Source organism: Triturus cristatus, chromosome 8 (genome assembly GCF_964204655.1).
Source record: "Triturus cristatus chromosome 8, aTriCri1.1, whole genome shotgun sequence".
Classification (NCBI taxonomy): domain Eukaryota; kingdom Metazoa; phylum Chordata; class Amphibia; order Caudata; family Salamandridae; genus Triturus; species Triturus cristatus.
This window is the reverse complement of record NC_140591.1, coordinates 59,873,764-60,162,121: the sequence shown is the minus strand read 5'-3', so window position 1 is coordinate 60,162,121 and position 288,358 is coordinate 59,873,764.

Here is a 288,358-nt window from a genome sequence, read left to right as displayed (position 1 = left end):
TCGTTATTTTGCTCACCACGCCACCCCAGTTCAGACATGGCCATATGCAAATCAGTCTTGACCCTGTGCCTCATGGCAACAGTCCAGCCCGAACTGCCAAGCCATGTCTTCCCTGGACCGGAATCAAGCATCCTAGGACCGGTTTCTGGCTATCAGCCGTCATATGCCAGGATTGCTTGACTCCAGTGGCGTAGTGAGCACGGGACCCACGTCTGGGCATACCCTTCCCACATAGGGTGAACAGCAAATCACACAAGATGATGGACGGAATGTTGTACAATGGCAAAACATTCACCCCCACTCACAGATCTGGGTTTAATCCATCGTTATTTTGCTCACCACGCCACCCCAGTTCAGACATGGCCATATGCAAATCAGTCTTGACCCTGTGCCTCATGGCAACAGTCCAGCCCGAACTGCCAAGCCATGTCTTCCCTGGACCGGAATCAAGCATCCTAGGACCGGTTTCTGGCTATCAGCCGTCATCAGCCAGGATAGCTTGACTCCAGTGGCGTAGTGAGCACGGGACTCACGTCTGGGCATACCCTTCCCACATAGGGTGAACAGCAAAACACACATGATGATGGACGGAATGTTGTACAATGGCAAAACATTCACCCCCAGTTACAGACCTGGGTTTAATCCATCGTTATTTTGCTCACCATGCCACCCCAGTTCAGACATGGCCATATGCAAATCAGTCTTGACCCTGTGCCTCATGGCAACAGTCCAGCCCGAACTGCCAAGCCATGTCTTCCCTGGACCGGAATCAAGCATCCTAGGACCGGTTTCTGGCTATCAGCCGTCATCAGCCAGGATAGCTTGACTCCAGTGGCGTAGTGAGCACGGGACCCACGTCTGGGCATACCCTTCCCACATAGTTGGCAGGGTATGCTCTGACGTGAGTCCCTTGCTCACTTTGCCACTGGATTCAAGCAAGCCTGGCTGAAGACGGCTGAAATGCCAGAAACCGGTCCTAGGAAGCTTGTTTCCGGTCCAGGGAAGGCATGGCTTGGCAGTTCGGGCTGGACTGTTCCCATGAGGCACAGGGTCAGACTGATTTGCATATGGCCATGTCTGAACTGGGGTAGCAGAGTGGGCTAAAGAACGGTGATGGATCAAACCCAGATCTGTTGACTGGGTGTGAGTGTTTGATTGGTTCTGATGCTCCGTCCATCACCACCTCCTTTTGTACCGCTTTGTTCGCCATAAGTTGGCAGGGTATGCTCAGACGTGAGTCCCTTGCTCACTTTGCCACTGGATTCAAGCAAGCCTGGCTGAAGACGGCTGAAATGCCAGAAACCGGTCCTAGGAAGCTTGTTTCCGGTCGAGGGAAGGCATGGCTTGGCAGTTCGGGCTGGACTGTTCCCATGAGGCACAGGGTCAAGACTGATTTGCATATGGCCATGTCTGAACTGGGGTGGCAGAGTGGGCTAAAGAACGGTGATGGATCAAACCCAGATCTGTTGACTGGGTGTGAGTGTTTGATTGGTTCTGATGCTCCGTCCATCACCACCTCCTTTTGTACCGCTCTGTTCTAGAGGCATGTCTTCGAGACTCAAGTCAAACGCCACAGCTTAGAACTGGGAAACAGCAAGACAGGAGAAAAAATTACGCCCTGTGGCTCAATAGTAATGTGGGTGCGTGGACCACGTTGAATCCCGGTGTGAACGCTGTTAGATAAGAGTGAGGTTATTGCTGTGTGGGGACACACGAGACGTTTAGGCACGCATGGCTGTGAGATAAGAGGCACGCGCTGTGGCAGAGCTTTGTGGCCATCAGGCAGCCAAGGTGCACAGTAGCAGTGATATGTGCAGCCATGTAGGTAACCAATATGCAATGTAGCAGTGCTCTTTGTGTCCATGCTGACAGCCAATACGCACTGCAGAAGTGCTCTGGGTATCTATGTGTCTAACGAACATGCACCGTAGCTGTGTTCTGTGTGGACATCCAGGTATCCCATGTGCAGTGTAGCAGTGTTCTGTGTGGCCATGCAGGTATCCCATGTGCAGTGTTCTGTGTGGACACGCAGGTATCCCATGTGCAGTGTAGCAGTGTTCTATGTGGCCACGCAGGTACCCCGTGAGCAATGTTCTGTGTGGACACGCAGGTATCCTGGTTTATTATGATTATTAGCTATTTTAAACTGTATTGGTTCGTATGTGGTGGTATGCCGTGCTGCACTGTTGAGTGCCTTGCTGCATTATGCCACCCCGCTTTGACATCTTTTATGGTATGTTACGTTGTATTATGCGATGCTTTGTAAGCGGTGTGCAATGCGCCCCTTTCTCCTCACCCTGTTTGTTGTTGTATGGAATCATTATCTTGAACGGGAAAGGGGCAGCATCCAGTGTATTTACAAAGTAATAGTATTCAGTTAATTAATGCCTCGCATAAAAAGAACAGTACTTTCCAGTTTAACAAAAATGAAATTGTTGGTCACTTACAACCACTTCAGCATTGTGCACATTTTGGTGTAAAAATGCACACATCTTAAGTATAAAGAGAGTTCTTAAAGTAGTTGCAGTATCCATGAGTGATGCCTGCTTCTGGTTCTAATAGATTCACTAACCCGTGTGACGGCACGTGGGTGGCTTTAAACTAAATTAATGTGCTGACGTACGTGACACTGTTAATAGAAATGCGTTCAGGGCACTGGTGTGGTGTTTATCAGACTGTAGTTTTTCAGCCACTGCTTCGCGTACTGTGCAATGCACACGGACCCACCACATGAAGTGAAACGTTTCCTTCTGCTTTAGAAAATGCTTTTCAATATAACTCGACTAAGAAAACCGCTGGGACTTGCCACTGGAGGGGCTGCCCATGAACAACCTGGATGAGGCCAGGTTACTTGAGCAACTGTTCGAGACCCTAAGCGTCAGTACAGGCTCTTAATACAACCATTACATCTACAAAAAACAAAACCCACGATGTTGAGTTAAGCATGGGGGCCAGGATTCAAATCTAGGTCCCCAGGTTGCCTAGTCGCCAATCTAGCCATTAGAGCACACCTCCTCCTTCTCTGGTTTGTACACACATTGGAACTACCACATTGGAACTATCCGGCTGCCTATCATATGTGGCGTGATAGCTCAACAGGAAAGCCACAATCTGCAAACAGTTTAGGTATATTCAGAAACGGGGTGGGGTGGGGTAGGGGAGAGCCAGGCCCCCCCCCCCCAACACGACTTTGGCCCTCCCAGTCACGATAGAAAGGCCGTGGACAACGCACCTCGAGTGCTTTCTCCATGTCGATGGCTGAACGAGATGTGTTTTTTTCCAGATTGTTTACTTTAATTTTCAGTCAGGGGTCCTTAGAGAACCTCTCCAACACCTTTAGAGGGCTTTGTTTTTAAAAAAATATGTGTTTTTAGTATGTAACTATAAAGGGTAAAAATACTGGCTTTAGGTGATTTTCCCATTTTTGTACAGGGTCAGACAATAAAATAATGAACAATTGGGAGCGGCGATTTAGCAAAACGTGAAGAGATCGTAATTGTTTTGCAAATCTAAGAGTATTTATGATATGCCGGTGTGTCTGGTGGTTGTTTTGGCTTAATAATGTAAAGGGACAATTTATTGACACCTTCTCCTCCACTCTCTGAACTCCAATAAACCGAAGGGAGCCATCAACCTAATCTTGTAATCTCCTTGAGTGGGGAAGGGGGTGGATTTCGGGTTGACTTTTGTTGTAAGCACTGTTCTTTACTTTTCCCTTTGCACCGCTGTTGTGTCATAGAAATAATTGCTGGAAAATGCACCATTTGACCACTCTTTTTTTCAAAAAAATGTCCCCCCGTAGGTTGTTTGGGCACGCTCGCTACGCTCGCTCGTCAAAGTGCAGTATGACAATAATTTTACGCCCCGCCGCTTTTAAATGCCACCAGCCACCACTGGGTGCCAATAACTCTGTTCAACACAAGCCGATCCCATATGTGTAACTGTGTCCTGAGTCCTGAATAGCAGTCACCCCGAGGCCGTGGTAGCGACCACAGCACCACACTCCCTTTGATCAGTGAGGGGTAATTCCAAATGCAGACTCCAGTAGGCAAGTAACTATCACAGTCCTACACCCTACATATTATCCTTTTAGTATCCTCGCTTCAAGAACTTTTTTTATATCAGTTATAGCTTTACTACAATGACCAAATTAATCTTCAAATGAAAACTAAAATGGAATAGCAGTCTACACTGCAGGCAGTAAAGCTCGCAATTCCAATTTTAAATACTAATTTCTACCAACACTTCGTCAGTGTATTCTATACGTATTTCATCTTTTCATCATACGCCTACACTGCACTCAGTAGGCCTCACAATAAAAATTATTTTTTTCGTTCATTAACTACAGAGTCCACTAGGCAAGTAACTATTACAGGCCTAAAATCTACATTATATCCTTTTAGTATCCTTTCGTCGTGAACATTTTTTATATCATTTATAGCTTTAGTACAATCACCAAATTCATTTTTAAGTACAAACGAACACTCAGGTGTCTACACTGCGGACAGCAGACCTCGCAATTTGAATTTTGGACCCGTGATGCCAACTAACACTGTCCAACACAAGCCGATCCCACATGTGTTACTGTATCCTGAGTCCTGAATGACAGTGACCCCAAGTCCATGGCAGTGACCACAGCACCAGACTCCCTTCGATCAGTGAGGCATATTTCGATATGCAAGGCCGGCGACACGTAGTCCCACTAACCCTCTTTAACACAAGCCGATCCCACATGTGTAACTGTGTCCTGAGTCCTGAATGGCAGTGACCCCAAGTCTGTAGCACCGACCACAGCACCAGGCTCCCTCTGATCAGTGAGGCATATTTCCATATGCAAGGCCGGCGACACGTGGTGCCACTAACCCTCTTTAACAGAAGCCGATCCCACATGTGTAACTGTGTCCTGAGTCCTGAATGACAGTCACCCCAAGTCCGTGGCAGCAACCACAGCACCAGACTCCCTCTGATCAGTGAGGCATATTTCCATATGCAAGGCCAACAGCACCTGGTGCCACTAACCCTGTTCAACACAAGCAGATCCCACATGTGTAACTGTGTCCTGAGTCCTGAACGTCAGTGACCCGAACTTTGTGACACAGACCACAGCAACACACTCCTGTCGATTAGTGAGGGGTATTTGCATATGGAAGACCGGCGACACGTGGTGCCACTGAACCTGCACTACGCAGGCCGGTGGGGCCACCAACGTATGCACGTATCTGTGGGCCCTTGCTCACCGCTACCTCTGGCCTACACTACGGTCAGCAGGCCTCACAATTCAGATAGAGTCCTGATTCCACATGACGCAGTCCAGCAGCCAAGACGCATTGCTCCCAGTGCAGCCCGTCCACACCAAGCATCATCACAGGCTCATACAGTCTCAATGCTTCTGGTGCCACTAACCCTCTTTAACAGAAGCCGATCCCACATGTGTAACTGTGTCCTGAGTCCTGAATGGCAGTGACCCCAACTTAATGGCAGCTACCACAGCCCCAGACTCCCTTCAGTCTTATTTGTTGTTCTTTTCTTTAAATAATTATTTTTATATGTAAATCTATACATGACTAAGATTCTTCTTTGTCCAACCCCACAGGGACACTCCCAGGCCCAAGTTGTTTGTTGGGGGTATGATGGTAATGTGGGAAGAGGGTGCGTTACCTGCTGATGTGGGGAGAGGCAGCATCAAAGGGGTATCTATCACAGAAAGAACTCTGATATGTTTTCACAAATGCCTTGGACAAATGGCAGCTGATGGACTGAATCACAAAATGGTTTTTCAATGCTTATGTAGTGTGAGGTATGAACCCAGGCTCGCAGAGGGACAGCTGTGGCCCGTCCGCTCGACTCACAGATGCAGTACTACAAGCCGTCCGCGTCACTGTAGCTATCCCTGCCCTATTCCATCGACGCCACGCCTCGCCACTCCGATTACGTTCCGACGTTGGCCCCACATAGCTACCTGACGCAGGCATACTCGCTGTTGGTGTGCAGGTCAGTGGTCTAGTTCTCCACATCTCACGGCCACTCCCTGAGGGCAGGTATGCACACACATCACACCCATCTGGCACATGCCTCACAGGCCATGTGACCACGCAAATATAATAGATCGACAACGTCACATCCTTTATTGCCAGTGCTGACTAGAAGGCGGACGCTCCACGTGTCTCAACCATAAAGAGTCTTTGAAGTTGCGCAGAAGGTTAGTCGCACCCTGATCTGTATAGTCGTCAGGGGCCTACCACCCCCTTGCACGGACTTCAGATGCACAGGCTTAGCGGCCCCAAAAGCTGATGTGGTCTCTGCCATTGATGACTCAGGACTCAGCGACATGTGTGAGATCTGCCGGGCCGCAGAGAAGCTGATGTGGTCTCCGCCATTGATGACTCAGGACTCAGCGACATGTGTGAGATCTGCGGGAAGTGGGGAAGATGATGTTGTCTCCGCCATTCATGACTCAGGTCTCTGCGACATCTGTGAGATCCGCGGAGAAGCTGATGTGGTCTCCGCCATTCATGACTCAGCGACATATCTGGGATGCGCGAAGTTTTGACGGGCACATGGAGTGCCCACTGCTGCCCACTCCGGTGGCACCAGGTAATTATTTGCTCATGGATGCGCAGGGGCGGCAGTGTCTCTCTGTCTGTCTCTCTCTCTCTCTCTTCCTTTGATCTCTCTAACTCTCTCTCTTCCTTATCCCTTTCTCACTCCCTTTCTTTCCCTCCCTCTTTTTTTCTCTCTGGCTTTATTTCCTTCTCTGTTTCTCTGTGTCTCTCTCCTTTTATATGTCCATTACACACGTCCTTATCTTGTGCTTTATTTTCCAGGCTCTGTCGTCGACATCCATGGTCCCCACAGGAGTGTTCCGCCATGTTGTTTGTATTATTTTTGAAACATTTTGTTTTTTAGTTTATCATTCATATCTATGTTAATAAAAAAATAAAGTTTGAAAATAGTTTATTGTTTACATATTTATGTTTATAAAAAAATAAAGTTTGGAAAGAAAAAATTAATAGCGTTTTTGGTTGTTCTCTTAACTGCTGTGTGACTCTTTCTTGTTCTTATTACTGTTATTTGATGGAGTCCACAATGGTGTTAAATTTTGGGGCACTTATCACGGGAATACTGGTGATGTCTGCAGTTTGCACCAACTTCTGAATAGTGTGTTAGATTTATCTCAACTTTACTTCCATTAAAGTGCTGATAATGAAATGCAGACTAGCCGTTCCCGTGCAAAAAGACATGAGGTGCACCTTTACGATTTATTCTAAATACTAAAATCCTGTATTGAATTGCACTGAGGTAGTGGCTGCACTTACAGTGTACACACAAAATCAATTAAGAAATCTCATTGTATTTATATTGATTGGGAATAGTGCGTCAGGTGCTGGATCTTGACGAGATACACTGCTCAGTTTGTATATTGTTCTGCACATGAAAAAAATCACATCACAACTTCACACCAACTGCAATGCGAAACAAATTCCGGCGATAAGCCACGGTAGCACCAGGGATTTTCCACCTGCTTTCTGCTGGTGTTAAGCAGGACGACTACCTGCACCATGAAAGGGAACACAGCCAAGAGCCACACCAGAACACCTACAGGTACCATAGAGTCAATGAGCATGATACAGGGATACCCATGAGGGCCACAAGACTCATCGCAACAACTCCAGGACCGCCAACGCCCCCGAAACCCGCATCTCAGCAAGTGTGTCCCTGTGGTCATTGTCTCAGCATGATAGGCACGTGCCCTGCAACATCACAGAGTGCTGTCACCTCAGCGTTGGCAGTGAGCTTGGACATGTAGCTACCCACGCATCCTCCTGCATGCACAATCGGCGTGTGCTGGTCCGGGGTACACAGGTCAGTGCAGGGGTGTGCCTATCCGGCAAAGGGGAATGGGGTGTCTCGGACATGTCCATGTACAGGAAGTGCGGTAAGTGTGTCTCTGTGTTCTGGTGTGGCCTGCCACAAGGGCCGCAGCAGTCGATGTTGTAAAGTGGCATGCACCACCTCCAAACGGTACTGTGATGGTGAAGTTGAAATGTAGAAGGACATGCGCGAATAGGCATTACAATGGTGTGCCGTACGAGTGCATGAGATACAACAGTGCACCGTACAAAAGTGTGGGGGCTCGTGGGAGAGAGGAGCAGCTGTTTGGCAATGTAAGACACAGTGAACTTGCCCATGTGCCATGTGCCACGTGCTGGGCATCTCATTATGATGACCACGGTCGCAGGCATCCCACAACACCAATGCCCGGCCTTTGGACACATCCTGTATGAATGCAGCGTGGTTTTCACTTCTATGCTCGTTCAGTGGTGTGATGTTGGCGGGTTATGTGACTTGTGCTCCTTGTTGGTGTGTTTAATTTTGGCCATTGTTTGTCTATACTTGTGCTGTACTTAATTGTACATGTGTGCCATTCTGCCCATCTCCCTCCTTCCCCCCACTCCCTGCTTCTTCCTCTTCCTGGTGCTGTTCTGTCTATAATTTTGCTGCTCCACACATAAATACATGTAAATAACAAATTAGAATAGTTCCTTGATTCTTTTCAAAACTTCTCTCTATTGGTTTCTTTTTAATTTTCCATATAAACTGTTTTTTAAATATTCAACAACACATAGAAGTCAGAAGTGCAACGTATTCTATTAATACACTTTCTAGAACATTCTACAACACATGCAGGTTAAAAGTTCATCAATTTTTTAAACTCACGATATTTTTTGCAAAATTTTCTCGAACATTAAACGGCACGTGCAGGTTAAAAGTTCTCGATTGTTTTAAGTTCGAACAGTGCCTTCCAAATGCAAGTAACAGGTGTGGTTGAGTTGTGCAAATTTTATCCTATGATATGTACTCCACGTTGAAACAGTTTTTTCTCAACCAATCACAAAGATGCTTTTCCACAAAACTAATGTGCACCCTACTTTTAAAAAAGAATGCTTTTCATCTCCCAATCACGTATCGATTTGTATGGCCAAAAAAAGTAGTTCCCCATCTTTAAACATATATCCTATTCTACCAAGGAACTGCATGAGCTACAGACATCTTTCCATACCTTCCAGACATACTTTCAAAATGCTAGTATGGATCGTAGGACATAGCTATATTTTCTGGTGCAAGAGGTATGCAGAACACAGACGTATTGACTTAGACCTAGGTTTACAAAATGTGGACATTAAATGGTTTGCACAGAGAAGATTGAAGTGGCACCAATTGCTACCTTTGGTTAAAACCTCTTTTCATCTTCCACACCCAGACCTCATGATTGTGCATTGTGGTAGAAATGACATAGGCACATTGACTGGGGTAGGTTTGGAAATGCTTATGAAGGACACCTTTGGACACCTCAGCTCAGCACCATGTGACTCTGGGCAATATCTCACTGAATAGCTTACATAATTTCCACGCCGGCCTCGAGGGCCTGCAGACCCATAGGGGTGAGTAGTTTGTGCTTTACAAATACCGTATTGATTTGATACGCGCACATTTACCTTCGCACTCCCTGTATAACACCCCCTAAGCAACATACACAAGTTACAATGTTCAAAACAAAAGTTCCTCCGAGTACGTATAACTACATGCTGACAATACTTGACAGATGTGGCACAGCGGCCAGAGCACATCACTTCACAGCATATGACACATAGTTTGGACTCAAGCTTTCATCCCCGACTCCGGCAGCACCTCAGCTTAGCACCATGAGACTCTAGACAATTGCCTCACATATTTTCTGTACCCCAGGACTTTCAAACCAGTAGCAGTCAGTAGTTCATCCTAGTAGGTATAAACACATGCTGACACTACTTCCACATGTGTGCTGCTGCGGCCAGGGCACATGACTTCACACTATTAGACACACAGTTTAGGCCCACGCTTTCATCCCGGACTCCCGCAGCAGCTCACCTTAGCAGCATCAGACTCTACGCAATACCTCACTTAATTTCCGTATGCAGCACTTTCAGACCAGTAGGTATGAGTAGTTCACTTCGCACCCCCTCTATAGCACACCCTAAACACCCCACAGAGGTTACAGTACTCCTACCCTCCTCTTTCCTACTTTTTTCTCCCTTTTTTCCCCCTTACTCGCTTCGACAGAATCACAAAATGGTGGCCAACACTTCCTAGTTGCAACCGCTCGCAGCGCTCCCAACCAATAAGCTGCAAGCTCGTGCTAGTAATGCCTCAGCCAATCAGATGGCAGAATTCCCAAATATTGATATCTGTAAATTATGATATTTCTCAAAAACTACTGACCGGATTTACACCAAATAAACAAAAGCCCAAGACCCTTCTCCCTGCCAAATTTGGGGTTATTCCGTTCACCCGTTCGACCTGTAGCCTTGTCTAAATTTTCCTATAGAAATGAACATGGAGAAAACACGCTTTGGGACCCCCCTTTTTTCTCGGCCCCCCCTTGACGTATTACCCCCACACTTTCAACATAGGAGCTGATATGAACAAAGAATTAGTTTGGATCATTTCATGAAGATTCATCAAACAACGCCAAAGTTATAAGCAAAACCAAAAATGCTCTTCCTATGGAAACTTGGTCCTATCTAATACCTACCTATATATATATATATGTATATATATATATATATATATATATATATATATACATATCACTGAAAAAACCATAGGTTTCACACACGTTATAGTTAGGAAATAGCATTTAAAAAACCTTGCAAATTCACTGAAAAAACCATAGGTTTCACACATGTTATAGTTAGCTGGACATTTTACTGATAAAAAACCAATTAAATTCCCCCGTTATAGTTACTGTAGGCAACTATAACTCACGCGACCGCAATCCTCTGCTGATGCTAATACTGTATTTAGACACTTATTTGCCCATTAAATTTTAGCTATACATATATTACAAATATTTTTTTTTCATAAAGACACATGTCATCAGCAGAGGATTGCAGTCACGTGAGTTATAGTTGCCTGCACTAACTATAACGGGGGAATTTAATTGTTTTTTTATCAGTAAAATGTCCAGCTAACTATAACATGTGTGAAACCTATGGTTTTTTCAGTGAATTTGCAAGGTTTTTTAAATGCTATTTCCTAACTATAACGTGTGTGAAACCTATGGTTTTTTCAGTGAATTTGTACGGTTTTTTAAATGCTAAGTTACTTTACGCCATTCGTGGCGTGCGCGCCCACTGCACCGCGCGCCCACTTTACGCAGTTAGTGCCGTGCACGCACGGGCACGCGGTGCGCTACGCGCACCGCGTGCCCACGTTACGCTGGATGGGCCATGTACGCACGATGCGCTTCGCGCACCGTGCGCACATGGAGGACATATTATGCGCTTCGTTATGAAAGGATATCTTTCAGTAGGAAATAGCAATACAATCAATCAGTATTCTATATTTAAAAATGAATTACCCCATTAATTAAAACATTAATTATTAATTAATTATTACTTAACTTCTCACCCTAAAACCCTGAAAAACTTAGCAGCCCGCAGCTAAAATATAAGTAAAATAAATAAGTATTCAATAAATTACATAATTAAAATAATGAAAAATTCAATTAACAAATTATCTTGCCGCTTCCCTCACCCGCCTCCGCCCGGCCATGGGGAAGACTGACCCTAAACATCCAAAAATCACCTTTGACCAGCGCCGGCAGACGCACCAGGATGGCGTGGTCGCTGATGGGGTGACCCAGATGCCCCCACAGAGATGGCCTCAACGCGGGAGGATGATCTCAAGTCCATCATGCTGGAAGTCAAATCCGCAGTCTCCGGTATTGCGGCCCAGCTTGAACAGTTGGCGTCTCGTCTGGACACGGTAAATTCCCGCGTGGACTCTCATAATGCTCACCTGCTACACGTCTGACGCTGAGGATGCTGCCACCCAGGATCGTCAAAAGCTTCTTCAAATGGACAAAATACTGGAGCTGATACGGAACAAAAACGAGGATTTGGAGGCACGTTCCCGTAGGAGCAACCTTCGCCTCACAGGTGAATACCGTGAAGCCCGAATCCACCAATATCTTGCGAAAGGAGGACTTTGTTGAACAACTTATCCGCGAACTGTTTGGCGAGGTCCCTTCTTGGGTCTTCATCGTTGAGCGGGCCCACCACTCCCTCGGTCCTTACCCAGGCCCTGGCCTGCCGGCTCGCCCAATCATCGCCAAAATCCTCAATTTCAGGGACCGTGACACAATTCTTCGAGCGGCCAGGGGGAAAGGCGAGATCCGTCATCTGGGCAACTCCTTGTCTTTTTACCCCGACTACACCATGGCGGTGCAGGCTGCCCACTGTGAGTTCCTTCCTGCGAAACGAATTCTTCAGAAGCATGAAGTCTCATACTCCTTAGCGTATCCTGCTAAACTGCGAGTCAGGCTCCAAGACGCTCGTCTTCCCTGATCCCAAGGACGCTCTGGCCTTTGCAAAGAAACTAAACCGATCGCATCGATCCTCTCCTGCGAACTCTCAAGCCACTGCCGACTGCAACTTAAGCGACGATGACTGAACTATAGTGAACCATTGTCCTTTCTGCTGGTTCTTCTTCTTGTTGCTAGATTACCTGTTTTGACTGGGCCCACTTTGCATCTCCTCTTCCCACAGGGCTCTTCCTATTACAGCTATGCTCTGGGCTAGGTGCCTCTGAACCTTTGACGTCCTTTCCTCTGCTGTCTGCTACGACATTTGGCAAAGCCACCCTGCCTCTTTGGCAGGGGTGTCTGCTGAGCGACGCCATGCCTCCACGGGAAGATTCCCTCCTTGGACATAGATTTCCCCCTTCCCAGTTGTGGGTCCCCGGGGTGGGTGTGGGTGGTTTCTCTGCCTGATTGGGGGGTAGGGTGGGGGGTTCCTGGGGTTTGTGGCCTCCCTCTGAGGCCATCTTGTTTGTTTTGGTACATATTGCGTTGTTTTATTGCACTTCCAACGCTGTTGCACTGTGCTTATCCCTCCACTATATACTGCACTGCTCTACGCATCTACATGAGGTTTCTCCCTCACTTACCACTTCCCTCGACACTACTCTCCTTAATACGTCACCATGACAGACACCACCTTCTGGACTTGGAACGTCCGTGGCCTTAACGACCACTGCAGGGCATGCCTGGTTCATGCCCACCTTACCCAGCATAAGGTAGACATTTGTCTTCTACAGGAGACTCACCTGCTACCTGCGACCTCCTCCAGACTTCTTTCCCGGCATTGGGGCGAAACACACTCCTCCTTCTACTCTAATTACTCTCAGGGGGTGTCCATCCTTATACGCAGAGGGCTTCCGTGGCAGACTTCCCAGGTAGTTATCGACCCTGGGAGGCGTTTTGTGATCCTCCATGGTACCCTTCAGGCCCATCCCACTTGTGTCTTACCTCCTAAGTCGCAACTCCCAGCGCCCGGCGACCTCTCCCGCGCTCCCTGTCGGCGCTTCGCCCGTGGGGGCCGTCGGTGAAGGTCAATAAGTGGCTTGACTCCCGCTCTCACTCCCCTCAGCTCAATCAATCTCTCTCCCTCACTTAAGGTGCCTCTTTGCGTGGTTCACCCTACTGTCCTGGTACTCCCACGAAATTTCTTCTTGGTATTGATTTCAAGCATTATGTGCTCGAGGTAACTTCGCTGAAATATATTGTATACCTGTACATGATGTCTTGATATGGTGCAATCTTGTAATTTTGCTATGCAATTTTGTTCAATGAAGGTTTTTGGAAAAATAAATAAAAAACAAACAAAAAAAAGTTACGGTGGACAACTTCCACACAGCTGGCGTTGCAGCGGTCATAACAACTGCCATGACTGCGCTGCCTATAGTTATCCACTATGCAGGCAGACATTTTTCCCCTAAGTAGAAATGTTTCCCCTAAGTGGCCCCTGTGTACATGGCAGGATCCATTCATGGGGGAAATTTTCCATGATGGCAGGTCCGCGATACCATACCAATATGGCAAACCTGTCATCATTTATGTTAATTTTGATGGAAGCCCTCTTCACCAGCAAGAAAGCGAATGCTTCCGAGGCAGTGGGGATCTTCTCTCCACAGCTGGAGGACATGTTCAAACTTTTTTTGTCTGGACGGCTGTGCTTTACATGACAGGACTTGACAAGCAGCACCACGGAGGCGGTGGTGGCGGTGGTGGTGGTGGTACACCACTCCCACTAGTTTCAGCTCTGGTGGAAGATCCAGCTCCACCATTGGAAAGTGTGCAAATTGTTACACTCAAAGTGAGAGGGAGAACTAAAAGGTGGAAAGACTGAATGTCCATCAATTTTGATCAGATGTCCTGTCACTGCCCTCCTCCAAATGGGACTTCAAGCCGTGGAACTAAGGGGCAGCCATAGAGACCCTCACGAAGGACAAGAGAGGCTCCTATTGGCGATGACGGTGGTGAGATGTATGCATCCAAGCATCAGAGGGAGGTGAGGACATGCACTTATAAGCATCAAAGGGCAGTATCAGGCAAGGCTGGGCCATGCAGACGGCCACTGAGAAACCAAGTGGAACCATGAGCTATATCTCTGCAGGTCCGGTCTGCGATGGGCGCTTGTGTCTACAGCTTACAGTGCTCTACAGACTTAACATAACATAACACATGTATTTGTAAAGCACATTTAACCAGAAGGGTACCTTGGCACTAAATAACAGCTCTTTATAGTTACCCAACTCATTGGTCCTCATTTTATCGACCTTAGAAGCATGGAAGGCTGAGTGGACCCGCCTGGATTTGAACCTGTGGCCATGAAATCAAACACAGGCCCCTACAGTGGACTCATTAGTCCTCTAAGCCACCAGACCTGGTGAACCCATACACAGAGCTTGTTACATACTCAATCTGAAGCTACCCGGATCTACTCATTGGTTGGCTCAGCAATAAGACTTTATATTGAGCTCCAACGTCTGTGTATCTGAGCATCTGCACTAATATGTCTTAATTGTGATTGTTAATATTCCCCATAAAGGGGACTAATGTTCATATTTCATAATTGGCATTGAAAAATGCTGTTTGATTCATTTAGTTTGTGTCTTCCTTCATAATAAAAGGGTTTTATTGTGATTCCCTGGATCCCTGCCAGACACATTATTGATGTCCTCTTCGGTACCCAAGGCTCTCACAAACTGCATCATATTTCAGAGCAAGTGATCAAGAAATGAATGAAGTCATTTACACTTGAATCAGATTTAAAATGACGGGGCGGTCCCCGGACATATCGAGACTTGATGTAGGAGTGATTTACTGACAGCCATTGCCAAAGTACACGTGACGCTGGTGAAGGCAGCTCTGAGGGCAGCGAGGTTAATCACAGCTGTGAAACGCTTCCATCACACCATCCCAGCCCTCATTGCTCTCTCGTGGACTTCATTTACAGGTCACCAGGGGTGACAGCTGCGACCCCTGGCTTGCTGCCTGCGACCCATGACACAGCCTTTGTGACCCACAGGTCACCAGGGGTGACAGCTGCGACCCCTGGCTTGCTGCCTGCGACCCATGACACAGGCTTTGTGACCCACAGGTCACCTGGGGTGACAGCTGCGACCCCTGGCTTGCTGCCTGCGACCCCTGACACAGCCTTTGTAACCCATAGGTCACCAGGAGTGACAGCTGCGACCCCTGGCTTGCTGCCTGCGACCCATGACACAGCCTTTGTGACCCACAGGGGTGACAGCTGCGACCCCTGGCTTGCTGCCTGCGACCCATGACACAGCCTTTGTGACCCACAGGTCACCAGGGGTGACGGCTGCGACCCCTGGCTTGCTGCCTGCGACCCATGACACAGCCTTTGTGACCCACAGGTCACCAGTGGTGACAGCTGCGACCCCTGGCTTGCTGCCTGCGACCCCTGACACAGCCTTTGTGACCCCTAGCCTCAGAGGTGGCAACATCAGTGCCAAGAGGAAAGAGATGGCTTCACCCTTCTTATTTTCAGGTCATTTTCAATTACACTCACAGTGAATAATTGTTTATTGTTCACTATTCGTGTAATAAAAAATGGAGCATCAAGTATGGAAAAAAGGTTTTACATGTATGATGTGTGCGTGCTTGCAGGTAAGAGTGTGTTTGTGTGATAGGGAGTGTCCATGTGCAAGCGTGTGTGTATGTGAGCATGTGTGTGAGTGAAAGTGACAGTGATAGGAGCGGCAATAAATGACATTAAATGTCAGTAAGTGACTATGAATGATTCAGGGTGAGTGAGAATGATAAAGTGAGAGTAAGAGTGAGTGGACGTCAGTGTGAGTGATTAGGGTTGAGTTAGTCAGTGTAAGAATGAGTGACAAGGTGCAAGTGAGTGCAAGAGAGTCAGAAGGAATGAGTGCAAGTGACTGAGAGTGGAGAATTATTGATTGAGAGTGAGTAGGTGAGAAAGAGTGTGAGATACAGAATGTACACTGGCACGAGTGAGAATGTGGTGTTCTGCTTGAGCGTCTGCTTTTGGCGCTGGCGTTGGCATGTTGGCGGCAAATATTAACAGACAGGGACCTGGCATATTGGATATAATACTTGATATACGGGACAGCAGTGGCGGCTCCTACACAAAGGGGGGGGTGGCGTCACCCCACTGACTTCCATAGGAAAAATAAAATGATGATAACGTATCATTCTTATAATGTTATTTTTCCTAATGAAGTGAGTGGCTCTCGGGCGGAGCTGGCCAGAGCAGGGAGAGGAGTGGTTTGCGCTCCTTAAGTGTGCATCACTGCTTGGGTAGCCCTCTCGGGCCGGCCAAACAGTCCTAAGCACTTTACATTTTCCCCACCAGGCTTGTGAGGAATATGCAAAGCCTCCCAGTCCCCGTTTGAGTGCTGTGTTTTGGGCTCAGACGAATCACAACGCTGTATTGCAGTGTAGTGATTGGCTATGGGGAGCCTGGGAGCCCGGGTACTTTCTGCTCCTTCCTGCAGCCGGCGAAGACAGGAAGAAGTGGATGGAGAAGAGGGGCCGGCAGGACAGCCAAGGTGAGTGTTTTTGTGTTTTTTTGTTCCGTTCTGTTCCCCAACCTCACCTCTGCCTTACCACTCCAGATTAGTAGCAGCCGCTACTGTGGGGCATCCATGACAAAAGGCTGGCGCTAGCATGTTAGATGTGATTCTTGGCATAAAGGATGACAGCTGTGGCATATAGAAGGGGGGCAAACACAACAGAATGTTGGCCCTGTCATACTAGAGGTACATTTTGATATTAAGGTCACCTATAGATATGATTAATAGCACAACTTTCGGGACTGGCATATTACAATATGTAATTGTGGGCACAAGGGGGCACCCGTGGCATATAAGGTGCACCCATGGCAAAATGCTGTCCCTGGCACAGAGGAGGTTATTTTTGGCATATGTGGCCACCTACAGCACATTTTTAAAAATATGGCTTCAACTCCTGTGAAGCGGCTGATTTCATGGGCTTTCACACCATAAAGGGACTTGTTTATTTAGCGAGTGCCCTTACATAGCCCATGGCTTTGTAGCAGACTTATGTGAAAAGATTGCTTTAAAATGCACTATTTGACCCATGTTTTTGAAATGTTCTTTTGGGGAGAACTCCGTACCCCTGAACCGATTCAGAAGAGCTCTGGTTCAGTTGCTCTGCTCAGTACAGTTCACGGCACCCCGCCACTTTCAAAGAGCCAGCACCCTAACATAAGGGTATCCAAAAGAGACATCTGTGTTGCATTTTTATATTAATGACACAGATATAATGTAAATTCAGTGATGTCGATTATTGTGGTATCATCTGGGTTACGGTCAAGTGACATCATTTCCTGGGAAGATTCAGGGTCAAAGGTCATATGATATCACTTCCTTTGATGTCAATAAGGCCGAAGGTGTGTGACGTTACGGCTGGTATTTTGGTGAATCGAGGTCCATGCTCGCGAACAGATCCGTATGCAGGAAGATGCATATTCAGAGCACCCTGAGGAGGCCCCAAACCATGCACCTTGGCTCCCCTAGGCACCTGGCACACAAATGCCTTCAGAGGGCAGTCACTCTGTTCAAAGCTCTGGACCCGTGCCCCTGCAGCTCGAGACCGAGAACCATCAGCCAATCAGGACAAGGGACTAAGTCCCCGAGTCCTGTATTTGCTGCCAGCTATATTTGTCTCATGTTGGTAGTAGCCAAATAGAGCGTTCGATGTCGCAGGAGTGCGGCTCCAGAGGAAGCAAGATGGCCAAAGGGAAAGAAAGATCCATGGACCAATCAGAACACTCTACTTTTGAATTGGGGCTCCAGCAAGAGACTCTCAAGCCTGTTGCGGACCCCACCATCCAGCTATACAAATATTTTTGCCCTTTAATTTCTAAAAAACGATTAAATGGGTTTACACCAAATCACAAAAAGTACAATCTGAGGACCAAGCTCTAGCTTCCTACCAAATTTGGTGTAATTTTTCAGTAGTTTTTGCTGTATCCCTTCTTAAAGAAAACTATTTAAAATCCATTATGATTTTCCGTTTTGGGACCCTCCCTTTTTCTGGGCCCAAGCTTGATGGATCACCCCAAAGCTTTCCATGCACAAACTAGTGAAAAAGTATCACCTTTTTGGAAGGTCTTGTGGCGATTTTTCAAACATTGCCCAAAGGTACTAGCAACGCACAAATGTGTTTTGTGATTTGTTGTAAATCTATTCAGACGTTTTGAAAAGGTAGAGATCAGACGCATTTGTAAATCTGGAAGGATGGGTTCCAGGGACTCTTGCGAGAGTCCCTTAAGCCTAACTTTAAAAAATAGAGCATTATGATTGGCCCATGGATATTTTTTCCCTTGAGCTCATTTGCTCCCACAGGAGTCAGTCTCCGAGCACCATTATTGGCTGCCTGCAACATGAGGAAAAATATTGCAGACAGTCATTACAGGCCTCAGGGACTTAGTCCCCTGTCCGGATGTTAATTTGAAAAAGAATATAAGAGGGTATGTTAGGGATACCCTACTATCTCAGGTCTTGTAAGGAGGTCTTAGAAGTACATCCCCCGTTACCCCAGCTGGGCCAAAATAAAAAAATATTTTTGAAAAAACTGCAATCGCCTGGGGATCACAGCTTTTTTTTTTTTTTTTTTAAATGAAATGGTGGCCAGGGGCTGCTGTGAAAATGTAAGAATAAGGGGGACAATTAAAAATGAAAGATGAAGGGGCCCCCAGCCCCAATGCTGATCCTGTAAAGACCCCGGGGACCTCCTCCCCTGGGCTGAGATCTAATTATAAGGGAGATGGGGGCATGGCCCCCCTCTCAGAGCCTTTAAAGGCTCCCAGGTCCCATCCTCTGGGGCCAGTTCCACTGTGGTGTCCCAGGAAGCCCACCCCCGGACATCGTTTCTGTCAAGGTACCACTCTCCTGAAGTTCAGGTTCCCCGGGAACAAAGATAGTCCGTCTTCTCACCTTCAGGCTAGTCTTCGACACTCTACAGTAACTGAGTGTGGGTGATTAGCCTAGGGCATAGGGGGAAGGAGTTCAACAAGATCACCCAGCACACGCAAATATAATTAATACAAAGTATATAATGTCAAAGCAAACATTCTTTGTTTTCTTATTCTTCTTCTTTTATTTTGTCTTTTGTTCTGTTGTTTAGATTCTTTAGCCTATGTTACTTAGCCAACACGTGTTTCGTCGTGATATGGACACAATATCCAGCGACTTCTTCAGGGCTAAGAGAATTATACAGAAAATAAACACTATAACGAGTGTCTTAAAACTTTAATCATAATAAATCACCTCACAGTGACTTTTGTGACAAGTTTAACTACCATGTGTATAATCAAAGTGACTTTGCATAGTGGAAACCCATGCGCATGGTTTGTTTTATCATCGTTCTTTGCTATCAAAATAGCCTTAAGGTCCAGCTTTAACTCAAAAGAGGTATCTCAACTAACATTTGGTGTGCAAGAACACGGTCATTCTTGAGACGTATGTAGTGAAATTCAAGCATTATTCAATCCTTTCGGAGTATTCATAATCCCAACATTTGTATAAAGAGTACAATCAACACTGTGCCTTCTAGATAAAAGTGTGAACCCCTAAAATCATAAAAGGGGGAAAGTAGCTTAATCCTCTTGGCGTAATGCCTAGTGTCAAAAGGGTAAGTACGAATAAGTATAGTTGCCTAGCCCAGGGACAGGTTTCTTACTAATGAGGACAATTTGGTTTTCAGATTTCAAATACCCCTACCTTCCTGTCGGTTGTATTTCCGTCCCGAAGGTAGTAATAATCCTAATATAGTTAAAATATGTCTTATACAAAATACGGGCATCCTTAAATATAGGACTGAAGCCTATGTATCCAATCCTATCATGGAGAAAATAAAAGGGGCGTGTCAATGGCAATCGGTCTCGCTATTGTTTAAACCAAACGTGACTCTATATCCATAATCCTACCCGTATGTGTTTTCGTAACGGAGTTCTAAAGTGAGTAAGCCAACCAACAAGGTCTGACGTCCCTAAGTTTGGCAATAAAAAACATGCGGTGCCGTGAAAAGTTTACAGAGAAAGAGGACTGCGTAAAAGGTGTTCTAATTGTGGAGGTGGGCCACGAGGGACACAACGTGTGCTAGATTATATCGGCACCTGAGACATAGTTGAGGCACACGTAGCTGGTGTGAGCCGGAAGTCCCGTGCGACTCCGGCTCCTTTATTTAAGCTCTCTGGCCACGCCTGGCCAGAGTGATACAATGTGCGGGGGTTCTTCCGGCCAGGGTCACGGGCCTATCTAACCACTAGACCGCTACACTAATTACAGCCACAAGACGTAAGCCATATTTGAATGCTAATAGGTCCACTTCTTTGTATATGTCCATTCCGAAGGGAAATATTAGTAGTAGGAATATCATTCAAATTGGTATATCAAGAATGCGTGCCAGACCTCGACCATGTATAGAAATTATGTTCATACGGGTAGAAACGTGGTCTATATTCACATCCCATAAAGGTCGCTAACTATGAAATGTAAAAACATAGAAAAGGGTTATGTTCTTAAGAAAAGCGAGTTGTCCTAATAACGTGTAAAAGAGTATGTAATAAAAAAAATATAGAATTGCGGAAAACGTTATGTGGGTGTGAGTGACACTCGAAAAAGTCCATACGGGTAGAAACGCGGTCTATATTCACATACCATAAAAGTTGAGCACTACGAAGAGTAAAGATATAACAGAGGGGGTGTGTACTTATAAAAAGCAAGTTGTCCTGATAATTTGTAGGTAAAGAGTATATCATAAAAAGATATATATATATGTAAATGCTGTCTTGCAGTAACTGTGAAAGCTGTTATCTGTGTGTCACTGACACTTGAAAAAAGGGGGTTTAAAAGTGCTAAAGTATTGGAGTCTGAAATGTAATGCATTAGACTAAAAAGATACATTCCTAAATATCTCTCGTTCTACTATTGAAAAGGAAAACCTGAGTATGGAACGCGTATCCTGGCAGCTAATTTTATTGAGTAATATGATGTGGAAGAGCCCTTCCATTAGTCCTGGGCGAAGCACTACGCTACGCTCGCGTAGTTTGTGAAGTTCGCGCTACTTCGCACTACGCGAACTGCACGTAGCACAGTGCGAACACGCGTAGCGTAGTGTTGCGTAGTGCTGCGGTCATTTTTTGCTTGCTCGCGGTCCTCAACGTCAAGTTGGCGACCGCGAGCAAGCAAAATGACATCCTGGCGAGACTTTTTCCATGTTCGCGATCGCGAGCATGGAAAATAAACCTCCCGGCGAGATTCCCAACGCGAGAAGGTCAGGTTTCTCATTGCGAGGGGTCGCGTATGCTCGCGACCGCTCGCGATGAGAAACTACCAGTTCGCGTTGAGAAAGCTGCAGCTCGAGGAAAAATCTACTCGAGCAGCAGAAAACTACAACTCGCACTGTGCAAGATGCCATTTTCAATGATTGCACAGTGCCGGTTGCTTGTCCGCACTGTGCAATCATTGAAAACAACATCTTGCACAGTGCGAACATGTTACTTCGCAGTTCGCGAAGTGCTACGCGTAGCTCGCGTAGTGCGAACTTCACTTTGCGTAGCTTCGCGAAGTGCTACTTCGCGAACTACGCCCACCCTTACCTTCCATATATGTTTTTCAAAAAATCCAAAATCCATTATTTCTCTGTTATATAAGAGGCTGGTCAGTGTGCTTGCTCCTCTTAGTGCAAAAATATGGGTATCCTACAAGTACAAAATATCGTATTGTCCTCTACACGATACATCTAGATGAACATTAATCTTTACATAGTCAACATTCATAAACATCTCCCCATTGGAGGATGGGCTATACGAAAAGTGAGCCTAAAGGGCCTCCTATAGCTTACAAGTAAAGTGAGATCTTACATATATAGAAATAGTTCATGGTGCCCATAACAATAATCACAAAGTCATAAAATTACCTATCATTCACATCACAGTACGGGATGTATGTCGTTACAACGCACACTTTTACAACACATGCACTTACAACGCATTTTTTACAACGCAACACCCACTACAACGCATTCCATTACATCGCATGACACTACAACGCATTTTTAAAAACTACCTTTACAACGCATTCCATTACATCGCATACTACCTTTACAACGCATACCATTACAACGCATAATATTAAATTGCCTTTAAGGTAAGTATTAGATAGTATAGGGTTAAAAATTACTATTCTAGCTCCAGGGGGTGCAACAGTAGGGTAATTGTTGGATAGTATAGGGGTAAAAATTACTATTCTAACTCCAGGGGGTGCAACAGTAGGGTAAGTGTTGGATAGTATAGGGGTAAAAATTACTATTCTAACTCCAGGGGGTGCAACAGTAGGGTAAGTGTTGGATAGTATAGGGGTAAAAATTACTATTCTAACTCCAGGGGGTGCAACAGTAGGGTAAGTGTTGGATAGTATAGGGGTAAAAATTACTATTCTAACTCCAGGGGGTGCAACAGTAGGGTAAGTGTTGGATAGTATAGGGGTAAAAATTACTATTCTAACTCCAGGGGGTGCAACAGTAGGGTAAGTGTTGGATAGTATAGGGGTAAAAATTGCTATTCTAACTCCAGGGGGTGCAACAGTAGGGTAAGTGTTGGATAGTATAGGGGTAAAAATTACTATTCTAACTCCAGGGGGTGCAACAGTAGGGAAAGTGTTGGATAGTATAGGGGTAAAAATTACTATTCTAACTCCAGGAGGTGCAACAGTAGGGAAAGTGTTGGATAGTATAGGGGTAAAAATTACTATTCTAACTCCAGGGGGTGCAACAGTAGGGTAAGTGTTGGATAGTATAGGGGTAAAAATTACTATTCTAACTCCAGGGGGTGCAACAGTAGGGTAAGTGTTGGATAGTATAGGGGTAAAAATTACTATTCTAACTCCAGGGGGTGCAACAGTAGGGTAAGTGTTGGATAGTGTAGTGTAATATTATGCGTTGTAATGGTATGTGTTGTAAAGGTAGTATGTGATGTAATGGAATGCGTTGTAAAGGTAGTTTTTAAAAATGCGTTGTAGTGTCATGCTATGTAATGGAATGCGTTGTAGTGGATGTTGCGTTGTAAAAAATGCGTTGTAAATGTAGTGTGTTGTAAAAGTTGCGTTGTAAAGGTTGTTCCCCCACAGTACGTGATGCCCTAGTTCTGTGAGGTACTTGCCAACAAAGTAATGTAGGTCAATATTCAGTCCTGTTTCTACACTTCGCAATCTAAGAATCCATAAAGCTTCCCTCCTACGTAGTCTAAGTTCCCTATTACCACCCCGAGGGTGTCTTTGTGTGTGTTCAACTCCATGGAAAGAGAAGTTTTTATTCCTATCTTGAGATGGACACTCTGCTATATGCAAAGATTTAGGGTATCTGACATCTCCTTGTTTGCCAGCTCTCATGTGCTCGCCGATTCTCTCTTTGGGGGGTCTGATGGTGCTGCCCACATATTTCTTTCCACATTTCCATACAATGATATATACCACAAATTTGGTGTTGCAGTTAATGCTGGATGTTGTTGTGTAGTTCTTGTTTCCTGGGCCATCAAATTGTTTCTTTTTGTCACATGACCATTTACGAGCAGCACAGTGGCCACATTTAAAGAACCCCAATGTATGTGGTGTTAGCCGATTTTTCTTTGTCTGAGAAATAGGGGAACTTGGGCTTAATACGTTTCTACGGCAAGTTCCCTTATGGAAAGTGATGTCAGGCCTATTTATGACGTAACCTTCAAGTGTTTTGTCAGCCTTCCGCACATACCAGTGTTTTTTTAGACTCTGTATTAGAATATCCAACATTCTGGTATAATCTAAAACCAGACGTACTTTGTCATCTTTGTCAGTTCTCTTGGTGCGTTCCCCTAGTGCGAGAGCATGCTTTAAATTCCGGGTCATAACTCCAATTGCATCTCGCTCGTATCATTTCCCCATAAGGGATGGCTCTGATCTGATGTCTTGGCTGTGCCCTTGAAGCATGTAAGGCAGCATGAAAAGAAGTGGGTTTTCTATACAAATTACTGTGTATCTTGTTGTCTCATATATAAAGTTCTACATCTAAAAATGTGACTATGCTCCGGTAATAGTGAATCTAATATTAAGTTCATTGCTATTCAAATGTTCAAAGAATTCACATAATTTCTCAGTTGTGCCAGTCCATATCATTCATAAGACAATCGTCTATAAATCTCCCCTAGTATAGAATTGAGTCATTCCACCTCAGTCCTTTGGGTCCCCAGATCCAAGTCTTTTCCAGCCATTCCATCCAAAGGTTGGCATACGAGGGAGAGAATCTGGAGCACATAGCTATTCCCTGTGTTTGTCGATACCATTTGTCCTTAAATAGGAATACAGGTATACAGTATTATCCAAAATCAGTTCCATCATGTTTATCAGCATCTCAGTGTGGTCCCACAAACTAGCTGATCTTGTGTTGAGAATTTGTCTCAGAGCATGTATTCCCAAATCTCGCTGAATGCTAGCATAAAGAGCAGTGACATCCAGAGTCACCAGTGTCATGCCTGTTTCCCAATTCAAATCCACAAGTATTCCCAAAATATGTTTATTGTCCCATATATATGATAGTAAGATGTTAACCAATGGTTTCAAAAACACATCTACATATTCGGAAAGTCTCTCCGTAGGACCCTCTATTCCAGATATGATGGGCTTGTCCGGAGGGAAGGAAAAAGGAAGAAGGAGGGGTTGGGAAGATATCTCTGTATGATATGCGGCAAGGCTCACTCAGGCTCCGATACAACTCTACGGCTCAGGGTACAAGCTTCCCAGTCATCATGCACCTCTTAGAAGCAAACACAGAGAAGAGGTAAGTAAGTCTAATAGAGGCACCTTTTTAGGTCGAGCCTAGAACAGCGCATGCGCTGTTGCTCGACTTTTAGTAAAGGGGATCTCGAAAGAGCTACCCAGGCATTTGCTGGCTGGCTACAAGCTTGAGTGCACGTGCGCTTGCACGCGCGGCCATCTGCCTTTCCTGCCTTTCCTTTGTTGTCATGGGTAATTAAGCACCTCTCCCCGGGCACTTTTTCATGTCATCGCTCGTTACCTCTTCTGCCCTCCCCCGCCCTTGGCTGAGCTTACTTCATGTAGCGCAGTCTGGGCCTATCTCTGCCTGCTCTTCCAGCCCTTACTTTCCTCCCACCGCTCGCTCAATCTCTATCTGAGCCTCTGTCTGGGATATTGTTCTTGCTGGGTTTTGCCTTTAAAGAGGGATGGTATATCTTTTACATATCCCCCTTCTGATCGCTTTCTATCAAGCTCTCTTGTTTTTATCCATTTTATTTTTGACCTAACATTTATTGATTTCCCTTTCTACAGCATCCATTATGGTTTTTCTATATGTTTCTTTTTAATGTGCCACATTTTCTTTCTCCTTTTGACTTGCTATGGCTTTTTAGCATTATCCGTTTTTATTCTCTTGTCTTATATGTTTACTTACTTTAATTTACTTCTCATACTCTTCCCTCCGTTTTTTTTCTGTATTGTATTTCTTTCTGTCCCTTTTCCGTTTCCAGTTTTTTATCCTCTTTTGCACTCACTACTCTAGGTAATCCCCTTGTCTTCTTCAACATACAGATCACAGCAAAGCCAGCACTTCCCTCAAACTGGCTCTTGAAGTGTGTGCCGCCCTCCCCTTGCCCCGAGTGGGCATGGACCACCTCTGCAGCCCGCTGCTGGCCCTAATCCCCGACACTTGTTTTTTTTTTTAAATGTCCACCTCTCACGGTGATGTTAAGAGAGGTCAGGCCGTCTCTCCTTGCCTCCTTCGAAGCCGGCACTCCCTCCCAGACTTGTTATGACATTACAGATCTTCAAAAACCAAACACAAGAGAGGCAGCGCTGACCCGGCACGGGCGCAGCCCCAGACCTGATCTTTATCGTGCGCAAACATGATAAGGGCTATTATCAACAACACATTTCTTTTAGCCCCACACACACACAACCACACACACAAACACACACAACCACACACACACACACACACACACACACACACACACAACCACACACACACACAACCACAAACACACAACCACACACACAACTACACACACAACCACACCCACACAAGCACACACACACACAACCACACACAACCACACACACACAACCACACACACACACAATCACACACACACAACCACACACACAACCACACCCAACCACACATCCACACACACACAATCACACCTGCACCCACAACTGCACCCACACACACAACCACACACACAACCACACACAACCACACACACAACCACATACAATCACACACAACCACACACACAACCACACACACACACAACCACACACACACCCACAACCGCACCTACACCCACAACTGCACCCGCACCCACAACTGCACCCACACCCACAACCACACCCACAACCACACACACAACCACACACACAACCACAAACACACAACCACACACAACCACACACACAAACACACAACCACACACACACAACCACAAACACACAACCACACACACACAACCACAAACACTCAACCACACACACAACCACACCAAGCATTGGCATAGCCAATAGGTCTCGCCTTTGGGACCTTATAAGTGTTTAGCCACGCAACAGTTGATATGGTTGCACCAAGGATATTGTGCTGCAGAACTAAATACTTAGAAGGTCCCAAAAGTGAAACCTATTGGCTATGCCAATGCTTGTTCTATTAATGTCACATGCAGTCCCTCCCTACCAGGTACTCTAAGCTCACTCGCCACAGCTATTGGTCAAGGGCGCCAATGATCCAAAGTTATTTTTATTTGTATAGGAAATGTGTCCAAGAACTCCTATTGCCAGCAGAGAAAAAGAAGCACATGAGTAATGTCTAAGGTAGACTATGAGGTTAGCTGTCGCTATTCTCTTAGCAAAGCGCTTACTCTTGGTATGGTTAAAACACTAGTGCAGTACAAAATTTTCAAAGTCTCTAGTTCTCTTTGTCTGTTCGACCATATTGTTTTCAATGTCTTTAACAATATCTTGGATAAGGCACAGTGCACTGACCTTTTGTGGGAGGGGCGTTCGTAAAATGCACGATGAATAAGTTGTGTGTTCTTGTTTTTGTCTTTCTCTTTAAAGTGCAGTGTGCGAGAGGAGTCCTAACACTGCTGATGTACTCTTTTGGGCCATCGGAAATCAAAAATCTGGAGCGAAGAAACCAGAATCGAGAGCTAGAGAAGAAAGGACCTTCTCCCAGGTAGGTTTCTTGAAGGCAAGCGCTGGGGAAATGTTGGACGCGATCTTTATAGACCGGGCACCAAGATGGCGACCAAATAGAGTGAGACTTTGAGACCTCGAGATTTCCCAGTTTGTTTATTTGGTGAAAGGTGGCCTCGTTGCAGAGTGATGCCTGGTAGGTGCTTTCTTGGGAGTCTTAGCACTCGGAGCATGTGGATGAAAACGTGTGCGTCATGGTAGTGGAGAGCATGTGACTAGGGGGTCAACTAATATCTTGAATGTGAGGCCAGGCCCAGGCCAGTCGGACACACAGGTGGTGTACAGACGGCGCATGAAGCACGAGTCATGGCAGTTTCTGTGTCTGCAAGAGCCTAGGCAGGGAAACTTGTCTGTTCCCAACTGGCGGGGGCTTTAAAAATGCTCCCACCTGGTGGGAGCAAACATTTGTTTCCCTGCCTGTGCTCTTGCGGGGAGGGAAACCCAGATTGCTCCAGCCCAGTGGGAGTAAGAACAAGCATTGGCATAGCCAATAGGTCTTGCCTTTGGGACCTTATAAGTGTTTAGCCATGCAACAGTTGCATAACTAAATACTTATAAGGTCCCAAAAGCGAGACCTAAAGGCTATGCCAAGCGGCCGTGCGGCCACGAAAGTGATCGCGATCAAACATCAAAGCAGCCGTGCGGCTGCGAAAGTGAAAGTAATCGCGGTAATGCGCGGCGCATGCGCCCGCGCACAAGCACTGTAGCTTTAGGCTGGCCTGGTAGCACTTTTTGGAGCCCTCTCAATAAGTTTCGCCAGACCAGCGCATGCGCTGTGTCAGGCGAGACCTAAAAACAGCTGCTAAGCTTCCCCCACAGCCCACCAGCATAGTGTGCTATGGGTGCCTCAGTTAGTGCACTGGGGGAACACATAGGCCCGCCGGGGATGGGATCCCTGGGGCCCTTTGTGGCTCGGGAGGGGTCTGTGTGCCTCCTTCCCTTTTACAAGTACATTTTGGCCCCTGGTGACGGGGTCCCCAGGGACTCCCCTTAATTAAAAAAAAAATTGGCTTCGAAAGGGATGGTGTCCCTCGGGCTTGTATAGGCTCGGGATGGGGGGTGCGGCCCGTTCCCTTTTTTTGACAAATCGACCCGTGGATGAAGCCTGCCTGAGTGAGGTCCGGACCTGCAGTCCAACTGCAAGCTGCGTATGCCAGAAGGCCGTGTGCTGCGTGAGGTTGACTACTTGCAATGTGTGCCGCCATGGACGACTTATCAAGAGCCATCCACGCAGACCTACAAAATAAGAAAAGCCTTCTACCATTCCAGGCACAATATTAAAGCTTTGTATTGGTAAAATACCATACAAGCCAACCTGATATGAGTAAAAGCATCTCCTGACGTGTGTTTTACTTTTATTAGAGCTCGTCAGAAAGTTATAGCTTTGTCTGGACATAAGGAAGCATCCAGCATAATTCAAAACAATACCCTTATAAGCTTAGACTGTATGCAAAAAAGAGCAGGGAACTCTGGGTAGTTTCCAAGTTTTGGATGGAGACAGCTACTTTATGTGGCACACTCAACAACACCACCAACAACTGTATCTGCTCACCTCAAATATCTGTTTTTCTAGCAGAGTTTTTAAGCATAGGATTAACACCGGGCCATCCAAGCCGGGCTGGAAAGTGACAAAGCCTTTCCCTATATTTACAGCAACGTTTTTAAGCATAGGATTAGCAATGGAGATCTACATTGATCGGAAAAACGACAAAAATCTTTTACTACCTAAGTCAGAGCATTGCAGCTTTCGATTGGTAAAATACCACCCAAGCCAGCGTGGATAAATTGTTGAAAAGGAGCAGTAGTTCCCAAGTTTAAGGCAAAGAGCAGCTCCTTCATGACGAGCACTCTACAACACCACTGACACCCAAACTCTGCTCACCTCAAATCTCTGTTTCTCTACCAGAGTTTTAAGCAGAGGACTAGCCTAGTGTCGTCCACGCCAAGCTAGACAGTAACAAAGCCTTTTGTCATTTTTACAGCAAAGTCTTTAAGCATAGGATTGGCAAGTGCCGTCCACGCTGACCTGAAAAATGACAAAAGCCTTTTACCAACCCAAGCACAGAATTACAGCCTTGGGTTGATGAAATACCATCAAAAACCAAACTGGAATAGATAAAAGCAACCCCTGACACGTATTATTAGCACTGGTCAGGGAGCTATAGCTTTGTCCAGGTACAAGAGAGCAATCAGTATAAGTCAAAACATTGCCCTTTCAGGCTTAGAGTGCCACATAAAGGATGCAAAAAAGACGAGGTAACAATGGGTAATTCCCATGTTTTCGACGGAGAGCAGCTCCATTAAATGGTACACTCTATAACCCCACCTCCACTCCAAAACTTCGTACCTCAAATGTTTGTATTTCTAGCAGAGTTTTAAAGCTAGGATTAGCATAGTGTCAGCCACGCCAAGCTAGAAAGGCATAAAGCCTTTTGGCATTTTTAAAGTGTGGTCTTTAAGCTCAGAAATTCACTGAAAAAACATTATAGTTAGGTGAAAATGTCAGGTAAAACATAACAATGTAAACTAAAAAAACACTGAAATTCACCAGTTATAATTTACTGAGCTAACTAGAGCTTGAGCCCCTACCCAGAGCCGGTATTGTCATCAGTGATGTAATTTGAGATGTTATCAGTGGTGTCATCAATGATGCCACTGAATATGTCATGCGGGATGCAATCTGTGAGGTCATAAGCACAGAAAATTGGAAGAACAGAGATTCATGTCATACAGAGGGTCGCGGGAAGGGAGTTTCAGATTCTTTCAGTGCTTCCTGAGAATGATTGGTTCACGCAGCCTTCTCATTTGAAGCTGGAAGGCTCCAGCAGAAAGGATTGTGTGTTTCTTGAACCCTGTTTGCATATGTCATAAAGTCTCATGCCTATTGTGACTAAAAGATAGTCATCATAATTTTAGACATTATTGTAAATGAACACTTCTAGCTAAAATTGCTTGACATTTAAGCTTGTGACATTACACAGATGCATTGAACCATGCGTTAAGGGATCTCTGCAACCAGTAGTAGCCCATCCTTAAGGGCGGAGGGGTCACGTCCCCTCATCTTTTTCCAAGCATGAAGAGTGTCTGTCAGGTTGAGCAAAGGTCAGCCTGACAGACACTATTCATGTTCAGATCGAGCAACCAGGCGCAGTACTTGCGCTAAATGCACATGCGCCTGACTGTCTGAGCGGAACTTTCCCAGGTGAAGATGTCAAAGCCCTGTGGGCGTGATCTCCTCAGCTTGGCAAAGCGCTTGGTGGTTCTCCCCCTCATGATGAGGAAGAACATCACTGGTAGCCGGAGACCTTGGCACTTCAGTTTTAGACCCTGGAGTGCTGAGGGCTGAGTGACTGTCACTGACACCTCGTCATAGAGTGGGGTGGGGTCAGCAACTCTCACTGACCCCATCCCACTCGATGATGCGTAAGGGACTGCTGCCGACTCTCATTGGCTGACCTATAGTGTGCCAATGAGAGGAGGCAGCAGTCTACAACATCACCAATCACAGAGGCTTTCCTCCCACCACCCAAGATGCTGCAGCTGGTAAGTTTTAAGCTTTTTAATGTTTGGTGCATGCGTGCATGTGTGTATGTAAGGATGTATGTGTATTTGTGAGTACTTGCTGTGAATGGGGGTGTGTGTGCGTGTAAATGCATGGGTGTGAGTGGGTGTACATATGTGCGTGTATGGCCTGCCCACCAACCTCCCCCACCCCCGTTTGAATTACCATCCGCCTCTGTTTGCAACAAGCTCATGTTATGCGCAGCAGGGCTGACTCGGCATTTCATCATCTTGAAGATGATTCTGTGAGTATCACTGATGTGGGCAACTGTAACAAGTGTCATCTTCAGTGGTCTCGATCTTGATAATGAAGGAAAGAGGTTATTTATTGGATAGACTAGGTTCGGATTCCGTCAAGTTAAACAGGAGGTTAGTGTCATCATAGTGGGCGAACCAAACCCTTTGTGATGTTACAGAGGGCCCATTGACATCATAGCGAATGAGCCGAGCCCTTTGTGATGTTACATAGAGCCCATTGACATCATAGCGAATGAGCCGAGCCCTTTGTGATGTTACATAGAGCCCATTGACATCTTAGCCGAATGAGCCGAGCCCTTTGTGATGTTTTGTAGGGATCATTGACATCATAGCGGGCGAGCCGAGCCCTTTGTGATGTTTTGTAAGGCCCATTGACATCATAGCGGACGAGCCCTTTTTGATGTTACGTAGGACCCATTGACATCATAGCAGACATGCCGAGCCCTTTGTGATGTTGCCTAGGGTCCACTGACATTATAGCGGACGAGCTGAGCCCTTTGTGGTGTTACGTAATGCCCATTGACATCATAACGAACAAGCCAAGCCCTTTGTGATGTTACATAGGGCCCACTTATATCATAGCAGACGAGCCCTTTGTGATGTTACGTAGGGCCCATTGACAGCATAGCGGATGAGCCGAGCCCTTTGAAATGTTATGTAGGGCCCACTGATATAGCAGACAAGCCAAGCCCTTTGTGATGTTACATAGGGCACACTGACATCATAGCAGAGGAGCCCTGTGTGATGTTACATAGGGCCCACTGACATCATAGCAGACAAGCCCTTTGTTGTGTAATGTAGGGGCCACTGACATTATAGCGGACGAGCCAAGCCCGCTGTAATGTTACGTGAGGCCCATTAACATCATAATAAGCGAGCCAAGCCCTTTGTGATGTTATGTAGTGCCCACTGACATCACAGCAGACAAACCGAGCCCTTTGTGATGTTACGTAGGGCCCACTGACATCATAGCGGATGAGCCAAGCCCTTCGTAATGTTATGCGGGGCCCAGTGACATCATAACGGGCGAGCCGAGCCCCTTGAGATGTTATGTAGGGCCCACTGACATCATAGCAGACGAGCAGAGATCTTTGTGATGTTACATAGGGCCCACTGACATCATAGTGGACGAGCTGAGCCCTTTGTGATGTTACGTAGGGCCCATTGACATCATAGCGGATGAGTCTCACCTTTGTAATGTTACGTAGGGCCCATTGACGTCATGGCGGACGAGTCTAACCCTTTGTGATGTTACATAGGGCTCATTGACATCATAGCGGACGAGTCTAACCCTTTGTGATGTTACATAGGGCTCATTGACATCAAAGCGGACAAGTCTAACCCTTTGTGATGTTACATAGAGCTCATTGACATCATAGCAGACAAGTCTCACCTTTGTAATGTTACGTAGGGCCAATTGACATCAAAACTGACGAGCCAAACCCTTTGTGATGTTAGTAGGGCCCACTGACATCATAGTGGCCTAGCTGAGTCCTTTATGATGTTAAAGTACGGCCCACTGACATCATAGCTGGCGAGCCAAGCCCTCTGTGATCTTACATACGGCCCACTGACATCAGAGGCGGACGAGCCAAGCACTTTGTGATGTTACGTGGGGGCCATTGACATCATAACGGGCGAGCCGACCCCTTCGTGATGTTATGTGGGGCCCATTGACATCATAACGGGCGAGCCGAGCCCTTTGTGATGTTACGTAGGGCCCACTGACATCATAGTGGATGAGCCGAGCCCTTTGTGATGTTATGTAGGGCCCACTGACATCATAGTGGATGAGCCGAGCCCTTTGTGATGTTATGTAGGGCCCACTGACATCATAGCGGACAAGTCTAACCCTTTGTGATGTGATGTAGGGCCCTTAGACATCATAGCGGACGAGTCTAACCCTTTGTAATGTTACGTAGGGCTCACTGACATCATAACAGGCAAACAAGCCCTTTGTGATATTATGTAGGTCCCACTGACATCATAGTGGCCTAGCCTAGTCATCTGTGATGTTAAAGTACGGCCCACTGACATCATAGCGGGCGAGCCAAGCCCACTGTGATGTTGGGTAGGACCCACTGACAACATAGTGGACAAGCAGAGTTCTTTGTGATGTCACACAGGGCCCATTGACATCATAGTGCACAAGCCGAGCTCAATGTGATGTTATGTAGGGCCCACTGACATCATAGTGGATGAACCAAGCCCTTTGTGATGTTTGTAGGGCCCATCGACATCATAGCAGATGAGCAGAGCTTTTTGTGATGTTACATAGGGCCCAATACATCATAGTGGACGAGCCGAGCTCTTTGTGATGTTAGGTAGAGCCCACTGACATCATAGTGGCCTAGCCGAGTCTTTTGTGATGTTAAAGTATGGCCCATTGACATCATAGTGGACGAGCTAAGCTCTTTGTGATGTCATGTGGGGCCCATTAACATCATAGGGGGCGAGCTGAGCCCTTTGCGATGTTACGTAGGGCCCATTGACATCATAGCGGACGAGCCAAGCTCTTTGTGATGTTACATAGGGCCTACGGACATCATAGTGGATGAGCCGAGCCCTTTGTGATGTTACGTAGGGCGCATTGACATCATAACGGCCGAGTCTAAGCCTTTGTGATGTTACGTAGGGCACATTGACATCATAGTGGACGAGTCTAACCCTTTGTGATGCTACGTTGGGCCAAAATGACATCATAACAGGTGAACTATCCCTTTGTGATGTTACGTAGGGCCCACTGACATCATAGTGGCCTAGCCGAGTCCTTTGTGATGATAAAGTACGACCCACTGACATCATAGCAGGCGAGCCAAGCACTCTGTGATGTTGCGTAGGGCCCATTGATATCACTGCGGAAGAGCCGTAGCCTTTTGTGACGTTAATAAAAGCCAAAGACGTTATGCTGGATGAACCGAGTCCTTTTTTTTTACAGAGTTTTATGTAGGCCGAACTTGACCAGAAGGTATCGGGTATCAGAGCGCTTTACATAGCACCAGTTGCATTAAATGAGGACACAGTCATTTTTGTTAGGCACGGGGAGATTAAGTGATTTGCCAATAATCACAGTATGCTCAGTGTCTTGCTGAGACTGGAACCCGGTTCCCCAGATTCGAGGTGGACAACCCTAGCCGTTAGGCCAACTCCTTTGTGATGTTACTGAACTCCGAGATAATTTATACAACATGACATGATACAGCTACAGGTATTTTATCTTGTATGATAGAACCCACCATACACACAGAAACACAGTGTAAAAAGTTAAGAGAAACGAACTTGTGTTTTCCACACAGATTTACCTAATTAAACAGGTAAAAGGTGTTTGTGACTGTCCGGCATTCAATAAGGGCCCCACCTGAAGATATTCCACACATGAGGGGATGATGTGGCATTAGTTTCATTTAGTCCACACTTCCAAACATTCATTTGGAAAGGAAAAACTCCAGACAGATCTATACATAGGTATGTGGCAAGTCTGCCAGAGGGCTTCGAAGCATCTCTTCTCCGCGAATACTAAGGATACTTCCTGGGAATAAACAGCATGGGCCGGGAAAGACCACATATTATTGGAGGTCACAAGTACACGCCCTCCTGCCGGACCAATAGCTAGAGAGATGCAAAACCTCAATACCCAATAAAAGGGTAGGGACCCTCTTAGCCGCAATGTTGGTACTTCTACTTTGGCAGATTCCACTGCAAAACCTTTGAGTTTAAATGTTCATTTATATATTCTCCCCCCAAAAAATCTTTGTTTGATGTGTATATCCATGTAGGACTTTCATGCCCAAATATTAGGTTTTTATATCGAGCTACAAAAATATTGTATCTAGAAAATCAACTACCTCTAACTTGTTAATGTAAGTATGAACCAGCAAGTGTAGATTTACTATTCTTAACTCCACATATACGTACCTACATGATGTATGTGCTGACCTATAGATGCTGACTTGGACGATAGAACGGCAGTCTATATTCTGAATATCCTATTTTAGTAGGGCGATATAAATAAAACTCATCGAGGAGGTGGAGCAGCCCGTCCAGGACCAATACATCAGTTACACGGCATCACATCACGTGATTTTTTTGTGATTGCCTTTTTAAATTGATCGTGTCTGGGAGCAGGCTGATCTAGCATAGTATTAGATCATGGGTGTCCATTGTAGGTCCAGGAGGGCCAGATCTGTGCTTAAAAGTTAGAAGTCACTGTTATAGCCACACATAAGAAATAATACCTAAGAATAGAAGGCTCTTGTTGGTGGAAATACCGCCACAGAATGTGTGGCAAGCTTAGGTGGGCATCGAATCATTTGTTTTCCACCCGGGATCTCAGAACTGCTCAGATCCTTTTGAACCTCAGGAAGAGACTGAAGACCCTTCTCTTTAAGGAGATTCACCTCCATCACACTAGAACCTGCCTCTTGCAAGAGACTGAAGACCCTTCTCTTTAAGGAGATTCACCTCCATCACACTAGAACCTGCCTCTTGCAAGAGACTGAAGACCCTTCTCTTTAAGGAGATTAACCCCCATCACACTAGAACCTGCCTCTTGCAAGAGACTGAAGACCCTTCTCTTTAAGGAGATTCACCTCCATCACACTAGAACCTGCCTCTTGCAAGAGACTGAAGACCCTTCTCTTTAAGGAGCATCACCCCCATCACACTAGAACCTGCCTCTTGCAAGAGACTGAAGACCCTTCTCTTTAAGGAGCATCACCCCCGTCACACTAGAACCTGCCTCTTGCAAGAGACTGAAGACCCTTCTCTTTAAGGAGCATCACCCCCATCACACTAGAACCTGCCTCTTGCATGAGACTGAAGACGCTTCTCTTTAAGGAGCATCACCCCCATCACACTAGAACCTGCCTCTTGCAAGAGACTGAAGACCCTTCTCTTTAAGGAGCATCACCCCCATCACACTAGAACCTGCCTCTTGCAAGAGACTGAAGACCCTTCTCTTTAAGGAGATTCACCTCCATCACACTAGAACCTGCCTCTTGCAAGAGACTGAAGACCCTTCTCTTTAAGGAGATTCACCTCCATCACACTAGAACCTGCCTCTTGCACGAGACTGAAGACCCTTCTCTTTAGGGAGCATCACCCCCATCACACTAGAACCTGCCTCTTGCAAGAAACTGAAGACCCTTCTCTTTAAGGAGATTCACCTCCATCACACTAGAACCTGCCTCTTGCAAGAGACTGAAGACCCTTCTCTTTAAGGAGCATCACCCCCATCACACTAGAACCTGCCTCTTGCAAGAAACTGAAGACCCTTCTCTTTAAGGAGATTCACACCCATCACACTAGAACCTGCCTCTTGCAAGAGACTGAAGACGCTTCTCTTTAAGGAGCATCACCTCCATTACACTAGAACCTGCCTCTTGCAAGAGACTGAAGACCCTTCTCTTTAAGGGGATTCCCCCCCATCACACTAGAACTTGCCTCCTGCAAGAGACTGAAGACCCTTCTCTTTAAGGAGCATCACCCCCATCACACTAGAACCTGCATCTTGCAAGAGACTGAAGACCCTTCTCTTTAAGGAGCATCACCCCCATCACACTAGAACCTGCCTCTTGCAAGAAACTGAAGACCCTTCTCTTTAAGGAGATTCACCTCCACCACACTAGAACCTGCCTCTTGCAAGAGACTGAAGACCCTTCTCTTTAAGGAGATTCACCCCCATCAAACTAGAACTTGCCTCTTGCAAGAGACTGAAGACCCTTCTCTTTAAGGAGCATCACCCCATCACATTAGAACCTGCCTCTTGCAAGAGACTGAAGAACCTTCTCTTTAAGGAGCATCACCCCCATCACACTAGAACCTGCCTCTTGCAAGAAACTGAAGACCCTTCTCTTTAAGGAGATTCACCTCCATCACACTAGAACCTGCCTCTTGCAAGAGACTGAAGACCCTTCTCTTTAAGGAGCATCACCCCCACCACACTAGAACCTGCCTCTTGCAAGAGACTGAAGACCCTTCTCTTTAAGGAGCATCACCCCCATCACACTAGAACTTGCCTCTTGCAAGAGACTGAAGACCCTTCTCTTTAAGGAGCATCACCCCCATCACACTAGAACCTGCCTCTTGCAAGAGACTGAAGACCCTTCTCTTTAAGGAGATTCACCTCCATCACACTAGAACCTGCCTCTTGCAAGAGACTGAAGACCCTTCTCTTTAAGGAGCATCACCAATATCACACTAGAACCTGCCTCTTGCAAGAGACTGAATACCTTTCTCTTTAAGGAGCATCACCTCCATCACACTAGAACCTGCCTCTTGCAAGAGACTGAAGACCCTTCTCTTTAAGGAGCATCACCTCCATCACACTAGAACCTGCCTCTTGAAGAGACTGAAGTCCCTTCTCTTTAAGGAGCATCACCCCCATCACACTTGAACCTGCCTCTTGCAAGAGACTGAAGACCCTTCTCTTTAAGGAGATTCACCTCCATCACACTAAAACCTGCCTCTTGAAAGAGACTGAAGACCCTTCTCTTTAAGGAGCATCACCTCCATCACACTAGAACCTGCCTCTTGAAGAGACTGATGTCCCTTCTCTTTAAGGAGCATCACCACCATCACACTAGAACCTGCCTCTTGCAAGAGACTGAAGACCCTTCTCTTTAAAGAGCATCACCTCCATCACACTAGAACCTGCCTCTTGAAGAGACTGAAGACCCTTCTCTTTAAGGAGCATCACCCCCATCACACTAGAACCTGCCTCTTGCAAGAGACTGAAGACCCTTCTCTTTAAGGAGCATCACCCCATCACACTAGAACCTGCCTCTTGCAAGAGACTGAAGACCCTTCTCTTTAAGGAGCATCACCCCCATCACACTAGAACCTGCCTCTTGCAAGAGACTGAAGATCCTTTTCTTTAAGGAGCATCACTCCCATCACACTAGAACCTGCCTCTTGCAAGAGACTGAAGACCCTTCTCTTTAAGCAGCATCACCCCATCACACTAGAACCTGCCTCTTGCAAGAGACTGAAGACCCTTCTCGTTAAGGAGATTCACCTCCATCACACTAGAACCTGCCTCTTGCAAGAGACTGAAGACCCTTCTCTTTAAGGAGATTCACCTCCATCACACTAGAACCTGCCTCTTGCAAGAGACTGAAGACCCTTCTCTTTAAGGAGCATCGCCCCCATCACACTAGAACCTGCCTCTTGCAAGAGACTGAAGACCCTTCTCTTTAAGGAGATTCACCTCCATCACACTCGAACCTGCCTCTTGCAAGAGACTGAAGACCCCTCTTTAAGGAGATTTACCTCCATCACACTAGAACCTGCCGCTTGAAGAGACTGAAGTCCCTTCTCTTTAAGGAGCATCACCCCCATCACACTAGAACCTGCCTCTTGCAAGAGACTGAAGACCCTTCTCTTTAAAGAGCATCACCTCCATCACACTAGAACCTGCCTCTTGAAGAGACTGAAGACCCTTCTCTTTAAGGAGCATCACCCCCATCACACTAGAACCTGCCTCTTGCAAGAGACTGAAGACCCTTCTCTTTAAGGAGCATCACCCCCATCACACTCGAACCTGCCTCTTGCAAGAGACTGAAGACCCTTCTCTTTAAGGAGATTCACCTCCATCACACTAGAACCTGCCTCTTGAAGAGACTGAAGACCCTTCTCTTTAAGGAGCATCACCCCCATCACACTAGAACCTGCCTCTTGCAAGAGACTGAAGACCCTTCTCTTTAAGGAGCATCACCCCCATCACACTCGAACCTGCCTCTTGCAAGAGACTGAAGACCCTTCTCTTTAAGGAGCATCACCCCCATCACACTAGAACCTGCCTCTTGCAAGAGACTGAAGACCCTTCTCTTTAAGGAGCATCACTCCCATCACACTAGAACCTGCCTCTTGCAAGAGACTGAAGACCCTTCTCTTTAAGGAGCATCACCCCATCACACTAGAACCTGCCTCTTGCAAGAGACTGAAGACCCTTCTCTTTAACCCCTTCGATGCTGCGCAGATTCCGCCGCTGTGCTGGCGGAATCTTGCGCGGGCGTGGTCATGACGGAATGGTTCCGTCATGAGCACAGCTCAACCGTGGGTCATGACGGAACCATTCCGTCATGAGCACCGAAGGGGTTAAGGAGATTCACCTCCATCACACTAGAACCTGCCTCTTGAAAGAGACTGAAGACCCTTCTCTTTAAGGAGATTCACCTCCATCACACTAGAACCTGCCTCTTCCTTGCGTCCCATAGCAGTTGTATAATGCCTTGTGCTCCCACCCGAGTTCAAGCACTCTGCTGCTTTTCAGCTTAGTTTGCACTATATAGGTGCCTATACATACACACATGCATACATACATGCATAGATGCATGCATGCATAGACACATGTATACATACATAAATGCATGCATAGATGCATATATACATACATACATGTACACACACATAAATGCATGCATAGATGCATTTATACATACATACATGTATACACACATAAATGCATGCATAGATGCATTTATACATACATACATGTATACTCACATAAATGCATGCATGCATACATACAAAAACCCGGTTTCCTACAGTTAGTAGTAAAACTAAGAATGGAAAAATGTGAGAACTTTACCTTGATTGGTCGAGGCGTTTACACCGATCACGGCTGAGCTTACCTCCATACGCTGAAAAGGAAAAACTGATCAGGGCAGAGGGAGGGACGACTACAAGAAGGTAAAACAAGCATTTACAATGCAATGGTCTCGGCATTGTTAAAGTTAGAGCTATTGGCATTGCTCATGACATTATTTTTGTTTATGTTTTTGTCTTTAAAACATTTAAAGAAACGGCATTGTTATTTACAATGTCAATAGCTTAATCACTCAAATGCGAGACCTATTCCATTTGCACCCAAAGAGAGCCACCCACCCACACACACACAGAGCCACCCACCCACAGAGCCACCCACCCACACACACACAGAGCCACCCAAAGATCCACCCACAGAGCCACCCACCCACAGAGCCACCCACACAGCCAGCCAGTGCACTCTAGGGCAGTACTTAATTTGTATTAAAAAAAAAAGTGCCAGGGCTCTTGACAGAAGGCGATTGCAACTTGCACCACACATTGTCCCTGACATGCTGCTAAAGATCATAACAACACAACTACTAACCATCACACTCCTACAAATGAGACAATTCGGACTATTTCAGGCCCCCAAAGCTATAAGAATTCACAATTTGAGTTTTCATCAATATATTTATTACGAAGTGCAGGACCTTTCCAAGGCACACTACATACATTCACTCCAAAAATAAAACATGTAGGTAAAAAACATTGCCATTAACAGTGTCAATAGCCCTAACTCACAAATGGTAGACCTATTTGCATTGCAAATGCTTGTTACAATAATGACCCATTGTCGTGAAGTTGAGTCTCAGCCCGTTTTTTCTGCTAACAGGTGGGACTTGCAGTTTTCAAAGTCTTTGCGCGACTAGATCAACTAGTCTAGGTTTTCCTAACGCTTGAGGTCCTTTTCGTACCATTATTGATGAATGACTAGAAGTACCAGAAAGCAAAGTAAAAGATATCTACTCGTCCATTGAAAGCAATAAACCACATTATATTTTTCATATTTTAAATACACAAAAGTACAGCCAAAAAACACACTGTGGGTGGGTTCCACTCCCCCCCCCCCCTAATGTGGCATTCATCTGTAACCTGGAAGACTTATTAACTGGGCAGCATTATGCCGAAGATGAGAAGGTAATCCTCCCAAACAGCAGACTGGTAAGAATGGAGGGTGTCTGAACATGATCCATTTCATTAAGAACTCTGGCGTCATAGGACTGAGGGGCTCATACATGGACTGACTCTTAGACGTGCAGGCATGATGGGGGGAAGGCTGCCAAGTCTCCCAGGTCCACGTGTTACTTGCATTTAATTTCCGGATATTGTAATTGGATAAACAGGGGTGGTAAATAAAATACCCAGGCTGGGTGGCCCTACTCATGTGCGGGCCTGAAGGGCGGAGTCTCTTACCATCCTCATCAAGGCGCCTTGTTAATCCACGACAGCTGCTCAAAGCGCTACACTTGTAGCGTGGAGTATAGTTTAGTTTAGAATAACATTGCTAGCTAATGAGCAGTCATTAGTAAGGTTTACCAGTTAGCTACCTATCTCGGAAAGCCATGATTGTGCTTCGGGGATTATATCAACCAAGAAGCACTTCCTTTCTTTCAACTAGTGGTAGAAATAAGAACATGTTGGCCAAAATTCTGGCAGTTTATAGGGAAAATACGGTGTCTTTCTTTTAATCACAATGTATTGGGGCATCAGCGCGCTTGTCACCTACAAGAACAACAACTCCCATAATGATGGGGCTTGCAGTGCAGGCACTGTTGTTTTGGACTTAAACCATTTTACACCGAACTACACTTCCCAGAAGACCACCGGGAAGTGGCAGCGCCAATGTACATTAGGACCAGGAACTGGCCTCATGAGATTGGTAATTCCATTACCAGACCCTGAAGCCGTAAAATGTAAGCGACTGAACTCAGACATGCCAACACTCCCGATTCAGGCGGGAGACTACCGATTTCATGGCTAGTCTCCCGCCTCCCGATTCCTGCAAGCAAAAACCCGATTCCTCGGGGTTTCAGCAGACAGGGCTTGGTATTGTGTAATGTGCTAATTCTTCCATCAATAGTCAGAATGGCGATGCAGGAGGTCTAGAAGAGGTGAAAAACCAACAAAGCCTCATTAACAAGCGAATGGTCTGTGAAGTACTGGGAAGGGGGGGGCGGCGGCTGTGTGTGTGCCCGAAGCTGTTTCAGCCCGGGCTGATGGGGGAGGGGGGGGTGTATGCACTGACCGCAACCTGCCAGGCCAGTGCAAACTCTTGCATCCCCCTCTTTCTCTGCCTGCCATTGCGCTCCATGCTTATGAAAGGTGATAAAAAAAAACAGGTGAATTTGCTTTCAAATGTTCGATCCTGCAGCAGCACACTTCCAAAGTCCATACATGACAGAAACCCGATTGAAGGCCCCATTCTCCCGATTTTTTTTAAATCTCCCACTTTGCTTTTCTGAAATGTTGGCATGTATGTGAACTACATGCCCCACAGTGCTCAACTGCCCTGAATTCCACCGGGCCTTCCGCCTCGAGAACCGCTATGGCCACCCCACGTGGCTGCGAATCTGTATTTTCCCCACCTTCCTTCGCGCCGAGTCAGACAAGTACCTCCACTGCTCAATTCAGCCTCCTGCTCGTTCCGCCATTGCCGCGGCGGCTCCGGTTGCCATGTTCCCGGCCTGAGCCCTCTGGTCTGCCGCCCAATGGCATCCATGCCTGTGAAACCCCGCCCCATCATTGAACCTTTCATCCAATGACAGAGCGAGGCTTGAAACGCAGACTGCGTACTTTACTGTGCAACCGGCATTCACAACAAACTTCGCGCAAACTGAAGTTGTAAAAGTTCTTGGCAATAACAAAAAAAATGTTTTGGGTTTTTTTTTACATTTTGTTCGAACGGGATTTAATGGTGCTTAAAGACGACTGGTCTTACTGGTTTAAAATTTGCATAGACAGTGTGCCACATCGGGTTTCTAATTTGTGGTTTGAAACACATAAACCAGAGACCAGAGCAGCAGCCGAACACGGGAGATGACAGCAGGGGGAGAGGACGCCATTAACACCACCGCCTTTCTCCGAGGTCAAGCAGAAATGCCTCTGAGAAACGCAGTGGCGTTTTCGGATTCGGGGGCATGTTTCTCTTTCTCTCCTCTTGCCATTGGCTGGAATGTTTACATTCCAGAGGAGAGAAAGAATCGAAAAAACACGCCCCCGAATACGAAAAAGACGGGGCTTGTTTGGAGAGACAATGCTCTTCTCCAATGGCTGACCAGTATTTCAGAGGCCAGCCAATGGAGAAGAGGTATAAAAAGGGGCGGGTTAAAGCCCTACTCCAAAACGTTAAATCTCGGAGCGTGACTGCGCAAGCGCAGCCTTCGAGCCGAGACCTAAAAACATTTCCTTAAGTCCGGCCTGAGCAACTTTGCCTCTTCATAGGATCTGAAAAAGGCAAGAGGCAAAAAAGACACCGACCCAGAGCCTAGTTTATCCTGATTTTTCCCAAGCTGAGTTTTGAGCACAAAGTTCGAGGACAGGGCGGGGCAGCTCATCTTTCTGTCACTCCTAGCTAAAGTTTTCACACCTCCAGAAAAGTTTCTAAGTGGGAAGGTCTCAATCATCCATAACTCTTGAGAAGGGCAAACCAACAGCCTGAGTCTCACCTAGCTTCCTGCAGGTCAGTACCACCCCACTCCCATAAAGAGAGTGAGTGCCACGGACGCCACTCACCTCTGGTGCCAGCGGTGTCTGTCTCCCGGTCTCTGCTGACAACCTGTGCTCAGCACCAGATCCTAAGAGAGTGGACATGCGTAGGGTAGAAATACATTTGCATCATTTTTGCGACATTTCGTGTCATTTCAGCATTTTGACTTTTGCACACCTCAGTAGCAGGGAGCTTCTCTCACTAATATACCACCCCCGCTCCAAAGTCTAATGTAGATCTGACATAATATAAATCACGCAGGTGCAAATCGAGTCATTTTGGTAATTTTGCATTACGTTTGTGCACAACTTTGTGTAATTACGCGCCATTCGCTGTGATATTGGCAGTAAATGAGCCATTCATGGTAAAAATTTGCCGAAGAACTTAAGTGGGCTATGTTCCAAATACCTTTGTTTCTTTGCACGATTTTGTAGCGTGAAGACGCATTTTGTGCTACAATGTAGTATTAAATAACGGATTTGCATTTTGCATAATTATACATAGTTTTGCATAAGTTTGCTGAAATTTCACTTAACTGTTTGAAAGGAAACTGCACAAGTTACGCACACCCCCATTCTAATGACGCATGCCTGTTCCTCTCAGTGGCAGGGGCAGTGTCACTAGCATACCATCCCAAGCTGCTCTCACTAACAAACAAGAACTCCATTCACTAACAACCCCCCTGCAGTGCTCAATTTGAGCCGGTGGTTTGCGGTGCTCGACACCTGCACTTCATTGTCAACACCGGCGCTTGTAACAGACTGCCACAAGGTGGCGCTGTCTGGCTAATTTAGAGATGAGCACAACAACAGTTAATCACTAATTCTATATACCCTAAAAATAACTATTACCTGCCTCCTAAACCACTCATATAGCTCTGGGGGCCGGAAATAGTGCGAATTGTCACACTTGTAGGAGTGTGGTGGTTAGTGTTACTGACATTGGCAGCATGGCAGGAGCAATGTGTGGGGGGAGGGGCTGCAGTGGCCTTCCTGATGAGAACCTTGGCACTTATGTGTTTTTATAAATTCAGCACTTCCCCCCCTGAGAATAGAGCTTAGTGCAGTGTGTCTGCACACCTCGAAGACAAACAGTGTCTCTAACTACCAAAACATTCCCTGGCTGAAAGCCCCTCTGCAGGGACGACCTCAGCCTTCCGGTTTTACAGGCCCGAGGCGAGGTTTATGACACATCCGAGCCGGTTAAAGAGCCTTCGGCCCCAGTGACAGCGTCTTTGCAAAGTGTGAGAACTCACAAAAGGCAGACACATCTTACAGCATCTGCAGCCTTCAGTGCTTGGCGGCGCACGACTCCCCCGGGGGCGTCTGGGAGAACTTCCAGCCCAAACTGTTATCTCTTTATTCACAGTTTATAGCTAAAAATACATGCCTGGGGAACACGTCATCGCGCCGCCTGCGCGCGGCGCAGTCACAAGGTATGGAAATGTAAAGATGGATGGCGTGGCTCCACATGACGGGGGGACAGCAGGCAGCGACTGGGGTACACAGCAGGCAAGCGCCTCGGGGGGCTGGGGCTGTGAGTCCGCGCTATAGGAAGGACAGGCGTCTTATAGAAATCATGGCGGCTCCGGAGGATGTAAGAGGGTGGTTCACGAACTCCTAGATAGTCCAAAAATTAAAAATTCCTTAGAACTGTACATTAACTCTATGCATCTCCGGAGGATGGCTGTATTCAGACACCTTGTTGGACTTGAAACAACTTCAGAACGCCATCAGATAAGAAAGAGTTTCTAAAGTAACACGCGTCTGAGTAGAAACCCGAAAACACTGTGCATTAGGGCCTGATGTACAAAAGGCTGGTAGCAAAATACTGGTCGTAGATTCCGGGCGGTATTTTTGTGACCAGTCTTGAAGTTTGTGAAGTGACCTATGGATCATTGGGTCGGTTTGCACAATTCAGAGTTAGGGTGGGTTGAGTCTGACTTTCCTCATGAATATTTATGGGGTGGGTCACAAAGTGCGACTAATCAGATTGGATGACGTCACAGGAATGGCGGCAGGCCCGTCTGATTACATTTCAACAAAGTAAGTTATTTTTTAAACGTCATTTTCCTTACAGAAAACGGGCTACAGTTAAAAAAAGGTTAGCTTTTTCAATAAAGTGTGTTAGACAATTGACAGGGGTCTACTGGCCGACTGCCTACTTCCCCCAAAATCTTTTTACATAAATCACAAAGTGGGTGGGGTCCTTTGGGGGCGCGGACCCCTTCCCTGTTGTGAATGCATTGCCACTTGCTCTCAGCAATCAGTAATTATTCAATGTTTTGTGGTCGGATTACGGTTGCAAAGCATTGATGGGTCACACGCTGATTCAACATGTGGCAGGAAGGCCTATAACACAATGAGTGATTCACAGAAACGAGACTGAGGCAAAAAGATTCTTGCTGTTACTTTCAAAGAGACAGTAGATCAAAGTAAGGGTGGTGCACGGATCTAGAAGATCAGCCTCCTAATCTGACGTATAGGAGACCAGCTCCATGATGTCACTTGATAAAGCATGATCAGCACACGCCATATCATATAAAATACACATTGATTCAATGATATAATGCACAGACTCCTTCTGAATTTTTCAAAAAGTGTTTCTTTATTCTCATCCTTTTGTTACAAACACTTTTCTTCTACTGTAGCCAACATGTTTCGTCTCTTGAAAGAGACTTCTTCAGGGCTTAATATTATATTGGCGCTTGTATTGATTGTTGGTCAGAAAAGCCACATAACTTATTAGTATAATGTGTTGAAAACTGGGTTCCACTACTCGTCGTCGATTGCGGGACTTCTCTCATAAGATCTTGATGTTGACATGATTCATGTCTAAAGAAACAGATAACAAAATGTATAAATTGGATTATGGAGCTTATCCATGTCATTATGATACATTCAAATATTAGTGACTATTGGACAAATGTTTCAAAATAAGCAATTGTACACTTCAGACTCAACTAGACAGTGAATTGAGGACATTATAAAAACTAGCATCGGCTGTTACGGCATGCAAGGCACAAGTCCTTTAAGAATAAGTGGCAGGACTGACAATATGCAAATGACCTCATGACGTCACGTGCTGAACGTGTCATGGTGTCTGCAAATTACACTGGGACACGTTCAGCTTATTTCTATGGGGCCCAGCTTCTTGGCAGGGGGGACGGCGTCCACCCTATAAAAAGAGTGGGGGGACGCCGTGTACCTGCGTGTACCCCCGACTCGAGCCCTGCCCGTAGTCCGTAGCAGCTGAGTGGCCCATGCTCCTCCCCCTGCCTTGAGGCTGCTCCTGATGGACGGCAGGTGATGGCAGCCACGTGTGAACGCTTCCCGAAGTTCGACTGGCGTGCGGTTTGAATCGGGGGGAGCCAGGACTTGCTTTTCGTTTCGGCTCCCTGCATCTGGAGGAGAAACAATGGGTGAAACCCCTTCAAGATAACGGTTTGCTTCCCAAAGTTTTGGCTAAAGGCTGACCACAGGGAACCAGGATTTCTGTTCTTCTTGCAGCTCCTCGTACCTGGAGGCATAACTGGCGAAAGATGCTCCGAGTCTGGAGGCACAATATTAGGTCGACGGCTAAGGGTGGCGGCGGTAATTAGTAAGAAGGCTCGGACCGGTTGGGAAGCGACCTGGTGAAGCGCCGAGTTTACTAGGAGAGGAGAACAGGGGTGAGGGTGATCAGAGGTGAGCTCTCCTATAAATTGCTGGCTGTGGGGGGCAGCCAAACCAGACTAAGACTGACTTTTGCATACTGTCAGGGGCGAGAGGCTGAGAAGGAGAAGGGAGAGGGGAGTGATGTCCGTTCATTTCCCTTTAGTGTGGACAGTGGCTTTGGACCCCTACTCCCTCATTAGAATTCTGCCCGGGAACTGCAATTAGAAAATAAGCTTTCTTTCTTGTTGTTAGAAATGGGATTTCTGGTTGGCTAAGGTTTGCGCCAAAGCCAGGCAGAAACCACCACTCTAAGTCAGGGCTGGGGAGTTACACGCCAAAGATAACCCCTACTCACCCCCTTGGTAGCTTGGCACAAGTAGTCAGGCTTATCCCGGAGGCAATGTGTAAAGCGTTTGCGCGCGCACCCAGCAACAACACGCAAGGCTCACCACAAAGGAAACTCCACACAAGGTTATATATAAAAATAGCCTTTGTATTATACCAAAACACATTAGATAATATTCACACAATTTACACTGTGCCAACTGGCACTGGCAGAATTTACAGGGGACTATTTACACAAGACAGGGCCACATGGACCACTGTCAGAATTAGCACCAATCACCAATTGTAAATGTAGACATGTAGAACAAATAATAAATGTAGCGCACAACCAGTAACCACTGGTAAAAGGTAAGTACACCCTACGCAATCCTAAACACCTTAGGCCTATCCCGCAAGGAACCATGAACACACTAGCATAACCTATACTAGGAAAACAGTCTCCTACGCATGGACACAGTTAGGAATAAAAAAATAAGCATACAGGCAATACACATGGCGCAAAAGTACACATGTAAAAAATAACCACGTATCCTAGGTGAGGGCACAATGCAGGAAAACTGTCCCCAGGCCAACTTGGTCTCTCAGGGGCTCAAAACGCCCTTTGTCCAAATGTCAGGGTGGGGCTGCGCAGGCAGCCAAGGAAAAATGCGCAAGGACTTCGAGGGCCTAAACGATGCAGCTGCCCACTACTGGCTGGGCAGCTGTGAGAGTTCACAATGAGGCAGGGGCCCTCAATGGCCCGTGGAAGCAATGCGTAAAACGTTGGAGCCACACACGGCTCTAGAAATGACCATGTCCTATGGAGCCCACTAGCTCCCGAAGTACTCAGGCCGTCATCAAGAAAAAAAGGGCAGGGGCCCTCTGGCACGGTGGAGCCACACGGGGCTCTGGAAACAAGCCTGCAAAGCATTAGAGCCTCACGGGGCTCTGTGAACAATTGTGACCCGTCGTTGAAGCCATGTAGGCTCTGGATACCAACTATGCCCCCAAGTCGTTGCCCCCTTTGTCAAAAAGAGGCGGGCCTCGTTGGAGCGGCCCGCTGCCAAGTGGGGTCGCTCGGGAATCAATACGGACAGGAACTACCCGAGCCCTCTCCTTACCGGGCTCATGGCATGTGGTCTCGTCCAGGCGGCGGATCTCTCTTCACCCGGGCCCCCTCCTGGGACCCGGGACTTGGACGCGGAGCCTGCCGAGCTCCAGACCTTCCCGGCGGCACGTCCCAGTGCGAGGTGGGCTCCCGCCTGGGTCTTTGGATGCGGCGCTTCTTGGAACACAGGCACGGCTCCGCCTGGGTTCTGACCGGCGCTTTTCTTCCGGGCTCCTCTCAAGCCCCGCCCGCAACCAAGGCTGATGAGTTCTACATCCGGGTCGCTGCGGGCAGCGCGGCGGCCCTCCGGGTTTCGGTGACTCCTTCCGGCTGCAGTACGGGGTGGACTCCCGGTTTGAGAGAAGTCACTTGTGGGGTGGGCACCCGCCGGGCACAAGTATGCGGGGTGGGCTCCCGCAATTTAAATTAAGAAATAAGCGGAGTGGGCACCCGCGACAGGCACAAGTATGCGGGGTGGGCTCCTGCAATTTAAATAAAGAAATAAGCGGGGTGGGCACCCGCGAACGAGCACCACAATGCGGGGTGGGCACCCGCTATAAATCCAGGGCAAAAAGCGGGGGAATCCCTACGTCGGGGTTCCCTCGTAAATTATCGCAGCTCAGCGCTGCTGGTCACAACGAAGGCGCTTCTTAGTCCAAACCACAGCGCTCCTCCAGATAAGGCAAGGTTTAGGAACAAAGGCGTTCAGGAGGCAGGGGGGGGGGGCAAGGGCTGGGCCCAGGGGCCAGCTCACAGGGCCTTCCAGGCAGGGAGGCAGTCCTCAGTGGCGGTCTCTCCTGGCGCCCAGCAGCAGCAGCAGACCCCCCCTCCAATTAGGATCAGAAGAAGAACATTTTCCATGGGGTCACAGCCCCTTTTTATACACAGGTTTCCTTTGTCTCAAGGTGCAGGGAAGGGGCGAACCAGATGCACTTTGTTTTGCTCAGCCCTTCTCCCTATTCACAGAACAGGCCAGGGTCATCAGTCGCACCACAGGGGGTGGAGCCAGCATTGTGTGGGGAGAGCCCAGCCCTATTCAGGTCCCAGGTGTACTCCTACCACTCATCCATGCAGATCTCTCCACTCACCACTGGGGCAGACCCATCCTGACTCCTGGAGCCAGGCACACCAGCCAATCACACGCTAGACAGTCACTTCACTTTTATGCCAGCATCTAGAAGTGGCACTTCGATACTAGACACAGTAACGCCGCACACATCATCGCGCAGCATTCACTCTCACGAGTTCGCACATACCAAACTCGACCCTGCACTCCCCACGCACCAGGAACTACCATGGACACACACATTCCCGATGCATTCCTATGGGAGGGCAGGTCAGTCTCACTAAAGACATACACAGCGCACACACACTCTCCACTGGGACACAGTGTAAAAGCGCCTAGAGGCCTAAAACCACTCACACAACATAGGGAAAAAGCTAGGATAATTGCAAAAAGTTCTGGGGGTGAACCTGCCAGAAGGGCCAAGTCCAACACAACCCCCTTCCAGCCAAAACGCAGGGCAGACCAATCACCACCGTGATGGTCTTCCCTGCTTGGGGCGATAAAACACGGACGCAGGCCCGCAACGGCAGGGACACTCTCCGGTTTTACGCCATTCTGAATCCATGTGGTTTCCTCTGTAAAAGCTCTGAGGACCAACTGGGCTACCCCACTGGTACTCCTCAGCTGTCCGCGGCCAGGACCAGGCCCTAGGCTATCCAGGTGCCACTGGTCCTTGCCTTACCACAGAGTGGGGGGTAGTAACTCCTGACACATAGCAACCATTCTCCACTCTACCCCTCGTCAGGGCAGTTCTAAACTGCCACTGATCCTCCAGCCCAGGGTCTGTACCCTCAAGCTGACCAACAGTCACAGGCGAGGCTCTCCTCCCCCAACCTCTTCTTCTTGGGTTCCGCCCTCTCTTCCTCTGAGAGGCGACCTCGTAACACAATTCACCCACCAGCTCAGGACCTCTCCCTGAGAACTGGTTTCCCAACCTAGGGTTTAACCCCTCAGGTTGCACCGGGGTCAGAGGCGAGGACTCCCTCCCTCTGCACCCCCTTCCAGAGTCCGGCACCCTCCCAACTGGAGTGGTGCCCCTAGCAGCTACATCGGTCAGGACACTGCTTACAGTCGTCCTTCCCTCCAGGTCAAGCTGATCCTGAACCTGGCCTCCCAACCAGGGGTCTAAACCATTGGGCTGAGTACCTGCCAGGCACTCCAGGACTTCTGGGGACTTACAAACCATCCCCCTGAGGGTAACATATGCCTCATATGTTGCGTGACAGCCTGCCTGGCGCAGATCTCCCGTCCCCTGTCCACCTGACAGTGCGTGAAGATCCCCCAGGACAGACGTGTGGTCACCATGGTCACCTCTAGGAGACTCCACCCTCCCGGCTGGTCCCTGACCTACTGGCTCCTCCACTGGGGAACACAGCCCCATGCCACCCCTCTCGCTGGACTTCTGTACCCTCCCTACTGGAGCGGCACTGCCAGACACCAGAACCACTGGAGCTCTACTTACAGATGCTCCAGGTTCTCCATACACTAGGTGATCTTCCTCAAATGGACTAACAGGACAGCCTAGGCCCCCAACCTGGTGTTCCCTGAAGAAACCTCTGAGACTGGGTTTCGGGCATCTGGGGACACGAAGTCACACACTCACTCCTACTCCACTGAGATAGGTTGTGAGCCCCTACACCCCTCTCACTACTCTGGGATCTAGCTGGGCTACTCTGAACCTCTTCCCCAATACAGGACGGGAAGATACCTGAGCCACTACTGTTGGAAGTACTCTCCCATACCTCATCAGAACCTTGGGCACTTTCCCAACGGTCTGCTTCTATTGCAAGGACCCAAGGACAAAAGGAGTTATACCTCAACAGGTGTTGGTGCAACCCGGGATAACAACTACTGAGCATCTGCTCTTTGAGCACCAGACCAAATAGTGCGGAATAACCAAGTTCCGGGTTAACCCTCACCCAATCGGTCAGTGCATCATCACATTCATCCACAAACTCCTCCCAAGACTGGTGAGACAGCCGCTTCTTACTGTCCCTGAACTTCAACCTGTACTCCTCCTCTCTGGAACAAGGTACCATACTTTGGGAACTGGAAATGGGACTTCCTGCACTGAAGTCTATATCGCTGCCACCACTGGACTCTACCCTCCCTGGGGAATCCAGACAACTACCACTGTTCTCAGGGGACAATCTACCCTCCAGAGCTAATGTCTCCTTGGCGAAGGCCCTCTCAGCCTCCGCCATCTGCTTCTGTGCTAGGACCCTCTTGGTCTCCAGCTTGGCATGCTCTATCCTGAGTTTTTCCATGGCCAGCTGATGCTCCCTCTCTTCCCTCCTATCTACCCACTCCTCTGGGGACAGGAAAAGGGAGGGGGTGCGGCTCCTGACACTGGACCCAGCAAGGGACTCCCTATCTACGGGGTCTTCACTATCTACTGGCGTCCCTGTCCTGTCACTTTCTTCCTCCTCTTCAGACTCCTCAGGGCTCCCCTCAGACCCACCACCCTCTTGGCGTGTGGCCCGGGCCCTATCTTCCTCACTGCGCTCACGTTCCCATTCATCCTTTTGCCATAGGATCAGGTTGTCCCTCAGTTTGGACTGGGTGTCTGACTCACCCACCTCTATGTCTCTCTCTTCACAGAATCTGACCAACTCTAACATACTGTATCTAAACAGACCACAGAAATTAAAAGCAGGCTCCATTTTGGCAGACGTTCTCGAGAAAAGTTCAACACAAGGAACCTGGGTGTCTGAGCTAAAACAGGAGTACACAATTCACAAAGGACACCTTTAGGAGAAGAAATAATGGAACTCAAAACAATAATCCCCAAATACGTGATTATCTAAAATGCAGAGTTTTGTAGTGTAGCCTGTCGTCGCTGTGGTACTGCGCAAACGCAAGTCCTAATCCCACCGCTGATCACCAATGTTAGAAATGGGATTTCTGGTTGGCTATGGTTTGCGCCAAAGCCAGGCAGAAACCACCACTCTAAGTCAGGGCTGGGGAGTTACACGCCAAAGGTAACCCCTGCTCACCCCCTTGGTAGCTTGGCACGAGCAGTTAGGTTTATCCCGGAGGCAATGTGTAAAGCGTTTGCGCGCGCACCCAGCAACAACACCCAAGGCCCACCACAAAGGAAACTCCACACAAGGTTATATATAAAAATAGCCTTTGTATTATACCAAAACACATTAGATAATATTCACACAATTTACACTGTGCCAACTGGCACTTGCAGAATTTACAGGGGACTATTTACACAAGACAGGGCCACATGGACCACTGTCAGAATTAGCACCAATCACCAATTGTAAATGTAGACATGTAGAACAAATAATAAATGTAGCGCACAACCAGTAACCACTGGTAAAAGGTAAGTACACCCTACGCAATCCTAAACACCTTAGGCCTATCCCGCAAGGAACCATGAACACACTAGCATAACCTATACTAGGAAAACAGTCTCCTACGCATGGACACAGTTCGGAATAAAAAAATAAGCATACAGGCAATACACATGGCGCAAAAGTACACATGTAAAAAATAACCATGTACCCTAGGTGAGGGCACAATGCACCTCTCAGGGGCTCAAAACGCCCTTTGTCCAAATGTCAGGACGGGGCTGCGCAGGCAGCAAAGGAAAAATGCGCAAGGACTTCGAGGGCCTAAACAATGCAGCTGCCCACTACTGGCTGGGCAGCTGTGAGAGTTCACAATGAGGCAGGGGCCCTCAATGGCCCGTGGAAGCAATGCGTAAAACGTTGGAGCCACACACGGCTCTAGAAATGACCAGGTCCTATGGAGCCCACTAGCTCCCGAAGTACTCAGGCCGTCATCAAGAAAAAAAGGGCAGGGGCCCTCTGGCACGGTGGAGCCACACGGGGCTCTGGAAACAAGTCTGCAAAGCATTAGAGCCTCACGGGGCTCTGTGAACAATTGTGCCCCGTCGTTGGAGCCATGTAGGCTCTGGATACCAACTATGCCCCCAAGTCGTTGCCCCCTTTGTCAAAAAGAGACGGAGCGGCCCGCTGCCAAGTGGGGCCGCTCAGGAATCAATACGGACAGAAACCACCCCGAGCCCTCTCCTTACCGGGCTCCTGGCATGTGGTCTCGTCCAGGCGGCAGATCTCTCTTCACCCGGGCCCCCTCCTGGCACCCGGGACTTGAACGCGGAGCCTGCCGAGCTCCAGACCTTCCCGGTGGCACGTCTCAGTGCGGGGTGGGCTCCCGCCTGGGTCTTTGGACGCGGCGCTTCTTGGAACACAGGCACGGCTCCGCCTGGGTTCCGACCGGCGCTTCTCTTCCTGGCTCCTCTCAAGCCCCCCCCACAACCAAGGCTGCTGAGTTCTACATCCGGGTCACTGCGGTGACTCCTTCCGGCCGCAGTACGGGGTGGGCTCCCGGTTTGAGAGAAGTCGCTTGCGGGGTGGGCATCCGCCGGGCACAAGTATGCGGGGTGGGCTCCCGCGATTTAAATAAAGAAATAAGCGGGGTGGGCACCCACGACAGGCACAAGTATGCGGGGTGGGCTCCCGCAATTTACATAAAGAAATAAGCGAGGTGGGCACCCGCGAACGAGCACCACAATGCGGGGTGGGCACCCGCTATAAATCCAGGGCAAAAAGCGGGGGAATCCCTACGTCGGGGTTCCCTCGTAAATTATCGCAGCTCAGCGCTGCTGGTCACAACGAAGGCGCTCCTTAGTCCAAACCACAGCGCTCCTCCAGATAAGGCAAGGTTTAGGAACAAAGGCGTTCAGGAGGCAGGGGGTGGCAAGGGCTGGGCCCAGGGGCCAGCTCACAGGGCCCTCCAGGCAGGGAGGCAGTCCCCAGTGGCGGTCTCTCCTGGCGCCCAGCAGCAGCAGCAGGCCCCCCCTCCAATTAGGATCAGAAGAAGAACATTTTCCATGGGGTCACAGCCCCTTTTTATACACAGGTTTCCTTTGTCTCAAGGTGCAGGGAAGGGGCGAACCAGATGCAACTGGTTCTTGAGCACTTTGTTTTGCTCAGCCCTTCTCCCTATTCACAGAACAGGCCAGGGTCATCAGTCGCACCACAGGGGGTGGAGCCAGCATTGTGTGGGGAGAGCCCAGCCCTATTCAGGTCCCAGGTGTACTCCTACCACTCATCCATGCAGATCTCTCCACTCACCACTGGGGCAGACCCATCCTGACTCCTGGAGCCAGGCACACCAGCCAATCACACGCTAGACAGTCACTTCACTTTTATGCCAGCGTCTAGAAGTGGCACTTTGATACTAGACACAGTAACGCCGCACACATCATCGCACAGCATTCACTCTCACGAGTTCGCACATACCAAACTCGACCCTGCACTCCCCACGCACCAGGAACTACCATGGACACACACATTCCCCATGCATTCCTATGGGAGGGCAGGTCAGTCTCACTAAAGACATACACAGTGCACACGCACTCTCCACTGGGACACGGTGTAAAAGCGCCTAGAGGCCTAAAACCACTCACACAACATAGGGAAAAAGCTAGGATAATTGCAAAAAGTTCTGGGGGTGAACCTGCCAGAAGGTCCAAGTGCAACACTTGTCATGCTCTGAAATTAAGAAATCGATGTTAAGGAGTGGAGATGGAAAATAAAAGAGGACGAAAAATAACTAAATTGGCAGGGAAGAAATTAATAACAAGCATTGGCATAGCCAATAGGTCTCGCTTTTGGGACCTTATAAGTATTTAGTTATGCAGAACAATATCCTTGGTGCAACAACATCAACGGTTGCATGGCTAAACACTTATAAGGTCCCAAAGGCGGGACCTATTGGCTATGCCAATGCTTGCATGAGTTTAGTACCGGCAGCTCATGCACTATCTCTGAGAGTGTGTGCTTTAGATAGTAAAATGTTTTGAAAAAAGGTTCACATCGCTGCTCTGTTCCAGCGCGCACTTTTATGATATTGCTCCACACCCTAAAAACACCAAATTAAACAATTAAACGCCAATAAAATATGTAATGCGTCCTTTTTTGTGGCACTACTAAGTACCTTGAAGTCCCCATGAAGTGCATCAAGGCAACATGTTTGAACGAATGGAAAAGTTAATTCTCTTTATAGAGCAGTAATGAAAGTGTGGATTTTGACAGTCCCCTTCTCAGTTCAACCTATCCTGGACTACTCTTAAAGAGAAGAAAGATGCCACCTAAATAAGGTAATCCACATTAAAAGTACATGCAAAGGCATACTTGTGTGCTTGGGAATAGTAACTAAAAAACAAGGTCGAAATGAACAGATGCGTGCTCTCTTAAGAAGGAGATAGAGAGATTAATTTCGGCACGGCAGCATAGCAGCCAGTTGGGCGAATATAGCCGAATCCCATAAAAGTAACGTAGCAGGCACTGTTGGAAACGAGATGCTCCAAAGTCTGTGAAAGGGAAAGCAAAGAAAGAGTGAACCTCTTACGTGGTGAGCGGTCACGCAAAGTTGTCCAAAAATCTGCTCACCTGATAAAGGGAATATGTGTCAGAGATCGGCAGGATAGCTGTTAGAGAAACGATGGCTCCACACGTTAAGAGAGCGAAAAAAAAGAGGTGGCTTTAAATAGATAGCAGGTGACGGCATCGGCAAATAGCATCAAGGATCAGGTAGACGAAAAAAATACTATAAATAAATGTCAGGTGATCGCATTGGCGAATGGTGTCGAGGCTCAGGTACAAGTCTCCTCATGCAATGCGAGCGGAGGATAGAAGTCACAAGTGTAACGGGATGAGAATAAATGTGGCATAGTGCTCAGCCAGTTCTAATTAGCTAAAATGCAGTCTCATGGCTTGCTTAAAATGAAAGAGAAGACGGCAAAAGTAAAAGTAGGGGTGCGCGCGCGTGCCGGCAAACACGCGAGTGGTGCACGCAGCAGCGCCAAAAGTGAAAGTAATCACGCTCCAGATGGCGCCTCAGGCGCTGAAAGCTGGCAGCTGTGCACGTTCACGCTCGCTTGAACGCAAGCTTTAGGCCAGCAAAAGCCGGTGGGTAGCACTTTGAAAACCCACTTACTAAATGTCTCGCCAGAGACAGTGCATGCGCTGGCTCAGGCGAGACCTAAAAAGGAAGGTGGGACATCAGAAGCGTGAGCACTTTTTCGATCAGATCAAGCTGACTCTCTTCGCACTCTCTTTGCTTTTCAGGCAAAAAATGGGAAAACACTTAAAAGTGACAAATCTAATGACTAAGGTGGACTCAGCTGCTAGCCTGAAAGCTAAAACACGATTAGCTTAAGCAAAGGCAGCATCTGCGGCGGCAAGAGTGGAGTATAGTCAGAAAACACAAACTGGTTCCATCATAGACTCTAGCTCTGTGAGCTCAGAAGAGGAGCCGCCTGAGACTAGCCAGGACTCCGGAGCGAGGGAGGCAGCTACAGATAGTATAGTGCAAGAAGGGCCGGCAGTGAGTTCAAGCGCAGAGCAAGAGTTGGGCCCACATGACAGAATATCAGAAGAACATGACTTAAATGCATGGGCTCTGGAGGATGGAAAGAGAAAAGTAAATTCTCCTACTTCACAAGAAAAAACTAGAAAAGAGAAAATGGTTAATTCCAACAACCAATACACTAAGGAGTATCTGCTATTCTCTAAAGTCAAAGCATCCCTGTTCACTCCGACTCCATTAGTGCCATTACAAGGACTTCCTGCCGAGACACCACAAGTCAGCTCCTCGCAAGCAGCTCAACCCTCTGCGGGACAATGAGTTACCCGTAACCAAGAAGCTGAACACCGATCCGTCCAAGAGGACAACAGCCTTTCCGGGGAGTTACAGTCGCAGGTATTTCTAGCACCATCATCGCCGCAGCCACGATCACAGCAGTCTATGCAGGACTTACCATCTCCACAGCCGCAGCCACATCATCAGCTCCAGATGTCAAGTAAAACAGGGGCAGACCTCTCAGGGTAGCAAGTACGGTCTCAGAAAGAAAATGAAGAATCCCAATGCAGCCTGTCGAGACAACTTCAAGAAGCAGGAACTCTCCTACAATGTGATATAATAACTACGCTGAATCTCATTTTAGATGAGATAAGAGAGCACCTGACAACAAAAGCTAACGAGATAGCATCCCTTCATCAACGCCTCTCAAAGATCGAGGAGGTAGTGGTTAGTTTACTGGCAAGGATGCAAGAGGCGGAATTGAGGATTGCACACCTCGAAGATCAAATGATTACAATCCAGCAGCAGGTGAACATGGTATCTAAGGAGAAAGTTTCACTGGAGAGTAAGCTAGTGAAGGGCAAGTTCTATATGTTTGCGAATATAGGGGAAGCACAGGATCTCTTGAAAGAAATCTCCTCCGCAAAGTAGATAAGATTCAATAAATGAAATGCCAGTGGTAGCTTGAGGTGGGGGGGTAGGGTTCACTTAGGGTGCAGCACCAAGGCACCCCACAAGAGAGGCATTTGGGGAGGGTGGAGACGGGGCTGTGGGCCTTTTCCAATATCCTGGGGAGGGCTAGCTACGGGAAGGGGTTGGGAGCAGGCGAGTTCGGGGGGGCAAAGGGGAAGAAAATAAATAGAATCATAGGGGTGAGGTGGTGGGAAAACTGTTTATTGTGTTGAATGGATTATTGCAATATTTAGGCATTAATTATAAAGATGGGATTTAAATGTTGGATAATCTCGGTCAATGTAAACGGTGTTCTGAAGAAACAAAAGTATGGAGGGATAATAAGGTGGTTAGCTTCCTTTTCACCACAAGTTCTTTTTCTTAAAGAAACTCATCTGAAAACAAATTCTCCAAAGCTATTTATACCTAAATAGTATTCTAAAGTTTTTTTTGCGTCATCAAAGACGGCACTATATACTTTATACTTTATACACTATACTTTAGTCGGGAGCTGGATTGGGAATTTCTCCAAGTACAGAGGGATCCTCATGGTCGATGGCTATGGGTCTCGGTAAGCCTAAACGGGAATACTTTAAACTTTATTAATTATTATGGTCCAATTATCGATGACCCTACTTCGATGGTCAGGATCAATGAGATACTCAGAGGGGCTACAGGGCAAATTATTTTTTGGGGGGACTTTAAATATATTCAGGACTTGACAAAGGATACTTCGAATAAAAAACAGCTGAAGCCGAAGACTGACAAAGTAATCAATTTTATTACACAAGATCATCAGTTAATTGATCCATGGCGTAGAGACCATCGGGAAGAACTAGAATATACCTTCTATTCCCGACAATTCCAGTCAACCTCCCGCATTGACCTTTTTAAAATTTTCCCGTTCTTTGAAATATTCTGGATCAGAAATGGGGGCTAATTTATTTTCGGACCATTCTTTGGTCAAAGTAGAAATGGAAATAGAGGAGGCTGAGGTCCAGGGGGCAGATGGATCGACTCCTTCTCTCAAACCAACAATGGATTTTTTTTTATGGTTAATAAGGGTACAGCGGATCTTTCTTCTCAGTGCGGGGGACCTTTAAGGCCGCTGTCCATGGGGTGCTGGTGGCCTTTATGGCTGCACAGTCTAAAATTCGGAGGACCCATATAGATGAACTCCAGTCGGTGGTTGATACTGCCTTGCTACAGAAAAATGCCTCTTTAAGAGGAAAGGAGCCAGTGGGAGGGCATCTTGAAAAAGCTAAACAGGAGTTAAAAGATTTTTTTCTTTTAGAAGAAACTAATAGTTCCCGGACATTCCAGCAGCGAGTCTATGAAGAGCTGGCCTGGTCAACCAAGGTCAAACAGGAAGCGGCGCTAATTACTGAAGTACTAGAACCTAACACAAGAGCCCCAGTGATCGATAAGGAAAAGATTGCTCACGTTTTTCTGCAGCATTATGAGCAGTTGTATGTGACTAAATATATGGTGGGGCAAGAGGCAATTCAACAATATTTTGAGGACATTAATCCCCCGCAGCTATTGAATAGCCAGGTAGAGGAGATTCAAGTTGACATTTCAGCAGCTGAAATTCAGCTAGCCCTTGCCTCAATGTCGGGAGGAAAAGCGTGCAGTAACGATGGGCTGCCAACAGAATTTTATAAAGTCTTTGCCAATGAATTAACAACTTTTCTGGTGGAGCTTTTTAATTATGTGAAAATGGGTGGTCTGGTTCCTACAGCCTTTAAGGAATCCATCATTGTTAGTTTTGTAAAGAAGGGGAAAAACCCCAGAGATATTAATTCATATAGGCCAATTAGTCTACTTAATTCGGACTATAACATTTTAATGAAAATCTGGGTGCAGCTTTTTACTCATTTGGCACAAAAAGTGATCAATAAAGACCAGACAGGGTTTGTTGCAGAGAGGATGATGTCCAAAAATACAGGGTTTTTAGTACAGGCACTTGACTTTTTCAATAGCAATCAAACTCAACCTCTCATTATGATGGTCGATGCAGAAAAAGCGTTTGACTTGGTGAATTGGGACGCCCTTTTTATGGTCTGGGTAGGTATGGGATTCCCTCCCAGGTTTTAAAAATGCTGTGTAATATCTATCAAGGGGCACAAGCACAGGTGTTTATTAATTCTAACCTAGCTGGGATAGTTTATTTCAATCAGGGAACCAGGCAAGTTTGCCCTCTGTCCCTGTGCTCTTCACCTTTTTTATCGAACCCTTGGCCACTAGAAATCACAACAATATGGAGATAAAAGCACCAATACCAGGAATGGCCAAACTGAAGTTGTTTGCGGACGACATCATCCTCTATCTTAGCCCGTAAAGACAGAAAATGTATTTTAAATTAGCCAAATTTGCACAATTTGAATTAATTGGGGGATACAAAATTAATCGTGACAAGACTGAGATTTTGACAATGAATACTTCGAATGATTTTCTTCCTGTCAATTTTAAGCAACAAGTCTTTAGTTTCAATCCAATCTGATATTTAGGGATTGACGTTACTGGTCAATATACCGAAATGTATAAATTAAACTATGAAGTCATGAAGAAAACAATTACAAATCTGTTAGAAGAATGGTCGTTATTACCACTCACACTGATAGGCTGTGTGGCTCTTATAAAAATGTCCATTTTACCTTTACTTGTTATTTAGTTCATAAATGTCTCTATAAAAATGTATATGACTTATTTTAAAGAGTTAGAAACGATTTTTAGAATGTTTGTTTGGAATAAGAAGGCACCAAGAGTAAAACTCTCAGTGCTCCAACTTGACATCAAGGGGGGGGGGCCCGCCCTTCCTCAAGCTCGTGCATATTATGAAGCAGCCTTTTTAGATCTAATAGCCCGTTTACTTGACTGTAGGGGATCGGGCGATCATTTTTTTTTGTTTAGAGAAGATGGTGCAAGAAGCTGGTTCTCAGATTCAAAGCATTTCTGAAAACAGCCAACCTCCCCAAATAAATTAGATAGAAGACTCCAGACTTTTTATTCAAAGCAGGTATGCTCTGCAGGATCTTATTTCCTAAAATTAGTTGAATGTAAAGGCTTGGGCCTCCAAATTCAGAGTAGCTATCTAAGATCTCGGAACAAATGGGGATTTAAAGAGCTAGGGCATTTTTTAGTGGGTGGCAAGGGCATTACTTGGCAAGAGGTACAAGCGAGGTATGGCTACCAGAGTAAGCCTCATTTCTTTGAATATATTCAGATTTCACATCTACTAAAAAAGTGCAGTCTCCCATCCTGTCCCGGCCCAACTCACTTGTGATTGCTCTATTTAGAAGAAAGCTAAGAGGGGTGGGCAATTGGTATCAATGTATACGGTCTCAAGGGGACCCAATCATGGTCATTAAATTCTTAGAAAAAGTGACCCAGAAGACACAATGTAGGTTCTGAAATCGGGATTGGCAAGCAATCTCAAAGTTAGGCAGCAAGGCCTTAAGAGCTGCTAATTTCAAAAGAATGGCATTCTTGCACGCTGGATGGCGTATTATACCCCCCAAGCTCTTCACAAGATACGCCTGGAAGCAGAGAATAAATGTTTTAGCTGTCAGATGCTAGGCGAGGGAGGCTGGCTCCATACTTTTTTCACCTGCCCAAAGCTAGGACAAATCTGGGAGAGGATCTTCTCGGCTTTAAGCTGGGGAGTTTAGAAAAGTTTGGATCCTGATGCTGAGATTGCACTTTTCGGTCTTGCAAACCAGAGACAAAACCTCGGAATGTCGAGAGGGGAGGAGGCATTTGTAGCAATTGCATCCCTCGTGGCAAGCTCTCTGGTACTTCAGAATTGGAGGTTCCCAAAAATACCTACTTATTCAGGATGGTTGAATAAATTGATCCGCACTAGGAAATTTGAAGAAGCATATGCTAAGAGAGTAGATGGCAATAAGAGATTTAATGTTGTATGGAAATATATGGAGACGCTAGAGACCTTCTCGGAGAAGTAGGGCTGAACAACAACAAAAAAATTACACTTTAGCACTGCACTTTTGTAATTTTTAGGTTGGAAAGTACTGTAGTAAATTGCACTGGCTGCACTTTGGCAAGTGTGTCTGGAAGATGAATTTCTAACATCATGCTTAGATGGTAAATTAGTATATTACACTGTAGGGGAACATCTACTGATAGAAACCAATGTCAATTTGATGGGAATAATACATATTTGGTAAATGCTGCATCCTGCACTTTATACATGTTTGCTCTTTTTGAATTGCACTTTGCAAAACCTTTCTGGAAGATTCATTTCTAGCTTTAAGTCTAGATGGGAAATTAGCACTTTGCACTTTTATTGGCAAAGATCTGCGTGTAGAAGACAACGTTAATTCCATTGGAATGACGCATAGTTGATAAATATTGTATGTTGCACTTTATATATGTTTGTGCAGTCTACTTTTATATATTTATATAGGATGCCTATTTATGAAGTTGTTTGTAGTAATTCTTTGTATTCTCTGTGTTTCTGCTAAAACAATCAAATAATTCTGGCCATTAGACTAAGAAGTTATCAGGCTTTTCTGACCAACAATCAACACAAGCGCCAATATAATATTAAGCCCTGACAAAGTCTCTTTCAAGAGGTGAAATATGTTGGCTACAGTAGAAAAAAAGTGTTCTTAACAAAAGAATAAGATTATGAGAATAAAGAAACTAGTTTAAAAAAATTCAGAAGGAGTCTGTGCATTATATAATTGAATCAATTTGTATTTTATTTGATGTGGTGTGTGCTGATAATTCTTTTTCAAAGTCCTATAACACACCTCTTCCAAATTGCAAATCGGTATCCATCTGTGATCTCATTTTAGGAGTGATAAAGTTTTCCAACTCCTAAAGTGGAAATAATATGTATTAAAAAACCTATGTTGAGGTCGCAAATGCATCTACTTTGCAAACTGCAGAGTTAACTACTGCATTAGGTTTGTACATCAGCCCTGTGGTGCGTGTTATTCTATAGCCAACCCTAACAAGGAAAAGGCCTCATTAATGGCTCCTGGAACTCGTAATCAACACTAGGTGACAACGGTTGTATCCCAAGAGGCACTTCTGGGAGCAGCACACTGCTTAGGAATCCAACGTCACAGAAGACATCACATCTGGGAAACCGGATTAAAACCAGGGCGAGCCGACAGCACTGATTCCAGCTCACATGCTTCACAGCACCTTATATAAGCATTGTGGGATGGCATCTCTCATGTCACCAGACATGTATGACAGCACCTATTATTACTAGTGTGAGGTGACCGCGCTTATTCCACCAGACGCGAGTGGATCCTAACTTATAAGGACTGTGAGATGACCTCGATCATATCACCAGACGTGGCTCAGAGCACTTCTCAACTTATAATAACCAGTGTGAACATACCATGAGACATGGCCGACAGGGTCTGTTTAGCCATAACCAGTGTGAGATGCAATCTCTTCTACCACCAAAGCCAACACTCACAGTGGCTCTTAACTTGTACCTGGTATGAGCGAACACCTTGCATGCATCCAGAGACATCACACATCAAGCTCTAAAAGTGTCCTTCTTAGACCTGTCATCCTTAGGGTATTTTTCCCCCAAACCTTTTGCGTTGCTCCTCAATTTTGGCTGATCTTGGTTTTTTTGGCCTTAGAACTCTGTGCTCATTACTACTGCTAATCAGTGATAAAGTGTGTGTACTCACTCCCTAAAACATGGCAACATTGGCTTACACCAATCATCACATTTAGTTTACTTGAAATTTCCTAATAAATTGAAACTACTTGTACCCATGGCATGTAAATTAAATGCTACTAGTGGGCCTGCATCACTGATTGTGCCACCCATCTAAGTAGCCCTTTAAACATGCCTCATGCCTGTCATTGCAGCCTGTGAGTGCAGTTTTAACCTGCCATTGCAAACTGCCAAGACAAACCTCTTGCCAGGCATTAAGTTTCTTTTTTAATACATTTAAGTCGCCCCTAGGGTAGGCCCTAAACAGCCCCTATGACAGGGTGCAGCATATTTAAAATGATGTACAAGTACTTTAAACTTTGACATGTCCTGGTAGCAAAAACAAAAAATACATGTTTCACTACTGCAAGACCTACCCCTCACATAAGATAACATTTAATAAATGCTAACTTTCAATTGGGAGCAGGTAGGGATGTCGAGTATGGTGTTATAATAATGTAATTTTGAATCCTATTTAATGGTAAAGTCAGGTTTTAAGTCACGATTCTGAAATTGCCACTTTTAGAAAGTTGGTATTTTCTTGTCCTTACCATTTGGTGCGTGCAGCCTGTATCCTGGGCCACATGACTTGGTATAGCTGGCATTTGGTCTGTGTGTATTGCTCCCAGACAGTGAGACAAAGGGGGACTAGATATTGGCAGGATCGGCCATCCCTAAGCTGGCACCAAGTATAAATATTGGACCCTCAGACCCAATTCTTCAGTACCTGTCTCTGGACCTGTGGAACACTCAGAAGGACTGTTATGCTGTTCTACTGCAAGAAAGACTGCTTCTCTGCAACCCTGCTGCCTGAGTGAAAAGGACTGGACCTGCATCTTGATCCCAGGACCACCAGAGTGACTCCAAGTGCTAGTTGACTGGCTTCCCCATCAGAGCCTTAGGAACAGAAAAGGGTCCAACCACCTTGACCCCAGCACCTGGACTCTTATCTGCTGTGAGTCTTGCCCCCGGAAGTAATGTGCCTCAGTTCTTGACCCTTGGAAGTGAGTCTGAAGGTGCTCCACTAGTCCAGCTGTGCTCCGAACAGAACCAATGCAGCATGACACATCATCTTGCAGTTCCGCATCAGAACCAGTGCTGCCGATTCATCCCAAACTCTGGACCCCGCAGCTCTTGGAACCGTTGCTGCGCGACACCACCTCAATGCAGGACCTCGTATCGCAGCCCTTCGGAACACCGCTGTGTGATGCATCCTCCAAATGGGATCTTACAACGCTCCGCAACCCGGATTTAGGATACTTTGTTCAGCATAACATAGGGCTGTTAGGAATTGCAGCCATCACAGAGATTGTGCCTACTTGGATCAGCAGACCACCATGTCAGTGATTGTTTTTAATAAAGCAATTTATTTTTAATGCAGCCAGTTTTCCTTAAAGGAAAATGGATGAATTAAAAAATAACATTAAGTTTCATTTATTAAGTGTAGAGAGTGGTCCGTGGGACTTGTGTAGGAAGCTGGCTCTGTATATGCTATACCAAAGTAAGGTATAGTGTGCACAAAGTCCTGGAGATCCCCAGAGGTATAGCAGAGGCTAAATTAGACAATCACTAACAGCTCTATTTGTGGTAGTGTGATCGAGCAGTCAGGCTTATCAGGAGGTGTGTTAAGCATTTATTGTATTCACTCAGATAAGAACTGATGGCACACACTCTGAATCCAGACAAATTAGGTAAGTATAAAAAGGTTTACTTTTGTTTTATTTCTAGACCCAAGCAGGACTTGGCACAGTTAGGTCAAATGTACTTTGAAATGCAAGGCTGTACACAGAAATACAGTTGCGGTTGAAATGGTAATAGTTACAGGTGTGTATTTTCTTTCAAAACACTTTAAAATACATTGAAATGACTTTGGATTACTTTTGGATTACTTTTTAGTTACATCGACTATTCAGGGTGATATGCCTAATATATCACACCGTGGGTCCTACAATACAAAGGTAAGTAAGACAATTTACTTTTCAAAGCACTGTTGCTTTTGTTCCATTCAAAAAGCAGGTCGACAGAACATTGCAGAGGAAAAACCACAACATGGGCTCCTATGGAGAAAAGAATGTTATCAGTTTGCAGGTAACTAAAATTACTTACAATGCTGGGGGTTTGGGGTTAGAACCAAGGTTCTCCAAGGTTCAAGTTGACACTCGAAGTGCACCACCAGCGGCACCAGGGCGGCCGAGTCTAGGGTGCAGGGGACCAATATTAGACAATGGGGCTATGGGCACTACAGTTGGGGGCTGTTCATGGGCAGCCAGTCTTGGGAGCCATGTTCCTAGGGTTAAGGCCAGGGCAAAGGAGGTCCCAGCTCAGCACCAAGTCCACACCACCAGCGTTGCAGGGATGGCCGGGTGGTTAGAAGGTGTCCGCTGTCCAATGCAAATCTATGGAGGTTATTGGTTTTGGATTTTGGCTGCAGGCTGCTTGCTCGGTTCAGAAAGTCTTCCGGGAGGAACCAACAGCTGGGCAGTTAAGTTGCAGGGCTCGGGGATATAGCTGCACCTCAGGTCTTTCTCTCCAGGGCGCAGGGTGGTCAGATGAAGGGATGCATTTTGAGGTCGAATTTCACCTTACCAAGCCCTACAAGGTTGGGGGGGGTCTCCGTGCAGAGGCTGCAGGTGACGTCAGAGAGGCCTGGAGGGGTCAACCCCCGGTGGACTCTGACTCTAGAGCGCTGGGGGACGTTGCTGGGATCAGTGGGCCACTTGGATTCGGGCCATAGGCGACGGGTGTAGTGGTGGTTCCAGGCATCGAGTTTCTCCGTCCTCAGCAGGCACAGAGTCTTTCTTTGGAGTTTCTTTTGAACAGAGATGCTGTTCGCAGAAGATCCAGTCTTTATTGAAGGCAGTCAGTCGTCCCAGGGGTTTTGGAGGTTGCTGGCTGCAGGACAAGTCGACTTTTGGTACAGGATACAGCAACTGCAGACAGGCTAGTAGGGCTGGGGCTAAGTCAGTTCTTCTCTACAGTCTCCTCTGTTGTGTGACTTCTTCCATCCTTCTTCTTCATAGGTTGCAGGATTCTGAGGATGCAAGGTTCAGGGTTACCCCTAAATACTAAATTTAGGGGCGTTACAGGGGTGTGTAGGTTAGGAACAATAGGTCCCTTCCTTGAGGTGAGTGCACCCCCTATTATACCACACTCCAGTGGGAGGGGGCATGAGCCTCTCTCTAATTGCCTGCGTCCCCTCATCTTCAAGATGGTGGGACTCAGATGTGTGCTTCCCGGCACCACCCCTCCGCACCTGAGGGTGGGCTTGGCATGGGTGGGCACACCTCTCTTTCTAACTTGGTTTTCCCCGCCAATTCTCACCCAAAGTGGGGGTTAGAACCGATGGAAGCCAGTTGCTGGGGGCAGCAAAAGGCAGGGACAGCTGACAAAGGTGGCAGGCTTTTAAAGCTTCCCCTTTCGTAGACCCAGCCCATCCTGGAGGAGGCAATACATCTCTGCCCAGGATGGGCTTTGTTTCTGGGCCCAGAGAGTGGAGGCCGTCTACCCAGGGGTCCAGAAACCTGTCTGGTGGTGGCAAATGGTGGGTAGCCACTCAGGAACCACACCTGGGCTGGTAGCTTTTCAGGGGGCATCTCTAAGATGCCCTCTGAGTGCATTTTAAATTAAATCCCACACTGGCATCAGTATGGGTTTAATTTGCTGATACGTTTGCTACAAAAATTCCCAGGTTTCAGTAAAGCCATTATGGAGCTGTGGAGTTGGTAATGACCAACTCCCAGACCATATACTCTTTACAGCTTTACTGCACTTACAATGTCTGAGAATGGACTTAGACACTGTAGGCGTACAGTGCTCATGCCACTGTACCCTCACCTATGGTCTAGTTCACCCTTATAGAGGGATGGCTTACCTAGGCCTCATGCAGTGGGTTGAAGGCATGGCACACAGGGATTTTCACCATGTTGACTCTTCATTTTTCTCTGCACTAACACACGCAGCCTACAAAGGCAGTGTGTGTGTGTTAAGATACAGGGCCTATAAGGGTAGCACAATAGGTGCTGCAGCCCTTAGCTCTGGTCACAGTGTCCTTGGTGCCCATGGTACCTTTTACAAGGAGCTTACCTGTTGCCAGAGAGGTGCCAATTGTGGGTACAAAGGTACAGCTTTGGGAAAGAACACAGGCCGGGATTGGCAGGGACCCAGAGCACATCAAGTCAAAGTGCATCAGAAATCTGGCAAAAAGTGTGGGGGGGGGTTACTGCAACAGAAACTCACTTTCCTACAACTTGCTGTTAAAAAATATTTGTTTCAAAATTCACAAAGGGAAGCCATCCAATGGGGGCCCAACCCATTTACAAACATTTCCCTCCTTCTTTGAGTTGTCAGTAAAATATGAATGTTTTGCAACCGTTATTCGGTCGCAAAACATTAATACATACCACTGCGATTCTGTATTTGGAAGTGACGCCTTAGATACACCAGTTCCAAATACCAAATTACTAACCAAAACGCGATTCAGTAACAGGTTACCAAATCACAATTTGGTTTGTGTATATTAGAAATTGCATTTTTGGGGTCCGAAACGGGCCAATTCTGAGAATCGGCACATTTCCGACTCCAAAAAAGTTTAGTACCTATGCCTTTTGATCCCTGTATCCGGCCTGCACTCCATCGCGGCCGCCTTGTGACTTTGTCTCTGTCTGAGGCAACCACATAGGCGCTTTGTGCTTTCAGGCGCTATTTTCCCTTAAATCTTTAGAATTGCATATCTCCTGGTCACCTAATTGGATTTTTGTCATTTTGGCCTCAAATAATTATTACATTGCACTCTGTTTTTATGAATTGGTGTATGGGGGATTTTTCTAGTGTTTTCACTTTTCTACCCTTTGAAGTGCTGCATAAATGGTTTACACATTGCCTCTAAGTTAAGCCTGACTGTTCTGTGCCAAGCTACCAGAGGGTAAAGCAGAGGTTAATCTGTGCTCTGCTTGTGACTTCACCCTGACAAGGATTGTGGGAGCTGCTAAAGTAGGTTTTCACTCCCCCCTAAACTAGTGACATAACTTGCTACAGTCCTCAAAGCAGTTCCAGTCTAAATCCTGTGCTTTCAAAGGGCAAAGCTCTCCACATTTTTGGTCACAACATGTGCTTGTGAAAACACACAAAATTAAACAATTTCTGTTCAACTTGGAGTTAAAGTCAGACATTATGAGGAATAAAACCATATCTTTAGGTAGGAAGGTAGAATTTTGCTTCCTGAAATCTTCCCAATATACTGAAAAGGGAGTTTTTTGGCCTTTTGCAGTAATTGAGCAATAGCTCTAGATGGCATCCTTGACTGCTATATCACGTTATCATAAGGAAAATCCCCCTGTTCAGCAAATGTGTGCAATTGGTGTTAGACTGAGGGAGCAGACACTGGGTACAGTGTTGACACCATCCACTCCAACCATTATGCACATGGTGGGCAACCATGAAGTCAGGTACAGCCTACAGAATAAAGTTACCAAAACAACAGTAGCGGTTGGCAGGGAATGAGGGTGGAGGGGCAGAGGGAAGAGGGGTTGCGGGGGGGGGCATAATAAACAGAACACTCACCTCTTCCACCGGCCGTCTCTCCTCGCTTCTTGGGAAATCAGGAAGCACACAGGCTCCCCATAGCCAATCACAATGCTGCAATGCAGCATTGTGACTGGTATGAGCGCCGTGGATCGGTGCTCAGATGGGGACTGCGGGCGTGGGCAAGTTCCCCACCAGGCTGTGTAATGCAGCCTGGTGGAGAACATGCTAAGTGCACATGACTGTTTGGCTGGTCCCAGACGGTCGGCCAAGCAGTCATGTGCACTTAGTGTGCACAAACCACTCCTCCCCCTTTGCCTCCAGCCCCGCCCCGTCCTAACCCATCCCCGAACCTGTGAAAAATAAAAGGATAATACCTACGCTGTGATCATTTTATTTTACCTGCTCAAGGAGCAGTGGGGCAACGCTCCTCCGTCTTAGTGGAGGAGCTGCCCCAGCAGAACAATAAACATGGCTCCAGGGTGATGGGGAAGGAATTTCACAACAGACAAAAAAAAAAATTTCCGCATAGAAGAAAGGTGAGTTTACAGAGGGGCCTCCTATCCCACCCCCTCTGCAGAGTTCTCTGCTATGGAGAGCTCCGCACAAGGGGATTGGTCCACATTGGAATGGTTAAACAACATTTCAAGAAGCAAGCCCACAAAAGAATGCCTGGCACAGCTTTCCAGTGACATTTCTGATCATCTTAGTGAATTAACCAAAAGTAATAAATCTACACGTAGACTCAAGTTTACTACTTTTGGGTCAATCAGCCCCTGAGTTTCCAGAGGTTTCATTCCTGGAAGAGTTCACAAACCCCTCCCACTTTGTGAAGAGCTCTATAGGACATCGCATCTCCATGGTACCGCCAGCAGGACATCCAATCGACAATGAAGGTGGGCTGATCAGACCAATAGCTGCGGATCCCTCTTCATTGAGCCCCCTCACTTGTCTGAGCTGTTCTGGAGCATTCCGGTGAGGATTCCCCGATATCTGGACCTCTGAGTAAGGACCTCAGAGTGAGGATGGAGCTGCCCATGAAGGTGACTAAGACCCATGAATCCTGGATGCATGTCCACAGGCAGCATCAGTCGCAGCAGCAAGTTTGGAGCGCTTCTGAGAGCCTCTCGTGTAGCACCAGTGATTGCCACATGGCCACACACCAGCAGGTGTGCAAGCCTCTGTTTGTACCCAGTTCAGGCGAGGCACTATACTTGTGAGCTCTGCCTTGTACCAAACTGGACAATGTAGCCTGGGAGGCAGGCTGGCTCCAGTCCAGCTTGCACTATACTGGACAACAAGCAGTCGTGGAAGGGACCATTGATAGATGTCCTAGGGGTGTCACAAGCAGCACAATATGGCGCTTCTACCTTTTTTCGAACATTGTGAAAGGTTTCCGCTTCTCAGCTGAAGGGGGGCGGGCTCTAGAGTCAGGAGGCGTCAGCCCACTAATGTAAGCTTTGCCCCCTGGGTAACTATGCTGTGCGTGGTATCATGGTCGTCCTTGGTCAGTCCAGTTGGTGCAGGGGGTGGTGCTAGTGCAGCTTGCATGTCACCCTGAAACCTCTGAGTCTGAATGCGATGGGGTTCTGAGTGGATTCTACGCCTTTGAAGGAGTTTGACGCACTCGGCTTCTGTAGCTGGCTTTGCAACAGTATAGAATGAAAACAAATGCCACACACGGCTCAGAGAAGAGGTGTGGCGCCACGGCCAGGGCGACTGACTCCGGAGACTGGGGATCACAGTTTGATTGCCGGCGGCAGATTAGCCCAGCACCATGTGACTCTGGGCAATAGCTTGCTTAACTTTACCGACGGCTCCCAGCGCCTAGAGACCCTTACGGGTGATTGTTCGCGCTTTACAAATGTGGATTATATATTATGCAGCTCCCAGCAGACTCTCACTGCATAACTGCATCTGTTGGAGCAATTTACAAAAATAGAACTGAACGTTTGGAACAAGATGTTTCTCTCACACGGTGGGTGCTGTTCCAGCTGTGCTGCCCTGAGATTCTGCCCCTTTATTAACGTCCAAAGCCCTGAGGGAAAGAGGTGTGAAAATCCTACTCCTAGAACTGAGATGGTGCCACTGGGAATGTCTTGGAAGGGTGAGACATGGGCGTAGCCATGACAACGAGGGCCCTTGGGACGGGGGTGCCCATCATGTGCCACAGCTCCGCCCTGCAGAAGGTTCAGCGGGGGCGATAGTGGCCGCACACACGGCTTGCTTGACTGGAGAATGCCCGGGGTTTGTAAGCTATTGGTACTTGAGCACATGCCCGGGGGTGATAAGTATCTGGGTACTTTGGAGCACAAGCCTGGGGTTTATAAGCATTTGGGTACCTGGGCACCTGCCAGGGGATTATTGGTTTCTGGGTACTTAAAAGTGCATGCCCCGTGTTTATAGGCATTCGGGTACCTGAACACCTGCCAGGGGATTATAAGTTTCTGGGTACTTAAGAGTGCATGCCCTGTGTTTATAAGCTTCTGGGTACTTCAAGAGTGTATGCCCAGTGTTTATCAGTTTCTGGGTACCTAAGAGTGCATGACCGGTGTATATAAGTTCCTTGGTACCTAGGAGAACATGCCAGGGGTTTATATGTTTCTGGGTACTTAAGAGTGCATGCCCGGTGTTTATACGTTTCTGGTTACCTAGGAGCACATGCTTGGTGTTTATAAGTTTCTGGGTACTTCAAGAGTGCATGCCCGGTGTTTATAAGTTTCTGCGTACTTAAGAGTGCATGCCCGGTGTTTATAAGTTTCTGGGTACTTAAGAGTGCATGTCTGGTGTTTATATGTTTCTTGGTGCTTAAGAGTGCATGCCCGGTGTTTATACGTTTCTGGGTACTTAAGCGTGCATGTCCGGTGTTTATCCGTTTCTGGGTACTTAAGAGTGCATGCCCAGGGTCTATAAGTTTCCGGATACTTAAGAGTTCATGCCCGGTGTAAATACGTTTCTTGGTACCTAGGAGAGCATGCCCGGGGTTTATGGGCCCGATTCACAGAACTAACTTAAGACAAAATCCTAAACTTACTACCATTTTGGTATTCACAGAAGGCACTTACTCATTTCGGTAATTACAGAAGTTAGGAGTCCTAACTTTAGGACTCCTAAATGCCTTCTGTGAATACCGAAAGTCTTAAAATTAGGATTTTTCTCAGTTTAGTAGTAGTATAGTTAGGACTCCTAACTTTAGGACTCCTAAATGCCTTCTATGAATACCGAAAGTCTTAAAATTAGGATTTTTCTCAATTTAGTAGTAGTAAAGTTAGGACTCCTAACTTTAGGACTCCTAATTGCCTTCTGTGAATACCGAAAGCCTTAAAATTAGGATTTTTCTAAGTTTAGTAGTAGTAAAGTTAGGAGTACTAACTTTAGGACTCCTAAACTGAGAAAAATCCTAATTTTAAGACTTTCGGTATTCACAGAAGGCATTTAGGAGTCCTAAAGTTAGGACTCCTAACTTCTGTGAATACCGAAGTGAGTAAGTGTCTTCTGTGAATACCAAAATGAGTAAGTGCCTTCTGTGAATACGAAAATGGTAGTAAGTTTAGGATTTTGTCTTAAGTTAGTTCTGTGAATCGGGCCCTATATGTTTCTGGGTACTTAAGAGTGCATGCCCGGTGTTTATACATTTCTGGGTACCTAGGAGCACATGCCTGGTGTTTATAAGTTTCTGGGTACTTAAAAGTGCATGCCCAGTGTCTATAAGTTTCTGGGTACTTAAGAGTGCATGCCCGGTGTTTATAGGTTTCTGGGTACTTAAGAGTGCATGTCCGGCGTTTATATGTTTCTGGGTACTTAAGCGTGCATGTCCGGTGTTTATAGGTTTCTGGGTACTTAAGCGTGCATGTCCGGTGTTTATAAGTTTCTGGGTACCTAGGAGCACATGCCTAGGGTTTATAAGTTTCTAGATACTTAAGAGTGCATGACCGGTGTTTATAAGTTTCTGGTTACCTAAGAGTTCATGCCCGGTCTTTATAAGTGTCTGGGTACTTAAGAGTGCATGCCCGGTGTTTATAATATTCTGGATACTTAAGAGTGAATGGCCGGTGTTTATAAATTTATGTATACCTAAGAGTTCCTGCCCGGTGTTAATACGTTTATGGACACTTAGGAGCATATGCCCGGGATTTACCTTTCTGGGTACTTGGGACCACATGCTGAGGGTTTATAAGTTTCTGGGTGCTTACGAGTGCATGCCCTGGTTTTATAAGATTTTGGACACTTAGGAACTCGTGCCTGCTTAGGGTCTATAAGGTTCTGGGTACTTTTAAGCGCATGACAGAAGTTTATATGTTTCAGGGTACTTAGGAGCAAGTGCTCAGTGTTTATTCATTTCCGGGCACTAAGGAGCCAAAACTTGGGTTATATAAATTTGTGGATACTGAGGATCGCATGCGCGAGGTTTATACATTTTTGGACTCTTTGGAGCAATTGCCCGATGTGTATACGTTTTTGGGTACTAAGTAGTGTATGTCTGGGGGTAATACGTTTCTGGGTATTTAGGAGCACATGCCCGGAGTAATACATTTCTGGGTATTTAGGAGCACATGCCAACTGGCAAGAGGTCCAGAAGGCAAGAGAGGAAGTAGAGGCAAGAGGGAGCCTTCGAGCAGGGGTCCTAGATGGCACGGTGGCAGATACAATTCGGGGCGCAGGAGCGAATGATGTTCTGGAGCTGTGTTCAGAACTTAACACAGGCCCCTGAAGCCTCTATGGTACAGGGGGCCCCACCGCTTCCAAGAGCACCTATTCATCCCAAGGTAAGGCATGGGAGACTCGGAGGCACTCCCTCACATTCTGCAGGGGGGTGCCATCCTTTTGCATTAGGTCACTGGCTGTTCCTCTCCATCAGTGGTCTTCAGGTACTGGGGAAACTTGGAAAGTCTCTGAGGCAAAGTCTGAATGTCTGCTGAGCTGAACCAATGTGTATCGCTTGTCATTCTTAGATGAGATATTCAGCGATAGGACCCCCACAATGCCCACCCTCCCCCCCGAGACCTGCATGGTGGCAGGCTCAAAAGCAGAACAAAGCAGTAGGCTTCTGCTAAGATGGCGCAGGATCAGAGAGTACTGAGAACGCACTGATCAGTGGTCGCCCAATACCTATCGCAGAAAAGGAACTGGTTAAAAAGCACCACTCGAAAGGTTCGTCCAATCAGGGGCCACCTTAGATCACTGCCTATGGAGGGGTCTACTCAGGCCTTGCAGACACAGTATGTCCCTGCAGATGTTCTCTGTAGATGCAGAAGCAAAGACCTCTCCCCAGCAGTCCAGTATTTATTCAACCAGTGCCACAGCAAGGCAGGCTTCAAGCTTCATTGGTGGGTTCTCAATGGATTTAATTCAAGGTCACTATTCTAAATTTGCCTGGTTTAAAAAAAACACGAATCAGTACAGTTTAACAGAGCAGATACATTTAATCAGAATGATTTCTTTCACTGGGCAGTGCAATTAATAATATATTGTTAAGCATGTACATTTATTGAAAACATATTTTAATTTATTTCATATTACAGAGTTCATAAATTTAATTAGACATGACAGTGTGGACCAATAACATCTACAAGCACCAAAAACAAAATAACGATGACAAACATGATAAAAAAGTGCACCAGTGGCCCTTTCCTTTTCCAGCTGTTTCTTAGCCAAACCAATGGTCGTGTACACGCACTTTTGTTGGTTGTTGAACAATAGGCCTCACTCTTTTTGGTTAAATTTGACTCAAAGTTGGGGCCTCTTTGCCGAACAAACATGAGTCCTTCATCAGAACAGATGTTATAAACTCACAGGTCCCACCATCAGGACATGTTTCCTCTGCTTGATGAACCAAACTTAGCAAAGGACAACTTCAAAAATATAGATGGGTCCTCCCAACCTCCCAACACAAGAGGATTTTTTTAAACATGACCATGTCTATCAGAAACCGTGTGTCATCCTTCAGTCCTCAAGCAATCTTCCTTTGCATTGACGCCATATACAGAAGCACTGCAGGAGGCTGCGTCTTCTCGTACTTGGCCCTAAAGCCTGGACCAACCCCCCTCAACACATCAGAGACCCCTCCTCTCTCCTTGACTTTCGCAAGACGCTGAAGACCCGGCTTTTCAAGTCTCCGCTCCAGGGCTGGCCTCACACACTCACTACAGAGGGGAAACAACCTTTACAACGCAGTCATTACATCGCACTACCTTTACAGTGCAGTCATTACAACGTAACATACTTTACATCGCATGTCATTACTACGCAGCCATTACATCGCATGTCATTACAACGCATGTCATTACAACGCCTGTCACTACAAGGCAGTTAAGTCAAGTCAGAGGTTTTTTTTATAGCGCAGGACATATCACTCCGAAGAGTCTCATGGCGCTTGCAGCGGCTCTGAAGCGGGAGGAACTTGGGAAGGTACTAAGCATACAGCCATACATTCAGTTTTTTTCGAAAACAGCTATGAATGGGGATGGATCAGAGATCGACAGGCAATCCATTCCAGGAGGCCGGAGCTAGGTACGAAAAGGATCTGCCACCTTGTCTGGTGGTGTATATTCTGAATGGAGTGAGCAAAAACTTGGCACTGGACCTGAGTGCCCTCTGAGGCTTGTACCAGCAGAGTTTTTTGGACCAGTATTTTGGGCATTTCCCATAGAGGTACTTATGCGTAAGGCACAAGACCTTAAAGAGAATGCGCTTTCTCACTGGGAGCCAGTGTAGAGCTCTGAGACATGGGGCGGACGAGGTTCGGTAGGGCATGTTCAGGATCCATTTAGCCGCAGTGTTTTGTAAAATCTGCAGTTTATTTAGAAAGGTTTCATTAATGGACTGCAAAAGTGCATTGACATAGTCCATTCGATTAGTAATAAGACCCTGAATCAGAGGTTTTCTGGCTTCCAGGGGGATCCATTAAAAAACTTTCCGCAACGTGCGCATTATTCCGAAACATGTACTGGTTACGTGGTTGACCTGGGCCCGCATCGACAGTTGATTGTCCAAATGAAAGCCCAGATTCCGAACCACCTCTTTGGGAACAGGACAGGTGCCAAGATCGGAGGGCCACCAGTCTGGCGACCAGTGTTCAGGCGCTTTCCCAAAAAGCATGATTTCAGATTTTGTACCATTCAGTTGAAGGTAATTACTCTTCATCCACCTGTTGACGTGGGACATGCAGATCTTAAAATGCACCATAGTTTCATTTGGATCGGGGCCCAGTGTGACTATGATCTGAGTGTCATCTGCATATGATATGACATCAAATCCATAAGCCCTAATCAGTGGGGCCAGGGGAGTCATGTACAGATTAAAAAGGGTAGGACTCAGGATAGAACTTTGTGGTACACCCATCGTGACAGGTTTTGTGGAGGAAATGCTGAGTCCTGACTGAACAATGGTTTTACGGTCCAAAAGGTAACTCCTAAACCACTGTAGAGCCCTACCACTGACACCAATGTTAGGCATTACATCGCATGTCACTACAACGCATACCATTACAACGCATAGTATCCCGACACTATCCAACACTTACCCTACTGTTGCACTCACTGGAGTTAGAATAGTAATTTTTACCCCTACACTATCCAACACTTACCCTACTGTTGCACTCACTGGAGTTAAAATAGTAATTTTTACCCCTACACTATCCAACACTTACCCTACTGTTGCACACACTGGAGTTAGAAAAGTAATTTTTACCCCTACAATATCTAACACTTACCTTAAATGCAATGTAATGATATGCATTGTAATGGTATGTGTTGTAATGGTATAATGCGGTGTAATGGAATGCGTTCTAAATGTAGTTTCTAAAAATGCGTTGTAATGGCATGCGATGTAAAATAATGCGTTGTAATGGATGTTGCGATGTAAAAACTGTGTTTTAAAGGCATGCGTTGTAAATGTTTGTGGTGTAACATCATACATTCACTACAGAGTGCCTGGAGAAGCGCGTTATAACAATTCAAATAACAAAAATATTGAAAATGTTTGGAAAATGATAAATATATGGGCTTTTTTGTGACTCTGCATTTCTATATAATTGTATTTTTAATTGTAGCATTTAGTTATGTATGTATGCATGCAAGTAATTGTAATTGCATTTACATAGCGCTTACTACACTTGATGAGGCGTTGAAGCCCTTTGAAGTGAGTAGCAGGCTACTCCAGAACCCAAGATTAGAGTTTATTAGTTAGTAGATTATGTATATATTTTTCATAACTGCTGTTTAATTATATGTACATTTATACATATGTTCACATTTCTGTGCGAGTGCACCGATAGTTAACAAGACACACTTGTGTCAGAGTGCTAGAGAATAATTTAATTGCCAAAAGCACACATCAAAGCACCAACGCATTTCAACCTAAATTGGTCCTGTTCGCAGTTGATTAAATGTCCCTCAACACTGTCTTTTAATCTAATGAAAGAGTCATGTGATCCCTTATATAAATAGTGTTTTATATGTATTCTGGGACATGTAGTTCCATCCCAATATATCACCACAGCATTTAAAATGAGTCTTTGTTCATACATTGCACAATGACATCTGTCCTTATGAGGTGTATCATCAATATTCAGTTCCTGTATCTCAGTTGTGGGGTTATCACCATAGTACTACACCGTAGTTAATCCTAATGCGGGATTCTTTTTACACAAAATGTTCTGTACCTGTAGGTGAATTATCATTACCTCATCCCTGTTGATTCACAATGGTGTCCAGTTTTCAATCTGTTTATTCTATTATCTAGACCATTAGTGGGTGTGTATACACTATTTACGAGTGGTTCCTGGTTCCCACAATATCTGTCATTCTTACATTAAGTGGACTAGTTGCACTCAGTTAATGTCCTATGCGTACATTATATTCCACAACCTTCATCGGATTGTACATTTTTATTGATAACAAATGTACATACATCTCTTCGTTTAGGTTCAATCCTCTCAGAGTCACTCTTCCAATATTTATAAGATATCATGATTCAAATTTTCTTAGGGATGATTCTCTACCCCCTCCTCTTTCATTATTTCCAATTATAACAATACCATATGCTTTTAATTTTTTTCCAATTGCTGCCATGTTTCTTTCAAAATGTCTCGCTACTGGCTTGCCGCTGTTGAAGTTTGTTATTGCTCTTGTGTGTTCCACGGGTCTCTATTTTAGTTTACATTTAGTACTTCAGATATAGGATAAATCACACAAACATTTTACAACATATATGACATATTTGCTATTACATATGATTCTTTGCATGCTTATTTCGATGTTTCCATTTTTCATCTTGAATCTTTTTGTTGTTTCCACAATTTTATATATTTTACAGTGATTACATTTGTATTATCCTGTTTGTAAGGGTGGACATAGTTCGCGAAGTAGCACTTCGCGAAGCTACGCAAAGTGAAGTTCGCACTACGCGAGCTACGCGTAGCACTTCGCGAACTGCGTAGTAACATGTTCGCACTGTGCAAGATGTTGTTTTCAATGATTGCACAGTGCGGACAAGCAACCGGCACTGTGCAATCATTGAAAATGGCATCCTGCACAGTGCGAGCTGTAGTTTTCTGCTGTTCGAGTAGATTTTTACTCGAGCGGCAGCTTTCTCAACGCGAACTGGTAGTTTCTCATCGCGAGCGGTCGCGAGCATACGCGACCCCTCGCAATGAGAAACCTGACCTCCTCGCGTTGGGAATCTCGCCGGGAGGTTTATTTTCCATGCTCGCGATCGCCAACTTGATGTTGCTGATCGCGAACAAGGAAAAAGTCTCGCCGGGATGTCATTTTGCTTGCTCGCGGTCGCCAACTTGACGTTGAGGACCGCGAGCAAGCAAAAAATGACCGCAGCACTACGCAACACTACGCTAGGCGTGTTCGCACTGTGCTACGTGCAGTTCGCGTAGTGCGAAGTAGCGCGAACTTCGCAAACTACGTGAGCGTAGCGTAGTGCTTCGCCCAGGCTTACCTGTTTGCTTCCTTAGCCAAAACTCTAGAGTATTTCTTCAGAAATGCCTAGAAACCAGAGTGTCTTTCATGCTCCTTGCTGTTTTTAGCTTTCCACAGGATAATTTTGTAGAATCTTGTTCAAAATTGGGTCACTTTTTAATATAAATGCAAGCATTATTTTGGTGACTCTTTTGTCGGTATTAGAACCAATCTAATGTCATTTTTGCTACTTTTGTTAAACCTTTTTTCTTTTTTTTAAATTATGAGTAGGTCTTTCCTGTCTCATGTTGCTGGTCTTTCCCTAATATTCTGTAACAGATCTCAGGGTAACCTTTCTTCATGAATCTCTTAACATTGTCATTATTTCATTTTACTTATTTATTTTATTTGTTGTTGAACAATTCCCTCTGATCCTCAAAGATTCACCACAGGGTACTGCCTTTCAAACTCTCGAGGTGGAAACTCTTGGTATGTAATACGCTATTTGTAGCTGTCCGTTTTCATTGTAGGGTGGTTTGAATGACACCTTTTTCAATTAATATTCCTGTGCTAAGAAAACCTTTTCTCTCATTGCTTATTTCATAGGGGAATTTCAAGTTCAAATCATCCATATTTATTTATCTGGTGGTAATGAATCTTAACCAGAATACAATCTTACTCATGACCTATTCCTTCTTTCTCCATGGTATAGATTGCTCCCACCATATCATAGCAAAGCTTCGAGAGAAGGACACTCCCATGGATGTTGTACATTTTTGTCTATATGTGGTGCTTTTGAAAATAAAGATGTTATGTTCCAAACACATTTTAATGATCTCGTCAATCATTTGAGTTTGTTAATAATACTATATACTTCTTTGGTTTGAGAAGTATTGAGGTGCTTTTAGGCCTATATCATGGTGTACATCGGCACCCCATCCATCTTTATCAGTTGATAATAGTTGTTCCGTGGACTCTCTTGCAAGTGTGTGATCCATAATGTCACGCAGATAAGAACTCAGGGCCTTATTTAGATGTTGGCGTGTGGCCGGTTACTAGGGGTGGGCGGAATTTGTGAAATTCACTTTCGCAAATTATCGCAAAAATGTTAAAAATCTCCGCAAACTCGCGGAAATATCGCGAAGATGCGGACGTTTTTTTCCCGCCCGTTCGCGGTATTTTCTGCGAGGTCGCGGCTCGCCAACTTACCCATGCGGTTGCTCACGGGTGCGGCCATCTTGTTTTAACTTGTCTCGTGGTGTATGAACCCGAGAAGAAAGACGTGATCGCGCGACGAATGACGTTACTGCGAGCGCGAACTGTCACGAGACAGCACACATGGCTACCAGCAATCCAACATCTCGTGGAGAACGCGACCGGATCGGGAAAACTTGTCGGCGAACGCGGGGGTTCAGGTAAGGTGATCGCGCGCACGCGAGAATGTATTATTTTACAGCGCGAGCAAGCAAAAAATGTCCGGTAAAATGCGGATTGCAGAAATTTTGACATTTTCGCGCTCTCCGCGGAACGCAAGAATGTCAAATTATCGCAATTTCCACGAGCGGAACGGAAATTTAGCCCAGGCCTACCGGTTACTCCATCAGGAAGATGAAGTAACTTACTCCTTTGCTCTGACTTACGTGCTGCCCGTCACTGCGTTAAGAAAGGACCGCCTGCTTGGTGGTCATTCCTTAACGCAGCGACGGCGGTTCCTGTCAGTGCCTTTTGAAGTTTGGGTGCACAGCAGGTCAACATGACGGAGTCTTGCATCAAACTGGTTTCTTTTTTGTTTTCAAAAAGAAAATCCCGAAGTGAGATTTTGTTTTTGTAATTAAAAAGAAATGCTTCCCTGGCCCAGGGAGTCATCTCCCATGGCGAGGGGAGAATTTAGTCGTTTTTACTTCCCCCTACCACCAGGATTTTCCTAGCAGTGACGGACAATGAAAACTGAGCTCTACTTCCACCCACCTAAATCAGGTGGATGGAATTACAGGTCTGCCTCCCACGGCCCTTACCGGTTGTGGTTGCCCTTTTCTGGAGGATTTTGCTTGAAATTTAATAGGTCACCAAGTGGCTCATTTTATCCTACATGTAGAATACCGTAACACCACTGATAATACTCGGGTTTATGTAGCTCGATTAATTAATTAATCACTCGTGCGGTCTCTAGGTGCTTTTACTAGGCACGGGGAGATTAAGTGATTTTCCCAGAATCACAGGATGTTGAGTCCGCACCAGAATCTGAACCTGGATCCCCAGCTCCAAAGTCTGCATCTCTGGCCGTTACGACACGTCCTTCCTCTCTCAATTCATTATCCCCAAGGCACTTCAAGAAAACTCTTTCAGAATGACTATCAAACGTACAAGTTTTCAGCAAATTTCTTTGGGAAAGAGGCATTAAATATATCCTTCGACACTCGATTTTTACAAACGTTTATGTGATTACAATCAGCTGGAACCCTCCGAGGACAATTTAGGCTAACTGGTCTGTGTGGTTAGGGACAGGTATTTACACCAACCATCAGCACGTTTTCACCCGTCGGTGCTGAGTAGATGCCACACAACGAAAACGCGGTGATCCACGTGTGCGATGCCATTTGGCTACTGCATATGAACCATGCTTCGGAGCTGCAGCTCCTATGCAGAAAACGTGCCACTCAATTTGGACGGTTAAGCTGCCAGCAGTTTCGCACTGTTATTGTGTCCAGAATTTTATCTTTAACGAACCAAGTTATCTGACGAACGCTGCAGCTTAGAGCTTTTACGGCGATCCCTTCACACGCCCACAGGGCATTATACTGCCACACCACTTTCCAGTGGGTAACCACCGTTTCCCACAAACTGGAGGACTTAGGTTGGAATTTTTCCCAACCAGACATTTTCTGCTTTTGAAGTTGCCCCTGACGAAGGGACGTGCCAGTCCCGAAATGCATCGGGCTTTCTTTTAAATTATTTGTATATCATTTCATGTGACGATCATGATGTAATGTTTACATGTTATGTTTATTCAAGCCACATGATGTGTACTGGCGTTACAGTTATGTTCTTTTAATTTGGATTGATGCAATATCATGCACACATTTTGACAAACAAATACGATGCTAGAAGCTCAATAATGGTTTGATTTGCTTATCATTATTTTCTTAAACAACTTTGAATAAAGAAACAGGGTTCTCCAGTAACCCATTGCACAGTGCACAGTGTATACAGCCCTGACGGTTTTTATAATATGTTTTCCTTACTCAATATGTTCCCCCACTCCATAGCGCCAGTATGCTCCCCACCATAACAACCTGGCGGACACAGCCATAAGCTCGGCCCCAGCCTGCCGAGATGACCAGCTGCCGCCGAACTATTACCGCAGACGCGCCCCCTCCACAACACAAGTCGGGACCGGGGATGGCACCGAGCCCCCAGGCCTGGCAAAATGATCCTGAGCTGGCATCCAAACTCCAGCGCAGATCCGCCGAGCAACCAAGCTGCTCGTCATGCCCCCAAACCCCCACAACAACCAGGTCGGAGCCACAGAACAAAAGAGGGGAAGAGTAGGGGTGTGTGGGGGCGGGGCTGTTAATGGCCCGCACTCACTGCTACAAAACCGACAAACGCATTCTCGCCAGACCAAGGGATGTGATGCGCCAGACAGCGTGACCAGGAAGAACAAAGAGACAGGCCAGTGGGCGGGGACAGGTATATGTACCTCGCCTGACCCTCTGTGCACCGAAAGTGACGTGGCCTCGGTGCAGGACTTTTGGGGACTCCCCGGGGGTCCCCGCGACTACAGCATGGAGATGTGCCGTAATGCGGCACTAAGGTGGCCACCCTTTTCTATGGGCACACTGCGTGCGCCGCAGGCAGCCTCATGCTTGATGAAATATGCAGACCTTAAATTGCAAGGCACACGTGCGCTAACAAATTGTTCAAAGAAAGATGACTGAAATCAGAAAGCATGAGGGAGAAGAAATGGATAGGAGCGGCGTGTCTTAATAGAACAACCGATCGGATCACGGGGGATCTCATGGCTAGCCGCTCATGCAGTGTTAGTTTATTCTCAGTAGCATCAGGGATTTTAAAGTACTTAAAAACGGATCCAAACTTGATAATATATTTTTATTTTAGTTGTTTAAAATCATTATCAGTCAAGGCTGAGTTAAAAAATAGACCACAACATTATATATTAACAGTGTGACGACTATGTTTAAAAATAAGTTAAAAAGCAGCGTGTGATGGTTTATGTATCCAGAACAGTCTGCGTTGAGAAAGTGCTCCTGCTTTACAATGCAAAAAGTACAGAATGCAGAACAATGTCATACATTCACCCCAGTACAGAGATCTGGGCCTAAATCCATTGTTTTATTGCTCACCATGCCATTCCAGTTTGAACCCAGCCATATGCAAATCAGTCTTGACCCTGTGCCTCATGGGAACAGTCCAGCCCGAACTGCCAAGCCAGGTCCTCCCTGGACTGGAAACAAGCATCCTAGGACCGGTTTCGGGGTTTCACCCCTCTTCATTCAGGATAGCTTGATTCCAGTGCCATAGAGAGTACAGGACCCACATCTGGGCATACCCTTCCCACTCGGGGTGACAAATGCAAAAACAACAATTGGTGGACAGAATGCAGAACAGTATCATACATTCACCCCAGTACAGAGATCTGGGCCTAAATCCCTCGTTTTTTTGCTCACCATGCCATTCCAGTTTAAACCCAGCCATATGCAAATCAGTCTTGACCCTGCTCCCTGTGAGAACAGTCTAGACCAAACTGCCAGGCCACGACATCCCTGGACTGGAAACAACCATCCTTGGACTAGCTTCGGGATAACACCCCTCATCAGCCAGGCTAGCTTGAATCCAGAGACAAAGTGAGCAAGGAACCCACATCTGGGCTTACCCTGACAACTTAGGACGAACAAAGCAAACACAAAGAGATGATGGACGGAGCGATGTAACTTTTCAGACACTCACCCCCAGTCACAGATCTGGGTTGAATCCATCATCGTTCTTTAGCTCACTTCTCCACCCCAGTGCAGACCCAGCCATTTACAAATCAAACTTGACTCTGTGCACCATGGGAACAGTCCAGCCTGAACTGCCAAGCCAGGTCCTCCATGGACCGGAAACAAGCATCCTGGGACCAGTTTCGGGAAAACACCCCATATCAGCCAGGCTAGCTTGAATCCAGTGGCAAAGTGAGCAAGGAACCCATGTCTGGGCATACCCTGCCAACTTAGGGTGAACAAAGCAAACACAAGAAGATGATGAACGGAGGGCTGAAACTTTTCAGACACTCACCCCGGATTCAGGGTAACTCTTCGGGGTACCCAGATGTGGGTCCCTTGCGCAGTTTGCCACTAGATTCAAGCTAGCCTGGCTGATGAGGGGTGTTACCCAGATACCGGTCCCAGAATGCTTGTATACAACCCATGGAGGACCTGGCTTGGCAGATCAGGCTGGGCTGTTCATATGAGGCACAGGGTCAAGACTGATTTGCATATAGCTGGGTCCGAACTGGGGTGGTGTGGTCAGCAAAAGAACGATGGGTTAATCCCAGTGTAGGAAGGTGGAATCTGACTACATGGTTGCCCCCACTTTCTGTCTGGTGTTTTGATGGTTTTTGACTTAGTTTGGCTGGGAACCTGCTATTCAGGTCCCCAACCTATCTGCTTTATCTTATAAATGGATTCCATGTACCTTAGGTACACCACAGATTGGATTCTGGGGTGCCCTTATAAGTCCCTACTATATGGTATACTATGTACCCAGGGCATAGGTACCCCAGCGGCCTACCAGGGGCTGCAGCATGTATTATGCCACCCCTGGGAAGACTTCCAAAATGACACCACAGGTCTGCTACTGCAGACTGGGTAAGGTGGTGCATTCACCCCTTACTGAGATATAGGTTCACTATATCTCACCCTATCACTGTACATATAAACCTATCAGTCACCCCTATGGCAGGCCTTATCAATCCTGAAGGCAGGGTGCTTGGTTTTATGTGAGAGGGTGCCCATGCATGAGCAGAGCCCCTCTGCAGCCTTGGGAATCTCTTCTCCGGGGTTGTCTGTGATGCAGCCTGACTATATACTCTTAAGTGTAATATGAGACGTTATTTCGCATGCCATTACTTCGCATGCTATTACTACGCGGTTATTACTTAGCAATAACTGTTACTACGCAAGTTTTTACTTCGCAGACCATTACATTGAAAGTGTTAATGTATGCGAAGTAAAAACTTGCCTAGTAATAAAAATGGTATGCGGAATAACATGTCATATTTAAAAAAACAATGTTTAAAACACAACACTATAGAAAATACACTACCCTACACATCTGAAAAACTAAAACACTACCAAAACACTAAAACACTACACTACCCTACACTACTGAAACACCACTACACTACCCTGAACCCTAAATCACTACCCCCTGCACTAACATACACATTCCCCAACTCCGCTCCCTACACTCATTCACTACCCATCACAACCCCCCGACAATACACTAAACACTAAAACAGTAAACTACAGTACACTAACACTACAACACTACCCTAAACACTAAAACACTACCCCAGCAGGACCCTGCCCCTACCCCCAGTCCTGTCCCTACTCCCAAACACTACCCTTCACGACCCCCTACACTACCCTACACCCAAATACACTACTCTGCACAACCCCCAACACTACCCTAAACCCTAAAACACTACCCTGCTGCCCCGTTTTTTGCCTTCTGTGCCACTGTTTTTCCCCCCATGCTGCCCCGTTTTTTTCCTTCTGTGCCACTGTTTTTCCCCCCTTGCTGCCCCGTTTTTTGCCTTCTGTGCCACTGTTTTTCCCCCCTTGCTGCCCCGTTTTTTGCCTTCTGTGCCACTGTTTTCCCCCCTTGCTGCCCAGTTTTTTGCCTTCTGTGCCACTATTTTTCCTCCCTTGCTGCCCCGTTTTTTGCCTTCTGTGCCACTGTTTTCCCCCCCTTGCTGCCCCATTTTTTGCCTTATGTGCCACTGTTTCCCCCCCTTGCTGCCCCATTTTGCTTTCTGTGCCCTCGTCTCCCCCGCCGCTCTGCACCCTGCAGCCCCGCCCCCCTGACTGCCCACTGCCCATTCGCTGATCCCGCCTCCCAGCTGCTCCTCCCTCCCACCTCCCCATATATGCCAGACGCTGCGCGGCAAGCCCATCTGCGCCCGTCCGCGCCTGGACCGCGCCCAGCACCAGGAACCCTGGCCCCCGCACACACCACGACACTCGCCTCCGGTACGACTCCAGCACCCTCCACGCACTCAACGCCAGGCGATCACGCACCTGCTGCCTGGCTGTCCCGAAGCACACCCAAGGACCCTTCTCCTGCTGGAACTGCAGCTTCTCCAGCATCTGGCCCGCCAACCCGCCCAACATGGAAACCAACTTCCTCAGGTGTATCCTACTCAACACCCGCTCCACCCGCAAACACGCCATCAAACTTTGGGACCTACTCGACTCCGACCTCCCCAGACGTCGCCTTCCTGACGGAGACCTGGCTGACCCCCTCCTTGGCACCCGACATCGCCATAGCCATCCCGGAAGGCTACAAGATCACCCGCAAGGACCACACCAACGGAACAGGAGGAGGAATCACCATCATCCACAGGAACACTCTCAAAATCTCGACACATGCCGACGACACCCTCAGCACCGCCGAACACCTGCACTTCCAGATCCACACCAACCCCAACACCACCCTCAGAGGCACCCTCGTCTACAGACCTCCCGGACCCGACCGCAGGTTAGCGACTCCATCACCGACCTCGTCAGCACACATGACCTCGCCTCCACGGACTACATCCTCCTCGGGGACCTGAAGTTCCACCTCGAGAACAACAACGACCCCAACTCCTCCACCCTGATCGACAACCTCAGCAACCTCGGACTCAGACAACTTGTCACAGCATCCACACGCTCCGCCGGCCACACGCTTGACCCCATCTTCTCAGCGAGCACCCACGTCTTCTTTGACCGCACCACCGAACTCCACTGGACCGACCACCGCTGCATCCACTTCACCTTCCGGAAACCTACCACACACCACCACACCCAGCAGATGCCTCGCCGCAGGTGGGGCAAGATCACCGAGGACCAGCTAACCGCCTCCCTCGCCCAGAGCCCACCCACAGACCCAACCAACCCTGACGCCGCAGCCTGCAACCTCAAACAATGGATCAACGACTGCGCCAACACCCTCGCCCCACTCAAGAAACCCCTCAACACCCACACCAGCAAGAGAGCCAGCTGGTTCACCGAAGACCTCCAGGCCTCCAAGCAAACCTGTCGAAAACTAGGAAAAAACTGGACCCGCGAAAGAACACCGGAAAGCTACACAGCCCACAGGAACGCCACCCGCCGACATCACCAACTCATCAGATCTGCCAAAAGGTCCGCCTTCAGAGACCGCCTCAACAACAACGCACACAACAGCAAAGAGCTCTTCAGCATTGTGAAGGAACTCTCCAACCCCAGCTCCAACACCAACGACATCCCACCGTAACAAGAACTGTGCGACTCGCTGGCCACCTTCTTCCACCGCAAGATCACAGACATCCACGACAGCTTCGATGCCGTCACCACCCCGACAACAGCCGTCACCCCCGCTCCCACGACCACCACCCAGACCAACCGCCTGCTCGCCTGGACCAACACCAACAATGACGACATCATGAAGATCATGAACACCGTCCACTCCGGAACCCCGGAAGACCCCTGCCCACACCACATCTTCAACAAAGCCAGTAGGACCATCGCACGCCACCTTCGGAAAACCATCAACATCTTCTTCGAGACAGCGACCTTCCCGTAGAGCTGGAAACATGCAGAGATCAACGCCTTACTAAAGAAACCCAAGGCAGACCCCAAGGACCTCAAGAACTTCCGACCGATCTCCCTGCTCCCATTCCTGGTGAAGGTCATCGAAAAAGGCCATCAACAAACAACTGACCAGCTTCCTCGAAGAGAACAACATCCTAGACGCATCCCAGTCAGGGTTCCGCAGCAACCACAGCACCAAAACTGCCCTCATCGCCGCCACCGACGACATCAGGATCATGCTTGACAACGGAGAAACCTCGGCCCTGATCCTCCTTGACCTGTCAGTCGCCTTCGACACAGTCTGCCATCACACACTAAGAGCATGCCTCCACGACGTCGGAATCCAAGAGAATGCCCTGGACTGGACCACCTCCTTCTCTGGAAGAACCCAGAGCGTCCGCTTACCCCCCTTCCGCTCCAAAGCCACCGAGATCATCTGCGGCGTACCCCAAAGCTCATCCCTCAGCCCAACGTTATTCAACGTCTACATGGCACCACTCGCCCACGTCGCCCCACTACACAACCTAAACATCATCTCCTACGCTGACGACACCCAGCTGATCCTCTCGCTCACCAAGGACCCCCACACCGCCAAAACCAACCTCCACGAAGGAATGAAGGCCGTCGCCGACTGGATTATGAATAGCCGACTGAAGCTGAACTCGGACAAGACGGAGGTCCTCATCCTCAGCTCCACCCCCTCGGCCTGGGACGACTCCTGGTGTCCGACGGCACTAGGAGCACCTCCTACACCCACCAACCACACACGAAACCTAGGGGTCATCCTCGACTCCACACTCTCCATGACAAAGGAAGTCAACGCCGTCTCCTCCTCCTGCTTCAACACCCTCCGCATCTTTCGCAGGATCTTCAAGTGGATCCCCACCAAAACTAGAAGGACGGTCACCCAGTCCCTCGTCAGCATCAGACTGGACTACAGCAATGCACTCTACGCAGGAACCCCGGCCAAACTCCTGAAACGACTCCAACGCATCCAGAACGCCTCCGCTCGCCTGATCCTGGACATCCCCCGCCGCAGCCTCATCACACCCCACCTGAAAGACCTGCACGGGCTCCCCATCAACAAGAGGATAACCTTCAAGCTCCTCACCCATGCACACAAGTCACTCCATGACACCGGACCAGCGTACCTCAACAGACGACTCAGCCTCTACACCTCCGCCCGCCAGCTCCGCTCCGCAGACCATGCCCTCGCCACTATACCCCGCATCTGAAGAGTGACCGCCTGCGGCAGATCATTCTCCCACCTCGCCGCCAAGACGTGGAACACCCTCCCCATCCACCTACGGCAGACCGAAGACCTTCTATACTTCAGGAGACTCCTCATGACCTGGCTCTTCGAACAGTAGCAGCATCCCCCCCTAGCGCCTTGAGACCCTCACGGGTATGTAGTGCACTTTACAAATGCTATGATTGATTGATTGATTGAAAAGCAGCAGCAGACCCGGAAAAGCACCTGCAGCAGACCCTCGTAGCAAATGGCCGCCGTGAGGAGCTCCAAAAGCGGCGCCCGCCCCCTATGCTTGCGTTGTACAACGCATGCGATGTAACAGCACGTGTACTAAAGGTGACGTGTTGTTACATCGCATGCTTACTAACGCTTGTGTAGTAATGGTACGCAAACAAATGTCCGCGTACTAATGGATGTTTCCCCTCTTAAATGCATTATAACCAAACGGTATATGCTAACTTTAGACTGGCTGCATGGTAACATGTCGTGTTCGGTGTCAAACACCTTGGAATCATACCCCTACACCAGTAACTGGTGTGGGAGTATGAGCCCACCCTTCTAGAGGGAGAGACATGACAGCACCGGTATACCCGGTACCAGCTAACAGAGCCCTGGCATCACAAAATGGATGCTGCCAGTCACAGACACAGGTCTGGCCTCCTTCTGCTGACCCAAACTCTGGCAGGGGAGGCCTGGACAATAGGTTTCCTGTCACAGGGAGGCGTTACTGCCTCCCAGACAGGCCTTAGTGGATTAGGGCTGGGTGGGTGCACTCCAGGAGTGCTTTGATGTCTGCACTCGGGGCACATTTGGTGTCCCTGTGCATAGTCCAGCTCAAACCAGTTGCAGGGGCTACCAGCCCCTGCTCTGGTGTGAAACTGGACAAAGGAAATGGGTGTAGCCACACCTCTTTCCTGACCCTCCCTTAGGTGGGTCGCCAGAGTATGTCCAACCCCTTCCTTGGGTGTAAGAAAGGAACCCCTGACTACAGGCCTTTAGATTACACCTGGACGAAACTCTGATACAGAAATCCCAGAACTTCGACGATCTACACGACTATGACTGAAGAATCTCCCTTGATGTAAAGGAGTTACTCCCCTGCTTGGCAGGCACCAAAGACACATCTGTCCATTCTGCATCTCCGAAGCTCCCGCCGGATGCCGAAGAATTTGCAACACAGGAGGTAGGCTTCCAGACTTCCCAGAGGCTGACCCGAGTCCCCAGCAAAGCTGAGACCCGTAGCCCTCATGGGTGCCATGGAACCGGAACCCCTGGATACCCTGCACATTTGCAAGTGCATCAACTTCTCGACGTCCCTTGAGGCTGTGCATTGGGTTACTTGTAGCCCAGACCCGAGCACCTTTTACACCGAAGATTGATGGCCTACACTCCACGAGTGTTCCGTGAGCCCGCAATTTGTGTTTTCGCTTGAGGCTCCTTCGCGATCCCTGGTCCGTTGACTGGTGGGTCCCTGGGAAGACAACTCTTACTTTAATTAGGCTTCCCTGGTTGCTCCAGATGTGCCCCGACTCTCCATTGGTTGGGAAGTCCCCAGGACCTTGCTGGTCAGCACCGAAGCATCTTTTCTCTTCCTGTGTGGGTTGCTGTTGCCAAGGCTTGTTGTGTCAAATCCGGGCACCATTGCTGCAGCACTCGACATCCTTCGTGGTACAGCTCGAATCCAGCTCCTGGTTGTCCTCGACGCCTCCTGGTCCTCGTGGCTGAAGAGTCAAGCTTCCCCTCTTCGCACCTGAAGCACCCAACATCGGTGGGCATTCGTCTATCGTGCCTCTGGTCACTGGCAAGTGACCTAGACTCTGTTCCCTCTGCTTTCAGGTTCTTCACATCTTCGATCCAGGCTTGGATCTCTTCGGACACTTCTCCTCTTCACGGCATCAGCACTTTTCAGTCTCCTGCCATTGAAAACGACGATCCGGCCTGACACCATTTGACACCTATGCACCCGGCTTCCCAGGGTGAGGTAACACGAGTACTCCGGTACTCCCATGGGTGTTGGCCCTAGAACCATCTAAGTGCTAAAGGGTTTGTTCCTAGTCCATTCCTAAGTGTCCTTAAACTTTAAAATTCTAACTGTGACTTTCCCCATAGAAGGTAACAGGAGCTCGCGGCTGTGTTCTAACACTACACACGTCCCCCATGGGTCCCCTGTGTCACTACCTTGGGTGGTTCCTTGGGGTCCCAGCAATTCTACAGGCTCTAGGCCTTGTGTCTAGCCAAGTCGTGGTTCTTATACCACTTTCTTAGTATATGGTTTGGTCCGCCCCTAGGGCCTATCGTGTATTGTGCTAATTTACTGTGATATTTGAAGTGTAACATATGTGCTTTTACCTCTAGCCTCATAAAGAGACTAGTAGGGTGTGTTTAGAAATGAATACATATTTTTTATAAATATATACCTGGTGTGGTTCTCCTTTCATTTGGTCATTCAAGAGATTATAGTCTGGTTAAACAAGCTGCTTTACATTCCTTCAAGACTTAGCCTGAAGGCTGCTCTCCATATCTACCACTAAGATAGCTTTCAAATAAGGTTGTCTTTAACCTATCATCAATAAGGGATTGTTTGGACTGGTGCAAGGTGCCCACTATAACTAGTGGACAGCATGTACCAGGCCAACTTCTCACACCCAGATCTTTGTGACTGGGGGTGAATGTTTGCATTGTTCAGCATTCCGTCCATCATTTATTCCTTTTGCTTTTGGCGCCCTAAGTGGCAAGGGTATGCCCAGACATGGGTCCCATGCTCACTGTGCCACTGGATTCAAGCTAGCCTGGCTGATGAGGGGTGATGCCCCGAAATCGGTCCCAGCATGCTGGTTTCCGGTTCAGGGAGGACCTGGCTTGGCAGTTCAGGGTGGACTGTTCCCATGAGGCACAGGGTCAATACTGATTTGCATTTAGCTGGGTCCGAACTGGGGAGGTGTGGTGAGCAAAAGAACGATGGGTTAAGCCCAGATCTTTGTGACTGAGGGTGAATGTTTGCATTGTTCAACATTCTGTACATCATTTGTTCCTTTTGCTTTTGTCACCCTAAGTGGGAAGGGTATGCCCAGACGTGGGTCCCATGCTCACTGCGCCACTGGATTCAAGCTATCCTGGCTGATGAGGGGTGATGCCCCGAAACTGGTCCCAGGATGCTGGTTTCTGGTTCACGTAGGACCTGGCTTGGCAGTGCGGGCTGGACTGTTCCCATGAGGCACAGTGTCAAGACTGATTTGCATATAGCTTGGTCCGGGGTGGCGTGGTGAGCAAAGGAACGATGGGTTTAAGCCAGATCTTTGTGACGGGGTCAATATTTGCATTGTTCAGCATTCCGCCCATCACTTGATCCTTTTGCTTTTGTGCTTTACAGTGCAGCAGACAGGGATAGATGGATGTTCCAGTGAGATTAGGGCACCTCAACTGGCGCTGTAATTTAAGGCAGGCTTTCCATGCTTTACAACTTGGCCATTTGGACAAGCTGAACCTCTCTAGGATCACAGGGACAGCAGTGCTTAATTTGAGCCAGTGGTTTCCGGAGCTCAGCAACAGCATTTAATCATCCACACCGGCACTTTTTGTGAGCACCAGTTAAGGATACATTAGTTTATGGGGAAATTAAGGTGCACATGCATCAACATCCCGAAAAGCGATTCCTTAATAGCGATAAATAAAGAATCGGTAATAAGGAATCGCATTTCGGAATGCATGAACAGATTCGGTAAATCTCAGCGATTCCTTAAAAATCGCTATTATTTACCGAATACTCAATCGCGATTTCTGAAAATAACGAATAGCAATTACCGAAATCGGTATTACCGAATTCGGTATTAGCGAGTTCGGTATTAGCGAATTCGCTAAAAACGGGTCGCTCTAGAAGCGGGCTGATGACATCACAACCAGGAAGTCAACCAGCCCCACCCTCATTCACTGCCCTTAGGAGCTCACAGGAGGAGGCAGAGCACACTGGCTGAGGCAAGGGAATTCACCCACTGAAACCATCCACCCTACCTTCATCCAGGATGGACAAGGGTGCACCAGCCACTGCAGACACGCCCAGGAAGAGGAAGAGAAAGTTCTTTGACAGGGAACATGAGCACTTGATCGAGGGGGTGAGCAGCAAGCATGACAAGCTGTTTGGCAAGCTGTCACTCAAGGTGCCCGAAGCTGAGAAGAGGGAAATTTGGCTTCGCATCAGGGAGAGGGTGAATGCTGTGGGAGTGACGCACTGCAGCATCGACGACCTAAAGAAGAGGTGGTATGACCTCAGGAAGAAGACAAAGGAAAGAATTGCTGAAAGGGTCAAGGAGGCAGCTGGCACAGGAGGGGGGCCATCCACAGTACCTGCAAACACTGCCCTGGAGGAGCTCGTCGAGGGGACCATTGAGCCAGAGGCGGTCGTCGGAGTAACGCAGATGGACACCTCCGGCGCAGCCACCACAGAACAAGGTAAGATGCATGCCTGCGCCCATACGCTGCGTATCGTACACCCATCCCCATCCCCCCAGGTCAATCACAGTGTGCAGGCAGAAGTGCATAACACATATGCCCTCACATCAGTATTGCATCATGAGAGTCGTAGTCATGTCAGCAAAGTGTGCATGTATAGTCACAAATGCTAAATAAATGAGATCAGCAGTACAGGGCCAACAGAGAGTCAAATCATGTAATTCATTGTAGGACATAAATGCAGAATGACAAACAGATGTAGTCACAAAATAAACTAACAATGCACTGTTTCATACACAGATGCATCTCCTGGGGATTCAGATGATAGTGAGCGCCTCATCATCTCCGAAACACCGGCAGATACCGATGGCGACACTCCGCAGGAAGGTCAATCCCCACCACCACCAGCAACCATACCACCACCACCACCAGCAATAATACCACCACCACCAAGATCAGCGACAATACCACCAAGACGCAGGGCACATGTCCCCTCCCTGCAGGTGATGGATGCATGTCCGAGTCCTGCACCCACAAGTGGGCAAAGTCATACAGGTGTCACACCGCCAGCACCACCACCAGCACGTGGCAGAATCACGCAGCAGCTCAGGTTCATGCGCAGTACTGCCGAGGGAGCCGACCAGGCAAGGAACATTTATGGTGGAGTCGAGGCCCAGATGCTGCGTGTTCAGCACCTGCAGGGGAGACACATGGGGACAATGAACCTCAATATTTCACGACTCTCCAAACATATGTGCACTCTAACTGACGCTGTGCGGCACATGACCACAGTTGTGGCAGAGGGCAATAGGGACATTAGTCAGAACCTCCAGGAGCTCACCCGTGCCATCCGAGCAGGACAACACAGCGAGTGCCGGAGGCATAGGCAGAACTTGCTCCGTTCCACAGCATCGACCAGTGCCATCACAAAGCTCTGCAACAGCACTGCTGTGTTGTCCCACCGCTCCGTGTCACTGCAGGTGGACCTCGGACATTACTGTGGTAACGTGGCGAAGGCCTTAGGCCAGGTGACCACTGCAGTGGAACACTTGCAGTCAGGGACATTCAATGGCAGCAACTTGGGAGGGGAGGATGGCAGTGAGGCTGCATCCAGTGTGAGCAGCGTGTCGGTGCTGGAGACCTGCACCAGGAGGCGCAGTTCACGCTGCTCCACAGCCACAGAGACACAGCGTGGTGAGGTGGAGGAAACACGCGATAGGAGGCTGGGTGTTCATGGGAAGCGCCACTAGACATTCAGTCCTGCATCCCTGACCATGGTGGGGTAACCATGGCCCACTTTTATTTTGCATTTGCACTCCCGTGAAGCCAACGGTCATGTTTTTGCCCACAATGTGTGGGGAACTCTAATTTGCATGTCAGTGTAACATTACCTACATGAGTGCTCATGTGAAGTAAGCAGTAGTACTCCTAATGATATCGTCATGGCTCATTCTTACCTGGCTCTGAAATGATGTTGTGTGATGTATGTCCGCCTCCTTTGACCTTCAGCTGTGTTTGGAACCTGTGACTGTCGGTGTTGTGCGGGTGGTTGATCATCCCGGTAGGTGTCATTCCTGTCCACCTCTATGGGTATACCCCTTCTGGTTGCAATGTTGTGCAGCATGGCACATACTGCTACAATCCTGCATCAGGTGTCTGGTTTATATTGCAAAGCACCACCAGTCTTATGTAAGATCCGGAAGCGACTCTTCAGGATCCCGAATGTCCTCTCAATCACATTTCTGGTGCTAATGTGGGCCGCGTTGTAGCGTTGCTCCTGTGGTGTTGCTGGGTTGATGTAGGGGGTGAGTATATATTCCCGCAGGGCATATGCACTGTCACCTACAGGATGGAAGTAAAGGCTTAGCGTCAGTCATGATGATCCATGTGTGATACAGATGTTATGAATACGTATGTTTACGTACCAAGCAGGAGTCCCTCTCCAAATTCTCCATTTAGCAGACACCTGTGGATGCCACTGTGTCTGAATATATAGGAGTCGTGTGTGCTCCCTGGAAATTGTGCCACTATGTCCGTGATGATGTGCTTGGCATCGCACACGACCTGCACGTTGATGGAGTGATAGCACTTCCTGTTACGGAAGATGTACTCATTGGCTGAGGGTGGACAGATGGGGACATGCGTGCAGTCAATGCATCCTATGACATGGGGGAATTGGGCCACCTGGTAGAATTCCTGTTTGGTGTGGTCCATCTGATGTGGGGTTGTGGGGAAGCTGATGTGGGTATGTATCATTGTCAGCATGGCATCAATGAATTTATGGAAGAAGCTTGATAGTGCGTGGGGGTGCAGCACCGCAGATGGTACCAGGATTCATTCCAGTATTTGCACAGCCTGCATGATCTTCCGTCGCCTTCCATTGCCCAAGAGGGATCAAGGTCCATTATTGGGCAACGTGGCGCATATATAAGATTTGCAACGGACATGGGTCCCTTATGCTTGGTGCAGGGTGGCCTGTGCTTTCCCTGTTGTGTTTGAAAGATTAAGAACTTTCCTAACCGTGTAACGGCGTAGGTTAAGCCTGTCTTGCTCTAGCGAGATGTTTTTTTTCTGTATGTTTACGCTTTTTTTCAGACCGAAAATGGAAAGTCAGTCGGCTGGAGACTGCTGGCTTCACTTTGTGAGTGTTTAATCGCTTGAGCGAGCTAGTCGTGCCGCGGGATGTTGGCGCATCAAACACTGCTTTAAGCCGAGCCTTAAGGGAGTTCTCTGGTGCATGTTTAATCCTGATGGCTCTCTCATTCTCGGCTTGCGAGGTTTAACTCTCTAATCTGAGCCTCGTCCTCCGCATGGTCAGGAGCAGGCGGGCAACTAGAGCCAAATTTCGGGGGGGGCTGAAAGAAATTTCGGGGGGCTAAGTCTTCCAGCCATAGGCAGAGTGGCTGTTAGAAGGGGTGAAAACACAACAAAAGCCTCATCAACGAGTAAATGGTCTTTTAAAGACCTGTAAAGTACTCGGGTAGACGGACGCCAGCCCGCAAGGCTGTCTCAGCCGGGCTGACACACATGACGGGGGGGCTGAAGCCCGGTGAGCCCAATGGGTGTTGCGCGCCTGGTCAGGAGTGTCTCATGTGCTGCACATTGGATGGGATCCAGCAGCGTGGCCGGCGCCCCCAGGAAGGCTCGGGGCCAGAGCTTAATGATGGGAACAATGTGGCCTTTAGTGCTCTTGGGATTGGTTCGGCTGTGTAGCTCCTTAGGCGGCTGTTTAGGCGCTGTAGACTGTAAACTACACCAGCTCCCTTGGATCTCAGGTGCTTTAAATGTGCAGTTTTTTTGCCTCTTCTAACAACCCAACACCTAAGTAGTTATATTTTGTTGTTGTGGTGATTTGCATCTCCCCAACCATCCAATGTGCATGTTTTTTGTTGGAAATGTTCGACAAAGATGATGACTTTTGTTTTATCTTCATTTACTTGAAGTCTGTTGTCAAAGTTAAACCTGTTACAACATTGAGTGCTGCGTAGGCCCTGCTTTGTACGTTCCATCACCCCGATGTCGTCGGCATACTGCAAGACGGGGGTCTTGATGTTCCCATCCCTGGTGTCTTTAGTCCGGCGCCTTCTAGGGCTTTCCCAGGTCTGCTGTGTGTACAAGTTAAAATGCAGGGGTGGGGGACACACACCCCTGCTTTAAGGCGCCGTTGGTTGGGAATTTGACGGTTGCAGTGAAAGGACCGGTTTAAGTGCAAACCTAAGTCCCCTGATATAAAGATATTATCACCTTTAGAAGGGGGGGCGGGCCCCATGACTGTAGTTTCGTCCACAGCATCCCTCGGTCCACCCTATCAAATGCAGCACTGTAGTCAAAATGGCGGCGGTTTGTTTAGTGCCAATATCGGCCACACTCACCAGCCCTCCCGCAGCAATATACAGGTAGCATAAATAAGCAGACAAGACAACTTTTTGGTGGAGAAAATTGCTGCAGGTTTATTAGCATAACAAATATGCCAACATGGTGGGTTATCTTACAGGCGATCCAAAGGCAAGCCGCCCCTCGCGGCCTACCACCTGATGGGCCAACATGCATCGTGGTCTTAGCCAATTGGTGCTTAGAGGTTGTGATGAGGAGATAGCCCCTCCCACTTCCGGTGAAACATTGGTCCACCATATAACTCACGCCCCCCCCACGAGAGGCGGAGCGTTCAAGTGACCCCCGGTTGTACAGGTTTCCAACCGCCCGTAGGACAGATGGGGCGCCGTCGTACCCCAGGGTCCACCGCACAGACTTCCTGGGGATATTCGGCCTCAGCACCCTTTGTGCTCCTGAAGAGGGTACCCCTGAGTACCTTTCCTCCTCTGGATCGCCATGTAACTCCGCCTGCAACACAAATAGAATGATTAGAACATCTTTCCTCCCATCACCCTGATACGCCGGATAAGCGATAGGGAGGGAGTCGGCGTCAGGGCGAAGGGACAAAGAGGACGCCAGGGGGGTGGGGGAGGACTATATACCTCTCCCTGACCCCCCCCCCCCGGCCAGAAGAGACGCGCGGGACCCCAGAGGGGTCTCTGGCCAAAACACTAGGCTGCCCAGTGTGCCATCTTGTGGCACTAAAGGGGCCGCCCTCTTATGACTGTGTCGGTCAGCCCGCATAGTGCCAATATCGGCCACACTTATCAGCCCTCCCGCAGCATTATACAGGTAGCATAAATAAGCAGACAAGACCACTTTTTGGTGGAGAAAATTGCTGCAGGTTTATTAGCATAACAAATATGCCAACATGGTGGGTTATCTTACAGGCGATCCAAAGGCAAGCCGCCCCTCGCGGCCTACCACCTGATGGGCCAACTTGCATCGTGGTCTTAGCCAATTGGTGCTTAGCGGTTGTGGTGAGGGGATAGCCCCTTCCACTTCCGGTGAAACATTGGTCCACCATATAACTCACGCCACCCCCCCCCCCCTACGAGGGGCGGAGTGTTCAAGCGACCCCCGGTTGTATAGGTTTCCAACCGCCCGTAGGACAGATGGGGCACCGTCGCACCCCAGGGTCCACCGCATAGACTTCCTGGGGATATTCGGCCTCAGCACCATTTGTGCTCCTGAAGAGGGTACCCCTGAGTACCTTTCTGCCTCTGGATCGCCATGTAACTCCGCCACAGCCCTGGGTGTGGCGACCGTCGCAGCCAGGGCCCCCCACCAAGGCCTGAACTCTTACTTACATCCTGCTATTTCCATGGCCTCCCCTAGGTCCAGGAGGAACAAGTCCATGCCTATTCTGGAGAGATGTACCCCATCGTCCTCGAAACACCCTATGGATTTAGCATGAAGCAAACCATGCCTTATGAATCCGAACCCCATTTGTTCGGTGAATTTACGCATTGCGCAATTAACTCTCCTGCGCGCAGCCTCCATTGCTTCCCCAGATCGTGCTCCCAGCCACAGGAGCCGTGGGGTGATCTCCGACCACCACAGTTCACATGTCCCTAACTGATTACTTAATTTGCAAAGAGTGGCTTTCATGTTTTGAAGCAATGTCCTCTTGCCCAGTGCCATCAGGTCGTTGCCCCCCAGGTGAATAACCAGCACATTGGGGGGACTGGTCACTCCCCCCAGTCTCTGCTGCAGTTTGTCCAACAGCCCATTCCATCGCATGCCCTTGTACCCCAGCCAAGTTATCTCGGTGTTTGAGAAGCCATGCCTCCACTTCCTGCTCGCAGCCCACTGTGCCAATCTGCTGACGCCAGAATGGCCTATCACCCAGACTTTTGTTCCTGGTAAATAAAGAAATGTGTTATTACCAGCACAGCACGCCATAATTATACATTAAAATTACACTAACACCACACTCCCGCCAGTACCCGGAAAAAAACGGTTCCTATGAGCAAACCAAAGAACGTGGCTCATGGCCATACACCAATGCAAACATAAGGATGTATGACGTTACAACGCATACTTTTACAACGCATGCACTTACAACGCATTTTTTACAACGCAACATCCACTACAACGCATTCCATTACATCGCATGACACTACAACGCATTTTTAAAAACTACCTTTACAACGCATTCCATTACATCGCATACTACCTTTACAACGCATACCATTACAACGCATAATATTACATTGCATTTAAGGTAAGTGTTGGATAGTATAGGGGTAAAAATTACTATTCTCACTCCAGGGGGTGCAACAGTAGGGTAAGTGTTGGATAGTGTAGGGGTAAAAATTACTATTCTAACTCCAGGGGGTGCAACAGTAGGGTAAGTGTTGGATAGTATAGGGGTAAAAATTACTATTCTAACTCCAGGGGATGCAACAGTAGGGTAAGTGTTGGATAGTATAGGGGTAAAAATTACTATTCTAACTCCAGGGGGTGCAACAGTAGGGTAAGTGTTGGATAGTGTAGGGGTAAAAATTACTATTCTAACTCCAAGGGGTGCAACAGTAGGGAAAGTGTTGGATAGTATAGGGGTAAAAATTACTATTCTAACTCCAGGGGGTGCAACAGTAGGGTAAGTGTTGGATAGTATAGGGGTAAAAATTACTATTCTAACTCCAGGGGGTGCAACAGTTGGGTAAGTGTTGGATAGTATAGGGGTAAAAATTACTATTCTAACTCCAGGGGGTGCAACAGTAGGGTAAGTGTTGGATAGTATAGGGATATAAATTGCTATTCTAACTCCAGGGGGTGCAACAGTAGGGTAAGTGTTGGATAGTATAGGGGTAAAAATTACTATTCTAACTCCAGGGGGTGCAACAGTAGGGTAAGTGTTGGATAGTATAGGGGTAAAAATTGCTATTCTAACTCCAGGGGGTGCAACAGTAGGGAAAGTGTTGGATAGTATAGGGGTAAAAATTACTATTCTAACTCCAGGGGGTGCAACAGTAGGGTAAGTGTTGGATAGTGTAGTGTAATATTATGCGTTGTAATGGTATGCGTTGTAAAGGTAGTATGCGATGTAATGGAATGCGTTGTAAAGGTAGTTTTTAAAAATGCGTTGTAGTGTCATGCGATGTAATGGAATGCGTTGTAGTGGATGTTGCGTTGTAAAAAATGCGTTGTAAGTGTAGTGCGTTGTAAAAGTTGCATTGTAAACGTTGTTCCCCAAACATAAACTTAAAAAAGCACAATGCCCCCCTCACTTGCCCTGACCGGGCTGCAGGAAAGGTCCATAAAGTTTGTCGTTTTCAAGGACGTATGTATCTTTTAAAACAGTGGGATTGCAAACCCCCCACTTGTTTGATATCCTCTGCTGGCAAGCCTTCCTTAAATGCTGTAGTTGCAGCCCTTATGCGGAAAAGGGTGGCTACAGAAACGCTTGCTGGGGTCCATGTTACCAGATAGCGCCAGGCACGCATGCATAATGTGTTCCACCTGGTACTTAGTAAGGGGCGAGCTGTCTGCATGTATGAAGAGATAAGCGTCTGCAGCCGGACGCAGTGCCGCATAGGCGGAGAACAGTCTAACTGGGCGATACCTCCCATCCCCCTAACTGTGCAGCCAGAACACCCTGCCCTTGCCACACTGATCGGTCTTTGACCTTCGTAGTGTTACTTTGAGGGAATCCCCAGAGAGAACCACATCCTGCCAATTCAGAGCCACCCCAGACTTATCATTCTTTGCTCTGGCCACCAACTCACTTATGCGAAGTGCCCCAAAGAAAGCCAGGCTGAACGCAGCCGCAAACAATGCTGCCTCAAACTTTGAGTGAGTGGCCTTGTGCATCAAATCTAGCATCCCCTGGAGTGTCTTAAAGTCTATAGGGGACCTGTTGTCCGGTGCCTTAGGTTCACTCCTAGCCCACCCCTTTAACGCCGCTCTGATCACAAAAGAACTAGTTGGATCTGACTGCCCTTTGAGTCTGGCGTGGTGGCTGATTGCTGCAAGGTGGCCCGATATCCAGGAATGACTCTTCCTATTGTCTTTAGCCCACAAGATGAAAGACTGCACCCTGGTTGCAAAAGATAGTTCGCCTCCATCCCATGGGCCCGTCACTGAACAGAATTTTTGCACACAGGATTTATATCTCTTGTTAGTCCCTGGCGCTAGGGATAACTCGCCCAGGCCCCTCATACGTTTTTCCACTTCAACAGGAACCACAGGTGCGCTGGGAAACGTGTCCCCTCCTCTCTCGCTCTCGGCCATGCCTCCCGGAACCGGTGCCACTGAAAACGAGAGAGAGCATCAGCCGCTGTGTTCTGCACCCCCTGAATGTGTCGCGCCCTGCATTCAACATTGTTGTAAAGACAAGCCTGCACCAACTCCCTCAAGAGGCACAGAACCAGGGGACAACTCACTGACTGGGAATTGATTTCCTGCACTACCGCTAGATTGTCAGACCAAAAAAAGGACCCTTTTGGCCGCCAGTATTGTGGGCCATAAATGGAAAGCCACCACAATAGGAAATAACTCCAACACTGTGATGTTGGTCGTGATCCTTTTCTTGTGCCAGGCACTGGGCCATTTCTCAGCACACCATTCCCTGTCTAGGATGGCCCCGAATCCTTCCCTGCCCGATGCATCTGTGTGTAGGGCTAGGTCAGGGCTGCCTGCCCAGGGAGCCCTCCAAATTACTGAACCGTTAAAGTTGGCCAAGAAATCCGCCCACATGGCCAGGTCCAGTCTCATGCCTTTGCTGAGCTTGACCATGTGGTGCTTTTTGGAGACCCTGGCGGTGGCCCTGGCCAACCTCCTGCCAAACACTCTACCAGCTGGTATGACCCTCGCTGCAAAGCAACCACAGACTGGACGTGTTGTGCGAGGTCGCGTACCTTATCTGTAGGCAATCTGGATTCCCCTGCGATGGTGTCTAGTTCTATCCCTAGAAAGGTCAGAACCTGTGCTGGGCCCACCGTTTTACCTGGTGCAAGGGGGACCCCCAAGTGAGTGGCCAGCTGTTCAAAATCCTCCAGGGCTTGCTTACAGTCCTGCGTGCCCTCACTCCCAATGAACAGGAAGTCATCTAGATAATGGGTCACCCCTACCACCCCATAGGTATCCTGGAGGGCCCATTGCAGGAAGCAACGGAACGCCACAAAATATGCACATGACACCGCGCAGCCCATGGGCATGCATCTGTCAAAAGAGTACCTGACTTCTAGCCTGAAACCCAGCAGGTGATGGCTGCTCGGGTGGACTGGTAGCAAGCGAAACGCCGATTTGATGTCCGCCTTTGCTAACCAGGCCCCTCTGCCTGCCCTCCTGACTAGGTCCAATGCTACGTCTAGAGTACAATAAGACACGGAGCAGGTGCCCTCCTGTAGCCCATGGTTAACTGATTCCCCTTCTGGGTAAGAGAGGTGGTGAATCAGTCTAAAAGCCCCTGGGTCCTTCTTAGGCACCAACCCCAGGGGAGAGACTACAAAGTTGTCCAGCGGGGGTTGCAGAAAAGGCCCCGCCACCCTGCCCAAAACCCTCTCCTTCTCCACCTTTGCCCTCACTACCTCCGGATGTTCTCTTGCAGATCTGAGGTTGTCGGCCTCCCTCCTGCCCAGGGGGCCCACGTAGGGTATCTTAAGGCCTTCATGGAACCCCAAAAGCAGTGTGCGGCTATCTTTTGCGATGGGGTACCGTCTAAGAAGAGGCGTGATGTTAGCCAGGCTGACAAGGGAAGGGCCTTTGGAGAAGAGCCCGTGTGAAGTTGAAATCGCTGCAGGGAGAAGGCAGGAGGGGAGGGGGGGAGTGAGAGATCTTGGCATTCGTTGTATTTCTGCCTCAACTTTATTGCCCCCCTTTGTCGGCTGGCTGCCTATCCTGCTTGGTATGGCAGGACACCGCTGTGTGGGGCCCGCCACATGTGTTACATGTATGTAGGAACTTGCACGTCTTACCCCAGGAGCAAGACCCATTGTTAAAAAGGCGGCATGTACCCGGGGGGACCTCTTGAAACCTCCCCGCTGTCTCCCTCCCCTACGTGCCCCGCGAAAGGCCTGTTTGCCCCTTGCGCTTGTTGTAGATGACCCCTTGGAAGACGAATGTCCCCCCTGTGTATTTCCCTGGGGGCCTACACTTTGCTGTGAACGGGAACCCATATGGTCCCTCCAAAGCTGGACCTCTTTTTGGTCCCAACCCATCTCCGGGCACTGAGACATCTTCCTCCTGAACTCCCTGTCATAGTTCAACCATCCATTTCCACCCTACCTCATAGCCTCGTTATGTATGGTCCTGGAGTATTGCACCAACCCTGGTCCCTGTTCTGGAAATTTCTCCATAGTGAAGATGCTAGGATAGAGAAGGCCTCTAGCCAGTTAGCTATGTTCTTCTCCGGCCAAGGCTGGTATTTTACTTTTTTGTCATCCTCCTTCGCCCCCATTTTCCTGGTGTCAAGCCCCTCCTGTCCCAGCATAAGCAGGGTACAAATGTCCACAAAATCCCTCCACCAAATTCCCTCTTTGGCTGCCTGGGGCACCTGCCAGGCTAGTGAACAACGCCCAGACAGCAGCGGTGCAGTCGTGACTTGTTGGACCAAGGTGGGCAAGGGAGCGGCCGGGAGAGCAGCCGTGACTTGTTGGACCAGGGTGGGCAAGGGAGCGGGCGTGATGGAAGACAAAACAGCTGCGGCCCCTGAACTAGTATTGCCTGGCATTGTATTCGGGCTGGCCGCTAAGGGGGTGATCGAGACGGGAGTTGGCGCTGAGGTAAGCCCCCCAGAAGTAATTGTAGGAGGAATACCCACTGCCGCAGTAGCTCGAACCTGCCCCCCTGGCTCACCCACACCTCCTGCCCATACACTTGATGCTGCTAATGTGGCTCCTTCCTTAGTGCCCCCACTGGGTCACAAATGTGCGGGGCTGGTGGACACAGAACCTGCTTGAAGCTGAGACATGAAACTGTTCATAGTGTCCAAGAGTTTGGCAAGCTCATCCCTAGTGGCGTAGTTACCTTGGGCCGCGGTACTGTCCAACGGGGTGAGTGGGCCCGGGGGAGTAGGAGCACCCAGCGCCATAACGACCTCCTTGGGGGCCTGAACTGCTCTGCTTCTGGGTGGTGGCAGCGGATCTGCCGGGAAGTCCCTGGATGCGGGTTTGTGGACCTGTTTGGGCCTAGATGGGCCTGCCTCTGCCCCGGGCTGTTGTTCTGTAGGAGGAGAATCGCCGACGATCTCAGAGTCCTCCTGATCGGGGGCGTTCAAGATGCCATTGGCCAATGCCAGGCCTTTGCTCTTGGCCATCTCAAAGAAATTGGCCCACTGTCCGGCCTGTGAAGTGCCCGGCATCGAGTCGTCCACCTGGGATCTCTCCGGAAAAAGGGGGGATGAGCCCTGGCTATCCATGCCGACCTTCGACTCCACACAGGCCCCTGATCTGAGGAGATACATTTTGGGATCAAATCATGATAATGCTAGGTTGTTTTGGGCCGACACCTCAAGCCCCTTGCTTTCCCAGATGCTCCTTGCCCCCCGCCTTCCCTATACTTACTTATTGTGCGGTAGCGGGAGTGGACCTGGGGCGTGACGCACCCGAAGGCTTGCTCAAAGTAAGCCCTGCGTGTACTGATGACGTGGGTGTGCTGGGGGGAGAAAGAAAACATTAGCGGGGACCGTGATGTGAGATAAGCGAACCGACGCGCCCGCCACCTGTGCTGTCTCTCTTGCTCCCACCCTCAGGTGCAAGCCCTAACCAATACCTGCTCCCAATTCCTGCTGTTCATCCCTTGCCGTCGGACCGCCTGCGACTTTGCTTCCTGAACGAACAGCTCGGACCTGGAATAATAAAAAGGAGAGTTTTAATGTGCACCGGGGCGAGGCCTGCGTCCTGGAACCCCTTGCCACAACCGCATCTCCGCTGGTGACCCTTGGTCCCAGTAACTGCTGCTGGCACTGAAGTCGCAGAACCCCCACGAAGCAGTAGACCCAATCGGATGACACAGCGCCTGAAAATGAAGACACGTTAATACGCCCAATCCATGTGTACATTTCATGCCAACGCGTCCCACCACTATGAAAATACAGTGGTGGGAGGGTGGGCTGTCGAGCTCCCGTGCCCTGCACATGCCTCCTACTATCGTTCCCCTCCCAAATTGTCCTTGACCATGCACTGCTGGAGAAAGGCAGTATTTAACCCCATAACGTGCTGAAAGCCACCTGAACAGGTCGATGTGACAAATTTCTTTTTTTTTTTTTGTTGCTCCTAAAATTCTACCCTGTGTAAATTAAGAGAATTAAGGGGGAACCCCCCGAAAACTGGCACTGCCTGTCTAAACATGGTAAAGCTGAAACACCGGGAATAGCACACTTAAACTTGGGAGTAGATGCCTACAGCACCTGGATTCGCGTTGTGCTCCCATCCAAATACTAACCAGGCCCGACCCTGCTTTGTCTGTAAGCGAGAGACTGAGTGACACTTTCTCCCGGGCAAAGTTCAAGCAAGGAAGACTCGGGAAACAACGAAATATCTGAAATGACAAGCATGTTAGCAACAAGAAAATCTAAGCAAGGTTTGCTGGCCTCCTTCTCGCATATTCCCCAGTGCAGTTGACCTAAGTCTAGTGACAAATACAAGTAAATGCATGTGCCCAACTGATTAGCTGTTGCAAAGTTAATAAAAACGCAGGAAAAAACTTGTATGCTCAAAATAAGAGTCGAGTTGATACACGTGGCCTGCGTGCGCCCCCTGCCAATGTATCAGATTACCGGTACAGCTTCAAAGTCCCGACATCTAACCTAGTCTAGTATGAGTCATACAGGGAAAAATCTATACTTGTTCAGCTCCCTGTGACCCTGTGCCCCTGTGCCGGGGATACGCATTCACCACGCATGAGGAGAATGGGCCGGCGCCCGGGGTCTGGATGCCGCAGGCTGCAGGTTAGCGTGAGGGGGATGCGGAAGGAGCCAACACCTGCGATGGCCGACTGCGGCCTGAACCTCCGTCGCATGGGCCGACCGCGAGGCCCCCGAGGCGGGGACCGGACGGATTGGATGTGTAACCACCCCCCTCCAGACTGGCTACAAAAAAGGGATGTCCGACAGTTGAGGTAGGCCCCCAGAGCGGCGCGGACTTGTACGGCGCCTCAGGAGCATCCCCGGCAACCTCATTCGCGTGAGCGAGCCCCCGCCCCTAACCCCGGCGGCAGGGTGATCACCGACTAACACCTGGCCTACCGGCCGCTACCGACGTGCGAGGGGGGGGCCTGGCCTACTAAACTACTGGCACCTTTGAATGTACGGGGGGAACGACCCCCAGAATGGACTCCGATTACTCCTACCTAATATTGGCGTCCGCCGGACATTCCTGACTGCCCCCCCCCTTCCGTGGGCGGATCTAGTCGGCCTGGGCCCCCAGAGCCCACGAGGCGTGGGACCCCAGCCGCCACGCGCCCGGCACCAGGTACGAAAGTTGCAGCCTCCGCTGCCTGGTGGCGCACACGCCTACTCAAGCCGGCTCCTAGGTACCCTGCCCCCCGTCCCCAACACAGGCGACATACTGCCGGGGCCGACGAAGGGGCCGTGCTGGCAAGTGTACGTTAAAACCAGGCCGCAGGCTGCAAGAGCCCCACATGGTTCGGGGACCCCCCCGGAAACCCAACCCCACACCCCAAACCCGGTGAGAATAACCCACGTCGCGAAGGCGACCAGCGAGGGCCGAACCGGGGAAGGGAGAGACAAGGCTACACCCGGGCCTGTCCCCTACAGTGTGACCCAGATGGTGGACGGGTGGGGGGAAAGGAATGCGACAGTAACTAACCTCGTGTTCCTTGGAGCGCAAACCAGCAAGGTGACTTGGTCGGCGTCAGGGCGAGGGGACAAAGAGGCCGCCAGGGGGGTAGGGGAGGACTATATACCTCTCCCTGACCCCCCCCCCCGGCCGGAAGTGATGCGCGGGACCCCAGAGGGGTCTCTGGCCAAAACACTAGGCTGCCCAGTGTGCCATCTTGTGGCACTAAAGGGGCCGCCCTCTTATGAGGGTCCCTTGCGGGGACTGTGTCGGTCAGCCCGCATTTTCCAGGGTCAAATAGGTGAGCGCAGTAATATTATCGGTAGTTGAGGCGGCACCCCTGAACCCTGACTGAAGAAAGGGGAGATATCATTCTCTCTCACCCAGGACTCTAATTCCTCGGGCAGGATTCGAGCAGAGCCGGGGTTTCCAGGTCTAGTGGAGCAATAAGCTGATTGTTAGCCGGGATTGAACAGTCAGGGCCCGATTCACAGAACTAACTTAAGACAAAATCCTAAACTTACTACCATTTTGGTATTCACAGAAGCGACTTACTTATTTTGGTATTCACAGAAGGCACTTACTCATTTCGGTATTCACAGAAGTTAGGAGTCCTAACTTTAGGACTCCTAAATGCCTTCTGTGAATACCAAAAGTCTTAAAATTAGGATTTTTCTCAGTTTAGTAGTAGTATAGTTAGGACTCCTAACTTTAGGACTCCTAAATGCCTATTGTGCATACCGAAAGTCTTAAAATTAGGATTTTTCCGAATTTAGTAGTAGTAAAGTTAGGACTCCTAACTTTAGGACTCCTAAATGCCTTCTGTGAATACCGAAAGCCTTAAAATGAGGATTTTTCTCAGTTTAGTTAGGACTCCTAACTTTAGGACTCCTAAATGCCTTCTGTGAATACCGAAAGTCTTAAAATTAGGATTTTTCTCAATTTAGTAGTAGTAAAGTTAGGACTCCTAACTTTAGGACTCCTAAATGCCTTCTGTGAATATCGAAAGCCTTAAAATTAGGATTTTTCATAATTTAGTAGTAGTTAAGTTAGGACTCCTAACTTTAGGACTCCTAAACTGAGAATAATCCTAATTTTAAGACTTTCGGTATTCACAGAAGGCCTTTAGGAGTCCTAAAGTTAGGACTCCTAACTTCTGTGAATACTGAAGTGAGTAAGTGTCTTCTGTGAATACCAAAATGGTAGTAAGTTTAGGATTTTGTCTTAAGTTAGTTCTGTGAATCGGGCCCGGGCCCGATTCACAGAACTAACTTAAGACAAAATCCTAAACTTACTACTTTTGGTATTCACAGAAGTTAGGATTTTGTCTTAAATTTGTCTTAAGACAAACTTAAGACAGACTTAAGACAGACTTAAGACAGACTTAAGATAAACTTAAGACAACATCCTAACTTAAGTCTGTCTTAAGTCTGTCTTAAGCCTGTCTTAAGTTTGTCTTAAGTCTGTCTTAAGTCTGTCTTAAGTTTGTCTTAAGTCTGTCTTAAGTTTGTCTTAAGTCTGTCTTAAGTCTGTCTTAAGTTTGTCTTAAGACAAACTAAAGACAAAATCCTAACTTCTGTGAATACCAAAAGTAGTAAGATTAGGATTTTGTCTTGTTAGTTCTGTGAATCGGCCCCTTTGTGTTTTCTCTAGTTTAGAGCCGCCATAGCTCTCTGGACTTGGCATATGCTGAAAACTAAGGGGCATATCAGCAAGCTGGCGATAGAAAATTATCGCCGCTTTAGCGTCTATTTTGGGACGAAATGCGGCGATAATTATATCGCTTAATCAGCAAGGTCACGCTAACGCGTGATTCCTTGCTTTAGCTCCCTTTCCCATAACGCTCACCTTTGCATCTCTAATGAGATGCAAAGTGGGCGTTCCGTCCCAAAATAACTGGAGAAATGTCGCTAGCCGACCTTTCTCCAATTATCAAGGGAATCACTAACAGGCATAGCGATAAGAAAAGTAGCGCTAACCACAGTTAACGCTACTATCCTTACGCCTCCTTCCACCCTGACTTAGCCATTATATCCAATGTAAGGTGGATATAATGGCTAAGTATGCCCTGCTTTATCAGCAAGCTAAGGCCAAAATGTGTGAGATTATCGCTGGATTTCCAGCGATAATCTCACTTTTGGCTGTTAGTGCGAGGAATTTTATCGCTTTTGAGATAAGCGTTGCTGATAGCACGCTATCTCAGCTATAAAATTCCACGATATCCAGCGATAATTGTCCTAGCGCTAAGTGCGCTTAGCGATAATTATTGCCGGCCCTTGCTGATATGCCCCTAGTTCCCTAGAGTTTATCTGGAGACAGATGACCGATTATTCTACCTTGTGCTTGGGTCCACCTCTGGTCCTCCACTAAGCATGTTGCAAATGTCCACCATTATCTTGTTCCAGTTTTGTAGTAAGGTGTTAGCTTCTAGTGCATCGAGATCTGCCTGTTTTGTCGTGATCCCGTCTGTCATCTTTTTGTACGAGCCCTGGCCACCATCCCACGGATCAGCAAGACCACGGCTGTGTCGTATCGTGATCAGTGAAGCACGACAGGAGCCGGTTGCTGGAGTCAGGTATCTTTATTCTTTAGTTACAGTGTAAGGCCACATGTCCTGCCTCATCCCTGGTCTTCGCTTTCTGCCCATCCCCCACCCCTTGACCGGAAGTGGTGTCCGGTTCCTTGTCCCCCTCCCCACCAGTCGGGTCCAGGGTCCTAGTGCCCTGTGCCCAGGTCACGACATCTCCCCCTTTGTCGCAGAAATGACAGAGAAATGATTGATGCCAAATAGTTGGAGAGAGAGAGAGAGAGAGAGAGAGAGAGAGAGAGAGTGCCCTCCTTACATTTCTTCAATCAGTCTCTTTGGTCTTTTGCCCTCTCTTCTTTGGCGTGTTTCTCCTTTGTCCGTCTGCTCGTCCTCATCCTGTCTCATGCCTGCGTCTTCTGTTGCGACATCTCTTCCGTCTTCGTCCATGATCTTGAGTTCCTTGAAGTCTGAGCTGTTTCGTGTGATATGATAGCGTCCGGCTGATGCTGCTATCATGGGCCCCTTTACCTTGGTCACCGTCAACGGCTCCTTTGAGAACGGGCTGTCCGATTTTCTTAGCTGCCGCTGCCGCACCACCACGATATCGCCTTGCTTGAGGTGCGCAGGAGTGGCATGACTCCTTGCATCGGCATATGCCTTCATTTTCTCCTTGGCCTCTTGGTCTTTGATGGCGATGCTGCTGTGCTCTGGCGTTGTTGTTGCTTCCATCTGCGGTTGCCTCGTCCTGGTTGATCTGCCCAGAACTAGCTCGGCGGGACACCGTCTTGTGGAGCTGTGAGGGGTGTTCCGATAGTCCCTTAGTACTTGACACAGAGCCTGTCCTATTGATATCTGCGCCAGCTTTGCTCTTTGGACAGCCTTCTTTATGTTCCTCATGAATCTTTCCACCATGCCATTTGCTTGTGGCCACAGAGGCGTTATTTTCCTGTGATGGATCCCTAAATAGTCCATACATTTTCGAAATTCTTCCCCTGAGAATGGTGAGCCATTGTCTGTCTTTAGTGTTTGTGGGGAACCCCACGCCGCAAATACGTCGTCCAGAGTAGGCAGTGTTGCGCTTGCTGCTGTTGACGATACTTGTCGCACGATGGGAAACCTAGAGAATTCATCAATTATCATGAGCAGGTAGTTTCCCATTTCCAGAGGCCCGTAGAAGTCTGCTGCCAGTTCATTCCACACTGCCCGCGGGAGTTCTGACATTTGTAATGGTTCCGGTTTTGCTGGCTGCCCCATCGTTTGGCAGATGTGGCAGTTTGTGACGGTGGCCTCCACCATATTGTCCAACCCCGGGAACCACACTTTCTCCCGTAGCAGTTTCTTTGTTGCCACCACGCCTCTGTGTGATTCGTGCGCCAAGTTTACAGTCTGTCTCCGTAGAGCTCTTGGCATCACTATTCTTGTTCCTCTCATTATTATTCAATTTTTGGTCTCTGATAGCTGTTCATGAATCTTTTTGAATGCCAGCATTTCCTCTTTGATCACTCCATTTTCCATGATGCTGTTGTTGTTGACATGCCTCCATCTCTGTTGTCTAATTACCATTTTGACCGCCTGCATTGTGGCGTCCCTCTCTGTTTCGAGCTCCAACTCTGCCACCATTATTGATGCTGGAGTGTTTTGTTTTAGTACAAAGTTCAGGTATTCCTCCGCTATTGATGTTGCCTCAGCTGTCTGTGGCAAAGGGTGCCGCGACATGTAGTCCGCCGGGTTGTGTTCTTTCCCTGGTTTCTGCACGATCTTGAAGTTGTAGTCCATCAGCCTTATGCCCCATCTCTCGATTCTAGGTGGTATTTTCGCGTTGGGATTTCCATAGATCGTTACTAGGGCCTGATGATCCGTTATAAGGGTGAATGGTTTCCCATATATGAACATGTGATAGTGTTCACATGCCCATACTACTGCAAGGCTTTCCTTTCCGGCTGTGAGTATGCCCTCTCAATTTCGGACAGGCTTTTGCTTGCATATGCCACTATATTTCTTGGGGACTCTTTACCTGGCCTATGTTGTGCCAGGATCGCTCCTAGCCCCAACGGGCTGGCGTCCACCGTCAATTCTGTGCACAGCAGGGGATCGAATTACGCAAGATGGTCCACCGCTATCACTGCATGTCTGATGGCCTCAAATGCTTTGATGCAGTCTTCTTTCCACATGAATGTCTGGCCTTGTTTCGTTAGTTCTCTCAGCGGTGTGCTTCCCATGGCAAAGTATTTTATGTATCTCACTCAGTAACTGTCGAGCCCAAGGAATGACCTCACTTCTGCAACGTCGCTCGGAGGTTTAGCTTTTTTCAGCGTCTCCACTTTGCTGCGATCTGGTCGCATCCCTTTTTTAGAGAAGATGTGTCCGAAGAACACCAGTTCGTTTCTTCCTATTTCGCATTTGTCTTCATTTAGCGTTAGACCTGCCTGTTTCAGTTGGGAGCATACGTCCCGCAATGCTTTGTCATGCTCGTCATCTGTTCGACCAAATACCAAAATGTCATCACTGTAGTTGAGGCTGGTTTTCACCGGCCTTATGACTTGCCGTATTGTTTCTTGAAATATTTCTGCCGCCGATAAGATGCCAAAACTCAGCCGCTTGTAGCGAAATAGACCCATGTGCGTGGAGAATGTCATAATGTACCTTGACTGTGGGTCAAGCTCTAGCTGATGATATCCTTTGCACAGGTCCAGCTTTGAGAATCGTCATGTGCCAGTTAGGCAGCTGATCATGTCATTGAGGTGTGGTCCAGGGTGTCTTTCTCGTTCAATTGCTGTGTTTAGTATCCTCATATCTACACAGATGCGAATTTTGGATGTGTTCTTTTTTGGGACTGCCACTATTGGGGACACCCATGGCGTCGGTCCGTCTGCCGGCTCTATGATGTCCTGACTTAGCAATGCTTGTATTTCCTCCTCGACTTGCGGTTGCAAGTGTATCGGCACTCGCCTGTGATGTTGAGCTACTGGTTTTACTGCTTCATTGATGTACAGTGTTATTTGCCATCCTTTTAGTTTCCCTAGTCCATGTAGGATACTTGGATAATCTCTCAGGATGTTCTTCTTCTCTGACATGTAGTATGTCATTGCGAGGAGGCCCATCATCTGCGCTGAGACGTTACTCAGTAAGCATGGTGCTGGAATGTCACCCTTCAGTACATGTATGTCTTCTTTGCTTGATCTGTCTTTGTATATCAGTGTCTCTGTAAATTTCCCCATGTTGATCACTGTTTTTTTCGATCCCCACGTGAATATGTCAACCGTGGATGGCACTAGCGCCGGCTGTATTTCCCTCATTTCATATTCTGATACACACATGATGTTGCATGTGGCGCCGCTGTCTAACACGAAGCGTGTTTTGTGTTGTCCCACATCTATGTTCACCATCGCTGTCTTTTTTACTTGATGTTTCTCTATTAGGTGGATGCTTTCTCGCCCTTTGTCTTCTTCTGCAGAAGCAAATTCGGACATCAAGTATAGTCGTCCTACGTTCTCTTGTACCGCTTCTCCATCAGATTCAGTTGATGAGCTGCGGTTTGCTGTGTCCATGTGCCTGGCATATCTGTTTGTCGTCATCCGTTGTCTTCCAGGTCGTCCTCTCTCACTTCTGAATTGTGTGCCCAGACACGCGCTTGCAAAATGATTGCTCCTGTTGCACTTTCTGCATGTCTGACCCATTGCCGGGCAAGCGCCGGTGTGTGGGAACTCAAGTCCGCATCTGTAGCATGTTTTTTCATGTTGTTTCCTTGGCGGTTGCTCATTGTTCTCTTTCTTCCAGTTGTTCATGCGGCTGCTTCCGACCATGAGGTTCGCTTGTTCCATTCGCCTCTCTATACCCAGCTCCATCTGCTTTGCTTGCGCCGTCGCCCTCGCTTCTGCCCTGGCCATCGTTAGAATTTTCTCCAGCGAAGTCGGCTCTTTCAGAATTCGTGTGCGGAATTCCATTGACTGACATCCCTCAATGATGCGCAGACGAATTACTTGTTCATTGTCGAACTTGGCAAATTCGCAGTGTGTGACCAATTTGCGCAGTCTTGGCGCAAAGTCGTCAAGGGACACGTCTGTGTGCTGAAATGCAATTGCAAAGGTGTATCTTTCAAAATCAATGTTTCTTTGCGGATCAAATCTGTCTGAGAGGCACTTTATTAGCCCTTTATATGTTGCCGTTTGGTCATCAGGGAATGTGACTAGTAGGTTGTCTACTTCGTCCCCTACAAGGTTTAAAAATAGATCCAGCTGCTTAGCGTCTGCTACATCCGTGGCGCGCATGTATCGTTCGAACTTGCGAACCCATCGCTCCCATCTGATGCCTACTTGTGGTTCGGATAGGTTGAATGGAAGGTGTCTACGGTATTGAGCGCTGGGTTTGTCACTCGCTTGTTCAGTCATTGTGGGCCTGTGGCACTTCTTTTGTTTTTCTGTGTTTTCTTTTCTTTGTCCTACTTTCGTTCTTGTTGTCTCTTTGTTTTGCTCAGCTTTTCTTCTTCTTTATGCTTTGTTTCTGCTGTTTCTGCACCTTTACTTGTTTTCTGTCTTTCCTGACTTTAAATTGCTTTATTCTTTTTTTTCTCTTTCTTATTCTCTCTTTGTTTTGTTAGTGCACTTTGTCTTCTTCTTTCGTCCTTATTGTCTCTTTTTTTCACTTTATCTTCTATTTTCCTTCCTTTCCTGACCTTAAAATGGCCGCCGGGCCTTTCCTGCTCCTTATTGGCTGATGTTGCCTGGCTTCAAAATGGCTGCCCAAGTCTCGCAAGATCGTGGGGACATTGTGAGTTCCCGCCTGACTCAAAGATGGCCGCCTGGCCTTCTGCAGTGCCTATTGGGTGCTTTCGCCTGACCCTAAGATGGCCGCCTTCTTCTCGCGAGATCTCACGCAAGATTTCTTTTTGTTTGCTCACGCGTGCGCTTTCTTCTGATATTCTTACCGGCTTGCAGTCACGGCCGGGTTGCTCGTTTCTTCCCTTTACTCGATGTTGTTGTTGCGGCCGGGGTGGGCTCCCGCGCCGTTCCTCCACTCCTTGAACCGCTGCACTTGAACCAGGGTGGGCTCCTGGTTCAATGACACACGCACCGATTCTGCCACCTTCGTCGCCAGTTGTCGTATTGTGATCAGTGAAGCATGACAGGAGTCGGTTGCTGGCGTCAGGTATCTTTATTCTTTAGTTACAGTGTAAGGCCACATGTCCTGCCTCATCCCTGGTCTTCGCTTTCTGCCCGTCCCACACCCCTTGACTGGAAGTGGTGTCCGGTTCCTTGTCCCCCTCCCCACCAGTCGGGTCCAGGGTACTAGTGCCCTGTGCCCAGGTCATGACAGGATGGAGGAAGATCCTTCTCCTACCTCGCTGCGAAGACCTGGAACGCCCTGCCTCTGCACCTCAGGCAAACACCATCCCTACCGCTATTCAGGAAGGACCTCAAGACCTGACTCTTGGACTGAGAACCACAGAGCCTCTCCGCCCCCCACTTAGCGCCTTGAGACCCTCACAGGTAACTAATCACGCTTTATAGGATCACTGACTGAATGATTACAACAGTTTCCTTTACACTTAATCCTTTTCAGGGCTTTGTGAAGCTATTCACCCGATGCTTCTCCCAGAAAGGGGGAGTTGGGCAGACTGATTTGATGCTAGCTCCAGGAAAACACGCAGGGGTCTATGGTCACTTTCCGACCAGTTGTTGACTTCAAAGGAGCTAAGACTCTGGATTAGTGCGTTGCTAATGAAGATGTAATGATGGTCGACACATTCCTGAATCATGGGGGGAAAATATGATACGGCGCACTTGTTTCCTTAGGATTTTGCGCCGAAATGAACTTGGTGGTGTTAATGAAGCACTGAAGTCATCCTCCATCTGTCAACACATGGACGGGTGAGATCGAGCGACCAAGGCCCCGGATATTGAAATCATCCGATAAAATGTTCTTGTGGGTTGAATAGTGGTTAAGCAGATTTTCAATTACTTCACACAATTCCTCCAAGGGTTTTGCTTCTGGCCACCTTGAAGTAGCAATTTAGGAGCAGCAACAAGGGTGTTTTTGGACTACGTCTTATGCAAGACTTGAAATGAAGGCGCGGGGGCACTGATCGGGATTACTTCAAGTTGCCTTCACATAGACTGAAAGACCACCGGATGGGCAGCCGAAGATCTTACGTTTATAAGCTGGAGTGAAACATTTATAGAATCCTGGCAACGACATTGAGCCAGTGGCCCAGGTCGCCTGAAAGCATAAAATAGCCGGAGTTCAAGAAAGCCAACACTGATTCTCCTTCCTTAATTTTCTTGAGACCAGCCTGGTTCCATGAAATTACTGTTTAAGCGAGCGCTGGAGCTGAGGTGGTCTGCCTTGTGTTCATTTTGCTCGCTAGGAATGCCGGTGCTTTTGGCTTGTTAATGACTGTGCCAACCACCCACAGCTTTTAGATGCTTCCTGAAAATGCATCACCCTCTGCTCATTGGCACAGGACATAGTAAGATGTTTTTCTTTTACCACATTTGTGAATTGTTTGGGTACTGCTTGTTCCTCTTAGTTTGGTGCTAGCTCCATTCTTTCTGCCGAGTCAAAAGCACATGGGGGTATTTCTCAAGTTGATTTTTATTCCCTTGTATCCTCCACTCACCGAATAAGGTTTCTTCCTCTAGCATTGTTTCTAGATGAAGTTGTCAATACATTTCTACAACAGTTGACTCACTAGGAGTGTCTTCAGTGAGTCTTTGAACCCCAACCCAGGCAAGCTCTTCTGTGCTCAAGTGGGTTAGGGATGAGAGATGCTTAAACAGGTGTAAAGCGTTCCCCCTACTAAGCATGTCTTGATGGCCACTGGTGTGATAGCGCAGGGTTAAACCAAGCTCCAAGATATCTACTGAGGGTTCTTTATGGTCTGTTTTTGATGGGCTTATGCAAGGGCCCACTGGTGCGTTAGTAGCAGTTGGTCCCTGGATTGGTGATGTGTCTGGGGTCGCTAAGACACAAGTGCGGGAAGATGGCTGTCCATTTGATGGGTGACATATTGCTGTTCTCGGGTCGATAGATACCGAGCATATTGGTGCTTGACTCTTTACTGACTTAAACTTGAGTGCTTGCATTCACGTTGTCCTTGATGGAAGTGAGGGAGTGGACATTCTCATAGTTAAGCTTTGATAGATTTGTTCCTTGTTTGGCCTCTCAGGTCATCTTGGGGCCAAATATTGGATACAGAGTTACAGCTTCACACACGGTTGGGGGTTGAGACGTCTTGTTTGTAGTGAGCGCTAATGCTGCCCTTTTTGCTCTTGAACTTTTTTTAAGTTGTTTCCCTAATTTTTTCTTTGTAAAAGTGGCTGAGTATTTTGCTATGGAGGGAGCTCTGCCTCCTTGTTGCCGTCCTTGAACGATGGAACAATATATTGTATAATGCTGTCTGAGTTGGGGGACTGTGAGTTTACAGGCGATGTCTGGCTTTGTTCTCACCATTGGTCTTGGAGGCCCTCCCTTGCCTCCAGTGATGAGATAGTGCTTGTTTCGGGTTTTTCTCTCGCTTCCATGGAGGCAATGTAGGCTGCTGAATACTCCCTTCTTCTAGGTGTCCAGCCATGCTTTTTACTTTAGCATCCAAATTTGATAGAATATCCGAGAGTGAACTCAATTTATCAATGACTGGGGAGCAAGGAAAAAGGTCTCCTTCCACCTTGCCCTGGATTTGAGCTTCAATGAAATCCAAGTTGGTGCCCAGGTCTGGTAAGCAGAGGCCCAGTGATTGCAGTAGGTCCATTTGAAGCTCCATTTTAGATGGCTGCCATAACAGTGCTCTGGCCATCGCATCTTGCGAGGCACTGATAGAGGCCAGAAGCGGATCGAAGGATTTAGAAAGCTTAGAAGTGTCATGCTTTGTTACATCGAGCACTCTGGTTGGCTTTGGGGTTAGCATCAACGTTTTTTCAATCTGTGATTCAATATTACGAAGAGAGTTTGTTGAAAGGTTGCCTAGATCGTAATTGGTCTCTGCCTTACTGTCTATATTTGAGGTTGCTAGCTTTGAATGCACAGTCAGAGGCTTAGCGGATCGATTAGTGTGAATCTGATCGACTGTTACTAAGTCGCGCTTAACTTTAGATGGTTGGCTTGTGTTGATATTTCTCTGATTACGTCATTCCTGTCCACTATATGGTCGTTGAAAGGAGTTATTAACCCTTTTCTGCCTCCTGTGCCTATGCCTTCTGATTCGTCCATTGCTGCACTGATTTGTGAGAAGTTTTGGACTGAGCGACTAGTTGGTGCTCCTGGAAGCGCCGAGTCCCCTCTCAGCCTTGGGCAGAAACGAGTCCTGCATCTCTCAGTTACATCAGAGGGGTACTGGGGCACTGGTCAGACAGGTATTGAGGGTTTCAGCACTTTTATTACATACTGTAATTGTGTCCGGTGAAGCTAAAGTACTAGATAATCAGACTCTTTGAGGCTTGAGGGGCCGTGAGGGCTGGGGGGGGGCAAGGGTGGCCTAGTGCAGGGCTTTATTGATCCAATGGACTCTACCTTGTCGGAGAGAGTTGTACGTGTAACCTTCCCCACTGTTCACCCATCAAGTGCAGCCTTACTGTGGCTTGGAAGCCTTCTGATGAGTGCAAGGAACCAGGTTGCTGTACTGTAGCTGGTTTATGGGCGGACAGAGTTCTCGATTAAGAGACGAGCACCACAAGCTGCACTCCGACTAGTTGGACCGCCTCAGCAGTGCCACGCTCCTCCCTGGCTGGGTGTCTAGCACCCCAGCTCTCTAACTGCACAGCGTACCGCACTGTTCCATTTTTATGGTCCTCGAACCACCAGACTGCTGGGGCCTCTGGTTCCGCCAGACAAGCAGTGCAAGGGACATGTACAGAGGTTAGTTGTGTACTGCAGCTGCATTGTGCCTTCCGGGTGATGGAGCAGGGTTTTCGTGAAATAAAACCTTCTCGGATTGAACTCCTCATTGTGTGGATTATTAACAAAATGTTGTGAAAATTAACAGTGCAAAACTAAAAAGGGGGAAGACAAAAACTGTGCAAGTGCGTGCTGGGACAAATGAGTGTTTTTAAGTACTTTTGTAGTAGGCCGCAAATGCATACGATTAGTGCAGAAATAACAGCCAAAAGCCACAAGTTTAAAAGTGACATATTTTCCTTTTCACTAACTGTTTGAAAATAATGTACATAACTTAGGAAAATGCAAGCAAATAGGGCATTAATAGTGGAGTTTTGTAAAATGACAACGAAAATCACATGTGTATTTAGACTGCAAAAATATGTCCCATACGCAATATCCCAACGCAAGTGCGAAGTTTTCACCACAAGTGACGAGATTCTACCACAAGTGCGGAGATTCGACCACGTGTGTGGATATTCCACCACAAATGCGGAGATTTCACCACAAGTGTGGAGATTCCACTATGAGTGTCGAGATTCCACCACAAGTGCAGACATTCCACCACAAGTGTGGAGTTTCCAACACAAGTGTGGAGATTCCACCACGAGTGCAGAGATTCCACCACGAGTGCAGAGATTCCATCACAAGTATGGAGATTCGACCACGAGTGTAGAGATTCCATCATGAGTGCGGAGATTCTACCAAGAGTGCGGAGAATCCTCCATGAGTGTGGAGATTCCTCCACGAGTGCGGAGCGTTTGCCACGCCTGGAGATGCTCTTTGTAAATCGGGTCTACAAAGCGAAAAGACATAGGAAGAGAAAGACAGAAAAAAAACATCTCAAAGGGAGAAGGCAGGGGCCTGCCAGAGTGAGATAAAGGAGCAGGGAGTATCAGGCAATGAATTAAAGAGGCAAGGGGTGGATTTAGGACTTGGCATTCTGCCCACCAGTGCGCCGGCCGTGGGCTTCTGAGCAGAGCTTTGGGTACATGCACTCATACTTGTCCAATTATGGCACGGCTGGTCAGTGTCAAATCAAGGCCAGACTGTGCCTTTAACTGAGTTTCTGTTAAAAACAAGTCTCTGTCATGACTAATGATGAACTCGTGTAGTTTCATGCTTGCCCAAGGAGTGAGTATTAAGCTGAGTGCACGATAAGGACGGATGCTGAAAAGGTCTGTTGGGGGTAAGAGCGTGCCTGTGGGCTCCTGAGGCAGGAGATGCAACAGGGGAGGCAGAATATTCCGAGTAGTGTTTGTCTTAAGAAAGCTGCCGGTAGTAGCCAGAGTCACAAGATTACTCTGCATTTTCAATTTCAGCGGTTCGAGGCGCAGCAATAGAATGAGGTCCCGTCATACCCTAATGGGGTAAGAGGAGCTACAAAAAGCATCTCTGCCGCTGGCATGGCAGATGCTTGGATGGGTGCTAATGCACTTGCCTTTGGCGCACCAACGGGGCGCTGCTGCGCATGTTCACGCCGCCATGAGCCAAGCACAAAGATGGCTGTGGGGGTGGATCCGGTGGGAGCTGTGCGTCACCGTGGAAACCTCACTCAATGCAAGAGATTGGTGATACGTTGAGCACTGATGGACTAGCCGTTGCCGCGCCTTTACTGAGCTAGCGGTGCACTGCTGCATTTATTCGTGCCACCATGAGTCAGGAACAGAGATGGCTCTTGGTTCGGATCTGGACAGAGGTGCGCATCACCTCTAAACCTCACACAATGCAAGAGGCTGGGGATAGGACGAGCACTGATGGACTGGCCTTTGCTGCGCCAGTGGTGCACCTCTGCATGTATTCACACTACCCTGAGCAAAGATAGCTGCGGGTGCAGATCCGTTGGGAGCTGCACGTCACCTTGGAAACCTCACTCAATGCAAGAGGCTGGGGATAGGACGAGCACTGATGGACTTTATTATAAAGGAACAGTGGTCCCATTCAATTCGAGTAAATTAAAGTGCCACAATTAGTTCAATGAAAAATTGGGTTTTATGTTTAAAGACAATGCAAAAATAACTAAAAAATTACTGTAAATAGTGAGAAAATTAATAAAACAGTGAGTGAGTTGGTGGCAGGGTAATAGGAAATCAGCCGATTTCCGATACCCAGGCAAGTGATTTTAAAAGGTGACTTTTTGGTGCTCAAAGGTAATTGTTATCAAAAAGTCAATAAAACATTTCATACTCCGACATTTCAATTTTGTAATACACTGGAGTTTAGAAATGATTGTCGACGACGTTTCGATCCCTTAACACGTAGTGGGATCTCTTCAGGACAAGGAAATGATAAATAATTGCCTGGGAGAAAGCCTAGTGGGGAGGGGGAGAAAAAATAAAAAATAAAAATATGCAAGGTTAGGAAGAGAGCATAGGAAGAGTAAAGAGGGGCGAGAATAGCTAGAGGGTAATATGCGAGAAGGGAGGGATGTTGAGGGGGTGGTGCAAGAATTAAAAATTAATAAAGGGGGGGTCGGAACTTACAGTGAGAGGATGACCCAATCAATTAGTAACTGTTGCGCAGCCGCGCCAGCCAAAACTAGACGATCCTAGTGTTGTAGTCCGGAATGAGGTATAGGCAAGAAATAGAGCCTGTGGGGAAGAGGGAGAGTCAATGCGGGGGAGGAGTGAGGGAACGTAGGGTGCAGGTGGAGGAAGGTTGTGCAAGGGCTTACCAGCGATAAAAAGCGGGAAACAATTAGGATGAAGCGCCCCGTCAAAAACCGTCACAACCTGGGCTCGACGGATGTCAAAATTCCGTGTGGGCTGATAGGTGAGCCTGGAGAAGAATAGGAGGGTTAGGAGGGGGTGAGGGAGTGACTGAATGTGTGAGTAAGGGGAGACAAGCGGGTTACGGCTTACCAGGGGAGCGGCGAAAAATAGGGAGGATTGGTCCAAAAGGGCGAGTCAGGTCTGTGTTGTACACGATAGGAATTCCGAGGCAGCCCGGTCGGGCTTGTCGATGGGTTCGAAAATCTACATTCTGCGGGGAGAAGGAAGGAATAGTGAAATCGGAGGTGGTGGGGGTTGGTATTGTAGTTACGGGACAAGAGGAATAAAACTCACCGTGGGGCGGTAGTCCGGGAAATAAGCGAAGGAATTGGTTAAATAGTTACGATGCAAGCCGCATAACCCACGAGGACCTGTGAAAGGGAGGGAGGGAATCGAGTGAGAAAGGGCGAGTAATGTGGGGGAAGTGAGAAGTGAGCGAGCGAGTGTGTCTTACCTGGGGAGCTCGCGAGGATCAAGCTAAGCGTCAGGGTGCGGGCTGTGTGAATGGAGCCTCAGTGGGACGGAAGTGCACTGGTGAAATGGAAACGCCCAGTAACCGAAAGCGAAGAGGGCCAAGGTGTGGTGGAATAAGAGGGCGGCCATGATGGAATGGTCAAGGAAGCCAATAGAAACAAGGATTGCGAAGGTAACCCAGATAGGAAATTAGTAGTAAGGAAAGTAGCGCCTCAGGATGAGGGGCGAGGAGCAATAGGGAAAGGAGGAAAGGGGGGATAAGTTAGTATAATGTTAAAATACTTCAGTTATAACAAGGGAGTGGAAGGAAAGGGGTTAGAGGGCATGGAAAGGCCAAGGAATTGCTCGGTACTTGGTACATAGATTTAGAGAGAAAACACATTTCAGTAATTTTACGCATGGTAAAGTGTACACAAGGAGATATTCATGGATTAGAGTAGATTAGACCAGTCCTCAAGTCGGTTCAGTCCAGAGTGATGGCTATCACAGCGAATTATCCATTTGAGTTCCTCTTTGTTGAGGACAGATGCAATGTTCATGTTCCTTGTGGACTGTGTGATAACGCTGATCACCTGCCATCTCAAGTCGTCCTCGGTATGATTAAGTTGTGTGAAATGTTCAACAAGAGGAGCGTTAGCCGTCTTGCAGCGGATTCTGCTTCTATGTTGGCAAATGCGAATCCTAATTTTCTGCGTCGTTTGTCCCACATAGATCAAATTGCACGGGCATGTTATGGCATATATAACATTAATAGTGTTACAATTAGAAAAATTGTTCAAGGTGACGTTAATGTTAGCATGCACGAAGATTTTAGTATCCAATGTGAGGCAGCAGACACTACAGTTAGTACATTTGAAGTGGCCCACTAGTCGTGGTAGATTGCAAAAGGTTCTCAGGGTAGAGTCCCTGTTAGGTTCTGGAATTGCGGCCCTGACTAGATGATCCTTAATACTTTTGTTCTTTTTAAATGCAAAGATAGGGCACTCTATACGGAGGTTTCCAGCATTCAGTGTAGGCCAATGTCTCTTGATACATTTTTTCACTATGTTAGAAATAGGTGTAAAGGTGGTGACACACACGAGTTTGTCGTTCTGTTTCTTATCCTTGGGAGTGAGTAGGGTTTCCCTCGGGCAGTACCAGGCTCTTTTAAGCGATCTCTTGACTAATTTACGTGGGTAACCTCTGTCAGTCAATTTTTTGAGTAGCAGGTTAGCTTCAGAGAAATAGTCTTGTTTGAAGAAGCAATTGCGCCGTATCCGCAAGAATTGTGAGTATGGAAGTGAGTCGCGAAGGGCTCTGGGGTGGTGACTGCTGTATGCCAAAAGAGTGTTTTTCTCAGTGGGTTTGCGGTAAAGGGTGGTGTAGAGACCCTCGTTTTGAGCAATGATAGTGAGATCCAGGAAGGCTATTTGTTCTTTACTGCTGTTAACAGTAAATTTTAAACCATTGCTGTGATGATTAAGCCAGTTATGGAATTGAGCTAGGTGGTCTGTGTTACTGTTCCATATAAGGAAAATATCATCGATGTAACGTTTCCACTCTTGTATGTAGGGCCTGAAGGGATTATGGGGGGATAGTATGGTATTGGTTTCCAGCCAATCCATGTACAGTATCGCGAAATTTGGAGCGAAAACTGCGCCCATACTGGTTCCTTTAACTTGTTGGTAAAATGTACCATCAAAAAGGAAGAAATTCTTTGTGAGGCAAATTTTGAGAAGGTGAATGATGAAGGAGGTGGGGACTGAATGAGGTTGTGGCCTAGTGTTAAGAGTGGATCTTATTACGTCAATGCCTTCATCATGGGGAATGTTGGTGTAGAGTGACTCCACATCGAGGGTGCAAAGGAGATCGCTGAGGGGGTTAAAGGGAAGTCCCTCTATAAAATTTATCATGGCCATGGTATCTTTAATGTAGCATCGAGTGACAGGAACGAAGTCTCTGATAAAGAAATCGATATAGCGACCCAATGGTTCCAAGAGCACTGATGGACTAGCCTTTGCGGCGCCTTTGCTGACCCAACGATGCACCACTGCATGTATTCGCGCCACCATGATCCAGGAACAAAGATGCCTCTGGATGCGGATCTGGACAGAGGTGCGCATCACCTCTAAACCTCCCACAATGCAAGAGGCTGGGGATAGGATGAGCACTGATGTACTAGCCTTTGCTGCACCTTTGCTGCGCCTTTGCTGAGCCAGCAGTGCACCGCTGCATGTATTCATGCCACCATGATCCAGGAATAAAGATGGCTGTGGGTGCGAATCTGCTGGGAGGTGCGCGTCACCTTGGAAACCTCAATCAATGCAAGAGGCTGGGGATAGGACGAGCACTGATGGACTCGCCTTTGCCGCGCCTTTGCTGAGCCAGCGGTGCACCGCTGCATGTATTCGCGCCACCATGAGCAAGGAACAAAGATAGCTCTGGGTGTGGATCCAGTGGGAGATGTGCATCACCTTCTAAACCTCACACAATGCAAGAGGCTAGGGATAGTATGAGCACTGATGGACTAGCCTTTGCTGTGCCTTTGCTGAGCCAGCGGTGCACCACTGCATGCATTCGCGCCACCATGAGCCAGGAACAAAGATGGCTGTGGGTGCGGATCTGGTGGGAGGTGCGCGTTACCTTGGAAACCTCACTCAATGCAAAAGGCTGGGGATAGGACGAGCACTGATGGACTCGCCTTTGCTGTGCCTTTGCTGAGCCAGCAGTGCACCACTGCATGCATTCACGCCACCATGAGCCAGGAACAAAGATGGCTGTGGGTGCGGATCTGGTGGGAGGTGCGCGTTACCTTGAAAACCTCACTCAATGCAAAAGGCTGGGGATAGGACGAGCACTGATGGACTCGCCTTTGCTGAGCCAGCCGTACACCACTGCATGCATTCACGCCACCATGAGCCAGGAACAAAGATGGCTGTGGGTGTGGATCTGGTGGGAGGTGTGTGACACCTTGGAAGCCTCACTCAAAGCAAGAGGCTGGGGATAGGACGAGCACTGATGGACTAGCCTTTGCCGCGCCTTTGCTGAGCCAGCGGTGTGCCACTGCATGCATTCGCGCCACCATGAGCCAGGAACAAAGATAGCTGTGGGTGCGGATCTGGTGGGAGGTGCGCGTCACCTTGGAAACCTCACTTAATGCAAGAGGCTGGGGATAGGACGAGCACTGATGGACTAGCCTTTGCCGCACCTTTGCTGAGCCAGCCGTACACCACTGCATGCATTCACGCCACCATGAGCCAGGAACAAAGATGGCTGTGGGTGCGGATCTGGTGGGAGGTGCGCGTTACCTTGGAAACCTCACTCAATGCAAAAGGCTGGGGATAGGACGAGCACTGATGGACTCGCCTTTGCTGAGCCAGCAGTGCACCGCTGCATGAATTCGCACCACCACGAGCAGCAACAAAGATGGCCGCAGTGAGGATCCGGTGGGAGGTGCACAACAGCTTCGAAACCTCACACAATGCAAGAGGCTGGGGATAGGACGAGCACTGATGGACTATCCTTTGCCGCACCTTTGCTGTGCCAGCGGTGCACCACTGCATGCATTCGTGCCACCATGAGCCAGGAACAAAGATGGCTGCAGTAAGGATCCGGTGGGAGGTGCACGACAGCTTCGAAACCTCACACAATGCAAGAGGCTAGGGATAGGACGAGCACTGATGGACTAGCTTTGCCCGGCCTTTGCTGAGCTAGCGGTTCACCACTGCATGTATTTGCGCCACCATGAGCCAGGAACAAAAATGGCTGCGAGGGCGGATCCTGTGGGAGGTGCACGTCACCTTGGAAACCTCCCACAATGCAAGAGGCTGGGGGTGGGTCCTCTGTCACCAGCAAGTGCAGCAGATACAAAATAAAAGAGAAAAGCAGCTACAGGGAAATGAAACGTAATGAACTAAATAAAACCAGTATGTTGAGCAGCCGACTACTAAGAAATTAACAAATAAGTTAGAATAAAAAAGGTGAAGATTGTCCAGGTACCCTACAAATACAATGAACACAACACACATTGTTAATGTTAAAGGCCTCAAGCGATATGGTGATGTATGAAGCTCTAAGACTAAGAGTGAAGCCTTGGGCTAGAAATAGCCCGGAAGAAAGGTGGCGGGGGTGGGGGGGGGGGGGGGTTCTGGTGGGAGGCGGGCGTCGCCTGGGAGACCTCATTGAAAGATGCTGCTCAGAGCACACACGTGCCCCGTGACAGCACAGAGGTGCACATATGATGACGGGGATGGGAGTTATAAACATTAACGCCACCAGCTGGGCCAGCCGTTCTTCGATGAGCAGACTGTGTGTGTGACTAGGACAGTATATTTGTTTCAGTATGGTACCGTAGGATGCGTTCCTCCGCTGGTAGTGGTGGTTAGTCAGATAAACTAGGTTGTGATCCCTGCGTCTCCATTCGAGCACACCGTGAGATCTTGGGCAAAAAACATGTATCCCCATATGCCTCAGTTTCAAGGTCTGCCAATGTCTGGGGTGTTAGAAGCTGAAACCATTCATTAATTACTATTTGACTGTTTCAGCTGGAGATGGCAAGGACTGTATGGTCGTGGCGTCTCAAACTGTGCCCCCATCTCTGTCTCACCCACGATGTATAAAGCAGACTAACAGCAGTGGGAGAAGCTGACGTCACTTCTCAGGAGACCTGATCTGGATTTTTTAAAGGGACAGTACCTGTGTCCCCCCCACCCCCGTTGTACAGTTACAGCTTTAGGGGGGCGGGGTCGGCCTATCTTACCAGCACCATTATCTCTTAGCGCCATTGCAGCGCGTTCAATGGCACCGGGGAAGCTTTTCTCAGTCGGGTTGTCACACTGGTTTAGTGGGAGAGACCACAGCTACTCAGAGGCAGCGAAGCGGACATGGCCTCATTCATGGAAACTGTTGCATCACTGAGACAAAACAGCGATGCAACAGTTTTCACTGCATCTTCCTTGCGACCCGATGGATGCGCGGTATTTAATGTACGGCGCTCCATTTCGCAGGGAAAGACAGATAAGTCAGGAACCCCGATGTATCTGTCGGTGCAAAAGTCATGCATTGCTGGAGCAGTGTCGCAAGCATGACACAACTCCAGCAATGTGTGGGGGAGGCCTATCCTTAATGCACTGTGCCACTCTTGCGCCTGCCATAAGGCAGGCGTAAGCTTTTGATGCAATGGCGTCCTAGAAGTGGCGCACTGAAACTTATAGATTTCACTGCGCCAATCCTTCGAGGCCTTTATGCGGAGGAACGCCCACCTTGCATACATTATACCTGACGCAGATATAATGTGGCGCAGGGGTTAACAAAGTGATGCATATGCCTAGATGCAGCACTTTGTAAATAGAGCGCAACTGGGAGCATTTTTTACGCCGTTGGTGCGCCACAAAAAGTGATGCACCGGCAGCATAAAAGTGTCGCAAGGGCTCATAAGAAAGCCCCTTAATGAGCATCAGTACTGCTAGGAGGGCCAGTACGGTCATCGCGGGAGAGTACAGCACCGCTCAGCAGGGCTGCCTCCTGCTAGTTGGCCTGTGACAGGCTCCCCAGGAAGGCTGCTGACACAATCACACAACACTGACACAATATGGCTAAAAGCCCAACTATCAGCACCTTTCATGACCTCTGCTGTGCACACTATAGAAGTGTCTCCAGATTCCCATAGAAGGTAGTTGTTTTTAATTTGCCAGCAGGGCTGCGGCAGAGTCAGACACAAGTCTGGTACAGCTAATATTTGACTTACCCTCCTACTTCCACAACAAGATCGCGGACATACACAACAGCTTCAGCACTCAACCGACGCACGCCACGACCGAACCACCGCCCCCCACCACCACCCTCCGCGCCTGGACCCCGATCAGCACCGAAGACACCGTCCGCACGATGAACTCCATCCACTCCGGATCTCCTACCGACCCCTGCCCTCACCACGTCTTCAACAAGGCCGACGCTGTCATCGCACCCCACCTGCGGGACATCATCAACACCTCCTTCGACACCGCTACCTTCCCGGAGAGCTGGAAGCACGCCGAACTCAGCGCTCTACTAAAGAAGCCATCAGCCGACCCCACCGACCTCAAGAACTACCGCCCCATCTCGCTGCTCCCGTTTCCAGCAAAAGTCATCGAGAAGACTGTCAACAAGCAGCTGGCCGCCTTCCTCGAGACGAACGGATCCCTCGACCTCTCGCAGTCTGGCTTCCGGGCCAACCACAGCACCGAGACCGCCCTGATCGCAGCCACCGATGACATCCGAGCTCTGCTTGACAACGGAGAAACAGCGGCCCTCATCCTCCTAGACCTCTCCGCGGCCTTCGACACTGTCTGCCACCATACACTAGTGCAGCGACTCAGCAACGTCGGAATCCAGGAGAAGGCACTGGAGTGGATCATCTCCTTCCTCGCCGGAAGGACACAGAGAGTCCGCCTCCCCCCGTTCAGATCTGAAGCCACCGAAGACATCTGCGGCGTTCCTCAAGGCTCCTCGCTCAGTCCAACCGTCTTCAACGTGTACATGAGCCCCCTCGCAGACATCGCACGCCAGCACAACCTCAACATCATCTCCTACGCCGACGACACCCAGCTGATTCTCTCCCTCACCAACGACCCCACCACCGCCAGAGCCAACCTCCACGAAGGGATGAAAGAGGTAGCCGAATGGATGAAGAACAGCCGCCTGAAACTGAACTCGGACAAGACGGAAGTCCTCATCCTGGGATCCTCACCCTCCGCCTGGGACGACTCCTGGTGGCCCCACGCCCTAGGCAGCGCACCCAAACCAACAGACCACGCACGCAACCTGGGCTTCATCCTGGACTCCACCCTCTCCATGACCAGACAAGTCAACGCCGTCTCCTCGTCGTGCTTCAACATCCTGCGCATGCTACGAAAGATCTTCCGGTGGATCCCCACGAGACCAGGAAGACGGTCACCCAGGCCCTCGTCACCAGCCGTCTGGACTACGGCAACTCCCTCTACGCCGGAACCACCGCCAAACTCCAGAAAAGACTTCAGCGGATCCAGAACGCCTCAGCACGACTCATCCTGGACATCCCCCGTCGCAGCCACATCTCCGGACACCTGAGAGACCTGCACTGGCTCCCGGTCACCAAGAGAATCACCTTCCGTCTCCTCACCCACGCACACAAAGCCCTACACAACCAAGGCCCAGGATACCTCAACAGCCGCCTCAACTTCTACGCTCCCAAACGCCAGCTTCGATCGACCGGCCACGCCCTCGCCACTGTCCCCCGCATCCGAAGAGCCACCACAGGGGGACGGTCCTTCTCCTTCCTCGCCGCCAGGACGTGGAACTCCCTCCCGACCCACCTCCGCCTGACCCAGGACCACCTCGCCTTCAGGAAGCAACTCAAGACCTGGCTGTTCGAGCAGTAGCGGACCCCCCTCCCCTAGCGCCTTGAGACCCTCTGGGTGAGTAGTGCGCTATATAAATGCTTGATTGATTGATTGATTGATTGATTGAGCACAGAATAGACAATAGTCAAAAAAAGAAGAGTTCCCCCTTTCGGCAAATGTTTGGTACCATACAGTAACTTTCATCAATACCAGTCAATCACCAGAACAAGACACCAACACCTAGACAGGGTCAAATATTCTCAGAGAAAAGAAATTTATTTCAGTTTAAAAATAATTTGATCACAAATAACAGTGAATAGTCACATACACATCCCAAGATAAAAACATAAATAAAAAAGTTAAAAAACTAAACTCTTATTTTTTACACAAGTTACATACTAGGGAGAACATGTAAGAAAAATACTTTCTTATCAGACGAGAAGGACAAAAAAACATAAGATCCAGATCATTTGTTCTCTATGACATTGATATTCAGGTACTTGATTGTTAAAAAAACAAATGTCTCCACAATCTACAGTCTGCCTTCTTCTTCTTGCTTCGACACGTTTCGGTGGAAGTCAATAATAAAAGACCACCTTCCTCAGGACAAGTGTTAAAATCTCACAAGAAAATGTGCTTTCAATCTATAGTAATGAAGAGCACACTCACTTCCGTAGAGACTCAGCGCCCTTGCACAGTCGTGTCAGAGGGCGGGGGTCCCACCCACAGGCCGTATTTGAAAACTGGCCAGTCAATCCAAATATAATACTTGAATTTCTAGGACTTATTTTGGAGGATGGAAATCTTATTGGATTCAATTAGGTTCATAGGCTTCTTAAGATAGACTTCCTCGGTCCATAAATCCAGTGACCGTAGTTACAACCCTTTAGTTGAGGGAAATCTTAGATTGCTTAGTTACGTGCGTTGAAGCCTCGTACGAAATGATGGATCCGTGAGCCAAGGAGTAGTGTAGCTTGGTAGCCCACCCTAGAGATGTGACTACCTGAGTGCTACACACCCACACGAAAACTGGTTTTGCTACTGTTTCTCCTTTCCTTTTCCCTACACCAACCTGCCTACCAGAACAAAACAGCAGCCCCTCTCAATGCAGTGAGTATGTCCTACTGTTGGGCAAGCCTAGTCGGCATGTACTTGTGTGGGGAGTAAGTGGTGTTCTTCAAGGAGTGTAAGCAAACCTTGAATGGTCCAAGCTTTCCACATTCAATGGAGTATGCTGTTTAGGCATGAACAGTCACCTCTCTGAGGTGTATGTCATTGTGCAGTGGTGCAACGAGAGTGTCCTATTGTTGGGCACTCCTAGTCGGCATGTACTTGTGTGGGGAGTAAGTGGTGTTTTCCATGGAGTGTAATCAGACCTTCAACCGTCCACACTTTCAACATTCGATGGAGTATGCTGGTTGGACATGACAGTTGCCTCTGTGAGGGGCACATCATCTTGCAGTGGGGCAGTAAGTATGTCCTACTGTGGGACACTCCTAGGAGACAAGTACTTGTGTGGTGAGTAAGTGGTATTTCCCATGGACTGTAAGCAAACCTTAAATGGTCCAGGCCTCCGACATTCGACGGAGTATGCTGGTTGGACATGACCAGTTACATCCCTGAGGTGCATGTCATCGCGCAGTCGTGCCGTGAGTATGTCTTACTGTTGGACATGCCTACTAGCCATGTAATTGTGTGGTGTTTCCCATGGACTGTAAGCAGACTTTGAATGGTCCAGGCCTCCCACATTCGACGGAGTATGCTGGTTGGACATGACCAGTTACCTCCCTGAGGTGCATGTCATCGCACAGTTGTGCAGTGAGTATGTCTTACTATTGGACATGCCTACTATCCATGTCATTGTGTGGTGTTTCCCATGGACTGTAAGCAGACTTTGAATGGTCCAGGCCTGCGACATTCGACAGGGTATGCTGGTTGGACATGACCAGTTACATCCCTGAGGTGCATGTCATCGCGCAGTCGTGCCGTGAGTATGTCTTACTGTTGGACATGCCTACTAGCCATGTAATTGTGTGGTGTTTCCCATGGACTGTAAGCAGACTTTGAATGGTCCAGGCCTCCCACATTCGACGGAGTATGCTGGTTGGACATGACCAGTTACCTCCCTGAGGTGCATGTCATCGCACAGTTGTGCAGTGAGTATGTCTTACTATTGGACATGCCTACTATCCATGTCATTGTGTGGTGTTTCCCATGGACTGTAAGCAGACTTTGAATGGTCCAGGCCTGCGACATTCGACAGGGTATGCTGGTTGGACATGACCAGTTACATCCCTGAGGTGCATGTCATCGCGCAGTCGTGCCGTGAGTATGTCTTACTGTTGGACATGCCTACTAGCCATGTAATTGTGTGGTGTTTCCCATGGACTGTAAGCAGACTTTGAATGGTCCAGGCCTCCCACATTCGACGGAGTATGCTGGTTGGACATGACCAGTTACCTCCCTGAGGTGCATGTCATCGCACAGTTGTGCAGTGAGTATGTCTTACTATTGGACATGCCTACTATCCATGTCATTGTGTGGTGTTTCCCATGGACTGTAAGCAGACTTTGAATGGTCCAGGCCTGCGACATTCGACGGAGTATGCTGGTTGGACATGACCAGTTACATCCCTGAGGTGCATGTCATCGCGCAGTCGTGCCGTGAGTATGTCTTACTGTTGGACATGCCTACTAGCCATGTAATTGTGTGGTGTTTCCCATGGACTGTAAGCAGACTTTGAATGGTCCAGGCCTCCCACATTCGACGGAGTATGCTGGTTGGACATGACCAGTTACCTCCCTGAGGTGCATGTCATCGCACAGTTGTGCAGTGAGTATGTCTTACTATTGGACATGCCTACTATCCATGTCATTGTGTGGTGTTTCCCATGGACTGTAAGCAGACTTTGAATGGTCCAGGCCTGCGACATTCGACAGGGTATGCTGGTTGGACATGACCAGTTACATCCCTGAGGTGCATGTCATCGCGCAGTCGTGCCGTGAGTATGTCTTACTGTTGGACATGCCTACTAGCCATGTAATTGTGTGGTGTTTCCCATGGACTGTAAGCAGACTTTGAATGGTCCAGGCCTCCCACATTCGACGGAGTATGCTGGTTGGACATGACCAGTTACCTCCCTGAGGTGCATGTCATCGCACAGTTGTGCAGTGAGTATGTCTTACTATTGGACATGCCTACTATCCATGTCATTGTGTGGTGTTTCCCATGGACTGTAAGCAGACTTTGAATGGTCCAGGCCTGCGACATTCGACAGGGTATGCTGGTTGGACATGACCAGTTACATCCCTGAGGTGCATGTCATCGCGCAGTCGTGCCGTGAGTATGTCTTACTGTTGGACATGCCTACTAGCCATGTAATTGTGTGGTGTTTCCCATGGACTGTAAGCAGACTTTGAATGGTCCAGGCCTCCCACATTCGACGGAGTATGCTGGTTGGACATGACCAGTTACCTCCCTGAGGTGCATGTCATCGCACAGTTGTGCAGTGAGTATGTCTTACTATTGGACATGCCTACTATCCATGTCATTGTGTGGTGTTTCCCATGGACTGTAAGCAGACTTTGAATGGTCCAGGCCTCCGACATTCGACGGAGTATGCTGGTTGGACATGACCAGTTACCTCCCTGAGGTGCATGTCATCGCACAGTCGTGCAGTGAGTATGTCTTACTATTGGACATGCCTACTAGCCATGTCATTGTGTGGTGTTTCCCATGGACTGTAAGCAGACTTTGAATGGTCCAGGCCTGCGACATTCGACGGGGTATGCTGGTTGGACATAATCAGTTGCCTCTCTGCGGAGCACATCATCTTGCAGTGGTGCGATGAGTATGTCCTACTGTCCGACACGCCTGGGAGACGTACTTGTGTGGTGAGTTGTGTTCCATGGAGAGCAGGCATTCTTCTGTGCACTAACCTGCCTTCATTAAGTCTGGGGTGGAGTTCTGCCTCATTACTGGGGCATCCTTTGTAGAGCTTTGTATGGCAGTGAGATCCTACAAATCGACTCCCATAGCCACAAGCCTCCATTGGAGAACATGTACGACTTTTTGGAGTTCTCTTCAGCAGTACACCTATGACTGTTGTGGTCTCAAGGAGTATGCTCAAGTGCATGTGTAACAGATGTGCGATTACGCAGGAGTAAATGTGACGCAAAAGTGGAATTGGTAAGATCCAGCAAAAATATGTTTTTTCGTGTAGAGAACTGTCTTGCCCTACAAACCTCCCTCTTTGGAGGGGATCCTACACTTCATAAAGACATACTGCTTCCCAGGACAGGAGTACATCGCCATCCATGTACAGGGTGTGAATGTGCCCTCTGAATGTTTGTGGATGGCCACAAACTCACAAGAACGTGGTCGTGCACCTACTTTTCATATCACCCTCGCCTCAGAACGCCCTCAACCCACCTGTGTGAGTGGACTGGCCAACAAGTAAAATGACACCACGCTGGCCTTATTTTATGTACTGGTACTTAGATGTACGTGTGTAAATTCAAGTTTTGCGAAAACTAACGTGCATTGAAGTTAATGACCGTAGCTACAGGCATTAACAAAATAGTGCAAAAGAAAAACACGGCCTGCAAGAGCATTGCTTCAAATGAGGTATGGTTTAGGATAGATACAGATGTCAGAATCTGTTCGACTAGTACAGACCAGTTTTCATTCAGGGCAGGGCTCACCAGTGTAAGGTGGTAGGTGTGCTTCTGAGGGTTCACCCGTGTAAGGTGGTAGGTGTGCTTCTGAGGGTTCACCCGTGTAAGGTGGTAGGTGTGCTTCTGAGGGTACACCCGTGTGAGGTGCTAGGGGTGCTTCTGAGGGTTCACCCGTGTGAGGTGCTAGGTGTGCTTCTGAGGGTTCACCCGTGTAAGGTGCTAGGTGTGCTTCTGAGGGCTCACCAGTGTAAGGTGGTAGGTGTGCTTCTGAGGGTTCACCCGTGTAAGGTGGTAGGTGTGCTTCTGAGGGTTCACCCGTGTAAGGTGCTAGGTGTGCTTCTGAGGGTTCACCCGTGTAAGGTGGTAGGTGTGCTTCTGAGGGTTCACCAGTGTAAGGTGGTAGGTGTGCTTCTGAGGGTTCACCCGTGTGAGGTGCTAGGGGTGCTTCTGAGGGTTCACCCGTGTGAGGTGCTAGGTGTGCTTCTGAGGGTTCACCCGTGTAAGGTGCTAGGTGTGCTTCTGAGGGTTCACCCGTGTAAGGTGGTAGGTGTGCTTCTGAGGGCTCACCAGTGTAAGGTGGTAGGTGTGCTTCTGAGGGTTCACCAGTGTAAGGTGCTAGGTGTGCTTCTGAGGGTTCACCCGTGTGAGGTGCTAGGGGTGCTTCTGAGGGTTCACCCGTGTAAGGTGGTAGGTGTGCTTCTGAGGGTTCACCCGTGTAAGGTGCTAGGTGTGCTTCTGAGGGTTCACCCGTGTAAGGTGGTAGGTGTGCTTCTGAGGGCTCACCAGTGTAAGGTGGTAGGTGTGCTTCTGAGGGTTCACCAGTGTAAGGTGCTAGGTGTGCTTCTGAGGGCTCACCAGTGTAAGGTGGTAGGTGTGCTTCTGAGGGTTCACCCGTGTACGGTGGTAGGTGTGCTTCTGAGGGTTCACCCGTGTAAGGTGCTAGGTGTGCTTCTGAGGGTTCACCCGTGTAAGGTGCTAGGTGTGCTTCTGAGGGTTCACCCGTGTGAGGTGCTAGGTGTGCTTCTGAGGGTTCACCCGTGTAAGGTGGTAGGTGTGCTTCTGAGGGCTCACCAGTGTAAGGTGCTAGGTGTGCTTCTGAGGGTTCACCCGTGTAAGGTGGTAGGTGTGCTTCTGAGGGCTCACCCGTGTAAGGTGGTAGGTGTGCTTCTGAGGGTTCACCAGTGTAAGGTGGTAGGTGTGCTTCTGAGGGTTCACCCGTGTGAGGTGCTAGGGGTGCTTCTGAGGGTTCACCCGTGTAAGGTGGTAGGTGTGCTTCTGAGGGTTCACCCGTGTAAGGTGCTAGGTGTGCTTCTGAGGGTTCACCAGTGTAAGGTGGTAGGTGTGCTTCTGAGGGCTCACCCGTGTAAGGTGGTAGGTGTGCTTCTGAGGGTTCACCAGTGTAAGGTGGTAGGTGTGCTTCTGAGGGTTCACCCGTGTGAGGTGCTAGGGGTGCTTCTGAGGGTTCACCCGTGTAAGGTGGTAGGTGTGCTTCTGAGGGTTCACCCGTGTAAGGTGCTAGGTGTGCTTCTGAGGGTTCACCAGTGTAAGGTGGTAGGTGTGCTTCTGAGGGCTCACCAGTGTAAGGTGGTAGGTGTGCTTCTGAGGGTTCACCCGTGTGAGGTGCTAGGGGTGCTTCTGAGGGCTCACCAGTGTAAGGTGCTAGGTGTGCTTCTGAGGGCTCACCAGTGTAAGGTGGTAGGTGTGCTTCTAAGGGCTCACCAGTGTAAGGTGGTAGGTGTGCTTCTGAGGGTTCACCCGTGTAAGGTGCTAGGTGTGCTTCTGAGGGTTCACCCGTGTAAGGTGGTAGGTGTGCTTCTGAGGGTTCACCCGTGTAAGGTGGTAGGTGTGCTTCTGAGGGCTCACCAGTGTAAGGTGGTAGGTGTGCTTCTGAGGGTTCACCCATGTAAGGTGGTAGGTGTGCTTCTGAGGGTTCACCCGTGTAAGGTGGTAGGTGTGCTTCTGAGGGTTCACCCGTGTAAGGTGGTAGGTGTGCTTCTGAGGGTTCACCCGTGTAAGGTGGTAGGTGTGCTTCTGAGGGTTCACCCGTGTAAGGTGGTAGGTGTGCTTCTGAGGGCTCACCAGTGTAAGGTGGTAGGTGTGCTTCTGAGGGTTCACCCGTGTAAGGTGGTAGGTGTGCTTCTGAGGGTTCACCCGTGTAAGGTGCTAGGTGTGCTTCTGAGGGTTCACCCGTGTAAGGTGCTAGGTGTGCTTCTGAGGGCTCACCAGTGTAAGGTGCTAGGTGTGCTTCTGAGGGTTCACCCGTGTGAGGTGCTAGGTGTGCTTCTGAGGGTTCACCCGTGTAAGGTGGTAGGTGTGCTTCTGAGGGCTCACCAGTGTAAGGTGCTAGGTGTGCTTCTGAGGGTTCACCCGTGTAAGGTGGTAGGTGTGCTTCTGAGGGCTCACCAGTGTAAGGTGCTAGGTGTGCTTCTGAGGGTTCACCCGTGTAAGGTGGTAGGTGTGCTTCTGAGGGCTCACCAGTGTAAGGTGCTAGGTGTGCTTCTGAGGGTTCACCCGTGTAATGTGCTAGGTGTGCTTCTGAGGGTTCACCCGTGTAAGGTGCTAGGTGTGCTTCTGAGGGCTCACCAGTGTAAGGTGCTAGGTGTGCTTCTGAGGGTTCACCCGTGTGAGGTGCTAGGTGTGCTTCTGAGGGTTCACCCGTGTAAGGTGGTAGGTGTGCTTCTGAGGGCTCACCAGTGTAAGGTGCTAGGTGTGCTTCTGAGGGTTCACCCGTGTAAGGTGGTAGGTGTGCTTCTGAGGGCTCACCAGTGTAAGGTGCTAGGTGCGTTTCTGAGGGTTCACCCGTGTAAGGTGGTAGGTGTGCTTCTGAGGGTTCACCAGTGTAAGGTGGTAGGTGTGCTTCTGAGGGTTCACCCGTGTAAGGTGGTAGGTGTGCTTCTGAGGGTTCACCCGTGTAAGGTGCTAGGTGTGCTTCTGATGGTTCACCCGTGTAAGGTGGTAGGTGTGCTTCTGAGGGCTCACCAGTGTAAGGTGCTAGGTGTGCTTCTGAGGGCTCACCAGTGTAAGGTGCTAGGTGTGCTTCTGAGGGTTCACCCGTGTAAGGTGGTAGGTGTGCTTCTGAGGGCTCACCAGTGTAAGGTGCTAGGTGTGCTTCTGAGGGTTCACCCGTGTAAGGTGCTAGGTGTGCTTCTGAGGGTTCACCAGTGTAAGGTGGTAGGTGTGCTTCTGAGGGTTCACCCGTGTAAGGTGGTAGGTGTGCTTCTGAGGGTTCACCCGTGTAAGGTGCTAGGTGTGCTTCTGAGGGTTCACCCGTGTAAGGTGCTAGGTGTGCTTCTGAGGGTTCACCCGTGTAAGGTGCTAGGTGTGCTTCTGAGGGTTCACCCGTGTAAGGTGCTAGGTGTGCTTCTGAGGGTTCACCCGTGTAAGGTGCTAGGTGTGCTTCTGAGGGTTCACCCGTGTAAGGTGGTAGGTGTGCTTCTGAGGGTTCACCCGTGTAAGGTGCTAGGTGTGCTTCTGAGGGTTCACCCGTGTAAGGTGGTAGGTGTGCTTCTGAGGGTTCACCCGTGTAAGCTGGTAGGTGTGCTTCTGAGGGTTCACCCGTGTAAGGTGGTAGGTGTGCTTCTGAGGGCTCACCCGTGTAAGGTGGTAGGTGTGCTTCTGAGGGCTCACCAGTGTAAGGTGGTAGGTGTGCTTCTGAGGCGAGGAAGCTAAAGTAAAGATCAAATTACTGAATTGTTAAAAACTACTGTAAGGTGCGGCAAACTGTACCCACCCCTTATCTGTCTCCTGCTCCAGGGCTGCATGCCTGTTCTGGGACCTGCGTCTACCCCACTGACCTCTGCAGTATGGGGCAGTGACCTCACTGTTGCTGAGCCTGTGCTTAATGAAAGCATTTTATTGTACCGTCTATTGATGGCAACTCACAGCCTTCAAGGCGCTAGTCCATGGTCAGTCGATTCTTCAGCGAACCTTGGGCCTTCCCTTGCCCTTACCACCAGAAGTCCTGCTCTAGAGGAGGTGAGACCACTTCATAATCAATACCCATTCAATTCTAGGCCTCTCCACTGTCAAGAACGCACTGCATCACACAGAGCCCTGCACCACATACTCTGGCGCAATCATAGTGCTAGGGGGTCTTGCATTCATGATCTATTCACCAAACCCTTCGCCAGTCCAACTCTAAACCTTTCTAATCAGTGCGTCTCTCTTATGAGATGTATAAAAACACCTCATAACTTTTCATCACTAGAACCTCTCGTCAAACTACTCGTGACATATCTTCTTTCATCGCTACAACCTCTCATCAAACCCCTCGTAACTTATCTTCTTTCATCGCTACAACCTCTCATCAAACCCCTCGTAACTTATCTTCTTTCATCGCTACAACCTCTCATCAAACCCCTCGTAACTTATCTTCTTTCATCAATCACTACAACCTCTCATCAAACCCCTTGTGGTATATCTTCTTTCATCAATCACTATAACCTCTCATCAAGCACTTCATGTCATATCTTCTTTCATCAATCACTATAACCTCTCATCAAGCACCTTGTGAAGGGGTTCCTGTCTTTAGTGATTTTATCATAAATGAGCTCTATTTTCTGTTTAAAAAGGTTTGCTATCTTATTGAAGAGCATGATATCTTCTTTCATCACTATAACCTCTCGTCAAACTCCTCCTGACATATCTTCTTTCATTGCTACAACCTCTTGTCAAAAACCTCGTGACATATCTTCTTTCATCAGTCACTACAACCTCTCATCAAACCCCTTGTGGTATATCTTCTTTCATCAGTCACTACAACCTCTTGTCAAACCCCTTGTGGTATATCTTCTTTCATCAGTCACTACAACCTCTCATTAAACACTTCATGACATAAATTCTTTCATCAATCACTACAACCTCTCATCAAACTCCTCTTGACATCTCTTCTTTCATCACTACAACCTCTCATCAAATACCTTGTGACATATCTTCATTAATCACTTAAACCTCTCGTCAAACCCCTTGTGACATATCTTCTTTCACCACTTCAACCTCAATCAATCAATCAGACATTTGTAGAGCGCGCTACTCACCCGTGAGTGTCTCAAGGCGCTGGGGGGCTGGACAGCTACTGATCAAACAGCCAGGTCTTGAGGAGTGTTCTGAAGGTCAGCAGGTCCTGGGTTTGTCGAAGGTGGATGGGGAGGGTGTTCCATGTCTTGGCGGCGAGGTGGGAGAAGGATTTGCTGCCGGTCGTTGTTCGGTGGAGCGGAGCTGGCGGTTGGGGGTGTAGGGGTGTAGAAGGTGAGTCGCTTGTTGAAGTACGCTGGTCTGGCGTGCTTTGTGGGTGTGGATGAGGAGCTTGAAGGTGATCCTCTTTTTGACGGGAAGCCAGTGCATGTTCCTTCAGGTTGGCGGTGATGTGGCTGTGGCGGGGGATGTCGAGGATGAGGCGTGCGGAGGCGTTTTGCATGCGTTGGAGTCTTTTCTGGAGTTTGGCCGTGGTTCCCGCGTAGAGGGCATTGCCGTAGTCCAGCCTGCTGGTGACGAGGGCTTGGGTAACCGTCCTTCTGGTTTCGGTGGGGATCCATCTGTAGATCTTGCGAAGCATACGGAGGGTGTTGAAGCAGGAGGAGGAGACGGCGTTGACTTGTTGGGTCATTGACAGAGAAGAGTCCAGGATGAACCCCAGGTTGCGTGCGTGGTCGGTGGGTGTCGGCGCAGGTCCCAGCGAGGCCGGCCACCAGGAGTCGTTACAGGCGGAAGGGGTGGAGCCGAGGATGAGGACCTCCGTCTTATCCAAGGTTCAGTTTCAGGCGACTGCTCTTCATCCATTCGGCGACGGCCTTCATCCCTGCGTGAAACTTGGGTTTGGTGGTGGTGGGGTCTTTGGTGAGGAAGAGGATCAGCTGGGTGTTGTCAGAGTAGGAGACTATTTTGAGGTCGTGCGATCGGACGATGTTGGCGAGCGGTGTCATGTAGACATTGAAGAGGGTCGGGCTGAGGGATGATCCTTGGGGTACGCCACATGTGATCTTGGTGGCTTTGGATAGGAATGAAATGAAATGAAAATAATTTTTATAGAGCGCAACAGCTGCCCTGAGGCGTCCAGGCGCTAGTGACTAGAAAGAACCTTCTGCTGAGGTAGATCACTAAGGGGGTGAGTTATTATTATTTTTTAGTTAAAGAGGAAGGTTTTCAGTTGTTTGCGAAAGGTTAGTAAGTTGGGGTTGGACCTTAAATGAAAGGGGAGAGAGTTCCATAGTTTGGATGAGTTGTAGGAGAAAGAGCGGCCTCTTGATCTTGATATTCGTAGCTGTGGTACAACGGCTAGGAAGGCATTGGAGGAGCGAAGCTCTTTCTTGGGATGATAGGGGGTGATAAGGGAATAATTGATCGCAGGCCCAGATTTCCAGAAGGCTTGGTGGGTGATGCACATGGCCTTGAACTTAATTCTCTCCCTAACAGGGAGCCAGTGCAGAGTTTTTAGACCAGGCCCTATAGGGTTTCTGCGGGGGATTCCAAGAAGTGTGCGAGCTGCGCAGTTCTGGATCCGCTGAAGTTTGTTCAGGCAGTGTTCAGGGGCCCCTAGATACAGGGCGTTGCTGTAGTCAATACGGGACTGAATTAGGCCCTGGATGACTACCTGTTTTGCCTCGAAAGGGAGTAGTGGAAGGATTTTTTTCATCAATCTAATCAGACCAAAGCATGTTGCTGACAGTTTGGTGACTCGTGTGGTAAATGTCAGGGATTTATCTAGCCATACTCCAAGGCTTTTTATGTTATCTTTGGGTGCAGGGGGGGCGCCTAAGCTGGGAGGCCACAGAAGCTCTAGGATGGAGGGGGCTGAGGGGCCGAGGAGCATCAGCTCAGTTTTATCCCCATTAAGCTTTAAACATGACTTCGTCATCCAGCTCTTTACCTGCTCTAGACAGGGAATCAAGTTGGTCTGTGATTGCTGACTGTCCTTATGCGCAAGGGAGACCACTAGCTGGGTGTCGTCCGCATAAGTGACGATCTTAATGCCATGCGGACGAACAATCTCTGCCAGTGGTCTCATATATGCGTTGAAAAGCGTGGGGCTAAGTGAAGAGCCCTGTGGCATCCCCACACCCCAGAGGCTCACTAGAGGAGACTGAGGCTCCTTCAAAGACACTTAAAAGTACGGTCTTTTAGGAAGGACTTAAGCCAGGCTAGGGCTTCTCCTGATATTCCCAAGCTCAGGAGGCGGTGAAGGAGGATTTTGTGATTCACCGTGTCAAAGGTGGCGCTCAGGTCAAGGAAGATCACTGCCACTGATCCCCCCTGATCTAGGATCCGCCTTGCTTCCTCTGTGACTGCCACCAGAGCCGTCTCCGTACCATGCTAGGGACGAAAGCTCGTTTGGGTGATATCAAGCAGATGGTTGCTCTCGAAAAACCTGGTTAGGGAGATGTTAATGTGTTTTTCGAGGATTTTACTTGCCCAGGGGAGTAGTGAAATGGGGCGATAGTTATTGAGGTTGCCAGGATCGAGATTTGGTTTTGTGGGAATGGAGTGGAGGGAGGCGGACTCTCTGGGTTCTGTCGGTGAGGAAGGAGGTGATCCAGTCCAGGGCTTTGTCGTGGATCCCCGTGTTTTAGAGGCGTGTGCGTAGGGTGCGGTGACAGACAGTGTCGAAGGCGGCCGAGAGGTCCAGGAGGATGAGGGCCGTGGTTTTGCCATTGTCCAGCAGGGCCCTGATGTCGTCAGTGGCAGCGATGAGTGCGGTTTTGATGCTGTGGTTGCTGCGAAATCCGGATTGGGATGAGTCCAGGGTTTTGTTCTCTTCGAGGAATTGGGTCAGTTGACTGTTGACGATCTTCTCGATGACTTTCGCCGGGAACGGGAGCAGGGAGATGGGCCAGAAGTTCTTGAGGTCCTTTGGGTCGGCCTTGGGTTTCTTGAGCAGGGCGTTGATCTCTGTGTGTTTCCAGCATTCCGGGAAGGTGGCGGTCTCGAATGAGTTGTTGAAGATTTTACTGAGTTGGGGTGTGATGATGGAGCTTGCTTTGTTGAAGATGTGGTGGGGCAGGGGTCTGATGGTGAGCCAGAGAGGATGGTGTTAATGGTCTTGATGGTGTCTTCGTCGTTGACGTGGTTCCAGGAGATCAGGCGGCTGGTGTGACTGGGGGGCGGTGAGTATGGGGTGCCAGCAGCTGTCGGAGAGGTGTGGGTGTTGAAACTGTCATGGATATCTGCGATCTTGCGGTGGAAGAAGGTAGCTAGAGATTCGCAGAGGCCTTGTGACGGCGGGATGTCATTGGAGCTGGGGTTGGCGAGCTCCTTTACGATGTTGAAGAGCTCTTTGCTATTGTGTGCGTTGTTGTCGATGCATTCCTTGAAGGAGGTCATTTTGGCCTTTCAAATGAGTTGGTGGTGTTTGCGGCTGGCGTTCTTGAGGGCTGCATGGTTGTCCAGAGTTTGCTCGCGGCGCTATTTCTTCTCTAGTCTCCGGCAAGTCTGCTTGGATGTCTGAAGGTCAGTGGTGAACCCGATGGCTCTTCTGTCAGTGCTCTGTTTGTGGGTTTATTGATCGGGGCGAGAGTGTTGGCACAGTCATCAATCCATTGCTTGAGGTTGCAGGCGGCTGTGTCGGTGTCGGTGGGTCTCGGGAGAGGGTGGTGATTAGCTGGTCTTCAGTGACCTTGTTCCAACTGCGGCGGGGGTTTCTTTGCTGGTGGTTGTGTGCGGTGGTTTTCTTGAAGGAGAAGTGGATGCAGGGGTGGTTGGTCCAGTGGAGTTTTGTGGTGTGGCTGATGGAGACGTGGTTTCTGGTGGAGAAAATGGGGTCGAGCGTGTGTCCGGCGGAGTGGGTGGTTGTCACGACGAGCTGTTTGAGGCCGAGGTTGGCGAGGTTGTCAAGTAGTGTGGTGGAGTTGCTGTCGCTGGTGTTTTCGAGGTGGTAGTGCAGGTCTCCGAGAAGGGTGTAGTCTGTGGAGGCCAGGGCGTGTGCGCTGATGGCGTCTGTGATGGAGTCGATGAATTGTGGCTGGGGTCCGGGGGGTCTGTACACGAGTGTTCCTCTGAGGGTGGTGTTGGGATCGACGTGGATCTGGAAGTGCAGGTGTTCGGCGGTACTGTGGGTGTCTTCGGTGATGGTCGAGATTCTGAGGGTGTTTCTGTGGACGATGTTGATTCCTCCTCCCAGTTTGTTGGTGCGGTCCCTGTGGGTGAACTTGCAGCCATCCGGGATGGCTATGGCAATGTCGGGTGCCGATGAGGAGTTTAACCAGGTCTCCATCAGGAAGGTGACGTCCGGGGAGGTTGAGTCGAGTAGGTCCCAGAGCTCGACGGTGTGCCTGTGGACGGAGCCTCTCGTCAAACCCCCTCATGACATATCTTTTTTATCACTACAACCTCTGGCTCTCTTTAATTAACCTGCGCCTAGTAATCATTGTTTTTTCTTCTTAAGAGGGAAGAAATAGATATTTTTAAACCCAGCAATTAGATTTGATTGTATTATCTACTTTAATTGGTAATTATGTCTGTTCTAGGCACATTTGGGACAAATGGGAAGGGGGAGAAAGGCCCCCCTCACTGGTGCAGTCTGTGAAGACGGAGAATTTATCACTAATGCTTGTATCCAGGAGACTCCAGGGTAACAATTAATAGTAATCAGACAGCAAAAATAATAGCATATATTATTATTATTAATATTGTTATTATTTCTACTACTCGTATTATTATTATCATAGGTGGTATTAATATCGGTATTATTATTATCACATCATTATTATTGATATTTTTATTGTAATGTTTATTATTATTATTAACAACAACAAAAATAGTAAAAATAATAATGATCGTAATAATATTCATGTTATTAGTATTATTATTACGTTTGTTGTTATTATTATTGTTACCATCATTATAATTTTAATTACGACGATGATGGTATTAATATTATTATTATCACTATTATCAATATTATTATTATTATCATTAGCATAATTTTAATTACGATGATGATGGTGATTATTATTATTATCATTATTATTATCATTATCATTATTATTGTTATTATTATTATCATCATCATCATTTCTACCGTTGCTGTTACTGCTATTATTCTCACCATCATTATTATTATTGCCCTATACTATTATTATCGCTTTATCACTTTATGGGTAATATTAGTCATACTGATACTCATAATAGTAAAATAGTGATAATCGTCATCATCCCAATAGTCATCATCACAGCAACCATAACGATGATAATAAAAAGAAGAGGAGGAGGAAGAAGAAGATTGATTGTATGATGATTGACGGTTGGTGGTGATATCTGCCACGTGAGTTCAATACCACCCCAACAGAAGCAATAATTGGCATCTGCTGCATCTGATGATGATAAGATTAAGAATAATGATGATTGTTGGACCTGGCCCTTTTTTCAGGCTTATCCCCAAACTTTTCACCTTTGTCCTATTTTTTCCGACCTGTTTTTGTTGGCTTTAGGACTCCGGGCTCTTTACCACAGCTAACCAGTGCTAGAGTGCATGTGTTCTCTGTCTAAATTGTATTGGTGATTGATTTATCCATGATTGGCGTATTTGATTCACTGGTAAGTCCCTCTTAAAGTGCACAGTGAGTGCCGAGGGCCTGCAAATCAAATGGTACTAGTGAGCCGGCAGCATTAAATGTGCCCCCCACATGAGTAGCCCTGAAATATGTCACAGACCTGCCACTGCCGTGCCTGTGAGTTTCGACCTGGCAAGTGCATCCTCTTGCCAGGCCCAAATCTTCCCATTTACTACATGTAAAGCAACCCTAAGATAGGTTTAAGACAGCCCCATGGCCAGGGTGCAGTAGGACATTTACCGGTATGTTTTACATGTCCTAATATTGAAATATCGCTAATTTAATTTTTCACTAATGCAAGGACTATCTCACCCTTAGGATAACTAGGGGAGTGCCTTGAATTATCTTTTAAGTTTAATTTCCCGTTTGAAGCAGATAGAGATTTGGAATTTGGGGTCTCTAAACTCACAATTTATAAACACATCATTTGGTGAATTTGGTTTTTAAATTGCATGTTTAAAAATGCCACTTTTAGAAAGTGTTCAACAATTGGAGTGTGCTGAGCCTTACGTTATTTGTGAATGTTATTGAATTCACGTTGAGGTCAAAAACATTGCTTTTGTTTGATCCGGTATTTTCTTTATACATTTTTATTTAAGAAAATTTCATTTTTACTTATACATTAAAGCATGAAAAAGACAAGGGTCTAGTCATATCCAAATTCTATACATTCATAGACCTATTGTTGCAAATACTTTCATAAAACTGAACACTTTGTGAACACACATAAATACAAAACTTTACTGTGAAAAATAAAGTTACATTGAAAACAACAGGTGCAATAAACTGACGAAAAGAACGCTACCCTTCAGAAAATACCAGCGCTTCTAAACTCCAGAGCCCTGACGAGAGTCCCTGTACTCATTGCCTGGGATCCGAAATGCGTTGGCATAGGATATAAACACAGAGGAATGACAAATTAAATTTCAGTCTGTAAACCAAGAGAATTTTCCTTGTTATGGACAATGTAGTGTTCCCTGTGTGATTTTGGATACCTGATGCAGACATTTCAGACAGTCTAGGATCAGTATTTCAGCGCAGCACTTAAGTTGGTGCAAGAGCATTAATGTATTGGATGTTTTCAATGTAACTTTATTTTTCACAGTAATGTTTTGTATTTATGTGTGTTCACAAAGTGTTCAGTTTATGAATGTATTTGCAACGATAGGTCTATGAATGAATAGAATTCGGATATGACTAGACCCTTGTCTTTTTCATGCTTTAATGTATAAGTAAAAATCAAATATTCTTAAATAAAAATGTATAAAGAAAATACCGGATCAAACAAAAGCAATGTGTTTGACCTCAACGTGAATTCAATAACATTCACAAATAACATAAGGCTCAGGCACACTCCAATTGTTGAACACAAATTTACGTCCCTGCCTGCGCCTTGTCCCTTGGGCCTAACTCCCATTGTTATTGACTTTTAGAAAGTGAGCATTTTTTTTTCCTTAACCATTCTGTGCCTCTGTCTGTCTGTAGAATACACATCTCTGTTGTCTGACAGTTGTGCTCTTGTGCCTTCACTTTAGACAGTCACACAAAGGGAGCCGATGTGTACCTTGCATATCCTGAAGGTCCATCACCAGGCTGATGGGTCTTCCTGAGCTAGAGTGTTGAGAGGAGTTGTCACTGATACATGAATAGGCTGTGCCTGTCCTCCCACAAAGCTGTCTCCACCACCCCTCGAGTGTGTCTGGAGCGAGGTGTCTGGAGTAAGGTCAGGGAATGCAAGGACTTGTGCACTACAAATACTTTTCTTTGAAGTTTACCTACTTCACAGGTAGAAAGGGGTATAATTATTAGACCTATAACACCCCAAAATCAGACCACTTTTGGACTAAGGACATTCTGCCAGGAAGAAGAGCTGGATGCTGTAGGAGGGACTGCCACTCTGCCTGTTGCTTTGTTGGGCTGACCTGCTGCTTGCTGTTTCTACCCTGGGAGAACTGGAACAGTACAGAACCTCTATTGCACTCAACCCCTGACTCAACACTGAGCCATCTCGTGGACGGAAAAGGAGGAGTTTCAACCCATTGCAGCTGCGGTTGCGATTGCGGCGCAGCTGCCCTTTCGTCCTTCTGCCGCCTTTCAGCCGCTGTCTCGCCGCTGCTCTCATTGCTACCACTGCTGCTACCGCTGCCGCCGACATCAACACTACCGCTCCCTTGCAGACCTGAATTGCGGTGCGGTGTGGGATTGCGGTGCGGCTGGGCGGTCGAGCGGCACGAAGGCACGGCGGACGGCCCGCGGCGGCACGGCTCGTCTTGTGGATTGCTTATTGTGGGCGCCGCAGACTGATTCTTGCTCTTCCCTCTCGCCCTGTTAACGCTAGCTGCCCATCTCAGGGGCAGAACGAGGGCACGGTAGAGTGGCCAGGCTGAAGGAGAGTGCTGAGAGAGCCATTCAGGACTTGGACTTGGTCAAGAAAACGTGTTACAGCATTGCAGCGAGTAAGTGAGTGAGAGGAGCGGGGGGTGGGAGCCAGTGGGGTGAACAGCCTTGGTGTGATACCAGGTTAAGCACTGGGGGGGAATTACTGCAGCAGTGCTGCTACTTTGTTGTCAGGAGTTTGCCCTTGGAGCTTCGAGCTTCGAGCTTCGAGCTTCGAGCTTCGAGCTTCGAGCTTGGGTTGCCATCTGGTCGCCATTTGGGGAAGTCTGCAATTCCACGTTCGGCTTGATCATTGAGCTAGGGCGCCAATCAAACAAACAAACAATAAAACAATAAAATAAAAAGTGAAAGTAGAATAAAATAGAAGGGCAAATCATGAGGCCAGGAAGAGACAGAGCGCCCTTCCCTCCAACAAAAAGGAAAAGAAAAGCGCAAGGAATGACGGCTAATAACAACAAAGCAAAAATTGAGGGGGAGGCGCAAACATTAATTTCGCCAGTTTTTCGCATCTTTACAAGAACAAACAACGGACCAAGCAAGATCAACTTCTTAAAAGATCCAGTAGGAACAATGCTCACTAAACAAGAGGGAGAAAACCAATTACCAGCAACAATCACACCAATAAAGAAAAGAACAACAAGGGACGCACAAGCCAATGATACATATGAGACAAATGTCTCAAATAACTCCAATGACTCAAGAATATCCATAGGTTTAACCGAATGTCTGTCAAAACCAGAACCAACGGAACAACAAGATAACTCATGGGGGTCCATAACAGATCTGGACCTTATAACATCTAGGGCCTCATGTAGGTAGCCAAATACCGGTCGGTAACGGCCGATTTTCGGTAATTATACCGTTACCGACCGGTATTTTGGCTATTGGTATGTTGGGGGACAATTATTGGTTTCGGAATTTACCGAATCGGTAAAATTACCGATTCGGTAATAATACCGAATCGGTAATGTTACCGAATCGGTAACTTTTCCGAATCGGTAATTTTACCGATTCGGTAAATTCCGAAACCAAAATCGAGATGTAGGGGGAGTGTGTGGGTGTGTTTAAGAGTCGGTATTTACCACCAACTTATAGTTGGTGGTAAATAATCAATGTATGTGTTTATGCATTTTTACGCGCGTAGCAGTGTGCAATGTGGCATACATACATGCCCTTAGGGCATGTATGTGTGCCACATGTGTACACATGGCCGAATCAGGGGTGCAACAGGGTGTCAATGTGACACCCTGCCACCCTTGCATGTGTTCACCACATTACCGAATCGGTATTTACCGATTCGGTAATGAGGCATACCTTCCCATCAATGGGAAGGTATGCCTCATTACCGAATCGGTAAATACCGATTCGGTAATTACCGAATTGTAACGAATCGGTAAAAAATACCGACTCATTACCTACATACGAGTTACCACTTCTAAAATACCGATTCGGTATCGTTCGGTATTTTAGAAGTGGTAACTGGTATGCTACCTACATGAGGCCCCTAGAGAACAATCCCCGCAAGCGACTAAACACCCACAAGAGGAGTCCGACAGTCCACTTTTGCAAAAAACTCAAGAACATTTATAATCACTGAGGCTCAACAACCGATTGAGGTCCTGGTAAAAATCTTTATTCAAACATCAAAGCAAGCACATCATGTGGAAGCAGTTCAAAACAACCAGGCACCAGAAAAGACTACACAAATTTTAATACAATCACCATCACCATCAAAACAGTCACCCAAAGGCACAAATCTGTGTCAAAGCCCCGAGATAAATGATTCAGTATTAATAACCAATACAGGGCCAGCAAATGACTCAGGAACCATATAGAACATCTTCTTCAAAACATCACAACTTACTTTGGAGGCTTTGAGCTACCAATCAAACAAGATAGAAGTTCAAGTAGACCTGCTTAATATCATGGCAAATGCATTTACAGAGATTGATGAAAAATTGGCCAACCTCAACTCCCTAATCATGCGAGCATAGGCCTACGCAACCACACTAAATATGGATTGTGCCTGTTGCCCAACAATTGATAAATTAGCAACAATTCCAGAAGTCCTGACCACCCTCATTGAGGACCTAAAGATCAAGAGTAACCAACGACATCCATAACAACACGCTTGCACGGCCTCAGCACAACGCCAAAAAAGAGGAACCAAGCAAGGTCTGCATAAACACAGACTCAGCACTTGACAATCAACTGATAGCTACTACAGAAAAATCAAATATGGAGGACTAGCAGGGAAACTTAACTCAACCAACACAGGTGAACCTGACAGGACGCATGAAGAAAAAACTAAGAAAACAAAAAAAGTGCGAAAAGAATACATAAATTAGAAGAAGTTGGGGCAATCAACATACGCCTCAAATGAACCAGTAATAACACCAAATCAAAAACAGGACCTGCAAATGAACAAAAAAAACATATCCAATCTTTACCAAATTGTCAAAAGCAAATAAACAGCCAAAAGATGGTCCTGCGATGGCGAAAGTCACAATCGAACTGACTACCCAAGAAATACAGGAGAAATTTGAACAAGTGGAGGTATCAAAGAGGGACACACCAGATACAACAGCAATCTGCTTGGACAAAACATCAAACGAGCACCCCAAAGACAAAACGGGGGAAGGAACGAAGCAACCTCAGTCGGTCACACCTAAGTTCTCAGGAGAGATAATGTCCGATGGAATCAAACCCCTGCATAACGCGACTCACAACAATTGCCATCTGGCCAATACAAGAGATGCAAAACTAAGCATCTTCCAACCACTCTATAAATCAAAGGGCAGACACAACATCTTAAACAGGGGCAGCTTACTAAGGCTCCTTCAACACATACCATCACTGTCCAACATAACAAGTACAGATATGGTGAGTGTTCACTTCGAACCAAGGGACGGAGATCCCAACCAGGAAAATACGGTAGTTACCTGAATAAACCATTACATTCCAGAAGCTGTGCTCTTGGAAACAGAAATCTTCCAAAATTGGGGGATAGCGATCATGATACCCGAGCAAGAAAAATATCCACTAATTTTACTTAAATCATCAAATACCGCCAACGTCATAAAGAAAGTAAAGGCACATCCTCACAGCACACTGAAAGGTACCTCGAATACACAATTAGATCAGAATTATAAACACCTAAGTATATATGTTAGAACACAGGAGGAAACAACCACACACAGAATAATAAAAGAAGAAGCACCCCAGAAAATTCGATGGAGGGAGAAATATAAGGGGAACAAAAGTGACACACACAGCTGCACTTGTCATACCTCACGTAAAAGAGCACACTGCTAATTCTTCGGGGGACCCTCAAGCACAGCCCGATACAAAATCGTCACTATCGGCAAACACCGGCACACCAGGCCGATCTCAAAAGACACACCAAAGCTTTAAACTTGTCTCCTGGAACGTGGCAGGTTTACAAAAAGCTCTTAAACAGGTCACAGCAATAAATAAATTGCTAGGGGGTGATATCATATGCCTACAAGAAACCTGGGCAACAGAGCCGGTACACCTGGAAGGATATGCTGGATTCCTCCAATTAGCCACCAAACACAACCGCTACGGAAGACAATCAGGTGGGATGTCGATTTATGTCAAACATGCAAAACAACTAACAGTAAAGATTATAAACACCGACTCGAATATGCTGCAGGCACTCTCAATGGAAGGAAAAAGGGACAAGGAAGACAGCGTCTCGCTGCTTTTAATAAATGTATACTTAAACACATTTGGCCAATCGAAACTAGAGGTCACAAAATCTATGATTGCAACAATACAGGAAATTCTATGTACACACTGGTCAGTGGCGAAAATGCTCGTGGGAGACTTCAATATGCACCATTTGGGAACAAAGCAGTGCAAAAGGAAGTACCTAACTAGCGCTGAAAGAACTTTCAATAATTTTTTATTAAATTACGCTCTCAATTCAGTCGAGAATTTACTAAAAAGTTCAGACTCAAACAACCAAGGAACAACCACATTTAAGAATTGCTCCACAATTGATTATACTTTTCTATGCAACCAACTTGCTTGCAAAATTGAAAACTTTGAAATTAAAGCAAATGACACAAGCGATCATGCAACACTGAACTGAACATCACTATCAGAGAACGGTAAAGAATCACAACGGTAACCCAATCCACAGGCATTGAGGAATATGCCCTGGTGAGAAGAATAAAATGGAACAAGCATCAGGCGACGGCATTTAAGGACTGGAAAGATAAACAAGAATGCATAGGCAACTACTCTGGTGTTGAGCCCAACATGGAAAATTGGTCAGAGTGGACCACTGCCCTGAAAACAGCTTTGAAGAAAGCTGAGCCCAAACCTAAAGAGAAGACTATTACGCAATCCGCGCATAACAAAATAAAATTGAGTGACATAACTCGCAACCCAAACAAGGCAAAAAGAGCACATAAGATCGCAGGTTCGAAAAGAACACGGGACAAGCGCAACAAACTGCATAAAGAGCTGAAACAATTGCTATGGACGCTCAAGCAAAACAGGCTTGATGAAGAATGGATTAAGATCCACGAGCTAACAAAACCTTATAAACATTGACAACTCTGGCAATATATAGCACAGTTGGACAACGATAAAGTAGACCGGAGTAACTCTGTACACGCCGACGCATGGTTGAGACACATGTCAGCAATTTAGGTGGAAAAGGAATGTTGCACTAAACTCGGAAGTATCATGGACGGCTACATAGAGAGCATAAACAACAAAGTGGAACCTATAAATGTAGTCATGAGCAATGACCAAGACGTAACAGCTGTTGAAAAAGTAGTTAAAACGATAAGGAAAGACGGGGCACCAGGATCTAATGGCCTGCCGGGTGCAATGTTTAGGGAAGATCCAATATACTTGGGAGAGTCCTATCCAATGTATTCACCGAATGCCGAATACATGCCAAGGTGCCAGACTCGTGGCAGGGGTCAATCTTACAACCCATACACAAGAAGGGCAACAACACAGAACCAAAGAACTACAGATTAATAGTCCTTCTGGACATCGAAGGGAAAGTCTATGCTAACACCCTGTTGACAGAACTAAACAGATGGGTTGAAGAAAATGAAATTCTTCCCCCTTATCAAACAGGTTTCCGCAAGGGCTGTTCGACAATCGATAACGTCATGGACATATCATATCTAAGTCAGCAAGCCAACTTCAAAGATAAGAAACAAGTCTATGTCTGTTTCATAGACTATTCAGCAGCGTTCGACTGAGTGCCACGTTGTAAGCTTTGGTCCAAATTGCGCAATTGGCAAATTCCACCAGGCCTCCTCAACGCCATTATCTCGTTATACAGCAATACTTGGATCAAAGTCAAATTAGCAAACAATATTACAACAAAAAAGTGTCTTACAAATCCAGGATTAAAACAGGGATGTGTACTTGCCCCAACACTTTTCAATTTATATACAAAATTCAAATTTTACAATACGCGGACAACCTAGTTCTGATGGATCACACAAAAACAGGACTACAAAGGAGACTAGACGCTCTAAACGCCTACAATCAGATCAATGAATTAACTATAAATCCAGAAAAGACTAAAGTATTGATATTTGGGAGTTGTATAAAAAAACTCTCCTTAAATGGCATGTGGGCAAAGAGACAATAACCGTTTCAAAGTCTTACAATTATCTCGGGTGCTGGCTGAGTGACTCAGGCAAAGCAATTTTGCATTTACATAAAATGAAATCTAAAATGGAGTCCAAAATCTACGCTTTGTGCAAACTACACGAGAAAATGCAGAGCCTAAACACCATCCCAATTAGAAAGGTGTTACAATCTAAAATAAGGGCAATCGTGGGTTATGCACAGCAGGCATTTCCAGGAAAAATGAACACAATGATGGAAAAAGCACACTGCCGGGCGTACAAACGCATATTTAAACTAACTAAATACACCCGCAATAGCGGGATTCGTCTGGAATTTGGCTTGGTGCAACATAGTAAAGAATGCCTGGGACTGCATGGAAAATATTATTATCTAGTACTGAAAGCTCCGGATGGGAGCCCGAAGAGCATGCTAAAACCCATCTACCTCCTAACCCATGGCAGGCCTACATGCAGGAAGCATTAGAAGCTTTAGATTTGGCAACACAGAATTGAGGCCTGGAGGACATAACCTACCCGGTCATCAAAAAGGTAATCAATGAACAATGTTACCAATTGTCAAGAGAAACTGATCTAGCACATTTTGAGAGTGGAAGAGGTCAATCTGGGCTGATCGCAACATACATGGAGCACAAATCTCAGCCTTACCTCCACCAAGCACTCAAGGAGAAAGGCCCTAAAAAACATTCAGTGGGCCAGACTAGTACCTCTCCCAATAAAAGAACTAAATCCGGGATGGAAAGCCCTTGAACACAAAATCAGCTTCAGAATCTGCAATTTCAAAACAGAATCATTACTACACCTGACGTGCTGCTCCCCGGGTCTGTTACAATCTCGCCTGAAGCTACTAAAGCCAATATGGCTACGTAAAGGTGTTCGAACAGTAAAGGAAGCCATTGTGGCTCTATTCACTTGCACTCTACCAACCGACCTGGCTAGAATCGGGAGATATATGGAGGAAGTGCGTTTCAGACTTGTTAAAGAAAATGATCAAGCCAAACGCGTGTAAACAGACTCGCAGTGGACAGACGAAGGGACACTTCCGTCACAATGCTTTATACACAATTAACTTATTAACTTTTATATTTTATTCACATTTTACTTGTATTTCCCATGGAATGAAATTGGCCATAATTGTAAATGAATTTTTCTAAATGTTCTGCTTTTTAAATGATTCTGTTACTGTGCAATAAATAAATATACTATACCCTGGGAGTGAAAGGACTGGACTTTGCTTTCTGAATCCTGCTTCCAAGGTTGTCCAAGGGCTTGTGCGTGATGGCCTCCTGTTATGAAGTCTTAGGGCCATCAAAGACTTAATCTGGACTTCTCTGCTGAGAGTCCTAATTGGCAAGTGATGCTAACTTCAGATCCTGGGCCCTTGGAATCTTGTGGCTGGTGCTGCAACTCAAGAAAAGCAACATTGATGCCGCCATCAACACCGCTTCATGCACCGGAGCCAAGGGCACCGCGCATGAAGAGCACAATGCATCGACCCAACTTGCAGTGCGGCCCTGGAGTTGCCGACGGCTGCAACTTATCAACACCGACTCATCATCGAGGCCGTTTCCTGCACCTGAGCTGAGGGCACCGCTTGTGAAGAGCACAAAGCACGGCCCAAACTTGCACTGCATCCCTTTCCTCTCTGATGACAGTGCTTCACACTGATGTTGTGCTACTGCCTACACCAGAGCTGATTGGCACCATTTGCGAAGAGCATGATGCACCGCCCGACCTATACCGCAGCTGTGATGTCTGTCGATGCCAGTGCATCAACGGCATCATTGGAGAGTCTATAACTGACATGGGTGACCTCCTGACCTCATCGACACCGCACTGTTGTAAGGAACTGACGCCTCACTGCCAACACCACATCACCTCCCCTGCGCAACAGTAAGGAACCAATGCTGCACTGGCATCAGCGATGCCTCACCTCCCTTACGCTGTGCAAGGTCTTTGTTTTCATCGTTTTCTAGGTACTGTTACTGAGGGTCCGTGTGAGTCCGTAGCTGACCCACGCTTCTCGCGGTCAACACCGACCTGTGGATTAGTACCTCTCACGACATCGAGATAGCACTGGTTGGAGCTATTGTTTTGTAAGAGCTATATATTTACAGTGATCTTTTCAAAAGTAATATATTGACTTGTGGATGTTGGATGTTTGTCATTTTGGTCTTGTTTTATTCAGATAAAGATTGGCTGCTTTTCTAAACATGTGTGGACTCATTTTATAGTGTGTTCACTGTGTTACTGTGTGTGTGTGTACAAATACTTTACACATTGCCTCTGAGATAAGCCTGATTACTCATCCCAAGCTACCAGGGGGGTGAGCAGGGGGTTATCTTAGCTGCCTGACTCTCTTACCCTGACTAGAGTGAGGGTCCCTAATTGGACAGGGTGCAAACCACTGCCAACTAGAGACCACATTTCTAACATTCATGATGATAACAGTAGAGAGGAAGAGGAGGAGGTAGAAGAAGAAGAAGTAGAAGATTGATTGTATGTTTTGTGACGGTTGATGATGAGACCTGCGACGTGAGAACAATACCTCCTCAATATAAGCAATAATAGAAATCCCGCAGGATCTGATATTAATAATAATAATAGTAATATTAATAATAATAAGAATTAAAAGGAGAAGAGGAGGAAGAAAAAGTAGAATATTGATTGTGTGATGCTTGATAGTGATAACTATCATGTGAGTACAATTCCTCCCCAATAAATGCAATAGCTGGCTTCCTGCAGCGTCTGATGATAATAATGATAAGAAGAAGAAGAAGAAGAGGAGGAAGAAGTAGAAGATTGATAGTGAGATGGTTAATTGTGATACCTGCCACATGAGTACAATACCTCTTCAATAAATGCAATAATCGGCATCCTGCAGCATCTGATGATAACAATAATAATAAAACTAAGAAGAGGAAGAAGAGGAGGAGGAGCAGGAAGAAGAAGAAGAAGTAGAAGATTGATGGTATAATGGTTGATGATGCTAGTTGCCTCGTGAGTACAATACCTCCCCAGTAAATGTAATAATCAGCATCCCTCAGCATTTCTGATGATAATAATGATAATAAGAAAAAGAAGAAGAAGAAAAACAAAAAGAAGGAGAAAAGGAGGAGGAAGAAGAAGAAGTAGAACATTTATTGTTTGATGCTTGATGGTGATATCTGCCAAGGGAGCACAATACCTCTGCTATAAATAAAATAGTCGGCATCCCTCAGCATCTGATTGTAATGATAATGATAAGAACAAGAAGAAAAAGAAGAGGAGGAGGAAGAAGAAGTAGAAGATTGATTATGTGATGGTTGATGGTGATATCTGCCATATGAGTACAATGCCTCCCCAATAAATGCAATAACCTGCATCCTGCAGCATCGGATGATGATAATAATAATAAGAAGAAGAAGAAGGAGAAGAAGAAGATGAAAAAGAAGAAGAGGAAGAGGAGGAGAAGGAAGAAGAAGTAGAAGAATGCTTTTGTGATGGTTGATGGCACTATCCGCCACATGAGTACAATACCTCCCCAATAAATGCAATAATCTGCATCCTGCAGCATCTGATGATGATAATAATAATAATAATAATAAGAAGAAGAAGAAGAAGAAGAAGAAGAAGGAGAAGAAGAAGAAGAAGAGGAAAAAGAAGAAGAGGAAGAGGAGGAGGAGGAAGAAGAAGTAGAAGAATGTTTTTGTGATGGTTGATGGCACTATCTGCCACAAGAGTACAATACCTCTCCAATAAATGCAATAATCTGCTTCCCGCAGCATCCAACGATAACGCTGACACGTGATGCAGTACGTGGAGTGACGGGATGGCTGACAGAATTTGGGGTATCTGGAAGATGCTTAGAGAAGCCCTGGTGTGTGACAGAAATGCCTGTGATTCTGGAGCAGATGCTCTGCCTGGACATACATCTCAGGCCTGTACATGAGTGATCAGCTGTGGCTGTGCCCACTTGGCACAGTGTTGCAGAACTTGGCATGGTCATTGTCCTGGGTAGATGCAGTCCCTGCAATAGTGACATTTATTTAACTAATGCAATGGGCAGCAGGCATAACAATTATCTGGAGCAACGTGGAAAATGGCATGCCAACGTTTGCATGAGTAGGTCAATGCCAACATGACAATGCAGTTGCCTTTGTTTAATTTTCTTTTATTGAAATCCCTACAAATGTCATTGCTTCTAGGCGCTAGAGCATAGAATTATGCATAAATATCATGAGGGGTTATATTTGATTGGATTAGTGCCAGGCTGTTACACAGAGCCGTCCAGTCAAGGCCTACAAGGCAAGGCTTACATGCGGGTGGCCAGGGCTGAGGTTACAGTGCCTCAAGCCTATCTGTCTAGTGCCACAGCTGGGCAGTCGTGGTTGCAATGAACTCACTCCGTGGGCTTTAGCCATCAAAGATGGATGGCACACATGATGCAAGAGTTCATAGAGTTAGAACATATATGTCATGAGTGTTCTTCTAAAGTGAATCAAGGATTGGGCGTGGCAGATTCCCTTGGCAGGTTGTTCCAGGGGTGAGGTGCACCCACTCAGAATCACGGGTAACCCTAGCATTAGTTTCTGATTTTAGGGGTGATTAGTAGATTCTACGTTGGGGTGTATTGTACACTTTTTTCTTTTAAAATATTTAGTTGCTGTGCCTTCCATACATTTATGTGTGTGGTACACAACCTTGAATGTGTCTCTTTCTTGCTAGGTTAGGCTTCTGAGAGGTGGTGCTTTCAGTTTCAAGTTTAATCTTCCTACTGTGTTTGGCACCAGTTGCTTTCTCAGAATTAGTTAATTTGTCAGCCCAATGCACAAGATGTTCCCATAATCCAGTTTCAAGATGACCATGACCCTGCCACCATGGCATGTTGTTGGGGGAATGAAATTGAACTCTTTACTCTGGAATGTGATTTGTGGAAGGAAGAGCTACCTACGGGTCCTACCTGCGAGTTCAGGATGAGGGTGGCGGGCCATGGTTCTGCCAGGTTGCAAGGTTTGGTGTTGGTATGAACTCACCCACCAATGACAATAGGGGCTGGCCACAGGGTGCCTATGTTTTTGAGTGGTGTTTTGGCAAAATATCGTAAAAAACATTGCACATGGTAGAAACAGATGAAAAGACCCTGGACCTGAGAGCAACAACAGTGAAAGGGTACCCAGCTGGAAGGCGAAGACACCTGTTGACCTGCAAGGTTGGTCGAAGGATTGTGGCATTATGACTTCAGCTGACCCTGAGGACTAGGATGGGTCTCTCCAGGGCCAGTGTTGCTCACCCCTATGCCTCCTAGAAACAGCTAGGGCAATACATACGCTGGGGTGCCCTGGAGAGTTCCCCTGGAGACTTCTGTGAACTGGTCCTGGACTCCACTGACACAACCGTGCCCTTCAATAAGCCTGGAGGATCTGGGACCAATGCAGATGTGGCAAGGAGGGTGTTTTGCTGGCTGGTTGCAGAGGGGCTATAAACTATGGCCCCACAAGCAGGAGAAAAGCACCAGGAGCCAGGTAGAGGAGAGGTGTGGTGCAGGAAGCCAGAAAAGTCAGTTCCCCATGACAAATTTGCTTTTAGAAGCATGGAGGCCTGAAGAAAATGTAGCTGGGCTGGCTACCAGGAACAAAAAAAGCCAAAAATGAGAAAATTGGCCCAACAGGATCAGAGATGTGCTGTTTCAAAGCTTTGCCCCTGAAGAAAATACAACCAAAGAAAAACGACACAGAGCTTTGCGGCAATTCCTCTGGAATACACCAGGGGTGGGCAAAGAAACCAGGATTGGCGCATTCCTATTTAATTCATTTCTATTGAGAGCGATGTGTGGGCTCCCCATCCTGCCCATGTTCCTGAAACAGCCCGGGTGCCCCTCTATAGAGGGAATTGTACTTGAGCTCAAAAATATCAAAAAGACCAGAATGTGATTCAAGCCCACAGAACCAAAAAAACAAAAGTAACATAGTGGGTGAATCTGATAATAAAATATTCATAAATTTCACCTAGAAGTGCCCCATAATGCTCCATGAGGGCTAAATTTGTGTACTGTTTCTTCGTGGTGCCTCAGGGGGTGGAACAAGCACAACCAATGCCTTCTCCACTTGTTGTGGGAGAGATGCTGCAGGAAGTGCAGCAGCGCCCCAGAAGTGTTTTTGGAAATTTCACCCTACCGCTCCCAGGTAATGGAATCCCTGACCCCAAGAGACGTTCACCTTGTTTTTTAGGTCTCGCCTGGCGAACGCAGCGCGAAGCGCTGCTGTCGCCAGCGAGATCTATTGTTGCTGACTTGCCTCGGAAGGGGGAGAGGAGATGTGCATGCGCAGGCTTTTGGCGGATTTGAGTTGGTGTACGCGCCTACAGCCACGCGGCGTGCACCTCTCCTGTCCCTCTTCCCTCGCAAGCCAGCATTTAGTTTCACTTTCGACATATGGAGAACTCACCCGGTCTGCGGGGGGAATCCTTCTGAACGGCGGCTTCCGGAGCACTCCAGCTCCACTACTGCCAGCACGACGCGGGGCTCTCTCCTTATGCATGGGAGCCCCGCACTGCTATCTGCCGCTCTTCACCCGGGCCCCCTCCTGGGACCCGGGACTTCAGCTCCCACACCGGCTGCGCGCGAAAGTGACAGGTACTGCGCATGCGCGGGCAGCCCTCCCAGGTCTCCTCCCCAGCCCGGAGCTGCTTTCTTGGTGGCGTGCAATGACGCGCCCCTCAGTGCCTGAGATCTGCCGACTTCGTACGCTACCACAACCACTACCACGGACGGCACCGACTGTAGGTGAGGAGGGGAAGCGGGCGTGCTCGGTAAATGAATATGTATTTATAATCTGATTTAATGAACTGCGTCATAGTGCAAGGGTAAGGACTCAATTGGATGTGTAAATCGTTCCCACAGAATCATCGCAACTATAGGTTGAAGCTGTTAAAATCAACTCTCCTCATTAATACTTTTGCTGCAACATACTGAGCCCACCCCTATTTCTCTGCCCCCTTGTCATCACCTCATACTCCTGAGCTTCCTAACTGTAGTTAGTCATCAATAAAATCATTCATTCTACGATTACAGGCTGCGTGCAAACTAAATAGAACACTGAAAACACTCATTCTGAAATGTAACGACACACCACGCCTTCAATTAATTTAAATAGTGAAACACATCAGTCTAAACAGACCGACCACTCCATGGAAACCTCATGAAAACTCACTTTTACACACTCCACTCAACAGCCGGACTCCTAGGACCTCTTACGCAATCACTCACATCAAGTTCACTTATTAAAATGAAATACGTTTTGTCATTTTAGGCGCTCACAGGGGTACAGCACGCTTCAATTTGCATATGTATTGTTTTAGTTGCTCCGCCCGCCCTCCCTCCCATTATCCGTGCCTTCTCCCCCTCCTTCCCGTTGTCCGTCATGCCTACCATTTGCAATCCAATAGGTCTCGCATTTACGCGAGTTTGAGCTATTGGCATTGTAAATGACAATGCCTTTTATTTATGTTTTGTTTTTTAAATAAATAAAACGCATTGTCATTTACAATGCCAAATACTTAAAACTTGCGTAAATGCGAGACCTATTGCATTGCAAATGCTTGTTTTTTAGCTGTAACAGCATTGGAAGTTTTGTTGATGGGCGCGGCAGTGCGGTAACTCTTTGTGGTTGGTCTTATGGCTGCATTATGTGCCTATAGAAATTGAAGAAATATTTTAGTATTCCAGTTTATGAATATTTCAAATTTAAATGCATTACTGACAGTATTGTGAACAACATAATGTTGACGTGTTTAAGGAATGTTTCCTAATACCTAAGCCTGGGAGGAGTTCACGAAGTTCTGCTACGTGGAACTCCGCAATGAACAAAAAAACTCTGCTGCGCTATGCGGAGCTCCTCAAGCGGTGGAGTGCGTTAGATAAATGCTGTTTGCGGTGATTTTCAGTGCTAGCTGCTTCCTCTCTAAAATGGTTTCCATGGATTCCGGAGTGCCTTATAAGCCCCTAGTATATGGTATACTATTTACCTAGGGCATAGGTACCTCAGAGGCCTACCAGGGGCTGAAGCAGGTATTATGCCACCCCTGGGAAGCACTCCAAAATGACACCACAGATCTGCTACTGCAACCTGGGTAAGGGTGTGCTTGCACCCCTTACTGTGATATAGCCTACCTATATCACTACCCTATACAGACACATATAAACCTATAACCCGCTCCTATGGCAGGCCTTGCCAATCCTGAAGGCAGAGTTCTTGGTTTTATGTGAGAGGGTGCCCAAGCATGAGCTGAGCCCCTCTGCAGCATTCGGAAATACTTCCTTATGGCTGTTCTGTGATACAGCCATACCATATACTCTTAAGTGCATTTTAACCTCGCGGTTGAATGCTAACTTTGGAATGGCTGCATCAAATCATGTCGTGTTTGGTGTCAAACATTTTGGAATCCTACCCCCGCCAGTCCTGGCGGCGGAGATAGCATTCCACCCTTCTAGAGGGAGAGACATGTTCACACTGACTAAACCCGGTAGGACTTTCCTGAGCACTGGCATCACAAAATGGATGCCTCTGCCACAGACACGGGTCTGGCCTCCTGCTGCTGACCGAAACTCCGGCAAGGGAGGCCTGGACAATAGGTTTCCTGTCACAGGGAGGTGTAACCACCTCCCCAGACAGGTTGATGTGTATTGGGGCTGGGAGGGAGCACTCCCTGGTGCTTTGAAGTCCTGCACTGGGGGCACACCTGGTGTCCCTGTGCATAATCCAGCTCAAACCGGTTGCAGGGGCACTCAGCCCCTGCTCTCGTGCGAAACTGGACAAAGGGGAAAGGGTGTAACCACCCCCACCCCAGTCCCACCCATAGGTGGGGCCTTAGAGTTATTCCTTCTCCTAAACTTAGTATAAGTGTAGGAACGCAGAGGGGGGGGGCGCTAGTGAGCCCGGAGCAAAATGGCCGCACCTTAGTGCAGCTCTGCTGGCCGAGATAACCATCCGCCCATTATCCGACTCATCAGGCGCCTTGCGTGCTCGCACCAAGGCGATATCGATTTAGGAAGCATTGTGGACTGTGTTGGCGGCTTACCTGGGGGCCCCGGCTGCCTCTATCGGGCGTCAGCTCGTCTGGACCTGCTGGCCCTGCCTGCGCTAAAATGGCGGCTCCCTGAGCTCGGACTGCTCCCCAGGTTGCGGACGGCTGTGGTGGAGGGGGTGCTGCGGACTGGCGGCGGCCTGCGGAGCTCTTTGGTGCTGGAGGTGTGAGTTGCGGCCGCCCCCCCCCCCCCGCCGCTGGTGACATCGGCAGTGGCCCGTCCGCTCCTCGGATGCAGAGGGAGAGCATTGAGCGGCCGGCCTCTGCATTGAGCCCTGTGGTGCCGGTTCCTGGACAGCGGGCCTCGGGCCTGAGGTGAGGCAGCGCGGGGCGCAGCGGAGGGCGGTGCGGAAGCCCTGACGGACATTAGTGGAGCGGGAGCCTGGTGGGGCCGTTGCTGGGACTGTTGTGCGATGGTCGCTGGCGGCGGAGGACTCCGGACATCAGCGTGGCTCCCGGTACTGGTCTGCTCCTGCCTCCACCTCGCGGCGGGGATCTCCATTGTGGTGCGTGTGGGGCGCTACTAACACTGGGACCGCCCCCGTATATCCGACTGTTGTTGCCTCGGGGTTGTCGGCACTCCGGGGTTGCTCCCTGTTGTACAGCGGCGGCCGTGCCCTGGGCTGACACGCAGATTGGCTCTCCTTTCTGATCTCCCCTTACTTGGTACTGCAACGGACTGGTGACTGCTGTCTGGCGGTGACTTTGGCTCTGGGGAGACTGCTGTGTAGTGAGCTTGGCCTCTCTAGCTGGGGAACTATATCAAGTGACATTGGCCATATCTGTGTGGTGAGGTGAGGTTTGGGGGCTGGTTGGTGTCGGTTTGCGCTGGATTCCTCCTGCGGTGGGCTGCACTGCTGCCTATTGCCGCCTTGGGTGGTGCCTCTGTTCACAAACCTTTTCACTGTCAGTCGATTAGAATGGGCAAGGCAGACAAACAGCAAACCAAGCTGCCATTTGAGACCAAAAAACATGCTAAGGCCACTGCACCTGCTGTCTCAGACTCTGACCCCGACCTGGAGGCGGGTGCGACCACGAAGTTGGAGTGCCTGATGCTTAACATGCAGCAGAGTCTGCACACAATTGACGCCAAGATCAACAACATTAATTTGCGCATGGAAACCATGGCCTCAAAAATAGCAACGCACGACTCGCAGATTGCGGAGGCAGAAAAACGCATTTCAACAACGGAGGACCGAGTGGAAGCGGTTAGTGCATCCTGTGCTAGCATGGCAAAAATATTAGAGGTAATTAAGGCCAAGAACGAGGATATTGAAGCCCGCTCCCGCAGGAATAATCTCCGCATTACTGGGGTCGCGGAGAGTACCAACACTGGCTCCATGGAAACATATGTTGAAACAATGCTCACAACCCTGCTGAGTGCGGAACACTTCTCGAAGGTGCTCATTGTTGAGCGGGCCCACCGCTCCCTGACTGCTCGGCCGGTCCCGGGTGCTCCACCGCGCCCTATAATTGCAAGACTGTTAAACTATAGGGACAGGAACACTGCGCTCAGGTTGGCCAGGGAAAAGGGACGGCTAGAATATCAGGGTATGAGGATAGAGCTGTTCCCGGATTTCACGGTTGCGGTGCAACAAGCTCGCCGAGAATTCCAAACGGTGAAGAAGAAATTGCAAACCCTCAAGGTCCCATATGCCATGCTCTACCCGGCACGTCTACGCATCCAACACGGCGGGAAAGCGCATATTTTCCTGACGCCAAAAGACGCACTTCAATATCTTCGGCGCCTTGAGCGGCAGGGAGAGTCGCGCACACGAGATGGGAACTCTGACATAGAGGACTGAGCCTGGAGGCGCTAGTAGGGCTCACTTTCACTGTTCCAATGGCTTTATACTGCCCTTCTTTTCTGGCTGAGGAGACTGATTGCTATGTGTGTTTGGGTTAGAGTGTACATTTAGCTGGCCCTTTGTGGCGGGCCATCCTTTGCTGGAAAGAACCTGTTCCTGGATAAATGATGGGGCGGCGGGGGGGCTTAGTTCCAGGCGGTGGGCGGCACGGGCTGCTGTTGTGTTGCTGGGGTGGGGTTTCAGCCGCTATCGCTTGAGGAGCATTATGTACTGATGAGCTTGAATCTACGTGTCTCGGCCCACCCTGGTTATGCGGGGGGCCGAAGGGCTACTAGCGACCCACTCTATGGGATTACCCCAAAAGGTTATGTTGGTTCAAGGGCTTTTGTTGGGCGCCCTCCTAGAGGCGCCGGTTTTCTCTGTATCATGCCCACAGAGGGCCGTGAGTAGAAGGGTGTTTTGTTTCTGTTATGCTGTTGGAGGGGTTTACTGGCAGGGTGTGTTTACTGCTGCTGTGGGTGGATGGGGTGGTTGGGGATCTATATGGTATGGTATTGGTGTTGGCTGGTATGATATAACGCATGTGGGGTGTTGCGCCTCATGGCTTTCAGCTTGCAAGAATAGGGATTGTGAGGTTGAGAGATATGCCACAGTCTGGTATTTCCTGGATTAGCTGGAATGTGCGGGGTCTTAACAATGCCAAAAAAGTGAGACAGGTGCTAGCCTATTTGGATCGAGATGGTATTCACATTGCGCTGTTGCAGGAGACGCACCTCACGAGTCAAACTGCCTCCCAGATAGCCAGTAGGTGGGCGGGGGTGCGGCTGGCAGCCTCATACTCTTCCTATGTGCGAAGGGTGATGATCCTTGTTAAAAAGGGGGTTCCGTTTGTGCCTACGCATGTGGAGGAGGATGCTGAGGGCTGCTTTATAATAGTGCAGGGTCTGCTCTATAATACTAAACTGACCATTGTAAATGTGTACGGCCCTAATGTGGACGATCCCGCATTTTTTGACACCATATGGAGTAAACTCTACCAGTTGCCGCCTGCGGCGATTCTCTGTGGGGGGGACCTTAATGTGATTTTGGACCCTGCGCTGGATCGGAGATCCGCGACGGCTTTGTCCGCCCGGCGGGCTGCCGGGGCTGTACGGGATGGGATGAGGTCCCTAAATCTTATGGACATCTGGAGGCTTCGGCACCCGTGTGACAAAGAAGGTACGTGTCACTCGTATGCGCGGCAATCCTGGTCCCGCTTGGACTACTGGCTGGGAACACCGGAGGTCTGTACCTGGACCACCTTGGTGAAGCACCTGCCCCAGACACTGTCGGATCATTCGCCGGTGGTGCTGGCCATGGCGTTGCCGTCTTACACCCCCCCCGCCGTTTCAGTGGCGGTTGCAGTCGACTTCGCTGTTAGATCCGGTATTTCAGGAGGGGATCCGGGAGGCTATTTCTGAGTATTTTGAGTTCAATTCAGGATCCGTTCCGACTATTGAATCGTTATGGGAAGCTTTTAATATAACCATACGAGGGAAATGTATTGGTCTTCAGGCCGGGGTCTTAAAGTCATTGCGCCGCACCATGACTGTGCTGGAGCAGGAGCTTAGTGCCCTAGAGCCCGAGTATGGGGACCGAGCCGACCCCGGAACGTTGGCGCTCATCAAGGGGAAAATCATAGACTATAATAAAACTGCTGACCAGGAGATAAACCACTTATCACGGCGTTGTAGGGCACGCTATTATGGGGAGGGAGGCCGGCCGGGCCGAGTGTTAGCCAATCGTATATTGGAGCCCCAGAGGAGGGCGCAAACGGTTCAGTCGATTAGCATTGCCGAGGGCACCTATTATGATACGCCCAATATTTTGCGGGCCTTCACGGATTACTATGCGGAAGCATATGCTCACAAGCCAGTGGCTGACGCAGCTGACCTTGAGCGCTATCTTGAGGATGTTGCTCTGGTATGGCTGTCGCGTAGGCAGCAAGATTTTCTCCTGCACCCGCTTACACTGGGTGAGGTGCGTGATGCTATAGCAGCATTGCCCAACGGAAAGGCGGCGGGCACTGACGGGTTGCCGGCTGAATTCTATAAAGAATATGTAGATCAGCTGGCGCCGTGCCTATTGCAACTATATGAGGAGGCGTGTGAGGCTCAGTGCTTGCCGCCCACCATGCGGGAGGCGCTGATGGTTGCACTTTTAAAACCAGGGAAGTCCCCAGAGAGCTGTGAGTCCTACCGCCCGTTATCTCTCATTAACACTGATATTAAAATTCTGGCAAAAGTGTTAGCCACCCGACTGCAATTAGTTCTGCCTGATATGGTCCTTCCGGATCAGTCGGGTTTTGTTCCCACCCGATCAACGTCGCATAATTTACGGACGATTTTTGAGGTTATGCACGTTTTGGAGCCCAAACTGCCGGTGGTGGCAGTTCTTCTAGACGCTGCAAAAGCGTTCGATTCTGTCTCATGGTCATATATGCTCACGATCCTGCATCGCATGGGGGTGCCCTTTGCTTTCACAAATTGGATTAAATTACTCTATACCAATCCGGTGGCCCGAGTTCGGATTAATGGTCAAATATCTGACGTCATCCCCATCCAGCGGGGTACGCGACAGGGGTGTCCACTATCGCCGCTGTTATTTGCCCTGGTGTTGGAGCCCCTGGCTTGTATCCTACGGCAGCGTCATGCCCAGACGGCTTTGCGATTTTTGCAGCGTCCGCTTGCAGTCTCCATGTATGCGGACGACATGGTATTGTATGTTCGGGAGCCAGAGAGGTATCTCGCGCAGCTCATCCGTGAGTATGTTCGCTTTGAACGCTTCTCAGGCCTGGGCAATAATTGGTCCAAGTCAACCATACTGCCGCTTACGGAGAGAACGCGGCCCTTTGACGTAGACTATCCATTAGAGTGGTGCTCGGAGACGGTAAAATACTTAGGTATTTGGCTGTGTAGGGACCTGCAGGCCCTCATGCGAGCTAACTTTGGCACGGCCATTTCGCGTCTTGAGGATCAGGTGAACAGATGGGTAAAGTTGCCACTCTCGTTCGCAGATCGAATAGCGTTGATGAAAATGGTGGTGCTCCCGCGCTTTTTGTATCTTTTTCTGAACGTCCCGGTGCACCTACCAAGACATTTTTTTGATAGGCTTCGTTCCCTTATGGTTACGCTGGCCTGGGGAGGTAAGAAACCCCATCTTCGGTGGGAGACTCGGACCCTCCCTTATGATCAGGGTGGCTTTTCAGCGCCTGACTTTTGTCTGTACTACCTCTGTGCGCAGGCGCACTATGCCTATTATTGGCAACAGGATCCGGCTTATATTCCACACGTCGCAGTGGAGGCTGGCGCGGTGCGCCCGGTACCACTCAAGGCGATGCTGGTGAATAACTATACAGTGTTTGAGAAAGGGGAAGTTGATACGGTGCAGATCACGGCAAGGGCCTGGCGTGAGCTCGGTCAGCGAGCGCATAAATTGCCGTTATATGCGCCGGGAATGCCGCTTCTTTATCACTCAGATCTTTCGGTCACTGGTGAGGCCGGTATGCGCCGCACCCTTACGGATATGGGGCTAACTACGATGGAGGATGTGTTCCTGAATGGCCGATTCATCCCCTCAGAAACTATAGGGGCCCATGGCAACGTTTCTCCCATGCATCTCTTTGCTTATGCTAGATTGCGAGCTGCAATACGAGATCTTTATCCTACCTATCCGTTGGAGCCCCCGACACTGGAGGCGCTGCAATTGATTTACACCACTCCCTCTAGAGCCCGGTTGGTCACCCGGCTGTATACTGTCTCTCAGGGGGAAGCACCCCAGGTTGAGACAGTTGCGCTGACCAGGTGGAATGCGGTGCTGCCGGAGCCTCTATCTGACACTGACTGGTTGAGCTGTTGCCGCCTGACCGGTCGTCTGACGCCCAATGGGAATCTGCGGTTGGTGCACTACACTTGCACCAGCTCTACTACACGCCGTTACAACTGCATCGTTTATGGACTACAACCCACTGACACTTGCAAACGCTGTGACGCCCCGGGGGCTGATTTTTACCATTTAGCGTGGTCATGTCCAAAAATACCTGCATACTGGTGCTCCGTCACAGGAGTTCTTGGGCAAATGGTGGATGAGGTGGTGGAATGGGGCCCTAAGGTGTGTGTGCTGGGTGTTGATGCCAGGGTGAAACCATACAACAAGAAATTTGTCTCTCTGGCGTTGCTCATAGCTAAACGTAGGGTCTCCATGTGCTGGGGCAGCATGGTGCCCACCACTAAGCTATGGCTACAGGACCTGACCTATAGCCGGGATCAGCTTGCATGTTATGCGGAGGAGCTGCCGGCCCGGTCTAAGCCGCGGGATATTTGGGCTCCGCTCACATCATATTTGTTAAGCAGCACCGCTGACTGAGGCCTCTTTTAGTGGGTTGTCTGATTGCCTGCCTGTGTTCACTTACATTGCACTTCTGGGTGGGTGCTAGCTGTGGCTTCGAATATCCTGATTACTGTACCCTAATGCATTATGAGTTGTCTACTTTATGCGAAAATTGTATGTATGCCATGCCAATGCCACGTTTTTTTCAAAACTATATACTGTTCATTGGAGAAACTGTACACTGTTGTTGATGTTTTGGTTCTCCCTTTTTTCTCTGTAAGGAAATGACAAAAAGTATAAACAAAATAAAAAATAAAATAAAAAAAAAGTGTAGGAACGCAGTCCCTAGGACTTTAGATTACCCTTGACGAACCTCTGAAACATATATCCTGGACCTTCGACTTTTTATTTCGACTGGAAGACGGAAGAAATCTCCCTTGGGGTCAAGGAGTGACTCCCCTGCTTGGCAGGCACCAAAGAAGCAACTGACCAGTCTGCATTTCTGAAGCTCTCGCGGACACCGAAGTCTTCGCATCACTAGAGGTGGATTTCCAGGCTACTCCGAGGCTACCCTGAGTCCACAGCAAAGCTGAGGCCCATGGCTATCGTGGGTAACGTGGAACCATGACCCCTGGACACCGTGATCTTTTGCAGCAGCAACACCTTCCTGGTCACCCTCGAAGTTGTGCTTTGGGCTCCGAGTAGCCCCAGCCTTGAGCACCTCCTGCACTGAAGATTGTTGGCCTCCACTCCACGAGTGACCCGTGGGCCAGCTCCAAGTGCGACTGCTTGAGAGTCCTTCGCGATCACTAGCCTGTTGGCTAGCAGGTCCCCACGAAGGCAACTCCACTTTAACTTGTGTCAAACATTTTGGTTGCTCCTGACTTGCTCTTACTTACCCTTGCTGGGTGAGTCCATCAAACCTTGCTGGTCTGCACCACAGTCCTTTCTCTGCTTTCCTGAGACTTGCCGTTGCCAAGGCTTGTTGGGTCCTCGCTGGTCGCCGATACCGCAGCACTCGACAGACTTCGTGGGACAGCTCGAATCCGGCTCATGGACTTCGTCGACGCTTCCGGGACCTCGTGGCTGAAGAGTCAAGACGCCCGTCAACTCACCTAGAGCACTCGACATCTGTGGGCATTGGTCCATCCTGCCCTAGGTCACTGGCTAGTGACCCAGACTCTGTCCCCACTGCTTTCAGGTTCCTTACATCCTAGATCCAGGCTTGGATCTCTCCAGACACTTCTCCTCTTCACGGCGGCAGCAGCAGTTCTTTTCAGGCTTCCATTGGAATCGACGACGCGACCCGACACCAAAAGACACCTATGCACCCGGCTTCCCTGGGTGAGGTAACTCAAGTACTCCGGTACTCTCGAGGCTGCTAACCCTAGAACTGTCTAAGTCCAAAAGGGTTTGGTCCTAGTTCGATTTAAAGTGTCCCTAATCTTTAAAATTCCAACCGCGACATTCCCCATAGAAAGTAATAGGAACCCGCGGTTGTGTTTCCACATTGCATACAGTTCCCGTGGGTCCCCTGTGTCACTCCCTTGGGTGGTTCCTTGGGGTTCCAGCAATTTTAGAGGCAATAGGCCCACTGCCTATTACAGTCGTGGTTCTTATACCACTTTTTTTGTATATGGTTTGGTACACCCCTAGGGCCCAAACGTGTATTTGTGCTTTTACTGATGCTTAAACACTTGCAACTAAAGTACTTCGAACTCCAGTCTCATAAAGAGACTAGAGGGATGTGATTTATCATAAATACATATATTTTGAATATATACCTGGTGTGGTTGTCTTTTCATTTGATCATTCAAGAGATTATAGACTGGTAAAACAAGCTGCTTTACATTCTTTCAAGACTTAGCCTGAAGGCTGCTCTCCATAGCTACCACTAGGATAGCTTTCATATAAGGTTGTCTTTGACCTATCACCATAAGGGGTTGTTTGGACTGATACAAGGTGCCCACTAGAACTAGTGGACAGCATATATCAGGCCACCTTCTCACACCGCTCGAGTAGATTTTTACTCTAGCGGCAGCTTTCTCAACGCGAACGGACTGTTTCTCAACGCGAGCGGTCACGAGCATATACGATCACTCGCAATGAGAAATCTGACCGCCCGAGTCGAGAAATCTCACCGGGAGGTTGATACTCCATGCTTGCATTCGCCAACTTGATGTTGATGATCGCAAATGAGGAAAAATCTCGTCGGGTGGTGGATTGTCCTCACTCGCGCTTGTCAACTTGACATTGACAAATGTGAGCGAGGGGAAAAAACTCCACTCTGCTGTGCGGAGCAGAGTTTTTAAGAACTCCGTGAGCTCCATGTAACCCAGATTGCGGAAAATTCCGCAAACTCCACGAGCCGAGCATAGTTCACCGCCCAGGCTTTCTTTTACCAACAAACAGACAAGAAATTGTCTGCTGATGAATGAACAAAATCCTGAAACACAATTTTCAAAAATGTTTTCAGATGCACTTTTCACTTCCCAACTACAAATTAAGAATTGGTAGGAAGTGGTTTGAAACATCTTTTCCTCTCCAATTCTAAGACATATCTATCACTGGACAAGTCTCATCACAGTATTGAGTTTGCATGGAATCAGTGATAAGATCTGGAAAATCACTGTGCTGAGCCGGATGTTTCAACCCAGCACAGTGCAAAAATGCTATTCACAAGCACTCAGAGAAATCCTGCTCATTCCAATGCATGAGGTACAATGCATTCTGAGAAGGCTTACAGGCCTCTGAAGAACAGCAAACCACCAGCCCTGCTCTGCATCTGCATTTGTAAACTGCTATTATTGCAACAATGTGGGACAGCAAAAAGACATCTGGGGGAGATACGGATGGGAGCAGGCAGCAGTCCTGTCCCAACCTTAAAGACCACGCCCAATCACACAATGACCCCATGTGCTGTCACTAAGCATTGCTACATTTCCTTACTAACAGCAAGGGAGGAGAGGATTTTGCATTGCCCCTCCCCCTCCATTTCCTTATATTTTGAAGGGCTGGGGACTGTGAGTTGCAGTGTTATTTTAATACATTGCAATCTGCATAGATTAACATTGTTGATATTGTGAATCACAGACATTTACCACTCTCAGTGTCATCTTAACACATTGTAAAGTGGTGTGTTCCCCTTGCACAGCCTAGCACTCTGCTTTAGTTGCGTTAGCCTAGGCTCTAGAGGGGTATTTAGGCCGGGTTGTCTTTTGTATTTGCACTTTGCTCAAGGCAGGCTTTGAAGGGTAATGAAACATTTACTGCATTAAGCCTTAGATCTTCATCTTGTTCACTATTTGTATCTATATTCTTGTTAGTACGGATGCATCGAGCCTTGTGTCTTTACATTGTTTTACTCTTTTTATCAATGCCCTTCTTAGTAGGGATGCATGGAGCCTTGGGTCTTTACATTGTTTATTGTTTGCATCTATGCCCTTGTTAGTAGAGATGCATCGAGCCTTTTGTCTTTACATTGTTTTATTCTTTTTATCAATGTCCTTGTTAGTACGGATGCATCGAGCCTTGTGTCTTTACATTGTTTATTGTTTATATCTATGTCCTTGTTAGTAGAGATGCCTCGAGCCTTGTGTCTTTAAATTTTTTTTATTGTTTGTATCTAAGTCCGTGTTTGTAGAGATGCATCGAGCCTTCTGTCTTTACATTGTTTTATTCTTTTTATCAATGTCCTTGTTAGTAGGGATGCATCGAGCCTTGTGTCCTTACATTGTTTTATTGTTTGTATCTATCTCCTTGTTAGTAGGGATGCATCGAGCCTTGTGTCTTTACATTGTTTTACTCTTTTTATCAATGCCCTTCTTAGTAGGGATGCATGGAGCCTTGGGTCTTTACATTGTTTATTGTTTGCATCTATGCCCTTGTTAGTAGAGATGCATCGAGCCTTTTGTCTTTACATTGTTTTATTCTTTTTATCAATGTCCTTGTTAGTACGGATGCATCGAGCCTTGTGTCTTTACATTGTTTATTGTTTATATCTATGTCCTTGTTAGTAGAGATGCCTCGAGCCTTGTGTCTTTAAATTTTTTTTATTGTTTGTATCTAAGTCCGTGTTTGTAGAGATGCATCGAGCCTTCTGTCTTTACATTGTTTTATTCTTTTTATCAATGTCCTTGTTAGTAGGGATGCATCGAGCCTTGTGTCCTTACATTGTTTTATTGTTTGTATCTATCTCCTTGTTAGTAGGGATGCATCGAGCCTTGTGTCTTTACATTGTTTATTGTTTGTATCTAAGTCCGTGTTTGTAGGGATGCATCGAGCCTTGTGTCTTTACATTGTTCATTGTTTGTATCTAAGTCTGTGTTAGTAGAGACGCATCGATCCTTGTGTCTTTACATTGTTTTATTCTTTTTATCAATGTCCTTGTTACTACGGATGAATCGAGTCTTGAGTCTTTGCATTGTTTATTGTTTGTATCTATGTCCTTGTTAGTAGAGATGCCTCGAGCCTTGTGTCTTTACTTTTTTTTTTATTGTTTGTATCTAAGTCCGTGTTTGTAGGGATGCATTGAGCCTTGTGTCTTTACATTGTTTTATTCTTTTTATCAATGTCCTTGTTAGTAGGCATGCATCGAGCCTTGTGTCTTTACATTGTTTTATTCTTTTTATCAATGTCCTTGTTAGTAGGGATGCATCGAGCCTTGTGTCTTTACATTGTTTATTGTTTGTATCTATGCCCTTGTTAGTAGAGATGCATCGAGACTTGTGTCTTTACATTGTTTTATTCTTTTTATCAATGTCCTTGTTAGTATGGATGCATCGAGCCTTGTGTCTTTACATTGTTTATTGTTTGTATCTAATTCCGTGTTTGTAAGGATGCATCGAGCCTTGTGTCTTTACATTGTTTTATTGTTTGTATCTATCTCCTTGTTAGTAAGGATGCATCAAGCCTTGTGTCTTTACATTGTTTATTGTTTGTATCTAAGTCCGTGTTAGTAGAGATGCATCGAGCCTTGTGTCTTTACATTGTTTTATTCTTTTTATCAATATCCTTGTTACTACGGATGCATCGAGCCTTGTGTATTTGCATTGTTTATTGTTTGTATCTATGTCCTTGTTAGTAGAGATGCCTCGAGCCTTGTGTCTTTACATTTTTTTTATTGTTTGTATCTAAGTCCGTGTTTGTAGGGATGCATCGAATCTTGTGTCTTTACATTGTTTTATTCTTTTTTATCAATGTCCTTGTTAGTAGGGATGCATCGAGCCTTGTGTCTTTACATTGTTTTATTGTTTGTATCTATCTCCTTGTTAGTAGGGATGCATCGAGCCTTGTGTCTTTACATTGTTTATTGTTTGTATCTAAGTCCGTGTTTGTATGGATGCATCGAGCCTCATGTCTTTACATTGTTTTATTCTTATTATCAATGTCTTTGTTAGTAGGGATGCATCGAGCCTTGTGTCTTTACATTGTTTTATTCTTTTTATCAATGTCCTTGTTAGTAGGGATGCATCAAGCCTTGTGTCTTTACATTGTTTTATTGTTTGTATCTATCTCCTTGTTAGTAGGGATGTGTCCATCCTTGTGTCTTTACATTGTTTATTGGTTGTATCTAAGTCCGTGTTTGTAGGGATGCATCGTGCCTTGTGTCTTTACATTGTTTTATTTTTTTTATCAATGGCTTTGTTAGTAGGGATGCATCGAGCCTTGTGTCTTTACATTGTTTATTGTTTGTATCTAAGTCCGTGTTTGTAGGGATGCATCGAATCTTGTGTCTTTACATTGTTTTATTCTTTTTTATCAATGTCCTTGTTAGTAGGGATGCATCGAGCCTTGTGTCTTTACATTGTTTTATTGATTGTATCTATCTCCTTGTTAGTAGGGATGCATCGAGCCTTGTGTCTTTACATTGTTTATTGTTTGTATCTAAGTCCGTGTTTGTATGGATGCATCGAGCCTCATGTCTTTACATTGTTTTATTCTTTTTATCAATGTCTTTGTTAGTAGGGATGCATCGAGCCTTGTGTCTTTACATTGTTTTATTCTTTTTATCAATGTCCTTGTTAGTAGGGATGCATCAAGCCTTGTGTCTTTACATTGTTTTATTGTTTGTATCTATCTCCTTTTTAGTAGGGATGCGTCCATCCTTGTGTCTTTACATTGTTTATTGGTTGTATCTAAGTCCGTGTTTGTAGGGATGCATCGTGCCTTGTGTCTTTACATTGTTTTATTTTTTTTATCAATGGCTTTGTTAGTAGGGATGCATCGAGCCTTGTGTCTTTACATTGTTTATTGTTTGTATCTAAGTCCGTGTTTGTAGGGATGCATTGAGCCTTTTGTCTTTACATTGTTTTATTCTTTTTATCAATTTCCTTCTTAGTAGGGATGCATCGAGCCTTGTGTCTTTACATTGTTTATTGGTTGTATCTAAGTCCGTGTTTGTAGGGATGCATCGTGCCTTGTGTCTTTACATTGTTTTATTTTTTTTATCAATGGCTTTGTTAGTAGGGATGCATCAAGCCTTGTGTCTTTACATTGTTTATTGTTTGTATCTAAGTCCGTGTATGTAGGGATGCATCGAGCCTTTTGTCTTTACATTGTTTTATTCTTTTTATCAATTTCCTTCTTAGTAGGGATGCATCGAGCCTTGTGTCTTTACATTGTTTATTGTTTGCATCTAAGTCCGTGTTTGTAGGGATGCATCGTGACTTGTGTCTTTACATTATTTTATTCTTTTTATCAATGTCTTTGTTAGTAGGGATGCATCGAGCCTTGTGTCTTTACATTATTATATTGTTTGTATCTATCTCCTCGTTAGTAGGGATGCATCGAGCCTTGTGTCTTTACATTGTTTTATTCTTTTTATCAATGTCCTTGTTAGTAGGGATTCATCGAGCCTTGTGTCTTTACATTGTTTTATTGTTTGTATCTATCTCCTTGTTAGTAGGGATACGTCAGGACTTGTGTCTGTACATTGTTTATTGCTTGTATCTAAGTCCGTGTTTGTAGGGATGCATCGAGCCTTATGTCTTTACATTGTTTTATTCTTTTTATCAATGTCCTTGTTAGTAGGGATGCATCGAGCCTTGTGTCTTTACATTGTTATATTGTTTGTATCTATCTCCTTGTTAGTAGAGATGCCTCGAGCCTTGTGTCTTTACATTGTTATATTGTTTGTATCTATCTCCTTGTTAGTAGGGATGCATCGAGCCTTGTGTCTTTACATTGTTTTATTCTTTTTATCAATGTCCTTGTTAGTAGGGATGCATCGAGCCTTGAGTCTTTACATTGTTTTACTGTTTGTATCTATCTCCTTGTTAGTATGGATACATCGGGCCTTGTGTCTTTACATTGTTTATTGTTTATATCTAAGTCCATATTTGTAGGTCTTCATTGAGCCTTGTGTCTTTATATTTTTTGTTATTGTTTGGATCTATGTCCTTGTGATTAGGGATGCATCGAGCCTTATGTCCTTATATATTTTTATTGTTCGGATCTATGTTCTTGTTAGCAGGGATGCATCAAGACTTACGACTTGCTTTACTGTCTTTATTGTTTCTATGTTGGTGCTAGTAAAGAGACCTCAAGCTTTATTTGTTTACGTTGTTCATTTTTTGTATCTATGTCCGTGTTAGTAGGGATGCATCGAGCCTTATGTCCTTACATTTTTTTATTGTTTGGATCTATGCCCTTGTTAGTAGAGATGCCTCGAGCCATGTGTGTTTACATTGTTTTATTCTTTTTATCAATGTCCTTGTTAGTAGGGATGCATCAAGCCTTGTGTCTTTACATTGTTTTATTGTTTGTATCTATCTCCTTGTTAGTAGGGATGCGTCCATCCTTGTGTCTTTACATTGTTTATTGTTTGTATCTAAGTCCGTGTTTGTAGGGATGCATCGTGCCTTGCGTCTTTACATTGTTTTATTTTTTTTATCAATGGCTTTGTTAGTAGGGATGCATCGAGCCTTGTGTCTTTACATTGTTTATTGTGTGTATCTAAGTCCGTGTTTGTAGGGATGCATCGAGCCTTGTGTCTTTATGTTGTTTTATTCTTTTTATCAATGTCCTTGTTAGTAGGGATGCATCGAGCCTTGTGTCTTTACATTGTTTTATTGTTTGTATCTATCTCCTTGTTAGTAGGGATGCATCGAGCCTTGTGTCTTTACATTGTTTATTGTTTGTATCTAAGTCCGTGTTTGTAGGGATGCATCGAGCCTTGTGTCTTTACATTGTTCATTGTTTGTATCTAAGTCTGTGTTAGTAGAGACGCATCGAGCCTTGTGTCTTTACATTGTTTTATTCTTTTTATCAATGTCCTTGTTACTACGGATGCATCGAGCCTTGAGTCTTTGCATTGTTTATTGTTTGTATCTATGTCCTTGTTAGTAGTGATGCCTCGAGCCTTGTGTCTTTACATTTTTTTTATTGTTTGTATCTAAGTCCGTGTTTGTAGAGATGCATTGAGCCTTGTGTCTTTACATTGTTTTATTCTTTTTATCAATGTCCTTGTTAGTAGGGATGCATCGAGCCTTGTGTCTTTACATTGTTTTATTCTTTTTATCAATGTCCTTGTTAGTAGGGATGCATCGAGCCTTGTGTCTTTACATTGTTTTATTCTTTTTATCAATGTCCTTGTTAGTATGGATGCATCGAGCCTTGTGTCTTTACATTGTTTATTGTTTGTATCTAATTCCGTGTTTGTAGGGATGCATCGAGCCTTGTGTCTTTACATTGTTTTATTGTTTGTATCTATCTCCTTGTTAGTAAGGATGCACCAAGCCTTGTGTCTTTACATTGTTTATTGTTTGTATCTAAGTCCGTGTTAGTAGAGATGCATCGAGCCTTGTGTCTTTACATTGTTTTATTGTTTTTATCAATATCCTTGTTACTACGGATGCATCGAGCCTTGTGTATTTGCATTGTTTATTGTTTGTATCTATGTCCATGTTAGTAGAGATGCCTCGAGCCTTGTGTCTTTACATTTTTTTTATTGTTTGTATCTAAGTCCGTGTTTGTAGGGATGCATCGAATCTTGTGTCTTTACATTGTTTTATTCTTTTTTATCAATGTCCTTTTTAGTAGGGATGCATCGAGCCTTGTGTCTTTACATTGTTTTATTGTTTGTATCTATCTCCTTGTTAGTAGGGATGCATCGAGCCTTGTGTCTTTACATTGTTTATTGTTTGTATCTAAGTCCGTGTTTGTATGGATGCATCGAGCCTCATGTCTTTACATTGTTTTATTCTTTTTATCAATGTCTTTGTTAGTAGGGATGCATCGAGCCTTGTGTCTTTACATTTTTTTATTCTTTTTATCAATGTCCTTGTTACTACGGATGAATCGAGCCTTGAGTCTTTGCATTGTTTATTGTTTGTATCTATGTCCTTGTTAGTAGAGATGCCTCGAGCCTTGTGTCTTTACATTTTTTTTATTGTTTGTATCTAAGTCCGTGTTTGTAGGGATGCATTGAGCCTTGTGTCTTTACATTGTTTTATTCTTTTTATCAATGTCCTTGTTAGTAGGGATGCATCGAGCCTTGTGTCTTTACATTGTTTTATTCTTTTTATCAATGTCCTTGTTAGTAGGGATGCATCGAGCCTTGTGTCTTTACATTGTTTATTGTTTGTATCTATGCCCTTGTTAGTAGAGATGCATCGAGCCTTGTGTCTTTACATTGTTTTATTCTTTTTATCAATGTCCTTGTTAGTATGGATGCATCGAGCCTTGTGTCTTTACATTGTTTATTGTTTGTATCTAATTCCGTGTTTGTAAGGATGCATCGAGCCATGTGTCTTTACATTGTTTTATTGTTTGTATCTATCTCCTTGTTAGTAAGGATGCATCAAGCCTTGTGTCTTTACATTGTTTATTGTTTGTATCTAAGTCCGTGTTAGTAGAGATGCATCGAGCCTTGTGTCTTTACATTGTTTTATTCTTTTTATCAATATCCTTGTTACTACGGATGCATCGAGCCTTGTGTATTTGCATTGTTTATTGTTTGTATCTATGTCCTTGTTAGTAGAGTTGCCTCGAGCCTTGTGTCTTTACATTTTTTTTATTGTTTATATCTAAGTCCGTGTTTGTAGGGATGCATCGAATCTTGTGTCTTTACATTGTTTTATTCTTTTTTATCAATGTCCTTGTTAGTAGGGATGCATCGAGCCTTGTGTCTTTACATTGTTTTATTGTTTGTATCTATCTCCTTGTTAGTAGGGATGCATCGAGCCTTGTGTCTTTACATTGTTTATTGTTTGTATCTAAGTCCGTGTTTGTATGGATGCATCGAGCCTCATGTCTTTACATTGTTTTATTCTTTTTATCAATGTCTTTGTTAGTAGAGATGCATCGAGCCTTGTGTCTTTACATTGTTTTATTCTTTTTATCAATGTCCTTGTTAGTAGGGATGCATCAAGCCTTGTGTCTTTACATTGTTTTATTGTTTGTATCTATCTCCTTGTTAGTAGGGATGCGTCCATCCTTGTGTCTTTACATTGTTTATTGGTTGTATCTAAGTCCGTGTTTGTAGGGATGCATCGTGCCTTGTGTCTTTACATTGTTTTATTTTTTTTATCAATGGCTTTGTTAGTAGGGATGCATCGAGCCTTGTGTCTTTACATTGTTTATTGTTTGTATCTAAGTCCGTGTTTGTAGGGATGCATCGAATCTTGTGTCTTTACATTGTTTTATTCTTTTTTATCAATGTCCTTGTTAGTAGGGATGCATCGAGCCTTGTGTCTTTACATTGTTTTATTGTTTGTATCTATCTCCTTGTTAGTAGGGATGCATCGAGCCTTGTGTCTTTACATTGTTTATTGTTTGTATCTAAGTCCGTGTTTGTATGGATGCATCGAGCCTCATGTCTTTACATTGTTTTATTCTTTTTATCAATGTCTTTGTTAGTAGGGATGCATCGAGCCTTGTGTCTTTACATTGTTTTATTCTTTTTATCAATGTCCTTGTTAGTAGGGATGCATCAAGCCTTGTGTCTTTACATTGTTTTATTGTTTGTATCTATCTCCTTTTTAGTAGGGATGCGTCCATCCTTGTGTCTTTACATTGTTTATTGGTTGTATCTAAGTCCGTGTTTGTAGGGATGCATCGTGCCTTGTGTCTTTACATTGTTTTATTTTTTTTATCAATGGCTTTGTTAGTAGGGATGCATCGAGCCTTGTGTCTTTACATTGTTTATTGATTGTATCTAAGTCCGTGTTTGTAGGGATGCATTGAGCCTTTTGTCTTTACATTGTTTTATTCTTTTTATCAATTTCCTTCTTAGTAGGGATGCATCGAGCCTTGTGTCTTTACATTGTTTATTGGTTGTATCTAAGTCCGTGTTTGTAGGGATGCATCGTGCCTTGTGTCTTTACATTGTTTTATTTTTTTTATCGATGGCTTTGTTAGTAGGGATGCATCGAGCCTTGTGTCTTTACATTGTTTATTGTTTGTATCTAAGTCCGTGTTTGTAAGGATGCATCGAGCCTTTTGTCTTTACATTGTTTTATTCTTTTTATCAATTTCCTTCTTAGTAGGGATGCATCGAGCCTTGTGTCTTTACATTGTTTATTGTTTGCATCTAAGTCCGTGTTTGTAGGGATGCATCGTGACTTGTGTCTTTACATTATTTTATTCTTTTTATCAATGTCTTTGTTAGTAGGGATGCATCGAGCCTTGTGTCTTTACATTATTATATTGTTTGTATCTATCTCCTCGTTAGTAGGGATGCATCGAGCCTTGTGTCTTTACATTGTTTTATTGTTTGTATCTATCTCCTTGTTAGTAGGGATACATCAGGACTTGTGTCTGTACATTGTTTATTGCTTGTATCTAAGTCCGTGTTTGTAGGGATGCATCGAGCCTTATGTCTTTACATTGTTTTATTCTTTTTATCAATGTCCTTGTTAGTAGGGATGCATCGAGCCTTGTGTCTTTACATTGTTATATTGTTTGTATCTATCTCCTTGTTAGTAGAGATGCCTCGAGCCTTGTGTCTTTACATTGTTATATTGTTTGTATCTATCTCCTTGTTAGTAGGGATGCATCGAGCCTTGTGTCTTTACATTGTTTTATTCTTTTTATCAATGTCCTTGTTAGTAGGGATGCATCGAGCCTTGTGTCTTTACATTGTTTTACTGTTTGTATCTATCTCCTTGTTAGTATGGATACATCGGGCCTTGTGTCTTTACATTGTTTATTGTTTATATCTAAGTCCGTATTTGTAGGTCTTCATTGAGCCTTGTGTCTTTATATTTTTTGTTATTGTTTGGATCTATGTCCTTGTGATTAGGGATGCATCGAGCCTTATGTCCTTATATATTTTTATTGTTCGGATCTATGTTCTTGTTAGCAGGGATGCATCAAGACTTACGACTTGCTTTACTGTCTTTATTGTTTCTATGTTGGTGTTAGTAAAGAGACCTCAAGCTTTATTTGTTTACGTTGTTCATTTTTTGTATCTATGTCCGTGTTAGTAGGGATGCATCGAGCCTTATGTCCTTACATTTTTTTATTGTTTGGATCTATGCCCTTGTTAGTAGAGATGCCTCGAGCCATGTGTGTTTACATTGTTTTATTCTTTTTATCAATTCCTTGTTAGTAGGGATGCATCAAGCCTTGTGTCTTTACATTGTTTTATTGTTTGTATCTATCTCCTTGTTAGTAGGGATGCGTCCATCCTTGTGTCTTTACATTGTTTATTGTTTGTATCTAAGTCCGTGTTTGTAGGGATGCATCGTGCCTTGCGTCTTTACATTGTTTTATTTTTTTTATCAATGGCTTTGTTAGTAGGGATGCATCGAGCCTTGTGTCTTTACATTGTTTATTGTGTGTATCTAAGTCCGTGTTTGTAGGGATGCATCGAGCCTTGTGTCTTTATGTTGTTTTATTCTTTTTATCAATGTCCTTGTTAGTAGGGATGCATCGAGCCTTGTGTCTTTACATTGTTTTATTGTTTGTATCTATCTCCTTGTTAGTAGGGATGCATCGAGCCTTGTGTCTTTACATTGTTTATTGTTTGTATCTAAGTCCGTGTTTGTAGGGATGCATCGAGCCTTGTGTCTTTACATTGTTCATTGTTTGTATCTAAGTCTGTGTTAGTAGAGACGCATCGAGCCTTGTGTCTTTACATTGTTTTATTCTTTTTATCAATGTCCTTGTTACTACGGATGCATCGAGCCTTGAGTCTTTGCATTGTTTATTGTTTGTATCTATGTCCTTGTTAGTAGTGATGCCTCGAGCCTTGTGTCTTTACGTTTTTTTTATTGTTTGTATCTAAGTCCGTGTTTGTAGAGATGCATTGAGCCTTGTGTCTTTACATTGTTTTATTCTTTTTATCAATGTCCTTGTTAGTAGGGATGCATCGAGCCTTGTGTCTTTACATTGTTTTATTCTTTTTATCAATGTCCTTGTTAGTAGGGATGCATCGAGCCTTGTGTCTTTACATTGTTTTATTCTTTTTATCAATGTCCTTGTTAGTATGGATGCATCGAGCCTTGTGTCTTTACATTGTTTATTGTTTGTATCTAATTCCGTGTTTGTAGGGATGCATCGAGCCTTGTGTCTTTACATTGTTTTATTGTTTGTATCTATCTCCTTGTTAGTAAGGATGCATCAAGCCTTGTGTCTTTACATTGTTTATTGTTTGTATCTAAGTCCGTGTTAGTAGAGATGCATCGAGCCTTGTGTCTTTACATTGTTTTATTCTTTTTATCAATATCCTTGTTACTACGGATGCATCGAGCCTTGTGTATTTGCATTGTTTATTGTTTGTATCTATGTCCATGTTAGTAGAGATGCCTCGAGCCTTGTGTCTTTACATTTTTTTTATTGTTTGTATCTAAGTCCGTGTTTGTAGGGATGCATCGAATCTTGTGTCTTTACATTGTTTTATTCTTTTTTATCAATGTCCTTTTTAGTAGGGATGCATCGAGCCTTGTGTCTTTACATTGTTTTATTGTTTGTATCTATCTCCTTGTTAGTAGGGATGCATCGAGCCTTGTGTCTTTACATTGTTTATTGGTTGTATCTAAGTCCGTGTTTGTATGGATGCATCGAGCCTCATGTCTTTACATTGTTTTATTCTTTTTATCAATGTCTTTGTTAGTAGGGATGCATCGAGCCTTGTGTCTTTACATTGTTTTATTCTTTTTATCAATGTCCTTGTTAGTAGGGATGCATCAAGCCTTGTGTCTTTACATTGTTTTATTGTTTGTATCTATCTCCTTGTTAGTAGGGATGCGTCCATCCTTGTGTCTTTACATTGTTTATTGGTTGTATCTAAGTCCGTGTTTGTAGGGATGCATCGTGCCTTGTGTCTTTACATTGTTTTATTTTTTTTATCAATGGCTTTGTTAGTAGGGATGCATCGAGCCTTGTGTCTTTACATTGTTTATTGTTTGTATCTAAGTCCGTGTTTGTAGGGATGCATCGAGCCTTTTGTCTTTACATTGTTTTATTCTTTTTATCAATTTCCTTCTTAGTAGGGATGCATCAAGCCTTGTGTCTTTACATTGTTTATTGGTTGTATCTAAGTCCGTGTTTGTAGGGATGCATCGTGCCTTGTGTCTTTACATTGTTTTATTTTTTTTATCAATGGCTTTGTTAGTAGGGATGCATCGAGCCTTGTGTCTTTACATTGTTTATTGTTTGTATCTAAGTCCGTGTTTGTAGGGATGCATCGAGCCTTTTGTCTTTACATTGTTTTATTATTTTTATCAATTTCCTTCTTAGTAGGGATGCATCGAGCCTTGTGTCTTTACATTGTTTATTGTTTGCATCTAAGTCCGTGTTTGTAGGGATGCATCGTGACTTGTGTCTTTACATTGTTTTATTCTTTTTATCAATGTCTTTGTTAGTGGGGATGCATCGAGCCTTGTGTCTTTACATTATTATATTGTTTGTATCTATCTCCTCGTTAGTAGGGATGCATCGAGCCTTGTGTCTTTACATTGTTTTATTCTTTTTATCAATGTCCTTGTTAGTAGGGATTCATCGAGCCTTGTGTCTTTACATTGTTTTATTGTTTGTATCTATCTCCTTGTTAGTAGGGATACATCAGGACTTGTGTCTGTACATTGTTTATTGCTTGTATCTAAGTCCGTGTTGGTAGGGATGCATCGAGCCTTATGTCTTTACATTGTTTTATTCTTTTTATCAATGTCCTTGTTAGTAGGGATGCATCGAGCCTTGTGTCTTTACATTGTTATATTGTTTGTATCTATCTCCTTGTTAGTAGAGATGCCTCGAGCCTTGTGTCTTTACATTGTTATATTGTTTGTATCTATCTCCTTGTTAGTAGGGATGCATCGAGCTTTGTGTCTTTACATTTTTTTATTCTTTTTATCAATGTCCTTGTTAGTAGGGATGCATCGAGCCTTGTGTCTTTACATTGTTTTATTGTTTGTATCTATCTCCTTGTTAGTATGGATACATCGGGCCTTGTGTCTTTACATTGTTTATTGTTTATATCTAAGTCCGTATTTGTAGGTCTTCATTGAGCCTTGTGTCTTTATATTTTTTGTTATTGTTTGGATCTATGTCCTTGTGATTAGGGATGCATCGAGCCTTATGTCCTTATATATTTTTATTGTTCGGATCTATGTTCTTGTTAGCAGGGATGCATCAAGACTTACGACTTGCTTTACTGTCTTTATTGTTTCTATGTTGGTGTTAGTAAAGAGACCTCAAGCTTTATTTGTTTACGTTGTTCATTTTGTGTATCTATGTCCGTGTTAGTAGGGATGCATCGAGCCTTATGTCCTTACATTTTTTTATTGTTGGGATCTATGCCCTTGTTAGTAGAGATGCCTCGAGCCATGTGTGTTTACATTGTTTTATTCTTTTTATCAATGTCCTTGTTAGTAGGGATGCATCAAGCCTTGTGTCTTTACATTGTTTTATTGTTTGTATCTATCTCCTTGTTAGTAGGGATGCGTCCATCCTTGTGTCTTTACATTGTTTATTGTTTGTATCTAAGTCCGTGTTTGTAGGGATGCATCGTGCCTTGCGTCTTTACATTGTTTTATTTTTTTTTATCAATGGCTTTGTTAGTAGGGATGCATCGAGCCTTGTGTCTTTACATTGTTTATTGTGTGTATCTAAGTCCGTATTTGTAGGGATGCATCGAGCCTTGTGTCTTTATATTGTTTTATTCTTTTTATCAATGTCCTTGTTAGTAGGGATGCATCGAGCCTTGTGTCTTTACATTGTTCATTGTTTGTATCTAAGTCCGTGTTTGTAGGGATGCATCGTGACTTGTGTCTTTACATTGTTTTATTCTTTTTATAAATGTCTTTGTTAGTAGGGATGCATCGAGCCTTGTGTCTTTACATTATTATATTGTTTGTATCTATCTCCTTGTTAGTAGGGATGCATTGAGCCTTGTGTCTTTACATTGTTTTATACTTTTTATCAATATCCTTGTTAGTAGGGATTCATCGAGCCTTGTGTCTTTACATTGTTTTATTGTTTGTATCTATCTCCTTGTTAGTAGGGATACAGCGGGACTTGTGTCTTTACATTGTTTATTGCTTGTATCTAAGTCCTTGTTTGTAGGGATGCATCGAGCCTTATGTCTTTATATTGTTTTATTCTTTTTATCAATGTCCTTGTTAGTAGGGATGCATCGAGCCTTGTTTCTTTACATTGTTATATTTTTTGTATCTATCTCCTTTTTAGTAGAGATGCCTCGAGCCTTGTGTCTTTACATTGTTATATTGTTTGTATCTATCTCCTTATCAGTAGAGATGCATCGAGCTTTGTGTCTTTACATTGTTTTATTCTTTTTATCAATGTCCTTGTTAGTACGGATGCATCGAGCCTTGTGTCTTTACATTGTTTTATTGTTTGTATCTATCTACTTGTTAGTAGGGATACATCGGGCCTTGTGTCTTTACACTGTTTATTGTTTATATCTAAGCCCTTGTTAGTAGAGATGCAGCGAGCCTTTTGTCTTTACATTGTTTTATTCTTTTTATCAATGTCCTTGTTAGTACGGATGCATCGAGCCTTGTGTCTTTACATTGTTTATTGTTTATATCTATGTCCTTGTTAGTAGAGATGCCTCGAGCCTTGTGTCTTTAAGTTTTTTTTATTGTTTGTATCTAAGTCCGTGTTTGTAGAGATGCATCGAGCCTTCTGTCTTTACATTGTTTTATTCTTTTTATCAATGTCCTTGTTAGTAGGGATGCATCGAGCCTTGTGTCTTTACATTGTTTTATTGTTTGTATCTATCTCCTTGTTAGTAGAGATGCATCGAGCCTTGTGTCTTTACATTGTTTATTGTTTGTATCTAAGTCCGTGTTTGTAGGGATGCATCGAGCCTTGTGTCTTTACATTGTTCATTGTTTGTATCTAAGTCTGTGTTAGTAGAGACGCATCGAGCCTTGTGTCTTTACATTGTTTTATTCTTTTTATCAATGTCCTTGTTACTACGGATGCATCGAGCCTTGAGTCTTTGCATTGTTTATTGTTTGTATCTATGTCCTTGTTAGTAGAGATGCCTCGAGCCTTGTGTCTTTACATTATTTTTATTGTTTGTATCTAAGTCCGTGTTTGTAGGGATGCATTGAGCCTTGTGTCTTTACATTGTTTTATTCTTTTTATCAATGTCCTTGTTAGTAGGGATGCATCGAGCCTTGTGTCTTTACATTGTTTTATTCTTTGTATCAATGTCCTTGTTAGTAGGGATGCATCGACCCTTGTGTCTTTACATTGTTTTATTCTTTTTATCAATGTCCTTGTTAGTAGGGATTCATCGAGCCTTGTGTCTTTACATTGTTTTATTGTTTGTATCTATCTCCTTGTTAGTAGGGATACATCAGGATTTGTGTCTGTACATTGTTTATTTTTTGTATCTAAGTCCGTGTTTGTAGGGATGCATCGAGCCTTATGTCTTTACATTGTTTTATTCTTTTTATCAATGTCCTTGTTAGTAGGGATGCATCGAGCCTTGTGTCTTTACATTGTTATATTGTTTGTATCTATCTCCTTGTTAGTAGAGATGCCTCGAGCCTTGTGTCTTTACATTGTTATATTGTTTGTATCTATCTCCTTGTTAGTAGGGATGCATCGAGCCTTGTGTCTTTACATTGTTTTATTCTTTTTATCAATGTCCTTGTTAGTAGGGATGCATCGAGCCTTGTGTCTTTACATTGTTTTATTGTTTGTATCTATCTCCTTGTTAGTATGGATACATCGGGCCTTGTGTCTTTACATTGTTTATTGTTTATATCTAAGTCCGTATTTGTAGGTCTTCATTGAGCCTTGTGTCTTTATATTTTTTCTTATTGTTTGGATCTATGTCCTTGTGATTAGGGATTCATCGAGCCTTATGTCCTTATATATTTTTATTGTTCGGATCTATGTTCTTGTTAGCAGGGATGCATCAAGACTTACGACTTGCTTTACTGTCTTTATTGTTTCTATGTTGGTGTTAGTAAAGAGACCTCAAGCTTTATTTGTTTACGTTGTTCATTTTTTGTATCTATGTCCGTGTTAGTAGTGATGCATCGAGCCTTATGTCCTTACATTCTTTTATTGTTTGGATCTATGCCCTTGTTAGTAGAGATGCCTCGAGCCATGTGTGTTTACATTGTTTTATTCTTTTTATCAATGTCCTTGTTAGTAGGGATGCATCAAGCCTTGTGTCTTTACATTGTTTTATTGTTTGTATCTATCTCCTTGTTAGTAGGGATGCGTCCATCCTTGTGTCTTTAAATTGTTTATTGTTTGTATCTAAGTCCGTGTTTGTAGGGATGCATCGTGCCTTGCGTCTTTACATTGTTTTATTTTTTTATCAATGGCTTTGTTAGTAGGGATGCATCGAGCCTTGTGTCTTTACATTGTTTATTGTGTGTATCTAAGTCCGTGTTTGTAGGGATGCATCGAGCCTTGTGTCTTTATATTGTTTTATTCTTTTTATCAATGTCCTTGATAGTAGGGATGCATCGAGCCTTGTGTCTTTACATTGTTCATTGTTTGTATCTAAGTCCGTGTTTGTAGGGATGCATCGTGACTTGTGTCTTTACATTGTTTTATTCTTTTTATCAATGTCTTTGTTAGTAGGGATGCATCGAGCCTTGTGTCTTTACATTATTATATTGTTTGTATCTATCTCCTTGTTAGTAGGGATGCATTGAGCCTTGTGTCTTTACATTGTTTTATTCTTTTTATCAATATCCTTGTTAGTAGGGATTCATCGAGCTTTGTGTCTTTACATTGTTTTATTGTTTGTATCTATCTCCTTGTTAGTAGGGATACATCGGGACTTGTGTCTTTACATTGTTTATTGCTTGTATCTAAGTCCGTGTTTGTAGGGATGCATCGAGCCTTATGTCTTTATATTGTTTTATTCTTTTTATCAATGTCCTTGTTAGTAGGGATGCATCGAGCCTTGTGTCTTTACATTGTTATATTGTTTGTATCTATCTCCTTTTTAGTAGAGATGCCTCGAGCCTTGTGTCTTTACATTGTTATATTGTTTGTATCTATCTCCTTATCAGTAGGGATGCATCGAGCTTTGTGTCTTTACATTGTTTTATTCTTTTTATCAATGTCCTTGTTAGTAGGGATGCATCGAGCCTTGTGTCTTTACATTGTTTTATTGTTTGTATCTATCTACTTGTTAGTAGGGATACATCGGGCCTTGTGTCTTTACACTGTTTATTGTTTATATCTAAGTCTGTGTTTGTAGGGATGCATTGAGTATTGTGTCTTTACATTTTTTGTTATTGTTTGGATCTATGTCCTTGTGATTAGGGATGCATCGAGCCTTATGTCCTTACATTTTTTGTTGTTCGGATATATGTTCTTGTTAGCAGGGATGCATCAAGACTTACGACTTGCTTTACTGTCTTTATTGTTTCTATGTCGGTGTTAGTAAAGAGACCTCAAGCTTTATGTGTTTACGTTGTTCATTTTTTGTATCTATGTCCGTGTTAGTAGGGATGCATCGAGCCTTATGTCCTTACATTTTTTTATTGTTTGGATCTATGTTCTTGTTAGTAGGGATGCATGAAGACTTGCGACTTGCTTTACTTTCTTTTTTGTTTCTATGTCGGTGTTCACAGGGTTGCCTCAAACTTTATTTGTTTACGTTGTTCATTGTTTGTATCTATGTCCTTGTGATTAGGGATGCATCGAGCCTTATGTCCTTACATTTTTTTATTGTTCGGATCTATGTTCTTGTTAGCAGGGATGCATCAAGACTTACGACTTGCTTTACTGTCTTTATTGTTTCTATGTCGGTGTTAGTAAAGAGACATCAAGCTTTATTTGTTTATGTTGTTTATTGTTTATATCTAAGTCCATGTTTGTAGGGATGCATTGAGCCTGTGTCTTTACATTTTTTGTTATTGTTTGGATCTATGTCCTTGTTATTAGGGAGGCATCGAGCCTTGTGACTTTACGTTTTTCATTGTCTCTATGTCATTAATAATAGGGTTGCATCAATCCTTATCTATTTACGTCGTTAGGTCTCACCTTCCAGACAGCTTGTGAAAGAGATATTGTGGGCTTACCAAGACTATACTGTGGGCTTACAGCCCACCCACTGCTTACCATGTGTTGGCTTTATTGTCACTCTCATTTGCTTGCTTGTTGATGGATTGCCATCTTCTTTTTGTGTTTGTCCCTCCCCTGGAACATAGTTTCTTTACCATCCTTTTCATTGGCTGACTTGCATTCTTTCACTAATCACTTTTAAGGAACTACTTTACTCTTTTTGGCTACGCATCCCATAAGAGGGCATGTGTTTTCCAGCTCTCTCTCTAACGTGCTTCTCCCTCAACAAATATATGCTTCCTTGCACTCCATCTTAATCCCTCCTCTTGTCCTGCTCGCTCTCGTTTGTGCTTTTCCTCCCTTCCGTGTTCCTCTCTTACTCATGCGCTTTTGCCCCCAACTCCCATGTTGCTTCCTCCCTCTCATGCTGCTTTTTCCCTCCTTCACCCGCCCAGCTTTATTTTTATTTCATCCCTTTTTTGTAGGTGGGCAAGACAGCAAATTGCTGCCAGGCCACTCAACCTTGAAAAACGTTTATGCACTTGTCAAATTTCATTTTGTGTATAAACTGGCACAGATCGGAACAAATGACACCCACATAATTTTTAGGCATGATGCAAACATGTGCTCTAGTGATGTTGAATGTAGATGCCTATGAAAAGTCAACGCATCATGGTTTTTTATTTTAAAAATGTTTCCTATGCTGCACAGCATCGGCAAATAGCATAAGCATGGCCAACAGTTCCAGACGGTGAGTATTATTGACTTTGCCAATGCTTATTTGTTATTTGCATCTGTATTCTCAGTAGGGATTTATTGAGGCTTACAGATTTATGGTGTTTATATCAGGGGTGGTCGATAAATTCAGATTTTCCAGCAAAGTTGGCAGAGTTCTGGACAAATTCCGCCAACTGCAGCATGGCATGGCAGAGTTTTTTCTCGTGTGAGACTTGAGGACCCCTAACGTCGTTTCTAGGCACTGGGAAGAAACCTGGTGAGATTTTCTCAATGCGGGTGGTCACGGGCAGTCGCAACCGTTCACGGTGAGAAAATCTACTCAAGCAGCAGCAAAGAAACTGTGCCCTCTGGCGCACAGCCTGATGCAGTTTGCACTGATTTTGCCGCGCAGAACACGCTCCCAGCACTAAAAATCAGCACGAGCAGCTCAACCTGCCAATTTCCACCCATTCGCAGAACTCTGTGAAATCTTGCTGAGTTTTCATGTAACTAGGTGGAAGGCCGTGGAGTGAAACTCCGTGAGTTCCGCCCACCAATAATTTACATTTATGTATTTACAAATAGGGGTACATCGAGCCTCACATCTTTGAGTTGTTTTTTGTTTGTATCTATGTCCCTACTAGTGACAAACCATTGAACCTTACGTCTTTACATTGTTGGTATCTATGTATTTGCTAGTAGGGTTACATCTTTAAGTTGTTTATTTTAATATCTCTGTCCTCACTAGTAGGGATGCGTTAAGTCTTGCATCTTTATGTATTTTATTGTTTGGATTCCTTACTAGTAAGGATAGATTAAGCCTTACATCTTTACATTATTTGTTGGTTGTATCTACATTCTTACCAGTAAGCATACATTGAGCCTTACAACTTTACGTTGTTTACTGGTTGTATCTATGTCCTTCTAGTAGGGTTATATTGAACCCTATACATTTACGTTTTTTGTTTGTATCAATATCCTAACTCGTAGAGATACAACGAGTCTTAAGTCTTTTTATTGTTTATTGCTTGTATTGAGAGCCTCACTAGTGAGGATACATCAAGCCTTACATCTTTACGTTGTTTATATCTATGTACTTACTAGCAGGACTACATCAAGCCTTACATCTTTACGTTGTTTACATCCAGTTACTAACTAGCAGAGAAACATCATGACTTACATCTTTACATTGTCTATTAGTTGTCTCCATGTGCTTACTTGTAGGGATACATTGAGCCCTATGAATGTACATTTATTGTTTGCATCAATATCCTAACTAGTAGGGATACACTGAGTCTTACGACTTTACGTTGTTTATATCCATGTACTTACTAGCATTTAGCTATCTATGTAGGTACTAGTTGGGATTCATCAAGCCATACGTCTTTACCTTGCTTATATCTATGTGCCTACCAGCAGGGATAAATGGAGCCTTACATCTATACATTGTTTATATCAATGTACTTACTAGTAGGAATGCATCATGCCTTTCATACTTACCTTGTGGTTTTTTTAAAAACACATTTTATTGGTTTAAAGCATAGAGAGCACAACATAAGTGTGAGACGTTGGCCTGGTATATGCTGTCCACTAATTAAAGTCGGCACCCTGTACCAGTCCAAACAACCCCTTATGGTGATAGGTTAAATACAACCTTTATTGAAAGCTATCCTAGTGGTAGCTATGGAGAGCAGCCTTCAGGCTAAGTCTTGAAGGAATGTAAAGCAGCTTGTTTTACCAGTCTATAATCTCTTGAATGATCAAATGAAAAGACAACCACACCAGGTATATATTCAAAATAAATGTATTTAAGATAATACACACCCCTCTAGTCTCTTTATGAGGCTGAAGTTCGAAGTACTTAAGTTACAAGTCAGTATTCAACAGTAAAAGCACAAATACACGTTTGGGCCATAGGGGCGTACCAAACCATATACCAATAAAGTGGTGTAAGAACCACGACTGAACTAGACAAAAGGCCTAGAGCCTTTAGAAGTGCTTGGGCCCCAAGGAACCACCCAAGGTAGTGACGTAGGGGACCCACGGGAGACACGTGCAGTGTTAGAACACAGGGGCGAATCGCCGTTAACTTCTATGGGGAATGTCGCGGTTGGAAAATTACAAGTAAAGGACACTTAGAGGATGACTACAAGCAAACCCTTTTGGATTTAGAGGTGTCTAGGGCCAACACCCACGGGAGCACCGGAGTACTCGAGTTACCTCACCCAGGGAAGCCGGGTGCATAGGTGTCTTTTGGTGTCGGTTTGCGGCGTCGTTTTCAATGGAAGCTGGCAAAGAAGTGCTGCTGCCGTGAAGAGGAGAAGTGTCTGAAGAGATCCAAGCCTGGATCGAGGATGGAAGTAACCTGAAAGCAGAGGGGACAGAGTCTGGGTCACTTACCAGTGACCAGGGCCACGATAGTCCAATGCCCACAGATGTCGGGTGCTTCAGGTGAGTTAACGGGTGGCTTGACTCTTCAGCCACGAGGTCCAGGAGGTGTTGACGATGACCAGGAGCTGGATTCGAGCTGTCCCACAAAGTCTGTCGAGTGCTGGGGTGTCAACGACCTGAATGGACCCAACAAGCCTTGACAACGGCAAGTCAAGTGGAAATAGAAGAAAGACGTTGGTGCAGACCAGCAAGGTCTGGGGTACTCACCCAGCGAGGGTAAGTCAGGGCACATCTGGAGCAACCAGGAAAGCCCAAGCAGAAAAGGAGTTGCCTTTGTGGGGACCCACTAGCCAACGTGCTAGCAATTGCGAAGGAGCCTCGAGAAGTCGCACTGGAAACTGGCCCGCGGGTCATTCGTGGAGTGGAGGCCAGAGATCTTCGGTGCAGTCGGTGCTCAAGGCTGGGGCTACTTGGTGCCCAAAGCACAACTTTGAGGAAGACCAGGAAGATGATGTACCGGCAAAATTTTGCGGTGTCCAGGGGTCACGGTTCCACGTCACCCACAATAGCCACAGGCCTCAGCTTTTATATTGCCTCAGGGCAGCCTCGGGGAAGTCTACCTCTGGTGATACAAAGACTTCAGCGTCCGGCGGGAGCTTCAGAGTTGCAGAACGGACAGTTGCTTCTTTGGTGCCTGCCAAGCAGGGGAGTCACTCCTTGACCCCAAGGGAGATTTCTTCAGTCTTCTAGTTGAAAGAGAAAGTTGAAGGTCCAGGATATACTCTGGGGACCCACCTATGGGAGGGTTTGGAAAGAGGGGTGGTCACACCCATTTCCTTTGTCCAGATTCGTGCCAGACCAGCGGCAGGTAGACCAGTGGGTACATGTCTCTCCCTCTAGAAGGGTGGAATGCTACCCCCGCCGCCAGAACTGGCAGGGGGGGTAGTATTCCAAAGTGTTTGACACCAAACACAACATGTTTCCGTGCAGCCAGTCCAAAGTTAGCATTTACCGTGAGGTTATAATGCACTTAAGAGTATATGGTCAGGCTGCACCACAAACAGCATCAGAGGAGGTACTCCGAACACTGCGGAGGGGCTCAGCTCATGCTTGGGCACCCTCTCACACAAAACCAAGCACTCTGCCTTCAGGATTGTTAAGGCCTGCCATAGGGGTGGCTTATAGGTTTTATATGTGTGCGCAATGGTAGTGATATAGGTAGCCTATACCACAGTAAGGGGTGGTTGCAGTCTCCACGTCGGAACTGGGGTGGGGACCTTGCCCCATTCTAGCATCAATTCCAATGGGTTGTGGTCTGAGAGTGTTTTACCAAGATATGTTGATAGGGAAATATTACGGACTAGAGACATGGAGTAAAATATCCTGTCAATACGTGTATGTAACATGTGTGTATGGGAGTAATATGAGTATTCGCGGCTAGATGGGTTATGCACCCGCCAGGCATCTCCAGGTGTCAACCTTGTTGCCCAACTCGCCAGTGCTTCAGCCTGTTTCATACAAGTAACTCCCGCAAGGGGAAGATGGGAGCGGTCAATATCTATGTTCAGTACCGTGTTAGAATCTCTACCTATTACCCAGGGATCCTTACATCAGAAATTTATCCTGTTCTGTATTAGGGGCGTATATGCTTCCAAGGATCAGTGGGCCTCCATCAGCCATTTATGTCTATCTTTTGCACCAGTCCCACAAACGGGATACCACTTCTAATCCAAATGGCTACTCCCCTTGCGAAGACCGAGTATGATGTACCAATGAGTTGCCCCTGCCATTTTTTCCTAAGTTTAAGTGTTTCCGAATGTGCAAGGTGTGTTTCCTGTATCAGCACAATGTGAGCCTTCCTTCTATTCAGTTGTTCATGAATTCTATGTATCTTGTGGACAGACCTCGTCCCTCTAACATTCCAGGTTAGGATCTTATATTTTCCCGTCGTATCCATAAGTTAGATAATGCTGCTGTAGTGTAATATATGCTGTGTGTGAGCCTGTTTAAACTGAGAACAGCCCCCAATACTAGGTTCCCCAACAGGACAGCAGAGGACCAAACTTTGACAAAGAGAACAATCATTAAACTTAACAAGAAAGACAAGATTGCATTTGCATCGGGGGAGAGGAAACCATTGCTAACATTAAGTCAAGAGGGTATTTTCCTCCATTGCAATCTCATGTCAGGCCCAGACCAGGCACGGTTGTTTCCAAATATGTTTTGCTGCCATACTTCATACAAACTATAATAGCATTAACTTCCCACAATTGCTGCCCCCTTCCTAGAGGCCTCGGACTGCTACAACCAGCTCCATCAGCCCAAGAGATCGTTTGCTGTTTGCAGGGTGATGGAAGGAAAGAGAGTCAAGCTGTTCTCAGAGTCTCAATGAAGAGTAAGGTCCTCCAAGGAGCCTTGTGAGTCCACCGTCGATTGTGCATCTAGCTCTTCCAGCGCCTCTACTGCCTGTATCGCAGATTTCCGGCCTGCATTTATTTGTTCTTGTGATAGGCATACAGTGGCCTCCATTCGCGGTGCTCTGCCCCGGTCTATTTTACGGTGTCCCACCTTCTTAGGTTTGGTCGATTTCGGATTCAAAGAGCGAGAAGAGCCCTGTGGGAAACTTGGTAATAGTGTTACTTCTAGCCATTCTGCGGCTTCCAGTGGACACTCAAAGAAATCGGATTTTTGGTCGTAAATGACTTTCAGTCTGGCCGGAAAAAGAAGAACATATTTGAGATTTTGTTCTCGAAGCTGCAATTTAACTTCTTGAAACAATGCCCTGCGTTTTTGTACTGCCAGAGTAAAATCTGGATACAGAGATATTGTCCTGTTTTCAAATTGTATTGGACCTTTTTTGCAGGCTGCGCGGAGCAACGTGTCCTGATCCTTGAAATTAAGAATGCGTGCTATCAGCTGCCTAGAGCGGGCACCCGGGGGTAGAGGCCCAGCCGGGATCCGGTGTGCTCTCTCGACACCAAAGAGTTCGGTCAGGCCCTCGGGTGCCCCCTCGCTTTTGAGCCATTGTTCCACAAATTGGGTAGGGTTGGACCCTTCACTTCGTTCCGACATACCAATTATTCGTAGATTGTTCCGGCGGGCCCTCCCTTCCGCATCATCCACTCTGTCTTGTAGATCTGTAAGCTGCCGCCGCCGATGCTCATTTTGTTCTGAGTGTATTTTGTGTTATTTCTTGTAGTTGAAGTTTGTTGTTATGGACTGTATCTGCCAGTTTGTTGTGATCGGCCTTTAAAAGTGTAAAACCAGTAGCTAATGCGCTTGTTGCTCAATCGCTTTCCTAGAATCACGTACCTCTTTCAATATCAGATATAGTTTATTATCTTGATCACTCATCGAGGTCAATGGAATACTCTTATGATCCGATGTGCTGTTTGTGATGTCATGGTCTACGTATTCGGTTGGACAAGAGACCATAGTTTCGTGCTGCTGTTTTCCACTGGCTCGTCCCATCATTTGGCTTGAAGTCTTCACAGGCTGTGGGGTGTATTGTGTGAACATTCCTCCTGTGCTGCAGTGCCTGACTTTGTGCGTGGAACACTGCGCTGTTACTAGTGCATCACAGGGACTATTAATGCTCCAGTACAGGTTATTACTTGGGGCCTTAATCTTTCTTTTTCATGTGACCATATACTGTTCACTGCCTCAATGCATGTTGAGCGATGCAATGAGCTCAAAAGGAGCCAATTGTACAGCTGGTGGCTCTCTTCGTTTCAATCTGGGAGACTGGTATTGCGGAAGCCCGGTCAGGCAGAGTACTCACAGTTCGCCGTTACAGTAACCTCAGCAAGCAGGCCCCTTGGTATGGTCTTAGGGTTTCTCAGCACAGTGTCTTTATTTACAGGGGCTTACTGCTCCCACCCACATGTGTCAGTGTGATCGTTGTGCATGGTAGTTCAAATCTCCAACACTGTGTTCCCAGCCTCAGGCGTACCGCAGCAAACAGGCCCCTCGGTATGGTCCCAGGGTTGCACGGCACAGTGTCTTTATTTACAGGGGCTCACTGCTCCCACCCACATGTGTCAGTGTGAGCGTTGTGCATGGCAGTTCAAATCTCCAACACTGTGTTCCCAGCCTCAGGCATACCTCAGCAAGCAGGCCCCTCGGTATGGTCCCAGGGTTGCACGGCACAGTGTCTTTATTTACAGGGGCTTACTGCTCCCACCCACATGTGTCAGTGCAATCATTGTGCACAGCAGTTCAAGTCTTCCACACCTTGTTCTCAGCAAAAGGCGTGCCGCTAGTTACGGCCACGCCGTGCAGATCGGGTGCCCCGCAATACCACTCACTGCTCCCGACCAAGGTCTCCGGCCCGGGCCCTGCCTCAGGCAGGCGCTCTCATACAGCAGCGATCCACGCCAGCAGTCGGGCCCGCCAGTGCACCGCCGTAGCACACATGAGAGAGGGGGAGTTGTTGTGTCCCAGGGCCGTCAGCAAGGGGGATCCAGTCACGTCCGCGGTGCGCTGGCAGTCAACCCTGGAGGTTTCCGCTCAGGCTCCCGGCAGCAGTCGATGGGGTCGTCCTCCCGGACTCGCCCCCCTCTTCATACTTACGTTGTTTATATCTATGTACTTACTAGTAGGGATACATCGAGCCTTATGTCTGTAGATTGCACATATCTGTGTACTTACTAGTAGAGATACATCATGCCTTACATCTTTACGTTGTTTATATCTATTATACACAAAGAGGTTCAGCACTATTCAGCGGGTTGTAACAGTCAATAACAGTATTCAAAAGACAGTGGGCACACAATAAAATATCCAGATCCCTGATGTGAATTTCTTAATGGATTTCTCTTTATTGTATTTTTTCATAAGAACAGAAGACCATAGCCGACGTGTTTCGTCTCACGAAGAGACTTCTTCAGGGCTTCATGAAGTGTCAAAAGAGTGTACTCACAAAAGACGCTGTTGATTTCAACCATGTGTCACAGAATCCAAGTTTCCATAGACCTTTATATTGTAGGCATTATCAGCAAAGGTTTGGTGGCCAGTAGCGTGTGTGTTCCACAGTCTCAGATTCGAAAAAATCAACCCGCTGAATAGTGCTGAACCTCTTTGTGTATAATGTTGCCATAGGATTTGTTTCCTAGTTAAGGAGCATAGAGGGGAGTGCTCCTTGGTTCTTTGCACTATATGTTATTTTAGGACACTTTTCATTGTCAGGTGCGGCATTTTATAGCCTCTACCCTCAATTCTATTGCATTTGTTGTTTATATCTATGTACTTACTAGTAGGCATACATCGAGCCTTACGTGTTTACTTTGTTTATATCTATGTCCTTACTAACAGGGATACATGGAGCCTTACATCTTTACGTTGTTTTCTTTTGCTGATCCTCACGTCTTTACGTTGTTTATTGTTCGTATCGATTGTTTGTTTCTTGTCTTCAGAGCTGGTCAGATAGCTCGGCCCGGTAGGTGGCTGTTCCTTGAAATAGGTGTGACCCCCTAGGTCACGAATTTCAACAGTGTGGCGGTCCCCTCAGTCTTTCTTCCTCCCAGGCGGAGCTCTCTTAGATTGGTTCATTCTGACACCTGTAGTCGATAGAGCTATGGCATAGTACCGCCAGGGGCACCCCTCTGTCCCCCCTCCCCAAAAATGCATACCCAAATAACACACACACAGACTGTTGAGTTGAGTAAAATTGCTGCAGGTTTATTACATGATCCAGATATTTAATGGGTGGGTTATCTTATGGGCGATCCAAGGGCAGGTAACCAACTGGGCCGCCTGCCCGCCTGATGAGCCGGGCAGCGTGGGAGCGAACCCCATCTTTGCTGCCCTCCAGGTGATTCTTTCTAAGATCACGTGCTGTTGGTAACTTCTACTCAGGCCCCCCCCCCCTCTCAAGGCGGAGCGTCGCATAGCAAACCCCCCGGTTGTTCAGGCCCACAACCGCCCACAGGACTAGTGGGGCGCCGACACGGCTTCCGGGACCCTCCCATGAGGCTCCTCGGTTTTGGCTCAGGCCCCCCCTATGGTGCCGCGCAGAGGTACCCTTTGTACCGGCCTGCTTCCAGATCGCCCTGTAACTCCGCCACAGCCATGGATGCGGCTTACCATCGCAGCCAGGGCCCCCCACCAACCCACTATAGTCTTACCTGCAACCTCTCCTGTCTAGGGCGTCTTGCAACTAGCTGGAAGAGAACCATCCCTACAGAAAGAAGAGTTTGAAATGTTGCCATCTTATGACACATTGACAGCGCTTGCGGGACTCAACCCTTGTCCTGTGAGATCCTTTACAACCACAGGCACAAGACTTACCAGTGAGCTATAGCTCCTGGTGTTATAGATGGCCACATCTATGTCCCAAAGCCCTAGACGCTATCCTGGGTCAGATAGTGTCTGCTGAAACCAAGGACCCGTTGGGCCTGTGAAGATGTGCCAAGAACTATTCACCCCCCTGCGTGAAAGTTACACCTCTTCACTAATCTGGGCGGGAGGATGCCTGCACCCCGGCTCGCAAAGCCCCATCAATTTGATGATCTCACCTAGCTGCCGTCCTCCGCACCGAGTGTGCCTGAACCTGCGTGCCCATCTCTGGGACAGCAGCCCAATTGCTAGGTGACCACTCCCCCACCCACCTGCCTGCTTTGGCTTTTATGGCGAGAAGGGTTTTGCTTAACAGTCCCCTTTATTTGCTAAACCTGATGCACCGGAGTGCTCCTAGCTGACAGCGCGTGACCATGGGCAAGGGGCACTCTTGCCCCTGCCCAACATCCCTTATTCCTTATGGGAAGTATGCCCCTACAGATCCCTCAGTGATGAAACCCCCTAGGCATACCAGCTTCGGGAATCTGTCTGGTTTAAGCAGTGCGCACTGTCTTGTATGGTTCAAGCATTAAGGATTGACTAAGTCCTACTTCGCCCCTCCTATCATGCTCCCCGGTAGGAGGGTGGCAGGGGGGTGCCACCCCCGCCAACCCAGAGCATCCCCTGCGGTGCCAAATTCCTGCTCCGTTGAAGTAGAGTTTAGTGACACCCTGGGCGTGCCAATTGTTCTATTGACATAATGTCCCCTTGTGTTTGACCCGCTGACACCCCAGTTATTGGGACGGCAGCGCCATATGTTGGCTGGCCGCGTCCCCTAAGCGAGGGAAAAGTGTCCGTAACCCAGGTTCACAGTTTCCTGCAGCTGCAGTACGCGACCAGTGACTCCGCTGGGAGATACCACCAACCGCAGCGGTCCTCCGGACATTAAGAAATGCCCCATTCTCACCTGGGCCTACCTCCGAATGATGGTGATTTCACACAGCTGTAAGGCCAAGGCCAGAGGCCCGCCTATGAAAACTATTTACTTGTTTTTTGCTACTCGGCCCCCCTATGGGTAGGCCTCTGTGTTTGGACATCGCGCGTGCTCCCAGGGCACGGTGCTGCTGGAGAGCAGATGATACTTTATCTGTTGCTAAATGCCCTACCGCTGGAAGCTTCCCAAGAACCGTAGGCTTTGTGGTCCCACCTAGATTGATCCCATCGCCTGGGGGAACCCCAGTAGTGGACAGGACCTACATGGTACCCCCCCCCCCCCAGCGTAGCTATCGACTTATTTGGGACGCCGAAGCAGGAGATGCTCCCTCAGTCTCAGGTTCTAACCCATAGAGGATAACCCTGGGGGCAGCCAAGTCTGTGGGAACCAGCAGGAAACTTTGGTGCAAATACCGGCCCTATCCTGAATGTTGCGAATGCTGCATGATCAATAATACCCTGACGCCAAGAGGCTCTACGTGGTGTTTACCAAACTTTTTGCACGACTGCATACTTGTTATATAACAGCTATACCACCCACATACCGCCCTGGATAAGGCGCGGGCGGATAGGTCTTCATTGAAGCAACCCGAAACCTGCCTTTGGTTGCAGGGGGATGCCCCCCCAGTGTACATCTGGACCTGTTTCTATATGGTGCCTTCAGCTGATCCTCCTGCAGGCCTAACCCTTGGTTTTGGTGCCCGGCTCAGTGTGCTGCCGGCTGGTGTTTTGCGGCTTCTCACATGGCCTCCAAATGTATATTTCAAGATCACACTACCCCCTACAACACCCCAGTGCCGGTGGCTTAACAAGGCTTGTAAGTTGTAGAAGATGACCGAAGACGCAGTTCTGGCTTCGCCTCGTAGCATATCAAAATTGCTTCCATTCTGGAATGGAGGGACTGTCACCCTTCTGTGTTGAATAAGCCTTAGGTGTCTTCCTTCAGTGAATAGCAAGCTCACCCCTGGCATGTGCAGCGGGCACCGCGTCGCCATGCGGCCAACGTTATTCTAAGTAACGTGGCATGTGGGTAGTCCCATGCTAGTGTTCTCTGCCTGACACCCCACAGGGCGCTGTGCTTACAGCCTGCCCTGTGCAATGTTGTGCCTTCTAAAATTCCAGGCCGCATCCAAGACAGAAGTTATTCACGCAGTTCCCACTGCTCCTCACCGCGGGACCCATCTTCGCATGCAGTGATAATTGGATTCCCAGGTAATCTAGTGTCCGTAAAGTTTTTGCTTGAACTATAAAGTGTGGGAATGGTGGCCCTCTAAGCCCGCGCATGGACCATCTGCACGGCAAACCCCCGAAAATCCCACACAACTGAGGAGGAGGTGTACCTCTCTGGAGGCCCCTCTTGTTCCCACTGACCTGCACGGATGCTGGGGTCCTGGGAAACAATGACCAACTGAGTGATCACTTGCAACCCGATCGGGTTGATTGCCCAGACAGAAGTTGTATTGAATAATTTCAACCTACATTGTCCAAGATTTAACTCGGGTGCCATGAGGCGGTCTGGAACACGGACCGGTGGACAGCAAGTAATCGGCTTAACAATGAACTATTGGTGGGTTGGAGACAGAGGTACCCTCCAAAACACCGAAATAACAATGGTGAGAATAGTTCTATGAAGAAAAGCATTGAATGAATCGCTCCTCAAAGTGAAGGGACAAATACCCTGTCCGGTTACCCCCAAGGCAGGCGTACCGCAATGCCAGCTGTAGGTGGGCGACCAAGAGGTCGCCAGGAGGGTGGGGGAAGGCTAAATAGCCTCCCCTTCCCCACAGGGGCCAGGAAGTGACGCGCTTGTGCGTCACATCCGGCCCGCACTAGAAGAGGGGGACACCGGTCAGCGTCCCCGCCCCCTCCCAAGGGGGAGGGGTGACCGGTGCCCCGGCGGCACTAGGGCGCCGACCACTGTAGTGGCCCCCTGTGGGTGCCGCTGTCAGCGGCAAATGTTCAATATAAAGCGCCATTTGTTGTCTGAATACTTGCTCAGGGTAGTCAAGCCTTGCCGCATGACAGCTGATATCACCTGACTCTCGAGCGCCAGCATACATGCCAACATTTCAGAAGAGCAAAGTGGGAGATTTAAAAAAAAAAAAAATTTAAATCGGGAGAATGGGGCCTTTAATCGGGTTTCTGTCATGTATGGACTTTGGAAGCGTGCTGCTGCAGGATCGGACATTTGAAAGCAAATTCACGTGTTTTTTTTAGCACCTTTCAGAAGCATGGAGCGCAATGACAGGCAGAGAAAGAGGGGGATGCAAGAGTTGTGCACTGGCCTGGCAGGTTGCGGTCAGTGCATACACCCCCCTCCCCCGTCAGCCCAGGCTGAAACAGCTTCCGGGCACACACACAGCCGCCCCTCATCCCCAGTACTTCACAGGTGTTTAAAAGACCATTCGGTTGTTAATGGGGCTTTGTTGGTTTTTCACCCCTTCCAGACCTCCTGCATCGCCATTCTGACTATTGATGGAAGCATTAGCACGTTACACATTACCAAGCCCTGTCAGCTGAAACCCCGAGGAATCGGGTTTTTTCTTGCAGGAATCGGGAGGCGGGAGACTAGCCTTCAAATCGGTAGTCTCACGCCTGAATCGGGAGTGTCGCGCAATAATCAGTCCACGCAAGGTACTTTAGCGTAAAAGGCCATTTTATTAGGACAGGGTTGGACAATCATAACCAGAAACATAACACGAATCCCCAACAATCCCCAACAACAACCTTACCCACTATCCCATACTCTCCAAGACTCCAACTACTCCATCCCCACTTCACACTGCAACCTTCTCACTTCCATTCGCTTCCTCACTTCTCTTCCCAAAACTCCACCATCATCTCCATTCGTCGTACACTGGTCTGGCGCACCCCCACGTTTCCCCAGTATCCCCCTCCCCGGAAGGGTGAGTATGCCCGTCATGGACTCCTCCCCCCTCCCCAATCCGCCCCACACACACACAACCCGTCCTAAACTGGCACGCTGAATAAACATGACATCTCCAACTAGTCACGTGATTGCCGGGTGGGCGGGTGGCCAACGATCCACTAGCTGACCCACCCTGAGGCGCTGGGGAAAGGAAGAGGAAGGACTCCCTCTTCCTCCCCCCTTTATCCCCTACCTGACGACCCCACCCCTTATCCCACCCCTTCCTCCCCTGTCCTTTCCATTGCGCGAATTCCCCGGGGGAAGACTAGACCGCTGGTCTTACTTCCCCCGGGGGCCGCATCGCGCAATAATCAGTCCACGCAAGGTCCTTTAGCGTAAAAGGCAATTTTATTAGGACAGGGTTGGACAATCATAACCAGAAACATAACACGAATCCCCAACAATCCCCAACAACAACCTTTCCCACTATCCCATACTCTCCAAGACTCCAACTACTCCATCCCCACTTCACACCGCAACCTTCTCACTTCCATTCGCTTCCTCACTTCTCTTCCCAAAACTCCACCATCATCTCCATTCGTCGTACACTGGTCTGGCGCACCCCCACGTTTCCCCAGTATCCCCCTCCCCGGAAGGGTGAGTATGCCCGTCATGGACTCCTCCCCCCTCCCCAATCCGCCAACCAGGGAACCCCCGGAGGGCGGTTACCTGCCCCACCCCACACACGTGCACCTTTCGCCCTCACCCCCTCAGACACCAAATCGACTCATTCCACAACCCACTAATCAGATCCCTCATCTCCATCATATAGTAGGCGTTTCCCATGTGCGAAAGGTGCACGCCATCAGCCCTAAAAAGCAAGGGCTCTTCAAGCCGCAGACCAGGATGCGCCAGCACCTTGATCCCACAGTCCTCACAAAAAACTCTCATCGCCCTATTCAATTTTCTGCGAGCGCGCTCCACCGCAGCGGGCTTCAATGCCCCCCTCCAAACCCTTCGGGGAATGAACTCTGTCCACACAATACAAGCGCCAGCCAGATTGCGTTTTATCGCTTCCAAGTCCCGCTGCATCAAATAAATCAACGACACCGCTGATTGCCGCACCAGATCGTTCTCTCCCAGATGAATAACAAGCAGATCCGGACATCCTTGCTGCAAGACTTTCTTCGTGAGCCAAGGCAAAAGTTCCCCCCAGCGCATCCCACTCCTACCCCACCAGAACACCTCATGACTGCTGCTTCTCAGGCCCAGGCTACGCCCGTACACCTGCCTGTCAGAAAACTTGGCAGCCCAATGCACAAATGAATGTCCCACTATCCAGGTAACCGTCTTGGCTCCAGGACCCCCAACACAACCTACGAAGAAAAGAGGGGCATTAGAAACGAGAAAAGTCGCACAAAACGCTCACACAGCCGCCGCACACCCCTCCGCCCTACTTCCTAACGTACCGCTCGCAGCAGCGCGAACGCCATCTGCCAATCTTCCTGATCTTATCCCAGGACCAACCCAGCCGTGCCGCCGCCGTCGCCGCACCAATCCGAAAGGAATGAGTCCCATACCCCTCTGGGTCCCTACCTAAGCGCCGCAACGCCATGCGCATCACCGCCAATAGTTGGTAAGCCGTAACCCTTTTCCCAGAAGCATGACAGAAAATCTCCCCCACCAATCGGCCGCACTGCCCGCAAAAACTGCTCCACTCCCGCACCGGGCACACTTCCAACTCCCCGGACTCACTCAGCCACACCCACGTGCCTCTTCCAACCTGATCCGTCTTGGAACGCCCCAACCAAAGCCCCAGGCGCCCCCCATCCAAACGAACATCCTCAAACCTCATCCCCATCCCCCCCTTACCCCCCAGCAACTCCGAAACCCGGAAAGCCCCAAAGAACATCCACGTCATACATAGGCGGAACAACGCCAACTCATACAGATCGTAACACAGAGAACCCAACTCCCCCAACACATCCACCAACAGTTCAAAAGTGATCGCCTCGCGCAAAGGCGCTCCCCCCCGCCCTCCCCGCTCCCTGGTCCAGCCCTTCAGCATCCTGCTCAGCAACTCACCCTTGGCCGGATCAAAGCCCAGATAGAGCTTCCCATAGAAAGAAATCCCCGCCAATTTACCTGCAATCGTCACTGACGACAATCCTCTATCCATGCAGTGCAACACATAACGCACGACACCTGCCTCACACTCTCCCTGAGACATCCGCCACTCACCCCGCGACCAACCCAAGAACACACCCAACTCCACCCATGCCATACGATACGTCCGCCGCGTGGACTCGGCAACAGACTGCTCCACCAGATTCACCACTCTCACTCCCCCCAGCTCCAGATATCCTCCGGCACCTTGGTCTTGGCAAAGTCCGCTCCGGGCGCCAACCTTCGGAAACGCTGCCACTGCGAACGAGACAATGCATCCGCGATGTCATTGCTAACGCCCGGCACATGTTTCGCGCGAAACAGCACATTGAAGCGCAAGCACAGCAGCATGAAACTTCGCAGCAAGCGCAGCACCCGCAGGTCCCTTGCCCTCTGATGGTTCACCAAATCCACCACCGTCCGGTTGTCCACATGAAAGAGCACCGACCGGTTCCGGAATTCCTGTCCCCACACCTGCAGCGCCACCAACAGCGGAAAGATCTCCAAAAACGCAATGCTTCTGCCCTGTGTCAACCAGTGCGCCGGCCACTGCTCCGCACACCACCGGCCATCCCAAAACATACCAAAGCCGCGCGCCCCAGCCGCATCCGAAAAAATCTGCACCTGCCACACCATGTTCTTGTTAGACCTGGCACCTTGGCGTGAGTTTCCCTTCCACTTTTTGATGGTGTGCCTCGATTGTTTTGCTGGTGTTGTCCGCTCAGGGCACTGCGCCACGGCTAATCCGTGCCGCAGTGCAAGTGCTCCCTAGGTAAAGTGTACCTGTAATTGATGTTCATGATTGGTTTATTGGATTCACTGTCAGTCCCCAGTAGAGTGCACCAGGGGTGCCAGGGCTTGTGAATGCCAATGCTGCTGGTGGGCTTGCAGCGCTGGTTGCGCCACCCACAGGAAGCGGCCTTGTAAAATGTGTCTAGGGTCTGCCACCGCAGACCCTGTGCGCGGTCCGGGACCGTCGCGCTGACTGCGCAAGTGCCCCCACTTGCCAGTCCCTAAACCTTCCCTTACCTACATACTAGCCACCCCTCTGGTAGGCCCAAGGGCAGGGTGCATTGTAGGCATAAGGTAGGACATGCCCTAATGTGTGTGGCATGTCTTAGTAGTGAATTACAGCCCTTTCCGTTTTTCACTATTGAAGGCTACCTGCTCTCCACAGGCCAGACTGGGCTGCTGGGATCACGCCAACGCTGTGACCCCAGTGGACTCAGAGAGCATGGTAGAGTGTCAAATTTAATATGCCTGAACTCAGAATAATAAAATACTTCTTGTAGTCAAGTTTATTTTAATATCCTGGGTTTGTAAATACTACTTTTAGAAAGTTAGTATTTACTGACCTGACCATCTCAGTCCGCCTCTGCTGTGTGTGTGTGTTCTGCCTAGCAACAGTAAGGAGCAGGGTTGGGGAATCCCCAGAGACAGGTTGGCTGCCAGGTGGTGGGTAGGGAGATGACACCAGGATGGGTGGGAGGAGTACACCTTGACTCTTGAATAGACCTGTGCTCTGCCACCACAAAGCCGGCGCCGCCCCCTGTGGGGCGGCTGATGTCTCTGCCCTGCTGCTGAAAGGAAAGAGCAGAGTCACCATATCAAAGTGCTCCAGAACTGGACTGAGCCAGGCCCAGGCCCCCTGGCGCTAAAGAACAAAAGAATCATGGTATAAAAGTAGGAGCCTGGCTCCTAAGAAATCAGAATCCTGTTTTACCACAAAGAACCTCTGCCCGACTAGAAGGAGAAGGAGACGCTGGAGAAGCTGGCCTGCTGCTTGCCTTGCTGAGAAAGGAGAGGAAGAGACTACTGAAAAGACTTTGCTGCTTTGTGCTTTAAACATTCTCCAAGGGCTTGATCTGAGCTTGCCCCCTGAACTGAACCCCAGGACCAGTGGGTTCTCTGTGCTTTTGCTCGTCCTCCGATTCGAGCCGTGTGTGCATCCCGCTGGAAAGAGACTGCGCCCCTCAACGCCCCTCCTAGGGTCGTGACACTCAGGAGCTCGCCTGCCGCAACCCCGTGAGAGCCCCGCTCCGTCCGGAGCCGCTCTCTGTCCCCGGGCTAGGCCGCCTGCACCCCTGTCACCGCCTGCCACTGGAGCGCGCTGAACGTGCTATCACCCCTCCCGCCGGAAGCCGTCCGACGACTGTGATCTACGCCGGGTCATCCAGCTGCACTGACTGTGCCCTGTGACCCCGCTTCGCTATCCCCGGACATCTCAGGCCGCGCCGCCCCCGCTGTGGAGACCCCCCTGCACCGCCGTGCGGAGGGTCGCTGGCCGCGCCTGCCTACCTGCCCACACCCGCTGATCGAGGACCCAAGACCACTTCTCAAGCTGAGAGTCGCACCGACCTGTGCCGACTCTCCACATCACAGAAGAAGTTCCAGTATCGGGCTCGGGGCCCGCAACGCCTTATTTCCCCGTTCGCAGGAGTCGATCCCTGTAAGTACTGGAATCACAAGTGACATTTGCAAGAGACTGCAAAGTATCTATTTGAAACTCCGAACAAAGAACATTTGCCTGCTTTATAATCTGGTGGCCTAGCGAAAACGTTATTGGTCTTGTGATAAGTCTGCTGAGATATATATACCTATTTTTACATAAAGAAGCGTATTTTTATATATATCCAAGTCTGGTGTCCGTTTCTGGGGGGATTGATGTATTTACTGTGTGTGCGATTGTAAGTGCTTAACCAACAACGCCTGAGGAATCGCCTTGGCTGCTCACGCCACGCACCTAGAGGGTGAGCAAGGGTCATTCGCAAGGGGTTATCCTGCGCCCTGACGTGGAGGAGAGGGTTCCTGCTTGACACAAGGGCAACCTTGCGCCAACCACAGATCCCCGACTCTAACATTGTTGGCAGCGGCTGGGATTTCGGATTTGCATTTGTAATTTGCATACAGTGAATTATTAATCACCAGATAGTGAGAGCAGACCAAGTAACGCAGCCACAGGTTTTTCATTTTTGGAACTTTGTTGAGACATCTGCCATTACTGCAACCATGCCTGGCTCACTCTCTGCTGGAAGAGCACTCTCTGTGATTTCTGGAATGGATGAGGTGGATTGGGAGAGACTGGAAGGTTACACAGCGGAGCAATTGAAAGGCTACAGTGTAAAATTCCGAGTTCCCCATGCTGGATTCAGGAAGAAGAACCAGTACACCAGGGCGTTGAGAGCCTGGAAGGAGTCAAGAGACCCACGGAATGCGGGGGACATCGTTCCACCCGACAACCTTGAGGAGCCCAGCAGAGTCCGGTCGCCAGAGGAGCTGGCAGACAGGGCCGCCGACAGGGCGCATGCAATGGAGATGGCAAAGTTGGCAGGACAAATGGAAATGGAAAAGCAGAAGTTGGCCCTGGAGGCACAACAACGCCAAATGGATCATGATATAAGATTGAAGGAGTTGGAGCTGAAGGCGAAAAGTTTGGACACCGCTCCTTCTGGTGGCAGCACTCCACCGGTGCAGGTAGAGTCCAAGGTGTACATCCCCAAAGATGTAGTAAAGGAGTATTTTAGAAAGGATGACATAGGGCAGTGGTTTAGAGCCTACGAGGTGGCCATGTCTTCACACCGGGTCCCTGAGAAAGACTGGGGAGCGGGGTTGTGGGGAAGGTTCCTTGCTGAAGGGCGTGACACACTGTTAGATTTACCCTTAGATCTCCAAGCCTCATACCCCCATATGAAGGAAGCTTTAATGAACAGGTATGGGTTAACTCCGGAGCTATATAGACAGCGGTTCAGGGAGACGAAGAAGATCCCTGAGAGTACGTATGTGGAGTATGTAACCTTTTTCTGCAGAGCGCTGGATGGTTGGGTGAAGGGTAGCAAAGTGAATGATTATCAAGGGCTGCTTGATTTAATTGCATGGGAGCACTTGTCCAGTCAATGTTTTCCTGAGCTACGCCAGCACCTGATTGATAGCAAGCTGTCCAACCCGAGGAAGCTTGCTGAGGAGGCGGACCGCTGGCTCAGCACCAGGGTCCACAAGGGTCAGGTGGGAGACTCCGCCAAAGGTGGGCAGGGTCCCCAGCAGAAGAGTGGGGGGGACAGGGGTAAACAGAAGGGGTTCCAGAAAGGCCCCCAAAGTAATTCCCAAGGGAACCAGCAGAAGGGTTCTCAGCCTCCCCCACCCCCGCAGCAGAACGGGGCCCCGACAGGTAGACCTGTTCCAAAGGGGCCCTTCAATTGTTATAGGTGTGGTGACCCGGGTCACATTGCCTCTGATCCTAAGTGTCGCCTGTTTGGTAAGACCGCACCCACTGGTGCTCCACCCCAGTAAGTAGCTAATGTTAACTTTGGGGAGGAGGTAGCAGTCCAGGAGGGTGGGGGTCCCGGGCAGATGACCCTAGTCTCGCTAGGAGACAGTGAGATGGTCCCTAAAACCTACTTACCCTCTAACACTAAGAAATATGGGCAAGTAGTGACCATCAATGGAAAGAAGGTTGAGGCTCTTAGAGATACAGGAGCCAGCGTGACCTCAGTGAGGCAACACCTGGTGTCTCAAGAGCAGATTGTACCCAATGCCTACTGTAGGGTTGTCAATGCTGACAACATAGAGAGTCGTTGTCCAATGGCTCAAGTTCCCTTTGAGTGGGGGGAGGTCTCTGGTACTCTACAAGTCGCTGTGAGAACTGACATGCCTGTAGACTGTCTGCTAGGGAACGACCTGGAGAGCTCCCCTTGGGAAAAGGTGGAGAAGACCACGCATCTGAGGATGGTGGGTCTACCCGACTGGGCGTGCGTGACCACCCGGTCCATGGCAGCCAGTAGGGGTGTTGAGAGGGTCCTGGAGCCTGAGGGAGAGGTCCAGGAACCGGCCTTAGGGAGAAGGCGCAGGAGGCGCGGGAAACCGGCCCCCGAAGTTCCCACGGCCCAGGAGGAAGTAGACCCTGAGGGGGATGCTCTGGAGCCTACCGGGGAACAGATTGCCGAACTGGGAGACTTGCCTGAGCTGACCCATTGGCAGCAAGAAGGAGGTCCCTCCAGGGAGGAATTCTGCAGGGAGCAGAAAGAATGCCCTTCTCTCGTGGGTATGCGGCAGCAGGCTGCAGACCAGGCCAATGGTGTTCAGGCCAAAACACACTACGTGTACTGGGAGAGTGACCTCCTGTATTCCGAGCCTAAGGCTGCTGAACCTGGGTCAGCCCGTGTGCTGGTGGTACCCCAGAAGTTCAGAACCTTCCTACTGGGGCTGGCTCATGATGTGCCGTTAGCAGGACATTTGGGGATGGACAAGACCTATGACAGGCTTGTCACCCACTTTTACTGGCCCCAAATGCACAAGAATTCAGATTCCTACTGCAGAACCTGTCAGACTTGCCAGGCAAGTGGTAAGAGCGGAGGGAAGCACAAGGCTCCTCTGCAACCTTTCCCTGTGGTCGGTACGCCATTCCAACGAGTGGGTATTGATATTGTGGGGCCTCTGGACCCCAAGACAGCCCTGGGCAACAGGTTCATCCTGGTCTTGGTGGACCATGCCACCCGGTACCCTGAAGCCATCCCTCTGAGGACAGTGACGGCCCCCGTGGTGGGACGGGCACTGATGGGAATTTTCTCCCGAGTGGGATTCCCTCTAGAGGTGGTGAGCGACAGGGGGACCAATTTCATATCCACGTATATGAAATCTCTGTGGAAGGAGTGTGGGGTAACTTACAAGTTCACCACTCCTTACCACCCCCAAGGAAATGGGTTGGTTGAGAGATTCAACCGAACCCTCAAAGGCATGATCATGGGCCTGGACGGTCCAATGAGGCGTAAGTGGGACGTCCTCTTGCCATGCCTGCTCTTCGCTTACCGAGAGGTGCCTCAGAAGTCTCTAGGATTCAGCCCCTTTGAGCTTCTGTATGGTCACCCGGTAAGAGGACCTCTGAGTTTGGTAAAGGAAGGCTGGGAGCAATCTCCCAGGAAACCTCCCCAGAATGTATACAGTTACATGCTGGCCTTCCGAAACCAGACTCGGCGTTTCAGGCAACTTGCTGAGGCAAATCTGGAAGCCAGCCAGGAGGAGATGAAGCGGTGGTACGACCGGAATGCCACTCTGGTAGAGCTTCAACCTGGACAAAAGGTGTGGGTCTTGGCCCCAGTGGAGCCTTGTGCACTTCAGGATAAGTGGACAGGTCCATTTGAGGTTGTGGAGCGCAAAAGTCCTATCACCTACTTGGTGGACATGCAGTCTCCCAGGAACCCTTTGAGGGTCCTACATGTTAACCGCCTTAAGCCCCACTTAGAGAGGACCGAAGTGGGCATGCTGCTGGCCACTGATGATGGAATGGAAGAGGAGACCGAGCCTCTTCCTGACCTCTTAGTGGCTTCTGAGAAAGATGGGTCAGTGGATGGAGTTAACCTCTCACCCACCCTGACGCCCGAACAACAGGAAGATTGCCGCCACTTGCTGGGGCAGTTTTCCGATAGGTTCTCCCTGGTTCCTGGTGTCACAGATTGGTGCGTCCATGATGTGGACACAGGAGACAGCTTACCCGTGAAGCACAAGGCTTACAGGGTAACTGACAGGGTCAGAGCTTGCATCAAGGAATAGGTCTCCAAAATGCTTGCGCTAGGGGTGGTTGAGTCCTCCAGCAGTCCTTGGTCCAGCCCCGTGGTCTTGGTCCCCAAAGCTGCTGCGCCGGGAGCCACACCTGAACTCCGGTTCTGTGTGGACTACAGAGGACTCAATTCAGTGACGAAGACTGACGCGCACCCCATCCCCAGAGCTGATGAGCTCATTGATCGGCTGGGGGCTGCCTGGTTCCTCAGCACGTTTGATTTAACGTCTGGGTACTGGCAGATCGCCTTGACCGATGGGGCCAAAGAGAGGTCAGCATTCTCTACACCAGATGGGCACTTCCAGTTCCGAGTCATGCCATTTGGGATGAAGAATGCCCCTGCCACCTTTCAGAGGTTGGTCAACCAGGTACTGGTTGGGCTGGATGCGTTCAGTGCCGCCTACCTGGATGACATCGCAGTGTTCAGTGCCACCTGGCCCGAACACCTGCGCCACCTCTGGGAAGTGTTGATGGCTCTGCGCCGAGCAGGCCTCACGATCAAGGCAAGCAAGTGCCAGATCGGGCAGGGTTCCGTGGTGTACTTGGGACACCAGGTGGGGAGTGGCAAGGTGGCACCCTTGCAACCCAAAATTGAGACCATCCTGGCTTGGGAACCCCCCAAGACGCAGACCGCAGTGAGGGCCTTCCTGGGGCTCACTGGGTACTACAGGAGGTTTGTCAAGGGCTATGGAACGATTGTTGCCCCCTTGACAGAGCTGACTTCCAAGAAGCAGCCCAGGAACGTGATTTGGACTGACACCTGTCAGAAAGCTTTCGACACCCTGAAGACTGCCATGTGCACGGCGCCCGTGCTCTTGGCCCCCGACTTCTCCAAGGAATTCCTAGTGCAGACAGACGCTTCAGAGCATGGTGTAGGGGCTGTTCTCTCACAGATGACTGAGGAGGGCTGGGACCAACCCGTAGCCTTCATCAGTAGGAGGTTACTTCCACGGGAAAGTAGGTGGAGTGCAATAGAGCGAGAAGCATTTGCTGTGGTCTGGGCGCTGAAGAAGCTAAGACCCTACTTGTTTGGGTCTCACTTCCGGGTTCAGACGGACCACAGGCCCCTCAGATGGTTGATGCAAATGAGGGGTGAGAACCCGAAGCTGTTGAGGTGGTCCATCTCCCTACAGGGTATGGACTTTACGGTGGAACACCGTCCTGGTACAGATCACGCCAACGCTGACGGTCTGTCCAGGTATTTCCGCCTTAGTGACGAGGAACCCCCTGGGCAAGGGTAGTTCTCCCCACATTTCAGCTGGAGGGGACACGTGTTAGACCTGGCACCTTGGCGTGAGTTTCCCTTCCACTTTTTGATGGTGTGCCTCGATTGTTTTGCTGGTGTTGTCCGCTCAGGGCACTGCGCCACGGCTAATCCGTGCCGCAGTGCAAGTGCTCCCTAGGTAAAGTGTACCTGTAATTGATGTTCATGATTGGTTTATTGGATTCACTGTCAGTCCCCAGTAGAGTGCACCAGGGGTGCCAGGGCTTGTGAATGCCAATGCTGCTGGTGGGCTTGCAGCGCTGGTTGCGCCACCCACAGGAAGCGGCCTTGTAAAATGTGTCTAGGGTCTGCCACCGCAGACCCTGTGCGCGGTCCGGGACCGTCGCGCTGACTGCGCAAGTGCCCCCACTTGCCAGTCCCTAAACCTTCCCTTACCTACTTACTAGCCACCCCTCTGGTAGGCCCAAGGGCAGGGTGCATTGTAGGCATAAGGTAGGACATGCCCTGATGTGTGTGGCATGTCTTAGTAGTGAATTACAGCCCTTTCCGTTTTTCACTATTGAAGGCTACCTGCTCTCCATAGGCCAGACTGGGATGCTGGGATCACGCCAACGCTGTGACCCCAGTGGACTCAGAGAGCATGGTAGAGTGTCAAGTTTAGTATGCCTGAACTCAGAATAATAAAATACTTCTTGTAGTCAAGTTTATTTTAATATCCTGGGTTTGTAAATACTACTTTTAGAAAGTTAGTATTTACTGACCTGACCATCTCAGTCCGCCTCTGCTGTGTGTGTGTGTTCTGCCTAGCAACAGTAAGGAGCAGGGTTGGGGAATCCCCAGAGACAGGTTGGCTGCCAGGTGGTGGGTAGGGAGATGACACCAGGATGGGTGGGAGGAGTACACCTTGACTCTTGAATAGACCTGTGCTCTGCCACCACAAAGCCGGCGCCGCCCCCTGTGGGGCGGCTGATGTCTCTGCCCTGCTGCTGAAAGGAAAGAGCAGAGTCACCATAACAAAGTGCTCCAGAACTGGACTGAGCCAGGCCCAGGCCCCCTGGCGCTAAAGAACAAAAGAATCATGGTATAAAAGTAGGAGCCTGGCTCCTAAGAAATCAGAATCCTGTTTTACCACAAAGAACCTCTGCCCGACTAGAAGGAGAAGGAGACGCTGGAGGAGCTGGCCTGCTGCTTGCCTTGCTGAGAAAGGAGAGGAAGAGACTACTGAAAAGACTTTGCTGCTTTGTGCTTTAAACATTCTCCAAGGGCTTGATCTGAGCTTGCCCCCTGAACTGAACCCCAGGACCAGTGGGTTCTCTGTGCTTTTGCTCGTCCTCCGATTCGAGCCGTGTGTGCATCCCGCTGGAAAGAGACTGCGCCCCTCAACTCCCCTCCTAGGGTCGTGACACTCAGGAGCTCGCCTGCCGCAACCCCGTGAGAGCCCCGCTCCGTCCGGAGCCGCTCTCTGTCCCCGGGCTAGGCCGCCTGCACCCCTGTCACCGCCTGCCACTGGAGCGCGCTGAACGCGCTATCACCCCTCCCGCCGGAAGCCGTCCGACGACTGTGATCTACGCCGGGTCATCCAGCTGCACTGACTGTGCCCTGTGACCCCGCTTCGCTATCCCCGGACATCTCAGGCCGCGCCGCCCCCGCTGTGGAGATCCCCCTGCACCGCCGTGCGGAGGGTCGCTGGCCGCGCCTGCCTACCTGCCCACACCCGCTGATCGAGGACCCAAGACCACTTCTCAAGCTGAGAGTCGCTGAACGTGCTATCACCCCTCCCGCCGGAAGCCGTCCGACGACTGTGATCTACGCCGGGTCATCCAGCTGCACTGACTGTGCCCTGTGACCCCGCTTCGCTATCCCCGGACATCTCAGGCCGCGCCGCCCCCGCTGTGGAGACCCCCCTGCACCGCCGTGCGGAGGGTCGCTGGCCGCGCCTGCCTACCTGCCCACACCCGCTGATCGAGGACCCAAGACCACTTCTCAAGCTGAGAGTCGCACCGACCTGTGCCGACTCTCCACATCACAGAAGAAGTTCCAGTATCGGGCTCGGGGCCCGCAACGCCTTATTTCCCCGTTCGCAGGAGTCGATCCCTGTAAGTACTGGAATCACAAGTGACATTTGCAAGAGACTGCAAAGTATCTATTTGAAACTCCGAACAAAGAACATTTGCCTGCTTTATAATCTGGTGGCCTAGCGAAAACGTTATTGGTCTTGTGATAAGTCTGCTGAGATATATATACCTATTTTTACATAAAGAAGCGTATTTTTATATATATCCAAGTCTGGTGTCCGTTTCTGGGGGGATTGATGTATTTACTGTGTGTGCGATTGTAAGTGCTTAACCAACAATGCCTGAGGAATCGCCTTGGCTGCTCACGCCACGCACCTAGAGGGTGAGCAAGGGTCATTCGCAAGGGGTTATCCTGCGCCCTGACATGGAGGAGAGGGTTCCTGCTTGACACAAGGGCAACCTTGCGCCAACCAGAGATCCCCGACTCTAACAGTTCTCATCTGCAAAATCCAAGGAGACCCCATTGAAATCACTCAAGAACCCCTGCCACACTCGCAGATCCGCCCGGACACCCACCGAAATCCGCACCCTGTGATGAGGCAACACCGCCCCCGACTTGGCCAGCCCCAGTCTCCTGCAAAACGTCCTGCCCGCCCGCACCACTCGGCACGCAAAGTTCAGCAAGCCCAACAAACGCTGGACGGACCTCAAATCAATCTTCCGTTGCAACACCACGCAGTCCAAACAGTCCTGTATCTCCTACACCTTCTGCTGGGGAAGGCGCGCCATCCACTCCACTGAATCCAACTCAATTCCCAGAAACGCCAGACAACAACTGGGCCCAGCCGTCTTCTCAGGCGCCAACGGCACCCCAAACTCCCCCGCCATCCTCTGAAATTGGAGCAAAGCCGCCCCGCACTCACCCGATCGACCTCGGCCTACGAACAAGAAATCATCCAAGTAGTGGGACACCAGCCGGTGCCCCGCCCTGTCAGTGAAGGCCCATTGCAAAAAGGAACTGAAAGTCTCAAACAGAGCGCAGGAGATCGCGCACCCCATGGGCAAAACCTTGTCCACAAAGATGGCCCCCCCAAACTGCATGCCCAACAGCGAGAAATCCGCCGGGTGAATGGGCAGAAGGCGGAACGCCGACTTGATGTCACACTTGGCCAGCTCAGCCCCCCGCCCACACTATCTCACCAACTCAATCGCATCATCCACCGACGCATACAACACCCGAGAATCCTCCTCCGCGATGAAATCATTCACCGACCGTCCCTCAGGCCATGACAAATGGTGAATCAAGCGAAACTCACCCGGCTCCTTTTTTGGAACCACCCCCAAAGGGGATATGATGAGCGCAGGTAGCGGCCACGTGTCAAACGGGCCGGCCACTCGCCCCTCGAGCACCTCCTTGCGCAATTTCGCCTCCACCACCCCCGGCAACTCCTTCGCCGACCGCAAATTCTCCGCCCATCTGCACTCCCGCGGCCCCTGGTACCCCACTCGAAACCCTTCCGTGAATCCCCAGAAAAGCCTCAATGCTGCCGCCCGATCCGGGTAGCGGGAGAGCCACGGACCCATGGCCTCCACACTAACTGGCGTAGGAGCCCTTTGGCCCAGACTGCCCCCTGCCCTTTGTGACCCGCCACTGCTCGGACGGGGTGGCCAATGTGAAACATTGTGTGACCGGGTGCTTGCCCCCACACTTAGAACACTCGTGTTTAAATCTGCAGGGGTGTCGGGTGCAGAACCCCTTGTTGAAATTCCAACAAGCCCCTGTGGTGGCTCCCCCACCCTTAGCAGGCTGTCCTGTTGCGCCTGCAGTGGCAGCCTGCCCGCCCGCTCCCCCAGCTCCCCCGGCTCCCCCTCCCGCCCCCCCCGAGGCGGGACGTGACTGAAAAGGCCGATAAGCCACCGGAAGGCCACTTGCCGTGTGGGTGGACGCAGAAGACTGCGTGGAGGCCATCCACTGCACCCACAGCTCCTGATCTACCTCTCCCCAGGGCTTGTCAGGGTTGACGCTGACCCGCGCCCGAAATTCCTCATCGTAACTGAGCCAGGCGAAACCCCCAAAGTGCATCTGCGCTTTCCTGATGATATCCATATATTTAAATAACGCAATCGCCCTATCCTGATGCTTCTCGCAGTAAATACTGGCATAAATCAAGAAAGCCGACGTCCAATTTTCCATATTTACCGGCACTTTGGCCGCCTCGTCAACTCCCACTCCTCCTCTTTAGACCCCTCCTTCGCCTGAATCTCCCGATGCAACAATTTAAAGACGTCCACATACTCGTGTTTCCAAATCCTGCCCCTCGTCTTCTCGGACAGATGGGACCCCAATGGCATCGCCAAACCCATATAAGGCAACTTCTTCTTATGCTTCTCTCCCCCCTCCTCCTTCCCGTCTTTCTCCCCCTCCTTATCCGTCTGAACACCGGCCCCCACCATCCGCTTCACATCCCCCTCCGGGGCCGCCGCCTTAGCCGGCACCTTCGGCTGCGCCGACACTCCCACCACCCTCACCGACCCGTCCCCTACCCCCACAGACCTACAAGACTTCAGGCGCCCCCGCCCAGTCCCTTCATCCCACACCCCCCACCATGTGCTCTCACCTGTCAGAGTGCATGGCACCTCCTGCGCCCGTCCGCCGGGACCCGGGGCTGACCCTCTCACCACTGGCGTCTTGCTGCATCCGGCTTTGGCCTGGAAAACACCAAACTTCCGCGTTGCCTCCGGCCCCGTCACCTCACGCACTTCACCTTCTTCCAACTCCTCACTCTCTGACTCGTAATCCAGCTCTTCAACCACCACAGGCTCGCTGGTCTCCACGCGCACCTCACGCACTACACGCTTCACTCCTTTTCCTTTCTCTCCTTGAACAAATTCATACTCCGGCGCCGATGATTCGCGCTCCCTCGGTGGAGGGCAGGCCGCCGCGGACCCCCCTACTACTTCGCCCCGGCGTCTGGAGGCCGTCATGCGCCCCGCCGGCCCACCCCGGCCTCTACCAGCAATCTGCGCTGGCTTGGATCCCCCCCCCCTCGGGACCGGCATAGTCCGAGGGGGCCCCAGCGCCACCAGGTCTCTGCGACGTCAAGTCCGTCCCTGTCTCCTCCTGCCACACCCAGCGCCCGCGCCCCCGCGCCGGCCCCGCACCCTCACCGCGCGCCACCACCTGGTCCCCCGCCCGCTCCCCCTCCCTAGCCGCGCACATCTCCTCCCAACGCCGCTCCGTCTCCTCGATCAACCGCCGCTGTTCCCGGATACGCTTCTCCAGAGACATCTCCGCCCACCGATCATCCCACCGCCCCTCCCCCGCGGCCCGTACCCCACGACCGCGGCCCGCACCCCCAGAAGGGGCAGGCGTCCCCAGCCCGATCCCCGTCCCCCCACAGCCTTAGCCGGACCCTTGCCCTTGCCCCCCTGCCCCCCACCTTTTCCCTTGCCCCCACCCACCGAGTCCAGAGCCTGGTCCCCCCACCCACCGCCCTCACCCCCCGCCGACTCACTCCCCGAAAGATACAGGGCGAAATCATCCCCCACCCGGTCCTCTGCCTCCTCCTCCAGGTCGCTATCCCCACTGTACTCCACCAAAAACGAGGCCCCCCCCGCTGCCCCCAGCCCCCCCCGGCCACCCCCGGCCCGACCGCGCCCCCACAGCACCACCCGCGTCGCTACACACCCCCCCGCCCCCGACCCCCCCTACAGGCACCTCCGCCGTCGTCCCCAAGGCCGGGAGGCTCAGACGCCTATCTCCGGGCTTCCCCACAGGCCCCGCCTTCCTTCCCCCCCCCTCGCGCCCCCGCCGCGTGCTTCTTCGGAGGCGGTTCCTCCATGCAGGCCGCAACGGCCGCCGCCACCCCCGCGGACGCCGAACGCGGTGTCTTCGACATCCCCACCCACGCCTGCTCTAACACGCCCGGCCGCAGCAGATCAGCCCTCCCCGCGCGGCCTAATAACTGAAGCGCTGCCCGAACCGCCGCATCGTCCGGCACCTGAGCCCCCCCCCCGCCTCCATACCTGCTCACGCTCCGCCGCTTAACCGCCCCTGCCCTCGCGGACCCGCAAAACGCCCCACACAGGCCGCCCACCGTCGCCAGACGAGGCCGCCACAAATACGCTCCACACCAACACCCGCCGCTCACCGTTCGAAATTCCCGCCGATACCACGACCACCAATGCAAATTCCACGAAGCTCGCCACAAAACCGACGATCCCCGACTCCAACGATCCACTAGCTGACCCACCCTGAGGCGCTGGGGAAAGGAAGAGGAAGGACTCCCTCTTCCTCCCCCCTTTATCCCCTACCTGACGACCCCACCCCTTATCCCACCCCTTCCTCCCCTGTCCTTTCCATTGCGCGAATTCCCCGGGGGAAGACTAGACCGCTGGTCTTACTTCCCCCGGGGGCCGCATTGGCATGTATGCGCCAGTGCTGTGAAAAGGTGGGATTGAAGAGGGCATGTTACATAATGTAGTGTTTCGACAGGAAAGAAAGCTTAACGGGAAGCTCTTCGGAGTAAACTTTTCCCGCAGCTCCTGGAAGTCAGCATCAAGGGCCTTGAGAGGAAGGAAATGCTTATTCAGAGCAAACTTGGAGCAAAGCTGCGCGCACTTTGTAAAGTAAACAAATTTATGCAAATGCTGAAAGTTGTTCTGAGCAGCCACTGCAGAGCTGCCCAAAGTCGGGGATGTCAAACACCAGGGTACCTTCTCTTGCTGCCACCTCGCCTCTTTCTTCCTCCACGCGTCACTTCCGGTCTCTTTAGCAGACTCTTGCATGATCTTTTTATCTCAGCATTAATCCAGAGACGCTGTGCCCCCCCCCCCCCCACGTGCTGCCAAGCTGGCAGGATGAATGCTGGCTGCAGCCCCGCGCTCCTGAGGGCCCACCTGCCTGGTGGCTGCAGCGCCGAGTGAGTCATGCCAGGGGGCGAGGCACGTGTCAGGGGGGTGGCGGGGCGACGCTCGGGCGCCCTCTACCGAGTCACCACACATCATTTTCACTTCCCACCGTGGCAGGTGCTTGCCACGCACTGTGCCCACCGCTGCAGCGAGCGGCTCACCACACGTCACCCCCACCCGTCCTTGGTAGGCGTGTGCCATGTGCGCTGCTCGCCGCCTCAGCGAGTCCCACGTTACGAATCACCCACGGGTACTTGGCAGGCCTTGGCGCATTGTGCCCACCGCTGCAGCGAGCGGCACACCACACGTCACCCCACCCGTCCTTGGGTGGCGTGCGCCATGTGCGCTGCTCGCCGCCTCAGCGAGTCCCACATTACGCATCACCCTCAGGCAGCCCTTGGCGCATTGTGCCCACCGCTGCAGCGAGCGGCACGTCACCCCCACCTGTCCTTGGCAGGCGTGGCCATGTGTGTGCTGGTCTCCACTTCACACATCACCCACCAGTCCTTGGCAGGCCTTGGCGCATGTGCCCCCCGCTGCAACGAGCCGCGCACCACACGGTACCCCCACCCATGCGCGCTGCCCACCGCCCAGCGAGCTCCACGCCACCCACCACTGGCAGACGGGGCCTGGACGCCTCCCTGCCCGCGGGCCTTGACAGCAGCGTGGAGTTTTGTGTGGAAGTTGTGAAGCTAAAAGGGGAGGCTTGTCATCTGGAAGAGTGTGTCCAGCTGACGAGCGCGCCCTTAATCTGAAGTGAAACTGCTCGAAAACATTCAGAGGGCACTAACGATAAACAACGTTTTTTAACCCTTTACACTGGAGGATTATATTTATCGTTTCCATATTCACAAATGTAACTCTGGAGTTGAAATATACATGATAGCAGGATTCATTAAGACTGAGAAGGAGTTGTTCAAATTCAGACGTGTATTTTTGTTCCTTTGCCTGAACTTTAAACTTACCGCAGCTTTGTTCCACAAAATCCTTCCCAAATATTATTACATTTTTCAGCACATTTTCACCTAAGCCCTTTGAGTGATATAACTTAAATGCGCAAATTTAATCAAAGTAGTCAGAGTTGTGAAAATGCATCAAAGTTGTCCACATCTTGTGACAAAAAGCGCTGAAAATATGAAGCAGGTATGCGCGTAAAAAGCGACTGAGTGACACAATTCTGCACATGAGTTTAACTGAGTATGTGCAGCTTTCAGCAGGTACTCTGACAAATGTGTAAGTTCAGTAATGGTCCTCTGGTCAAGAAAGATCCTTATGTAGCAGGTGCAGCACAACACGTTTCAACTCCTTGAACAGTACATACAAATGGTCTTCATCAGAACATGTGAAGTGTGGACGGCTAAGTCTGATTGCAACCCAGAACACAAAGTGTGAACCTACATTCTTCAAGATGAATAAACATCAAGGGGGGCTTCAGTCAAAGTTCATGTTAGTTTTGAGGGAAGCTTATAACATAAAATTTAAACGCTTCAATATACACCATAGATCGTATGAGTGCTACAGAAGATGCTTCCCTATCTGCACCGTGGAACAAATGGCTCAACACCATGGAGGTGGTGGCAAGATCAAATATGATCCTTCACTTTGAAATTCTACAGCTAAACACATGCTTTCCCACAGCCCCCGCTGCACAGACCCAGTGTTATTAGAAAAATCTCCAAATATTTCATTTTAATGAGTAATTCGATTAGATGTGACCTTTCGTCATTTCAAAACTGCTCCTCATAGTATTTCCATAATAATGAGGGGGTACAGCGTTTGGCTACTCTTTGCATTCCATGCTAGAAGGAACACTGCCCATTATGAGAAACAATTTTGAGGTTTCCATAAAAAACAACATATTACCTTAAAAATGGCATGGACATGTAAATTTCGAGCGGAACACTGGATGGTTTGTTCTTCGGCATCTTATCTCGGTGGAGTAGTAACCACCATCAATCATGGTTGTGTTCTTGAACCATGGGATGGAGTTCAATTGAGTTTCAGCTGTGTCCTTCTAAACAACCCTGGTGACATAACCAGGATGAAGTGTGATTGTGAAACGAAAATGTCTATTGGGGTTGTGGGTCTGCAATTTGGGATATTTTGTGCTTTAAGAGTATGTGAACATGATACCGAAACTACAACTCTCCTGAACTGTTTATCCTGCGTAGCAGGCCCACCATGGCTCCTCTTCTGCGCGTGACCACATGAAACCACAAAAACCTAACAGGCTATACTGTGTGTACCCAAAAGGTGCTTAGGGCAGAACTGACTGGCAGTGCAGCCCCTGTAAAGGGACGGGGGGAAGCACTGGGTAGGCCTCTGAATTCTGCAAGAAAAGTTGTATCTATAGGGACGACTTCTGGCAGACATTCCTCCACAATATTGTCCTTATGATGTAGGAAAGTCCACCAAAAGATTGTCGTTGGCATATAATACTCCTGCAGAAATCTATGGATTTCCCATTATATTTTCACTCTGTAGCAGAGCAAAGCTTTGAGGGCAATGGGCGAGGATCGCCCTTGTGCAGCAATGTACGGTCCTGTTTACTCCAGGCAGCCCCAAGCTTTGTCCAGGGCAAGAGGTGGTACTCAGAGCTAGAAAAGATCGAGATGCTGCCAGATTCGGGTCTGGCAGTTGTTATTGGAATCCAGGAAGGTCCCAGGAAGGTCCCAGTGAATATAATTGACTGTGACCCTGTGCAGTGTGCGACATCAGGATATGTGGCTGCACTGAAGTGGGTAAGGCACTTCACTTTCCTTACCAGCTGTGAATCTGCACATTTAAAGGGCGATCAGCAACTCCCTCATCATACAAGACTCGATAGCCGTTAGATGTTAAGTGGGCAGTGCCGCAACCTCATATCTTGACGTCGAACCCAGAGAGACACCCATCAGGCCAGACATCTTGTCACTTCAGTTTCTAAGACACAAAAAGAATTGGAAGTCGTTTTTCGCACTCTTATGCTCTGTAGGTAAGTAAATCTCTCTACATGTGTACTTACACTAACAACCATTTACATATTTCTGTGTAGCAAGTGTTTATTAACTCACTCAGCAATCTTACATACATACACATTTGTAACCTACTGCTGGGTTATTTAATGATGCTTGAAGCCAGAAACCAGATAATGCATGGACCAGTGTGGGAGCTGTTCTGTTTATTCAACTTTTTTGCTAGCTTCAAATGTATTAGGAATCCAACTTGGCTAACATAAAGTAAATTTGTGCTTTCTTCCACCTTGAAATGATGTCATCATACCCCACGTGACTGAGGTTTCACTTGTTTCCCTGCCTTAATAAAGAATTGTGAGCTTTGCGCTAAAAGACAGGGAGTGATCCCGGAAACTTCTCATCATGCTGTACCTGACCAAAGACAACCTAACTGTCTCAGGCTAGCTTGTACACAAAGCTACAAACTGCAGTACACAAGGAAACTGTGAGAACCACTGAATTCAGTGCAACAAACAGTACTAGAGAATCCTCAATTGTATCCTGTAGCAACGTGTGTCTTCTTGCTCGTCCTTTATTGGTGCAAATCCCGAGACTTATGCACTTGTGTAGAAATGTAAGAAATATTTTGTCCATAGTCCTATAAAAGGAGTTGCTTTCTTCTGTTTGCCACCACCCTCGCTTCCCTATTCTTAGAAGGCAAATCTCTCCTAGATTTACGAAAGAGCTTCCTGGAATATAAACGGCCTTGGAACTAAAGCCTTTGATAAGGTCTTACTGACGTACCTCCAACAATTCGATCTAATTCTCCTCCAAGAAACGTGGCTGGAAGATCCATTTCATCTACAAGGTTTCAAATCATACCATCTCCCTGCAACCAGAAGCTCAAAATTTGGTCATCTGAAAGGTGGCCTCACGACCTATGCCTCGATAAAAACCATAACGACCATGAAGGAATTAACAAGTAAAAACACTCCAACAAACGGAATAAAAACAATACAGATGGAACTAGCAGGACTCAGAGACAAAGAACAGTTAATACTCGTTAATACCTATATATACCCCCACAATAAAAAAACTGGCGCAAAACTTCTGGTAGCCGAACTAACCAAGCTAGTTACCGAAGAGGCAACTTCAAACTACATTGTTTCAGGAGACTTTAACATGTTCCTTACAGGGTGCGCTGACTCGGACAGGCCAGCAGAAGACCGACAATCAGCATGGTGGGTCCCACTCCAGGACGAGTGCAAGTGGGGCAAGCAAACCAAGATCTCTAAAGTCCTACTGAACGATCTAGAAAGTCTGTCCCTGGTAGCATTAAACGGTCGATTTGCGTGGGACCGCCCTCAAGCCGCAACCTTTCACAATGCCTTCACAAACACTGCAATAGACTACACTTTTCATATCAATAAAAGATTTCAGGATTGGAACACTGGATTTTAGTGATCATCAACCACAAGAGTTCATACTTGCCGCTCACGGAACAGCACTCACTCATCCAATTGATAATTCAACTTCAAAGGTCACATTGAATCACAAGCGAATCAAATGCAACACGAGTGATCCAGGAAAACTTTTGGCAGTATCAAAAACAAGGTGGGAGGAAAGCAAACTGCTGTGTGGGAACAGCTTAATGACTTGGGAAAAATTTCACCAAAAGCTTTGACCCATCTAACTCCAAAACAGAGTCAACGAAAAAAAAAGCAGGCCAAAAAGACAAGGGGAAGCACCCGGCAAGCCGGTGAGCAACCAAAGAATGTATCTCTCTGCAGCTCAAAATGATGAACTAAGACAAATAAAGAGCAAAATAAACAGAGCACTGCGCAGTCTCCGCCTATATGGCCCAATCGATAACATACAGTTAGAATTAAAGAGGCTAAAGGCACGCAAAAATAAAATCATGTGGCAAGTGAAAAAGGAAAATGCCAACACAAAATGGGCAAAATTGCTACACGAACCAAAAACCAACAACAGTGCTAGGTTTTGGCACACAGTCAACAGTATTGAGAAGCCAACGGCTCTGGGAATACATTCTCAAATAACAGAGGATGCATGGGCAAAGTACTTACAGCATCACTTCAATACGGAAGCTGGTGAAATCAAACAAGACACACCAGTGCACCAATGCGACCGCCAGCCCCCTAAACACCGAGGATTGAAACTCATTCCCCTCTTCTCAAATAAACTGATTGTGAATAGAATCTCAAAAAGCCGGAAGGAGGGAGCGCCCGGGCCCAATGGCCTACCACCAATCATATACAAGCAGGATCCAAATTATTGGGCTGAAGCTCTACTACCCCTCTTTAATAATATCATGGCAGCTGAAAGAATTCCAGATTCTTGGAAGGAATCAATTATTTCACTGATCCACAAGAAACATAGCAAGATTGAACCGAAGAACAATAGGCTCATTGCATTAATTGACATCGAGGCCAAATACTACGCAGGCCTCTTATTGGACGAACTTACGGAGTAGGCACTGGAAAAAGCCCTAATTCCCATCAATCAAACAGGCTTTCAAAAAAGCATGGGGACAACGACAAATATTCTTGCTCTTTCGCTCTTGATAGACGCTACCAAAAATATCAATAAGCCTTTAGTTGTCTGCTTCATCGATTATAATGCCGCTTTCGACAGTATTGACAGGGGGAAACTCTGGGCAAAACTTTCCAGGTGGGAAATAGCACCAAACCTCCTGAATCAGTTAATTTTACTCCACTGTAAGACATGGGTTGCTTCGAGGGAGGCAACGTTCGGTTGGCCTGCAGCTTCGACCGCTTTATGAGCGCAGTAAAAACAAAGCTAACCCCGGCAGTACTCTAACAAATTGGTCATCAATCTAGGCCCACCGACTTCTTAGTTATTCATTAGAATCCCTCTTAAAAGAGATTAACTCTGGTATTTATGGTTACAACTATGGTGCCTTTGTGATTTTAAAAAGCCTTTTTAGGTTTGTGGGTCAGTAACGGTGACATAAAATCTCCACATCTGTTGTGTTATCCCAGGCTCAGCAATGTGGGCCTAGGAACCAACATACTTATTAGCATGGGAGTTACTTGGCAAGGGTTGTAAGGAACTGGGCGCGCAAATGACATGACGAGTCAACTGGCAATTATGTACTTTTGGATGTCCTCTTATAGGCTTCCATGCTACTTTGATCAAGATCCTTAACACCAATTTTATAGGAACTTACACTGCCCTAGGAACTCTTAGGAGAATAGACTCCAAAATGTTTTGCAATTTTCACGCCACCCATGGCACCTTATTGACTGTACTGTATGCCAGCGTTTATATTCTTTTCGTAATTTTATGGAAACAATTACATTTTTAAATGCACTTAACTAGCTAGTACTACAAAATGTGTTGTTTTATTCTCTTTGTGCACATGTTTTACTATGTAGCTGGTTGCAAAGGTTTTTATTAATCAAGCAATAAAGAGATTACTTACTTACTTAATGAACTTCACTGAGTTCAATGCACTTATGATTAATGTGTTTTGCTGCTAACTTTATTGAGGTTATATTTCACGTACCTTGCCTGAACAATTCTTTGTATTAACCTTTAAATTTTGTACCGTGTTTGTCATTCTTACTGAGAATGTTAAAGCTGTGATTCATTACTGGAGCTTACATTTATTAGAGATGGGTCCAATCCGGGAGCACCAAAGCCCATATAGGGACTACACCGCTCCTGGTTCAAGCTGTTGGCACGCTCTATGTAAAGTAATGAGAGACAGGTTTGTGCTCTGACACCGAAGGGTCAAAAGGACCTGAAAGAGAAGGAACAAGAGGACTAGATGTAAGAGGCCTGGACCAGGAGGGCCAAAACCACAAAGGTCGAAAAGACCAGGAGGGCAAAGATCATAGGACCTGGGGGGTCTGGTCCAGGACCAAGGAGATCAAGAGACGTACCAGGACTTGGAGGAGGACAAAGGCCATAATGATCTGTACTAACAGGATTTGAGATTTAGGAGCAAGAAGATCAGAAGGAACAGAAACTAGAGGACCAGTGCAGGACCAGGGAAAGGAGGACCAGGAGGCTGAGAAGCAAGGCCAGGACCTGGAGGAGATGGACCAAGAGGAGTGTAGGGAGTGGGAGGAGAACCTGATGGCAAACCAGGAGGATGTGGATGGACAGGGTCAGGCTGGCCAGGACCAGAATGATCAGGAAGAGCAGAAGGACTATGAGGGCAATTATTTGGACTAGGGAAAATAGGAGAAGAACCCAGAGAAGGACTAGGAGAATGAGGAAGACCAAGAGGATGAAGACAAGAAGAACTGGTACAAGGCTAGGACCTGGACAAGAAAAGCCAAAAGGAAGCGAATCAGGAGCATGAGAAAAATGAGGAGTACAAGACAAGGAGAAGGCAAAAAACAAAGAGGAGGATGCTGATAAAGAGGAGGAGATTATGATGAAGATGAGTAGAAGAACCAGGAGAAGAAGTTAAGGATCAGAGGCCGAATGAAAGGATTACAAAGCTAAGCTTCTCAAAATCTCTGAGATCTGTGTGCAATGATAGAGAACTAATAAGTTCTCATTGAGATTTTTCTAAGGGCCGGATAGCGTACAAGAGAATTGGGGAGTTAATTTCACAGTTGGATAATATTGGCCTGCGGTGGCAATTTTGTGCTGGGATCTGGAGCATCACATGTGAGCATGATTCCACAAGTGAGCGGTGAAAACTTCAACTTACCTACAACATCAATCACTGAAAAGTTCTTTGATGGGTTCAACAGTTCAACATGTTCTTATGATATAACATTGACTGTAAACATTCCCAGATTACTTGAATTAGCAAAATAGAGGTTTTTGTTTTTTAAAAAGGCAGAGACAACATTCATTGTCTGGAATGTTCACTCATAAATACTGCTCATCAGAGATCACAAAACCTCCATGAATGAGGATGAGATAGACAAATCCTGCATTTATTCTACATTTCTGAGGACAAAGAGACCTCAGCAGCACAGGAATAAAACTACTTTCCTTGTCTTAGTCTACAAATTGTTCATAATTTCATTTTCCTACTGTATTTTTTAAATTCAATTTGGAAAAGAGGTTTTTGGATCTGTGCTGGTCCATGAGAAGTGATATGAGAGGTAGTAGATATCTATTGTGCATTATAATTGCATTAAATTATGTGTAGTCAATGCATGGACGGCACTTCCCTCCTGGGTTTGGTATCGAGAAGATAGGAGCACCAGCTGGGAAGGTAGAATGTTGAATAAAGCCTTTCTGTAAATGTTCCTTTTGGTAGTCATGAAGGACTTCTTTCATCGTGAAAGGATAGATTCGTCTTTGAAGGATTTTGACTTCAAGAAGAAAGGGAATAAAAAGGCTAGTGTGAGTGTAACTGATCTTCTACTGAACACATCCTCAAACCACCAATAAGGTTCTGCGATAGGAATTGCAAGAGCTTTAGTCTTTCATGCCCACAGTTTGAGCACAGCAGTTGTCTTAAACCTTGACATGGAAAACAATTAATATCTCCCGAATGGGAAAAAAAGTGATTTTTGTTCTTTCCAAAGGATCTGAGGATTATGTGTGCGATGCCAATTCCTTATTAAAATCACCATGAATATGGAGCATCGATGAGATGAAGAAGAAAACATTTCAATGGGTGTATTTTATGGGGTCATCACCAAATGTGTTGCTTACCATCAGACACCTTCCTCTTACTAAAGCTTTTGCATCAGTTCCCACAATAGCTTCTGGTTTGTCTTTTCTTGTTTGAGAAGTCAGTGCAAATTATGAAATGACTGCTCCATAAAACATCCAGATGTCCCATAGTCTAATAATGACAACAAGCCCAAAGTTCCTTTGGCAGTTCCAATTTGTATTGGCATTTGAAAATGGGCTCTTGTGAGGGTTTACTTTATTCTTGGACAATGAACCACTTGTCCTGTGTCCAACCCAACCTGAGTTTGTCGCTCATGGTTGGGCTCTGTAGTTTCCCTCCCACTGACAAAGCGTCTGGTTACTCCACAGTATGTACATAATCCATAACACTGACTTTGTTGCTCTTCTTCTGCAGTTAGAGTCTTTCTGATATATTTTCAGTCTGCACTGGTACTTCAGGGTCTTCACAGAGTATTCTGCTTTATCCACAGTTTTCTTTAAGAATGCCTTATTGGAATAAAAGGGTCTTTCTTGGAGCATTTGTTTTTAATGTGCCTCAATTTGTAGCATTAGTCTATCAGTGCCACTGCTGTTGTCGCCCTATTCAAATCCATAGATAAAGCCTCCTTTAATTCCTCTTGTAGGCTTTGATAAAATGCAGCAGCCGTGGATTCATCTGGTCAGCCTACCCCAGCCAGTGCACGCTGACCATGTACGATATAAATAATAATATCTGTGAAGCCCTGTTGGGGTGCCAAAAGTCCAGTTTACTGGACTAGTCAGGTCTGTTTTTCTGCCAAAAAATGTTGTAAATTGTAGTACAAATGTCTGGAAATTGGAAATCCCAAGGACTTTGAGACAAAATTAGTGGCCCGGCCCACAATAATGCATCTTTACTCAAGTACAATAGCATTACTGTTACTTTGGGATGATCTGTGGTAAATTGCTGAGGTTAAGCCAAAAAATGGCATTTTACATTGGGCCGCCTTGCAACGGCTGAGGATCTCCAGGAAATGGTTCAGGTGCTGCAATGGTGGTTGTAGCAAAAGGGGAATAAGCAAATCCTGGAATGGAATTTCTACCTAAGGTACCAGCATTACTCACTGTGGAAGTTTGCCCCGTCTGAGGTGGATTTCTGCTGGGTGCAGCCAAATAACTGAGCAAGCATGTCTAACAAAAAGGATCACTCTTGGCGAGCAGTTTCTAGTTCTCCATGAATTTTATTGATTGCTTGTACCATAAACTGTCAAGGATTAGCCAAGGCTTCCATATTATGTGGTCTGGCAAGCTGCCATGACCCTCGTAGTCCGGCTCGAAGGATGGTGAGGGTAACCCCATCTTCTTCTCTTCGAGGTTCTCCCATTCCATGTATCCAGGACAATAGGGAGCTCCCGTTTTGGGAAGGGGAGGATGGGCAAGGGATGCAAGAGAATGAGAGACAGCACAACACTTGTTTCCAGCAGGAGGGTTGTTAGAATACCTGGACTGGACTCTCTGAGATAGAGGATGGTACTGCGTTGCTGTGGCACACTCCAACTCACTGTCAAGAAGGAAAACAGAAGACAGTGAGTATTGTATAACTGTCTGCACCTCTACAGTCGGCCCTGAGAAGGTGGAAAGAGTGATGTGGCTCACCCAGTAGGAGAGGAGGCTTTGCTGTAGCCAGCCCCAGGAAAACAAGGAAACTAGACCGAGAACCAAAGATGAAGTGTGCACCCCTCTACTGGAAGGTAGAATTTAATCAGCAAAGTGAAAAAGGGAAATCAGTAGTCAGGTACAAAAGCCGGTTACAAGTCAAGCCCAATCACAGGGCAAGTCAGTAGTCCATGTAAAAACAAAAGCTGACTCAAAAACCAAAGATATGTCCAAGACAAAATAAGGGTAGGCACAAGGAGTAGGGAGAAGGGAGAACGAAGGAGCATAGAAAAGGCAAAGAAGCAAGAAGCAAAAAAGTTGAGACAACAGAAGTTGCTGGACACCATCCTTACTGTTCAGGACATCTTTACTGTGCTCTGCCGTCACGGACCTGGAAGTCAAATCCAGGTCATCGGGTGACTGGCGCAACATGTTTCAAATCAAAGTTGAGCCTGCTTTGCACGCGTGGGTTCGTATCCCATCCTCGTCACCATCATATGTAGTGAGGAAGTCCACGCAAGAAGTAGTAATTTCTGTAGGATTTATTCAAGTGGTTAACAGGTAGTAAATTCCATACAACAAGTGTTTAGGTTCTGAAGAAGAGCCCCACCAGGAGCAGCCTGCCAGCTGCTCAGCCCATGACCAACTGTCACTTCACCTCTCTCAGTCCCAACATTCCGAGGCTCATCCAGACTCCAACATTCTATTGGGCATTGAGCACAGGCACTGGACTGAGCAGGAGGAGAATAATACTTAACCTTACAAATGCAGGATACTACACTATTGTCCTCCATGATTGTAATCTCCTCCGGTCTGTCTTCTTTGTCCTCATTGTCATATGCTTCCTAACTCTCATATGTGGCATCTCCAGAGCACTTAATTGTAAACACTGGCACTTATGACAGTCGGCCACATGGTGGTATTAATGCCTAATTTAGGAAAGCACAAACAACTGTTGTTTATTGATTCAATATGCATTGAAAATGACTAGTACCTGACACCCAGGCCATTCTCACAGCTTTGAGGGCCTGGAGTAGTCAAAATTGTCACTCTTGTAAGAGTGTGATGATTAGTAGTTGTGTTGATATTGACTTTGACAGCGCTGGCAGGGGCAGTGTGTGGTAAATTTAAATTACCTGTACTGTTTTGATGCGGTAAAATTCAATAAGAATAACTCAGTAAAATAAGAGGCAGAATCCGTGGTATTCGAGGGTATAATAGGGTATTTATTCCTTACAAAGGAATGATGGTTCGAACCAGGCAATCGAGTTCCGTCACCACGAAGGTTCAGGAAGGGATCAGCAATACATTATTGACAAGTAATAGTATATATATGAAATGCATTACATTAAGACAGATGCAGGAGGCGTAACAGCTGATAATACAGATAAGAATATACATACGTAATGAAAAAGGCGTTATAATAGGCGTGCATAGAGGCGTATACTAAAAACGTCATTATGATGGTGACACAAATGGGTGGATCCATAAAAGAATCCTGCAAAGTCAGCAAAAATACATGGCAGAAATGCGCGCGCAGCCGCATGACGTGTGATTGACGCGTAACTAGAGGGTGAAAGGAACTTGACATTTAGCCCTACATGAGGAGACAGAAGTCTGGGGTGTCAGGACAACCTAGTCCTAAATCATATCTAATATCTTGTGTTTAAAGAACTATATTATCTAGAAGAGAAGGTCTTCTTGGACAGATCCTATTCTATACTGACTGCTAGTGCGTGTACAAGCGTCTAAGTGTCTACATGAGATGCGAGGGGGCATGGGCCTACCATGGTAACGAGAGTCATGAATTACTTGCACGGAGACAGTAAGGCCGGGCCCTTTGCTCTGCAGCTAGAGGGATGTTTACCTAAGCTACTTAGACAGGAATGCATTCCTTGAGGAACGGAGCAGATAACTTGAAGGCTGAATACAATTTTGGCAGGCAACAGGCCGGGCTTAGGCACCGTTAGCCGCGCAGGAAGTAAGACAAAGTTCATGGATACAGATGCAGGTCCAGGCTGGAGCATTCAGAGGCAGAAGCAGGAGAGGCTTGATGGCAGAATTCAGGGCCTACCTTGCCAGAGCTGGAAAACGTGAAAAGTATACCATATAAAGACGGTGGCAAGGCATACTTAGGAACGGAATATCTGGCCCATTCATGGCAGATATGAAAGAGTACATATTAACGTTGGACACAATTGTATTTGCGTCTTCATAGCTTGAAGTGGAGGGAACATACATGTACTTGTAGCATGTACATGGAGCCGTTGGGGTCTAGATAGGGGACACAATTGACCATAAAAATTCATATTTCCTCATTCCCTCCTTGTCCCCTACGGACCCTCATGAAATGTCAATCTTCAGGAATCCATCAATCTGTTCATGTAACATCATTTGTTCTTCTTTCTTCTTCCGGGATCTTGAATGAAAACTTGAACGTGGAATACACGATGTGGCACACAGGCCGCAAATCGCTGGTCCACATTGTAGACATAGGCAGCAACTGAATACTATGAGAAGGCCAATACCTAGGAAGGATAGGACTTTCCATCCCCAGGCTGACAACACGCTCCAGAACCAACCGGACCATGTCCAGGTGCCTGCATTCTGATGTATCTGGTTTGCAATCTTGTGAAGACGAGTTATGGCTTTATATACGGATGGCGCGTTTTCTGGGATGAAAACACAGCAACTTGATCCGATGACCCTACAAGCTCCGCCCCTATCTGCTAGGATGACGTCAAGGACAAGACGATTTTGGAGAACAACAATCCGCATCGCAGACTGCTCCTCTGTTAAGTTGCCTAGGGCAGAGGTAGTTTCATTCACTACTGCTTCAAGGGTTCTAGTTAATCTACGTATCAGTTTACTGTTTGAGACAACACCTATGTAAGGGAAGAGACCTTTATTGAAGTCTGTATATTGTTCCCAGGCTGTTTCGGTGTAGTCAACAATCGGAGTATCTCTCTGCGGTCTATGGTGTACTAGATTGGTATTTCTATGATAATCAGGAGGGGCTAGGAAAACAGGTGGCAGAAGGAATGCAATGTAACAGGTACCATCCCAATCTAGGGGTAGGCGTATATATGCGGTGTGGCCACAGATGAAGTAGGAGTGACGGGAAGCTCTAAATGTAGACTTGCCTTTATCACTGAAATCGATCACAGTAGTACATTTACTATGACCCAGGTGTACTGAACCATTCTTTCTTACACATAATTCACCTTTGACTGGTAATACGGACATAGCAGGCAAGACTAGTGTAGCTTCAGATTCAACATTTAGGATCATGAGGTTAAGTGTAAAGTTACCTAATCCATATACTTCATTTTCTAGGTCAGTTCCTGTTCTTTTGGGAAGTCCCTCCTTGTTAGGATAACAGACTTTAAGCAAAACTACGTTCAGGTTTCCCCATACCCAGTTGCTCTGGTATACTACAGTGTTTGAATCTAAAGAGTTAATCAAACTAAACCATGCTCCACAGGAACCATTGTGTGTAAACGGATATGGAAAGAGAGGCAGAACTCCTTTGTATTTCTGATAGGGAGGGAGTCGGCCACATATCCAACAATTTGTAGCGTTGCTGGTCTGATGGGAATGATGTAACATACTAATGAATGTGTTGTTGCGCAGCGCAAATCTATAGGACAACTCATGTGGAGGTAGTTCACTAAAAGAATGTTCGTCAGTAACATTGTAAGCACGCTTGAAAATAGGATAGTACATATGTAACAGTATACTTGCAGCAATAATAAAAAGACTTAGGAAAAACATAATCAACAATGTCACTATACAGTGACTATGAAGTGATTTACAGTATGCATGTTTCTTGAGCTGTTTCTGTCTATTTTTCTCTCTCATACGGTCTAGAGGATACATGTCAAAGACTTTAATTCAACCGATTCACCTTGGAGAGGACTTAAACAATCGAATTGTCTGACTTGCTAGACCTTAGTTTCAATTTATAGTTCTCTTTTTCTGACTTTTCAACCAGGGGGAGTTTTGAGTCAGTCGGTGAGGGAATGCAGGGCTGGACGTTTAAATCCGATGGTAGTCCATGAAATTTCTTGATATGACTCGAGTGTAACCACCCCTTGCGACCCTCAATCTTCACGGCTGTCCTTGTGGTGAGAAGAACGAGCTTGGGTGACTGCCAACGAGGCTCCAGCGGGCTCCTCCTGTCGAAATTTCTCACAAGCACTAGGTCGCCTGGAACCACGTCATGGGGCTTCACCTCAGTGTTATCGGGAAAAGCTGCAGCTACCTGTGAACGACAAGATTGTAGTGCAGACATCAAGGAAGCCAGGTAATCTGTCAGCATATTACAATCAACATCAGTTATTTTACAAGGTATAGGCGTCCCCCACATATTTGGTGGCCTACCGAAGACCACCTCGTACGGGGATAGCCCTGTGCGAGAATGTGCTACCATTCTCATGTAAAATAGTGCAACCGGTAAGGCTACTATCCAGTCGACACCTTTCTCTCTACAGATTTTGGAAAGCCGTATTTTCAGGGTCTGATTATGACGTTCCACGAGACCTGCTGCCTCGGGATGTCGGACACAGTGGAATTTCCATTGATAGCCTAACAAGAGTGAAATGTGTTTCATTAGCTCGGATGAGAACGGCTGGCCATTATCTGAGTACACGATACGGGGCAAACCATACCGTGGGAAGAATTCACGAACTAATTGTTTGGCAGTAGTCGGGGCAGTGTAATCTGAGACGGGATACGCCTCTGTCCAACGGGAAAGAGCGCATACAACTACGAGGACATATTTGAATCCTCGACATCGTTCCATCTGGATATAATCCATCTGGAGGACTTCAAAAGGGTGATCGGGAGGTTGGAATCCACCCTGTTCTACAGGTACGCCTTTACCTGGATTGTACTGACAACAAATCATACAAGTTCGGACTTTCTGTTTGGCTGCAGCTCGTAAGTGTTTGTTGAACCAAATGTGTTGAATACTGTCTAACATGGCTTTTTCTCCTAGATGTGCTGGACTATGTATTGTGTTAATGATAACTTGAACCATTGAGTCGGGGAGAAACCAGATAGATTTTCCCTTCGTCATCCATCCCTGATCGGTTTGGATCCCTCCTAATTCAGTCCATTTCTTTATTTCCTCTGGTGTAGCATGTGTCTGTATGTCAATTACATCAAGAGCGGGATCCTTAACTGTCATGCAGTGTGTCGGCGTTGGAACTATTGTCTTTGTCAAGTCAGTTGCATGAGTCTGATTCTGTGCTGTTTGCTTAGCGGTTCGGTCTGCTAGGTCGTTACCCTGGGAAATAATATCGGTGACTTTTGTATGGGCTTTGCACTTCATGATAGATATTGAAGTAGGTAGATGTATTGCATCTAATAGAGCTTGAATGAGGGGACCGTGTTGAATGTTGGCACCGTGAGAAGTCAAATAACCTCTCTCTCGCCAAAGGACTCCGAAGTCGTGTACGACTCCAAAAGCATAACGTGAATCTGTGTATATATTAACTTTTCTTTTCTTGGCTTGAATACAGGCTTGTGTCAGAGCAATAAGCTCTGCTGCTTGAGCTGATAAGGTATCGATACAATTTGTTTCAATGACTTCGGTGTCTGTCGTGACTGCATAGGCGGCCACTAACTTTCCTGTACTTGTTCTCATACATGAACCATCTACATAAAGTGTCAGGTCTGGATCTGGTAATGGGACATCTGTCAAATCTTGTCTGGGTTTCGTCGTAATAGTAATGACTTCAATACAATCATGTGTCAGTGGGTCTGTTCCACTTAATGGCAAAAGTGTGGCAGGATTTAATGTACTACAACGTCTGATTTCTATGTGTGGCTGAAACAATGTGAGTTCGTAACCTGTCAGTCGTGCTATAGTCAAGTGTTGTGTCTGTGTCCAGTTCAAGAGAACCTCTACTGCGTGTGGTACTTGTACTGTCAATTGATGTCCTAATACTATGGCATCGCTTTGTCTGATCGCTAAAGCTGTCGCTGCGACTGATTTCAGGCACGCAGGAAGAGCCTGAGCTACGGGATCTAATGTGCTAGAAAAGTAAGCACACGGCTTGTGTGATCCTGCTTGTTCCTGCGTGAGTACTGACAAAGCAGTACCTTCACGTTCTGTAACAAAGAGTGTAAAAGGCTTACTGTAACATGGTGTCGCTAAAACAGGTGCTTGGCATAAAGCTTTCTTTAAGTCTTCAAAAGCTTGTGTATGTTCTGGAGTCCAAGGGAGGACAGTCGATGTCGCTGCCTCCTGGGTTGTCAACTGAATGAGTGGTTTAGCTAAAAATGCATATTGGGGGATCCACTGCCTGCAGTACGAAGTGAGGCCTATGAAGGCCCGTACCTCCTTTTGTGTCTTGGGTGGTGGCATGTTTACAATTAACTGGATACGATCAGGTGTGAGCTGTCTCCCCCATTTGGACAGCAAGTGCCCTAGGTACACAACTTGCTGGGCACAAAATTGCAGCTTTGAAGGGGACACCTTGTGCCCCTTGTCGGCTAGGAAATGTAAAACCGTCAGTGATGCTTTTTCACATTCGGGTTCGCTTCGGGCGGTGATCAGCAGATCATCGACATACTGAAGCAGTGCAGTGTTAGCAGGCATGTGGATACTGTCAAGTTGTCTTTTCAGTGCTTGGCTGTAGATGCTAGGACTTTCTGTAAATCCTTGAGGTGCGCGTGCGAATTTGAAACTACGTCCGTTTAAACTGAATCCGAACAAATATTGACTTTCCGGATCTATTGGGACGCTGAAGAAGGCATTCTTGAGGTCAATTACAGTAAAGAACGTTGCCTCTGAATCAATAGCTGTCAGTAATGAAGAGATATCTGGGACCACGGGATATTGTGGTACAATACATTTATTTAATTCTCGCAGATCAATAACTAATCGATATACTGGGGGTGCTTTTGGATCAGTTCGTTTAAGAATCGGAATAATCGGAGAATTACATACATTGGAGTCGGTTTCTACAACCACTCCTTGTGCAATGAGCTCGTCAATGATTTGCAGTAAAGCCACTACAGCATCTGGCGGTAACTTGTATTGTCGCATTCGTGGTAGTACTACTCCTGTTTTGAGTGTGACTCGATATGGTGTAATGTGCATACAACCTACATCAGTGGGGCCTTGCGCCCATAAATGTGCAGGTAGATTCTGTAACCGGTGATCCATGTCTCTAGACACGTAGTGACCTTTAAAGTCACGCAAAAATAGTCGTACTCCGTCCGGAGAACAACATATTATAGCTCCTAGAGCTTTCAATGTTTTAATACCTAACAAGTTTTCTGGGCATGATTTCGTAAGCAATAGATCTGTAGTCCGTGTTAATGGACCGACGGTGAATGCAAGTGGTTGCGATACTTCGTTAATAGTGGGCTTTCCTGAAAAACCAAGGGAAATATTTTGTGAGCCTGAGAGGGGTGCCCCTGGAACTTCATCATGACTTATAGTTGTTCTGCTTGCCCCTGTATCGAGTAGAAACTTTCTGTCTTTCCCTAATACTTGACTCTGTACATAAGGACCCTCTTGATCTACAGGAACCTCAATAAGGGGTAAGCCAACTTCCCTCTCCAGGCTATTTCATGTGTAGCGCTGATACTCTGGATAGTCATTTTGTGCATACTGGTACATCTGTTGTGTCGTGTTCTGTGTTGCAGCAATAGGCTGTGGCTGTTGTTGTGGTACGGTCTGTTGTGCAGCTTGCATAGGCTGTATATTCTGAGGTACTTGTTGTTGGATCTGATCCTGTCTAGGCGGACGTGGTCTCTCCTTGGTTTTACCCGTGGAGATATTATGTTTCAGAACTGCACAATCGTTTATATAATGACCTGGCTGTTTACAATAGTTGCATGTCCCTTTAACGGGAACCGCTGAATTACTGGATTGTGCCGTACCCTTTTTATGACCGTCAGCTGGAACTGACTGAGCGACAAGCATTTTCATTTTCGTGTCTTTCATACGCCTTGTTTCGTGTTCTTGTTCTTCTCTAATTCTATTCTGGTGATACTGCAACATTTGTAACATTTGTGAAGGAGTGTTAGCTTGCCAAGTGCTCTCAACTTTCAATACTCTGTTTTTAACCTGTGGCAGGGAATTCTCGACTAGTTTTGTTACAAAAAGGTGTGGATATGACTCACTATTTGCTTTCAGGCCGCTATTAATACCAAAACATTTTTCAAATCGGGAATAAAAATCACTAGTGTCTTCATCGGGTTTCTGTTTACAGGCTGAGATTGCTCCCCAATCTTCCTTTTTCGTAGTTAACAAACGTGGCAAGACTTGTACCAATAGACCTGGTAATGCTTTTGTTTTGCCCCCAAGCCCTACGCCTGCAGTTCTGCTATTTTCTTCAGTTTCCAATGCGGTCCAATCAATCTTTTGGTCTCCCACCTCCCATTCTTTTTCCTTGAGTTTCTCATAAATACCGGCAGGCAATAATACTTTCAATATTTTCATAATGTCAGGATAGGTATAATCACCCATGAGTAACATGTCCTTTAGTTCACGGTGAAAACCTGCTGGATCTTTGTCATGGCTGGGCACTAATTTTTTCATTTCCAATAGTTCTATTTTGGTTATGGGCGTGTACACAAACACGCGTCTAAACGTATTGTCATCATTTCTGACTGGGTGTACTTCGCGTAAGGGGTTCTGTCTGTCTATGTGATACGTTTTTCTTTCCACGGTGGGAACTGAAACATGTTCTGGGCATACGAAGACAATGTACTGGTGCCGATATTCTAGAATTTCTTTAATTAAATCAGTACCTGAACCTCTCCATTTATTCATGAGTAATTCTGTCAGGATATCAGGTAGGGGACCAGGATCGGAGTGTTGGCTTCTATACAATATAAGGAGGTGTTGTATCATGTATATACCAGCTAAACGCAGTTCGTCTGGGGTAAGATTCAGAAACGTGTGTGCTAGCGCATCATCACTGTATTTTTCAGAACTGTCAGCCCATTGTACTGCTGACCTGGCTAATTCTTGTTCGTCCATAGAATCGAGCATATGATATCCCCTTCGGTCTCGGAGTAATTTATCAGCAGCCTGGAATAGGTGTTCAGGGGACCTCGTATTTAACATAGGGGCTTGAAAATTTCTGTTACATTCTGGACGTATCGGACGTATTGGATCATTAAAGTATCTGGTATTGTTAAAAGATCTTCCCCTACCTACATAAGCTATCGTTTCTAATTGTCCCGTGGACATTTCTGATTCTTCCTCCTCCTCTCCCTCTGATTCAGTTTTGTCTGCCTCTAATCTTATTTTATGTATTCGTTCTATTTCTTTGCGGATCTTTCGGCACATAGCTACTATACACTTCTGTTTATCATGTTTCCCTTCTGATATATTCTGACCCCATCTGGTAAGCACTTGCATTTCATCCTGATCTACCTCAGGCCTATCTCTGTTTCTGATCAAGCAGTTTATGAGGAAGCTTAACAGTAGTTTCTGTATATCTACTTTCTGGTATTCCATGGCCTTGTCAATACTTTCAGGGCCTCGCCCTGATTGGACAAAGTGATATATATTGTCCAGATGAGCAACCATTCCTGGTAGTGTCATTAAATATGTGGACGCTCGTCGTATACGTAGTGATGACAGCAGCATTCTGTCATTTTTACCGGGCACTGGATCATATCTACAATCCACAAGATGTTCCTTAAACATATCGGATCTTGCTGTTTGAGGTGTACGCTGGTGTGCTAAATCTCTAAAGGACAATTTATTTCCTTGCGGTGGCGTGGAAAAAATCGCTGTCGCACCTCCTGTCGCACCTTCTGAGGTGCTAGGCGCGAAAGGATTGGTTGAATGTAAGGTAGAGACGGTAGATGTAGGAAAAGTGGTAGAAACAGATGAAACTGTTGGAATGTGAGGAGGAGTTTGTTGTTGCGGAGTTGAGGGCGGATGATCTTGGGGTTGAGCACCATCGACAGGTGGTGTGTGTGGTGGAACATTAACATATTCGGGAGCTACATCGTCTAAATAGGAAGAGAGGAAAATGTCTTTTGCGGTCTTGGGATGTACTTTAATCGGGAGTAACGGAGGTGGCAGATCTTTCGGTATTTCCGGAGTGGCCTTAGGTAAACCTTCGGCCAGAAGAGGATACATACCACTCATAAGAGTGTTTCGTTGTCTGTCTACTTGTTCTGATTTTACTCGGGTACCTTCGTCAATTAATATGTTTTCTCGGGCTTTTTCTGAATCTTCCCTACTTTTCTCTTCCTTTCTGAGCGCTTTCTCTGTGCGCCTATGCGATTCTTTACGCCATAGTTCAATGGCATCTTTCTGTGACTGTCTGGCTTTCTTTTTCCACAACGCTTCTTCTATTCTCATGATGCAATCTGCATCCCATGTTCCAGCAGCGGGCCATCTCTGACTCTCTGCCAAATCCTTGGTGTAGTCCACCCATAGAACAAGATATAATACGGCATCCAGGCCATGTTTATGGTACATAAAGTACCCTGGGGTGTCCCTAGGTGGGATAGGAACAGCTTCCTCGAGTATCCCTTTTCTAGTTTTTATCTGTCTTAATTTTGAAAATAACGGCATCTTGAACCTTGTTACTTAATTCTTACTCGGCTTTTGAGCACAATAATTACAATAAACACAATAATGAAGATCGAACAATCACTCATACCACGACATTTAAAACATATCAAAACATTTTAGAACGAACAATAATAATTAGAATAAAACTAGTTAACTGCATAATACTAAATATACTGTATGTACTGCTAAACAGTACAGATACACTGCTAAAACAGTGCAGACCAGGTCTGTGTACCCAGACCCGTCTTGACCGGCACAAACTAATGCGCACGTCTAGATGCGTCCCCAGCAACGGTACTCACCGGGAAGCACGGAACGGAAGGCCTCGGAAGTCTGGACTGGACTAGACCAAACTGGACTGGACTCGACTCGTGACTTAGATACTTCGGAACTTCGGAATCTGGTGGGCCTCTGTATACCTCGGATCTTGCTCTCTCAGCTAGGCTCTGGTCGGGATTCTCCGCACTCCTCACCGCCTCGTCTGGGTGTTGATCGCAGCCTCAGTCGCCCCCGTTGGCCTGAGGGAGATACAGGAAATCCTGCGGGTACGCGTAATTGTCCATCCGGCTGTGGCAGAAGACCGGGTCTGCAACGCACCTCCGGCGCGTGGGGTGTGAGAGGTGTCCCTGTTCGGGCGCCAATTATGTGGTAAATTTAAATTACCTGTACTGTTTTGATGCGGTAAAATTCAATAAGAATAACTCAGTAAAATAAGAGGCAGAATCCGTGGTATTCGAGGGTATAATAGGGTATTTATTCCTTACAAAGGAATGATGGTTCGAACCAGGCAATCGAGTTCCGTCACCACGAAGGTTCAGGAAGGGATCAGCAATACATTATTGACAAGTAATAGTATATATATGAAATGCATTACATTAAGACAGATGCAGGAGGCGTAACAGCTGATAATACAGATAAGAATATACATACGTAATGAAAAAGGCGTTATAATAGGCGTGCATAGAGGCGTATACTAAAAACGTCATTATGATGGTGACACAAATGGGTGGATCCATAAAAGAATCCTGCAAAGTCAGCAAAAATACATGGCAGAAATGCGCGCGCAGCCGCATGACGTGTGATTGACGCGTAACTAGAGGGTGAAAGGAACTTGACATTTAGCCCTACATGAGGAGACAGAAGTCTGGGGTGTCAGGACAACCTAGTCCTAAATCATATCTAATATCTTGTGTTTAAAGAACTATATTATCTAGAAGGGAAGGTCTTCTTGGACAGATCCTATTCTATACTGACTGCTAGTGCGTGTACAAGCGTCTAAGTGTCTACATGAGATGCGAGGGGGCATGGGCCTACCATGGTAACGAGAGTCATGAATTACTTGCACGGAGACAGTAAGGCCGGGCCCTTTGCTCTGCAGCTAGAGGGATGTTTACCTAAGCTACTTAGACAGGAATGCATTCCTTGAGGAACGGAGCAGATAACTTGAAGGCTGAATACAATTTTGGCAGGCAACAGGCCGGGCTTAGGCACCGTTAGCCGCGCAGGAAGTAAGACAAAGTTCATGGATACAGATGCAGGTCCAGGCTGGAGCATTCAGAGGCAGAAGCAGGAGAGGCTTGATGGCAGAATTCAGGGCCTACCTTGCCAGAGCTGGAAAACGTGAAAAGTATACCATATAAAGACGGTGGCAAGGCATACTTAGGAACGGAATATCTGGCCCATTCATGGCAGATATGAAAGAGTACATATTAACGTTGGACACAATTGTATTTGCGTCTTCATAGCTTGAAGTGGAGGGAACATACATGTACTTGTAGCATGTACATGGAGCCGTTGGGGTCTAGATAGGGGACACAATTGACCATAAAAATTCATATTTCCTTAAGTGGGTGGTGCACCCTGCAGTGGCTTTCTGATGAGGGCCCTGGCACTTATGACTTTTTTTTTTCAAATTAAGCACTCGGCGTCTTGTGCTGAAACCTGGCACTGACGGACTCGGTGTTGCAGTTGTGTCCAGGCAACCACTTTCGGAGATGAGGTGGTGTGGAAGTGCGCATTCTGCACTTATTGGCACTTGTTATGGGGAAAAACACTTTGTTGCGTGACCTTCCTCTTCTCTTGCCTTCTGTCGCTCTCCTGCTCTCTCTTCATTTCTACACTTCTTGCCCAGTCCTCTGTACTCTTTCTTCCTCTTTTCCTTATCTAGTTCTCCTTCTCTTCTTTCGCACTGCTCCCCAATGCCTCCTTCTTGCTTTTCTTCACTATTCTCTACCTGTAATTCTGTGATTCTTCTCTTTAGGTCTAGCTGAAGAGAGCTTGAGCTCAATGAGGGCAGGGCTTTGGATTCAGGATACAAAAAATGAAATTGTTGGGAATAGTCAAGTTGTAAACACCGTTCATCATGGTTGTTGTTAGAAATGGCGATTTCTGGTTGGCTAGGGCTTGCGCCAAAGCCAGGCAGAAACCACCACTCTAGTCAGGGCTGGGGGAGTTACACGCCAAAGACAACCCCTGCTCACCCCCTTGGTAGCTTGGCACGAGCAGTCAGGCTTATCTCTGAGGCGATGTGTAAAGCGTTTGCGCGCGCACCCAGCAACAACACCCAAGGCCCACCACAAAGGAAACTCCACACAAGGTATTATATAAAAATAGCCTTTGTATTATACCAAACACATTAGATAATAAATACACACTTTACAATGTGCCAACAGGCACGGGCAGAATTTACAAGGGATTATATGTACAGGGGACAGGGCCGCATGGACCACTGTCAGGAATTGGCACTTTTAGAACATAGCACTTAGAACATAGGATATAAAATTACTGTAGCACAAAATAGAAAATGTAGCACACAACCAGTAACTACTGGTAACAGTTAAGTACCACCTACGCAACCCTAACCACTTTAGGAGAATATCGCGCAGGGAACCAGGACCTCACTAGCACCACCTGTACTAGGAGAAAACAACCACCTAATTATCACAATACCTGTAGGGGTAAAAGCAAGATACACATGATGCATCACAACACATTCAGAGGTGTAGGGAAGGAAAACACATGATGTATAACATACATTCAGCGGTGTAAAAACAAGGCACATGACGCATAAAAACACATTCAGAGGTGCAGGTTAGGAACAATAGCGCAAAAACTCACATAAACCACTACCTGTGGCAGTCCCTAGGCCAACTGGCCTTGTCGGTGCTAAGACGCCCTGTGTCTCAATGTCAGGGGGGCCTAAACGTGGCAGCTGCCCACTAAGTGCTGGGCAGCTGGAGAAATACTGGGGCACCACTGTGCCTTTAAATCCAATATGCAGGCCGGGAGCCACCTAGGCTCTAAATATCAGGATTGGCCGGCGTTGGAGCGACCTCTGCGCTCTGAATCAAGACTGCCCCCGTAACGTTGGAGCCTCGGGGCTCTAGAGAAAATGCACCCACACGTTTGGAACGTCCACGCGCTCTACAATGGCGAATACTGGCCCCTCGGGATCCACACGAATAAGCGGGGTGGGCACCCGCCAACCAAATAATTAAACAAGCGGGGTAGGCACCCGCGTAGTACACGGCATAAACAGCGGGGTGGGCTCCCGCTCGATCTCGGCCAAAAACGGGGGAATCCCTACGTCTGGGTTCCCCCCCCCCTGAATTATCGTAGCGCTGCTGGGGCCACAGATAGAGCGCTCCTAGCGCTATAAGTAAAAAGCGCTTCCAGGCTCTTAGGGGAGAAAGCAAGTCCAGCAAAAGTCTTCAGAAGCAGGGGGGCAAAGACTGGGCCCAGGGGCCAGCTCACAGGAACCTCCAGCAGGGAGGCAGTCCCCAGTGGCGGTCTCTCCTGGCGCCCAGCAGCAGCAGGCCCCCCTCAAGTTGGATCAGCAAGAGAACAAATTGTAAGGGGACACAGCCCCTTCTTATACACCTTTTCCCTTTGTCTCAAGGTGCAGGGAAGGGGCTAACCAGTTACAACTGGTTCCTGAGCACTTTGTTTTGCTCAGCCCCTCTCCCTATTCACTGGCAGGGCTAGGGTCATCAGTCGCACCACAGGGGGCAGAGCCAGCATTGTGTAGGGAAAGCCCTGCCCTATTCAGGACCAAGGTGCACTCCTCCCCAGCCATCAGCATGCTAATCTCACACTCACCACTGGGGCAGACCCACCCAGACTCCTGGAGCCAGGCTCACCAGCCAGCTCCAGCCAATCACACGCCAGACACATTTTACACTAATATGCCAACTCCTAGAAGTGGCACTTCTGCACATGACATAATCACGCATCATACATCATTGCGAAGCATTCAATCACACGAGTCCGCACATACCAAACTCGAGCCTGCACACCCCACGCATCAGGAACTACCAGGGACACATACATTCCCCATGCATTCCTATGGGAGGGCAGGCCTATCTCGCCACATGCACTCAGAGTGCGCACGCACTTTAATCTGGGACACAGGGAAAGTGCGCAGAAACCAAAAATCATTACCACCAGGTCACCAGTAAAAGCAAAAAGTTCAGGGGTGAACCTGCCAGAAGGGCCAAGTCCAACACAACCCCCTTCCAGCCAAAACGCAGGGCAGACCAATCACCACCGTGATGGACTTCCCTGCCTGGGGCGATAGAACACGGACGCGGGCCCGCAACTGCAGGGACACCCTCCTGTTCTATGCCACGGTGAACCCATGGGATTCCTTCTAAAACCACTGTCCGGACCAACTGGGCTACCCCACTGGTACTCCCAAGCTGTCCGCGGCCAAGACCAGGCCCTAGGCCACCCAGGTGCCACCGGGCTTTGCCTAACCACAGAGTGGGGGGTAGTAACCCATGGCACATAGCGGCCATTCTTCACTCTTCCTGTCTGCAAGACAGGACTAGATTGCCACTGGTTCTCCAGCCTAGGGTCTACAACCTCAGGCGGACCAGGAGTCTCAGGGAAGGCTCTCCTCCCCCTACCTCTTCTCCTAGGGTTCCTCCTCCTCTGGCGAGGGGTACACCTAGAACGCCATTCCAACCCAGGGTTTAACCCCTTAGGTTGCACCGGGGTCAGAGGTGGGCTCTCCCACCCTCTGCACCCCCTTCCAGAGCCCTGCTCCCTACCAACTGGGGCAGTACCTCTGGAAGAAGAACCGGTCGGGACACTGGTTACAGACGACCCACCCTTCAGGTCAGGCTGACCCTGAACCTGGCCTCCCAACCTCCGGTCTAGAACCTTTGGTGGAATAATCGCCTGGCACTCCAGGACTTCTGGGGATTTACACTCCATCCCCCTGAGGCTAACAAATGACATATAAGTCGGGTGACTGTCTGGCGCAGATCTCCCGTCCCCTGTCCACCTGACAGTGCACAGAGATCCCCCAGAACAGAAGTGGTGTCACCATGGTCACTACACGGGATCCTAGCCCAACTGGGTAGTCCCTGACCCACTGGCTCTTCCACTGGGAAACTCATCCCCCAATCACTCCTCACACTGGACTCCTGTACCCTCCCTACCGGAGCGGCACTGCCAGACTCTTGAACCACAGGAGCCCTGTTTACAGGCGCTCCAGGTCCTCTACTCACTAAGAGATCTTCCTCCAGTGGAGTAACAGGACAGCCTAGGTCCCCAACTTGGTGTTCCCTCATGAAACCATCCAAGTCCTGAGGCAGGGCTTCGTGCGTCTGGGGACCCTCGGTCACCCTCTCACTCCTGCTCCACTGAGCCAGGCAGTGAGCCCCTACACCCTCCTCGCTATCCTGGGACCTAGCTGGGCTACACTGAGCCTCTTCCACCACGCTGGGCTGGAAGATACCTGAACCACTATTTTTGGATTCACTCCCTAATGACTCCAGAGAACCTCTAGCACTTTCCCAGCGCTCTGCTTCTAGTACTAATGGATATATATCCGAAAACCCACACCCCAACAGGTGTTGGCGCAACTCCGGCACGCAACAACTGAGCAGGTGCTCTTTGAGAATCAGATCAAACAGGTCAGAATAATCAGGTTCCGTGTCACCCATCACCCAATTAGTCAGTGCATCATCACATTCATTCACAAACTCCCTCCAAGACTGGTGAGACAGTTTCCTTCTGCCCCTGAATTTCAACCTTAACTCCTCCTCCTGGGGAACAGGTACCAGACTGGGGGAACTGGGACTGGGATTTCCTACACTGAAATCTATATAGTTACCACCCCTGGACTCAACCCTCCCTGGGGAGCCCAGAAAATTAAAACTGCGCGCAGGGGATATTCTACCCTCGAGAGCTACTTTGCCTCTGGTGGAGGCCCTCTCCGCCTCCTCTATCCTTTCCTGCGCCAAGACCCTCTCAGTCTCTAGCTGTCGCTTCTTGACCTCCAGCTGCGCCATAGCCTGCGCATGCTCTAACCTGAGCTTCTCTAGCGTCAGCTGGTGCTCCCTTTCTTTCCTCCTATCTTCCCACTCCTCGGGGGACAGGGAAAGGGATGAGGCGCTGCCTCCTACGCTGGACCCAGCAAGGGACTCCCTACATATGGGGTCCTCACTCTCTACTGGCGTCCAGATACTGTCATCTTCTTCCTCCTCTTCTAAATCCTCAGTGCTCCCCACAGACCCACCACACTCCAGGTGGGAGGCCCAGGCCCTTTCCATTCTGCGCTCAGGATCCCAATGACCCTTTTGCCATAGGAACAGGTGGTCCCTAAGTTTGTACAGAGTGTCTGACTCTCTCACCCGTATACCTCTCTCTCTACAGGACCTTTCCAACTCCTGCCTACTGTGCCCAAACAGATCACACAGATCAAAAGCAGGCTCCATTCTGGCGGACGTTCTGGTGAAAGGATTACACAGGGAACCTAGGGGTCTGAGCTTAACAGGAGCACACAATTCACAAAAGATTCAGCAAGCTCTCTATCCCAGAGAACTCACACTCACTTGCCTAGTGCCGCACACCATTCATCCACACACAACCCTCCCCTCGGACTGGTAAGGCAGTTTCTACCACCCCTGATTCCTCAACCTGACCACAAGTGACACAGGTACCAACTCTGGGCGCAGGGCGGGGAACAAATGTACTGGACACTATTATGCTGCCACCACTGGATCCCACCCTACTGGTGAATCCAGAAACACATTTCCACAGAAATGACAAAAACAAACTTAGCACAATAATCCCTATACCATGTGACTATCTAAATGCAGAGTTTTGTGGTGCAGCCAGTTGCCGCTGCGGTACAGCGCAAATGCAAGTCCAAATCCCACCGCTGATCACCAATGTTAGAAATGGTGATTTCTGGTTGGCTAGGGCTTGCGCCAAAGCCAGGCAGAAACCACCACTCTAGTCAGGGCTGGGGGAGTTACACGCCAAAGACAACCCCTGCTCACCCCCTTGGTAGCTTGGCACGAGCAGTCAGGCTTATCTCTGAGGCGATGTGTAAAGCGTTTGCGCGCGCACCCAGCAACAACACCCAAGGCCCACCACAAAGGAAACTCCACACAAGGTATTTTATAAAAATAGCCTTTTTATTATACCAAACACATTAGATAATAAATACACACTTTACAATGTGCCAACAGGCACGGGCAGAATTTACAAGGGATTATATGTACAGGGGACAGGGCCGCATGGACCACTGTCAGGAATTGGCACTTTTAGAACATAGCACTTAGAACATAGGATATAAAATTACTGTAGCACAAAATAGAAAATGTAGCACACAACCAGTAACTACTGGTAACAGTTAAGTACCACCTACGCAACCCTAACCACTTTAGGAGAATATCGCGTAGGGAACCAGGACCTCACTAGCACCACCTGTACTAGGAGAAAACAACCACCTAAGTATCACAATACCTGTAGGGGTAACAGCACGATACACATGATGCATCACAACACATTCAGAGGTGTAGGGAAGGAAAACACATGATGTATAACATACATTCAGCGGTGTAAAAACAAGGCACATGACGCATAAAAACACATTCAGAGGTGCAGGTTAGGAACAATAGCGCAAAAACTCACATTAACCACTACCTGTGGCAGTCCCTAGGCCAACTGGCCTTGTCGGGGCTAGGACGCCCTGTGTCTCAATGTCAGGGGGGCCTAAACGTGGCATCTGCCCAATAAGTGCTGGGCAGCTGGAGAAATACTGGGGCACCACTGTGCCTTTAAATCCAATATCCAGGCCGGAAGCCACCTAGGCTCTAAATATCAGGATTGCCGGCGTTGGAGCGACCTCAGCGCTCTGAATCAAGACTGCCCCCGTAACGTTGGAGCCTCGGGGCTCTAGAGACAATGCCCCCACACGTTTGGAGCATCCACGCACTCTGCAATGGCGAATACTGGCTCCACAGAGCCTCGGGGCTCAAGACACCAGGAATAATGCCCCCGGTAATGTTGGAGTCCCGCTCGGGGGACTCAGCAAGCTAGGGAGGCCCCCTTCGTTGGAGCCTCACTCGGGCTCAGGAAGCGGGCCGCAGGGCACTCTGTGCGCTGCAGGGGAGGGACCCACGGGGACGCCCGCACTCACCTTTGCCTGAGAGGTGGCGTCTCCTCGCTCGGATATCTCCTCCTGCGGCGCGGACCTTCCTTTCACCCGGGCCCCCTCCTGGGACCCGGAACTTGGGAGCGGAGCCTGCCGGGCTCCGAACTTCCTGATTCCCCTTTTTTTCTTCCGGCCAGTGCGGGAGCGTGGGGTAGGCTCCCGTCGCTTCCTGCTTCGAAGTCCCGCCCACGTCCCAGTCAGCGTTGCCTGACTTCCTGGGCTTCCCCCGGACCGGGCTGCAGCGGTGATCTCAAACTTCGGCCATAAGAGGGGTAGGCTCCCTCGGGATCCACACGAATAAGCGGGGTGGGCACCCGCCAACCAAATATTTAAACAAGCGGGGTAGGCACCCGCGTAGTACACGGCATAAACAGCGGGGTGGGCTCCCGCTCGATCTCGGCCAAAAACGGGGGAATCCCTACATCTGGGTTCCCCCCCCCTGAATTATCGTAGCGCTGCTGGGGCCACAGATAGAGCGCTCCTAGCGCTATAAGTAAAAAGCGCTTCCAGGCTCTTAGGGGAGAAAGCAAGTCCAGCAAAAGTCTTCAGAAGCAGGGGGGCAAAGACTGGGCCCAGGGGCCAGCTCACAGGGCCCTCCAGCAGGGAGGCAGTCCCCAGTGGCGGTCTCTCCTGGCGCCCAGCAGCAGCAGGCCCCCCTCAAGTTGGATCAGCAAGAGAACAAATTGTAAGGGGACACAGCCCCTTCTTATACACCTTTTGCCTTTGTCTCAAGGTGCAGGGAAGGGGCGAACCAGTTACCACTGGTTCCTGAGCACTTTGTTTTGCTCAGCTCCTCTCCCTATTCACTGGCAGGGCTAGGATCATCAGTCGCACCACAGGGGGCGGAGCCAGCATTGTGTAGGGAAAGCCCTGCCCTATTCAGGACCAAGGTGCACTCCTCCACAGCCATCAGCATGCTAATCTCACACTCACCACTGGGGCAGACCCACCCAGACTCCTGGAGCCAGGCTCACCAGCCAGCTCCAGCCAATCACACGCCAGGCACATTTTACACTAATATGCCAACTCCTAGAAGTGGCACTTCTGCACATGACATAATCACGCATCATACATCATTGCGAAGCATTCAATCACACAAGTTCGCACATACCAAACTCGAGCCTGCACACCCCACGCATCAGGAACTACCAGGGACACATACATTCCCCATGCATTCCTATGGGAGGGCAGGCCTATCTCGCCACATGCACTCAGAGTGCGCACGCACTTTACTCTGGGACACAGGGAAAGTGCGCAGAAACCAAAAATCATTACCACCAGGTCACCAGTAAAAGCAAAAAGTTCAGGGGTGAACCTGCCAGAAGGGCCAAGTCCAACAGTTGTGTTCGTAAACCATGGGATGAATTTCAATGGAGTTTCATCTGTGTCCTTCCAAATAAACCTGGTGACATCACCAGGATGCAGTGTGATTGTGAAACGAAAATATCTGTTGGAGTTGTGGGTCTGTAATTTGGAATATTTTCTGCTTTAAGAGTACATGAACATGATGCCTAAACAACAACTCGCCTGAACTGTTTATCTTGCATTGCAGGCCCACCATGTGTCCTCTGTTCAGTGTGACCACATGAAACCACAAAAACCTAACAGGCTACCCTGTGTGTATCCAAAAGTTGTTCAGGGCAGAACTGACTGGCAGTGCAGTCCCTGTATCTGGACAAGAGAACAGACACCAAAGAGCAATGACTCTCGTGCCACCTTGTTGGTGACATTCAGGACACAGCACCACGCATCCACAAAGCCAACTGATGCTTCAAACCAACACCGACCACACTCCAGCAGAAGCTGGGATTGACGCATCTCGCCTTGACTAGGAATAGGATCCCTTCCTCTAGACAACATCTCAACGTGCTACAGATTGTACAATCTTCACATCTGAGAGTGGCACGCCCTGGACACTTGGGTCTCATCAGCTCTAAGAAGTGAGTCCCTGACAGCTGCTGTGCACCGCATTCTAGCAGGTGACTCCACATTGCAGAGGTGCTCCCACAGAGTGGAGCAAAGCGCCTGCATCTGGGCAGCAGGTAGTGAAACAAATGCTAGAGGATCAGGTCTGAATAGGGATGCTTGAAATAACCCGTGCCACCTGTTTTCTACTACCAAGGGTTGTCACACACAAAAAGATGCGAGCGGCAGGGATAAGGGTATCTGAAAACACGACAGATGATTCCATCTCTGCACTCTATGCCACTGTACTCTCTGCCACTCTACTCTGTACCACTGTGCTCTACACCACTGCACTCTACACCACTGTACTCTCTGGCTCTCTGTTCCACTCTACTCTATACCACTGTACTGTACGCCAATGTACTCTTCACCACTGTACTCTACGCCAATGTACTCTATACCACTGCACTCTACAAATACTAGAGAATCCGGTCTGATTAGGGATGGTTGAAGTAGCTGATACCACCTGTTTGCTGCCATCAAATGTTGTCACACACAAAATGATGCAGATGGCAGGGATGAGGGTATCTGAAAACGCCACAGACAATGGTGCCTATCCACAAAGGTAAACTTGTAAACGTATGTTCATGGTCGAATGTACCTTTGTTACATCTACCAGAAATTCACAACGGGTCTCCTGAAATGTGTGAGCCCATTCACCAGCGTGGAGGTGTCTGCATCCTTGAGAGTGGGTATCAGAGATGGAGGAAACAGAAGAGGCAAGAGGCCACATAAAGAGAGGGAGAAATAGAAATTGTAAACTTGGGTAAAGGGAAGATGAATAGCGGGAGTCAGGGGCAGAAAGGGGATCTGGTGGGACAGCAAGACAGAGGTGATGAAAGGGAGCGACATAAAGAGTGAAGGAGAGACTGAGAAAGTAGTGGGAGAGAGGATATGAGAGGATAGGAGAAGGAAAAGGAGAAAAGGGACAATCATTAAAGATTCACACCATTTGGTCAATGATTATGGTTCAAAGTGCTTTCAAGTGCACAGTTTTAAGCTCATTTTCTAAAAATATCCTTGAAGTAAAACTAGGGATGGACAAAGATTATTTTTTGCCTACAAAGTTTTGCCACAGTTAAAATCCTCAAATTTTGAAAAGGTTGGAAACTTTGCAAAACTTTGAAAAACAATTTGCAGAAGAATTTCCTAGGAAAACGTTTGGTGAGAATTGAATTGGCTTTTGATGAGATTCCCTTCTCCAATCTGACATGTTCTGTTTTTTTTTATCACGCAATTGAAACTTCACAACCTTCATAAAGTTGGCCAAGCTTGTGCAGGTTTGAACCAAACATCACAAAGTTTTCTTAAGAAACACTTTGCAACTTTGCCCATCCAGCGACAGCACCTAACCCCAACCCCCCTCAAGTAAAGCAGTGTTAGCGCTATTAAGGATTGATCAATGTCATTGACCCCTCATTTCTTACTGAAAAGTCTCCTAACGGTGCCGTTTCACCGCCTGATTCCCCAGGAGGTACCAGGGCCACCTTTGCCAATGAGTGTTGGCAGGTCCCATTAATAAGGCAGACCTGCCTGGAAGTGGAGCCAAGTGCTTGTCTTCCTCTGGGGTGGGGTCATGGCCTCCTAAAGAACATCCCAAGTAGGCAGGCTATCAGTTAGTGCCTACCATGGGGCATCAGCTACAGTCCCGTCCCTAATGCCCCATCAAGCAAATTGTGTCTTTTCCCATTACAGGCGGGAGCCCCCATGCATTTGATACTCAAAGCAGAAGAGATGCCAAGGTTTGCAAGTCTGCCCAAGCAAGGATAACCAGCTAGAGGATGCCACTTTGAGGGGTCTATGCCCTGGATCTGCTGCATGTGGAAGAGATGCAGATTTTTTATTTTTCTAATCAGTGTGGCCCTCTCTAGCCACTGAATGAGAGAGCAGCCATCTTAGACTGAGATTATGGACCCAACTTGTGAAACCACCATTTACTGCCAGGGCGACTGGCAGGATCATGTCTGCTGCTGTGACCAGCGGTGGTGACGGAGTGAGGGCCTGTCGCCCTAGCAGGACTCCAGCCGGTCCATTCCAAGCTTCTGCAAGTACATAAACCTGCCATGGCGAGGTGCCTTGCAGCGGGATGTCCAAGGAGTGTCTCCTCTCGGCCAGCCCCTGTCGAGCTGCATGCCTGGAACTGCAGGAAGGCATGCGTCTGTCTGCTGACATCTGACTTTAAAACCCATCCATCTCTCACTGACCCTTAGGGTCCGTTCAAACATCTGCCAGTTGTCGCACCTTTTACTAAAACATTAATGGAGGCCATTACTCAACCATGGATGCCAACTAGGAGTCACCTCAGGATGTGGTCACTCACCCTGGCTCACCCTTTATACCTCTGGCACTACTTCTGGCCCAGAGGGCATGGATGTAAGGACAGGAACAGAAAATCAGGAGGCGTCTATGTAGGGAAATAAACAAAAGTCCATAGAGACCATCTTTTATTATCAACCCCTTTCATCCAGTGCTTGTTGCGAGTGTCATTCACATTTTGCCCCAGGCCACAGGACAGCATATCTAGAGGGGGACCTGCCAGCCATTGCTTTGTTGGAAGTGTCGTTCACAGGCCAGCCATTCAGTAAGGGGAGTGTCACTCGTGTGGAGTGACAGCATCCTGCTTCTTTACATCTGACTCTGCATCTGGAATAGTTGGGCACTGAGAGGCCAAGAGTCTGTCTCTAGCCACAGCCACTGACCCACACACTGGATCTCTACAGGGAGAAGGGAGGCTGCCTCCAGCATAGATGGTGAGGCCCCAGATGCCCCTGCATAAGGAGGGTGATTGCAGCTTTATTTATGTATTATGGGGGATATTTACAAAATAATGTCAAAGCGCAGTGGTACTCCAAAATTGCTAACACCACGCTCCGTCATTTTTTAAATGCATGGATGCGCCACTTTACAAAATGCAGCGTACTCCTGTGTTTCCCTTAGCATTAAAAAAGCTGCCTGGCGCCAGAGGCACCCTTGTGCCATGTTGCAAGGGTGCCTGCGCTGCAGGGGTGATTGTTTATGTTCAGGAAGGGACACCTTCTTGCACATAAATAATCGTTACAAGTGATTTGCTGTTTCTATGTGTACTGCCGAAAGAGAACAATAGGAAGAGAAATAAAACATTTCTCCGAATTTCATCTGTTTAAGACCAGGTATTTCCTAGACTTATTTTGGCGCTGCCCCATACCTTGTAAATCTGGGGCAGTGTCAAAAAGCAATGGGTGTTGCGGCGACATGCCCAGAGCAACACCCATTGCCCATCCCTTTGCCACAGCAGATTTAACGCCACCTATAAATATTGGGTTGAGAGCAACGCCATCAGAGGGTCAGAAAAAGTGACGCTGCGGTGGCGTTAGGGGCTTGTAAATATGCTTCTATGTTTTGTTATTGTCGCTACTGAATGCCAGGCCCCCAAAGGATGTACTTAGGACTTCAAAACTGCAGAAATCTGTTTATGTTCAATTTTTAAGTCTGCACACCGAAAGGCATCCTATCGTGGTGTGTGGGACCTCTGAGGAGTGACATTTTGAACAGTCAGGCTTACCTATTAATCATTCGTTTGCTCCTACATCATTACCGCCCCTCAAACTAAACATGGACTATCGACAGGACTCCAATTTCTTTTTGGAAAAAATGAGAGTTTATAAAATTAAATGGCAATATACTCAGATGCAGATATTTCATCCCCCTTTTTAACGTTTTAGCGGAGCGATGGTCAAGGGTCAAATATATTGTAATGATGGAGTCAACATGGAGAAAGCGGATTTGTCGCGAGATACAAAGGGGCAGATTTATAAGCCCCTTGCGCCTCTTTTATGCCGCTGTTGCGTCACTTTTGTGACGCAGCGACGGCGCAAAGCCAGCCCCATGGTGCGGGGTACTTACAACGTGACGCATCTGGGAGATGCATCACGCTGTAAAGCCCTGTACCACATGTAGGTGTTCCGGGGCGGGGGGGGGGAGGCGTTCCGGCGCAGGAACGCCTCCTAAAAGTGGCTGAGTGAAATCTACAAGATTTCACTCAGCCACTTTTAAGGCCATGCTGCGTCAAAACCCTGCGCCTGCTTGAAGCAGGCGTAAGGATTGACGCAGCATTTTAAAGATAGGGCACCCTGAGCCTTGCTGGAGCTGCGTTGCGCTTGCGAAGCAACTCCAGTAATGTGCCGCCTTTACGGCAGCAGATGCGTCACGCATCTGTGTATTTTTGCCCCATGGTGCGCCGCATTGTAAATGCGGCGCATCCATGGTGGCGGAGCCGTGACGCACAATAACTGGCACATCCCTGCTGATATGCAGGGATGCGCCAGTTATTGTAAATCTGCCCCAAAGAGTGCATAACACTAATTTAACTAACATATATGGCACAGTGAGGCAGGCTCGGCTTCAGCGCTCTCGAGGGTTGTGGGGTGTGTTCTGGGTGTCGCATACACCAATAAGTGGGAACATTCCTCTTTCCTACTAGGAAATGAGAATCATTATAGCGGTTAGATGTCCAATCTTAGTAATGTATTTATTTATTTATTCAGTGTTTTCTATAGCGCAAGCAGGATCCTTGGGTGTCGCAGCGCTTCACAATTACGTGTCATCAGCCATTGCAAAGACACAGAGTGAGGAGGTTTCATACACAATAAAAATGTGTAAATTGCGTACCTGAGTAAAACAATTCCATCTGAATTATGCAGGAGGGCCAGTTGGGTATAGGAATGTGAAGCATAGGGACTCTCATCGGAAATTAGTAGGGTCTGCCTTTATACACATTGCTGTGATACTGGGGCCTTGATAATATCCCTGTTCATGCTCCAAATAGCGAATCCTAAATCCGAAACAATGTGGTCGCGTTCCAAATACAATGCTTTAATATTGGATGAGGGTTGCTGGAGGCAAAGTCGAAAGCGCATCAGTGAACGCGTCTTTCGTCCCTTCTTGGCGCGCGGGACTGAGGCTTTTTCAAGGCTGGTGAAATTAGTGAAGATTGTAAGATGTAGCAATCACTTGTCATCCATACTGGTGGGCAGTATCTTTTTAAGAGTGTTTGGCATGGAGAAGCACAATCTCAGGACTTTAAACCTACCTCAGTCGCTGGGTTTGGCTTTCTTAATAAGAATACATTTTGACCTAAATAACTACTTTTTAGCAACATTAGGATAATGACAGACTGGGGAAAAAGATAACGTTCTAACTCATACCCATGGCCACTGTAATTGTGCGGTTGTGCAGCTGCAGCATTTTTGCATAATTATAGGTTTACTGCATTTGTCACATAATACTCCATCTGCCACATAATCTGTAGATTTTAACAAAAGAAACATTTTGTTTCTAGCTCAAACGGATCAAAAGTTATTAAAAACGCAGCACCACGAATTGCAGCAGAGTGGAAGGCCCTCTGCCATGTTTGACTGGTCACCTTTCTATTCCTTTTTTAAATATTTGGGTGTTAAGCTGCTACCAATGAGGTGCAACCAATGCCCAGACAGTATTAACAAGTTCAAAATAATGAAGTAATACTATCACAAAATGAGCCACATTACGCCGCATAATTTGTTTTCTTGTCACATAATGTACTCACCCCTGATGCATAATGTGGCCCTCCCCCCCCCCGCATTATTCCAGTGTCCCTTCCTAAACCATGCAGTTGGCATATAGCTCTTTGATGAGAGTTCATAGGGCACTGTGCTATATTAGGTTGGTAACTTAGGAACTGAAAATACAAGCATTGGCATAGCCAATAGGTCTCGCTTTTGGGACCTTATAAGTATTTAGTTATGCAGCACAATATCCTTGGTGCAACAACATCAACTGTTGCATGGCTCAACACTTATAAGATCCCAAAGGCGAGACCTATTGGCTATGCCAATGCTTGTTTTCTATTTGATGGAAAGGTTTAGGTCTTCAAACAAAACCAGTGAGTGGTTTGCTGCACAAAGGGCCCAGGGCTGCGATGAGGCTAGGACAAGGAGGCTGTGCCCGAGAACTGCCCATTGCTTGTAACATGGAAAGGGTTCAGAATACCTGCATTCATCTGTATTTTATTAATCCCACCAAACGTCAGCATGAAGAATCCCAATAAACATCTGCATCAAGTCACATACCTCAACCACTCCCCACCCCACTAATGTCAACACCCAACTGCTATTTATTTCATCTACCCCAAGGAAATTCTAGTGAATGCAGGGAATAGTTGCTTGAGTCACTAAACTAACCCCAATAACCAATAACATGACTAGCCACTAACCTTGGGTTCGGTAGCAGCATGCTGCCCCGGGTAAAGCACTTCAGCACCTCGTCAGCATGCTGCCCAGGGTAAAGCGCTTCAGCACCTCGGCAGCATGCTGCCCCGGGTAAAGCACTTCAGCACCTCGTCAGCATGCTGCCCAGGGTAAAGCGCTTCAGCACCTCGGCAGCATGCTGCCCCGGGTAAAGCACTTCAGCACCTCGTCAGCATGCTGCCCAGGGTAAAGCGCTTCAGCACCTCGGCAGCATGCTGCCCCGGGTAAAGCACTTCAGCACCTCGGCAGCATGCTGCCCAGGGTAAAGCGCTTCAGCACCTCGGCAGCATGCTGCCCAGGGTAAAGCGCTTCAGCACCTCGGCAGCATGCTGCCCAGGGTAAAGCGCTTCAGCACCTCGGCAGCATGCGGCCCAGGGTAAAGCGCTTCAGCACCTCAGCAGCATGCTGCCCAGGGTAAAGCGCTTCAGCACCTCGGCAGCATGCTGCCCAGGGTAAAGCGCTTCAGCACCTCGGCAGCATGCTGCCCAGGGTAAAGCGCTTCAGCACCTCGGCAGCATGCTGCCCAGGGTAAAGCGCTTCAGCACCTCGGCAGCATGCTGCCCAGGTTAAAGCGCTTCAGCACCTCGGCAGCATGCTGTCCAGGGTAAAGCGCTTCAGCACCTCGACAGCATGCTGCCCAGGGTAAAGTGCTTCAGCAGCTCGGCAGCATGCTGCCTAGGGTAAAGCGCTTCAGCACCTCGGCAGCATGCTGCCCAGGGTAAAGCGCTTCAGCACCTCGGCAGCATGCTGCCCAGGTTAAAGCGCTTCAGCACCTCGGCAGCATGCTGTCCAGGGTAAAGCGCTTCAGCACCTCGACAGCATGCTGCCCAGGGTAAAGTGCTTCAGCACCTCGGCAGCATGCTGCCCAGGGTAAAGCGCTTCAGCACCTCGGCAGCATGCTGCCCAGGGTAAAGCGCTTCAGCACCGCGTCAGGGGTCATAAGTGTTATATAAATGCAATTACAATTTACCAAGGTTCCCCAGAAATGGATTTCTGAGGCTTAGATATCTGTGTGAGTGAGAAGGGCTGGGGGGGTGGGGTTCAAGAGCGAGAGAGGGGAAGAAAGAGAAGGCTTTGACTGTTGAAGAGAGGCTAGAGAGGGCGGGCAGGCAGAGAACAAGACAGATGGAGAGTCAGAGGAAGGCGAGACGGAGCAGGAGGGAGAGAGTGACAGGAAGTGAAGCCAGAGTGTGTAGAGAGAGAGCGAGGGGGGTTGGGTGAGGGAGTGGGCTGAGGGCACGGTGTGTTTAGGAACATCAAAGGTTCTTGAAATGAAGGGACGTCATTGAAGATGGAGTAGGTGGGAGAGAAGTGTCATGGCAAGGTGCTAAGAGAGATGAAAGAGAGGTGGGATTGGTAAGGGCAGAGGGGGCTGGAGAGTGTGCAAAACTATAAGAAATTTATGAAGGGAGAATGATGGGAGTACAGGAAGGTAATGTAAAAAAGGAAAATTATGTCAGACTATGAAAGACGGGCAGGATAAAGAAATGAGCTATAAAGGGGAAGAAAGGTGTGACGAAAGGAACGGTCAGAAGAGGGTAGACATATAAAGTGGGAGAGAGGTAGGCGACAACATAAGGGAGTGAGTGATGGAAAAGGACAATTCAGATATAAAAATAGGAAAGGGAAAGAGGAGAAGATGAGGGTCCGAGAAGATGGTGAAGTGAGGGAGAAAAGGGGGCGAAGAAAGCACAAAGTAGAAACAGGACCAGGGAGAAGAAGGGTTCAGAAGAGTGATGAGCAGGAGATGTAAAGGGGGACAGAGTGGCGGGAAACTGGAATGAAAAAGACAAAAGGTGGAGACGGGGCAAAGTATGAAGAAAGCTGAGGTTGAGAAGATAGGGAAAGCAATGAGAAAAGGAGCAGCTAGTGAGACCATGTATGATGTCCTAGCTCATTCACGTATGAAGCGGAGATTCTGGGAGAGTGAGGGGAGGAAAAGTGGGGAGAGCCCGTGAGCAAGGTAAGAGAGTCTGGAATGAAAAAGACCAGCGAGAACAAGGGTGTCTAAGAGGGGAGAGAAAGAGATGTCAAGGGAGCAGGAGATGGTGAGAAAAGGCGCTTCATGCAAATGTGTGAAAGAGCGGTAGATTGGGTCGACAGGGACAGAAAATAGTTCGGGAGAGCATCAAAGAAAAAGAAGAGATACCCTGATAAAGAAAGGGATGAAACAGAGAAGGTAGGATGGTAGGTCTAAGGGGGAAGAGAGATGGTGACTGAGAGAGCAGGATCGAAAATGAGAGAGGGAAACGACAGGCTGGAAATTAAGAAACGCGGTGGCGAAGGAGAAGAGTGTTAGAAAGCGAGGGAGCGAACATGTAAGAAGGAACGAAGGAATGGAATATGGAAGGGTGACATAAACCAGGGAAGAATAAAAAGAGGATGTTTGGAAACAAGAACAGGGAATACCTTTTGTAGGCAGAACTTCTTAAAATCACACGTTCAACCCTATCAACAGACGCCATTCAGATCTTTCTTGTGGCGATTACATATGATTACAGTACACAAATGATAGTTTTGGCCTGCAGGTGGCGATAGGCGACCACGTCCAGAAATTAGTTTGTGGATGGTAACTTATCTCCGTAACATCCCCCTTTTGAGCGTGCCCAAAAGTGTGATAACGGCCCCACACAAAGTTTGCGGCATTTAAAAAACATATTGTGTGGCAAGAATGGCAAAATTATGGGACAAGAAAATACAAATTATGGAGCATGTTGCCACATATACAATGACAATGTTCTTTTTTTATTTTAACACCAAAGCAATCGGCAAATAAAACAAGCATTGCTTAAAAGCGGATGCCCATTACTCTCAGCGAGTGTGCTCAGACGGAGTGACAGGCGCTGGAAGGACGGAAGCAATGACGGGCAGAGGTGCGAGCGAGGAGGCGCGCGCGCACTAAAAGGAAATAAAAACAAGCATTGGCCGTGCGGCCGCGAAAGTGACGCGGCCGCACCGCTGTGAAAGTGAAAGTGATCGTGATCGCGGGCTGTAAGGGTGACCGCGAGCGATGCACTTAATGAGCCATGACGAGACAGGAAAGCCAGATGGCGCCTGTCCTCATAACTGTGCGCGTAACCGCACGCTCTAGGCCACACAAAAAGCTGTGGTCGGCTTTTTGAAGCCCACTTACTAAAAGTCTCGCCAGGGCAACGCATGCACTGGCTCAAGCGAGACCTAAAAAAGGGATCTCTGTGACAAGAGCACAAACCCACTGAGCTACCCACATAAAATACAGTTCTGTGGTCTGCATGGTACACGTTCTTTGCAGCATGGATCTGCGCCACTACATGAAGTCAAAATTACCACTAGAGAAAATTCCAATATAAAATTATTGACTGTTAGTGTAATACAAAATGGAGTGCAATTAGCTGGAATATGACCTTGCAGCTGAGGTGAGCAAAATATGCCTTTAAATGTATGCTCTGTGGGTGCTTGCGGGTGAGTGTGTGTTTATGTGAGAGCGAGTGTAGGTGTGTGTATGTGTAAGTGAAAAAGAAGGCTAAAGTACGTGTGATGTCACTTCCACTACCCAGAGGCGGTTCCTGCATGGGGCAGAAGGACGTTGACCCATTGCTTTAATGCGCTACCCACCTGAGCATATATATAAAACGCATCAGTATCAGCTCTCTGTGTTTTCACAGGGGCACTGTGATGACTTGCCTATCCAATCCTAGCACTGCTCTTATGCTATATGATATAAGATACCTCAAAAGAGCGGCGTCGGGATTGGATCTCAGCTCAAAGAAACCCCAAGCTCTCACACGGCGGATTCAGATAGTGCGCGCGGGTGGAGCATGCAATATGGTCAATTATGGTGCAGCTTTATTTTAAAGCGCACACGGTTGGCTCTTTTTTTTTTATTATTATCTCCCTCCCGGGCTTCCTTCCTCGTAGCTAGCGCGCGGGCAGATATGTGCTGGCGCGTTCCATGCCGGCAGCTTACAACGGCCCTCATGCACATTTGGACATTAGAATGAGGTAAGCTGCCTTTTACGAAGCCTCATGTTCTTTTGAAGACAAGCATCCTTGAAGAACACGGCACAATAAGAGGATGTGGTGTCATGCTCAGAGCTGCTGACTCGGGAGCCGGGCAGCCAGGTTCATCATCTTGAGATTCTGGGAAAAAACATTTAATTACCATGTAACTAAAAATAAAAAAAAACTGACCTTGTCTCATGTAACTGATGCTAATGTAAAGCGCTTCAAAGCTTTTCAGATGAGTCGCACTCTACAAAAACTGCAAAAAAAGAATAACTGTAAGTTGGCAGTTGTGTCAAAGTTGACAAATATTCCTGTAATCCAATCCAATTGTTTTCAAAACGAGGCGCTATGTTTCAGATTTTAAGTGCTGTTACCTTTCTATGGCACAATACCAATAACATGAGATCGTTCAGATGCCATTTTCCAACCGCTTCGTGTATCATTGCTGTTTTCTTGGTTCCTCGAAGCTCATATATTCATTATCTGAGTAAGTAATGATCACATTTGGAAGTTCACCATTAAATAGTTCATATCATACAGGCGTGCCTGGGAAAGTGTTCAGTGAAACAACTGGACATGTGTGGCTGCTAGATATATGTATAGCAAGGAAAGCTGTAATAATGTGCTGTGTTAATTCACAATTAGAGCTACCACAGGTGGTTGAACCACAAAGCCCCTTATACAATACCCAATGTATAAGGGTGATACAATGTGTGTGTGTGTGTTATTCAAGCTTTGCTTGCCTTCCTTCTAATGCTTCTTTGCGGTAACACTGCAGACAAGTAAAGGCGCCAGGGGCCGCAGTATCAGTCAAGCGCACAGTGCCAAGCTGTTCGGCAATGAATGTATAAGTGAATAGACACTTTTGTGTGCATGTTGTAACTGGGTAAATTATGAAAAAGGTTAAACGTTATCCCTCATTCACTTACGTTCTTTAATGCAGCAATGACAATTTGCCTTCCCAACCCTTCAGAGTTATGTTTTGGGACTAATGTAAGATCCTTCTGCAGACATTTGCCTGTGTAGTGAATGTAAAGACCATGTCCTTTAACCTACATCCCCCCTTGGGTCACTTGCTGTTACTCACTTTGCTCACTTGGTGACAGTCGAAGATGAGTTTTATGCTCACCACTTTCAAAAGCCACCAGCCGCCACTGCCCTACCTCTGGCATTTTGGTAAGGGACGTCCATGCCATGCACTCTGAATTTCCCTCATGCTTTGCGCTCCCCTTGCCAAGCCCTCTCCCTACACTACATATTTTTATTTATAAAACTTTTTATTGGCATTTTATGTAATTAAACAGTGATGCATTACATTAAGTAGTCGCTCTCGCACATAATATGGTTTAGAACAGCATACGGACAGCAGTGCATTTTAGCTCTCCCATTGCATATCCAGGGTTTTCTTTTGTACCCTCATAATTTGTCACATCAATGTTTATTGTACATCTGAATGTTCCCATTTTAGTAGTTAGTCTCTGTCCTCTGAAAGTGATTCTTCTTGTGGGGGTTCACAGATGTTGCCCAGAAACATATTCCACTTTCCCCACACCCGGGTTCAGTTTTGGGGGCATCCCCTGTGCAAATATACCGATTTGTTTGTTATCATTACACCGTCCATGTCTTGGCACCATCGTTACACTAGGTATTTAATTTCCTGCACAGTCTCCCCCCCTCCCAGCAATGTGACCACCACTGGTCACTGCGCTCCCCCCCATGTTACTCCATCGATCCTTCCGCCTTCACCCCCTCCTCACCCTCCACTCTCCTGTGCACTCCACAGCACTCAAGCAGTTAATTTTAATTGATGGGTAATAAACCCACTGTAGTAAAACAGTAGCCAAAAAACATAAAAGAGAGCAAAGAAAATGCATCCATAAAACCATGCTAGTCCAGACGACATCTTCTTAACATTAAAGCATGGATCAATAAGAGCTTTTGGGCATGGGCAGGCACGTGCTCAGGGCATTTAAATCCTGGCGCCACTACAGACTACAACATGTCTGCAATTTAAACATCCTAGTAACTTCTCGACAAGTGTTTACTATCGAACAATATCCGATAGTCAGTACTGCCAACAACAGATTAATATTTAATAAGCTGCACAGTTATGGATTTCATTCTAGCGCGTTTTCAAAAAACGTTGTAATGTGACCACACAATGTGCCACCATACGTGGCATCAGTGAGCTAAAAAGAACCAACCCCAAAGGCTGCAGACCTTGGCACAGAAACGGCACCTGGAGGGGTGGCTCCTCCACTAGGGCGGAGGAGCATCGCCCCACTGTTGTCTCGCAGTGCGAGAAGAAGAAACATAAAATGGTAATAACTTTCAGTAATTCCCCCTAGTTCGAATCTCATACATTATGCATGATGCTTCTTGGAAGCACAGCAGGACTGACAGCGGGATGAACATCTCCTGTATAATATCTCTGTATAAAGTTCAGGCCCGACGTCATCCTTTAGGCCGACACCGTAACACAGCAAGGTAGGACCCCTGGGGAGACCTATGGGTATGTATACATCATGTCTTGCTTAGGAAGACAGAGAAGACCGAGACTTCCCGGTTGACACACTGACCAGAGACGCTGAGGCTCCTGCATGCAGATACTCCATCTCTTAGGGGTCTAACATCCCTCACGGGGTGTCCAACTCAAGACCAGGAGGGGGTCCCATAAAACTCTCATTCTCAGGTAATGGGGTTGACTAAATCCTAGAGGGATTCTTGGCATAACACCTACACAGATGCAAGGTACATTTAGACACATTTAGATACATCTACTTAGGGAGACACCGTAGGAGTACGCACTTTTTATCATGTGTTTCATATACTTGTATGTATTCATGATTATTGCAAGATGGTAGAGCTATACTATCCATTTACTTTCTTAGTGCTTCTAATCATATCTCTCATATCTCTCTGCTACTGCTCATCTTTTATACACAAGAATGACAACTTTTCAATAAAACCTTACTGACAACCGCCCAGTATGTTTATTCTGTGTATCGCTCTGAGACAGACTAAGTGAGCACGAGTGACTGAGCGAAAGGTAGTATATTGTCTCCACGGGTTGTCATTTTCTGAGGTTGCCAGAATCCATTCACTCCTTGGTAAGAGGAGATTATGGTGGCACTGTGAGCTAGCTGATACAGACAGGCTAACGTATCCGGTGGGGGCGCACGGAATCAGTCCGCCACCAGTCCCACAGTTTATGTTATCCAAACGCGCAGATTCTGTATAGGTAATATAGAAATTACACAACATGGCGCCGCCAACATTGGTTGGGTACTTATGCAACAGTAGGATCTGAGTAGTTCAGTCGTGCTATTCTCAGAGACCCTACTCACAAAACACCAGAGACGTCTGGAGTAGGTGGGCACAAACTCCGCCACAGCTGAGTAGGCGAAACATCCTATTTATTGGCTGTTGGTTAATCAAGCTTGAAGGACACATTGTTCCTACAATTGTGCATAAAAACCTTATCTTGGTTCTCTTGAAGAACTATTTAGTGTTCTTAAAACAATGACTAACCAGGTCTTAGACCCGCTGCAACGAGCACTGCCCCTCTCAGAGGAGGAGGATGCAGATACAATACTCATTGCACCGAATTTTAGAAATACAGTCACCCTGAAACTGCTGGAGCATGGTGTAAGCCAGGGGTGGCATAGAAGTATTTGTGATAGAGGAACATGAATCAAACACAACAGAGGTATTTTATTCATGGGTTACATTCCCAGCCGCAAATGCAAGAACAAAAACATTTCACTCCTACACAGAAGGAGATGCACCAGCGGAATACTGTCTGTTTGAAGACATAGAGGGTCCGCTTACGTACCAGGAACACTTATGCTGGTTTAAAGGTGCCCTACCCCACATAAGAAGAAGAGTTAGACTCGGCCCGTTCGGAAGAGAAGAGACAACATGGCCGATATTAGCAGCCTACACACCACACCCTGACATTGAAACAATGCCAGTAGGAGACTTACCCACACAACACAAAGATTTAATTAAAATCTATAGAAACTTGACGCAATTCGTCATGAGGACACTCACAGTCCAACCAGCAATAGTTGCCATAAATGGAACTCAAACTCAGAGTACAGCAACTAAAATCACACCACAAACATTACACGCGGTAATTGGCAAAATGCCTACAAAACGTGAACAAATACCATTCTGGGTAGCTCCGAATATAACACAGCTAGAGGCAGTATTTCCGAATACTACCCCGTATGAAAAACACAGAATACTAACAATCTGCTTGCCCATTGGGATAACACCACAAGTAGAAGATTGTACCACTTGGGGTACAGTCTTTGCTGCCATTTATACCAGGACTCATGGTATTCCTTCATTAGCAGTGATACCAGATGTATTGAGATAAATACAAAACAAGTACGGAGCAGAGCCTGCTCTGAACTTTGGGATGAAGTTACTAGGTAACTAAACCCAGGTATCAGCCATAATATTAGCTAATATTAAAGGGGAAGCAGCTTCAGTGGCTATACGCTAACGCCTGAGGGATTTCAGTCCGTTTGAACAGGAACACGAACTGCCAAAAATAATTGAAACTGCATATGCAGAATTAGGCAGGGACAGTTTGGGTGGGAAAGCTTTAAAACCACAACTGATGGGCAGTCCTGAAAAGGACACTTCCAAGCAGATACCTGCTTCAAATAAGAAGAAGTGGGACAATAAAAACAATAAAACTTTAAAGGAAATAGATCTCAATCCAGAGGAATAGGGATAATATTAGGAAACCTGACAGGTATCAGGAAACTGATACATGTTCCTCTCGTTCCTTTCAGGGTTCATCGAAGAACTCCGAGAGAGAAGGACAGTCAGACAGACAAGAAGAGCGTACAAAGTCCAGAGACAAGCAGCATGCTCAAGATCACACTTCTAAAAAAGAAGAGAAACAAAAGCAAAAGCCACAGTTCAAAAAGAAGAAGATTGCAGGTCTAAAGATCAGACATGCCCAGAATTTTGAGGACTCGACTACTGAACCAAGAATTGGCTCTGACAATGCTAGACAGTGCAGCAGAAGTAACAATAGTTCGCCAGAACCTGATGGAATTTCTGGTGACAGCGGACTTGAATGATTATATCACGGTAGAAACACCCGATATTAGGGTAAGTGTCCAACATAAAGTATATCAAATAACGCTCCCGATGGAGGGGGGCAAGTGTAGAACAGTGAGAGGTCTCTTTAGGGAGAACCTGATGTTTGGCTATGACATTTTATTAGCTGAACGAGGTTGGCCGCCAGCATTCGTCATGGATTGCCCTAAAGGGGAAACGGTAATTCTCCCGGCATTCTCAGACCATATTCCCAGGCACTTACAACACACATATGCCCAGGAGTGGGCGGTAGCAGAGGCTCCGGTATTATACAGAAACCATGTAAGATGGGATGAGGATTCAATCCACCACATAATTCCTTTAAAAAATACTCCGACTGCACAGAGGCAGTTTCCAATAGAGGGAGAAGCTAAAAAAACAGGTCAGGGAGATCTTAGATCAACTTGAATACCAAGGGGTGATTGAAAATTGCACCTCATCGATAAAGAATCCTTTGTTTCCGGTCATGAAACCTGACAATTCATATCGGTTAGTTTTAGATTATAGACATTTGAACACTTGCACTAAGACATTTGCAGTTCAAAATGCACACAGTGCCGCATTAATGAATAATATTGTTAACAGGGTAAGCTGCGATTAATATTTGGAATGTATTTCAATACTTTTATCTTGTGTTCTGATGATATGGGATGTATTTTAATTGTCATTCTGTAATCAAGAAGCTGTTTTATTGATGTCTGATTGACGTTTATGGTCTTATGTATAAAACTGAATAAAGTTTATTTGATTTGATTTGATTAACAATGTGCGGAAAAAATATAAAACGACACTTGATAACTCAAATGGATTTTTCTGCAAAAATATAGTGCCTGAAAGCAGGTATCTAACAGCATTCTCAGCGCTAAGGTCGCAACGGCAATTTTGTCCACCCCCCCCCCCCCCCCCCAAGGGTATAAGAACAGACTGGGTTTTTTTTCGGCCAGGTTAACTGAGTTACTTCAAAATTTGGATGAAGAGATATTGTCCTATGTGGATGATATTTATCTAACGGATGATGATCTAGAGGACAATGGGAATACCATAATTTTGGGGTTTGCATCTGAGAACTACAAATTCAACTTAAAAAAAAAAAATCAAAAATTGCCCACCTCATTGTCCTGTTTTTAGGATATGAGCTTTCAAGTGAAGGAAAAGCCTGGCAGCCAATTTTTTGTAAAAATGTGCGCTGCTCCAACCTCAAAATCATTAAAATATTTACAATCAAACCTGAGATTCCTAGATTTTGGTAGAACATACATTTTAGATTACGCAGAAAGAGTAAAACCTTTCTACAATTTAATAAAACCTGATTTTTCATTAAAACAATGGACACAGGAACACACAGATACACTTCGTTCCTTACAAGCTTCCAAACACTTACAGACACGCTTAATCGTACGCAACCTAGTGATCCATATAGTTGCGGGTCAATCTGGATGCCCCTATTTAACATATAATGAAGGTGAAACTGTACCAATTGCATAAAATCACATTTGTACACTAATGCTGAGATGCGCTTTGCATCTACAGAAAAGATTCTAACAGCAGTATAGACTGCTGTAGTGAGATAAAGAGCACTGGCTCAGAGGAAACAAATAATAGTTGTGACTCCAGTTCCAGCCTTAGAGGCTGCAACAAAGGCGAGCATCCCTAAAGCTAAAGCCTTACATCCAAGAAGGATTAAATGGGCTAATTCTCTCACTGCAACAGATGTAGAATACAGGTACGACCCAAATTTAAAGGCACAAGCATTTCTGCAATACGAACAAGAATATCCTCTAACAAATTAAATAATGCCTCTAGACCAGTATGAATATATAATTCAAACTAACAGATCTGCTCAACTGGCCATAGGAAGTAAGCAACAATATAGTACAGCATGTGCAATCATTAAAGGTTTTCAAAAAAAGAGAGGGAGAGGTAGAGGGATATGCTAGGTCCACCCTCCTATTCCAATGGTTGACACAAAAGTATCCGCGATCACGGATGAAGAACCTAGCTGTAGAGGTAGATTATCATCAAACAATGGATGTAACCTGGAAAGGAAAGATGTCCTTTCTTGAGTCCCCTTACTCACCGGGGTTTCCTCATGGTGACATGCTTCATCATAGGGGCCATCTCAACCGTGCTGCGACTTGCGAGAATACGCAGGAGCACTTTATGTGTAGTGCAGTGGTGTATGTGGAGTGGAGTGATTTAAAAATATCTAGCTAGTGGGAGGAATTACTTTATTCTTGCCCCTAGTTGATATATTAAAAACGGGGTGGGTCTCTAGGTCAACCTGGTTTGCAATGAGTCAGGGGTCCTAGTAGAGTGCCAACATATTTCGAGCTTACCCCCAAGTTCTTCTTCAGGACAACACAGGGTCCAGCCCTGTGTGTACCACTCCAAGGTGCAGTAAAATGGTGATATTTACAAATGCCGGTTAATGAGCATGAATTGAAAAATATACATACGACATTTAATAATGTTTGGTAGGTATTTTTCAAAAGGCCGTATTATGCCTCATGGTTGAAATGAGGGAGCAAGAGAGTTCCACGTGAATTTTCAAAGGCTTCTCTCCTGGCTGGATACCTGCTGGGGTTCCCTCTAGACATCCGGTCATTGCAAACCAGGTTGACCTAGAGACCTCAATGGACCTAATCATACCACACTATGTGTCCAATACTGAGTAGTAGGCCATGTGGACTCCAAAGTAGTGGACACCCTCCTCTCGCTACAATTCAAGAAGTTCAAACGGAAAGACTCATCGCGTTCGAAGGGTCTCCAGCATGGAATGATGGACTGTGCAATAATGCTATGGAACTCGTTCCTCTCGAACCTGAAGTTCTAATTCAGAACCAAAATGAACAACACATTTCTATTCGACCAAATACAGATGTCCACATCAACATGCCTCAACAAGAGCATACTGCGATTTCCACAAATCCTGATGCAATACCAACAATTGATCAAACTGCTTCTGGATACTTCATAAACTTTGATATGTTTTCTTTGGATCCAAGTGAACCTGAAACGATGCCAGCCCAAAAGTCTCGCAAGCAGCAAGTTAAAGACTTTCTGTACTTTCTTAACAAGACCTACCTGGTGTCACCTTGGGTAGAACTATGGGTAATCACCGGGATACTTTTCTTTCTTTTCTGGGTAGGCTTAGTAATAGGTTTTAGCATGCTTCTTAATGGAAAATACCTTCGACAAAGCTCTTCAGCCCAAAAGGTGAACTTGATTTTCAAACCACATCAATCATCTCATCCAGAACAAAGAGACTTGTCGTCAGTGAACATTACAGCCGTTCCTATACCTGATGGTATAGTTTGGGACAAGGTTGATTTTGATATATTTGGCCCGACTGAGCTTTTAAAAATTCCTCATTTATTTAAAATATCATTAAGAGATATCATTACCTCAAGTACATTTTCCAATGAATGGGATTTTGAAACTGTAAATAACATGTTGTCTGATTTAGAAAAATCTGCTGCATTTTCTAATAGTGAAACATTGGAAAGCACATCAGATTTCGAAACAATGTATTGTTATCAACATTATGGTCATCATTTTTTGCATAAATCCTCTAATCCTAGAAATGTGTTCACATACAACCAGTGGGAACATTGTCCAACACCGCCGACAGACTTAAGACAAAATCCTAACTTTACTACTACTAAATGCCTTCTGTGAATGCCAAAAGTAGTAGGTTTAGGATTTTATCTTAAGTTAGTTCTGTGAATCAGGCCCCCAGAGTTTATGTTATCTAAACGCACAGATTCTCTATAGGTAATATAGGAACTACACGACAAAGCCGAGGGGTGCAGCAGCACGGGAGAGCTGGGCTCTGTTAGCTCCTGGGCTGGAGTGTGGAGAGGAGAGCTGTGCATGGTGCATATATTGTTGTCCAGTAGCCGGGAGCAAGTTACTGGAGAAGTCACTTTTTGGCTCGGCCCATTCAGACCACTGGTAAAGCCTTGTCCCACTCTGATGGGAGCCATCCACTTGTCCATCTTTCATCAATGGCCACCGCAGTGTTCCACGCCTGATTTGCATAAATAGATGCATGTGTCTATCAAGCCAGTTCCTCACGTGGTGGTGATTGTGCACTGACTGATTGCACCCGTCACTCTTTTTGCTTCCCAGCACTTACTCCAGGTCCCCACCTCTCTTTGTCTCATTGTCTCAGTCTTCCCTCTGCCTGGGGTAATACACACAGCACAATATCTCAAAAGTCCACAATCTGCCAGAGCTCTGGGTGTCAGCTGGGGTCACCACCTCACTCTAGTTCATTCCAGAAAGTGCTTCCAGTCCTGAGTTTTGTGTAATCTCCTAATGAATTTCTGGGTGCTAGAGCCTTGTTTTCCTTCAATTTAACTAAATAAACTAACACTTAATATAAATCATTTGTAGGTGAAAGGCTCAGGAGAAGGGATAGTGCCCGTAACTACCTGGAATGAGGTGGTCACCCTAGTCTCAATACATCTGACTGACGCCACAGAGGGTCCAGTGGTTCTAAAGAGTCAAACAGACTCGGCTGCACAGTTGCCTCTTTGTAGTACACAAGAGAGCCCTACAAAGAAGCAGGAATTACCTTTGCCTGGCAGCCAATGCCGGCTCAACATTCTGTCTACCTTTGCATTATTAAATAATTCTAGGCCACCAACTGTGTCCATGGCACTTGTCCTTTATGTCTTAATAAAAAGTGCCCAATAGATTGGGCATTAGGTAACTCCCAGGATAGTTATCATTGCCAGGACCAGACTGTTGACAGGCCCTTTGCCAGACAAAGAAAGCATTTGCTTTCTTGAACCTGGTCGGAGCGTTCAAAAACGTGAGCAGTGGCTCAACTTCCAAAAACTCAGCACTTCTTCAATGTGGCACATTGTGGTAACATGACATCTGTGTTCTCCTGGAATGGCACACACGATGGAGCACCTGGGTCAGTCAGTATCTATAGAATCCTCCACAGGTTCAGGAGTGTTCTCAGGAGGGTGTTGTGGGTGATGCATGTATGCCTAGCGCTAGCAAGTGGGATGGGGAAACGCCTGGCCACTCCCTAACCAATTTCGCAGGGGCGACCATACCCACATTTGCAGCATTTCCTGTGTTTTGAGATTTACTGCCAACAATCCCACAGTGTCTTTCTCTGCCCAAACCCAACATAACAGAACCCCTCTTTCCCTGTGCAGAGCTTCTGTGCTCCCCCTGGAGGTGTTGCCAGGGTAATGAGCAAACCTTCCACTGTGGTCACTCTAAACCAGTTCTGGCAGGAGCTCAGATCCCACTGGGCCTGGCACCTAACTAGCTAGGGATACAAAGGAAGGGCGCAGGCCCAGGTATTAGCTACACCTGCCTGTGACTGAGAAGGCCCTTTTCAAGGTAATTAGGTTCCTTGGCACAGCCTGCCAGAGAAACAGAACACCTCTCCACATCCAAAGCCTTTGTCCCAGCTCTGGGAGCAGGATCACACCTCATGAAAGGGGCTATTCAGATCCTAGGTGACAGTTGGAAGCTCATGCAAATGGGCTTCTAGCGGCTTTAGGCAGATAACAGGCAACTTCGTAAAATTACCTGTTCTAACATATGAATTACAAATCCAACTTTACCAATGAATTGAGTTTCTAATAACTTTTTTAAAAGTCTAAGAAAGAACTCTTTAGCTGTTTCTGAAGCAGAGTCAGCAAAATTAAATTTTATATTGTATCCCAAAGCTTTCCTATGGAACACCTTGCTTTGCTACATTGAAAATAGAAAACAATCAGATGCGAGGGTGCGCGGGGGTAGAAGCATGCGGAAAGATCAATCTCTCTGCTTCCATAAGTGTAGCATGTTTAATCAAAAGAGAGTAAACTTGGTAATTTACTGGTGTCTGAGAATACCATTTGTCAACCCGAAACCCTCAAGCAATATTTGACACCGGTGGCGTTGTAATCACCACTATGGTGTAGTATCAGGCGCCATCATCATTGGGTTTCTCAACTAGGTACTCGCTTTCCTAGGTGAGTACTGCCTCCTCTCGAGGGAATATATAGGGGTAAGATTAAAAGGTGAGGTGGTGATGTTGTTCGGACATATAAATTGTCCTTAGAATCACGCACATACTGACAACATGTTTTGGCCTTTATTGCCCATAAGGGTCCAGGCCTTCGTCAAGGACCGACTTCAGAGAGCGACAGATCTCTTGTTGAGATTCTGTTGACTCATAAGTATCTACTCACATGTCTTCAAATTTATCATTTTATCGTAAGAAATTGCAGCTTAGATTGCGCCTTTTTTCATTTTTCCCTATCCGCCTCATAGGTAGCGCATGAGGCGAGGGTGGTGTGACTATTTGTCTCTGACAGGCCCACGGTGTCCTAACCTAGATTTTCCTTATCCTGCCCGGAGAGTGTATAAATAGCCTATTAGGCCTTTTCACTGTAAGGACATGTTTACATTAAGCATGTACATTTCCTATTCTTACATACCGTGCACCCTGCTTAATGGGCAGTAAGGCCTACTTAGGGGCGACTTATTAATATTCAAAAAGAATTATTTTGACAAGCCAAATTTGCAGCTACAACCTGCACCACTGGGCTACACAAGGCAGACCTCCAGACATGTTTGTCCTGTCACTGCATTTGATGCCCCAATATGTGCTGCAGGCCACTAGTGACATTTAACTTATAGGCCCTGCATACACTTTAAGTACAATATACTAAGGACTTGTAGATAAGTTAAACGTGCCAATTAGGGGTTTGTCAATTTCATCACCTAGACAGGGGGAGTACAGGCCCCTCCCACTGGTTAGGAGGGGTAATGTGCACAGAGTTCTACAGCCAGCAAAAAGAGTCAAAACAACAATCTGGGGGCACACCACGCACAAAATGGTCTTCTCCAACAAGTGCTATAACACTATTAGAGCACACCCCACCCACTGACAGTAGAATGTTCTGAATTAAAAAGGGAGAAGCAGAAAGACAAACTTTGGAATGTTAAAGCCGAAGGCTTCGCCTGCAGGTATCAGTGCTGAGCCGCTTCGTTGTCTTCAATGGAGCTCCCGACATGACCATGTTCTAATGGAATAGAATGATGGATTCAATGGCAGGCGGAGCCCAGAGATAAACAGTAATTGATATATTTGCAGTGGACAGAACTACTCGGACTGGCGACAACATACCTCTCGTGCCCTGCAGCCAGGAGACCCAGGAACAGGTTTGCACCAAAGCCTCAGCAATCAGAGGTGACAGAAGGACCTGTGAACTCCAATGCAACCATACCTGACAATTAATAAACACATTTGCTATTTAAGAAATATGTTCCTTGGAAGATGAGGGACTAGACGGTGGTAAGCTCTCAGATCTGCACATTACCAAGCCAGTAGATGTCATCTAGGACAATGAGGAAGTCTGCTGGCTATTGCCCCTGCCACACTCAGAGCATGGGTAGCACCCTGACCTGCTTGCCAACACAAAGGAAATGTGTAAACTGTGCTCTAATGCCCCTATCTTGGTTCTTTACAGGTCTTCTTGAAAGTGTGGGGGGGGGCAGTGATGTTTCCCACTCTGTTACAGAAAAATGCAATTTTTGGAGACTGCAGAGCAGGATTATGGAAGCCTGTCCAACTTCAAGTAAATAAATGTATGTATTATTTAAGAAAACTGCTGTCAGAATTGTGCTGATTTACGCATTCACTGAAGTAACACTCCTTGGTTCATGCAAATCCATGCGGATGACTCTCAAACGAAGAGACAAGTAATATCAGTGCGCTGAGACCCCTCTCAGGCTGAAGCCCATGTCCAGGAGTCAGGACTGTGCAGCATGGCATCATCTAATTCTACAACTAACGAGTAGCAAAGGTCAGCATTCACTTGGTAAAGGAACACAAATATGTGATCCTATTTCAAATGTTGCTTGTTTAAGTAAGGTGAGTGGGGTAAGAATGTTGTGAAGATTTACATTTTTGAATGAATGTTTGTGTAATTCATTCTTCCCATCCTTGCTGAATTTCCACAATAAATGTGCTTTGTGACTGATATGACAGCATGAGAGCACCAAGGAGGGGGCGCAGAGAAGGCTGAGTCTCCTTCCTGGCACCTGATGAAAGGGGGACCCCTCCCACTAGACACAAGGCCATCCTGCACTTTACAGTACCTGAGAAGGGAGTCAAGTGTCTCCTTAAGAGAGTCCCAGCCAGGTGGAAAAAACAAAAAAGGCACCAACCCTCCTTGGCTTTCACGGAGCTTCAACAGAAAATGAAGATTAATGCAGGAGGGTTAAAAAGGCACCAAACTCCCTCCGACTGCAGAGACGATCAACCTGCGAGACCTGATATCCAGAGCAGAACTCAGTCGAAGTGTCATCTGCGAGAGCAAAAACCAGGGACAAAAATAGAAGCGAAGGCGCAAGGAACGCAACAAACAAGCCAGGGAACGAACGAGTTGTGAAACATTCTCCTCTCGTGATTGCTTCAGGAAAAGGAAAAAGCAGAAACAACTCTACACACTCAAGAAAAACATGGACAGAAATGCATCACAACATATTAACCACTTATAAATAACTCCTTATACTTAATTCAAGCAAGAAGTGACGTCACAGGAAAAGGCTGTAAGGCTCCAGTTCATCCAGGATCGAATGTAGGCTGTGATGCTCGGTTTCACCTCAGATAGAATTCTTTGGAAAGACCACTATATTAGAAAGGACATTGTATAAGGCCTGTCCACACCCCTATCTTGAAACTCATGACAACGGGTTGGCACTTGAAGAAGAAACCTGTTTGACATCCATGCCCAGTCCAGAACCGGCTGAAGTGTTGCCGCTGTCCTTCATGCCCGATGCTCCCCGCGGCTCACAGATCACCCCTCTATGTCACTGTGAATACAGACATGCCAAGGTGGTCTACGCAGCGTAGATGCTAGACCATGGCGTCCAGAAACCTACTCCTCCTTGACTGTGAGGAGGGCACCACCTTCAACTGAACGCTTGCGATCTCTGGTAGACTCGCGGCACAGATGTCGCATCACTTCTTAATTATGCATTCTCATCTAATCAACTACTTTAACCCTCTTCCCTCAGGTTGTCAGATTTACTGTGCTGGCGATTCCACTTTCTGTGTCAACAGAGCTCACGGCTGATGAAGCTTTTGATGCCAACAATGACAACCTGGGCACTGGAGTCAACTAACTAACCCTGAGATGGCACCACTAGAGCTGAGTTGGACCCAGACTATCTCCCAGCTGCCAGAAGGAAAGTAAAAGTACAGCAGATCTGAATATCTGGTCTAGATATGGTACCGGGGCTGAGACACCTTGAGATAGAGTGGCAAGAGTGAGTACTTCATCCAGCATGTGCACGTGTATATGGTATTTCTATAGTGCAAACCTCGCCAAGAGGCAGTGGAGCACCGTACGTGGCCACGGACAAGCATCAAGTCAATGAGTGATAGGAGAGGTAGCTGGTTGTGGACGGGTAATGCGTTGTGATGCAGTTTTCTTTAAGCAGGTGCGTCTTCAGTTCTTTTTTTTATGAATTGAAGCAGCGATGGGGCGGTCCTGATGGATACGGGGATGATGGTCCGGATCCTGGGTTCACAGATGCTGGGGCGGTCCTGATGGGTATGGGGATGATGTTCCGGATCCTGGGTTCACAGATGCTGGGGCGGTCCTGATGCATACGGGGATGATGTTCCAGATCCTGGATGCATAGTGGGAAAGGGCTGCCACCTTGTTTTCATTTTTACACTTTTTAGGACGTAATCTTGTTGTGTCCTGGCTGCGGGTGAAAACCAACGGAGAGCATGAATTTGTCTCCAAAATAAGCGTTAGTGCTGGTCGAGATGGCTTTACAATGATGCAGCTGGTTAGAAAGATGATGCGGGCCGGCGAGTGGAACCAATGGAAATCCAGCAGGACGGAGGTCAGGAGTTTATATATCTCCATGCCCTGGAAGAGGCATACTGCAGGGTGTAGGATGCCAGGTTTGCACTGTACCTTGTTTGTTGTTCTTGGCAAATTACTGATATTTTTATCTTGCTTGGGTAGAGTTTCATGTAGGGACTGGACATCCGGGTCAGAATGATGTGCAGGCAGGAGGCGAGAAAGTCTCCCCGAGGAGAGTCTTGATGAAGGATGAGGGTAGGACATCATCTTCATAAGAAGTGGCTTTGAAGAAGTTGAGTACTTCGGTGAGATCTGTGAGAGATATGGCCTTGCAGGATTCTACAGGAAGGGGTGGGTGCAAGAGATGAGGCAGGCTTGGTGCTCACGATGTGCGTTTGGATCTTTTGTATTTTTTCACTGAAGAAAAGGTTAACGCATCGCACTGTGTAGAGAAGAATTGGAGAGTCAGGCAGGGGGTTGATGCAGTGATGCAGAACAGAGCATAAATGATCCTAAATCACTTTTCGATTATACCTCCCAGTAGCACAACGGTTTCATAATACGCTTACCACTTTTGCGTCTCACATCATCCACATTTTTGGCAACGTCAAGTGGTTGAGGAAAACAGTCAGGATCAAGCAAACTGTCCTGTCTTGTGGGAACTCTAGGCTGTATGGAATGCCTTTCCGGTACCCTGGATTTTCCAACTTTAACTCATCCAGTCTCACTACCCTTTTCAGATTGAACCACTCATTCCCTCTGATGCGAACAGCACTGCCAGACACAGCTTCAGCCTGCACAGGGGCTCTGATTTTTGACAAACCCTTCCTCACATGAGTTGGTTCTTTAATACGAACCCACTCTCCTACTTTTACTTTAGATACCTGGTCTTTCACTCTGTGTTTGTCGTCATACCAGTTTTTCATTTTGTCTTGGGATACCTCAACTTTAGGTCATACAACTCTGTTGACACACTTCTCATGATCAGTTTTGGACTGGTACATGCGTAACGATGCTGGACACAATTTAGAAACCGAGACATGTCCTCTCATGACTTCAAATGGACTCACCCTAGTAGTGCTGTTGGGACAAAACCGATGTGACCAAAACATGCTCTCCACAGCTCCCTGCACATCCAATCCATTCTGAATAGACCACTGGACACAATCTATCAAAGTACGATTCATTTTCTCCACTAGGCCGCTGGCCTGTGGATGATAGAGAGCAATCCTCCTGTGTCTGATGGCATTCTTCTCCAAAACTTCCTTCATCCATCTGGACACAAACTGGACACCACTCTCCGATACAATTTGTTTGGGGCAACCCTCTCTTCAGAACACCCTTCTCATGAATTTGATAGCGCCATCAGTGTTGGGTTCTTCCATGAAGTCCACCTCCCACCATTTGCTTTAATAATCTACCATTACCATAGCGAAACTCAGCCTACGAGGTAGAACATTAAATGGTCCAATGAAATATAGACCACGGGCCATCCGGTATTTCAGTGGGTTGATAAGGCACAGATACAGTCTTCAAAGACTTATCACTGTTAGAACAGATGACACACCCCTTGACCAATTCAATTATATCTTGATCCATACTGTGCCACCAACATTGTGCCCTTATCTTTCTCTAAGTGATAGTTTGTACTAAACGCCCCTCATGGGTGCACAGCAGGAGCCCTGTACACTTCATACATATTCCAGTTGTACAGCACCCTCGGTGTGGAAAGGAAGCCTTGTGCACTTCACACATATTGTAGCCTGTATACTCCACTCGGCCATTGAATGACACAATCACCTGGGTGCACTGATGTGTGAAAGCTTCAAATTCCATCGCGGCATCTTGTACGACCCCCCACCCCTTCACCCCCAATCATTCTCCACTCCAAATGTAGGACTTTGGGGAGAGACACACTAATCCCTACTGGGCAATAGATGCTCCTCCCTTGTAAACTCCAGACCTGTTCTGGAGGTGTGGGTGGGGTTGTGTGGTCTGCACAGCGTGTGAGATGGCAGAGAGAATGTGATCTCTTAAGCAAGTTAGAGAGGTCTCAGGAAAAGGCAGGAGGTGAATAATTTTTTTATCTTCACTCCCCTAAAAAAAAACAGGCAAAAACAACATCTGATTTCAAGCCTGCATCCAAAACCTGTTCCAAAGCCAGTGTTGTGTGCAAGGGCACCTTGAGTTGGGGAAGGCAAGTCAAAAAAAAATACCCCAAAGCACTGAATGAAGCCCCATGTGACACCTCCTAGAGTCCATCTGCAGACATGAGCCAGCACAACCCTCCTGTGCCAGGGGCGTAGCTTCAGGGGTGGTGTTTGGGGTGTTACACCCCCTAATAAATATGCTCTCTGGTAAATAGTTGGGGTACAGGTGCTGTAAGTTGGGTATGGTGAGGTGGTTGTCAGATTTCACCTGGGACTTTTACATATATACAGACAAAACACACACAAAAAACATACACTCTCTCTCTCTTCTTTCTGTTTTGAAGTTCTTAAAACTGTTGGTTATTTTACAACATATTGTCTTTTAAGCAACCCTAACAGTCTGCACTGCTATCACTTCCCACTGCCCCTTAAGGCTCCGCCTGATCTGGTTCTCAAATAATGTATTTTACCATGATATGCCACCGTCATTGTTGGGAAATTTGAAGCCCCCCCTCCTCAAGCTTACTGACCAGGCCACGCCCCTGTTGCGTCCACCTCTCACAGCCTCAGTCACAGATAAACATCTGACTTGACAAGAGGTTCGACGATAACATATCTCGATATTGTGGTATGCGACCCCCAAGAATGGACTGGACACAGCAGGTCTCAAGGTTTAAGACGAACCAGAGAGATGGGAGCCGCGGTCTGTGACAGTCACTGCTGTGTGCAAAGCATCATGAAAAATAATGGGGCCCCCCTGCAGAATGTAAGGCGGGGCCTCGGTCTCCAATATCTCACAGCCACTCAATGGCCCTGGGTTGAATCCTCCTCAGAGGCTAAGAGCCCCCTGAAGGTTTGGGGCCCCCCTGCAGAATGTGACAGGACACGAGAGACTCCCTGCCTTACACTGCTCACAGGACACGAGAGACTCCCTGCCTTACACTGCTCACAGGACACGAGAGACTCCCTGCCTTACACTGCTCACAGGACACGAGAGACGCCCTGCCTTACACTGCTCACAGGACACGCGAGACTCCCTGCCTTACACTGCTCACAGGACACAGAGACTCCCTGCCTTACACTGCTCACAGGACACGAGAGACTCCTTGCCTTACACTGCTCACAGGACACAAGAGACTCCTTGCCTTACACTGCTCACAGGACACGAGAGACTCCCTGCCTTACACTGCAGATGAAGCATTAACCATCCCGGGACGGTTCTCTTTTCACAGAAAGTAGGGGAACTGTTTTCCTTAAATTAAAAAAGTTTGGGGAAGTTATGCCTCTCATATCCCACCCACTTCAACCACTGATTCTGTGGCCTTTTGTTGAACCATACGATCATACGCCAAACCCAATGGAAAAATAGCCATCCGGTCCTGGAAAAACATAAACCCTTCTAATCTTGAGACAACCTTGACAGAGTCAGCCCCTTATCTTTCCTCTGATATAGAGGTAGCAACAGCAACATATGAGGACTGGATCAAGGCAGCCTGCCACAAACTGGCTCCGGTCAAATGGTGTTCCCCCAGACGATTGATTCCCTCTGCCCCCTGGTTCTCTCACAAACTGCAAGAACTTAAATCAAAATGCAAGAAGTTGGAGCGCCTATGGAGAAAGGGGTACAATTAATCGACAGGGGGCTCAACCAAACTAGCCTCACAGCTTACAAAAAAACTCTGCAGGAGGAAAAAAAGGCCTATTTTTCTGAAAAAATCACCGGTGCTAAATCTTCAGCAAAAGAACAGTTTAAAACGGTTACCTTGCTTATGACTCCCCCCAAGCCTATTGGGCACGGCATCGCTGAGTTTTGTAATACTCTTGCCACTTTTTTTCTAAACAAAGTGGATACCATCTTTTCCTCCTTTAACAATCATTCGAGACCAGCCAGCGTTACAAACCCTGTGACCACAACAACTCTCCCTGTCCCCACATTTAATACTTTTATCCCTCTGACCAACATGGAGGTCTCTAACTTGCTCATGAGTTGTAGATCTGGTTCCCCTAGGGACCCCTGTCCGGCCACTATAGTGAAGATGTCTCCGGTAATTATTACCAACTCCCTGACCCCTTTACTCAATCAGATACTGGATACTGGGCATTATCCGGTATCCTGGGAAAATTGCCTCCATTTTACCTCTCCTAAAAAAAAGAAAACGTAGAGCCTAGTGATCCTAATAACTATCGGCCTATCTCCCGCCTCCCCTTACCAGCCAAGATCTTGGAGAAGGCCATGAACAAGCAGCTAAGCATGTTCCTGGAAAATAACATACTGGCTCACTCCCAATATGGTTTCCGGGCAGGGCACAGCACGGAGTCAGCTCTGATAAAAGCCACGGAAGAGATACGTGAGGCTGTCGACCAGGGTGGGTCAGCCATTCTTATCATGCTAGACTTGTCAGTGGCCTTCGATACTGTTAACCACGAGTTACTGTTGGATCGCTTGCTGGAGGTCGGAGTACAAGGATCTGTCTGGGACCTATTGAAATCATTTCGGACAGACAGAACACAAACGGTGGACCTGGATGGGGAAAGATCTAACCCATTTTCCCTTCCCTGTGGAGTTCCGCAGGGATCCTCGCTGAGCCCCACACTCTTTAACATTTATGTTAAACCTCTGGCTGCCCTTATACGCTCCTTTGGCCTGCTTATTACCTCTTATGCGGATGACACCCAGGTCGTGTTATCTCTGCAGAGAGGGATTGGCCACCAGTTGCCAGGATTGCATGGCCGCAATTACAGGCTGGATGACAGCCAATTGTCTAAAATTGAACTCTGGCAAGACTGAGGTGATAATCTTTGGGAACATTCCTAACCTCTGGACCCCGGCTTGGTGGCCTAGTAAGATGGGGCTCCTGCCAGAACCCGCACGCACAGTAAAAAACCTGGGTGTGATGGTGGATAACACCCTTTCTTTCGGGGACCAGGTCAGCAGAGTGGTATCAACATGCTTCTTCATCCTTAGGACATTGAAAAAAATCAAACCACTCCTGGAGAAGGAAAGTTTTAGATCGGTAGTCTCTGCATTAATTTTATCCCGTTTGGATTACTGCAACAGTCTTTATTTGACGATCAACAATAAACATCATAACAGACTCCAGATGGTTCAAAACGCGGCAGCTAGGCTGCTTACGGGCACTCCTAGGTCGGTATCAATTAGGAAAGGCATTGCTGACCTTCATTGGCTCCCAATTATAAAACGAGCCCAATTTAAGGCTCTTTGCACGGTTTTCAAAGCCCTCCACGGAACAGGACCTAAAGATCCAAGAGAACGTATCCAATGGTAGGTCCCAGGGTAAACGAGGCCAGCTGGGGTGGAAAGAGCATCGTGCTCAGAGCCACCACCGCCTGGAACGAGCTTCCGTTTCATTTAAGATCTGCTTCGGAACTCTTAACTTTCAGAAAAAACTTAAAGTCATGGCAGTTCTCAGTCTAACATCCGGGAAACTCTTGGGGGGCGGACTCTCTTTCAGGTAAAAAGTGTGCAGCGCCAGGACACCCACGGGTAACAGTGCGATTTATAAGTTTATATAACATAACATAACATAACGGCCCTCCTCAAAGACTAAGGGGCCCCTGAAGGCTTGCCCCCCTCGTCTGTGCCACAGGTAATGGGCAGGAGCAGCATTTTCCTGGTGCGGTGGCGAGGTGGGAGCCACGGCTGGACCGGGAGATGGTTTCACCGTTGGTGAGAGCGGGTTTTATTTCTGAAGACCGGCCAGCCACGTTCCTGCCTGCAGGATCCTGTCTACAGGAGACAGGAACCACCCAAATGCAAAAACATATGGTTTTAAAGAACGCTTTAAACCAATTTGTATTTCAATATTTATTAAGCACTGAAAGCAGGAACACGGCCAGCCAGTCTCCAGCAACAAAACCGGCCCACAGCCTACCAGCCCGCCGGTAAAATGCCTGCTGTCCATTAATGCCAGTCCAGCCCTGAGCACCATCAGCGTGAGAAGGAAGCCCTGTGCACTTTATACATATTCTAGTTTTACAGCACCCTCGGCGTGAGAAGGAAGCCCTGTATACTCTTCATACGTATTCTGATTGTACAGCGCCCTCGGCGTGAGAAGGAAGCCCTGTGCACTTCATACGTATTCTGATTGTACAGCGCCCTCAGCGTGAAAAAGAAGCCCTGTCCACTTCTTACGTATTCTGATTGTGCAGCACCCTCGGCGTGAGAAGGAAGCCCTGTACTCTTCGTACATATTCTAATTGTACAACACCGTCTGCGTGAAAAGGAATCCCTGTGCACTTCGTACATATTCTAGTTGCACAACACTCTCAGTGTGAAAGGAAGCCCTGGACTATTTGTACATATTCTAGTTGTACAGCACCCTTGGCGTGAAAAGGAAGCCCTGTGCACTTCATACGTATTCCAGTTGTACAGCACCCACAACGTGAAAAGGAAGCCCTGTGCACTTCATACCTATTCTAGTTGTACAGCACCCTTGGTGTGAATCGAATGCCCTGTACTCTTCGTACATTTTCTAGTTGTACAGGACCCTTGGTGTGAAATGGAAGCCCTGCACACAACACACCTCCTACAGATTCTAGTTTTGCAGCACCCTCAGTGTGAAAAATAAGCCCTGTGCACTTCATACTTATTCTAGTTGTACAGCACTCTTGGTGTGAAACGGAAGCCCTGTACTCTTCGTACATATTCTAGTTGTACAACACCCTCAGTGTGAAAAGGAAGCCCTGCACTATTTGTACGTATTCTAGTTTTACAGCACCCTTGGCGTGAAAAGGAAGCCCTGTGCACTTCATATGTATTCCAGTTGTATAGCACCTCAGCGTAAAAAGAAGCCCTGTGCACTTCATACTTAGTCTAGTTGTACAGCACCCTTGGTGTGAAACAGAACCCCTGTACTCTACGTACATATTCTAGTTGTACAACACCCTCAATGTGAAAAGGAAGCCCTGCACTATTTGTATATATTCTAGTTGTACAGCACCCTTGGCGTGGAAAGGAAGTCCTGTGCACTTCATAAGTTTCCAGTTGTACAGCTCCCTTAGCGTGAAAAGGAAGAACTGTGCACTTCATTCTTATTCTAGTTGCACAGCACTCTTGGTGTGAAACGGAAGCCCTGTACTCTTCGTACATATTCTAGTTGTACAACACTCTCAGTGTGAACAGGAAGCCCTGCACTATTTGTATATATTCTAGTTGTACAGCACCCTTGGAGTGGAAAGGAAGCCCTGTGCACTTCATTCTTATTCTATTTGTACAGCACTCTTGGTGTGAAATGGAAGCCCTGTACTCTTCATACATATTCTAGTTGCACAACACTCTCAGTGTGAAAAGGAAGCCCTGCACTATTTGTATATATTCTAGTTGTACAGCACCCTTGGCGTGAAAAGGAAGCCCTGTGCACTTCATACGTATTCCAGTTGTACAGCACCCTCAACGTGAAAAGGAAGTCCTGTGCACTTCATACTTATTCTAGTTGTACAGCACTCTTGGTGCGAAACGGAAGCCCTATACTCTTCGTACATATTCTAGTTGTACAACACTCTCTGTGTGAAAAGGAAGCCCTGCACTGTTTGTACGTATTCTAGTTGTACAGCACCCTTGGCGTGGAAAGGAAGTCCTGTGCACTTCATAAGTTTCCAGTTGTACAGCTCCCTTAGTGTGAAAAGGAAGAACTGTGCACTTCATTCTTATTCTAGTTGCACAGCACTCTTGGTGTGAAACGGAAGCCCTGTACTCTTCGTACATATTCTAGTTGTACAACACTCTCAGTGTGAACAGGAAGCCCTGCACTATTTGTATATATTCTAGTTGTACAGCACCCTTGGAGTGGAAAGGAAGCCCTGTGCACTTCATTCTTATTCTATTTGTACAGCACTCTTGGTGTGAAATGGAAGCCCTGTACTCTTCATACATATTCTAGTTGCACAACACTCTCAGTGTGAAAAGGAAGCCCTGCACTATTTGTATATATTCTAGTTGTACAGCACCCTTGGCGTGGAAAGGAAGCCCTGTGCACTTCATACGTATTCCAGTTGTACAGCACCCTCAACGTGAAAAGGAAGTCCTGTGCACTTCATACTTATTCTAGTTGTACAGCACTCTTGGTGTGAAACGGAAGCCCTATACTCTTCGTACATATACTAGTTGTACAACACTCTCTGTGTGAAAAGGAAGCCCTGCACTATTTTTACGTATTCTAGTTGTACAGCACCCTTGGCGTGAAAAGGAAGCCCTGTGCACTTCATACGTATTCCAGTTGTACAGCACCCTCAACGTGAAAAGGAAGCCCTGTGCACTTCATACGTATTCCAGTTGTACAGCACCCTCAACGTGAAAAGGAAGTCCTCTGCACTTCATACTTATTCTAGTTGCACAGCACCCTTGGTGTGAAACGAAAGCCCTGTACTCTTCGTACATATCCTAGTTGTACAACACCCTCAGTGTGAAAAGGAAGCCCTGCACTATTTGTACGTATTCTAGTTGTACAGCACCCTTGGCGTGAAAAGGAAGCCCTGTGCACTTCATACGTATTCCAGTTGTACAGCACCCTCAACGTGAAAAGGAAGCCCCTTGCACTATTTGTACGTATTCTAGTTGTACAGCACCCTTGGTGTGAAAAGGAGCAGCCTGCACTCTTCGTACATATTGTATCTGTAAAGCACCCACTGCATGAAAAGGAAGCATTGTACTCTGCATGTGTATTCCAGTTGTGCAGCCCCCTCGGCGTGAAAAGAAAGCCCCGCACAGAGCACACCTCATACATCTTCTAGTTGTCCAACACCCTCGGTATGAAAAGGAAGATCTGTGCACTTCATACATGTTCTAGTTGTACAGCACGCTTGGTGTGAAATGGAAGCCCTGTACTCTTTGCACATATTATTGTTGTACAGCATGCTTGGCATGAATATGAAGCCCTAAATAGATCCAGTATTGGCTGATGCCCAGGCTGACTGGCAGGCAAAGGGGAGGGTGGGACAAACAACGACAATAAAACAACAAAAAACAAATAATAAATAACTTACCTGCCGCATTGCCACATTGCGCTCTTCTGCTCCTCACCAGCCCAGGCTTCCAGAATCCCCTGCGGCCTATCCTGACACTGTTCTCATGCTGCATGAGAGCAGCGTTAGGATTGGCTGGAGCACCCTCGATTTGCGCTCCCAGAGAGACTGGCAGCCTGTGCTTACTGTCTCCAACAAGGCAATGCAGCTCGGGTTGGAGACATTTTCAGTGCGCATGTCGGTTTGGTCATCGTGAGACGGCAAGACAAACCCACATGCACACTGACAGCAGTTACCACAACTCCCCCTCCGTGACTGCCCCCACTCGCCCGGTAGAGAATAAAATAAGAAACCTGGTTTATTATCATCTTATTTTTCAAATTTTGCAGCTGCTGGTGGGGGGCCGAGGCTCCTCCGCCAAAGCGGAGGAGACGCCCCTGCATAGATCACACCTCATACATATTCTAGTTGCACAGCAACCTCGGTGTGAAAAGAAGCCTGGCACACTCGAGACACCCTGCAGTTTTTCTTATGAGTTGGGCATCTCTCCTCCTTCAGATGGGAGCCAGCACTCCTTACTGGCATCACATGTAGGCAGTCGTGGCTGCTCCCGCGAATCAGCAGTGTGGCGGGGAGGGAGCGAAGGAGGGGAAGGGGGAGAAAATTAAAAAACAAACGTATTTGCTGGCCGGCCTGCTGGCCAGCCAGCCAGACAGCAAGCCGCACCCTCTCTTCCGTACTCTTCCTGGTTTCTGTTGGAACAGGAAGCAGGATAGGCTCCCCTAAGCCAATCACAATGCTGCAATGCAGTGTTGTGATGGGTCTGAGTGACGTGGTTCGGCGCTCAGATGGGGAATGGAATCCTGGGCATGTTCTTCACCCAGGCTGGAATGCAGCCTGGGTGGAGAACATGCAAAGTTCACATGAATGTTTGGCTGATCCCAGAGGGGCACTTAGGAGGGTTCCACCACTCCTTCCCCCGTGCAGCCTGGCCCTGCCCCACCAAATTGCCCCAGCACAGAAAAATGAAATGATAATATCTCGTTATTATTATTATTTTATTTTTCCCTTTTTGTCCTGCTGAAAGGCAGTTGGGTGACGCTCCTCCGTCTTAGCGGAGGAGCCGACCCTGCATGTAGGCATTGTATTTACCAGGCCTCTACTCTACAGACAAGTGAAATATAGCTCCTTCATTATCTGCTGATAAATCACATCAGACAAGGGGAGTTTTTTTTAGAGGTAATTGGACATTATGCTTTCATCATCCATCACACTGCCTCCCAAACAGTTGTAGCCTCTTCATTATTCTTCAGTAATTTGCAAATGAAGAGCTTAAAAGCACCACATTAAACACTTCCAACCATTACTTGTTCTTTGAGTATGACGAACTCTCAGGAGGATTCCTTTCTCACAGTGGAACGCGCTCGTCTCCGAATAGCTCACTTGTACAAGGCCATAGGGATAGCAGACATGTGTCATACACATGAACTGTCATGTAACATGCTGTTTTATGCAAAAACCAAAGGAAGTGATGGACGGAGTGTTGAACATTGCAAGCACTCACCCCCAGTCAACTGATCTGGGTTTAATCCATCACCGTTCTTTAGCCCACTCTGCCACCCCAGTTCAGACATGGCCATATGCAAATCAGTCTGACCCTGTGCCTCATGGGAACAGTCCAGCCCGAACTGCCAAGCCATGTCTTCCCTGGACCGGAAACAAGCTTCCTAGGACCGGTTTCTGGCATTGGATCAAACCCAGATCTGTTGACTGGGTGTGAGTGTTTGATTGGTTCTGATGCTCCGTCCATCACCACCCCCTTTTGTACCGCTTTGTTCGCCATAAGTTGGCAGGGTATGCTCAGACGTGAGTCCCTTGCTCACTTTGCCACTGGATTCAAGCAAGCCTGGCTGAAGACGGCTGAAATGCCAGAAACTGGTCCTAGGAAGCTTGTTTCCGGTCCAGGGAAGGCATGGCTTGGCAGTTCGGGCTGGACTGTTCCCATGAGGCACAGGGTCAGACTGATTTGCATATGGCCATGTCTGAACTGGGGTGGCAGAGTGGGCTAAAGAACGGTGATGGATCAAACCCAGATCTGTTGACTGGGTGTGAGTGTTTGATTGGTTCTGATGCTCCGTCCATCACCACCCCCTTTTGTACCGACGTGCTGTTTTATGATAAGTGTATCTACTTAGAACCTACTTTGGGGTAGGAACGAGAGTCCTACGCATCTTAAAATCCCAGTAGTTACATATTTTTACACGCGAAGCATGGTATGAAAATCTTTACAATCTTTGCAAAATACTATACACCTTTGTGAAATCTGTAACAACAAAACATTCCAACTTCACGAAAACATTGCAGCTTCACACACTCCTACTATAAATGGCATAGAAGTGGAAGACAGACCACAGATAAACCATCAAAACCTGTAAGTGGGAAGCTACAGTCCGGCTGTCCTGAAGTGACTCCATTCCAAGATGGCCGTCAAACACAGACTCCTCACCAATACGGTCACCAAGGTTGAAAACCAGTCTAGTGTGTTCCTTTCTTAGACCAGCTCCTTCTTGTCACGTGGTTCCAGTTCAAACAGTATTTAAAGAATCTTTGATCAGACTTCCGGTGCCTGGCAACTCCTCAAGCTCCTCCCTCATGTTGGATAAAAGAAATTCTAGCTGACGTGTCGGAGGCGAGGTTTATGCTTCTCTTTCTTTACTGAAGCCAAATCAGCAGCAAATAAACCTTAAACTACATAACCCATGATGCCTAGTATGATATTACTGCACCAATCACAGAGTCCCCCCACAGGGTATACAATGCCACAACTTCAAAGTCCGTCTTCTTTCTTTGTGAACAGTTCATAACCATAACAACAACTCCATAACTTCTGTTCTTCGTAACCATTTCTCGTCACCAGAACTTCCAACAGTGAAAAACTTCCTGACTATACTTCATCCAACATCTTGTTCTATAGAATCCTTCAGGTCGTCTTGTTCTCCGAACCTGGAAAGAAATACAAGCCATAACATCCTGTGTCTAAACAGAGATTTCCAACAAAGGTGGGTATCATACTGTACAATATCAATTAACAACATTGATTATTAAAATTCAATATATGAACTCTCTCTGGGTGGGATAATCCTCCCCTCTGTGTCCTTAATAGAATCGAACATTCTTGACGTGTCAGCTAGAAAATGTTTTATTCTATGTCAGTACACGGTAGCTTCTGATTATGCTAGTTTAAAGTTGTGCAATTACCTGAGATGCTACATCAACAATTAGTTTATGATAAAATCTTTTAAATGTTGAATCAGAAAACCAATCCGCTACAGTCATGATGTCCTCCAAACGAGAACCTGTGAAAAGGCCTTTAGAAGCCATAGCTACCCTGACAGAGTGCGCTCCAAATTCAGAAGTATCAACACCAGCTAGACTTAACAACCAAGTGACCCACCTGGCTAAAGTCACTGAAGAGACTGGGCAAAAGGGTTTCTGCAATGAGATTAACAATTGTTCTGCTACATCGTTCCTAAATTCACGAGTACAATTCTCAGAACACTTCAAGCATTGAACAGCGCATAACTTGCTGTGGTGTGGAAAAGCAGGATATGTCACACATCTAGAATTAGTCTCTGTCCTTTTTGAGGTTGTGAATGAGACTCCTGAAGGAGTAAATACTCTATCAGCCAAATCCAATGCTCGGACATCCTAGACTCGCCTACAGGAGATTAGACATAATATTAGAGTGCGTTTTGCCGAAAACTGCTTGCGGGAAAGACTCTCATTCGCTGGCCAATTCTTCAGAAAGCGTAGAACCACATCCACGTCCCACAAAGTGGAATATCTGGGTGTAGGAGGTTACACCAATCTAATACCTCTCACTACTTTGCATATTAAGAGATGTTTCCTCACTGGTTTCTCATCCACATGTGGATGACCAGCCGAGATCGTGGAACGAATGTTATTCACCGCCCGGTAAGCCATGCCATTATTAGCCATTTCAGATAAGAAGTTAACAATCATATGTATTCTGAATCCCGTGGGATCCCCCTGTCGTTCAGAACACCAATTAACCCATTTACTCCAAGCTGACTCGTATCGCTTGAGCGTAGAGGGAGCCCAAGACTGTGACAGGAAAAAGATTGCCTCCTGCAAAACTCCTGTCACTTGCCAGTGTCTCCTGAAAGTCTCCATGCCATGAGGGATAATTGACCTTGACCACCAAATGGATGAGGCTGACCCATCGGGTCCAGAAGTATCTCTTGGAACGAAATCAGAAGTACTGG